Raw genomic sequence first — 288358 nt, 5'->3', positions numbered from 1 at the left:
ATTTCTAATTAAGTGATAAAAGATTTGAAATTTTCCCACTGAGTTAACATGTATTAATTGCATTAGTATATTGGGAAGCGGACTTGGCCCAATGGATAGGGCATCTGACTACCACATGGGAGGTTCACGGTTCAAACCCTGGGCCTCCTGACCAGTGTAGAGCTGGCCCGTGCACAGTGCTGATGCGCACAAGGAGTGCCCTGCCATGCAGGGGAGTCCCCCATGTAGGGAAGCCCCAAGCACAAGGAATGCGCCCCGTAAGGAGAGCCGCCCAGCGTGAAAGTGCAGCCTGCCCAAGAATGGCCCCCCACACACAGAGAGCAGACACAACAGGATGATGCAACAAAAAGAAACACAGATTCCTGGTGCCGTTGATAAGGATAGAAGCAGTCACAGAAGAACATACTGTGAATGGACACAGAGGGCAGACAACTGGGGTGGGGGGAGAAATAAAACAAATAAATAAATAAATAAATAAATGAACAAATAATTTCATTATTATATATTAATTTTGTTATTCATAAAATATTTTCAAAACCAAAAAAAATTATTCTTAAGACCATATGTTAATAGAAACCTGACCAAGCAAACTTTAAATAAAACATATTATAGTGTTACTAAACAAAATGTTAAATCAGAATCACCAGACATGGAGAGAAATACGCATGCAGTAACTTTAACTCTTTTACCTCCCCCTTTTTAACGTACAGATTTCATACACAAGAAGTTTAACTATTTGAATAGTTACACTGTACAATCATTCTAATCTATACAAATCAAAACAATTATGTAACTTTCTACCTATTACAATTTATATCTCAACTAGCCTTGATTAAAAATAATTTGTTGTTTATTAAAGACTCACCAGAGAAAGATACCTAATATCATCTCGTGATAAGCAAATGAAAGATTAAGTAGCCAGTCTTTGCTCAGTAAATTTTTCAATACCTCATCTATAAAAGTATTCATAAAGGCCTTACATTTTCATACAGCTCTTACAAATTACAAAAATGTCTTAAATTCAACAAACTTGGAATGATTATTATGTACCAGTAACATAAAGATAGACATCCTGACTGACATCCTTGAGTGGAGCACAAAAGATTTTAATTATTAGTATAAGTAATCTGTTTCATTGTCTTTTGTATCACAAAAATTCATCCATTGATTTATGCATTCATTCATATTTATCCATAATTCCTTGCCACAGCACTGACAATGTATTAGGCTTTGTACTGGGTGTTGGGAAGGCAGAAGTTAACAACACAGAAATTCTCCCTCCAAGAAATCTGATGGAAGAGGCAGCCAATAAAATAAGGATTTTAATAGAGCATAATTATGAACAGTGATATAAAGTTTGTACCTCATGCATTTAAATTAAATTTCAGGGTCAGGACTTCTTAGAGGAAGTGATATTTTGCTGAGAAATGAATAAGCCTGGTGAAGAAGCAGCCAAAGGGTATTAAGGTACACGACAGCGTGTGCTGAGGCATGGAAGTTTAAAATCTCATCAGACGTCAGAAGAAGAATTGAGTGCTGTACACATTGGCTGAAAGGAAGTGTTCATGCCAGGGAGTAGCAGAAGTTGGAGCTAGAGAGAGGCAGGAGTCAGGTCAGAAGGTTGTGGATAATAAATTAAGGAGGTTGTGGATAATAAATTAAGGAGACTGGATATTATCTTGAAAGTGACGGAAAGGCATTGAATAACATGATTCAAACTGCTTTTAAGAAATACTATTCTGGCAGCCCCATGAAGAAATATGACCAGACAGGAGACTATTGCAGCAATCCAAAACAGATGAGATTATGTCATTATAAAGGCAGTGCAAGGAAGGAAACAAAAGAGGAGAGATGAAGAGGTAGAATCTACAGGACATGGGAACAGAAGGAATGAAGGTATATACCAGGCCCTAAACCAGACTGACTAGTAGATTTCTGGATTACGTAACTGGGTGAATAATACTGTGACTTAAAAAGGTATAAAATACAACAGAAGGAAAAGAGAGAGTATATATTACTAGTATTTTACAGATGAGAAAAATAAGAAAAATAAGGCTCAGAATGATTAAATAATATATGATTTGTACAAAATCTGACTCCAAGATTCATCTTCCCACTACAGGACTCTTGACTTTTAACTCAGTTTCTCTTATTTTGGGATTCCATGAAGGAGAAATGGTCCTGATACTTTTATAAGACTTCCCAATCAGATTGATTAAAAAAATGTCTTGAACTGCCTTTTAATAGTAAAGAAACCACAATGAGATATCATTTCATACCCACTAGAATGGCCACTGTTAAAAAACAGAAAATTACAGGTATTGAAATGAATGTAGAGAAAAAGAAACATTCATTGCTGGTAGGAGGGTAAAATGGCATAGCCACTGTGGAAAGACAATTTGGCAGTTCCTCAACAAGCTAAGTATTGAATTACCACATGACCCTCGCAATTGAAAGCAAGGACTCAAACAGATATTTGCACAGAGATGTTCATAGTGGCATTAGTCGCAATTTCCAAAAATGAAAGGAACCCAAGAGTCCATCAGCCCATGAATGGATAAACAAAATCCAGTATATACCAAAAAAAAAAAAAAAGGGGGGGGGGCAGTATATATACATACTATGGAATATTATTCAGCTGTAAAAAGGAATGAAGTCCTGATGTATGTAACAATATGGATGAAAACTGAGGACATTATACTGAGTGAAATAAGAAGACCCAAAAGGACAAAGATTGTATGATCTCATTGATATGAATTGTCATAAGGAATCAAGCAAGCTCATATCCCTCAAACTGATATGAATTAATTATTATAAGCAAACAAGCAAAGTCTAGTTAGAATCTAGAATATAGATTACCAAGGGGTAGACTGGGGATAGAGTATGGGGAGCTGATACTTAATTTGTACAGAATTTCTATTTAGGTTGATTGTAAAGGGTTGAAAATGGATGATGGTGATGGTAGCAATTACTGTAATTAACAGCATTGAATTATGTACGTCAATGTGTTTGAAAGGGGAAATGTTGGTTTGTGTGTGTTACTAGAAAGAAAGTTAGAAAATAAAACATGGGACTGTATAACACAATTAACCCTATTGTGGATGATGGACTGGGGTTAATAGTACAAGAACATTCTTTCAAGAATTATAACAAATGTATGGCATGGTACAAGGAGATAATAACAAGGGGTTTAATGGGGAAAAATACACCTAATGTAAAGTCTGGACTATAAAAAAAATTCAAGTTTATGTTCCTCAAATGGAATTTTGAAGATCTAAAGCCAAGAATAATTCCTTATGTTTTCCTATGTTCCTGAAGTTTAGCTGCCCAAAAAAGAAAAAAGTCTCAAGGTATTGGAACATCCTGCAGAAAATCACATCGATCAAAATATATAAAAATTTTAAAAAAGCAAATGTAGTCTTATATTCATCCATGCAGTACATGTATACTTTTTATTGCTGAATAATATTTCAATTTATAGATGGACATTTGGATTATTTACAGTTTGGGGATAATAAAACAAAGCTGCTATGAACATTTATGTACAAATCTTTTTTTGGACATATGCTTTTATTTCACTTGAGTAAATATTTAAAAGTAGAATGGCCAAATTAGTTGTTAGTGTATGTTTAACTTTTTAGAAATTGTTAAACTGTTCTCCAAAGCAATTTGTACCATTTTACATACCCAACAGGAGTGTATGAGAATTCTATCTCCTCTACGTCCTCAAATTGATATGGTCAGTTTTTTTAAATGTAGCTATTTTCAACATGGATGAACGTAAAAATAATTATGCTGGGTAAAAAATACCAGACCCCCCTCCCAAAAATGTTTCCATGCTCATTAAATTCTAGAAAAAGCAAACTAATCTTTAGTGACAGAAAATAGATGTGTATTGCTTGAGGATAGGTAGGGAGATTCATGTGGCAGGGATTACAAAGGGCACAAGGAGGCAGTGGACTTGGTCCAGTGGTTAGGGCATCCGTCTACCACATGGGAGGTCGGCGGTTTAAACCCCGGGCCTCCTTGACCCGTGTGGAGCTGGTTCATGCGCAGTGCTGATGCGCACAAGGAGTTCCCTGCCATGCAGGGGTGTCCCCCGCGTAGGGGAGCCCCATGCGCAAGAAGTGCACCCCATAAGGAGAGCCACCCAGCGCGAAAGAAAGTGCAGCCTGCCCAGGAATGGCACCGCACACACACAGCAAGATGACGCAACAAAAAAGAAACACAGATTCCCTTGCCACTGACAACAGAAGCAGACAAAGAAGACTCAGCAAATAGACACAGAGAACAGACAACCTACAACCGGAGTGAGGATGGGGAGAGAAATAAATAAATAAATAAATCTTTTAAAAAACGCAAAAAACAAAAGGCACAAGGAAACTTTTTTTTTAAGATTTTTTATTTCTTTCTTTCCCCTTCTCCTCCTTCCCCCCCCCAGTTGTTAGCTCTCTGTGTCCATTCGCTGTGTGTTCTTCTGTGACTGCTTCTATCCTTATCAGCGGCACCAGGAATCTGTGTTTCTTTTTGTTGCGTCACCTTGTTGTGTCAGCTCTCCGTGTGGCACCATTCCTGGGCAGGCTGCACTTTCTTTCGCACTGGGCAGCTCTCCTTACAGGGCACACTCCTTGCATATGGGGCGCACGCCTTGCACATGGGGCTCCCCTACAAGGGGGACACCCCTGCATGGCAGGGCACTCCTTGAGCACATCAGCACTGGGCATGGGCCAGCTCCACATGGGTCAAAGAGGCCTGGGGTTTGAACCATGGACCTCCCATGTGGTAGGCAGACATCCTATCCACTGGGCCAAGTCTGCTTTCCACAAGGAAACTTTTAGAGGTGATAGATATGTTCATTACCTTGTGATGATGGTTTTCACAGATGTATACATATGAAAGAACTTATTAAATTTTAAACCTTGTATAATTTTAATGTATATCAAATATACCTTGATAAATTTCTAAAATATATAAATGCCTTAGACTATGAGGCAAATATCATTTTGAACCTCAATAAATCTATTTGATCTTCTTTATTATTAAACTTGTTCTGAAGAATTATTTTACTTACCCTAGTATCAAGTTTGTTACCAGCTGCCAGAATGAGAATATTACAACATACTTACCTAAAAGACCCAAAAATAGGGACAAAAATCTTCTGCACATAAAATATTGGGGTCAGACCTTAAATTTCAAGGAATATAGGTAAAAATACAGTGAAATATGAGACACAAATGCCAATAACAGCTTTAAATTACAAAGAGAGTAAAGGCAAATAAATCCCTTGTGGTCATGGGACCACAGTGAAAGTAGATTAGCTGAAGTAACTTTCAAACTGAGTTTTAAGAATGAGAATATTGTATTTAGGAAGAACTTAATGCTTTTGTTGAATTTATGACAACTACGTATTGCAATTTTTCAGGGTTCAATTTTTATTTATATTTGTATTTGCATTTATATCTATATTCATATTTATATTTAAGCTGTATAACTCTATTGGGGGGGGGCAGCGATTTGGCCTATCAGCAACAGTACATATTACAAGCTCCATAACCTGCCATACAATCTGATTTTATCTGGCTTCTACCAATTCCTTTATAATCACTTCTCAGGTATTCCCTGCCTTTCCAGTCATAATTCAATAACATCAAACTGTTAGTAGTTTCCTCTGTTGCATTTGCTCATGCTTAAAATCCCTGCCTTCCTCCAAATTATCTGGTTTACCCCAAATTAGCCTTTAAGACTCAGTCTTGCCAACAATTATTCCAGGAATCCTTATTTGGCCACCCCAAGCAGAGTTAGACATCCTGTCCTTAATAGCTCAGTAACAATGATCCAAACTTCCATGACTGCATTTTCTATATTATTTTGTAAGTATACACCTCTATTTATTCTATTCCTTACAAGATTCTAAATGCCTAGAGGAAGAGAATAGGTTTTATTTCTCTTGTTTCCAATATCAAAAATCCTTGCAAAAATAGCTCCTTTTTAACCTTTGTGAAACAATTTATTGAATAGTGGAAATTCTGACCCTCTTCTGCAATGCTTTAAAAATCTGGGGTGCAATTGGAACCATCACGAAGTGAAAAGACAACCCACAGATTAGGAGAAAATATTTTCAAATCAAATTCTTGGTAAAAAACTTGTATCCAGAATATATAAAGGACACTTACAACTCAATAATAAATAATAACACAATTTAAAAACGGACAAAGGATCTAAATAGACATTTCTCTAAAGAAGATATACAAATGGCCAACAAGCCCTTCATAACTACCTTGCACCACTTGGATGGTTTTGATAATTAAAAAAAAAATAGATAGACAATAACAAGAAATTGGAACCCTTGTACACTTTTGGTGGGAGTTTAAAATGGTGCAGTCACATTGGAAAGTCAGTACCTCAAAAAGTTAAACATAAAGTTACCATATGATTCAGCAATTCCTCTCCTATGTATATAAACAAAAGAACTGAAAATGTGTGTTCACTCAAAAACTTGTACATGAATGTTGTATTAGGGTTCTCTGGGGAAACAGAATCAACAAGAGATATCTGTTAATAGTAAGAGATTTTATCAGAGTCTCTCACCTGACCATGGGGATGCACAAGTCCAGGTTCTGCAGGCAGGCTGCAACCAGGGGCTCTGATGAAAGCCCAATGAAGGTCCTTGATGGGTTCTGGGAGACACTGGCTGTCCAAAGATGAGCTAGGGAATTCTCACTTAATGATGGTATCATTACCCCTTTTAAAGCATTCCACTGATTGGATAAAGCATCACTCATTGCTGATGGCAATCTCCCTGATTGATGTAATTGTAATCAGCTCTCTATGATTTACCACTGCAGTAAAGTCAATGGTGACTAAAAGTCATAAATGCCCTTGTATTACAATTAGCACAATGCTTGCTTGACCAAACAACTGGGCACAATTACCTGGCTTAGTTGACACATTAACCTAACCATCACAAATGCCCATAGCATTTTTCATAACAGTAACAAAGTGAAAACAATACACATGTCCATCAACTGACCAAGGGATAAAAAATGGGAGTTGTTGCTAATGTGTATGGCACTTCTTTTTGGAGTAAGGAAAACATTACAAATTTTATTGTAACGTTGCCTAACTCTATGGCTATACAAAAAGCAACAATATTGAATTGTATACTTTAAATGGTTAAATTGCAAGGTATGTGAACTATAACTCAATAAAGCTGTTAAAAGTAAACAAAAACAAACCAAGCATGGGAACATGACAAAGACTACACTCATTTCCTCAAAAGTTCACACATCAGCTATTTTTTCTGCCCTTTAAGCAAGGACACAGGAAGCTAAATTATAATAAAAAGTCAACTGTTTGGTACCACTTGAGACCAAAGAATTATGGTGATTTAAACTAGCTTTCCATCTCTTCTCTTTGTTTAAAGATGCAGACCTGCCTGCAGGGCTTTGATGTTTGGGCCCTGTCTCAATTGCCGGGCTGCTATGACTCAACACACAACAGGTTCGCCAACAAATGGAAAATTATTGGCTCACTGTTTTGAGACTAGGAGAAGTCCCAAATGGACGTGTCAGCAAGGGATGTTCTCTCCTCAAAGTACGTAGCATTCTGATGCCTGCTGCGGTGATGGAACAGTTGCTGGCTTGCATCCCTGCCTCGCCTCACTTGGCTCTGTAATCCTTTCTCTTCCAGTTCTGTTGACTTCCGGTTTCTCGCTCCTCCCTGTAGCTTTCTCTGGCACTGGCTCTTGGTTTCTTTCTCTTCATAAAGTGTCCCGTAATCTGGATTAAGAACCAACTACGTTCTAATGGGCCACACCTTAACTAAAAATAACATCTTTAAGAGATCCTATTCATAGTGGGTTCACACCCTGAGGAATATGGCTTAAGATTTGGAATATGACTAAATTGGGGTACATAATTCAACCTAGCACAGGTCACTTGGACTGGTCAGACTATTTTAGATGCCCAGGACAAAGCTTAATTTTCTTTCCTCACTTTTGTGACTTCTGTACTGACTACAGATATTTCCATACATTATTTTTATTTGATGGAGTGGAAAAGAGCTTCAGCTATCCCAAAAGAGCCAGGTTTATCCTGAAGCAATTCACTAATTTCTTGATTAGAAACACTTCCAATTATTGGTTGTTCATTTATATCTTTATTTTTTCTGTCTTTACTTACCAAGGCTTACCTTATCCCTTTATTTTTAAGTTCATGTTGTATTTTCCTATCTTGTGTGAGACCTAGTGCAGATGAACTCTTTGCCATTTCTTTTTCTTTCTTTGATGTAAATTAGGGTTCAACACTGACATTTCTAATTCATAGATAGAGAAGCTGTTCCCTAACATGTTATATAAATATGTATACATAATCAACAGCAATAATATTTTTTGTGCTTTATTTTTTTAAATTTATATTTACTAATAAGTTTTTTCTCAGACTGTAGTAAGTAGACAGTCTCACCAGAATTTTCTGGATGCTTGTGAGTCGTGCATATTTCTAGGCCTTTCTCCTAAAGATGCCGATTTCATTTTTGTGGAGCAGGACCTAGGAACCCTCATGTCTAACAAGCACCTCAGGTCATCCTAATACACACTAAATTTGAGAGTCCCTGCTCTTGACCCTATGTGGTTAAATAGGTGCCATGCCTTCTTCAGACATTCTTGCCCCTATACTTGAGACAGAGGTTGATGGTTTGATAGAAATGGAACATAATCTACAGTTGAACATTTTGCTCTAAATCACTAAAATAGTAATATGCATCAGATAGTAGTAATACCCACTGTGGCAGTTTGATACTATTTATGAATTCCAAAAAGAGATATAGATTATGTTTGTAAACTGGTCTGTTCCTCTGGGTGTGATTCCCTTTGATGGTATTAGGTTCAGCTGAGATGTTTTTAATTAAATTATGTTAAGATTGGGGCTTTGATCATTAGGGCAACTCAGTTTGAGTCCCTGCCCCCTTTGAGGGCTATATAAACAGACAATCAAAGAGACATGCAGAAACAGATACACAAGAAAAGAGAGAGAGCTCCACAAACATGAAAGAGGACTTTGATCCTGCGGCCCCAGGGAGAGATGAGCTATTTTGCCTGATGGTTTGTAGCTGAAGAGAAGAGAGCAGTTGAGCCTTATGCCAGCCTACAGCTGAGATCAGAAGGAGCTGGGCCCATGGAGGAAAGAGGAAGGCTGAACCCTCATAAACATCACCCACCATCTTGCTTCAACATGTGGCAACAGACTTTGGGTGAGGAAGTACCTCTTCCGTACCTTGAGTTGGACTCTTTAGGGCCTTGTTACTATAAGCTTTTACCTCAGATAAATACCCTTTATAAAAGTCAACAGATTTCTGGTACTTTGCCTCAGCATCCATTTTGGCTGACTAATACACCCAGTATTTGCAATGTCCTTGTTATGGTATCCTTGGCTGCTCAAGGAAATACTACGCAATGGGTTGGCTTAAAAAATGGGAGTTTATTAGCTCATGGTTTTGAGGCTAGGAAAATGTCCAAATCAGGGCATTATCAAAGAGATGCTTTCTTCTCAAAGACTAGCATGCTGTACTGGATGCCAATGATTCTTGATCCTGGGCTACTCTGTCACATGTCAATGCACATGGTAATGCATACAGCAGCTTCTCCTGTCTTCTCCCTTGTCTTCCAGGTTCTGCTGAATTTCACCTTCTGGCTTTACCCTCTGTGATTTTTTTTCTCTCTGTGGCTGAATTTCATTGTTTATAAAGGACTCCAGTGATAGGATTAATAGCTATCCTGATTGGGTTGGGCAATATCTTAAGTAACCTCATCAAAATTCCAATTTACAATGAGTTCACACCTACAGGAATGGAGTAAGTTTAAGAACATGTTTTTCCGGGGGTACATAGCTTTAAATCCCTATAATATTTTTGCATGTTTTATTTTGTTTGATACTCATGCACACACATATATAAAGCAGTCAGCATTATCCCAAATTTACAGATCAGAGATAAATTAAAGTTCAAAGATATTATATGACTGCTCAAGATCACTCCGCAGATAAATGGATGTTAAAGGGTAAAATAGCTTTTCTCTGTTGACTCAAGGTAATGCCATTTGATACAGAACACTCCCTCTTAAAAAATAATTTTGAGGAACATTTAAATGTATTGATAAGAAATGTTACACGTTTTATGCCTTTGGATCAGGCTTGATCATTTCCTACTTCCCAAAGCACCCTCCAGCCAACTTCTGCCCTCCTCTGCATCCCTACCTGCTCCATCTCATTCAAATGGCACTTTGCCTTTCTCTAGATAATGGGGAAAGTCTGATTTATGCACAGTCTGTACTAGAGACATGAAATGGAGGGATTAGGAGCAACCTGGTCAGCAAAGTCTACAATGAGTTCTAGGACAACCTGTATTTCTCACATTTTAAATAAATTATCCACAATTACAGTCAATAATTCACAAGAGGATACATTCTCCTCTGTGGAAACCACAGGTTTCAGTTTTTCCCCTCAAAGTATTTGCCTGCAGGAGATGATGGAAGCTGTTCTCTCTTATTCTCTATAATAGCTTTATGATTCTGCAGGCCATACTTATAAAAGTAAAATACAATACTTGCCAAAAAGCTAGTTGCTTGCCTCTATCATCTAATTCTTACCCTTTAATTTAAAAATATAAAATAAAGGACAGTTACTACATATGGTTTAATAGAAGTTGTGGTAGGTGGAGTTATGTACCCCAGAAAAACATGTTCTTATCATAATCCCCTACCGGTTGTAAAAACCTATTGTGAGTAGGGCTGTTAGATGTTATTTTCAGATAAGGTGTGGTCAACTGAAACAAGATGGGTCTTAATCCTATTTCTAGAGGTTTATAAAGAGAAAGTCATGGGGAGGAGCCAGAAGCAAGAAGTCAGCTAGAACCCAGAAGAGAAAGGAGAGGACATTGTCATGTGGTGGGAAAACCAAGGAACCCAAGGACTAATGGCCAGTCAGAACATAAGCAAGCCTCCTAGCCTCTGAAACCATGAACCAATAAATTCCTATTATAAAGTCAGCCCACTGTGTGGAATTTGTATAGCAGCTTGGAAACTGAGACTGAAGAGTTCCTTTCAAGAGTTTCAGAATAAGGTGGTTACTGGTTGGGCTAAAACTCAGGGGAGACCAGAGGAGATTCTTCACAACTGTAACATTTAGGGAAGAAAGTAAGGGTTTCAAACACCAGAATAAGACCAGAGATTGAGTCTTGAATTTTTAAAAAATGTACCTGTAGAGAAATTCAAGATAAATGGAAAGAACAAGCTACCTACAAGAAGGGTGACTGGGTAACATGTACCATTAGCCCTGGTAATGTAAGCCCAAGATCGGGGATACAAAATAGAAGAGAAAACCAATAATAATAGTAAGGTTCTTATAGGTGGGAAAACCCTATGGACTTAGAGCACCTGGTATGCAGGCAATGGGGTTTCAAACAAAGTCTTAAACACCAGTGCAAGGAAGTCAGAGATTCAGGGACAGAAACTAAGTCCCGGTTACCCAAACTTGAAATTCATCTTCAACTCTTCTCTTTCTATTTCCCACCACACCTAGTGAATTGCAGAACTCTATTAATTAGACCTTCTTAAAAAAACTCTTCTTTATGATTACTGCCCTCATTGTTCCTCTCAATTAACATGAAAGCCTTCCTACAGTTTTCCTTATCTCCTGCTTTACTCTTTCTAGTTTTCTAGCCCTTCCTCAAAACTGATGCAAAGTGATCTTCCTAAAGTAGGAATTCTTTGCCTAAAATTCACCTATGGCTTCCTATTGCCTTTAGGATAAAATTTTCACTTCTTTGCATGACCTTCAGGAGCTAGCTAATCCTTGTCTCTGATAAATCCCTCACAGCAACCTATCCCCAGCCACACTGAAATGTTCTGGTGCGCTCCAGGGGAGCCACAGTCCCTCAGGTCTATTTGGCTTTGCACATTTTACTGCCCTTCCTAGCTGGAGTGTCTTTCCTGGTCAATTCCTATCAACCCCTCTAAATTAAACTCAGGATTTATCTCATCTAGGAAGAGTCTTCATTAGTTTCATTTTCCTTCCTAAATCCTACTCTTCTCTTGTGTTGCCATTTTTATGCTCAAAACTGTAACATATAAAGCACTGTCTTGTGTCTGGTGGTTTATTGGTCTGTCTTTCTCACTATTCTGTTGGTGAGTCAGGTATTTTTCATTCATCACCCATTCCTAGCACAGGGTTCTTAAGTAGATTTCAACATGCAATCCAAATCTTAAATAGTAGCTATGTAGGACAGTGTGCTGAAGATTCTGATGATATGAGTAAAAGTGGTGCAATTAATTAATGATATCTTCAATCCTAGTTGTGGAAGTAGCAGCATGCATGTCCTATATTTTCTCCTAGTCTAATATGCATTCTCACAGTTTTTGTTGACCTGTTTAATTTAAAATGCTGGCATTAAGAAACAAGAGTAGTAAAATTATATGGAACCAAAAGCAAAACTAGTGAACATTGGCCCAGGAGCACTAAGCTTCTTCATGCCTGTGGAACAGTTTGGTATTGGAATTTGGAAAGGGCTGAATCAATACATTTTAGTTATGTAGCTATAAGCTTAAGGCTAAAGCTCAAGGAATCTGTTCCTAATAACCAACTCTAGATAAAAGGTAAGAATTTTCATTCCTAGTGGTATACACTAAAACTGAGGACTTTGGGGATGATATGATCAAGTTATAACCATTTAGAATCTATCGAGTCAGCTTTTTAGAATAATTACCATAACCACTTTCAGTGTCTCTATACAGGGAGTGGTTGAGTAAAGGCTGGGAATGATTATTAAGCCCTTAATAGTCTCAGTGCAATATTAAATCAGATTCACCAATCTAATATATATTAACTTTATGAGCTAGTAATATCAAAGATCATGGTTTAAATTTAGAATTCAAAGAGACTTTGTTTATGTCCTTGTCCCTACAAACAATGTCACCCCAAAATTGGGAGTGCTTTATAATAAGGTAATTAAGGTTCTTCAGTAACTAGATAGTTCTTGGATGAGATGCAAACTTGCTTAATATTTACTCCCCAACACCAGATATGGTATTTTTTTTAAGATGTTTGTTTCTTCCCAAGGATATTTAATACTAACCTTTAAGCATAAAATTGCAGTTTTCAGCTGGAAAGTTTTTAGCTTGTAGTATAGTCGTGATTATAGAATATTGAAAAGGGAGATACACACACGTGCATAAATACATACATATATTTGTTTGGCAATATGCTAGATTGGCAGCCCCCCTCCCTTTTAATATTTCTGTTTCCATGAAATCAGTATTCAGCTAGATAGTACAAAAATTTAAACTGTTATGGAAACAATAATTATTCTCTATATGCATGCAAGTTCAAGAACTTGATAATAAATGTGACATGTTTAACTGATTTTGTGCTCTCAATATAGACTTTACTATACCTTTTCAGTTAATGCTGTTAGATGGTAAGAAAACTAAAAATTGAGAAAAGAATCCAAACTATCCATAATGGTTAGATTATGGTTAGCACTAGTCCACTTAATTCAACAAGCACCTATTGTTGATAATAAGTGTACACACAATAATAAGGGTACACACAAAGATAAACAAACCTCTACCTTCTTGCCTATCTGGCTATAGGATTTAGGAAAATTCACTTTAAATTTCTGGGCCTTTTTCTGTTTATTGGAAAAATCATGGTATTGGAAACAAAATGACCAACTTAATAACTCTTGTTCTTAAATTCTTAAGATTTCATGAGTCATCTGGCTGACTAATGTATGACATAATTGCCTTATGAATATTACTCATCAGTATTTTTGGACTAGTTGATATTGAGTCACAGAGTGTCCCAAAATCCTCAAGTTACATAAAAATAAACAAAGTATAACGTACATGAGGTCAATTAAAAATAAAAAATGCATGCTATGGAATGATTTTGTACACTCATTAACTCAAACTTGTCAAAAAAATTTTTAAACACAATATTACTCAATATGGTGCCAAATATGTTACAAAAAGTTCTGGTGAGCAGAAACTTACAGGAGTTGGGCTGCCTGATCATTTTCATTTATTCAGGGGAGTAGATATTTGTCTTTTTTTTTGTTGGGGAGGACTACTTCCCAGAATTTAACACTTTTTCTCTGATGGAGGCAGACAGAGCTCACCTCAAATAACAGAATCTGAAATTGTCTGAAACTTGCTTCACCAGTCTCACCTAAATTTGGCTAGAAGTTCATGGAAGATCAATTTGGGGGCCAAAAGTGCAATGTCAGAAACAATGCAGACTTTCCTGGGCACAGTGTGCAGTGCCAGAGGTGGCTGAGGCCCAGCCAGGCTGGTCAGGGCTCAGTGCTTGTAGCACCAAGGTCCTCACTAGACTGGTTTCAAGGCATTTGACTCTGAATGCTGCTCTGCCTACCTCATTTTTGATGATTTTCCATTTCTTTAGCCTTCCCAGTGAAACAATATTATTCTTTCCATAAATTTCTTTTGATGTTTTTATTGGTAGGATATTTGTTACTAACATTTTGGACTGACCTAAGCATATATGGTTTTATACTCCTTTTTTTAAAGATTTCTTTCTTTCTTTCTCCACCCCTCACCACTCCCCACCCCACCACTGTTGTCTGCTCTCTGTGCCCACTCACTGTTCACTCTTCTGTGTCTGCTTGTCTTCTCCTTAGGTAGCACCAGGAACCAATCCTGGGAACTTCCAGAGTGGGAGAGAGGTGCTCAATCTCTTGCACCACCTCAGCTCCCTGGTGTGCTACATCTCTTCTTGTCTCTCCTTTGTGTCTCTTTGTTGCACGATCTTGCTGTGCCAGCTCTCCGCTTGGGTCAACTTGCTGCAGGGGCCAGCATTCCTCGTGGGCCAGCCCTCTGCTTAGGCCAGCTCACCACATAGCCTTCACTTCACCAGGAGGCCCTGGGAATTAAACCCTGGACCTCCTGTATGGTAGATGGGAGCCCAATTGCTTGAGCCACATCTGCTTCCCAGTGGTCATAGACTCCTGTGTAACAATTTTCAACTTTGATTTTGTAATTCTTTAGAGTGTTTACAAGTCTTAACTAAAACTTGACAAAATATACTGATCATAGCAGATATCTGTTTTAGATTTTTGTCTGTATAATAATGTGTTCAGAATCTTGAATTGCACACTATTTCCTTTGATATATGACCCTGGGCAAGTTCATTAACTTTTCTAAAAATCAGTTCTTTCATATGTAAAATAGGGACAAAAATCCTACTCACCCCAAAAGATTTTTTCAAGACATAAATTTAAAATAATACACAAAATATTAAGCAAAATGCTTGGCTCAGGTAAGCCTTTAATAAATATGATCTGTTGTTATTAATGAATATATTCTAACATATAATAGCAAGAGTATTTTTTTGGAATTAATCTGAAATTTAAATATTTCTTTTGCTACATTTAATGATTAAAACATTGCTGTTTTTATTTGTCTCAGTTTCAATTATCTCAATATTCAAATGAAAACAAAAATAAATTTACCTCATTGGATTTGCAGGCTTGTGTGTGTGACATAATCCAGGCAAATGATATAAAGAAATAATATTAGAAGCTAGTTATTTTGGGCAATATTTTGGAAATGTAGTCCCTGGTCTTTACAGAACTCCATTATATGGGGAGGAGGCAGCATCTCAGACAGTTTTAGTGATTGCCTGGATTCGTACAGTTAGTGAAAAGAAGAACTTCCAGTCAAACCCAAATCTTTTTAACACCAATGCCTTTGCTAACTTAGCACTTCCTAACTCATATGTGAGGTACATGGTAAGCACTAAACACATTTTAATTCCTATCATTTTTTCCCCTCAATTTAAACTTTTTTTTTAATTTGGAAGAAAAAAAGTTGAGTGGTAAGTTATAACAAATGAGAAGTGATAGGGATCATTGATCTCTTGGCCTTTCTGTCAAGGATTAGAACATTCAGTGTTATTAGTGGCAGTGTTGAAAAGGCCTTTATACTCACTGCCAAAGGACTTTGTTGTTTTAGTTTTTTGTTTTTTGTTTTTTTTCACAAATAATATATTTTGTTTTATATTAGATATATGTGTAAATATATATATATAAATATAAGGATACTTAGATTACATAACTGCTACATAAAAAAACATAGGGGATTCCTATATGCCCCACTCCCCACACCTCCCACATTTTCCTGCATTAATGACATCCTTCATTAGTGTGGTGCATTCATTGCAATTGATGAACACATTTTGGAGCATTGCCATTAAACATGGATTATAGTTTATATTGTAGTATACACTCCTTCCCACACAATTTTGTAGGTTATGGCAGAATATATAATGACCTGTATCTCTCATTGCAATGTCATTCAGGATGTTTCCCAAGTCCCAAAACTGCACCCTGTATTATACCTGTTTTTCCCTTTCCCTGCCCTCAGAACCTCCAGTGACCACAGCCTCTACATCAATGATATAATTTATTCCATTGGTAGAATCACAGTAAGTCTATAGTAGAATACCAGTAAGTCTACTTTAGTCCATAGCTCATTCCCCAATCCTGAAGATTCTGGGATGGTGATGCCCACTCTATCTCTAATTGAGAGGGGTCTTCAATCCCATACAGATGATGGATCAGACTCCTTGCTTGAAGTTGTAGACTCTCTTGGTGCTTGGTTTGGTGATTGTCCATCATCTCCTCCTTGTTAATTGTCCCGGGTGAGTCCAATGAACTGGAACTCAGTTGAGCTTCAGAGTACAGCTGGCACATGGACAGCCCAAAGATTTAAGTCTCTTGTATGTACACATACCAACTCCAGTACTAATTACAGGTTCAAATAATCTGCTGTCAATGCAGCAGAAATAGAAGGAACAGTAGAGTAATGTGTAGGGAAACTACAACCAAGTCCAACTCTGTGACACTGAGGAGCATAAATTCCAAAGTGGCGCTCCTGGCAAGGCACCAATCTCCTGAACAATTTGCCCTGACTATACTGTCTGGATGTCTTTAGAGTCCTCAGGAGCCTCTTTTTGGTAGTATCTATTTTGGCTGTCAATGAGATCCTGCTGAGACATGCATAAGTGTAACCTCTGAAATGACCTCCCAACTCACTTTGAAGTCTCTTAGCCATATAAACTCATTTATCTTTACCTTTTCCCCCTTTTGGTCAAGGTTTTTTTCCAGTTGCATTGCAAGTTGGTGCTTGTAGTAATCCCTCAGTGCTCAACCCCAGGAGTCATGTGCCACGCTGGGGGGAAGTTATTGCATTTATATGCTGAGTTCAGCTTAGAGAGAGCACATATTAGAGCAGCAATGAGGCCCTCAGGAGGTAACTCTTGTTACCCTATAATACTAGGCTAAGTTTCAATTTCAAGAGTAAGGGTTCATAAGCATGGTCATCAATATCAAGGGCTGGGAAGCGGATGTGGCTCAAGCGATTGGGCTCCCATCTACCATATAGAAGGTCCTGGGTTTTCAGGCCCTCATGGTGAAGGCAAGCTGGTCTGTGTGGAAAGCTGACCCAAGCAGAGGGCTGGCCCATGCAATGTACAGACTGTGTGGTGTGCTGGCCCACAGACATGCTGGGTCATTCAGGAGTGCAGACCCACATGGAGTGCTGGCCCACATGAAGAGCTGGCACAACAAAATCACACAACAAAAAGAGACACAGAGGAGAGACAATAAGAGACACAGCAGACCAGGGACCTGAGGTGGTGCAAGCAATTGAGCACCTCTCTCCCACTCTGGAAGGTCCCAGGATGGGTTCCCAGTGCCACCTAAAGAGAAAACAAGCAGACACAGAAGAATACACAGTGAGTGATAACAGAGAGCAGATAGTGAGAGCTAAACAATGGGGGTTAGGGTGGGAATAAATAAATAAATCTTTTAAAAAAATATACCAAGGGCCCATCAAAGGACTATCCTCTTTCACTAGTCACTGCCCCTGTCCTTCAGGGATTCTTGCTGCTCCATTAGAGAATGTGGCAGAGCTCCCCAGGATGTGATTTCAATATTCTTTCAGTTATTGCATGAATCTCCACCCACTGTGACAATGCCCTATGAACATTTGAACATATTTATATGCTTTATATGGATGCACAGGTGAACTTCCTCCCATGTATCCCCCATCACTGATACCCTGCAACAATGATCCTCCCCTGCCACAATTGTAATCCTTCTGTGATCCAAAGCTTCTTCAAAAATGAAGCCAATACAAGATGGCATCTGAGTGAGTGCACCCCATAATCTCTCCTGCAAAGAAATGGCTGAGTAGTGTCGGATTCCTGCTGGACTGGGCTGTTTTGGGTGCTTGCAGGGCAGGAGGTGTCTAGACATCGATTTGGTGAGACAGTGACAGAAGAGATTCTTGTAAGAGGTAGAATTTTGGGTCTCTTACACAGAGGTCAGAAATTGTGGGTGGGAACCTTCCCCCTAGGGCTGGCAGCCCGGCTGTGGTGATTCCTGAAAACTTGGTTGTGCTGAGGTGTTCCCAAACCCTGAGTAGGTTGTTTTGGGGGCTTGTAGGGTGAGAGGTGTCTGGGTGTTGATTTGGTGAGACAGTGACAGAAGAGATTCTTGCAAGAGGTGAAATTTTGGGTTTCTGACATGAAGGTCAGAAGTTGTAGGCAGGACCCCTCCCCCTAGGACTGGCAGTCTGGCTGCAGTGATCCCTGAAATCTTTGTTGTGCTGTGGTGTTCCCAAACCCTCTGTTAATTGGATGTGTGGTTCCCAGGTCTGGATCCCCTAAACCCTGGTAGCCTACGCTCCAGAGACTCACACATTTTGAGTCTGCAATATCACAGACTTCCCATTCCCAAATCCACCAAGCCCTGAAGACTGTCTGAGGTCCTTGATTACCCTAGGCTTCCATGTTTTTTGTTGTTTTTTATTTTTCTCCTTGAGCTTGGAGGAGTATACCAGCTGACTTGGGAAGAGAGGAGAGGCTAATCTGCTGAGGAAGTACGATTTACCTAAACGTCCTGGTCTGGGAGAAAGTGGAGTCAGAAAATCAATTAAACCTCCCCTAGCACAACTGAGGGGGAGAGACTGTAGGACATGCTATCCAAGCTTCCAATAGCATATCTGGGGTTTCTGGTGAGGTGTAGGTGCTCTCACACTGGAAATAAAGAGTCATAGTCTTCTGTGTTGAGTTGGTTCAACAAGGACCCACTTGAATCTCCTACCAGACCTCTTAGGCAGCCGTCCTGCTGCCCTGGGAAAGAAAGAAGTGAGGAAAGGAGAAAGGGGGAAGGTCAGATCCCTAAGCATTTTATTTAACTGCAAAGAGGATTCCTAGATTAAAATGTTGGTTCTTTCTTTTTTTTTTTTTTTTTTTGGTCGTGGTTGCTAATGTTGCATTGTCTCCTGGTCTTTTCTCCCCAAAGGTCCTTTTTCATGTATTTAGTTTTTTTCTCTTTTTCTTTTTCTTGGTTGTTTCCCCCCAATTTTCTCCCCCCCCTTCTCTCTTCTCTTTCTTTTTCTTTTCTCTCTTTTTCTTCTTTTTTATTTTATTTTCTTTATATAATAGGTGCTGCAGGGAGCATTTCACATTTGCTGTGTTTCCTCATCCTCCATTTCCTCTTTTTTGTGTGCATTGATTTCAGCCACCTACACTATCTCCTTTCCCCTTCATGTTTCTATCCTCCATTATCTACTGTTTCTCTTACATTCCACCTCCCTTTCTTTCATCCCTAAATTGTCTGACTTTTTATTTCTAATACCTTTGTTCTGTTTTCTGTCTTTTATCCACTCTTGATATTATTCTTTCTTTTCCCTTTCCCTCTCTCATGAAAATACTGGCCTTTTAATTCATACCATATTCCTCTCCATATTCAGTTGACTGTCTCATTATAGGTACTCTGCTTACTGCTATAACTCTACACAACTTACATGAGTCTAATATTCATTCTCCTAGATCTCACATTGTTGCTCTGTTAACATTTATTACCAATTCAATTTTATACATTTTCTTTTCTTACTCATTTTGCTTTCCCTGGTGCTAATATTTTCCTTCAAAGTGAATTTAGACACAAACAAGAAAATAGAGTAAGAAAAACAAAATGACAAAGAAAAGACAAAACACTTACACACAAACAACAACTAATTAATCCCCAAGACTAGACAAAGAAGCCAAGGAAATGATTAAACCCATCAAGATAAAATTATGACCAGACAGCAACAAAAAACTACAAACCAAACCAATAATCAAGACAACATGGCTGAATTCAATGAACAAACTAAAAACCAGAAAGAGGAGCAGAACATCAGACAAGTAATTAAAGATCTCAAAACATATATTAGAGACCAACTTAATGAAATAAAGGAAGAGATTAACAATATGAAAGAAAACACTTGGAAAGAAAATTGCAGACATACGCAAAAATATAACAGACATGATGGGAATGAACACCACAATTCAAGAAATCAAAAATACACTCTTAGCAAATAGCAGCAGATTAGAAGAGGCAGAGGAGAGAATTAGTGATGTGGAAGACAATACATCTGAAATCAAACAGATAGTAGAATTGATTGATAAAAAGATAGAAAAAATCCAGCTAGGGTGTAGGGACCTGAATGACAATGCAAAATGCACAAACATACATATTATAGGCATCCCAGAAGAGAAGAGAAAGGGGACAGAAGGGGTGTTGCAGGAAATAATGGCTGAAAACTTCCCAAATCTACTGAGAGAGATGGATGTACATGTCCGTGAAGCACAACACACCCCAAACATCAGAAATCCCAACAGGCCCACCCCAAGACATATACTTGTCAAATTATCCAATGCTCAAGACAAGGAGAAAATTCTAAAAGCAACAAGAGAAAAGAAAACCATCACATACAAGAGGCTCCATAAGATTAAGTGATGCTTTCTCATCTGAAACCATGGTGGCAAGAAGGCAGTGGTATGATATAGTCAAGGTACTGAAAGAAGAAAATTTCCAACCAAGAATACTCTACCCAGCTAAACTAGCATTCAAAAATGATGGAGAGTTCAAAATATTCACAGATAAACAGAAATTGAAAGAGTATGCCAACAAGAACCCTCCCCCTCAAGAAATACTAAAGGGAGTTCTGCAGGAAGAAAGGAAAAAACAGGAGAGGCAGAGTTGGAGGAGAGTGTAAGAGCAACTAAAAAGATAAAAAGAGAAGGAAAAAAACAAACAAAATATGACAAACACAAGTCCAAACAAAATATGGCTAACAGAAATAATTCCTTGAAATTAATAACACTGAATGTCAATGGATTAAACTCACCTGTCAAAAGATTCAGACTGGAAGATTGGATAAGGAAATATGACCAATCTATACGCTGTCTACAAGAAACACATCTTAGACCCAGGGATTCAAGGAGATTGAAAGTGAATGGCTGAAAAACAATCTTACAAGCAAACAATAACCAAAAAAAGACAGGAGTAGGTATATTAATATAGGACAAAAAAGACTTTAAATGCAAAACAATTGTGAGAGACAAAGATGGATACTACATATTAATGAAAGGGATAATCTTTCAAGAAGAACGAACAATCATAAATATTTTTTTGTTTTTGTTTTTTTCAGGTGGGTTGTGAGTAACTGCAGGAGTGCAACAGCTACCACACATACCCAGCTTGAATATCCAGTTTATTTTATACCCTTAGTACAAACACTGTGTTCCACTGTTCTCACAGGAAGCTCTTGTTACTAGGCGATTACAACCGCACAAGTTATTCTTTGATCTTATTAGCCCTATGATAACACAGTTTTCTTAGACTTCATTAACCATAATCAACATATCTTTGATCAACATATAACCTTGCCCAGGGGCACCTCCTTCTTTATCTCTACTCTCTCCAGGTGCACTGGGGCGCCTCAAAATACATGAGACAAACACTGGAAAAATTAAGTGAAAGAATAGATGCCTCTACAATTATAGTGGGGGACTTTAATACACCACTATCAACTTTGGACAGAACATCTCAAAAGAGAATCAATAAAGAAACAAAACCTTGAACAGTATATTAGAGCTGGACCTAATAGACACATACAGATCATTGCACCCTAATACAGCAGGATATACATTTTTCTCAAGTGCACATGGATCACTCTCCAAGATAGACAATATACTAGGCCACAAAGAATGACTCAATGAATTCAGAAAGATTGAAATCATACAAAATAATATCTCTGACCACAGTGGAGTCAAGCTGGAAATCTGCAAGGGCCAGAGACCCAGATTTCACACCAAGATATGGAAATTAAACAGCACATTCTTAGAAAAACAGTGGGTCAAAGAGGAAATCTCAAAAGAAATTAATAACTACCTTGAAACTAATGATAATGATAACACAACATACCAAAATGTATGGAATGCAGCAAAAGCAGTACTGAGAGGGAAATTTATAGCCATAAATTCATACATCAAAAAAGAAGAAAGAGCAAAAATTGAAGAACTAACTGCACATTGGGAGGAATTAGTAAAAAAACAACAAAGTAATCCCACAGGAAGAAGAAAGAAAAAATAACAAAGATAAGAGCAAACTAAATGAAATAGAAAATAAGAAAGCACTTGAAAAGATAAACAATACCAAGTGCTGGTTCTTTGAGAAGATCAATAAAATTGACAAATCATTAGCTAGACTAACAAAGAAAAAAAGAGAGAAGATGCAAATACACAAAATAAGAAATGAGAAAGGAGATAGCACCACTAACCCCACAGAAATAAAGACTATCATACGAGGATACTTTGAAAAACTATATTCCAACAAAAATCATAATTCAGAGGAAATGGACAAATTCCTAGAAACACATAAGCAGTCTATATTGATGAAAGAAGAAATTGATGATCTCAACAAACCAATCACAAGTAAAGAGATAGAATCAGTCATTAAAAACCTCCCAACTAAGAAGAGCCCCAGGCCAGATGGCTTCACAGGTGAATTCTACAGAACATTCCAGAAAGAACTACTGCCAATCTTGCTGAAACACTTCCAAAAAATCAAAACAGAATGAACATTACCCAACTCATTCTATGATGCCAAAATTACCCTAGTACCAAAGCCAAACAAAGACACCACAAGAAAGGAAAATTACAGACCAATTTCTCTAATGAACCTAGATGCAAAAATCCTCAACAAAATACTTGCTAACCGTATTCAACAACACATTAAACAAATTATACACCATGACCAAGTAGGATTCATTCTAGGTATGCAAGAATGGTTCAACATAAGAAAATCAACCAATGTAATACATCTTATAAATAGTTTGAAGGAAAAAAATCACATGATTATATCTATAGATGCAGAAAAAGCATTTGACAAAATACAGCACCCTTGATTAAAAACACTGCAAAAGATTGGAATACAAGGAAATTTTCTGAAAATGATAAAGGTATATATGAAAAACCCACAGCCAACATCGTTTACGATGGTGAAATCTTAAAATCTTTCCCTCAAAGATCAGGGACAAGACAAGGATGCCCACTATCACCTCTTCTATTTAATATTGTCTTAGAAGTACTTGCTCAAGCGCTGAGGAAAGAACCAGATATAAAACGCATTCAGTTTGGAAAGGAAGAAGTCAAAATTTCATTATTTGCAGATGACATGATCCTATACAGAGAAAACCCTGACAAGTCTACAACAAAGCTTCTAGAACTCATAAATGTGTTTAGTAAAGTCGCACTTTATAAGATCAATGCACAAAAATCAGTAGCATTTCTGTACACCAAAAATGAGCAAGCTCAGGAGGAAATCAAGAAACAAATACCATTTACAATAGTAAATAAAAAATTGAATACCTAGGAATAAATTTAACTAAAGATGTAAAAAAACTTATACATAGAGAACTACACAACAATGTTCAAGGAAATCAAAGAAGATCTAAATAAAAGGAAGAATATTCCCTGTTCATGGATCAGAGAACTAAATATTATTAAGATGTCTATCCTACCAAAACTGATCTACACAATCAATGCAATCCCAATAAAAATCAACACAGCATTCTTTAATAAACTAGAAAAACTAGCTATGAAATTTATTTGGAAAGGAAAGAGGCCTCGAATAGCCAAAGACATATTGAAAAAGAAAAACGGAATTGGAGGAATCATACTACCTGACTTCAAAACATTCTACAAAGCTACAGTGGTGAAAACAGCATGGTATCAGCACAAGGAGAGACACACAGACCAATGGAACCAAATTGAGAGTTCTGATATAGCTCCTCATATATATAGTCATATAATATTCAATACAGCCACTAAACCCTCTCAACTGGAAGAGAATGGCCTATTCAACAAACAGTGCCTGGAGAACTGGATATTCCTATGTAAAAGAATGAAAGAGGATTATCAACTCACACCTTATACAAAAATCAACTCAAGATGGATCAAAGACCTAAATATAAGAGCCAAGACCATAAAGACTTTGGAAAGCAGTGTAGGAAGCATCTACAGGACCTTGTTATAGGAAATGGCTTCATGAACTTCACACCAAAAGCACAAGCAGCAAAAGAACAAATAGATAAATGGGACTTCCTCAAAATTAAAGCCTTTTGCACCTCAAAGGAGTTTGTCAAGAAAGTGAAAAGAGAGCCTACACAATGCAAGAAAATATTTGGTAACCATATATCTGATAGGAGACTTATAACCTGCATATATAAAGAACTCCTATATCTCAAAAAATAAAAAGACAATCAAACCATTTAAAAAATGGGAAAAAGATTTAAACAGACACTTCTCCAAGGAAGAAATACAAATGGCCAAAAAGCACATGAAAAAAAATGCTCCAAATCTCTAGCTATTAGGGAAACGCAAATCAAAACTATGTCTTACTCCCATAAGATTGGCAGCTATGAAAAAGATGGAAGACTACAAGTGCTGAAGAGGATGTTGAGGAATGGGAACACTGCTGGTGGGAATGCAGAAGGATCCAGCCATTCTGGAGGACAGTTTGGCAGTTTCTCAAAAAACTAGCTATAGATTTGCCATATGACCCAGCAATTCCACTGCTGGGTATATACCCAGTAGAACTGAAAACAAGGACACAAACCGATATATGGACACCAATGTTCATAGCAGCATTGTTCACTATTGCCAAAAGTTGGAATCAACCCAAATGCCCATCAACAGATGAATGGATAAATAAAATGTGGTATATACATACAATGGAATACTACTCAGCTTTAAGAATGAATACAGTGCAAACACATGTGATAACATGGATGAATCTTGAGAACTTTATGTTGAGTGAAGCAACCCAGGCATTGAAGGACAAATACTACATGACCTCAATGATATGACATAAGTACACCAAGCTGCCTCAGAGAGCTAGAGACTGGATGATAGGCTTAAAGGAAATTAGAGGGTAGAGAAAAGATGTAAGCTGACACCTACATGGGTGAAATCTATGATAAGCTGGAGGTAAGTACTTGTACAAGAAAGGGATAAAATGGTGGCATAGGGTTACCTTTGGATGGGGCTTTGTGGGCTTGAGGGGGACTAGGGATGGGAGGATTGGTAATATTGCCCAAGAAATTGGGGGAGGGTGGGGAAACATATGAACATAGGAGATTGTCAGGTATGTGGTTGAGACTATAATGCTGAGAAAACTGTTTCAAAAATATAATAAAGAAGATTACCTGTTTAAGATGCTTAAAGGGGATAATCTGATGCAGGACAGCCTTCTAGGGAGTATGTGAGTGCTCATTTTGCCATAGTGTGTTATATCATTGGATACAGACCCATAGAATGAGCATGAAAGTATATCCACATCCTGGGGAGGACTGATGTTCTCAAATAGAGGGAATTGTATCTCTCGAGAGAAATGGTGGCTCCCAATGCATTAGGGCAGCTGAGCATGTCAAGCTCTCAACACTGTTGCAAGTATCTCGAACATGTCCCTTCAAGCAATGAAGATTGACTGTCACTGTGGGCCCTGAGGGGAGGGGGAAAGAGGTATTGAATGGATGGAACCAATGTAACTGTGTGGGCAATAGAAGTGTACAACAAGTTTACACAAGGATGGATATAAGACATGTTAAATTACACCAAAAATGTATAGGGGCTGATAGGCTAAAATGTAAATCATAATGTAAAACATAAGATAACTAAAACTTTAGAAAAATTGTATAGTCTAAAATATAAGCCACAATGTAAACCCAAATGTTACCTTGTTTGAAAGGTATTGTCTCAATATCTGTACATCAGTTTCAGTAAATATAGTATGAACATGTAAAAAGATTATTGCTGTGGAAGGGAAAAGGGTTTTATGTTGGATATGTAGGAGTACTGTATATTGTATATATGAATTGCTGTGATCTAAAACTTTTGTGAAGATAAGATTAATAATTAGGAAAAAAAAGAAAAAGAAAGAATGTGGACACTGAGGAAAAGATGGAAGAAGTTGCCTTGCCAATTTGCATACAGGGCAACACTTATTGCAGTGATGGAAGGCAAAACATCAAAAACAAAGCTTTTGCATTTTTAAATTTTTTTATTTATTTTTTTACGGTAATTTATTTTTACAGTAATTTTTCTAAATTAATATGCATTCTATATCTAACCTTTAAACTCACCACTATATTTCATTTTACTATTAATGGAACCTGGCAATATATTGGGCTTCATTTTTCAGGAAATTTTAGATCACAGAGAGGTTCAACAATGGCAGCAGAGGAATACTGGTGTGGGATGTTATTGACAGGGGACATATGGTTGGCAGGGAGTTCTCCAGGGCATATATCCAGGGTACATAAAAATGTTTGGATATTTTCATAGTGGTTACAATTAAAAACAACAACTGAGGGAGTGCTGAGTTCCTAGCCAGGGGAGCTCTATCACAGTCCCTAAAGGAACAGCAACAATCCCCCAAGTGCAATGGCAAAGACCAAAAAAGAAGGAAGGTCCAACAATGAGCCCTTGATACTAATGGCTATGTTTGTAAGCCTGTGCACCTGAAATAAGAACAAGGTCTAGAGCTGCAGGGTTCCTAAGAGTTAACTCCTGAGAGCCTACGTGTTGCTCAAATGTGGCCAGCCTCGAAGCCAAACTCAGCATGTAAATGTGTTGCCTTCCCCCCAGCGTGGGACATGACTCCCAGGGATGAGCCTCCCTGGTGCTGAGGAATTACTCCCAAGTACCAGCTGATGATGTAACTAGAAAATGACCTTGAATAAAAGGGTCAACTTGGACCAGCAGAATATCTCAGTCTACATATAATACCAGGAGTTAAAAATGCTTTTTGACCTGAAAAGAAGGGGGAAATGGAAAGGACAAATGAGTTTATATGGCTATGAGTCTCCAAAAAGAGCGAGGAGGTTATCAGAGGGGTTGTCCTTACGCACACCTCAGCCTAGTCCCGGAGATAGATAAAGTAGATACAACCCCAGGTATTGGTTCTTCTGAGGGCTACAGAGACTCACAGTTTCTATGGATTGGAAGATGGAGTTCAGTGTCATGTCAGTTGGCCCTACTTTGGAGTTTGTGTTTCTGTGTGATGGAGCTGGACTCAGATGTGATCTTTGTCTGCAAGCCTCTCCTGTTACTTTTACTGGATCTGTAGTTGGTGCTGGGGTTTAGTGTAGACCCAGGGGACCTGAATCTCTGGACTGACCATGTGATAGCCAGGCCCTCAATAGACTTGCAACTCCTACAGTCTGGTTTATTGGACTTACCCCACTCAGCAACATGGAGGTGAAGAAGGTCAACCACCACACCAGGGAGCCAAGAGTGCCTAAAACTGAAAGCAGGAGAATTGCATCCAGCATCCATGTGGAATCTAAGCCCCCTCTTAATATAGCAGTGGAGTGGGCACAACCATTCCAGGGTCCACAGGATGGAGGAATAGAGTATGGATCAGAGTGGACTTACTGATATTCTATTCATGAACTATTGTGATTAGTAATCAAAGAAAATGTGGCATTGGTGTGGAGAAAATGGTCATGGTGGCTGCTAGCAAGTGGGAGAAAGAGATGTGATGTGGGGGCATTTTGGGGGATTGGAGTTGTCCTGGGTGGTGCTGCAGGGATAGTTACCAGACATTGTATGTCCTCCCATGGCCCACTGGGTGGAACATGGGAGAGTGTGGGCTATGATGTGGACCATTGACCATGAGGTGCAGTGGTGCTCAGAGATGTATTCACCAAGTGCAATGAATGTCTCATGATGATGGAGGAGATTGTTGTTATGGGGGAGGAGTGTGGGGAGGGGGGTGGGGAGTATTTGGGGACCTCATATTTTTTTAATGTAACATTGAAAAAAATAAAGACAAAAAAAATGAAGCCAAGAAATTCACCAAATACAATTAATAGGAAAATGAAATAATAATGATAGTTTTAAAAGTAAGAAATAAAATCCAAAAAATTTAAAAATAAATAAAAATTTTAAAAATTGGGGGATAATAAAAAATAATGGAAAAATATTCAAATCCTCTTTCCTCCCCTGCTTCCCCTTTTTGTCCTTTGACATTTCTGACCTCAATTTACTTATCAGTATAATTGTCCCACTACTGAACTTTTTATGAGGAATGAATGAAATAAATATCTTGAACCTAGATTAAAAATAAAAGACTAATTTTCCTTTCATCTGGGGTTAATAAGGTATAATTGGAACCCTCAGCCTAACTAAAATAGCATCAAATTAGCTGGTCTTGGCGCATCAGCAAGAACTGTGAAGACCAATAATAGTAAACAAACCCTGAGATGAGATCTCTGTACCTATTATGATACTGGATTAAAATTTTGTGTTGTTTAGCCTTCTACGGTTTGCCAATGCAGCAGAAATATAAAGCCAAGACTAGATATGCTGACTTCATTGTCAACATGGCATTAAGACAATGGGTGGGTTGGCAGGAATAACCCACCTAATTCATATTTTAGTTTCAATTACTCAAGAAAACATACACAATTATTTGTACAACATGATTACTTCTGTGTGATTTCAGTTTGTGCATAAAGTGAGTATTCAGTTCGTCTGTTCTTATTTATTTTAGAGCCAAACAAAAAGGGGGGGGGGCATTTTACAGTTGTCTGCCTTTTATAGCATATGTGTTATTCTCTTTTTGTTTTGATTTACCAGGTAGTGTATAGAAATATACTCCGTATAAGTAAATTCAAAGGAATTAATTTTAAAATTTTGACCTGCTTTATATTATCCATTTAACCACTTAAATGATTAACTTGGGATTCATACTTGATTTATCATCCCCCACCCCCAAAGCCAAACATGTGTTGAGTCTTGCTGATTTTATACCCTAAATACTTCCCAAGTTCCCTCCTTCCAGCTTTACTACACAGCCCAATTCCAAGCACCTACCATTTCTTGCAACTACAACCCCTTATAGGCCCCTCTGCATCCAATTTTGGGTTTCTCAAATCCAGTCCCCATATAATTTATGGTGTGATCTATCTAAATGCAAATTTGACCATGTCATTGCCAGGTTTAAAATCCATAGCTAGGCTAAATCTCCACATGGCAGGGAAAAAATCCATCATAATTTAACCCTTGCCTACCTATCTAACCTCATCTCATACCAGTCCATTCTATATTTTATAATCTTGCAAAACAGAATAGCTTGCAGTTCTACAGGCATGTTTCCCTAGTTCTCATTCCCAAGTCTTGGCTCATGTTGCTTCCAAACATGATGCTTGTCATCATATAAGATTTTCTCTTCCAGGAAGTCTTCCTGACCTATCTCTCACCATCAGGCTGGTTGGTTGTTTCATAGTATTGTGTGCGTATTTCTGTTACTTCCATTTCCTCAGCAAAAAGAACAATAATCAGTTTGCAGGCCCACCTCTCACCACCAACACTCTAAGGTTCCTTTGGAGCAGAGGCTGAATGTCCATCATCTCTGATCTCAGCATGTAGTGCAATGTCTACCATGATGCCTGGTGAGAGTTCCATAAGTGTTTGATTGAATGAACGTACTCATGTCATAAACTACCAGAAAATTTGTTTTCTTGTCGATTATAAATGCGTGACTGGAATTTTTTATATGGACCTGGTGACTGATAATTTGCTTCAAGTCTAATTTTAATCCACTGTTGTCACAAAAGACTTAATAGTAAAACTCTCTTTCTTGGTGGTATACATAAACGCAAATGGATCCCTGAGAAGTTCCTTGCAATGGAAATTTCCTGGAGATCTGGATGGAATTTTTATAGTCAGTTCTTTTCAACTTTGGGAAATTTGTACAATTAACTAATTTAAATCAAGTTTAAACATTTCCCCACCAAATTGTCTGGCAAGGGCAATGTGATCTTGCCAACAGCAAAAAAACAAAACAAAACAAAAAACCTCAAAAACAGCACCAACAAAACAAGTATCTGATACTGTGTTGTCTCAGGATAGTGCATAAGAGCCTGATAATGGTTTGTTTAAAGGAAGGAAAAGTAATAAAATTCAAGAAACTATTCAGAAAGCAGACTTCATACCAAAGACATAATGGTCTGTTCTCATATATTATTAAAATAGAAAAAAAAGGATAACCTTTTTCCCTTCTGAGCTCATCTCTCCAGCAATGGCTGGACCCTTATTCATTAGTTGACTAATGATGAAAGCTCAGTTTTCAATAATTGTATATAGAGGCCAAAAGCACACCTTCACAAATGTGTGAAGACTGTGCTCAACATTATGTGCTAAAGGAAATAAAAATCAAAGCAAGTTAGTCAAGCAGAAAGAGCTTTCAAAGAATGACATTTTCTTTACCAGCCCTGAGAGTAGTTCCATTTTTTGTTTCCGTCTATTCAACAGATAATTCCTAAGGGAATATTAACTGAAAAGCTCTTGGGGGGGGGGGGGCTGGCAGGAAGGATGAAAAATAATAGAGCATGATTCAAAGTGCTGCACATGAATTAACTCGTCAATCCTCCTCCACCCTAAGAGGCAGGCACTATCAACATCCCCATTTTACTTATGTAGAAACTGAGACAAAGGAGCTTAAATAACTTGCCCAAGTTCTCACAGCTTGTAGCCTGACTACAGGGTCTGGACTGTGACTAAAATTCTAGGAGAGAAATAAGACACCATCTCATGAGTACCATTCATGAGAAACAAATATTACAAGAGTGACATAGTGACATTCACATGTTTGTCTTAGTCACCCCATTATCCCTAGTATAGAGAAAAGTGCTTGATATATAGGAGGCACTCAGTAAATATTTGCTGAGCAAATTAATTGAATGAATGTATCATTTTAAAAGCTTCAGTAACATAAAAGAAAATGGGAAGAAAACTAAGGCTTACTGAATGGCTTCTATGGGCTAGACACATTTACTATTCCAACCGTTAGTTTAGTATGGTGATTACAAGGAAGAATTCTGGTATCAGAGTAGCCGGCTTCAAATCCTAGCTCTGTCATCCATTATCTAGTTGTGTGGACTTGGAAATACTTACTCCCTCTGCCTCGCGATCGTCATCTGTAAAATGGGGATAATAATAGTTACTACCTCAAAGTAGGAGGACTAAATGAGTCAATAAGGTAAACAGCTTATGAGAATAGTACATTTGTGGTTGGTGTTAGCTATCATTGTTATTAGTCTCATTCAATTACTGCTACATTCAGTATCCCAATTCAGTAACTGACAGAGGATCCAAATTAGCTCTGCCTTGGACATTTTATACCCTGTAATAAATGTTAAAGGAATGCAGAAATGGGAAAACAAAACAAAACAAAAATCAAACCAGTTGCGGGAAATCACTAGGGAGAACGGTGAAAGCAGGGTGAATGCAAAAGAAACAGGCAGAAGAAAGGACATGGGAAGAAAAAAAAATCGTGGATGCAGAAGGGCAGAGATTATTTTGGGAAACAATGGCTTAGCAAGATTCACTTGAGAGGAATTCAGCCCAGATGTTAATAATTTTAATCACATTCCAATCTATTGATTTCCTCAGGGAAAACAAAATCAAAGAAACCTGCCAGTAATTTTGAAAGCACGGTACCTCTATTTGTATAACTCTAGCTTCTCATAAGTTAAAGGGCCATTGCACTTTCTTGATCATCAAAATATCTTTTTTGTCAAGACTATAATAACATTTTCTTGAGAACTGACACCGGTGTCGACCTCCAGGTTCCACCATGTTTGGTTTAAATCTGTCTGAGAGCAATAGCAGCCTAAAGCCATATTCGTGGCCATCTATTTCATGGCTTTCTGAGAGAACCAGGCAGGCGTTAAGGCAGAACCCGGTGCCTTGGAGTGGGCCTTTTAGTCGATGCAACTGTAGTCCTCAACAGAGCAGCAAAGCAATCAATGGTCACTGAACACGGATGGCCCTTTATTTCTCAGCAATGCCCCCTAGGATTAAGACTCAAGCATGATGGCAAGATAGTGCGGGGCAGCCTACTTTACTGACCTGAGTGCTACCTGCCCATTCTAAAGACAATCAGGCGAAAAGACGATCCATTTGACATCTCTCCCAACCCTTAATTTTTTATTTTAAAATACCTGTTATTACAGGAAGTATTATTTTGTGCTCTATTGTTTTTGTTCAGAAGGAGGGATAAGATAGGATGCTTTGCACATCTACAATTCATTCTGAGAGCAAAAGTGTTCGGGCCCTAAGCTCTTAGCAAACAGATTTGTTCCATACAGAAAAGCAAAAATATTCTTGCACCCTCTCTTCAAGGTATGTTTATTTCAACCCTGAATCAGAAAAAAAGAGTCACATTAAATGATAATCATGTGCTCAATTTCAGGTTGTTAGAATCTCACGGTTGACCTTTATATGGTAGCCTATTTATGAAAACAAATCATGGGAAATGAAGTCAGCAAATTAGATAGGCTGCTTTGAAAGAAGGAAAAAGCCACCGACTTAAGCAAGAGGCTATGTTAAAAGCAGCTTGCTGCATAAATATATTTAGTCGGTAAGACAGTGAACTGGAAAACGAAATTAGGATCTTTAATATAAAATTCTAGAGCTTAGTGAGAAATGCTTAAAAAGAAAATTCACTGAGCTAGTAGAGCGATTTGTTATAGAAGGCAATCCAATTGAACATGGTGGCGATTTTTACCCTAGTTTGAAAGAATATAGAAGAGAGTTATGAGGCAGAATAAAGCTTCCACAACTCTTGTCTAAGAATACTTAGGAAATAAACAGTCTGTAAAAATAAATTTAAAATTGGAAGAAAGCCAATTCTCTAGTTTTATCTAAGGATTGTGGAGGGACATGTCCAATGTGTGCATTTCAAATGCAAGATATTGAAATGCTATACTTATTATCTACAAACCCAAGAATGAAATAGTGTATATATTTTTCAGATATTTGCCTGACAAGTTCTAAAAATTTTTTTGTTTTTGCCAAAGTGAAAGCAGAGAGATTCTTAAATTGAACAATGGAAATGGTAAAGGAGTCTAGAACGTGGGGGTTAAAAGAGAGTAACTTGTACTCATTGTTAATCACAAACCAAGCCTAAGCAAACCTCATCAGAAGGATAATTTCAGCACTGCAGTGTATTATGTGAGGCATTTTAGAGACAAATGAAAAGTGCTTTTTCTGATCTTAGGTTTTCTGGTGAGGCATTGGATTTGGCAAGCTGAGGAAGTCTGCCTTTTTGTGTGGGCTTAGCCATAGGGATCAAGGAAGGATGGTAAACTGAATGGACACTGTGTATAAAGAGCAAGACAGACAGTATGTGGTCGCTATAAGTCAGAGACAGAGATGTTCACAAATATTAAGAAGATTCAAGTGCAGGCAATGAAAAGAAAAGAAGGGCATGAGACCACAATATTCGAAGACAGTGACAAATTCCAAGAATAAGAAACAGTGGCCAAAAGTGGAGGGATAAGAGCTGGAGGAACAGCTGAAGGAAGTCGGAAGTGGAGTGGGTTGTAAGAAGAGCCTCAAAGGAGCCCATCATTGAGTGACTCTGATGCCTTTTCTCCATGGGTGGAATTCTCAGTCCCATGCTTTTCCTCCAATAGGCTTTGCTGGTGGTGCAGAGGAGCCCCAGTGTAAGTAAACACCATCATGAATGAGGGCCAGGAAAGCACTTCCCCAGTGGCAGGATGCAACAGTAATTGTTAAGTCAAATAGGCAAAACATTTGCTCACCCTCCCATTCATTCAACGAAGATAATGCATGCAAAAGAATTAGCACAGTGTATGACATATATTAGTTCTTAATAAAAGATAGTGGACATAATTCTTTTTTTCTTATTAGTATAACATTACCATTAGAATAATTGGTACTACTATTAATACTTTTTGCCAAATTCATACTTAGGATAGCAGAAAGACATTTCATGGGAGAAAGTAGGAGTATTTGGAAAAGTACCTTCAAAGTTAAAATAAGTACAACCTTATTTTTATTCCAGAATGATGACACAGATTATAAAATTTACATTTCAGTGTAAGCTCCCCATTTATATGAGGTCTTTCCACTTGAGATATGCAACATTATTATGCTATAGGACAAAACGTAAAGGACCATATAAGTTGGTATATTCAATACATCCCCAACACAGAACTGTTTTCTCTCTATACGACTGAATTTCAATGAGAAATCTGCATGAGTCAGAATTATTGGTTTGTCTAATAGTTTCCTCTGCACAATTCTTTTATAATGGAGAATGCTTTTCTCAGGAAGTCCAGAAATGTGCTTATTAAGGAACTAGACTGGGGAAAGCCAAAGAATATAGCTAGATTAGATAGAGCAAGAGAAAGAGCAATATATAAAGATATCAATAGACAGATTGATATATAGTTTATATATATCACCTCTATGCTATTTTTTGAAATGAAAAAAAAGTGTATGTTCAAGTGGAAATTTTATAAAACATTTGTAGAACCAGGAATTCTGAATTGGCCTAAGAGGTCAATTTATGTCATAAATCTTTCCGTTTCCATTTTTGTATGTAACTTAACGTTGAGAAAAGAGAATAAGGCAAATTGGGTAGGAGAATGAAAAAATATTTAATGCCTTTCATGTCAGTACCAATAAAAGTTATGAAACTGTATTTCTTTGAAGTAGGTTTGTGTTAGGAATTTATGTCAGAAAATACATAATAGATAACATACCCAAAAGTAAACCTATTTAAAAGATTCTGCCTCCCTAAAGGAGCACTGTTACAAATTAGAGGAAGAAGAGAGAAAATGCATTTGTTATAAGCCACAATTAAAGATTACACAAACAGTTATTTATGATCATTTAAATGCCAATTCATTAAAAGTTAGCTGAAAGATGTCCTTACTCTGTTACAGTGTTCTGGTGGCGAGAAGCTAGGGGCATCACTAGCCCAGGAGTTTCCTTTGTGAAATCATGAAAAAGTGCTCCTCTGGTTGGGTACATCTTTGGCAGGGAACAGGGTTTGGTTAGTGAAATGCAGGATGGATTTCAGCTTGCATGCCTCCTCAGCTGAGCATCCACAGTAGCAGGGCCTGCACAAAACAGGACCAAAAATTGTGTGGGGAGAGAAAGCTCCTCCAGCTTTGCCAATAGTGGTAGTGAGTGAAAGCCCTAAGAGCTGCCTCACTAGTGCCAGACATGAACCCTGGTCATGAAGGTTAGGACATAACTCTCTAGGAGCTACACATACAAACAAACAAAGACTCATTATCCATCAAGAAGGCTAATTAGGGGTAGGGTATAAGGAAAAAACAGAGGAAAGAGGATGCTGGCTGCCATTTAATTGTTTTAATTACATATCATTTGGACTGTCATCAAAAGCTCTTGGGTGTCAACACTGATACCAACTGTTACTAATTGGTGTAGCCTTCTAGGGTTATTAACTGAGTGTTATACTTGGTACATATGGTTTATAATCAAGGAGAATTTTTTAAAAACCCGATTATTGAAGCTGCGTAGGTGGGAGGAATGTGTTTACTACTTGTCCACGGTCAACACAGGATGAGGATAATGTTAGTTATTACAGTTCTTTAAGAAAGTCTGGAAGCTGGGGGAGACCAATTGCTGGACTACTCTTTCTAGAATAACTTGATTAGAGATATGTGTTACTCTGCTCCTAAATAGTACTATTTTATTTTTCCATTTTCTTAGAAACAGAGACTGGTCTCAATTGGAAGGAAGAATTTAAGAAGACAAATGTATTAGTCAGCCAAAAGGGAGCTGATGCAAACTATTGGAAATCGGTTGATTTTTTAAAAGAGTATTTACTTGGGGTAGGAGCTTACAGATATCAGGCCATAAAGCATAAATTACTTTCCTCAAAAAGTCTATTTTCACGTGTTGGAGCAAGATGGCTACCAACATCTGTCAGGGTTCAGGCTTCCTGGGTTCCTCTCTTCCTGGGTCTTGCTTCTTTGTAGGCTGAGGGTTCTTCTCTTCCTGGGGCTTGCTTCTCTTTCCTTTATGTGCTTACTTCCCAGTGCTCCAACTTAAGACTTCAGTCAGCATCAAACTCCAACATCAAAACTGCAACACCAAAGCCTCCAGCATCCAAAAGCTCCAACTCTGTCCTTTGCCATGCCTTTTATCTGTGAGTCCCCACCCACGAAGGGCAGGGACCCAACACACTACTGACATGGCCCAATCAAAGCCGTCATCATAGTTTAATCATGCCCAGGTACAGATCAGTTTACAAACATAATCCAATATCTATTTTTGGAGTTTGTAACCATATCAAACTGCTACAACACAGTATTATATTTAGAGTATAATTTATTGTTGGGACCAGAAAGGTAGAAAAAGAAAAGTGAATTGAAAAAGATAACAGGAAAAAATTCACTATGTGTCAGGCATAACATTATGTAATGAGAATACAGTGATTAATGAACCCTATTCATTTATCTGATTAGGAGCAGTAGATAAAAGTGAAGTCCATAGATTGCACATGCTCTATTTATGAGACAATGTGATAGTTGTTTAGATGCATATGTGATTTAACCCTGAAACTACCCAACTAGAAAATTATTTAATCACCCCTTTTAAATAGAAGAAATTGAGGATGAGAGGACTATATACATTTTGTCCAAAATGTAAGAGTTGGAGATTCAAACCCAGATTCTCTGACAACAAAGTTTTTTTCTTTATTACTATCCAATAAGGTTGAACCTTCTCCTTTTATTGAACTTCTTATAGGGTTTATATTATGACAATTATTGGTGACAATTTTCTTATAAGACTATGATTTGAATGGAGGTTCCATCCATCAATTAGACAAATAAATGTAACATTACATATTATATTTATTATTGCTTGATGTCTCTACAGTCACTGTTAATGAACTTGTCAGAATAGCATCTTAGTTCAACTATTAAAATCTTAATTTTGAAAGTTAAATACAGTTTTAGAGATAGAGAAGACGTATGAGGTAACATTCCAGTTTATTTTTATGTCAATTAATGTAAATAAGTCAATATTTTTAAAGGGCAAATCTGAGTGAGTTAGTATTCAAAAAGTAAGTTTATAACATAAAGTTTAACTCTGAAGTTCCTGCTTTTTTGGTTTACATCTAGGACAGACTGGAATGTGATCAGTAATTATTTGCTTTTACCATAACATAGCCTTAAAAAAGCTCTATGAGAGGCATATGAGCTTATTTTTTAATTACCTTTCATACATAACATTCTTTATGATGGTGTTATTTAACATCTGAGTGCCAACAATTTACCTTCTGTTGTGTGAAGAGAGGAAGGCACAGTTTTTTTGGCTTCCAATCAGCAATAAATTGTGGGGGAGTATGACAGATGCTGAATATTTAGTCGTGCAGTTTGAAGTATTGCAGGAGGACTGAGCCGCGACACGAGTGCCCTAGATAAACAGCCTGAGTACTCATGTGTGAGGCACACTTGAAATGGTATTTTTCCCTCATCCTTCCCAGGTTGTGAAAATGCAGAAACTGAAACCTAAGTCAGAACAGAGTGGGAAGAAATGATGTCAAGTATTTTATCACCAGAGCTATTCCACCTAATTTTCTGTAATACTTTACCTGTAACCCTTTCCCTCTTGCTGCTTCAAAGCATTCGTTTCTTCAGGCTGCATACTGTGGTACAGAAAGGCATGCCTTCTTGTTTGCAAGGAGCAAAGCTGATGGAGTGGAATTCTCCAACGTAGCATTAGAAAAGGTATTTTAGAAAATCTGAGTTTATGACAGAAGCGTTTTCTCCCTTTAAAACATTTAAGCATCCTCTTGAGGAAGAGGAGAAAAATGATAGGATCCCAGAGCTTGAAGTTCCCCTTTATCATCTAACCTTCTAGTATTATGGGTAAAAAAAGCTAAAGTCTAGATTGTAGAAAAAACAAGAGTAGAATCTACTTTCCCCGGCTTCCAGTGTAGCTTTCCAGGACAGCTCCAATAGGTCTTGTTCATTCCAATCCCAGCTCATTGAAACAGTGGAAATAAAGAAATGTTTGCTAACATAATAGATTTCCCCCAGCCCTACTGTGATCTCTCCTTACACAATGTATGGAATAGCTAGAGTTTTCTTTACGAGTTTCCTGATAAATTCCTCAAATCCATCAACATAGTAAAACCTACGTAATACCAATATATTTTATTTTAGCCAAAGTGCATACAGTCAATAGGGAGTTTGTGAAAGTAGAGACCTGAGATCATGCTGGAAAGGTTGCATATAATAAATTGAAGAAAAATGGCTTCTTCAATTTATTATATACAGACCCAATCTGTTGATGGGTCAACAGATTCCACCAATAAATATTGCTCTGTAGCATTTGTATAATTTGTAAAGATATTGAAATTCAAGAAAACTTTTTTTTTTTTTTTTGGTGCAAAAAACTGCCTGAAACAAGCACATTTCAAGATATGTTTAAAGTTTTGGGGAAGTGGATGTGGCTCAAGTGATTGAAATCCCGCCTACCACATGGAAGGTCACTGGTTTGGTTCTCAGTACCTCCTAAAGAAGACAATGAGCTGGTGCGATGGGTACAGAAAGCTGACACAACAAGATGATAAAACGAGACACAAGAAGGAAAATATAATGTGAGACACAACAAAGCAGGGAACAGAGGTAGTTCAAGAGATTAGGAACCTCCCTCCCACATCGAAGGTCCCAGGTTCTGTTTCTCGTGCTTCCTAAAGAAGCAGGGAAGATGAACAGACATAGCAAGTGCAAAACAATGAGAGGGTAGGGAGAAATAAACAAAATAAATGTTTAAAGTTTTATAAATGAAAGATTTGTCTTGGAGGAAATCTTTCCCCATCTGTATTTGATGGTGCTCCATCAATGGCTGACCTTAAGAAAGGATGCACCACTCTTGTAACAAAATGCCAAAACATCTTAACCCTAACTTCATGGAGAATTATGTCAAAAATTCTTGGAGAAAAATTTTTTTTAAAATTCTAGGTTATGGTGCAAAAATGGTTTGTGTCATCAAACAAACAATGGCAGTTTACTTGAGAATGCCTTAAAAACACTGTGAAAACCTAGAAAGGAGCTCATACAGAAATCTGGTGGTTTAGCAGAGGAAAATTTTTCAATAAGGTGTAGAAGTTGACAAGTGAATTGTAGAATTCATTCAAGAAAATAGTAGGCCAGATGTTGCTGAGTGGTTTGTAGATGAAGAATGGGTGCAGAAACCAGTCTGCTTAGCACACATTTTTTATCACACAAAACAGTTGAACAAGTATCTGAAAGACCCTGGAGAAAGTGTTTTGAATTCAAATGGGCCATACTTTGCTGTTTCTATGTGTGTTTTATAAGGTTTTTTAAAATAAAACTAGGCATTCTGAGTATTATACTGTAACTCTGGAAATCTAAGCCTTCCTCTCCTTTGGAATTGGTGCTGTTTTCCTTGTTGAAGCCTGGAGCAGTTGGTGACTTTTCCATGCTATTTTTGCTCCCAAACTGGGAAAGGAAAGAGGAAAAAAAAAAAAAAGAAGAAGAAAATCAAGAAAGGACGAGAGGAAGGAGGAAAAGTGGCAGTCTTTTTTAAGATTTCTGCATCTTCCCCCTGAAGGGAGTTGAAAATATTTGCCCCCACTGCTGGTTTCCCACGAATCAAAAGCTGTGGATCACAAGCGGAGGTTAGCGAGCAGACCACACGCTCCTGGCTTTGGAGGACTAGGCCCTTATTGTCCACCCTGGCACAGCAAGCAGAACGTGGGCTGCAGTCCCCAAGGCTGTCTGCTTTGAAGCTAAATTCATCCACACTTAACACAACTTACCAGCCTCTTCATCCAGGTTTTCCCTGGATGCTGCAAGCGTTCCACCAGACTCCAAAGTTCCAAAATAATTGATTCAGACAGTTCCTGCCAGTTAAATGGTTGTTTTGGTAGAGGGAACAATTCAGGCAGCTTCCTACTTTGCCATCTTCCTACAATCTTCTAATTTCATAATAGCTTACTCATTTCAGTCTCATATCTTGTTCTGCACTATTCTAAGTATATTTTTTAACTATTATTAAAAAATTATCCATGTAGATGAACTGCATCTGTATTAGAAAATTCCAGTTTATACATTTTAGCTAGCAATGCCTACAATAAAGTCCATTATTTAATTTTATAGTAATGTCTCTTGATAAGTAACTCGTACTGTATTATTATGAGTATTTTAATATTCATTAGCATTACCTAGAAAATATATTCAGGCTTCTAAGTAATAAATATTCATTCGCCACCTACATCTTGCACGGTTCTCTGCTAAGTGCTGTAAGGAATGTAAACAATGTATAAGCCTTGTTTTCTGCATCCCCATAATTTATGATCTGCAGTGATAATATATACATTGAACTAACTGGGATTAAGAAAAATGTATGTGAATTGTTGCCCATGAGTGGTGCAGACAACAAGTTCCATAAGAGTTTAGAAGAGTAATAGATAATTTATAGAAGAGAAAAAGCCAGGAGGATTAATTAGAGAGGTAGTCCTTGAGCTGGGCTTTGAATGATAAGTATAATATCAATAGATAGATGAAGACTAGAAATATAAGCAAAAAAGGTTGAACTGATCAAAAAGGACAAAATCGAACTGTGAGTGGACTCAACTTGGCAGGCTTTCAGAGTTTGTGTGCAAGAATGTTAGAAAGATAAGACAGGGATGGAATAAATATCAACTTGAATGAAAGGCCAAGTAAGTTAGACCTTAAATAGCCATCAGTTGGATGATAGAAACATTTTGGGTAATTTCATTCTGATGACCATATGCTGAGTAGTTTGGAGAAGTGAGGGATTAAAAGCAGAAAAGCAATGAAGAGCCTTTGGCAATGAACTGGTTGTGAATTAATAAAAGCCTCAACTAGGGGTATTAGTAGTGGGAAAGGAAGAGAACATATTTTTTCTCTTAGTTCTATAAATTTTTCTGGCTGGATTTTGACAAACTATTCCTGGAACTTGCAAGCCATGTTTTCCCTCCCTGAATCCAATTTTGCTAGTCTGAATAAGTGAAATAATTTCATAAACTTGATATGGACTCATATCAGTGAAGGTGTGAAGGGCTGCAGTCTTACTTTCCCCAGCCAAGTGGGTTGTCTATAATAAAACACCTATCACTTCAGGGATTTTAAATTAGCAAGCCATCTGGCAGAAAATATATTAAAGAGGACAGCATTACTCATGAGGGAGGGCTTGGATTTGACTCATAGGGCGAAGCAGCATTGAGAATGATCTGGCTATTCTGTTTTTAAAGCTGAAAGGTTCAGTTCTTATCTATTGAAGATTTATTAAAATATCATGCCCTTAAGAGTCACATTTTTTATTAGATTTCTGTGTTGTAAAGCTAAAAATGTACATGCAAAAATAGGCAAGTTTTTGTTAATTAGATGTTGATCCCATTGTTTAGTTCAGGTTAAGGCAATACCAAGTGAAGATTTTCGCCAGTTGTTCACATTCATTCCTTACTAGAAGGCTCCTGTCAAGTTCCAATAGCATCCTATTAAAATAATTTGTCTGCAATATCTTCTTGATGTGATTTGCCTGATATTCCCAGTTTATCACTATTTAAGAAAAAAATACAAATTGTTAGTGAGGGTAGGAAAGTTCATTCCCTGCTAGCTGATAGTTAGGTGATTGGTTCAGCCTTTCAGAAAAGCAATCTGTCAATATTATTAGAATTAAAAAGTGTTTCTAACTTTTTACCTGTTAGTTTTATTGTATATTTGTCTATTTAATGTTTATACTATTTATTAATTAATAAAACAAAACAAATCATGATTGTCCAAAAATAGTTCAATAAATCATGACTATTTGTAGGCTGAAATATTATAGTAGGCTTATGACAGTGAGGAAATTTGGGAAGTATTCAATGGGCATTGGCTAAAGAGGAAGGGAACCAGATGATTTGAGTTTCACATTCACAGAGAGTGACTTAGACTTTTCACTTTACATCCACATGGCATAAATAGAGTCATAGATTATGACAGAATTAAAAAATATAGATCATACAACTTTAAATATGTATTACACTCCCAGATAACAATTCTTGGATAGTAGATATATTACTCAGGGTTCTCTAGGAAAACAGAACCAACAGGAGTTATCTGTAAATAGTATGAAACTTTATAAAATTGTCTCATGCAACTTTGGGGATGCACAAGGCCAACTTCTGTAGGGCAGGCTGCAAGCCAGGGCTCTGATGAAGGTTCTTGAATTTCCCATGAGACACTGTCTATCTGAAGTAGAGATGGGAATTCTCTCCCTGAATGCTGAGATCACTTCCCCTTTTAAAGTCTTCAACTGATTGGATGAAACACCTCCTCAATTGATTGCAGATGTAATCAGTCATAGATGCAATCAACTACTGATGATTAAAGTCCACGAAAAGCCTTTGTATTACAATTAACCCACTGCTGGCTTGACCAAACAACTGGGCACCATTACTTGGCTGAGTTGTCACATTAGCCTGACCATCACAGTAGACTTACAGGCTATATTTCTTTACACTTTTGTAAAAATCAAATTTTTCTATAATGAAGCTATATTACTTTATAAATAAGGAAAAAAGCAGTAAGTGTTATATTAAAAGAAAACTCTGAGGAGATAAGCAATTGTACAGTTGTTTTGCTAGCTCCATTTTAATTTGGTATAAGGAGTATTGCAATGTAGGGCATCTAATAATAAGCATCTCAACATAAATAACAGATGGACTTTTCCCCCAACACTAAAATTATTCCTGGCTATCCAAGTTATGTAACTTAAAACTCTTGTATTGCTGCTAAATAATTGTGCCTTTTTACTCTTTGTCCTATTTGATTTCCTAGACACCTGAGTTAGGTGTTAAATGCAGGTGTTATATGCAGTCCATTATATACAGATATCCTTATTTTCCGAAGTTATACCATGATTGTCCTAGTTTGAATTCTCTGATGAACAGAACCTGAGGTGCAAATTTAGGTACAGATATTTTATTTGGATAAATAAAATAGAGTTGGAGTGAGTGAACAGGAAAAACATGACAGGAAGCACGAAAATTCAATAAAAGATGCATTCCTAAGGTCATGGTGAAGGCAACATGGTTTCATCTCAGCCAGGTCCTTTGATGTATGTACCCAATGCCTAGAAAAAGTGACCATATAAAAGATGGCTGGGAAATTTGTGCATCAGATCCCAATCTCTCCAGCATTAACTCCCCTGCACTGCCCCCATGCCTGCATTTGAACTGAGTGGACTGCTGTAGCTTCAGAGAAAGTTCTAAGACAAAAAATCAGTGAAATATATGACTCATGCATAATGAGGGGGGAGGCTGTCAACACACCACCATTGCAATTGATACAGGGGTGGGATAAGAGGAAGTGATGCAGGCCAGCAAAAGCATCTGCTCGAATCCACTTTTGCATCCCTCATATCCACTGGCAACCCACATTATGTATACTATGTATGTATACTATGTCAAGAGATGAGTCAATAAACCTTCAACTTCCAGACACACTCCTCCTCATTTGGATTATGTAGTAGTGGGTCTAGCTTCTCATGATCATCAGGGTTGATTATCCCCATCAGCATAGTAACTATTTTCTTTGCCTGCTGGTCTGTTGACATATGATAACCAAAATGACCAGGGAGCTTCATAGCTTTAAAAATGTTACCGTGTCTGATGGTAGAAGTGTTTCTTTCCTGAAAAATTGAGACTTGTAGTTCAGCAGAGCCTAAAGTTGCAGGGATGAGAAACACACATTCTGTAGATGGTTTGTTGGGAGTGATAGCAAGAGAGAGTAATCCTATGCCCACCTTTTGGTTCCCAAACACAAATGTCATGACTTTTGGGGGCATAGCAGAATTGCTTCCATGCTTTACCACATCCTAGACAACAGCACCATAACCCTCTGGGCTTTCATTCCCAGAGAATCCCATGGAAATACGCCCATTTATGCACATCCTTCGCCACCAAATGGACGATCTACTGACAGCACTCTCAGGAGCTGGGCAGCAAGTCCTTCCTTCAAGGAAGATTGAGGCAGCACATCCACAGACCAAACAGTAAGTCACTCAACCTCTCTGGACACTGCATGAATAACTTTCATGATCTCTTCCAACTTATCTTCTCAAACTGAACTTGGACAACTATGGCTCATCCAGTGATTTTTCTAGCCAAACAATAATATATTATAAGTATACATCCCATTCTTTAAAGATTCTGGAGTCCTTTGCTAATATTACTTCTTCTATCTGGAGTGCCTTTGTCTTCAGCTCCATACAAATTACATCTTTCAAGTACTGGTGAAGTGCTTTCTCACCTACCAACCCTTTTCTAGTCCCTCTTTTCTAGACCATTATTCTTTATTCTTCCATACACCTCACCAAATCCCTAAGTTTCACTATTTCTACATCTCTAAAAATCCATGACCCCTGAGCTATATCTCTGCACTACCACTTCCTATTACTGTTACTTACGTACCCCGATTAAAACGTTGGCCCTCTAGGCTCAGTCTTTGAGATTGTTGCATTTAGAGAAACATTCCTTTTATGCTTCCCTTTTCCTCCTGATTACCCAAAGGAAATCAGATCCTTTCTCTGAGTGTGGAGAAGGTAACCTGACAAAACTGTTTGAAGAGGGACAAAAGCCAAATGTTTAAATGTTGTCCCATTCCATGACCTATTCCTTATGTCCCCTACTAGAACATTAACCCCTTGAGGGATATGTGGAAGTTAACTATGTGAGCAGAATTGTTGGGTTTTGAGGTTGGGAAGAACATCCTCCTTGCTCTTACCTGCCTTCTGGGAAAAAAAAGGTAAACAATGATTACTGGAGGTAAGAGCAAAAAAAACCATGAAATTCAAGACCACAGCAACAAAGAAACCATATGTGTGCTGAGACAATCATGAGGCACTGCTTATACAAAGAACACAAGCACATGTCTCTCTATCATCCATAAAGATGTGTATAAATATAGAGCTACATCTCTTTTACTCTTTCCTATACCATCTGCTTTATTCTGCTTGCTTTTGTCATCCAAACATGAAAGAGAATGGGGTCTGAATAAATCATCTCCAGATTTCAACACACCACAGTCAACTTCTGGATCTTTTAAGCTATTAAAGGACTCAGAGTTTTCCATGTACCCGGGCTCCTCCTACATTTTTTTCCAAGTAAAGTTGCATTGTTTGTTCATTCATTATCTCCTTCCCCTCAAAGTCATGGGTCAACACTTTACATCTTCAGTGTTGTTGGGTTGATTGTAAAGGAGCAGCATATAATGCTAATAATCACCTGCTGCTTCTTCATAAATGGAATCCACTCAAAGACTTCTAGGTAGCCTTTTATAGCACTGAGTGGAGCTTCTTTCCAAGTGCAACTTGGGCAACATTGACTTCAGCCAGATACATTTTTTAGTACATCTTAAATTTGGTGTTCCATATCACTTATTAGCCTTGTTTTGTGTCCCATGCTATTCTAGAAAGTATAATCAGTTTATTTGTATTTAGACATTAGTGCTAGTTAGACAGAATTTCTTATATTTATTAAAGTATCAGCTATTTCTATAATACTTTATAATGCATAATTCTTGATAAACAAGATAGACATGGTCTTTTCCAATACAGAGCTTACATAGGGGAGAGAAAACAAAGCAAACATGAAATAATTAGAACTATGACTGATGATATTAAAAAAATAATTGGTTGTAATAGAAAATAACAGGGAAGAGGTAACATTGAGGAGGAATCCTACTTTAGATAAATTATTTTAGAAGAGCTTCTCTAAGAAAGTGACATTTAAGTGGAGCCCAAAAGTAAAGAAAGTGACATTTAAGTGGAGCCCAAAAGGAAGGAAGAGTTCAGGGAAAATATTTTGGTCTATTCTGAGTGGATGAAAGGAAAGTATTGGAGGAATCTGGAGAGGAAAGCAGGAAAGAGAGCAGGAAAGCCCACTCACCATGGTGAAGTTATAATTTTATTATGAGTACGAAGGAAAGTGATTATAGTAAGTATGAACATGATTAGATTCATATTTAAAGAAGGTGGCCTTGTTACTGTGTAGAAAGTATATTGGAAATGGGGACAAGAAAGGAAGAAGGAAAACCAGCTGGTCAATGGTTACCATGATCCAGGAAATAAATTAAGACATTTGGACAAGGGTGGTGGCAGTGCAAACAGAAGTAGGAGAATTAGAGAAACTATTTGTAGGGAGAATTGTTAGAGTTTCCTAACTATATACAAACTAGAAGAAAACAAATTTTGACTAGTAATGAGGAATGGTGTGTTCATGTGATTGTATTATTGTTCAAATTATGCCCTCAATGTCCCTTAACAGGATTTTACATCCCACATTTCATTGACATCAATTTTGATCATGTAACTTGTTTTGCCCATTAAATTGTGAAGGAAATTGATATGCACTGCTTCTGCGGAGAAGCCTGAAGAGCCATCTCCTGGCTCTACTATTGATCTTTCCCTCTGCCAGGGACAGTATGTCCCAAACAGGGCTCTCCTCTTGTCTGGATCCTGAAATGAAGAAGACTTGTAGAGTAGAGCCACAGCTGATCCCAAACCAACATGTAATGTAAGAAATAAGTCACTGAGATTGAGATTTGTTTGTTACTGCAAGATTTAAACTGATATATTTGCAACTATTTAAAACTCACATTTTAACTATTTGGTCACTTTTGATTCTATCCATGACTTGATGTTTTCCTGTTCCTTTTATTTATTGCCTATCTGCAAGAAAAGTTTGAAGATCAAGTGATATGTCCTCTTCCAAATTTTTCTATCTAATTTATCAGTATCTGGGTTTCTAATTCATCATAATTCCTATGGATCTTTCTTTTCTTAGCAATATGGCACCAAAGTGAAAATAATTCAATTTTTCTGATTTAGGGAAGCATGAGAATAAATTGAATTCTGGCAACATAAACCACTTAGAAAAATTCACTGATGCCATGTTACTTCCAATGTCATATAATTTAACTCCCATGTCTATTACCTTTCCAGATTCATTCCTCTCTGAAGATCTGGGGAATTGGGGTCAGATGTAATAATAGAAATGAAGTCTTAATGGGTGGTGTCACATCACACATAAGTCTCATTTACTCACAAGATAGAGATTTGTCTATTATTTTCTCTGTGCTCTTCATTTATGGCTGATTTACTATACATTTTCTGAAGGATAAAACAAATTCTTAATCACGAGTTTTAAACTAGAAAGAAACTTTGGCTGTCAAAATAGAAAATCATTTTAATGATGTCATGTTATCTAATGAAATAGATGATAATTCTGAAGATTATTACCTGGAAAACACTAAAGGAAATTAATATTTGGTATTAACTTATTATTAATGTTTGGATCCTCAGCAAAAGGTTTAAAGCTAAAACTAATATACATTTTCTTATGGTCTAGATATACAAATGGCTCTTGTTGGAGCTATGCATCTTGATTTTAAAAAAAGGCAATTGAGGTACACATTTTCCTTAATGTATTTCTTCTCATATTTCCCAACATTCTCTGTTTGATCATCCTAGTTTCTTTCTACTAGTCTCTTTGATCAACAAAATCATAAAGATTTCCCTTTAGAGAGCAAAGCAAATAGTGAATTTCTATCAACAATGGATTATTAATTAGTCTCAACTGTCATATTCTTTCTATGTTCTCTTTTTCTAATATGCAATAAAATGGAGAAATTGAGGCAATCCCATGTACTGAAAGGAAGCTGGTATTTAAATTCTTTCTCCTTCAGATTTGTAAATTTGGGTATGCCATGTAACTTCTGTTTCATTTATTTCATCTAAATTGAAATATTTTTATTCATCACATCTAAAAATAAGATGAAGGAGGAATGTGAGACTATATCTTATTAGCATCTATCAAAGGCATGGGGCCAAAAGCCATGATTCTGTTAAATACACAGATGGCTATTTCCAACTGATCAAAACAGTTCACTGATATAGATTTGCTACATGTTTTGTTCATGATCAATTCAGTAAGGTATTCAATAATTGTTCTCTCTCAAATCCAATTATAATGAAAGGTAAATAAGTATTTAAAATATCTGTATTAAATAGAAACATCACATTAGAGGGCCACCTCCATGATTAGTGTGCTCTACAATTTAATTTTAAATCAGGAGATCTTCTTCTCCAAATTGGAATGGAGTCCAAATATCTACTCCTTCATTTTCCAGTTTCAATACACAGTTTTTCAGATAAGAATTTAAAAACAGGATATTAAGGAGATGTTTAATAAAATTTATCATTAACTTTGTGGATTTTACATCTCTCATTTTAAATATAGAGAATATCTTACTATCTCTGTCCCAAGGTTATATCTCTCCAACATCCTATCTTATCTTCCCAGTGTGCATTAAAAAAAAAAAAAAATCCCTAGCCAAGATGAAAAGCTGGCACCTAGAAAGTTCATACAACACCATCAACCCCCACCCCTCTTTATTCCCTTGATTCATCTCTGGCTATTGCTCCTTGACAGCATGTGAAAATGTAATTCTCAATCTAGTTTCCTGATTTTTTTTCCACTTGTGTTTCTTGGGTCTTGGGTTGGGACAGCCCTTGGGCCCATGACAGTTTCATACCTAATTTTATCTTTATTTCCAACATCGTCTGCAGGAGATTTTAGTGATTTGAGTTGGGATAGGATATTTTCAGTCAGACTTTCATAAACTCTCACAACAAGCTGGTGTGATAATTTTCATAAGGCATACTTCAGTGCCCAACCATATTATTGCAAAGCGCAAGGTAAATTTCAGAAAACTTTCTTTAGGTCTCTAACTGATTTCCAGGATAGACAGAAATTGATCTCTCGGTTTGTTTCCGTTGCTTTCCAGCACTGACTAAGACAGCTTAATTAATTTCTCGCATAACATTAAAATGTGTCAGCATCTAATCAGACCCAATTGTCTGTGTTGCTTCAGGGGTTTTAGTAGGGTTTGAAAGGACATAGTCACAGGTATTGTCCTCAGCTACAATCCTCTTTCTTTCTCTCTCTTCAGCCACCCCACACATAACCAGCTGATTTAATAAAGATTTTCTCCAACAGCTTGCTTCCTTCTTTTATCACTTCTTCTTATTTATTTTTGTCCTCAGCAGGAAGAAATGAATTCTTGTTTTATGGCTAATTCTATGAAGTGATCAGATTCAAGCAATTCTCTCCTGAAGGAAAATAAAAAAGGGGCTATTAAAATAACTAAATTGTATTGATTCCATAATTAGTAGGAAGATGAAAAATAATCATCCTTTGTTCCTTTCCCAAGTAGCATTTCTACTTGACTTGGATTAATCTACAAATTCGGACATTTTGCTTTAAAAAAGGAAGGAATACTTACATCATGGAGTAGCAATCAGCATCCCAAAGTTCTTCAAAGGCTAGAATTCAATTGAATTGAACCTAGTATTTCTAATATGTCATAGAAATACATGTAAAATACTCAAATTGTATCCAAAAAACCTACTGCATATGTACTGATGAAGATGAACTTTAATAGAATCCCGTGTGAAAATGAGTTGGGTTTCCTTGACTGTAATTAACGATGTGATCTGTGTGACTAAGTGGCTAATGTGACCTCATGATACATTTAACAGAAGCAGCTTGCCCGGAAGAAAGGACTTGATAGTCCAGCTGCTCTCTACACTTCTGAGGCATTTTCTCTCACTCTGGAGAAACATTTTATCTAAGTGATCAAAATGATGAGGTGACTTTAAATAAATGAATCAAAAATTTTTAAGACTGTTAGAAAAAAAGAATACTTAAGGGGGTGGAAATGGGGTAGAAAGAATATTTTAGTTTACTTGAAGGAGAGTTCAGTGAGAGGTGAATTTGTTTTATTCTGCTATTACACACTTCTCATATCAACATTTTAATTTAATTCAATTCACTTTTATTGAGTGCTTATCATATTCCTGGTAAGATAAAGAGGTTTAGAACGAGAAATGGATTCCAGTTTCTGCTCTTTCATTCACCGTTATATGGTCCTGGACAAGTATTTCACCTTTTTTAGCAACAGTATTCTCAACTGTAAAGTGGGGATGATAATACCTTCTCCCCCCACAGGATAATGCCAAATGTTAAATTAGGCAATGTGCTCAGAGTGGAGTCCAGCTCAGAGCAAGCACTTCTTGCATCTTTAGCGTTAGTGTTAGCAGTGTATCTAACAGGTCCCCAGTGATGAATGAATTATGACCAAAGTGTTAAAATTTTTGATATTATATTTCTATTCAAATAAGCAATAACTTTTTGTTTCCCACACTCCTTACTGGGCTCTGCCTAAACTTTTTTTTTCTTTTTTCTTTTTGTCCACAGACTCCGTGGAAATTCTGATAAAATCTATCTCCATATATGTGCATGCAAAATCAAGTGCAACACCTGCACCAAATTTTGTTAAATATTTCAGGGAATTTATTGGCCCGTTAAAATTCTTCCTTTAGTTTATGTTTTTTATAAATAAAAATCAAATAAATTGGTAAAATGAGAGATCTCACAGAGAAAGGCAAGGAACACCCTTCTTTTGAATAAAGTACTTGAGAATCACATCTATCAGGAATGTTGCTAATATTGTAGTTTTATCTACCTTAGTAATGATGTGATAAGAACAAAAGAAAAGAGATTGGGGATGTAATCTCAAGCCAATTGAGAAATTATAGTTCGTCAAGCAATATCCAAAAGATCTGCTAAATATTCACTTGATGTGGAATGAAAAATGAGTCCAAGATTAAGCCTTGTTTATTTGAGGACATTTAGTAAATTTGTTTCCAGCATTACTTGGGTATCAACTTCAGAGTTTATATCTATTCTATAGAACATATTGTTACACCACTTTTCTAAACCTTGACAAACTCTTTGTTCCTTTTTATAAATATAAAAATATTAGGCTTTCATATAATGTAATTTGAAATTGCAAAATGACTAAATATTTGAATAAACATTAAAGTACTGGCAATTTTGAATACACTTTTTGAAATTAAACTGGCTTCCAAATATTCTAATATGCCTCTCCACATGCTCACACCCCTCTTGCCTTGTCCTCATTAACCCCAAAGCTTGTATATACATAAAAACATTTTTATGCTTCTGGCACATGGAGAAGCAAAAATAAAAGGAGAATGGAAGCAGTTATTAAAATTATTTTAATATGATGCCAACTGGCTTTGCCTAACACTCCTCCCTCCATATTTCATCAGATCCTGGTCCCTGATACCAGGGACAGCAATGTGACCCAAATATGGAGATAGATTAGATTCATAATTCTTTAAGAGATTGGCCCAGCAATGTGCATGATAATCAAAGACAAGATAACTGGACTCACACCCCTTGACTTTTAACAGGAACTAAGGTTAAAAACTGTGTTGGAGTTGGCAGGAGGAAAGCAATGTATATATTGTGGACAGTGGGGGATACATCTTTTTTTAATAGTCATTGTGTTATAAAGATATAATCCAAGAATGTATTTCTCCATCACGTAGAGAATGAAACTGCATTCAGAGAAAAGCAGAGATGAAAGACAACAGAGAATATCCTGAGAATGTCAAGTTTCAGTGTGCTAGAGGTGCCCTGATGCCTACAGTTCTCTTCAATTCTAATTATCACAGTGTCCTTTCAATAAATTTTCTTTTTGCTTAAGATGGATTAAATTGGCTTCTGACCACTTGCAATTGAACTGGTTAATACAATTACTAAGAATTTTAGGGTTTTTTTTCCACCTAAGAATCAGGATAACTGCTATCTTTCTATTATACTTTTCTGTTAGTAATATCTCTCAATCTTTTCTCCTTATACTAATTTTTAAAAGGTATTCTTTCACCTTAATTATTCTGTAGGAGAATAATTAGCCCTGTAAAGAAATGGGTGATTCCACTAATTTCCCAATGTAAATATAAAGTTTTGTATATATTTTTTTCTGGAAAATGTTCAAATGATTTAGTATCATCTCATTATGTACTAAACTTAATTTTCATCTCCTAGAACTTCAGATTTTGATATTATATAAAACTAACAACTCCAAGCTTTAAATTAACTTAATTTTAAAGGTTGTGTAAACAGTACTTATAATGAAAATTCTGTGAAGAGAAAAAGGTGGAAATTTCTCTAAATACATTTTCTTATAGATAATTAAACATGAAGAGTAAAGTACAATATGAAAGTTTGACTTTATGATAGTGAATAGAATTGTTCTGTATATTCCATTATTCCTTAACAGAAAGTAGTAAAATTGGTAATAAGCAAACTTCATTTCAGTAGAGTGCTTTTCACATAGAAATTAAGAAGCTTGAGATGAGGATGATTATGATGATGATGTTTTAATTTGAACCTCATGAGGCATTAGTTCCCAGTTAAAGCAATTTAGCATTAAGAAATATAATCAACAGAAATATGGTAACTTGATGCCATCATTTTTTTAAAAAAACATAGTGTAGCAGTTTGATATGGTTATGAATTCCAAAAATAGATATTGGATTATGTTTGTAATCTGATCTGTCCCTGGGCATGATTGAGTTATGATTAGGGTGGGTGGGGACTCACAGATAAAAGTCATGACAAAGAATAGAGTTGAGGGTTTTTGATGTTGGAGTTTCGATACTGGAGTTTGATGCTGAAGCTTTAAGCTGGAACGCCAGGAAAAGAGGAACCCTGAACCTAGAGAGACGCAAGACCCTGGAAGAGAGGAACCCAGGAAGGCTGAACCCTCACAGACATCAGCAGCCATCTTGCTCTAACACATGATAAATAGACTTTGGTGAGGGAAGTAACTTATGTTTTATAGCCTGGTATCTGTAAGCTTCTACCCCAAATAAATACCCTTTACAAAAACACACTAATTTCCGGTATTTTGCATCAGCACCCCTTTGGGTGACTAATATAAATACTAACCATTTTTGTTTTTGCCTACTCAGCATCCCCTACTCTCTGGTAACAGCACTCCAAATTTCTTTCAGGAAAATACAACTCACCCACTCAGGTAACGTGGTTCAGGAGGGGATCTATCTTGCACTGTTCTAGAGATTTACCCTCCCACACAAAGCCCTGAATTGCCTAAGCTACAGAGACTGGTTGAACGGTAATCCAAATTCATTTAGAGGGAACCCAAGGCTTGAGATGAGCGACTATCAGAGACTGATGCTTAGACTAATGTGTCAACTCGGCCAGGGAATTGTGCCCAATTGTTTGGTCAAGCAAGCACTGGGCTAATCGTAATTCAAGGACATTTATGAGCTTTGATCATCAGTGATTTTACTGCATAGATGACTGTTTACATCTACATCAACCAGGGAAATTACCATCAGCAATGAGCGATGTTTTGTCCAAACAGCTGAATGCCATAAAAGGGGAAGTGGTTTCAGGATTCAGAGAGAATTTCCCAACTCATCTCTGGACAGCCAGCATCTCCCGGAAACTCATCAGGGACCTTCATTGGACTTTCAGGAGCCCCTGGTTTGCAGCCTGCCTGCAGAACCTGGACTTGTGCATCCCATGGTCATGCGAGAGAATCTTATAAAATCTCATACTGTTTACAGATATCTCCTGTTGATTCTGTTCCCTAGAGAACCCTAACACAGAGACCATGCTTTCTTTTGTGCTAGACTTGAACCTGGGGATATTTAAGATTGGAATGGCAAATGTTTTGTAATAACAAGAAGCCTTGAATGAAACCAATAGAGAGGAAACATACTGAGAAATGAAAAGTGACTTAATGAACCCTTGTGTCAAGTTGTATTTCAAGTCAGTTCTGAGGCAATAAGCTCCTTTTATTTATCCAGTGGGTATGTCCCCTGTCAGATAACAATTAAAAAGTCTGTTTACAAATAATCTGTATGAATGCAAGGGAATCCTTTACTGAGAAATATAAAAGGATTAAAGCATGATGCTTGCCACTAAGGAAGTTACAGTCCATCTTAGAATCTTTTCAAATAGATAGCAAGCAAGAGCAAGTAAAGTGCTTCGTCCTGTGTCTTATGATTCTTCCCTACTGGGTTGGTGTTCTTGCCACTTCATAAAAGTAACATATTTCATCCACTAGGGGGCTCTGAATAGCAACTGCCTGGTCAGAGAGCAGCACAGTTATGAATTCAGAACCTGGAAAATGTGACTAGAAAATGGCTAATACCCAGAGAAACTATTAGCCAGGAGAGAAAGCTTCAATATATGGAAAAGCCTGAGCTTGATATCTCTTTCAGGGATAAATAAGATAGGGGTTTGTAGACATTTAAGGGGACACTTGATGAGGAGCAAATGGCAGAAATATTTCTATGGCATTTTGCACATGGACATTCTATATTTTCCCTATAAGAAATTTCTTTAAATTTTTGGCATGTTAACATATTTTCCCTATTTCAAATGCAAGTGTACATTTCTTTCTTAGTCTATGGATAATTTTATTCTGAACTTAGAATGAGTGGAATCAGGTACACGTATTCAAGTCTCCATCTTAACTGAAGTTAAATTAGTAATTAAATTTTATTACAGTAGTAGTGAAAAACATTGGCCGGATTGTAATTAGTAGTAATTCACCAGACCAAAGAATGGGAAAAGCATTATTGGCTTATAGAATATCATAAGACCAAAAACAAAAGGCAGACTTATGAAAATAGAATAACCCATGACTATATAATAGAAATTATGAAAAAAATTAAGAAAATAAGTCTGGAAAGGTAAGTAGTGATAGCAAAAGGGGAATTTTAATACCATTCTCAATTTGATCTTTTATCTTCATTAAAATAGGTAGCCATTTAATATTGGGGAGGGTGGTGGGTTTCATAAAAATCTGGCTAGAGTATGAAGGTTAAATAGACATAGGGAAAATTGATTGGGGAATTAGATATAAAATAGTATGTTAAGACAGTGAAGAACTACGTGAATTAGAACAGGAGCTACAGGTGGAGTGTGGCCATGTATGTGGAGATAGAAGAACATGGTTGATTTGGTTGTAGATTTCTCCTATGACAGCACCGTCTAATTTTCTTCTTGTTTTTGTTTTCTATCTTGATAATAAAATTTTTCAAAATAAATGCACTTGTATCCTGAGGGTACAAGCCTAAGACTGACTGGCCAGGCCCTAAAATTGGTCCAGATCCCCTCTACAATCTCATCTATTGCTCCTCCCCCTTACTCTCTCTTCCAGCCAAGCTAAACTGTCCTTCCTTGAACAAGATACACTTTTGACTCAGAATTTTGGAACTTACTGTTTCCTTTGCTTGGGATGTCCTTTCCTCAGAAATCTATAAGGCTTCTTTACCTCCTTCTGGTTTTTAGGCAAATGTTGTCTTAGTTTGCCACAGGGCTGCCAATGCAAACTACAAGAAATGGGTTGGCTTTCATAATGGGAAATTTACTAGGGTAAAAGCTTACAGTTCTGAAGCTACGAAAATGTCCAGATCGAAGCAGCCTCAGAGATGGTTTCTCATCACAGTCAGCTACTGGCGATCCTGGCTTCCCCTCCAGGCCCACGGTCTCCACCAGCCCAGCTGTGGGCAGTCAGGCATATGGCTCCTCTCTTCACACTTGCGTGCTCTGCTCTGTGGGCCTGGCCCCTGGGGACCCTCTTTCTGTGCCTCTGTGCTCTGTTTTCATATCCTGGGAACTCTTTCAGTTCTCAGGGCTTCTCTGTCTTCCTGCAGTCCTCTCACATGGCAGGATCAAAATGGCAGCTTCCTTTCTCTGTGTGTCTCTCCTGTGTCCTCAATTTACATAAAATCCAGCAGGATGGAAGAGCCTGTGTCGCACTTCACTGATACAGTTCAATCAAAATCAGCCTAATCAAGTGATGTATAAAGGTGAATCTAATACAATCAAAGGATATCACACCAACTAGGGAATAGATTAGTTTAAGAACAAAATCTTTTGGGATTCAAAGAACTTCAAACTGTCAGGCACCTTATTTCTATTCACTGTCATCTCTAAAATCACAACTTTCTTCTCCCCTTACCCTGCTCTATTATTTTCCATAGCGCTTACTACTATGTAACATATTAAATGGTTTTATTTCTTTATTGTTGTTTTGCCTTCTAAATGTAAATTTCATGAGGTCTGTTTTTACTTTTTAGTGGTGTAAACTCAGCATTTAGAATAATTGTAGTGCTCAAATATATTTGTCCCCTCTCCCTCCCTCCCAACCCCATCTCCCACAGAAACAATACCCATCCATTCTGGGAGAGAATATAGAGGAGGAAAAGAGGTTTTTGATTCTGACTTAAGAGCAGTGTAGATGGAGTCTATATTACATAGTGTTTTGTTTTTTCCCCTAATTGTTCTCCTAAGTAGAAAGTATATATAGCATATTATGCTAAGGTTGACACTGTTACAGACACCCAATATTCATTTGACCTTCCCTTTTTCTCTTGACCTGTTTCTAAAGATGAAGAGCCCTTGACTTTAGGGAAGAGAGATGAAGCCCAAGGGGAGGAAGCATCACTAAAGTAGCCATGAAAATCCCATTGGCTAGTGAATGGGTTAGGGGTGTCCATGTGAGCTAGTTCTGGCTAGTGAAAAGGAAGTGTGAGTCTGTTGAAATGGGCATCAGAGAGAAAGTTCCTGCTTTAATAATGGAATGAAGGGTCACATTTCACCAGCATGGCCCTTTGTACATCATCCTTTTCCCTTCATTTGTCCAGTTGGGAGGTGAATGTAATGGCCGCAAGTGCAACAGTCACCACGAAATAAGCATGATGAAACCCAATGTGTTAAGATTAACAAAATCAGAAAGATTCTTCATTTCTGATGGCATCACTCAATACTTGCATGAGCTCTGAGTAGCCCATTTCTGGATTATTTTTAAATGAGGGAAGAAAATACCAGTCTGCATAAGCCACTGTAATTGGGGTTTCTGAATTCTAATTGATTCAGTAGTGAATAAGTGACTGAAATATTGATGTAGTTAGCTAGTGTTAATACAGTAGTGTGAGGGTACACACTTTGCTTATTTGCAATAATAAGTTCTTTGTGAAATACTTTGATAGCAATGAGTTAAAGCAATAATGGGAAATTAGGGAATTTTATATATAATTTTAATTTATTTAACAGGTAAAACCAATTATATCAAAAGGGAGGATCTTGGGAAGTGGACTTGGTCCAGTGGTTGGGGCGTCCGTCTACCACATGGGAGGTCCGAGGTTCAAACCCCGGGCCTCCTTGACCCGTGTGGAGCTGGCCCACGCGCAGTGCTGATGTGCACAAGGAGTGCCCTGCCACGCAGGGGTGTCCCCCTTGTAGGGGAGCCCCAAGCGCAAGGAGTGCACCCCGTAAGGAGAGCCGCCCAGCATGAAAGAAAGTGCAGCCTGTCCAGGAATGGCACCGCACACACAGAGAGCTGACACAGCAAGATGACCCAACAAAAAGAAATTCCTGTGTCGATTACAACAGAAGCGGGAAAAGAAAAACACGCAGCAAATAGACACAGAGAACAGACAACTGGGGCGGGCGAAGGGGAGAGAAATAAATAAATAAATCTTTTTTTAAAAAAACTTAAAAAAAAAAGGGAGGATCTTAAATTGTTCAATACCTACTATATATTGCTTATTATAAGGCAATATATAGACAGAATATATAAGCAGAATTCTAAGTGCTTTACATTGAATATTCCATACAATTCTCATGACAATTCTATTAATTCATATGAAATAAAAAAATCTATGGTACTTAACATATCTTCAACTCTGCTGCTGCATATTGTTTTTCTCAAAAGATCCTCCAAATTCCCTGTTGGAAAAATGGTAACTCAAGAGATAGTGGTAATACATAATAAATTTCACTGAAGATATGACTATCTCAAGATTGATTAACTGGTGAGATCGGCACAAATTTAATACAATGCTCCATTAATATGTACTTCAAATATAAGCATTTAAGTCTGCCCATTATCATGATTAACATTTTTCAGGATGATAATCTCAGAGCCATTTCTGTTATGATTACAAAAATGTAGCTTTAATAACTACTTTGAAATGAACATTGTGATAGAAGTTCATAACAAAATTAAAGTGTTCAGTAATGTTCTTGTATTAAAAATGACTAAAGATGAGATCAATTTTAAAGGCAAAAAAAAAAGAACCAACCAAAAATATCCCATAAAACCATACATACACAAAAACCAGAAGACAGTGTCAGCCTTTAGGAATGCATTGTAATTCTGGATGTAATTTTGTGTCTGACTTCCAGTAATATTAATCAATTATTTAAAATCAGATGGAAGAAGGAAGTGCTTTTAGATGTGGGCTGATGTCATAACTTATGTTTTCATTAGCACAGAATAGCAAAGCATTTAATAGTTCTTTAAGAAATGTAGATCTCATTTCAAAAATTTAACATGAACTTTTATTTTTCATTTAATAAGCAATAGATTTTTTAAAATATATTATATAAATATATATGCATGTAATTTCCAAGAAACAGCACAGGCCTGCATTAAAAATTAGTGAGCAATAAGAAATAAAATTAGAATATATTCATAATAGAGTACAAAGAATATACACAATGCCAACTTGCATAATTCAGACAAAAATGTTCTAATTTTATTGCTCCCTGCCCACCCCCCCCAAAAAAAAAATTTCAGCAGATAGAAGCACTTTAACCAAGGATATAGAGGAGAGAGTAGCACCTTTGGTCACTAAAATGATTGTCAAAATTTATTTCTCAGAAGCCTAAATAAAGTATTTAAGATTTTGTAAAGAAAATAAAACTAATTTAATATATTCCATGAAATTTTGCTACTGCATATTTCAGCATTTGCATAGAATATTTGACTGACAAATAAAAATGAAACTTTGAAAACAAAGATCAATTTTAAGATAAGGAAAATGCTACAGGTGTTTTCTATATCCTACTTTGAAAATTAGCCAGAGAATTCCTCTAAGATACATTCAGCCTGCATCATAGAATACTGTAGTATTAATAATCTCAAGCCTTCAATGTATTTCAATAAAGCTAGATAATTTTTCTGTGCCTGGCACAGAGTAATTTTCTAGGCATTAAAGTTGTTATTATAACTAAGATAACATCCTTGTCCACAAGGAGCTCACAGTCTAGTAATAGAGAGATGAATTTGAAATATTCAAAACTGCAGGTAAAATCCACAGAGGAATTCGACATTTGGTTTAAATTTTGTTATGTGGTGAAACTAAGAAACTACAATAGAGATTTTTCTAAAACACTAAGTCCATATAACACTGTAATATAAATGAGTCAACTGGTAAATGATTCAATACTGAAACAGTTTTGCTTAAACGTGGAGGAGAAACACAATCAAATGAATATACTTTTAAAACAATCAACAGCATAATACATTCCTGATTTAAATCAATCTGCCTTATGTTTAATTAAACAACAAAATATGTATTTGTATGAAAATGCCAGTTCTTTCATTTTTGGTTAATTTTTCCCACATATTTTATTTGCCAAGTGCAGAACTACAATATATATAAACATTTCAGAAATAAAAGTTATTCCTTAAGAGCAAATCACAATCACTTTAAGTATAATCATCTGTAAGAAGGCAAGATGAGGATTTTATTTTATATATTTTAACTTTGATAGGCATTTAAATGAGTCATTTTAAACTTAATTTTTTTTTGAAAAATGATATATGTACAGCCATGACTTAGGTCATGTAAAACACCTGACTAGATCACCTTATGTGTCAAAGAAAATTATCTTTTTATTTCAACTATCACAGTAACCCTAGTTGAGGACCATGTGACAATATAATTTTTTTCCCGTGATGGTCGCTAAGATAGCTGTAGAACAAACTATATTTTGATTTTTTTCACTTACAAATAATAGAAATACAGCCTTATATACAATTTGTATTTAAAAAATAATTCTACAGACTAACCCCAAATCTAAAGTTAGCCAGATAAAGCTATTATCATGCAAAGTTTTACATTTATTTTATTAACAAGTTTTACTTACCACTTTTATTCCAACAATCTTATGTTTAATATTTGTCCCTAATTTAATAATGGGACATGATTAGAAAAAAAATATGGCGAAGGAATAAAACAAGTGAAAGGATATTTTTTTTAAAATCCTGAAAAATGGGGAATGATACATTCTAGGAAATATTTAATCTTTACACTGATTTAAAATGGAGGGAAATTCTTTCAAATAAAAAGCTTAAATCAAATGTCAACGATTTTAACAAATATTTGGAGAGACCTTATCTTTCATGTTCAAAAGAGAAATTTCTGTATCTGATATATCTAATCAATGTGCTATCTCAATTTTATAGTCATAAGAAAAAAGAGGGCTTGTATTTAATCGATGCATTCACTGCAGTTATGTAGACCTACTTCCTGGTCAGGATGGCACAACTGTTATCAAGTGTTTATCAAACCTTTAGTAAGAAATATTTTTAGGGTAAATATCCTCAATGAACTAAGCAAATAAATACTAAGTCCAGGTTACTGGTTTTCTATTTTCACAGGGTGAATTCTTAATAGCACCCAAACTTCCCCACCACTAAGTGACTTTTTTTTTTCCTGGAAGAGAAAAAAAGGGAAAAATCTAGAATGATTATCTATTTACAAGTCTGGAACATAGGTAGATAGTATCTCTACGATAAAAGAAGCTCTAGTTTTATCATTGCCAGACACACCTGTGTTGTTTAAGTGGCATATCGTTTTAAAAGTAAGAATTTTTGAGAAGTCTGATCTTTAAAAAGTTAACTTATCCTCAGAGTCTAGATCAAGAAATACTGTAGGGGTGAACTCCAAGTTTATTCAATGGCAATAATTTTTTGAATACAATTTAATAATTTAAACTTGCATTATATTATCTGTGTTCTGGCATTATACTAGTAGGAAACAAGTAAATTGGTTGTTGCTTCTCAAATAAAATGTGAACATGAATACCAAAGGAATTTATGGGTTAAGACATGGATTCAACGAGCAAAATATTGGAAAATATCTTTTTAATGGCTTTGATAATGCCATATCAGCATATACTGTGCAAAATCATTTATCCACTTGTTATCTTCAAGTTACCCAAAATTATATGCTGTGGCAAGCAGGTTATCTATAGACCCATTTTGTATTTCCAATATTCTTACTTTAAGCCTAACACATAGTGTTTATATGTACTGAGAATTCAGAAATGAATGCATTAAAAAAGTCATTCCCAGCTACTAAAGAATATCTTTTAAAAAGTACACATATTTTTTTTGCATAAAATTCATTGTTTCAATTTTTGGAGCAGGAAGGTAAATTTCCATTGCATTCTTGAGACATTACTCTATCCAGAATTTAAAGAATCAGATTACATTCCTCATAAATATTAAGTTTATTAAATGTGGTTTATAAGTGTATTTCATGTGTTTTTCCAAAACGATACTTTGTACAACTTGCCTACTCAATATATATCACATGTACTTAATATATAGTATGAGGTTCTATTAATGCCAATATTTTTTCCTGTGGAAACCAAAAAGGCTGGTTACTTTCCTTATTCCATTTAATTAGCAAGGACATATAAGATGAGACATATATCCAAGTTTATATTTCTGAAAATATCTCTGAGAGGGTTATAAGACACAGGCAGGCAAATATTCTCCAAATTAAGGTTTACTGAAATAATTTTGCAAAGTATAATTCAATTTAGAGAAATGTATTCATTTTGGATATAAAGGATTTATCAATAGGGTTGGAATATGTATTTCCGGGAAAAAATTTTATCCCCTCCATAAAGTTTAACACTATGAATAGGATGGTTTATGTAGGACAATGGAGGAAAAAAAGTGGATTAGAAGTTAAAAGACAAAGGTTGCATTTCCAATCCTGCATTCACTCAGAAGATAAGTATATGTTTAGGCAAAGTTCTTAATCACTTTTGCCTTATGTAAAAATATGGAAGTCTAACAAACTTAACTTAGAGGGTTGGGAAGAAGAAATTAATTAATTAAATAAATATTATTCACATATAAAAATACCAGAAACAAAATACTATATGACTCAAAATACAATTACATCTAATTCTTAGGAAATAAACATTTCACTTTACATGTCCTTTCTCATTAAATCCAGAAGTATTCATACTTTATTTAGAAATAGAAAGTAGGTGGTAGAAAATAAAGTTCATTGACTAGCATATTAAAAACTCTGTTCTCCTGAACAGAAGAATTTTCCAAGTTTCTCATATTAATAGAATTGTGGAATATCAGTGATTCCATACAGAGCTTCTCTTGCTTACTTTTCCATATTTGAATTAAAAAGAAATATGCATGAAGAAAAAATTTGCTGAAATGATAGAATACATGATCACTGAAAATTAGTCTACTGAAGTCTCCTGAATATTATTCACCTCATTAATAAGTATTTATGAATGAAAAATATGGATCTCACCTAATTAGAGGAAGCATAATTAAACCCTCCAAAGAAACAAAAGTTCTATAATAAAATTGTATATAATTAGATGAAAAATGCTAAAGAATCTGACCTAAACATTATGAAAATCAAAGAAAGGAAAATAATTTTAAACAATTCTGGAAGAGAAAAATAAAGTAGAAAGCAAAGCACCTTCCTCTTACAAAAATTTTTAAAATAATTATTAATACTACAGCAATTCTTTCATGAGCAGCACATCAATGAAGTAAAGTGAAGAAAGAGCATTAGGGGAGAGAAAACTAAAATAAACCAGATCATAAAGCCTTGTAAAGAGCTAAAATCTAACAAACATTTGAAAACAGAGAGGAGAAAATCAGAACTATAAAAATGATGTGAGATAAGCAAACGATTCATTTTTAAATTGTATCAACACAGCTAGTTTATACAAGAATCATAACCAACAATGGAAAATTGGGCCACTCGGCTTTTGAGTTCATTTTTTAAATGAGAGATTATTTACATTCACATGGATATGTAGAAATCACACCTAAAAAGTAAGTGAGGTGAGTAAAGTCAACAAGATCATAATTCTAGTTATCTCAGTAATTTTGATGCCATTTTGTATTGTGAACTGTTCTGGTATGGAATTTGCCTCATGGGATATATTGGAGATGTTACTACACTGAAAGAACCTGAAGGAGGATATATAATGGGGCTATGCTATGATGGTATGCTTTGTTTCTCAAAGATGCCAGGCACTTTGATCATAATTACCAAGGACTGGAAGGTCAGTTTTTTCTAGACTCTTTAAAAGCGTATACAATTAAATATTATGCATAAGGAAGACTTGTATTACCGTATAATCCTAAATTCTATAGGATTATATGAATATCTCCCCTACCCAGGAATCCTCAAGCCTACAGTCACACGAGTTCCCATGTGATGATGAGTGGCCATGGCTAAAAGTGTATCCTGTTGGCTCCAGGAATATGGTCAATTCTGTACATAACAAATAAATATGACCAGATGCAGCATGGATGCCTATGTGAAGTATACAGTACATCAGAAGTGCATCATCTGAAGTAGAGACAAGGAGAAAAATATTTCTAAAGACTTTGAACATCCAGGAGAGGATGAGAGAAATGGCACTTGACTCTATAGGATGAGTGAACGGAAAGGAGAATGATAATTAAGATGTTGAGGGAAACTTGAAAATGAATTAGCGTTAAGGGGTCAGTTGTATTAAATGATGAAAATGAATATCTACTGTGTAAACGAACCAAATCATTTGTATCTCATAATCATTTTTGGTAGCTAGTGATGATATTAATAGAAATAATTACTAACATTCTAAACATAATGTTTCATAGTAAGTACTTTTTATTTTCTGAGTCCAGATAAATAGCAACAAATATGGGAATGACTTATAAAAAATAACATTTTATTTCTAAATCTAACCTCAGGAAATATACTATACTTGAGTGACGTAAACATGTCTATTTTTATCAGAAAAAGTCTGATTAAAAGAATTCTGGCTATTATAGAACCATTACCATTATTTGGGATAATTTGCATTGGATAGAAAAGTAGGCAATTTAATATTATATATTCAGGTTACAGCAAATACAGTCTCTAATAAGCACTAAGCAAATCATAATACAAACTGCAGCTAAACCTATGGGTTTACCATTAAGGTTTAAATTTTTTGCAACTGATTTTTATCTACTTTTGCTTCTATCTATTGCTTCTAAGGGGAGGCAGAATGGTCATGAACACCCTATAAGCTCTTCCTGCTTCTTGAGAAAACTGAGTTTTAGTTCTGGTTCTGTCATATACTAGCATTAACTTTTGCTAATTGACAATTTGCTGAACTTATTTTAAGTCTGTTTTTTGTTTTATTTTACTCATCTGTAATATCAGGCTAACAACCTCTACCCATGGCTTTGGTTTGAATATTAAAAGGCATACATAGGCAAAATGCATAATACATAAATATTGATTAAACTGAATGGTTTTCTATTAAATTGAATGGTTTTAAATTTCTATTATTAAAAGTTCACTACAGTACATATATGAAAAGGATTTTAAAAGATATTTTTGGATGGAAAGTAGATTTCAACTATCTGATCAAGGATATCTACATATTTATATCATACATCTGGGGTACTTTTTCTCAATTGTCGTTTTGTGCAGAAAAGGATGAGTACAAGTACCTATATTTTTAAAGTGTACATTCCCACAAATCAAATCTAATTATTTCACTTGTTTGCTGGTGTCCAGGTGAGGCCCACAGGCCCATGAGCTAAGGTGGTTGGAACCTGGAACTAAAGAATTATGTGAATTCACATACAGAAAACACTGTATCACCCACTGTGAAGTACATTGCAGCCTGAGCCACTGACTCGTAAACATGTGCTTGCTGGACTCAAAAAGGATCAGGAAGGAGAATAAGGGTAGGTCAGGACAAGTCCATATCTAGCGTCCTATTCATAAAATATTAAGCATATTTAAGGTTAAATGCTGAAAAACATGGGTCCTCAGTTACTAAGCATTCAAAAGCATGATAAATTTAAACTTTTTCAGATTACAAATGGGAAAAATATTAAATAGCCAGGAATCATAAATTATTTTGATACTCTGGTTAATAACTCCTGTTCTGTACAATTTTGTAAAGGGGGAATGGGGTTTAGTGGAGATTTTAATGGTGTATACTGACATGGCTTCATGCTATATTGAATATCTAAAACCTCTAATTTCCCAGGGAAGAAATATGCTCAGCACTAATTGTTGCAGACATAGAAGTCAATTATATTCCCTCCTCTATTTATGTGACTATATTGTAATAAATATTCTAGTCTGATATTCTTTTCTCAATCTTTGAAAGATTCTGTTAAAGCAACAAATATTTTAGCTAGGTCAAGGGGAGGAGGGAAGGAGGCAGGAAGAAAGACAGAAAAAGAGGCTAAACAAGTGGAATAATTAATTTTACCCTGGAACAATCCCAGATCCTGTATGTGAGTTTATGTCACTATTTCAAGTGTGTTTTAAACATTTATATTTGGGACTTAATACATGTGCATGTTTGCAACTTTGGACAGTGCTGCTGCCAGGTAGGTGTCACTGTACATATCTTATATACTTCAACGAGCAATTTCACTTCCCTTTCTTTTTATAACAATTCAATATAATCAGTGTTAGAAATTAAGGGTTAATGAAAACACAAGAACAACAACAAAATAAACTGAATTCGTTCGGACTTAACAAGAAACTCATTAGTAAGAAAATACACCTCCCATCAAGGAGAGGAAACAGGAAGAATGTCCAGGCCTCTGCAATGTCCCCATCAGCAGGTCTCCACCAGTTGGTGATAAAAAGGACTACAGTTCAGAACAAAAACTTTATTTCCCTCTGGAGTTCTGATATCTGTATTAATTACACGTGCATCTTCCGGGAATTCAAGGTATTTTTTGAAAAAGTTTAAAGTTAGGTAAGTCCTACATGATTTATGATGTTGCACATCTTATAACAAGCCAGCGTTGGATATAAAAGCACTAACAATACGAAAATAATTAATTTAAGAATCAAGATCAGAAGAAACAAAATTTAAAAGCCATATATCTGCCATGTTTTCCCTGATTTATTAACCTATGATATTGGCACATCTTGTTTTACTTAATATTTGAAAAATACAAATGCTTCTTATATGCAAAAAGTGAATGCTAAAAACAAAATAAGGAATTTTACATAGCTTTCTAAATATTAACCACTTGCTTCAACAGTGCATAAATGTTTTATGAATCAAATCCTCAATGCTAACTATTAAAAAACCTTGGTATCCAGGTACCTCCTTATAGGAAATAAGGACAGTACCTGCCTCTACTCCAATAAAAAATCAAAAGCAAATTCCCTTGACATCTTAAGTTATATCATTTTAAGCCAAGCCCTACTCCCCCTCACATTCTTGCACCCGCCAACCCAATCGTATCACTGCACCATCATCCCCATCCACTGCCCAACAACCCCTTCCATCGTATCATAGATTTTCCCCATAAATAATTAACCCTAAATGCTTTTTATTAATCATAATCCTAATTTAAACTTTAGATTTTTGATATAAATATTTATCATTTTTGCCAAAAAGCACAAGTTCTTCATGTTTACAAGTACTTTCTTAAAGTAGTATTTATAGCTTAAAAGCACAGCACTATCGTAAGTGTCTGTATTCGAGTGACTCAGATTCCCAGACATTTTTGCAGTTATGAAAATGAGAAACTGCTAGTTTAAGCTGGACAGCAATATTGCAAGAAGCTTCTTGCTACCATCTTATAAGCTATACACACATTTCCAAATCACACAGTCTGAAAGTGCTTTAACAGTCCCCAGGTCCAGTTATGTTCACAGGCAGCAGAAAGCCTAATCAGTAGAGGGCAGGATTTTCAAGTGCTGCGATTCCCATAATAAGAGGCATTTTCAGTGACTGAGTAAAAGACCCGCTTGTGGTTTTTGTTTTTGACTTTTGCATTTTGCGGAGGGGAGGGAGCTGAGAGAGTTTATAGGGATCGTTAATGTTAATACCACATCCCACTCCTAGCTTTACTTTGATTACTCATAACAGTAACCCTCTGATTACATCTATGTTTTAGGAAAAATTAGAATTAGGCCTATTTGTATGCCTGCCAACAGAATTTCAGTTTACCCTACTATGTTTAAGTATGACAATGAGTCTGGACTGAGGCCCAGTTAAAAGAAATCCCCAGTTAACTAATTTCAGGATTACAAACCAAAAATTGTTTTAAAATCGATGGCTATAACTCATTGCTAGGAGTCATTTAGACTTTTAATTTGATTTACTTATTATATAAAAATTCTGAAAATTGAGGGTTCTGTTCTCTAGCTCCAGGTACTAACAGGCCCTTTAAAGAAAATCATGTGCATAGATTAATCATGTTTAATAGCACTCAGAAAGAATGGCTTAAAATGGAGTTTTTCCCCTTTTCTTTATAAAACTTGTTTTATATACACAAACACTTTTTATTTATATAGTTAGTTGCATTTTTGAATTAAGGGCACCCTTATTTTCAATCTATGTTCTTTTCTTTAAAAATCCACATTATAAAGTCATATGCAAGTAAAATATACTTCTTTTGTTCCCAAGGATTTTTTTTTACGTAAAAAATTACTGTAATAATATTCTTTTTGAACATGTTTGACTTCTGTTCTTCAGATAGCGCATGTGTATATGTAGGATGTGAGTGTGTATGTGTGTGGGGAGGATTCATTTTTATAATTTAATATTGATTATAAATGAAATATGGAGATCATTTTATGGGATTAAACATACTTCTTTTAAACACTTAAACTGGGGGTTTGAGATTCAGGTCTCTACATATGATGATCAAGATTACCAGCCACTGGAAGACTTTTAAAAAAATTAATTAGTATTTTAGCTACCATACCCCAAAACATATATACGGAAGTAAACTCAGTGCAAGGATGCTTTATCTGTATAATATCGAAATTTAACTGCCTAAATAAATACATTTTAAATAATTAACTAATTTAAAATTTATCATAGAGGAAAATCTCATCTCTACCCTTAATTGTGACTCCTCCTGTCAAATAAAAACCTTTCTAATATTTTGAAAAAAAGTACTTCTAAGAAAAGTCATAAACACTGAAATGAAAGATGAGATTCTTGTTAAATATTAGTTTCCCTTTCTGAGGGAGTACCCTCTGCTCCTGGAATTTTGACTTTAACATTTAAAGTTTTAGATTTGTGCAAGGGCTGAGATTCTTTGGAGTGAGGGTTATGTATTTTCTTCTTTGCTTGCAGCTTCTTTTCCTTTTCAAGCAATCTGTAGTTTATAGCATTGCCAATGAGCAACCATATGCTTGATATGACCACAATGATTCCACAGGCTATGTACATGTATTTATATTGTCCAGTTGCATCCACCAATTTACCTAAGAGACAAAGAACATCTTTGAGAGGCATAATAAAACAGCATAAAATTATAAAATTTTCAAATAAATTCTTTCCCAGATACAATGTATAACTACTTCATATTTAAATTAACTGTGAATGAGACTTTAACAAAGGAAAAATATTCTACATTATGATCTCTACATACGCATTGTAAAGGCCTGGATAGGAACTTAAACCATTATATTACCAGTAGATTTAATTTTTTAGAAGTTATTTCCCCCAATAAAAATGTGTAAACAAGATAAATTAGGTATGTAAATATTTGTATATGTATCCATAAATATATACATGTCTGAAGTATACATTTATATCTATATATAGACATATGCAGATAAATATATATATTTGCAGCATATGCACAGATTGTTTCAACCTTTTCATTCTTCCTTCTCTCTTCGTTAAAGAGGGGAAAACTACATTCTTTAGGAAAGTCCCAAAGGCTCTTAAAAGGTTCCTGATGGTGGCTAGTATATATAAAATGCTTTCTCTGTGCCCCACACTAGGCTAAGCAATTTTGTGTAATATCTCATTTAATTCTTGCAAGAGTATTATGAAGTAATTTTACCATGGTTACATAGCCAGTGAGTGATATAATCTGGATTCCAAGCCAGGTTTATCTGAATCACATATTCTTTTTTTTTTTTTTTAATTTATTTCTCTTTCCTACTCCTCCCCCCCCCCCCCAAGCTGTCTGCTTTCTACGCCCATTCACTGTGTGTTCTTCTGTGTCCACTTGTATTCTTGTCAGTGTCAGGAATCTGTGTCTCATTTTGTTGGGTCATCTTGCTACATCAGTAGTCCGTATATACGGCGCCATTCCTGGGCAGGCTGGACTTTTTTCGCTCTGGGCGGCTCTCCTTACAGGGTGCACTCCTTGTGCATGGGGCTCCTCTTCGTGGGGGACACCCCTACGTGGCAGGGCACTCCTTGTGTGCATCAGCGCTGAGCATGGGCCAGCTCATCACACGGGTCTGGAGGCCCTGGGTTTGAACCTTGGACCTCCCATGTGGTAGGCAGACGCCCAATCCATTGGGCCAAATCTGCTTCCCTTCTTAACTACTCTGCAAAATGGCTTTGTCCAGCTTCTTGGTTAAGTGCCATGCCACTTTTTGGGCCAATCACAATTTTTTACTTTATTTGAGTTAAGGCCAAACTAATCAGGAAGAAACTATTTGTTCCATATGATTATTGAGACCATTTAAACCTAGCCTGGTGCCATAGAGTCTGACTTTTTTTCTTTTTTTAAACTTTCCAGTTTATATTTATTTAAGCCTCTTGCCACAGACATCTAATTCTGGACAATAATTCTTATCAAAAACATTTTAGTGCACACAAATCAAATCTATATTTTTATCATATGCATTCCAGATGATTTTGATTTGGACTTTTCGAGCAAGACTGTTTATTCAGAATCCCTAGCAAAGTAGCTCAGTATTAAATTCAGCTCCTTGCCAAACTATTTGAACTGTTTTACTTAGGTAAATGGCAGAATTAGCTTATTTGAGCAAGCATTCCACACATACATAAATGTAATAGAAATTGAATAATTTAATTTTCCATCCTAACTTTAGTCAAACATTTTTAGTGATATAATGGCTGTTAAACTTCAAAATACAAAACACATTTGGTTCATGGCCCCATCAATTTGTGAGGGCCTTTTTTGGTGGAGTTTTATATATACACAGTCTCCTTATGGGATAATTTAGCCAAATACTTTTATAGGCATCTTTTGAAAATATTTCAGATATTAAAATCTAAATATAATCTTTACAACTTACATATATATAATATAAATGTCTGATTTTAAAAATCTTGAATGGGTTTTTCTTTATCCCTGCACATTCCATAAGTGTGAACATATATATTCGCACATTCCTATCAATAATATTATAGAAGTATTATTTAGGCATGTGATAAGTTCTACAATAATATAATGAAATCAATGTAATCTAATAAAGATGTTGATCCTTTGAAAAGCATTATTTTAATTTTTGACTAAGTTTAATATAAACAGGTGAGAAATCTTTTCACCAATAACAAAGGAAAACTGATATTTATTCTGATGAGTCATTTCTTAACAGCATGAAACAGGTGAAAATCCTGAAAAATATTCTACTCATTATCAGTCTAAATTAAATTGTTAGGTTTATAGTTCCAGGCTCTGAAAAAAATTTAGGTCTAAAATTGACTAATTATGAAATTTAATATATGTAATAAAACCAAAATTAACACCCTTGCAGTCTTTCAAATTATTAGTATTTATTATAATAAACCATATTATCTATTGCAAAGAAAGTCTCAGCTAATGAATATGAGTTTTATGCTTTTTGCTTTCCATGATCAGAAGTATTCTTACCAGCAAGGGGAGGGCCAAGAAGAACTGGGGCACATTCCATAATTGTGGCGAGTCCCACAGCACTGGAAAACCTCTGAGCACCAACAAGGTCCATGAGGGTTTCAAAGAGGATACTGCTAACACTCCCAAATCCAAGGCCAAAGAATACAGCATAAAATACCAGGCTTGTATAGTTTTCTGCCAATGGGCACAGGAGATGACAGACTCCATTGAACATAATTGCAGAACTGAAGAAGTACTGGATTCGGGGACGGACAAGTTTGGAGTTTGCAATAAATCCCACAGAGGGCCTAGCAAACATATCAACAAAAGCCATAACAGACAGCAAGAGAGCTGCAGAATACTCATCAATTCCCTTATGCTTAGCATATGGAGCCAAGAATATAATAGGGGCAAAAAAACCTAGAAACAAAATCATATTTCCAGATAGATATATTAGAAATCCCCTATGCTTAAAAAGGGTGAAGTCCAAATACTTATTAATTTTGTTCCATGTTGATATTGTCTTATGGCTTTTCTTCCTAGCTAACTCTTCTGATCTTACACCAATCTTATTTTTAGACTTGGAAGGAGTTTGAGGTCCAACGGGTCTCATGAGGGACCCAGCCACACAGGAATTCAACAATAAACCACCCAAAATCAAGAAGCTTCCTTTCCAGCCATATGTATTAAAAAGGAACTGATTGAAAGGAGCTAATGTACTTAAGAACACAGGACTTCCCGCCATGGCCAATCCACTAGCCATGGGTCGTTTCTTATAGAAATATTTTCCAAGTATTGTTAAGGCCGGTTGCAGGTTGAAGGCTAAACCTAAACCTAAAAAGAACAAGACAAAAGCAAACAAAACAAAACACAATACATTATTCCTCTCACAAAAGAAATTACTCTTCAAAAAGTACATTCAGGTGGATAAGGCTGAGCTGAAAAATGCAACAGCAGGGACTAATTTGTGATAGTTATAAATATAAATGGAATTGTACCCCCCAAAAAGATTGTTATAACTGGACATCTGCTATGACAAGTTTAATATTACTTTCATTTAAAGCAGGGAAATAAAACCAATAAGTTCTAATGTTTGAATAACCCTGAAACTAGGACAAAATTATTAGTTTTTAATTAAAATCATTTAACTCCACAGATAAATTTCTCTCTCTTACATATTTACACACATACGTATAGAATAGAGAGTTAATTACTCTAGCATAATACTTTATTTTACTTTGAAACTTGAAGGAATGGGCCAGATTAAAAAGGTCATCATTTATAACAATTTTACATCTCACCAGTCAATTCTGGTGTTGAATGAATCAACACCATGCACTTAGCAAATAATAAAGTTCATACCATTAAATTTCATGCTTGATATTCTCACATTACATATTTCATGTATATAGATGCACATGTATGTTAACTAAGGAGACTTTTTCTGCTTGAAGCATATACTTATTTCAGAGAATAAAGCTGATTGTTCATACAAGTCAAAAGTTCCTACTGTCTGGGAAACTTCATAGCAGTACTGAATATTGCCTGTGAGAAATGAATTACCTCTTGCAGTTCACCAAGGTACTATTTAGCAACGGTGATAAATAAGTTCCTTTAAAAAGTACATAAAATTATTTTCATAAGCACCTCTCTTTTCTCCTTAGTTTAAGAAGCATTATTCTATATTATTTTAGGGGCCACTCAAGAATTACTTCGTATTTACTAATTTATGTAAATTGAGACAAAATTGAAAAGTGGTGAAGCATTCAGGTTCTGGGACATGCAGGTCTAGGTCAACCTTTTTATACAAATATTTTCTATGAGTAGAAGGGTCCCTGAAAGTTGACATGAAGGACCTAAGAACATGCTTTGGAGAGTAATAGCATGTTCTGATTCTACCTAGGGCATATCTATGAGATATGCAGAATAAATGCAATTAGAGCCAATTTATAAATAATAAAAATGACCAGTCTATGGTTCAGAGCCTCTTAGATGGAAGAACCAAAACCAAAACCCAGGTATTGTGTTTCCAAGTTCAATTTTCTTTGCCTTACACCATCCTCTGCCCAGGACCTGCTTTCTGGCACCTGGAACATTTGCCTTTAGATGCTAATCCAAGTTCTCTTGAAGAGATGTCTACTATTTTCTACTCTGGTATGGTAAAATGAACAAGGGATTTGAGATCAAAAGATCTGACTTTGCTTCAATTGTATAGGACTTGGCAAAACAGACTTCTTGAGCACCAGTTACCCCAAGAGAAAAAGATTTTTGCCAAAATCAAGTAAGTTCTAGAACTGTGAGATGTTATATAAATAACATTGTGATTACTATCTGCTAATATTTATTTATAAGTAACAGTATGCTGGGCACCCCATCAACTACTATATATTCATTTTTTACATGAATCATTTCAACAATTCCCTAAGGAATAAGCTATGGGCTTCCCCAATTTTAAAGACAAAGTTACTGAGGCATAAGGAGGTAAACTTAGCCATGACAACACAACTAGTATTTACTGAGTCAGGTGTCTTGACTTCAGAAACCAAAGTCAAGAGTACTGGCTGATTTTGACTTAAGGTAATATACTCATAGGTATATTAGCCTTTAATAGTTGACTGTAGACATTTCACAGCCCTCAAGACACAAAGGAATAAAATTATATTAGAATAACAAATAGTGTTATTATATTGGTGGCATAAGAATACCCAAATTTGCTGCATCCTAATGAATCTACTTGAAGGCCCAACCTCACTATTACGGTCAAATGCAGTATTTAAAAAGGGGGAGAGTTGACGATAGGTTGTAAAGAGAAATATTTTAACATCACTACTATTATAGGTTTTAATATATGTAACTTAATTTTTTTCATTAACTGATACACGAGGGCAAGGTAAGACTAATCTAAAATCCCTATAAAAAAGATAAATTTAGTTTCCTTTTATCTGTGAGCATCAGGGAAAGTCCTTTTACACACTGAACTCTAATAGTTCTTAAAACTTTGAATACAGATTTTTTAATGGAATTATTTGTTGAGACTAATAAAATAGTGCCTTCCAAACTTATATATTCAGGTTGGAGTCAATAGACATTGTAAGTGAGAAACAAACTATAATTTAGTGATAGTATGTAATTTAAAGTATTTGTATCATTGGCAAATGTGCCTCTCAGGACATTGAAACAAGTAGATCATTTGAGTAAAGAAGGGACACACAGAGCTCTACCACAAATCAGAATAATTTTTTTGTTAAAGTTAAATCAGTGCATCCAGAAAATATCGTCATCATTTGGCACCAGTTTTTAACATTTTATGCGTGCAAAGTCAGATTTCTACATGGGAATAAGTAATGAAAAACATATATATACATTTTTTAAAAGAACCTATTTAGGTACCTTTCCAGAAAATCTGGGTGCACAATACCATCACAGCTGGCTGAAGAGCAAAGAGTGAAACAGTGAAAAAAAGAACCAAAGTTGTCTTCTTTATGACATTTACATGACATGACAGCATATAACTTGTCTGATAACTTTTTTCATTACTTGAAATGAGTTTGGCCATACTATAGCTAGTATTTCAATGCATTAGATGAAAATAGTCTAAAGACAGCACCTGATACAAAAAGTAAATTTAAAGAAAATAATTAAGAACTTCCTCTTGTTCATGCTTCTTAAAAGAGCTTTGAGAACAACAGATGCATTAAGATGAAACAAAACTTGACTTACCTCCAATAAATCCCACAGTGAGGTAAAGTTGAAGTACAGTGGTGCTAAAAGAGGCCGAGACCATTCCCAGACAACATAAAACACCTCCGAGCATCACTACTGGCCGGCTGCCATATTTATTCACCAAAATGCTACTTATGGGACCTGAAGTAGAGAGAATATTAGGAAATATTCAGTTGCCAGTTGCTGGGTTATTTGTTTATTATTTTTAATGTGTTAATTTTGACCCCATTATTTCACATGGAATAAAATGAGGACTTTTAAATACTTCATATAGAAGCAGTTTGACTCATTATCTTTAACCATATATATGAAAGCATATGAAATAATAAATTAAAAGTGTTTAACATAGTTTGTTATGCCCATAATCATTCAAATTTGGATGGAAAAGTTTTCAACAAGAACGAGTTTAAAATGTCTAAAACAGGGATTCTTAACCCTTTTGTTCCACGGACCCCTTTGAAGTCAGGTGAAAACCATGGACCCCTTACTAAGTCCACACTATACTGTATTAATTAATAAATATATCACACCCACACTAACATGTACCATAAGAATACTGTTTTTTTGAATTTCAGTTCAAGCTTATGGACCCCTGGTTAAAAACTCCTCATCTAAAATATCTTAACAAATGCAGGTTTGTAACAAAAATCAAGGGGATTATATAAATGGTTCATCAGTTTTAGAATTCTATTTTCTAGAAAAATGTGTGTGTATATGTATGTGTATGCCATTAATGAGAACTCAATTTCTTTTTATTATACTGTAATGACCTGATTTTTCTTTGATACCACATATCATTGAGTCTAAGATATCAGTCCTTTACACATATTATTTTTATCAGAAATAAGGATGTCTTATATACTCAATGGCTTCTAATGGTCCTTGTTCATCAAACAGCAGCCACAAAGTAGTAATGTAGCTATCATGGTCTATGCATGCTTGAATTTGGCTATTATTTCTTGTGACTTGATTGGACAATGATGATCCAATATATTTCAATCAACAAAACATTTTAGGATCATTTGAAAAAGGAATATGAATATGAATTCTGATTAATATCTGAAAAGTTGTCTGTTGACACATTCTGGTAACATCAAGAAAGTACAAGCATCAAAACTTACAGACTGAGTGGTTGGGTTTAGATGAAATTACCAGAGAAAATGGAGGAACTATTTATTAAGATATGCTGCCTCACTAGGAAAGAGAACAATCATATATGGGAAACCTGGCACAAAAATCAAATGTTGAAGATTTAGATACTAAAGGTGACGAACTTTTAGGAATGCATTATTTATTTAACATATTTCCCAATGTATGTATGTGTGCATGTATAAAATATTCAGGAGGGATATACAATTAAAGTAGTATGTTTAACTATATTTAAGAGCTCTTTTGGTAAATATAAAAGTTCTAAATATTAAAGCATTGTGTCATATTTTAATGGACTTTTTTCTTGGCAGATCATAATATAATGGTACAGCTTTACAACTGAAGATATCTTTGTTTTGATGAAAGTCTATATTATTTTAAGGACCTGTCAATGTATAAATGGCTTGCTTTGAAATTTCCTTCTTGGCCTAGAAAAAATTAAAATGACTTTACGCTAGTACTGTAACTTATAAATTTACTAAGTGCTGTTGCACTCTGAGACTTAAATATACTGAAATTAATTTACCAATAGTCATATACTTTCACACAAATATTATTTTATTCTTTAAATATAATTTTGATATTAAACCTCAGGGCCTAATAGTAGTTACTATTACACCAAATATCTTTTGAAAGGATAATGGTAATAAATATTTTTAGAATGAGTTAACTCAAAAACAATACAAGGAGTAGTGTCAGCAAGACTGTGGAACAGATGTCTCCAAAGCCCCATCTCTCTCACAGAAACACTGAAAAACAAGCAGAAACTATCAGAACCAACTCTCTCAGAAACCTTGGAAAAAACCAAAAACTTATAGCAACCAAGCAAATAATTAAGAATTAGTACACTTTAAAATGGTAGGAAAGGTCTGTTTTTATTAGCCATTCCAGTTCTACCCCATCGCAACTCCCAAGCTGGGCAGCCATTTGGATGACTGGGAAGCTCATTCCCAGTGTGGAACCCTGGGGCCCTGGCTCTGGAGGGAACAGAGCAGACCTCATTCACAAATTAGTGCATATGTCTGTCCTAACCCATATAGCAGCTACCTGAAGGACAGAAACAAGGTGCTCATCACTGTTGAGCCAATCTTGGAACTCACTGGGTGTGAAGAAGCTGCAGGCATTGCTCAAAAACATAGTAAGGGGGAAAGCAGTTATTGCTCAATCAGTTGGTCTCCCATCTACCATATGGGAGGCCCCGGGTTCATGTCTCGGCCCTCCTTGTGGAGGGAGGCTCACCCACATGCTGTGGAGTGCTGCCTGACTCGCAAGCGCTGTGGAACACTGTCTGGCCTGCAAGTGCAGTGAAGAGCCTACTCAGCAAGATGATGCAACCAAAAAAGGGAGAGACAAGCAAAAACACAGAAGAGCATGCAGCAAATGGACACAGAGAGCAGACAGCATGCAAAAAAGCCACAAGGGGGGGTGGGGAATAAAAAAAAAACACAGTAAGGGAATGATAAGTGTGCAGTCATCTGGATTGAAAGACTGTGGTTGAGAACTAATGGATACTTTACTTGGAGGCCTGGGAAGAAAATCTGGAGAGAGTCTCCTTGGGAAATTATGGTATCTGGGAGCACCTGGGTATACAAGGACTTCAGAAAGTCACACTGCATATCCAGGGCAAGACCCATGCTCAGAAAATATCAGAGAAGACCCGAAACTTCCATCTTGGGCTAAAATCTAAGTTTAGTGGAAAATGCCTAAGTGTTGAGGAAAGTCCCATCACTGAGCCAGTGTGAAAAGATATAAAGAGAAGTGGTTTTGTTTGTTTTTTATTTCCTTATTTTCCTCCTGGCTGAATGCAAGTGAAAGGGAACAGAAGCTTCAGTGAACACACATGGCAAGGAATATAGTATCTGTAAAAACAGTTTGGGAAAAACACTAAAACAGATTATTATAGACTTTAGCAACAACCCAAAAAACAACAGCAACCTGGGGAAGGGTGTGAATCTGATTTCCAGAGTTATGAATCACAACTATTTGTGATAATGATATGGCAATAATTATACCTATAGGTTGGGTTACCCACATCAAGGCTTTTTTCTTCTCTCATTACTGTGATTAACTAAGGGTAGTCATGAAAGAAAACATGTAGAGGCACTGGCATTTTTTTTTAGGAGACTTTGATAACTTCTACAATGGCATCAGTCAAGATACAGTAAGATCTAATTTTAACAAATAATTTTGTTTTAAATAATAAATGATTTCCTCTAAGGGTGTATTTACATAATTCCTTTATCAAATTTTTCTAGCAAAAAGAGGTATCATCTATAAATAATATAGGAATAATCAAAGTACTTTACCCCTTAATATTAAATGCATACAGAATATTTCATAAAATATTTCTACTTTGTAATAGTTGTGGGATCAAATTAAAAATGATGATAGAGGATAAAATACATTTATTTTGTATGGCAATCCTAATGCTCAGTATTAATTAGAGGGGCCATATAATGTTAAATGTAAAGCATACCACCATCCGATACCTCTTTCCATCCTACAACAGCTTGTTGTATTGTATTAAGGACAACAACGAAGCTGAAAAAAAAAAAATTCCCATCATAATAAGTATGTTAAACATGAGCTAGCTTCACAGATGCCCATTGCTGAGGAACTTCAAGTATAATACAAGTGTATTCCTAAACTCATTCATTCACTCATTTCATTCATTCTGGAAATGTTTATGAAATATGGGTTTTTTCAAGTAATCATGATATTTAATAATTAGTTTATGTCAAAGATAAGGGGAAATTCTTTTCCTACAGAGTTATATCAAGCAGTTAGAAAAAAAGGGTGTGCAGAGTAATGTCTTATTTTCAAAAACATTTACAGAAATATGACTGTACCTAAGTCAGACTGAAATATCCCCACTAATTTCTTATGATGCAACTTTCCAATCTATCTCAGAATTTTTAGTGTCAAGAATAACAGACACCTTTGTGCTAGCTATGAAATTGTAAAGGAGGGCTTTATCAGAGAGTAGTGTGAGGATTGTCATCCATGTACCAGCTATTTCTTTGTCTTTGAAAGAGAACTAATCATTTTCAATGGTTGCAGTTCCTTAACACTTAGCCAGGAACCTGTTATGATTCATACACACTACAGGGAGTATTTACGCATTCTCAGAATTCACGCTGCCCTTACAGTTGGTACCAAACCAAAAAAAAAAAAAAACCCAACTTACTGTTTCATTTGTTTAAGTTTTGTTTGCATGTTCTACCCTAAGGTTTTGAAGGTTGTTGTAATATACTATTATTATTTGTAAACATTTATTGAGTAATTACTGTTTGCAAACTGTTTCCTAAGCATGGACATTCACTATTGCATATGATTTTCATGATAATCTTATGTTATTACCTAATTAAAGCCTTTTGACAGTAGATAAAACTGAGGCCCAATGTGTTCAAATATCTTGTTCAAGGTCACATCGATATCAGGTAGGAGAACACGGGTGTGAATCCAGACTCATGAATACAAAGCTTGTGATTTAATTACTGCACAGAAGAGTTACTATGGCAGGGCTATGACTACTATCCTTCAAAGGCCAGCTTTCAAACATGGTCCTTGGCTGGCATCGGGAATTGAGTATCAGGAGTATTCTCACTATTCCCTCACCACTGAGAGTGGCTCATTTGCCTAAACTGTTTGTTCAATGTTTTAGTTTCTAGAGTCCTTAAAGCAAATACCATGAAATGGGTCAGGTTTAAACAACTGGAGTTCATTTGATTATAGTCTTGAGGCTGAAAATGTCCAAATCAAGGTATCATCAAGGTGCTGCTTTCTTTCCTGAAGACCAGTTGCCAGCAATCCTCAACTCATTTGCCACATGACAAGGCACATGGCACTATCTACTTTTCTCTTCTGGGTTTGTTGTTTTCAACTTCTTGCTTCCCTCTCTCTCTCTTTGTATCCATTCCATTTATAAAGGACTCCAGTAATAGGATTAAGTCCAATCCTGAATGAAGTGGGTCACACCTTAACTGAAGTAGCCTCATCAAAAGGTCCTACTTAAAATGGATCCATACCCACATAAACAGATAAGATTTAAGAGCATGCTTTTTATGTGGTATATACAGCTTCAAAGACCACATATAATGTGATTTATGCTGAACACCTGAACTTCTAGGAGTCTGAAATTTGATATTAATAACTGTCAGGCAGAGTGCCAATAGACCTGCCAATAAAAACCTTGGGCACTGAGTCTCTAATGAATTTTCCAGTAGACAATTCTTTTACATGTGTTGTCACACTTGCTGACACAGGAATTTGTTTGCATCTAGTTTTTTCTTGACTTTGCCACATGTGCGTCTTTCCCTTTGCTGATTTTGCTTTGCCTTCTTTCATCAGAGTAAATCATAGCTGTAAAAAAGACTATATTCTGAGTCCTGTGAGTCTTTCTAATGAATCATTAACCCTGGGAGTAGTCCTAGGAACTCCCAACATTGTAATACTGTATTTCTCCTACTGCTAATTTTGGAGTTTTGTATGTAGTTATATACAGATGATTATTGTTCTATGTTTTTAAAATATTTGACCTACATATATATATGAACTGGTCTAATTTCCTTCTTGTTACTGTGTTCTGTAGACATGTATTCATAGTGCTTGGTTTTGTTTTGCTTTTTAATTCTGTAAATTACATGAGCACATGATTAATGACATGAGAAAACGGGGAGGTCATGTTATGCAATGAACACTTCATAAAATATATCTGATCAATCTAAAACCATACATTGGAATTGACTATCAATTTGAGCTATATAAAATTTTTATGCATAGCATAAACACTAACAGAAGAAAGATAAACTGCTATAATTTTTCATTTGCTTTATTTCAAATATGTGCTTGTGGTATTCTGTCAAATCAAATGATAAAAAACACTAGAGCAGGACTGGGAAAAAGCTGTTTGCAATTACAGAAATTTATCTGTGTTGATTCCCAGAGTATTTTCTTACTAAGGGTGGCTTTTCAAATATAAAAGATTTTTCAAAGAGATATTTTGAATTAGAACATTATTTTTATTTTAATTTGGACAAAAGGTGAGATCCTTTTCATTAAGTACTTGCTTGCCTGAGGTTTACCTGCACTGAAGTCGTGCTTAAAAATCCACCTGGTTTCTCTCTCCTGGGTCAGTGACAGGCATGGAGGGAGGGGTTCTTGATAATTAGGAAGGAGCTCTTACATTTGCTTTAAAAAAGGATGGAGGTGAAAATATTACATAGGTGAATCATCTTCAGTTAGCAGGATGCTCAATGATAATTGCCCATTTTGATTTATAAGGGTTCATCCAGCTCCTCAAAAAATGAGTCTTTATGTCAGCTGAAGACATCCATAGGATATTCATTCAACATTCAATTAATATTTTAAGTGTCTAGAGTGGCTTATAAAGATTTTGAATGAGTGGTTTGGGTTGTTGTAGAAATCAAGGAAAGGGGTTGAATAATGTGCTGGGCAAGCCTTGTGCACACAGGGACAGAACGTACGGGATAGTGATATGGCCCGCAAACTCATCTTTGTACTTGCTGCTTCCTCTGCTTGGAGTGTTTCTATCCTAGATAAAAAAAAATGGCTTATTTTTCTCAAGCTCAGGTCTCTCTACATAAACTGATTCCTCAGAGAAATCATTTCTCACCATTCCAACAGATGCTACCAATCTTTATAGTGAGGTATTAAGTGCTACTTTAAAATAAAGTTATACATCTATAACATATTTTCCACACATACACACTAAATATTTTTCTTTCTTCACATATCTCAATGCCTGTCCTGTGACTGGCTGTGAGAAAAGTTCATGAATTTTACTTAAATAAGAAGATAGGTATTTTATGCTTCCTCATCTTTTCCAGGTTCTACACGAACCCCTTTTCATTTCTATAATTATTTATGTACCAAGTGCCCCCAACCTAGGCTCAACACAATTGTTTAAAATGGATGATTCTATGATTGGTATTTTACCCTACCCACTTGGGAATCAAAAAAAGGCAGGATGGGGGAACAGGACAGGAAAGTAGGCAAACAGACATCTTACCAAAACCTGTTAATCCAAATCAGAAGGACTGGAAGTAATAATTCTAATTCTCTATGTCCAAGAACAGAAATGCCATGCACTTCCTTGGTATCCATAGACTACATTATGCTTAATTGGGAATGACATTCTCACTTGTTTAAAGATGGCAAAGGGCAGTGGACTTGGTCCAGTGGTTAGGGCGTCCGTCTACCACATGGGAGGTCTGCGGTTCAAACCCCGGGCCTCCTTGACCTGTGTGGAGCTGGCCCATGTGCAGCACTGATGCATGCAAGGAGTGCCCTGCCACGCAGGGGTGTCCCCCGCATAGGGGAGCCCCATGCGCAAGGAGTGCGCCCCGTAAGGAAAGCCGCCCAGCGTGAAAGAAAGTGCAGCCTGCCCAGGAATGGTGCCACCCACACGGAGAGCTGACACACAAAATGGCGCAACAAAAAGAAACACAGATTCCCGTGCCGCTGACAACAACAGAAGCCGACAAAGACGATGCAGCAAATAGACACAGAGAACAGACAACTGGGGTGGGGGGGAAGGGAAGAGAAATAAATATATAAATAAATCTTAAAAAAAAAAAAAAAGATGGCACAATGGCCAAATAATAATAAAAACAACAATTCTTGAGGACTTGGCACCATTTTAAGTTCTTCACATATAATATCAAATTTAATCCTCACAACCATTCTAAGAGTTGATACTATTACTTAATTCCAACTTAATACATAAGGAAACTGAGGTGCAAAGTAACAAGTTTTAAGGATTGCTCAAGCCCTTTCCTATACTATCTATGCTAATTATGTAAGCTCCTGTGAGGTGTCATTTTTCCCAGGACTAATTAAATCTCTTTCAAATGAATGATACTTGTTTTATAAAACAAAAAATTTACATTGAACATTACATTACATAACATTTATACTTTTCCTGTTCTTTGGAATAATTTTTAAGACAATGGAAAAATAAGAATGTATTGCAGTTAACTGTTGGTTGCCGACCGAGGGGCCATTCCATCTTCCTTTTCCCACCTGAATCCTGATATTGTTTTATACCTACCCTCTTCTGTGAGGCCCCAGATATATCCCTGGGGATAAATCATAAGTGTAAGACAATAATGGTGGTACAATTACCACAGGTTTGAACATATGCATTTTGGGATGATTTATAGAGGGCAATGTCTTCTGGGGGATACTGGGAAGGGATTTCCTCAATCTTAAAAAGAGATAGTGCCTCTAAGTGGTTTCATGAGAATGTCTTACCTCTAAGTGACACAGCCACCTTCAGACCATGGAGTTAACTTGAAGATGAGGTTCAATACCTAAGCCCTTGATCACATGGAAATGTTTTGGAAATGGATGGTGGTGATGGTAGCACAACATTGTGAACCTAATTAACAGCACAGAAATGTTTATCTGAATGTGATTAAAAAGGGAAATGACAGACTGTATATTTAGTAACAGAAACATAGTTTTTAAAAGTCTAAGGAACTATTTCATCAATTGCAACAAATGTACCACACTAATGAAGGATGTTGTTAATGTGGGAAAATGCAGGAGGGCCAGGGAACAGGGTATGTGGGAATCTCTTATATTTTTTATGTAACATTTATTTAATCTAAGTTTCTTAAAAAATAGTATATTAAAAAAAAAGTCTATGGAACTACACTACACAAACTGAACTTTAAGTTAAACCATGGGCTATAGTTAATAGTACAATTATAAAAATGTGCTATCATCGATTGTAACACTCCACACTAATGCAAGGTGTTAATAACAGCATGGTGTATGGGAATCTTGTACTTTATGCATGATTGTTCTGTTCCCACAACTTCTCTAACAAAAAAAAAGTTAATGGATTAAATAAACCAAGAGCTACCTTACCTTCAGATATACTCTGATATGATGTAGTAAAATTTTCTTATGGTGTACCGATTGACACTGAATTTTCCCATTACTTGTACCCTAAGGCATCTAACTAATACTATAATAGAAAGAAGTTCAAATTCTATTTATTAATAACTTCATAAAATCTGTTAATGCTCTCTCACACTAATAAGTAATTAACATATATTAAATATCTCCTTTTCCCCCAAAGATTGAAAGTTTAGTTTCAAAGAATTATCTCAGTGTTAAATGACTGAAGAACAATGAAAGTGATTGGAAGTATTTACATATTCCTAATTTATTACATGTATTTAAATATATTGGAATAGTTTAATATCTGCAGAATGTTTAAAATGCAGATATGTAATTCAGAATATATTGCTAAAGTATATACTTCCATTGATGTCAGGAAAATGCAATTTGTAAAATGAAGATTCACATCTGCCTTAGACAACTAACAAGCAATTTATTTCTAAAGGATGCTAAATATGTTTCTGTTCCTGGGGAATTTTTCCCTCAAAACTCTTATTGTATATGGAATACTGCATGAAATATTATGAAATTCCATATTCTCTCCCTCCATCTATTCTTGAAAATTAGTTTTAAATAATGCTATACTAATATTTTATATTATGGCATATTTATTTGCATAACTGAATTAATCACTAGAATTTCAGTTTCTGAAGGGCAGGTCCTGAATGTTACTCATATTTATAATTTACTAATTTATATATGGCATAGGAAAATGAAATAATTTCAAATGGTAGGTGACTGCATGTTTCTTAAGACTAAATTATTTACTAAGTAGACTTAGAATTGTTATATACCATTATTACTTCATTAACATGATATCAGTTTTTATTATAACACATACAGTTTTAAAGATAAGATCCAACCAACAGAATTCCTTTCTTTCCTTATCCAAATCATATTTAAAACAAGGCAAAATACAGTACTGATGCGAGGATAAAGGTCATTTTAGAGCTCTGTATATGATCTTCCATTTAACTAGTTTTGAATAAACGAAGTTCATCACTGAAGGTAGGAGACACACTCATCCCTATATCCCTGCTACCTTCTAGTACAATATTTGTGTATATAACACAGAAATAGATGTGTATGTGTGTATGTGTTTTGAATCTGAAGAACAAAGTATCAAGAGAGTGCACTAGTGTTTTCTGTGCTTCTTTTATGTAAGTACCAGTATACTCAGAAGTACTACAGAATAATATCAACTAATATTCCCTACTTATTCCAAGGAATAATTAATATCAGATAAATAATAACTAATGTTTAAATTAGGCCTACCTTGGTTAGGAGTCTATGTTATCTAATGGCTATCTATTTTCTCCTGATTCCTTTTTTGGGAGAACATGGATTCCTGAAACATGCGTTTCACTGTGCAGTCATATGCTCAGAGAATTAAACTCTGTATCAGGTGTTCTTAAACTTTTTTGTTCCATGGACCCCTTGGCCAGTCAGGTGAAAACAATGCACCTCTTACTAAGTCAGCCCACACTATATTGTATATTGTTTAATAAATATATCACACCCATATCAAAACATCCCCACAAGAATAATGTTACTTTTTTAAAATTTCAGTTCAAGCTCAAGGACCCCTGTTAAGAACCCCTGCTCTATATAGTGTTTGGAGTAAATACTAATTAGAGTAATCTCATGTTAATATAATATCATTTCACTCTCCAGTGAATGATTTAAGCTGGGCTCATGATCCAGTTCTGACCAGTGAGACATAAGTAGAAGTCTGCTACAGACTTCTGGGAAAAGGTCTCCCTTCCTTAAAATAGATACAAGGAGAAGATGGCCTCAGAGTAAGGAGCTCCTGGAGCCAGCTCCTGAAACAGGGCAGCTGGTGGTCACCCAGAGCTACCTAAAGCAACTTTTGGAGGACCCAGGAGACCAGAGGGGTATCCTACAACATCCTTGATGGTATGGAAGGAGGAGACTCCCCATCTGCACAGAGGAATTGTGAGTAGAGCCCTCCATGCTGCAGAGGTCGGTGCCCATGGCGTGCAAGCCACCTCAGGAGCTATTCCGTGGTTTCAGTTGAGGTTCTATCTCCCCCAATAAAAACGGGAGGAAAACACGGTGTGGTACCGACTTCAGCTACTGATTAGTGGATTCAGTGGGCTGAAGTAGAATCCTAGGAACAAACTTTGAGCCTGTCCAGGTCAGAGGGAAGTCGGTGGCCGCCATTTTGACTCTGCCCCAGCACAAGGGGAAGCAGTACTGACTGAAAATCATAGTGCTTGTAAAGACCGGCTTCTTTCCATCCAGGTTGGATTGCAGGTTTAGCCTAAACTCCAGTCCCACTTCCTGCAGGGAGGAAGCTGGGGGGATCTGCACCACCTCTCTGGGAAGCTGCAAGCCACACTGCAGAGGCTGGTGCCCATCCTACTCTAGGGGTGCAAGTCATCTCAGGAGCTATTCCGTGACTGGAGCTGGAAGCTTCATTTCTCATAAGCAGTGGAGGAAGAGACAGATGTCCACTGACCTCAGCTACTGATTACTGGACTCAGCTGGCTAAAGTATAATCCTAGAGCCAGCAAGGGTCTGAGCATGTCCAAGTGAGGAAGAGTCTGGTAGCCACTATTTTGACCCCACCCCACGGCATGAGGGGGAGCCTGGCTGACTGAAATCCAGTGAAGTTAGGGATGGGCTTCTTTCCACCAAGATCAGAATGCAGCCCTAGCGGAGGCTCCAGCCCCACCTCCACCAGAGAAGTAGCTAGAGGGATCTGCTCCAGTCTCTCCAGGCAAATGCAAGTGCTCACTGCTGGCAGAGGCTGAATACTCGGATACCTGCGGCTGCTTCCCCCATCCCAAGAGAAAAGGAGAGGAGCTGGGTATCCTCAGCCTTTCTGGGCAATGGCAGGAGTTTTCAGCCCACACAGATTTGTTGAGTGTCTTTGAGTCCATCTCCGCCTCTATCCCCCCACAGAAGAGGAGCGGGCTGGTGTTGCCTCAGCCTCCCAGGGCAGCTTCTTTGGGTAACTGCAGGTGCATTTGGCCCACACAGCCTGGTCTAATGGGTACTTGTGGATGCACCCTCACCCCCCAATAGGAAGGAAGAGAACTGATCTTTCCACAGCCTTTTTGGGCAACAGCAGACCTTCAGCCTGCATGGACTGGACTATGGGATGCCTATGAATCCACCCCCACCCCAAAAGGATAGGAGGGTTTTGGTGTCTCCACAGCCTCTCTGGACAATTGTGGGTACCTTCAGTCAACAGGGACTGGTGGATAGAAGGGGGCTGGTGTTTCCTCAACCTCTCCAGGCAATGGCAGGTATTCTCGGCCAAAAAGGGACTGGACTGTTGAGCACCCATAGAACCACCCCTACTACCCAAAAGGATAGAAGGGAGCTGGTGCTTCCTCAGCCTCTCTGGGCAATGGTGGGTACTGTCAGTCTACAGGACGGAACTACTCAGCATTTGTGGTTCTGTTCCCACCCCCTAAAGGGAAGAAGGGACAGTACTTCCTAAGTCTCTCAGAGCAACTGCAGGCATATCTGGCCCACAGAAATTAGATTGCTGGGCACTCCAGAGGGTCCACTCCCACTCCCAGTAGGGAGAGAGTCTGGTGATACATAAGTTTACGTTAGCATCTGTGGTCATTTTGGACCCACACAGAATAGATTGCTGACCAAAACTGTAGTACCATCCCTGCCTAAGGTAGGGGAGGAAGGGGTTTGAAGCTTCATCAGTGTCTCCAGGTGACTGCACACAGTCTTGTGCCCAACTGGGATTATTATACACAGTTACAGCTCTGTACCTACCCCTGACAGAGGAGAAAGGTGGGAGAAACTTCATCAGTTCCCGGGGGAAAGTGGGCAGCTTCAGCTTCCATAGCTTACAGCACCAGCTACATCCTCGGCTCCTACTACACAACCAGCAAGGGAGAAAAGATAAGAAATCCCTAAACTAAAGGGAGCAACTGCACTGGGAATAAATACATCTAGCAAGCCAGATGTGGAAACACCAACAAAAAATTACAATCCATACCAAGAAACAGGAAGAGATAGCCCAAATAAAGGAACAAGATAGGCTTGCAGATGACATAAAGGACTTGAGAGAACTAATCTAGATATTCAAACAAATCTCCTTAATAAATTCAATGAGATGGCTAAGGAGATTAAGGATATTAAGAAGACATTGGATGAACACAAAGAAGAATTTGAAAGCACACATAGAAAAATAGCAGAACTTCGGGCAACAAATGTGCAATAAATGAAATTAAAAATACACTGGAGGCATATAACAGCAGATTTGAGGATGCAGAAGAAAGGATCAGCGAGCCCAAAGACATGGCCTCTGAAAGTGAACAAACAAAAGAACAGATGAGGAAAAGAATGGAAAAAATTGAACAGGGTCTCAGAGAACTAAATGATAGCAAGAGACGTGCAAACATACGTGACATGGGTGTCCCAGAAGAAGAAAAGAAGGGAAAAGGGGCAGAAAGAACATTTGAAGAAATAATGGTGGAAAATTTCCCAACCCTAATGAAGGACATGGATATCCATGTCCAACAAGCATAACAAACTCCTATTCAAATAAATCCAAATAGACCAACTCCGAGACACATACTAATCAGAATATCAAATGTCAGAGACAAAGACAGAATTCTGAGAGCAGCAAGAGAAAAGCAACGTATAACATATAAGGGATACCCAATAAGATTAAGTGCTGATTTCTCATCAGAAACCATGGAGGCAAGAAGGCAGTGGTATGATATATTTAAGACACTGCAGGAGAAAAAATGCCAGCTAAGGATTTTGTACCCAGCAAGATTATCTTTTTAAAAAGAGGGTGAGATTAGAATATTTACAGATAAACAGAAATTGAGAGAGTTTATAACAAAAAGACCAGCTTTGCAAGAAATACTAAAGGGAGTGTTACAACCTGAAAAGAAAAGACAGGAGATAGAGACCTGGAAGACAGTCCAGAAATGACAACTGTATCAGTAATAGTAACTTAAAGTGTCAAATATAAAATGACAGACAAAACGCAAAGATCACAATGGATGAAATAAGAACTGCCTTTACAGTAATAACATTGAATGTTAAATGGAATAAATTCCTCAATCAAAAGACACAGACTGGCAGAATATATAAGAAAATATGAGCCAGCTATATGCTGTCTGCAAGAGACTCACCTTAGACTCGAGGATACCAATAAATTGAAAGTGAAAGGTTGGAAAAAGATATTCCATGCATGTAGTAACCAAAAAAAACTGGGGTAGCTACACTTACATCAGATGACACAGACTTTAAAAGCAAAACTGTTATTAGAGACAAGGACATTACATGTTAATAAAAAGGGATGATTTTCCAGGAAGAAATATCAATCATAAATATATATGCACCTAACCAGGATGCCCCAAGATACATGAGGCAAACACTGGCAAAACTGAAGGGAGAAATAGACATCTCTACAACAACAGTAGGAGACCTCAATACACCACTTTCAGTATTGGATAGAACATCTGGGCAGAAGATCAATAAAGAAACAGAGAGTTTGAATAATATGATAAATGGACTAAACCTAATAGACATATACAGAACAATGCACCCCAAAACAGCAGGTTATATATTCTTTTCAAGTGCTCATGGATCTTTCTCCAGGATAGGCCATATCAATTTTACTCAAGCTCTTCCAAAAACTTCAACAAGAAGGAATGATACCAAACACATTCTATGAAGGCAATATCACCCTAATACAAAAGCCAGATAATGATATTACAAAAAAAAGAAAATTAAAGACACATTTCTCTAATGAATACAGATGCAAAAATCCTCAATAAAATACTTGCTGATCAAATTCAAGAACACATTAAAATAATTATCCATCATGATCAAGTGGGTTTTATACCAGGCATGCAAGGCTGGTTCAACACAAGAAAATCAATCAGCATAATACACCACGTTAATAAATCAAAGAAGAAAAATCACATGATCTTATCAATTGACACAGAAAAGGCATTTGACAAAATACAGCATCCTTTCTTGATAAAAATACTACAAAAAATAGGAACTGAAGGAAATTTTCTCAACATGAAAAACCTACAGCTAACATTGCACTCAATGGTGAAAAACTAAAAGCTTTCCCGTTGAGTTCAAGGACAAGACAAGGATGCCCACTGTCACCACTGTTGTTCAATATAGATCTAGAGGTCCTAGCTAGAGCAATCAGGCAAGAAAAAAAATACAAGGCATACAAACTGGAAAGGAAGAATTAAAATTTTCACTATTCACAGACAATATGATTGTATATCGAGAAAATACTGAAAAATCTACAAAAAAGCTGCTAGAACTAATAAGTGATTTCAGTAGAGTGTCAGGATACAAGATCCATATGCAAAAATCAGTGGTGTTTCTATACACTAATAATGCACAATCTGAGGAGGAAGTCAGGGAAAAATTCCATTTACAACAGCGACTAAAAGAATCAAATATTTAGGGATAAACTTAACCAAGGATGTGAAGCACTTGTATTCAGAAAATTATAATGCATTGCTAAAAGAAATTTTAAAAGACCTAAATAATTGGAAGAAAATTCCATGCTCATGGATTGGTAGACTAAATATCATGAAGATGCCAATTCTATCCAAACTGATATACAGATTCAATGCAATCCCAATAAAAATTCCACCAGCATTTTTTAAGCAAATGGAAAACACAATTATCAAATTTGTCTGGAAGGGTAAGAGGCCCTGAAAAGTCAGAAACACTTAAAAAGGAAAAGTGAAGTTGGAGGACTTTCACCTCCAGACTTTAAAGCATATTACCTAGCTATAGTGGTAAAAACGGCATGGTATTGGCATAAAGATAGACACATAGACCAATGGAACCAAATTGACGGTTCAGAAACAGACCCTCACATCTACTACAGCCAAGGGATTTTTGACAAGCCTGTCAAGCCCTGCCAGTCAGGGCAGAACAGTTTATTCAACAAATGGTGTTGGGAGAATTGGATATTCATAGCCAAAAGAAAGAAGGAAGACCCTGACTTCACACCTTATATAAAAATTAACTCAAAATGGATCAAAGATCTAAATATAAAAGGAAGTACAATAAAGCTCCTAGAAGAAAATGTAGGGAAACATCTTCAAGACCTAGTGGTAGGTGATGGATTCTTAAACCTTACACCAAAAGCATGAGCAATAAAAGAAAACATGGATAAATGGAACCTCCTCAAACTTAAACATATCTGTGATTCAAAGGACTTCATCAAGAAGGTGAAAAGGCAGCCCAGTTGATGGGAGAAAATATTGGAAACCACTTATTTGATAAGGGTTTGATTTCGATTCTATATAAAGAGATCATACAACCCAACAATAAAAGAGCAAGCAATCCAATTTAAAAATGGGCAAAAGATTTGAATAGAAATTTCTCCAAAGAAGAAATACAAATGGCCAAAAAGCACATGAAAAAATGTCCCATATCACTAGCTATTAGGGCAATGGAAATTAAAACAACAATGAGATATCATCTAACACCACATAGAATGGCCATTATTAAAAAAACAGACGACAGTTAAGTGCTGGAGAGGATGTGGAGAAATAGGAACACTCCTTCACTGTTGGTGGGAATGTAAAATGGTACAGCCTCTGTGGAAGACAGTTGGCAGTTCCTCAGGAAGCTAAATATAGAACTGCCATATCATCCACAAATTCCTCTACTAGGAATATACCCAGGAGAACTAAAAACTATGACACAAACAGACATCTGCACACCAAAGTTCACAGTGGCATTGTTCACAATTGCCAAAAGATGGAAACAACCCAAATGTCCATCCACCAATGAATGGATTAACAAAATGTGGTATATACGTACAATGGAATACTATGTTGCAATAAGAAGAAATGAAATTGGGACACAGGTGATAACAAGGATGAGTCTTGAAGACATTATACTAAGCGACGTAAGCCAGACACAAAAGGACAAATATTGCATGGTCTCATTAATATGAACTAAATATAAATAATAAACATATGGAATTAGAACCTAGAGTATAAGTTATAAGAAGATAAGAGGAGGATTGAGAAGAACTATGGATACTTAATGTACATAGAAGTTTTAATTAACTTGACTGTAAAAGTGTGGAGATGGATAGAGTTGATAGTAACACATTATAGTGAGTAACAACAGGTTTATAAATGGGATTATGACTGAAAAAGGTAGTCTGGGGAAGTAAATGTCAATAGAAAGAAAGCTAAAGAATAATCTAAGGACTGAATAACATAGTAAACCCAGAGGCGGTTGAGAATTGTGGGTAAGGGTACAAATGCAAGAGAGTCCTTCTGTTAGTAGAGCAGATGTACATCACTACTGCAGGGTAATGGGAATATGGAGAAACATGGGAATACTACAATTGGTGTCACCTATAGACTGTGGTTAACAGCAATACTATAATATTCTTGCATTAATGCCAAGGTATACTGTGTTGATAGTGGAGGTGTATGGAAAAAGTATGCCAAGTGTATGCTATGGACCGTGATTGGTGGTAATAGTCTGATGATATTATCTCATAATCTGTAACAAATGTTCCATCAGGGTGTGGAGTTGTATGGGAAATCTACATATCTGTATGACTGTTTTGCAAGTTCACAATATCTGTAACAAAAATACATTTAGAAAAAAATAGTATGGGTTTGGGGAAAAATACACCAAAATATAAGATAAGGAATATAGTTGGTAGAAATATTTTGACGATGCTTTTGCATAGTTTGTAACAAATGTTTTACACCAATGCAAAGAATTGGTGGAGGGGTGATGTATGAGACACCTGTGTGATGTTATGTATGTTTATTTTGTAAATTTGCTATCTTTACTATACACTTATTGTTTGTGTGTGTTCATGTATGAATGATATACTCAATTAAAAAAAAATAGTTACAAGGAATCCATTAGATGTTGCTTGCCTGCATGGTTGCTTTGGACCACGGCAGTAAACTTATGAACACGGAGAGAACTGGCCTGAAGAAAAAGCCAGGGCACAGAAGTTAGCAGATCCAAGATATCAGAGAGAAGTGGAGGTGAAGACCTAATCATGCCATGCCTATGGCCACTCTATCTTTAAACTTGTTATATGAAGTAACATATTTACTTAGTGTTTAAGCCGGATAAGTGTTTAAACTGAGAGTGTTATAGCACATAAACGTGCAATGACAGATTATTTTTCCTTAAATGTGTTTCCGAAAATATTGGGATATAATGAATGATAGATTTGTAAGGATCAAGAGTAATTATTTAAAATCTGTCCTGTCCAATCAGATGTCTAACTAAGGAGCTGTTACTCAATTAAACTTCAAAGAGCTAAATATAACTGAATTGTTTAGCTTATTTTACATGGTTTCTGAAAGAAATGGCAATCATAAATTTACTGCACTATATATTTTCATGAAATTAAATGAGAACTCAGGGGAGTAGGCAAAGCTCAGTGGTTGAGTGCATGCTTCCCATGCATGAGGTCCCAGGTTTAATCCTTGGTACTTCCTTAAAAAATAAAGTTAAATGAGAACACTAAATTGACAACAATTTACTGGTCTTCTGAATTTTGTTAAGGTTTAGGTAAAATACTACATTGTCTATTTTGTCATGTTTGGCTTTTTTTTTTTAAGCTCTTCATAACAAACTTCTCACTATATATGTATGTACTGTAAATATATATGAATATATGCACACACACAAACACATGCACAAATATATACACATGCAGATGTATGTATATATATTAAACTAATAATACAATTGTTAATAAAGGTCACAGCAATCTCATTTTTATTAAATGCAGAATACAGAAGTCACATTTTATTAATTGTAGGATATATATGTCCTAATCTATATAACATTGCTTTTAATCCAGGAGACAATATAATCCCCACCAAATCACAGTAAGACATTTTATATCCTTTGATATCATCTAGAGAGATCCTCTATGAGTGGATCCAGTTGTATCAGTGTTCACAGAGCAAATCTAAAATAATGAATGAATAAGTAAAAATAAATAAATAAAACCCACCATTTCACAAAGGAATGGTAAAACTATTTCCATCTTTCTGAATGAGGAATCAATAAGTGCTAAACAGTACCACACACTGTATGTGCAAATAGCAAATACAAGAAAGGTCCCTGAAAAGAGTAAGCAGACACACGAGCAGTGAACACTCGTTTTCAGATATAAGCTTGAAACCATGTTTAAGAAGAGGAAGGTATTTGAAATATATTTGGATTTTTAAAAAATCCTAGACAGAACATAGAGAATAATACAAAAAGTGAAGAGTAACTGTAAAGTCTCAAAATGCAAGTTCAACACCAAAATTAAAGAAATGAGCAGTCTATTAATTACTGTATACAAACAAGAAATAAATTACACAAATATAAAGTAAGCATAAGATCATTAAAATAGCAGGTGAACCTCAGTATTCTGGAACATACGCAGTTTTTTTAAGTGAACCTCAGTATTCTGGAACATACTCAGTTCATTCTTATTTCAATTAGTAAGAAAGATACACTATTAACTAATTCACTAATTTCCCATCAAAAAAATTAAATGTTATCCATTTTGCTGGGGAGGTGGAGTGGCAGAAATAAATGCTCTCCCCCAAATTATGTAGTAGATGACTAATCTTGCATTTCAAAGTGGAGAAATGAAGAATAAATGGCAAGTGGCTTACTAAGATGGGAAAAAAGGGTATTGGTTCTACAACCTTGGGCATAGCCCTCAACATCTCCAGCTATTAGCTATCTGTGCTGTAGTAGTCATGGTGACAGTATTACTTTAAATTTAAAAAATTTATTTTTAAAGTTTAAAAGAAGGGCAGATTCTCACACATATAATGCTTTTAAAAGAAAGTGGGTGTTTTTATTTTTGTCGAAGAAGAGTTCAATACATTTAATAGTATGACTGTTGAAAAACACTAGACTAAATGATTTTTAGGCTCTCTATAGTTTGGCAATTCTGTCATGACAACTTGTTCTGGAATTCATTTATTCTTTCAATAAGTATACAGAGAGTACTGTTTATATGCCTGGCATTTTCTTAAGTGCTGCTTTGTTAGTTGCTGGGGATAAACAGACCCTATTTTACCCTAAAAGGGGGACAGGGAAGCCCTTACCCTAAAGGAACTCAGAATTTAGTAAAGGAGGATGAAACAGACACATAAGAAAATAATTAAAAGTTAACTACAACGTGACATTGTTATCACGGAAATCTCAAGATAGGAGAAAAAAAGCACTTAACGACTCCTCTGGAAGTCAGGGAAAGCTTTAAAGTAGAAGATTCCGAAGAGATAAAAGAGGAGGCATTCTATGCAGAGGCACCAATGGTTTGACTCAGTAATTTGTAGAATCTCTAGATAAAAGTGGTGTTTAAACTGAGGTAAATTTATCCTTGAGGATACATGAAAAATTTTCCAAAGGATACATAGGTAGTGGTGTTTTAGAGATTTCAAATGCTTTGATTGTCAACTTGCATTTGTACTAACTACATCCAAGCATCATGTAGGTTCTTCTTTTCTACCTCAACTTTCACAAAAGAATCCACTGCTCAGAGAGGTAAAAACCACCAAGATATCAAAGAGACAATTGTTAAAAGTTTTCCTGGATGCTTTATAATCGTTACTAAGGGCAAAAAAACAAAAACAAAAACAAAATTGACAACAAAAATCACCATAATGCCTCTTAACTCTCCTTGTCTTATGCATATTACTACTGAGGGTAGAGTACGGCTTTAGGCATGGGGTATTTGGGAGTCTTTTTCTGAGTTCAGAAATCATATACATTGTGCTGTGGGTAGCAAAAGTGATGGCAATTTTTGTCTAATGACTTAGATTCTTCCCTCCTAACTATAGTCAAAGAATTCATTGCCCTTAAGGTAGAGTCTGATGAGAAAAAAGCAAAGAAAGCATTGGCAAAAAGTAATGTTTGTTAAAGACAGTTATTTCAAAATTTAAATGTAAGCAAATTCTTTTCAGCTAGTCTCTACTCATTTCTAGGACATGTCATTAATTGGAAAGAAAAATACCTTTGAACAGCAAAAGCAGTCCAAATCAGTAAAGTTTATTCTTTTAATTGTAACCGAAATGGTTTATAGGACATCAAAATTTAAAGTTAAACTCATGACTAAAATTCTGCATGACTTCATTCAGAATTGATGTGTATTATTCTTTAAGGTAATTAAAATCTATTTTATAAAATTATATTGTAGAATATGTAGTCATTTGATGTCATCTTATGTTTTTATACTTATTTCCAGATAAAATTATATGAAATAAATAACTAAGGCAACTGTTTGGTCAATTAGGTTTTAGCAGGATATACTTTTTTTCATTAAATTAATAGAAAAATTTATGATAATTTACATCAAAATAAACACAGGTATTTCTATACATTTACACCTGATTCTTAAAGCACTGTCACATATTTACTAAAATAATATTACACTTTGTCATATCTTAACTTCATAAATAATAATCTTAGCTAAATATTTATTACACAGGATTATTTCAAAATAAATTTGAGAAACAGCATAAATTCTTGTTTTTAAGCATTCTGCAAAAATAGATAAATATTTTGGAGCAATAGCAATTTAATGTTAACAGCCCCATAATTTACTTTTCAGTGCTTTTACAATGATCCTCAAATGCATTCTAAAATATTTATGTGATCTTAAAAATCAATTTAAACATTTTCTGAGTAAAATTAAATCTGATTTACTTGATTAGTTTGGAAGTGGGGAGCAGCTTTTCTAAATTAAGTTAGAGGGTACCATTTTCCCACACACTGAAAGAGCTAAGTCTGCAACTCTGACTTTTCACAAATATGTATTTGAAACATGATGTTATACAAAATTTTAATCACAAATACTGTACTGACAAAGGTGTATTTCAATTTCTCTACCATTTATGAATATTTGGATTATAAAATTTGCCTCTAAAAAATAAAAGAGCAGTACTGTTATTTATCTTTTTATGAGTTTTGATAAAATTTTTGGTAAACTTCTCAGAAGCTGAGAAAGTTATTGACTTTGTAAATCAGATGGATTCCAAGTCTCCTTTTCTCACAAAATTGAAGGTGGACCTGTTGAATTGCTAGCTGATAGATCATTATAAATAAGTTTTGATGATAGATAATTACATGATTTTTTTTGACAAATTCAAACAATAGATTGATACTGCTAAAACCAAACATTTTCTATTGTTTATTTTGTTCCATGAAGTTACTCAGTGCTTACATAAATAAAAACAAAACAACAAAAAAGGAATGTAATTGAGAATAAACTCTGTATCTGCATAGCTAGCAATAAGGAATATTCATCCATTGATATATGGGAGGCCCATTTGTTTCATTAAATCACACCTTTCTAGTAAATGCTTACTTCTTGTTTAATAATTATCTTGTTTTGATCAAATCTGTAGCAATAATATTCCAATGGAACAATTCAGAAAAATTTTGTTAACATTTAGTGTCTTATGGTATCCTCAAATTTTGAAAAATTTACATGTATATGCAATTATTTTGCAAGGAAAGACAAAAGGAATTAAAAGTACAGGAATGAAAATAATTTTCCAGCAAAGTACAATGGAAATATCAGGTTGAAATAAATGGTTGAATGAACTATTTATTATTATTTAAAAAGAGCTCATTAATTTATAGGTATTTTTTACCTTGAAATACTTTCAAACTTACAAGAGAATTACAGAAATAATACAGACCCCTTACATAGAATTCCAACAAACTCCTAACTCCCCAGATACCCTGATTTAATTGTAACATTTTGCCACATTTGTAGTATTATTTTATCTATCAATCTATGTCTGCCTGTCTTACCTATCAATCCATTCTATGAATACTTGAATGTAGGTTGTATTATTATGCTCCTTGAACACAATATTTCCTAACAGCAAGGATATTTACTTATGTAACCCCCTTAAGTACAGGTACCAAGTTCAAGAAAGTTAACATTGATAAAAAGCTTGCAGTCCATTCCAGTTTGTTCATATATCCCAATAACGTCAATTAGAGGCTTTTCTCCTCCCTTTCCTATATCCCATCCATCATCATGTATAGCATTTAACTGTCATTGTCTCTTTAGTTGCTCTCCAATAATCCAATAGGATTAATCACATGTACAGTATTGCTCCACCCGCACTACCTTCTATCACTAAAATTTTTCTATCTCCCCACACAGAAGCCCTACACCCATTATGAATTAATTCCCCATTCCCCCGATATTTTCTTTGTAGTTACCATAGCCTTAAGTGTAGCAGCCTAAATCTACAACAATCTCGTTTGCTTTGAAACAACTTCACTTCAGTCATAATATACAAACTATGTTCCTATACTTCTCCACTCCTCCATCTTTATACTGTAGTTCTTAAGTCTAAAACCACTGATTAATCATTATATTTTATGCAGTTACCCTTTAGATTCTGTGGGAAATAAAAAGTGGAGTTACAAACCCAAAATACAATAGCATGGGCATTTCTATTTACCCATATCATAACCCTTACCAGAGGATCTTTATTTCTTCATGCAGCTTCAATTTCTTGTCTATTGTCTTTCTTTTCAACCTACAGAACTCTCTTTAGCATTTCTTGTAGAGCTGGTTTAGTTGTGACAAATACCCTCAGCTTTTGTTTATCTAGGAATGTCTACATCTCTCCCTGAAAGACAGTTTTGCCAGTTGTAAAATTCTTACCCGGAAATTTTTTGCTTTCAGCACTTTAAATACGTCATCCCTCTGCCTTCTTGCCTCCATGGTTTCTGTTGAGAAACTGGTACTTTATCTTACTGAAGCTCCCTTGTATGTGACAGTTAGAGGTCTGCAATAATTAACAAGCTGTAGCTCAGTTTCTCCTGATATGCACTGGGGAAAGGCTAACCCCATCTCCCATAAGCCTCCGGTGCTTCCCCACAGGTTAAAGAAACCACATAGAGATGGGAGTAAAGGAAAATGGAAACCTTCCCTATCTACATATCAGAGGGAGATAAAATTCCTACAGAACAAAGAAACATCTGCTCCTGCAGCATTCCAAGAAACCATAACTCCCTAACACACTATCTTCTAGTCACTATCAGGAAAAGTTCCACCACTAAGGGCCCCTGCACTTCACTCAGACCCTCGACCCCCTCCCACCAACTATCATTTCCCCACCTAGGAAAGTTCTGTATAAATTCAAGTCCCCCCTTCCAGGAGTGGGCTGAAGTCTCTCTTCAGACCGCTACCATGCTGGTGTGGGGGGGTGAAGTCTGTTCTTCAGACCCCCTCTGTTGCGAGAGCTTCTCAATAAATCTTTGTCTACAGTCAGTCAGTCTCCGTGTCCCAGTAAGTGCCGTATTTTCTCCAACATATGGTGCCAAAAGCCCGGGACTGGGGTCATGTTGAGACTGATTGACTAGTAAGGAATCGCTCCTCTGCCACGGCCGAACACCCATCCAACACTGGACATTACATCTTGGCTGGGTGAGTTAAGGATCTCTCTGCTGGAGGATCCTGCTGTCTCGCTCTCTTTCCGTTTCTGTTGTCCAGGACAACCCACTGGGAAAACCTAGCGCTAGGTCAGGATCCTCACCGTTCCCTGAGGGCCACGGCGGGCGGTATACCTGTGTCCTCGTGGGAAGAAACCCCTTGGCTCCAGAGATGTCTGGTTCCAAGTGCGCTTTCCCGTTTCCTTGGAGATACCTGACTGATCCGGGGATGTGTGTCTCACTAGAATCTCCCCTGCTTTAGAGGTCCTTAGTTTCACCCCAGCCACCTAAAATGGGGAATTCCATTTTAGCCCCCCTAAAATCCAAACTTCCTGGCTGTCTCCTTCATAACCTTAAAACTCTGTACCTGGAAGGAGACATCAGACCTAAAAAACTCATTTTCTATTCAACCTCTGTGTGGCCGCAATACAAATTGGAAATGAAAGTCAATGGCTGGAAAAAGGCACTTTTGATTTCCAAGTTCTCCAAAACTTAGAGAACTTTATCCAGCGCCATGGCAGATGGCCAGAGATCCCTTACAGTCAGGCATTTTTCTATCCTCGAAATCGCCCCTCCCTCTGCCAATCCTGCTCTTCCTATCAAATTCTTCTTTTACACCAGAAACCTCCTCAGAAATCTCCCTCCTCATCAACTCCACCCCCTAAAACTTCTGAAAACTCCGACTTTGATCCTGCAGATCACACTCCTCCCATGCCTCCTCCCTATAATCCTCCGGTGCTATCCCCAAACTCACCCTCCATCCCTTCTTCTGCCTCTTCATCACGGCTGCCCTCTATACCTCCTTTCTCTCCTCCTCATACTGGTTGGTGAGAACTACCTCCCTCTCCTTCTACACCCCAGCCCTCCACCTCTGCCAGCACGTAGGCTCCTAACTCCACACAGACACCAGCTCCTCTATTACCCCTCTGGGAAGTAGCAGGAGCTGAAGGAATAGTGAGAGTACATGTTTCTTTCTCACACTCAGATTTAAGCCAAACAGAAGACCGGTTAGGGTGTTTGAAAACACTGCTACATACATCAAAGAATTTCAACACCTCACTCACTCATATGACCTCACATATCAGGACACATACATTATTGTTACCTCCTCTACAACTCCAGAAGAAAAAAAAATGCATTTGGGCTGCAGCTACTGCTTTCACAGATTCCATGCATACCCAGGATCCCAAAAGGCATTCGGCTGGTCCCACTGCAGTTCCCACCAATAACCTTTCCTGGGATTACCAACTGGATTCCACTAACCTTGCTTGTATGGCCCATTTCTTAACCTGCATAATAGAAGGCATGAAAAAAGTTGCTCTTAAGGCAGTTAATTATGATAAAATTAAAGAAATCTCACAGAAACCTGATGAAAATCCAGGTACCTTCATGAACAGATTAACTGAGTCTCTCCTTAAATATATCAATTTAAATGCTGACTCAGACTCTGGTCAACTATATTTACACACCCACTTCATTACCCAATCTTATCCCAATATTAGAAAAAAACTACAAAAGTTAAAAAATGGTCCTCAAACCCCTCAGAAAAACCTAATTAAAGCTGCCTTCAAGGTCTTTAACAATAGAGAGGAGGAAGCCAAATTGGAAAAGCATAAGTGAGATCAGGTTAAAGCCTCCCTCCTTGCTGTTGCCCTCAGGATCAGTTCCTAAAAACCCCCCCTTTCTTCCTCCCCTCGGCCACCACCCGGACCGTGTTTCAAATGTGGAAAGAAAGGGCACTGAGCACGTTCCTGCCCTAATCCAAGGCCCCCATCTACGCCTTGCCCAGTGTGTCAGCACAAAGGGCATTGGAAGTCTGACTGTCCTGGAGCCAAGATCTTCCTTTCCAGACCTTCTCGGACTGACAAAAAACGATTGACAGGTTCCGGGTTCGGAACAACCCCACATCTCCATCAGTAAGTCCGAACCGAGGGTTTCCATCAAGGTTGGAGGAAAGCCCATCTCCTTTTTAATTAACACGGGGGCCACATGTTAATTCCCCCAGAACAGTCAGGACCTTTATCTACTTCCTCTATCTCTATTGTGGGAGTTGAAGGCATCCCTTCTTCTCCTTTAATTACCAAACCACTCATATGCTCAATAGAAAATCATACATTTTCCCACCAATTCCTCATAATCCATACCTGGCCCTATACTACAAACAGAAGTTCCTCCCCACGTCTGGAATACCAGCTCCCCTTCAGTCGCATCACACCATCCCCCTGTCAAAATAGTCTTTAAAAAACCCTCTTCTTTCACAAATATTCCTCAGTATCCCCTATCCATCACTGCCCAACAAAGCTTGAAACCTACCATTAACAAATGCTGTAACGCTGGCCTTCTACGTCCAACTAACTCACCCTTCAATGCTCCAATTCTAGCAGTAAAAAAAACCCAATGGAAGTTATTGTCTTTTGCAAGGCCTTAAAACTATTAATAAAGCCACAGAGCCTATTGTTCCCCTGGTTCCTAACCCATACAGTCTTCTATCCCACATACCCCCTCAAACTACACACTACACTGTAATCAACCACAAAGATGCTTTTCCACTATTCCCCTAAACAAAACTTCCCCAAACATTTTTGCCTTTACATGGACAGATCCTGAAAACCCTCTAAATCCCCATTAATTAACATGAATAGTTCTTCCCCAGGGCTTTCGAGATAGTCCCCATATCTTTGGACAGGCCCTAAACCGAAATCTCTCTAATCTTCAACTCCCCTCCAGTACCCTTCTACAATATGTCAAAAACCTCCTCCTTTGTAACCCCTCTTTACAAACCTCTATAACCCATACTATCACCCTGCTTAACCTTCTCAGTTATAAAAAATATCAGGTTTCTCCAAGCAAAGGACAATTTTTCAAATCTGAAGTAACCTATCTAAAGCTCCATCTTTCCCCCTCACATAAACATCTAACTGCAGACCAAATCCAGCTCATCAAAAGCTATCCTCTTCCACAGACTAAAGCAGATCTCCTTTCTTTCCTAGGGCTTGTCAAATTTTTCCATTCCAAACTTTGAACCTATATCTAAACCCCTTTACCAAGCTGCTTCTGGCAACTTACACGAGCCACTTGATTGCCCTCTATCATTCAAACTTGCCTTCAATCAGCTTAAAAAAGCATTGATCCCAACCCATCCCCAGAGATACTGAATACAGATTACACTCATAATTGTGGAGATGTGCTTAATCTCCCACTAAACCTCTTCCCAATATTTCAGATACTCCTCTTCCTAATCCTACTCATACATGGTTTATTAATGGCAGCTCCACTAAACTTAACAATACCACTCAGGCCAGATATGCTATTATTACCTTAACTAACACCATTAAATCAGGTCCCCTCCCACTCGGCACAACCTCACAACAAGCTGAGCTTATAGTCCTCACCAGAGTACTAGTCAAAAGCAAAGGGAAACTTAGCATGTAAATGCATTGCCTTCCCCCCAGTGTGGGACATGACTCCTGGGGATATGCCTCCCTGGTGCCAAGGGGTTACTACCAAGTACCAGCTGATGATGTAACTAGAAAATGACTTTGAATAAAAGGGTCAACACAGACCAGCAGAATATCTCAGTCAACATATAATTCCAGGAGTTAAAAATGCTTTTTGACCCTGAATAAAAGGGGAAAATGGAAAAGACAAATGAGTTTATATGGCTATGAGTCTCCAAAAAGAGCTGCGAGGTTATCTGAGTGATCGCCCTTACACACACCTCAGCAGAGTCCCAGAGACAGATAAAGTAGTTACAACCCCAGGTATTGGTTCTTCTGAGGGCTACAGAGACCCACAGGTTCTATGGTCATGGCAGATGGAGTTCAGTGCCATGTCAGTTGGCCCTACTTTGGAGTTTGTGTTTCTGCATGATGGAGCTGGACTCAGATGTGATCTTTGTTCACAAGTCTCTCCTGTTACTTTTACCGGATCTGTAGTTGGCACTGGGGTTTAGTGTAGACCCAGGGGACCTGAATCTCTGGACTGTCCATGTGATAGCCAGGCCCTGAACCTCAACAGACTTGCAACTCCTACCCTCTGGTTTATTGGTCTTACCCCACTCAGCTAATATGGAGGTGAAGAAGGTCAACCACCACACCAGGGAGCCAAGAGGTCCTACAACTGAAAGCAGGAGAATTGCATCCAGCATCCATGTGGAATCTAAGCCCCCTTTTGATATAGATGTGGAGTGGACACAACCATTCCAGGGTCCACAGGATGGAGGAACAGAGTATGGATTAGAGTGGACTTACTGATATTCTATTCATGAACTATTGTGATTAGTAATCGAAGAAAATGTGGCATTGGTGTGGAGAAAGTGGCCATGGTGGCTGCTGGGGGTAGGGAGTGGGAGGAAGAGATGTGATGTGGGGGCATTTTTGGGACTTGGAGCTATCCTGGGTGGTGCTGCAGGGACAGTTACCAGACATTGTATGTCCTCCCATGGCCCACTGGTAGACTGTGGGGGAGTGTGGGCTATGGTGTGGACCTATTGACCATGAGGTGCAGTGGTGCTCAGAGATGTATTCACCAAGTGCAATGAATGTCTCATGATGATAGAGGAGGTTGTTGTTATGGGGGGAGGAGTGGGGTGAGGGAGGTGGGGGGTATATGGGGACCTCATATTCTTTGAATGTAACATTAAAAAGATAAATAAAGACAAAAAAAAAAAAAAAAAGCAAAGGGCAAGCCCTAAACATCTATACTAAATCCAAATATTCATACCACATCTTGCACTCACACACCCCCATCTGGCAGGAGAAAGGGTTCCTAACTTCTTACGGATCCTCCATTGTAAATAAAAATCTCATACTACAATTACTCAACGCGGCATCACTTCCAATCCAAGCTGCTATAATTGACTGCAAAGGGCACCAAAAATCAAATTCTCCCATATCTGTTAGCAATAATCGAACTGATGCTAAAGCCAAAGCACAGGCTACCAAACCTTACATAAGTGCACATACCACTATTTCACCCATTCTCCTAGCACTCCCATATCCTGCTCCTCCTTATACACCTGAAAAAAACCTCAAAGGTTCCCCTTATTGGAGCAAAACAAATCGAAGGATAGTTCATAAAAGACAGAAAAATCCTTTTACCTTAATTGCAAAAACATAACACTCACTTCTTTACACAATCAATACCACGTAAAACACAAACCACTCTCATTACTCCTATCTAATTCTCTACATTGTCCTGAGCTCTCAAAACTCTTAAAAATAATTACAAAAAACTGTTCTCTTTGCCAACGAACTAATATCCACAAAAATTCTACTTCTCTCTCTTTTAAAACACACCAGTATAGAAGCTCCAAACCAGAACAAGATTAGCAATTAAACTTCACTCACATACCACCAAAAAAAAAAAAATTTAAATATCTCTTAGTCTTCATAAACACCTTTTCTGGGTGGGTTAAAGCATTCCCAGGAAGCAGACTTGGCCGAATGGATATGGCATCTGCCTACCACATGGGAGGTCCGAGGTTCAAACCCCAGGCCTCCTTGACCCATGTGGAGATGCCTCACGCGCAGTGCTGAGGCGCACCAAGGAGCGCCCTGTCACGCAGGGGTGTCCCCCGTGTAGGGGAGCCCCACACGCAAGGAGTGCACCCCGTAAGGAGAGTCACCCAGTGCGAAAGAAAGCACAGCCTGCCCAAGAATGGTGCCACACGCACTTAGAGCTGACGCAGCAAGATGACACAACAAAAAGAAACACAGATTTCTGGTGCCACTGATAAGGATAGAAGCGGTCACAGACGAACACACAGTGAATGGACACAGAGAGCAGACAACGGGGGGGGGGGGGGGGGCGGAGAAATAAATTAAAAATAAAGAAAGCATTCCCAGTAATCTCAGAATGGGCAAATGTTGTTAAAATCCTATTAACAGAAATCATTCCTAGATTTGGCCTTCCCTCTTCCCTGCAGTCAGACAACAGAAGAGCTTTTACTTCACAAATCACACAAAATATCTGCAGTGCCCTAGAAATAACTATGGAAATCAGTCATGGCTATCCTCATTCCTTTCTTATTTTTCTTCATCCTTAAACTCAATCCTTTTACCCATTATAACACCATTATTAATAGTATTGCTGCTGCTTCTTTTTGGTCCTTGTCTCTTACAGCTTCTTGTCTGATTCATACACCAAATTGTACAGTCAATAACCCAGGAATACGTAAACCGCATCTTTCTGCTGAGTGAACAATAATATCAACCCCTGCGGGACCTGAAACCACATCCCACTGTACAAGATGGAAAGCAACTTCTCTTCTCTGCCCCTTAACAGCAGGAAGTAGCCAGACCGAACCGACGCCCAAAATCCCCTCACCCTGCCATTCTGCCCAGTACCTTATACCCCAATACCCAGGTCCCCCTATATATATATATATAAACAAAAAGTTAGGAATGTTAGAGGTTTGCAATAATTAACAAGCTGTAGCTCGGTTTCCCCTGATATGCACTGGGGAAAGGCTAACCCCATCTCCCATAAGCCTACGGTGCTTCCTCACAGGTTAAATAAAAGAAACCACAAAGTAAAGGAAAATGGAAACCTTCCCTACCTACATATCAGAGGGAGACAAAATTCCTACAGAACAAAGAAACATCTGCTCCTGCAGCATTCCAAGAAAACATAACTCCCTAACCCACTACCTTCTAGTCACTATCAGAAAAAGTTCCCCCTCTAAGGGCTTCCCATTGGCCCCTGCACTTCACTCGGACCCTCAACCCCCTCCCACCAACTATCATTCCCCACCTAGGAAAGTTCTGTATAAATTCAAGTCCCCCCTTCCAGCAGTGGGCTGAAGTCTCACCAACATGGTGGGGGGGCTGCAGTCTGTTCTTCAGACCCCCTCTGTTGCAAGAGCTTCTCAATAAATCTTTGTCTATAATCAATCAGTCTCCGTGTCCCAGTAAGTGCCATATTTTCTCCAACAGTGACACATTTGCTTCTCTCAAGTTTCAGAATTCTCTTATCCTTGGCATTCGTAGTTTTATGATAATATGCCATGGCTTGGGTCTATTTGGACTCATCCTGTTTGAAGTTTGTTAAGCCTCTGTGATATATATATTTCACATCTTTTGTTAAATTTGGGAAATTTTCAGACTTCATTTCTTTGAATATCTCTCTGCCCCTTCTTTCTCCTTATTTTATGATTCCCACAATGCATATATTCATACTCTTGATGGTATCCCACAGATTCCTCAAGCTCTTTTCACTTTTCTTCATTCTTCTTTTTTTTGCTCTTCATACTATGATTTCAATTGTCTTATCTTCAAATTCATTGATTCTTTCATCTGCCAGCTCCAATCTGCTATTGAATCCTTTCAGGGAATTTTTAATTTCTGTTACTTTGCTCTTCAGCTCTGTTTCTTTTTTCCTAATTTCCATGTCTTTACTGATATTCTTTGTGTTTATCTAAATTTTTTTCCTAGTTTCCTTTAGTTCTTTCTTCATGCATTCCTTCAGCTCTTTGAGCAAGTTTATGATTATTTTTTAAAAGTCTTTGTTATGTCCCAGGTCTGTTCCTCCTTGTTGATTTTTAATGCTTTAATCTTTACCTTTGCCTGAGCAATTGTTTCCTATTTATTTCAAAACGTTTTGTTGAAAATTGGACATTTTGCTATTTTAATGTTTTATCACTAGAATTTAGACTTGAGAAATCTGTTCCATAAGCTGTATCCAGCTAGCGTTATGACTGAGTTTTCCCTGAATGCCAAGAGCTAACAAAAAAAGGAGGACAAGAAGAAAACCCCTTTCCCAGTCTTTGCAGACTGACCTGGGCCTGTGCTCTCCTTCAGGTCTTATTCATACTATGGGTCTAGAAAATAGCTCCATTCTGAAGCAAAGGGGCCTCCGTGATCTCTGTGCATGCATCTTGTCTGGGGCATGTGCATGTGGCTCTGGGAACTCCCCTGTTTATATGGTCCCGAATCTAGGAAATGATTTCTGGTTCCATGCACTGCACTCAATGTCCTACAGCCAGCATTCCCTTGCCCCAGGGAGCATGACCTGATGGCTCACCCTTAGCATTCTATAGGAGAGCTCTATGAACTTCCTTCCACACATGTGGCTAGTTCTGGGGCAAGTTCTGTGGAGGCAGTTCCCTCAAGCCACCCTCAGACAGATTGGGCCAGACATACAGACTCCCACTATATGCACAGGGGTTACTCTGCTTGCTCCAGAACTGAGACCCATGATCTGCCCTAAGAATGTGTGCCAGACTCCACACCAAGCTGGTGAAGGGTAAGGGAGGGATACAGCAAGGGCACCACAAAATCCTGCCACATTTAAGAAGCCATTTTCTTGATTCTCTGCTCACCTTGTCACTGGTTACTGCAGTCCTTTAACTGCTTCTGGAGATTTGAGAAAGATGTTTCTGCCAGTACTTGCTTGTTGCTCAAAGTTTCTTCATGGGGACGGATCCCTGAAATGACCCTTTCTACTACCTTGATTAGGCCAGGTTTATTCATTTATTTTTAAATTAATGACAGTGAGCATCAGATCATTTTGGCATTTAGATTCAACTGAGTGGGTCAAAAGATTAATATATCAGTTTTATTTTTAAATGTTAATATTCAGAATACTTTGAAAATTATTGCCTTTGTCAGTATTTGCACTTGTGATAGATAATTTTAGATGTAAATCCAAAAATATATTTGAAAGCATATATGTTTTAAAATTATCTGGGGATCATGTGAGCAAAACATTTTGAAGATAACTGCTATAAATGAAAGATGATCTTAGTATAAATGGCTTTCCTGGCCACTTCGTAGTCTCCCCCATCTGAGTCACTTTAGTAACTTAGCACAACTCTTCTGAAGTGGGTGAATATTTGATTGCTATTCGTTGTCTCTTTTTCTATGCCATTTAAAGGCTATGTTGCCATATACTTATTAATTTCATTTTTAGTAATAGTCTAACAGTGGGACTATTTTAGAATTCTCCAATTATTAAAAGATTGTGTCTATTGTTATCATCATCATTACTAACACTGCTCAAGTGAATAATGTCCTTTTGCTGTTTCCTCATAGCTCAAATTTTAAAAAAATGTACCATCATAAAATTATTGCCTTTTTAATATCCTTCCAATCCTCTATGTTTATCTGTGTCTTCATATTAGATATCCTTGGCTATATTACAATTCTTATTTACCTGAAATTTCTTTCCATTCTAATTTGATTTCAACCAAGTCTTTCTGTCTTAGAAAGCTTTAACTTAGGAGTCCCAGCAAATTACTAGCAATTAATTTCCACAGTACTACATTTAAAGGTTATTTAAAGGGTGCTTCCAATTTATCTAAACAATAACTACTTCATAAGTATTGAATGAAAGGAGCTATTGAAAAAGAAGTGAAAAATAAAATGAAGTGAAATAAAAAGATTAATTTATCACTCTGCAACTAGCACTGAGTTCCATACTAAGTACATATTAGTTCTCAATAATTATTGAATGAATAAATTAACTTAAATGACAGTTTATATAAAATACACAAAAACAGAAATGGCATGAATTTTAACCTAGGCAAAAAAAGTTTGTTGAGCTCAATTTTCTAATATTTTTAAAAACATCATTAGATAGAAATGTTATAAGAATACACCTACCTGGGTGATATCTATGATAAGCTGGAGGTAAGTATTTGTACAGGGAAGGGATAAAATGAGGGCAAAGGGATACCTTTGAGTGGGGCTTTGTGGGCTTGAGGGGGGCTAGGGATAGGAGGATTGGTAATATGGCCCAAGAAATTGGGGGGAAGATGGGGGAACATATGAACATAGGAGATTGTCAAGTATGTGGTTGAGAGTATATTGTTAAGAAAAATTTTTCTAAAATATACTAAGGAAGGTACCTGTTTAAGATGCTTAAAGGGGAGAATCTGACACATGACAGGCTTCGAGGGAGTGTGCAAGTGCTCATTTTGTCATAGTGGGTTATATCATTGGATGGAGACCCATACAATGAGAGTGAAAGTATACCCACATCCTGGGGAGGACTGATGTTCTCAGATAGAGGGAATTGTATCTCTCGAGAGAAATCATGGCTCCCAATGCATTAGGGTAGTTGGGCATGTCAAGCCCTCGACATTTTTGCAAGTATCTCTGAATATGGCCCTTCAAGCACTGAAGAGTGATTGTCATTGTGGGCCCTGAGAGGAGGGGGAAAGAGGCATTGAATAGGTGGAATCAGTGTTAACTGTGGGGCAATGGAAGTGTTCCACAGGATTATGCAAGGATGGATACAGGACATGTTAAATTACACCAAAAATGCACAGGGGCCTATAGGCTAAAATGTAAATCATAATGTAAAACATAAGATAACTAAAAATTTAGAAAATTGTATAGTCTAAAAGATAGACCACAATGTAAACCCAAGTGAAACCTTGTTTGAAAGCTATTGTCTCAATATCTGTACATCAGTTTCAGTAAATATAGTATGAACATGAAAAAAGATTATTGCTGGGGAAGGGACAAAATGCCTGATGTTGAATATGTGGAAGTACTGTATATTGTATATATGAATTACTGTGGTCTAAAACTTTTGTGAAGACAAGCTTAATAATTAGAAGAAAAGAAAAAGAAAAAGAAAAAGAAAAAGAAAAAGAAAAAGAAAAAGAAAAAGAAAAAGAAAGGATGTAGACCCTGAGGAAGAGACGGAAGAAGTTGCCTTGCTAATGTGCCTACAGGGCAACACTTAGTGCAGTGATGGAAGGCAAAACATCAAAAACAAAGCTTTTTAATTTTTTAATTTTTTGATACCCCAATTTATTTTTACTCTAATTTTTCTAAATTAGTATGTATTCTATATGTAACCTCTAAACCCATCACTATATTCCATTTTGCTATCAACGGAACCTGGCAATATATTGGGCTTCATTTTCAGGGAGGTTTTGGACCCCAGAGGGGTTTGATGGTGGTGGGGGAGGAATACTGGTGTGGGGTGTTATTGGTGGGAGGCGCATGGTTGGGAGGGAGTTCTCCAGGGCTATGTGTGGGGTGCATAAAAATGTTTGGATATTTTCATAGTGGTTACAGTTGGGAACGATGGCTGAGGGAGTGCTGAGTTCCTGGACAGGGGAGCTCTGTTGCATTCCCTAATGGAACAGCAACAATCCTCCGAGTGCAATGGCTAAGACCAATAAGGAAAGATGGTCTAACAATGAGCCCTTGATACTAATGACTACGCTTGTGGGCCTGTGGGCCTGAAATAAGAACTAGGCCTAGAGCTGCAGGGTGCCTAAGAGTTATCTCCTGAGAACCTCCATATTGCTCAAATGTGGCCAGTCTTGAAGCCAAACTCAGTATGTAAATGCATTGCCTTCCCTCCAGCGTGGGACATGACTCCCGGGAATGAGCCTCCCTGGCACCGAGGAATTACTACCAAGTAACAGCTGATGATGTGGCTGGAGAATGACCTTGAATGAAAGGGTCAACTCAGACCAGCAGAATATTTCAGCCTACATGTAATATCAGGAGTTAAAAATGTTTTTTGACCCTGAATAAAAGGGGGAAATGGAAAGGACAAATGAGTTTATATGGCTATGAGTCTCCAAAAAAGAGCTGGGAGGTCATCAGAGAGGTCACCCTTACGCACACCTCAGCAGAGTCCCACAGACAGCTAAAGTAGATACAGCCCCAGGTATTGGTTCTTCTGAGGGATACAGAGACCCACAGGTTCTATGGTCATGGCAGATGGAGTTCAGTGCCATGTCAGTTGGCCCTATTTTGGAGTTTGTGTTCCTGAGTGTGATGGAGTTGGACTCAGGTGAGATCTTTGTTCACAAGCCCCTCCTGTCACTTTTACCAGACCTGTGGCTGGTGCTTGGGTTTAGTGTGTATTCAGGGGACCTGAATCTCTGGACTGTCCATGTGAAAGCCAGGCTCTGAACCTCAACAGACTTGCCACTCCTACCCGCTGGTTTATTGGACTTGCCCCAGCCAGCTAACATGGAGGTGAAGAAGGTCAACCACCACACCACAGAGCCAAGAGTGCCTACAACTGCAAACAGGAGAATTACATCCATCATCCAAGTGGAATCGAAGCAACCTCTTGATACAGAGTAGACTGGACATAACCATCCCAGGGTCCACAGAATGGAGGAATCGAGTATAGATTAGAGTGGACTTACTGATACTCTATTCTGGAACTAATGTGATTAGTAATGGAAGTAAATGTAGCACTGAGATGGAGAAAGTGACCATGGTAGCTGCCGAGGGTGGGAATGGGAAGAAGAGATGTGATGTGGGGGCATTTTCAGGACTTGGAGGTATCCTGGGTGGTACTGCAGGGACAGTTACTGGACATTGTAGGTCCTCCCATGGCCCACTGCGTGGACTGGGAGAGAGTGTAAACTGTAATGTGGACCACTGACCATGTGGTGTGGCAGTGTTCAGAGATGTATTCACCAGGTGCGGTGGGTGTCCTGTGATGATGGAGAAGGTTGTGGTTGTGGGGTGGTGGTAGGGGGGTATATGGGGACTCATTTTTTTTAATGTAACATTAAAAATAAATAATTAAAAAAATAAAAATTAAATTAAAAAAAGAATATACCCTATATATGTATACAATTATAGATTACATATCATTCAAATTCTACTCTAAAATATACCTCTTCAGAAGTATAATAAAAGCTCTGGTTAGCTCAACAGAGATTTTAGAATTTTACTTTATTTCAAAATCAGGCAATTCCCCTCCTACCAAATTTAAGCAGAACTACTGTAACCCAACAGCATTTTAAAAAGTTTTAATAAGGATAAGACTTCAAAACTACCTTCTATTTTATATGCAAGGTAAGTACACCTACTTACCTAGACAAAATCTGTAGTAAAATATTTTAAGTAAAACCTTATGATATGTTTGAGTTCTGGAAATGCTGGCTTGCTAGTATAATGTTTCACTGATAGATATTCTGCAAGGTCACTGGTTAATTTTAGACATAACCAAAATAATATATAAGCAAAGACATAGCTTTTCACAGCTTTTTAAAACCTTAAATTCAATTTGTAGTCAATGTCAAAATAAAGACACAGTTTTAATAAAGGGAAAACAATTATGAATTTATCATGATATACTCCATTTGGATAGTTGAGGTAGAATAAATCAACAGTAAGAAAGCTTTCCATGGAGAGTCCCAAGGAAGCATATAAAGAAAAGACTCCTTAAATCATCCATGGCATTCTAACTATGATACACAAGGTAAGGTATTGCCTAAATAACAGGTGAAGGTCAGAGCAATGATGGCTCCAGAGACAGTCAGTTCGTATAAACACAGTACACTGGCAGATTCTCTCCCATTTGTTTAGCTTCAGTCAGGTTATATAAGAGAACAATTTAGACAGAGATTATGTATTCCACCCACCCTGTATGATGGTAGCTTGGTGAGGATACAAAGAAAGGAAAGAAAAAGCTCCTTAATAGAATACAGTGAGCATAACTGGTAAGATCAAACATAGCATTGCCTCATTCCCAGCTCCTATTTATTTTTCTCACGAAATGATCCTTAGGACTTCCCTTTGAGTAAATTTTGGACTATGCCCAGACATGTAAATACTCTGAATGTGTGTTTAGAGGTTTCATCCCAAGGGAACAAATACGAGAAACAGATGAAAATATGTCGCTCTACCAAGAGTTTCCTTGGGCATTTTGGCATTGTAATTTCCAAGGAATTTTGCCTAGGCATCAGGCATTTTCTTTCCTATTTCTTGCCAAGAATGTGTGCTGCCTACATGAACAGCTACTGTTTAATATAAAATGTCAAATATTCACAATATACACATGCTACTCATGATATATTTTATAGATAGCAATGTATACTACAAATAAAACTTATAACTAAGAGTTCCTATCATTATTAGTTAAAAATAAAAATAAAATAATCTATATTAACCAAACAAGGGTGAAGGAAGTAAGAGTTGAATAGATAGTTGAGATGTAACAAAAAGGTTAAAATAGAGTTTCTACACTCTTCATGACATAGGTTACTACAAAGAGAATCACAAATGCATTGAGATTTTATAAGTTCTATTAAAAATGATAAAATATTTGTATATCCCCCATGCTGACCTTTTTTTTTGTCTTTATTTTTTTAATGTTACATTTAAAAAATATGAGGTCCCCTTATACCCCCACCTCCCTTACCCCACTCCTCACATAACAACAACCTCCTTCATCATCATGGGACATTCATTGTACTTGCTGAATACATCTCTGAGCACTGCTGCACCACATGGTCAATAGTCCACATTATAGTTTGCACTCTCCCCCAATGCACCCAGTGAGCCATGGGAGGACATACAATGTCCAGAAACTGTCCCTGCAGTACCACCCAGGACAACTCCAAGTCCTGAAAATGACCCCAAGTCACATCTCTTCTTCCCACTCCCTACCCTCAGCAGCTACCAGGGCCACTTTCTCCACGTCAATGCTACATTTTCTTCGATTACTAATCACAATAGTTCATGAATAGAATATCAGTATGTCCATGCTAATCGATATTCTATTCCTCCATCCTGTGGACCCTGGAATGGTTATGTCCACTCCACCTCTATATCGAGGGGGCTTAGATTCCACATAGATGCTGGATGCAATTCTCCTGCTTTCAGTTGTAGGCACTCTTGGGTCCCTGGTGTGGTGATTGACCTTCTTCACCTCCATGTTAGCTGACTGGAATAAGTCCAATAAACCAGAGGGTAGGAGTGGCAAGTCTGTTGAGGCTCAGGGCCTGGCTATCACATGGTCAGTCCAGAGATTCAGGTCCCCTGAATATACACTAAACCCCACGACTGGTAAAAGTAACAGGAGAGGCTTGTGAACAAAGATCACATCTGAGTCCAACTCCATCACACTCAGGAAAACAAACTCCAAAGTAGGGCCCACTGACATTGCACTGAACTCCATCTGCCATGACCATAGAACCTGTGGGTCTCTGTATCCCTCAGAAGAACCAATACCTGGGGCTGTATCTACTTTAGCTGTCTGTGGGACTCTGCTGAGGTGTGCGTAATGGTAACCCCTCTGATGACCGCGGCTCTTTTTTGGAGACTCATAGCCATATAAACTCATTTGTCCTTTCCATTTCCCCCTTTTATTCAGGGTCAAAAAGCATTTTTAACTCCTGATATTACATGTAGGCTAAGACATTCTGCTGGTCTGAGTTGACCCTTTCATTCAAGGCCGTTCTCCAGCCACATCATCAGCTGGTACTTGGTAGTAATGCCTCAGTGCCAGGGAGGCTCTTCCCTGGGAGTCATGTCCCATGCTGGGGGGAAGGCAATGCATTTACATGGTGTGTTTGGCTTCAAGACTGGCCACATTTGAGTAACATGGAGGTTCTCAGGAGGTAACTCTTAAGTACCCTGCAGCTCTAGGCCTAGTTCATATTTCAGGAGCACAGGCTCACAAGTATAGTCATTAGTATCAAGGGCTCATTGTTGGATCATCCTTCTTTTTTGGTCTTTGCTGTTGTACTTGGGGGATTGTTGCTGCTCTCCCATGTTGAACTTAAGTAGTTAATCTATGAACTAAAATATTTGGAAGACACTGAGATGACAAAAATATTTTTGATACAGTAAAAGCAAAAAACTGGATCTTATCTATGGAGTATTGGACACTGAATAGCTCCATGTCCCAGAGTTCTACTCTGATTATGTGAGGCATGCAATGAATGCTGTAGAGATCACAAAAGTTTCAAATAGTCTACCTGCAAACACAAGTACATTTTGTAGTAATCCCTGTAATTAAAGATCATATTGTGAAGATAGATGTGGAATTTTAAAAATGGAATTAAATATTGGAAGTACTGGAGAAATAGTTTAAAAGTACACTTAATATTTAACAGGAGAATACATGTACAATGTTACCAAATATTGAACTAATGACAATGAAGCCATTAACCGATTCACCTCTTGCTTTATGTCTTTTCACTAGATCCCAGGATAGGTTTACTGTGAAACTAAAGCAGCTTAACCTTCAGTGCTATGCCCTTGGGTGGGCCCATTCCAAGGCCATGGGAGGGCAAAGAGATGTGTTCACATGGTCTTATGTTTAATAAAAGCAGAAAAGTCAGGTACTTCTACATTGTTTTCTAAGAGTTTCTCCCAAATGGTATAATCTTTGAGGGATAACACAATCTAGTCCTGCAAATAACAGTACTTTGGGGTTGCAATCTACATTAAAATCTCATGTTTAGACTTAGTTTAGTTTCACAGCACTTAAGACTGGAGTGTTTTATTCTTGGAATAGCTAAATTATATTGTCTGTCTGTGTACTTTTTAAAAAAGATTTATTTATTCCTCCCTCCCTTGTTCTGCACTCACTGTCTTCTCTCTGCGTCCATTCACTGTGTACTCATCTTCTCTTCAGGAGGCACCAGGAACTGAACCTGGAACCTACTATGTGGGAGAGAGGTACACAGTCACTTGAGTCACCTCAGATCCCTGGTATGTTGCGTCTCTCATTGTCTTTCCTCTTTGTGTCTCCCTGTTTGTGTCATCTTGTGTCAGCTCACACCACCTGCTTGTCACACCTGCCCATCACACCACTTCACTGTCTTGCTCATCTTCTCCAGGGGGCACCAGGAACCAAACCAGGAACCTCCCATGCGATAGGCAGGAGCTGAATCACTTCATCCACCTCTGCTTCTGTCCATATAATTCCTAGCCACTAAGAGCTATGACTTTTAAACTTATGCTATCCACAGAATTGGAAAAATCCCAGAACATAATATTTATTTTCTCTATGGCTACAGAGAATACAGGCAATCTATTTCTGATCCACAAATAAATATCATACAAAAACATAATGGCTTGGTTTAAAATGTCATGCTAATATTGGTAACTAGTACAATTTAAAAAACGAAAATGGTCGAGTACATGAGTAATGACCAAAAATAATTCTGCTGATTCTGCTGAAGGACACAGTGTTTCATATTTGCACAATTTACCTCTAAATACACTGCTGCAATGTTTTATCCAACACTCAGAGGCTAAGCACCAAAGCATCCTAAATTAAAATGTTTTCCTCTGAATTTACCTCAAATCTATTCCCCAAAACATTTCCTGTTGTATCTTAAAACCAGAAATTGCTAGATGTCTATTTCTATTAATTATTAAATTTGGGACCTTTTCTTGGAGCCTGAAATTTTTTTCTTAGTCTATTATTCTGTAGAAAAATATGGGAGCATAAATGAAAAACTGTTCTCAAAGTCAAAAAAAGAATGATAAAATGTAAAAAATAATTGACAAATAACCTTCTACAGAATAAGAAGTTCAAGGATATGTCTTCTAGGTTTCCTTGCATCCTTAACTACTGTCAACATGTATAAATGTGAAGTGAAGTTTATTCAGTAAATAAGAAGATACAGTACTATTTTAATACTCTTGAGTGCTTCCAACAGCATAATTTCATATGAAGAATAGATCTTGATAGATAGGTAGGTACCTAGGTAGGTAGAACAGTGTGCTTTTAATTTAGGTCCTACACTAGATACTTCTTTACAATTTTATAAATACTATAATATGATGTTTGCCTAGTTTTATGATTCTAAAGAAAGATAAAAGTTACAAGTTATATACCTGTCATTAAGAAACTCATAGCTAGTAATTATCAATGAATTAGTCATATGCTGGGTCTTTGAAAGTAAAGAACATATTCTTAAAGTAGAAAAAACTGCACCCTGAAGAGTCATGATAAAGACTGATGATTGACCCAAGAATTCTTCCATATCAAATTATATAATAAAACCTTTAAAACGGCAACAAGTTTCTAAACTGAAAAAAAGATATTCATTGAAATAAGATGTTATCCTAAAACTAAAAAATAAAGTTGTGTTTATTTTGCAGAAGTAGATATCCAAGAATCATATAACTGTGAATTACAGACTTATTTTAAAATAGAGGGTCAGAGAAATGTGCATATGGTACTGCAACAATGATGGATAATTATCACAGGAAATGTGTTGAAGTTGTAAGATCCAAAAATGCTGTTAAAAACTCAAATTAGTGTACTGTAGTTTACACATTCTTTTCAAATATGCATTATGAACATACAAAGTGGGTTATCATTAATGACAATTCATATTCAACTGGATATGTCTATTGTTAACTCACTAAGTAGAAAAGGCTCAAAGAAGAATGATAAAGAAGAAAGGGGTCTAATATTAATTCTTGCCAATTCACCCTCTGATCAGAAAAACACCATTTAACAATTGTACCAAATAATGGTGTTAAAATGTTTATCTGCAGGTTATGTGTCAAATACAGGCTCAGTACAAAAGATGGATGTGGTATGTGATGGAAAGTGAAGTCTATATATGATAAATCACGTGGCACAATCACTCTGACATAATGCTTTAAAAGTATATATATTAGGAAATTTTTATGGTAAAACCTCAAATTAACTTTGTAATTTTATTACTTAGGGCAAATCATATCACCTCTGTGATTCAGAGTGTTCACTGTTACTCGTTTATAGATTACTTCATATGGATCAAAGGAGGAGAAACACACCTGAAAGAGTTCTGAAAGTGCTAAAGAAAGAAACTCCATTCCCTCTTTCCAAAAGATCAACTCTGTTTATACCCTTCCAGGCTACACAACTTGGCCTTCCTGCCCATTATCCACTCCAGGTCTTAAGAGAATGAATTACTAATCCAACTGATGAGATCTTAAGAATGCACTGAGCCCATCTGATGGTGTCATCTGCTTTAAAAGAAGTGAAACTGTGCAGCTTGTGCCCTCTTACATTTGTATCTATGCCCTTGTCTTCTGGAGAAGTGGTAAGATCCCAAGAGCTAGATGTGTTGTGGTGATCAGGGAACAAGAAGATAAAAACTAGTGTTAGGTAATTAGAAATAATAATTGGAAAACAATTGATTACAAAAATATTTTTACATTTTTATAATTAGTAAGTCAATTAATTAGACATACATTGTATATTTCTTCTGTACAAATATATTTTGAATCCTTGCATTAAATGATAATTTCATTTTATTTCTAAAGTGTTAATCATTTATTCAATATTAACTTTATTATAATTAGTCTCATAGCTATAGTAATTTCTGCTCATACAGCAAGTTAATTTCTTTCATATTGCCTTTCTTTCATATTGCTATGTCACTATATATATATATACATTTGTGTATATGTATGTGCACTTTTGCTATTCAGCTGTCATTCATATTAAACTTAAAAAACATTAAATATTCCCAGCATGAATTTGGTTAGAAAAAATCAGACTGCAAAGGACATCCACATCCATAAAATTTCTTATTATTCTGTTTTCCAATTTGTCAATATTCTTTGAAGGAAAAGTAAAATAATTTTCTACCAGGTTCAGATGCATGAGGGTAGACCCTATATAAAGAAGACCAATATGGTTAGGACTAATTTAGGGTATCCTTAAACTAAAGATGAAGATAAAGTATAATACTCATTTGCTCAGCTCAAATGTGTGGGACCATCTTTTCATTCCAATTTCTAAGTTTTCTTTATATTTCAACTACCAGGTGGCTTCCAAACCCAAAATTCCAGCATGTGTCCTGTCCTATACTCAGAAGAGAGTTTGAGTCACTGGTATCTCAAAATCAATTGTCACACTGTTTCACTGAAACCTCTGAAATAAAATTTGCCTCTTTTTCCTCCCATACTCCTGATTTCATTTAATGAAAACACTGTCCATTCAGTCAAGCCAGGAAACAGACTTCATCCTAGAGTACTTCCTGTGCTTCAAATATGACATGCGAGTAATTACAAAATACTGCCAATTCTAGTTTATAAATATACAGTGAAGGTATTTCACTCTTGTTGTTATTCTTTACTTGAAGTTCACACCATCTTTTACTGGCCACAAATAGATGACCAGAGTGATCTCTCCAAAAGCACATTATTGATCATGCTTTTCTTTCTTAGGATCTTTAATTGACTGCCTATCAGCTTCAGAATAAAGATAAAATACTTAAAAATTAGACACAGGCCAATAATCATGTTACCTCTGTTTTGAATTTCACAATTTCCACTTTGTTTTTTATACTCTTTCATCTATTATCTTTGCGCATGTTGCTCCTTTAAAACATATTGTATATACTGAGTGTTTCCTATGCTTCAGACATAATTCAAAGGCATTGGGGATACAGAATGAAAAGATAATTTAACTATCATCCTGGTGCTTTAATTCTATTTTTTTCTGCCTGTAATTCTTCCTTGCCAAGATATAAAATACCTCTATCTACGAATATCTTAAATTCCAAAATTTATCTTAAATTCCAAAATTTGTCTTAAATGTAACCTCTACACAATTTCTAGATTTCTCAGGAAGAAATATTTGCTTCTTTATTTGTGCATGAATCAAAACTGGTAAAATTCTGTATTATCATACATTTTCTTTGATTCTGACCTGTCTCCCCCACTACAATGTGAATTATTTTCCATCATTCATTGTATGTTTGATACTTCATCTATAGAATTTCTATTTTGGTTTGTGTATGCATGGGAGTTGCTTCCATTATTCTATTTGTTGATTTAAATCTTAACTTGAAATTTAACTATTTTTGCCCCAATACATTAGGTAACACTCCACCACTGCTATCATCATTACCATCATGGTACTGGATAATGCAATTGACTCTGCAACACCTACTGCAAACCCAAATGAATAGTCTGGGACTCTAAATCAGTGACAGTAATTCCATCCTTCTTGCTGGTATTGTATAGGGATGATTAGACAGTAATAAAACTAATTTGAGCCAATGAACTGAGAAGAAAGACTTGCTTAGTGCTTCTGGGATAAAAAAAAACAGATTTTGTCTCCTTGTTCAGATATGAAAAAGAAAGCATGTTGCCTGGTTGCTCCTGGCAGTCATTTATAAGCATGAAGGAAAGAGTCTAACAGAAACGAGATGAAGCTGATGATAGTGATGAGGGAAGAGACATAATCTGGTTTCTGACAACACAGAACTCCTGAGTCAACAAAGAATCTACCCTACCACCCTCAATTCACAGGATTCTCTCATCATCTTATGAGATAATAAATGTCTATTCTTTAAGAAGAAATACATTTCTTTCTTACACAAAAAATACCCTAATACTAACTTTCAACTTTATTCTTACTGAATGACAAATACTCTATTAAGTGATTTATATTTATTATTCCTTTTTATTCTCATAAAGACCCTATGAGATAATTAGTTATATTCTCATTCTACGGATTTGGAAATTAGAGCTTGGAGAACTTAAGTAGCCTACCTATGATCGCATAAATTGTAGAGCCAGGATTTGGCACTAAGACCTCCTGATTGCAAATCCTGTGTGCTTAAAACTATGGCAGGTCTAGTATAAAAATTCCCTACATTGAATGGAAATTTAAAATTAATATATAATTGAAAAATCTGTGTATCAACCTTACACATTTAAATGCAATACCTGGATACAATAGCTTCTAAATACATTTAATGTGCTCCTAAGTTTTTTTTTTCTAGTTGAAACAGGACTTTAATAATAAAATATTTACATCTAACATTTATTTACAATACATAAATATTACCTCTCTCCTATGTATGTATAATTTTTTGCTATTTATTCATAAATCCAATTATTTTCCAGTCTAACCCAAATCCTCTGTCCGACTAACCACATTTCACACCGTCTCATAAAGCCCATGGAGGCAGTGCTTTGTGGTGCTTGCAATGGCATGAGATTTGAGAAAACGGGGACCCAGCTGGACCCCTCCTCACTCACGGGGTGGAAGAGTGGGCTTGGTGAAGAGGGTCTCTCCATCTACTTCTGAGGAGTGGGGGGATGGGTGGTAGTGAGCAAAGACTCTCTCACTCCTAAAAAAGGATAGCATGGGAAAGGGTTGCGCTGGGACCCCTGGAATGTCACAGATGGCATCCAAAGGCTCGAGGTGAGACCTCAGTGGTCCCATAAGTGAATGACTGGTCACAGGAGCTCAGGACAGCCTGTCAAAGGGCAGAGTCATGCCAGGCAGCAGGACAGTTCAGGGGGTTAAGAGGAGTCTGGGGATGGCCCAAACTGGCTGGTGGGGATGGAAGTGCCTGCCTGGCTTGGTCCACTGTGGTTGGGGCCAGTAAAACTACTTGGCCAGGCAGATTTGGGAAGAGGGACCCTGAGCAGGTGGGCACCAGGGGCCAGTCAGAATGTCCCCTTTCAGAATTTGAGTCCATTCTGCTCCTTCCCCAGAAGGGCTGAGATAGCTCTGTTCTTAATCTTTGCATCCCTGGATGTGGTGCACTTCCTAAGAAGAAAATAGTAATTGGCCATAGCATAATACACACTCTCATTGTCAGTGATGTGCAGCACGGGGAAGTGGAGCAGAGGGGTGGCCAGCTGTACTCCAAGGGACCATAGGACACCCCAACCCTCTGTGCCCCCATGAAAGCAGGCCTCAGCCAGGGCCCTGAATCCCTCAATTCAACTCCAGGACCAAAAAGGAGCCCTCTGAATGATTACTGCCTGAAGAAAATTTCTGCAGAGGCAAAACTAAAAATGAAGGACACTTATTCTAAAAGTGACTCTGACTCATAACTGCCAACCTCAGAATGGAGCTGCCAAGAGGTCATCTACTCACCCACCTCAGCCGTGCCAGCTTCACTGCTCAAGATTTCAGAGTTGAAACTGAATTTCTAGAACCCAGCGCACAGACCTTAAGTCTAGCACTATCCAGGATAAGACCACTGGGGCCCAGCAAAGGCAAGCCCTGGCCCAGGCCACCTGAGCGGGGTTCCTGAAGGCCTCCACAACCATGCAGTACCTGACACCAAAAAAGTATTTATACTTGGATCCTATTTTCCTCCTGTTTTCCTGGCCTAGAGCCAGCTAGAAAGAAACAAAAGGCTGGAATTCCTGCTCTGGCCTCAGTAGTGTGGGTACTCATCTCCTTTCTTTTCTATTTATTTTTATTTTAAAGAAACTTTAGATTGCATAACTGTTACATAAAAAATACAGGAGAGTCCCATATGCCCTCCTCCCTGCCCCTACCATAATTTCCCACATTAACAACATTCTTCATTAGTGTGGTACATTTGTTACAATTGATGAACACATATTGAATCATTGCCATTAACTGTGGATTAGAGTTTACATTATAGTTTACACTCTGTCCCACACAATTTTGTAAGTTATGACAAAATATATAATAGCCTGTATCTGTCACTGCAACATTATGGAGGACAATTCCAATGTCCCGAAAATATCCCCATATTACACCTGTTTTTCATTCTCCCTCCCCTCAGAGCCTCTGGTGGCCACTGCCTTTATATCAATGATATCAATGATACAAGTTCTTCCATTGCTGGAATAACAGTAAATCTATTCTGTAATAGTAAATCTACTTTATTCCATTGTTCATTCCCCAATCCTGAGGATTTGGGGATGGTGATGACCACTCTGCCTCTAATTTAGAGGGGGCTTAGGGGCTTAGATTCCATGGGCAGATGGATGGAAATATCTTCTCATTGTCCATCATCATCACCTTGTTAGTTGTCTTGGGTGAGTCAATAAACAGAAGAGTAGATGTGTCTGCTGAGATTCAGGGCACAGCTGGCAGATGGACAGCCCAAAGATTTAAATCTCTTGGACTTAAACCTCTCAAGTACAGTACTAACTATGAGTTCAAATAGGGACAGAAAAGCCATGCATAGGGAAACCACAAATAAGTCAACTCTGTAACACTGGGGAGTATGAGTTCCAGGGTAAGGCCTACTGGCAGGGTGCCAAACTCCTGAGCTGTCTGTCCTGCCTATAATGTCTGCATATCTCTAGAGTCCGTAGGACCTCCACTATTTGAGGTGCTATTTATTGTGGCATTTAATGAGATCATGCTGCTATGTGCAAAGTGAGCTCCCGACTCACTTTGAAATCTCTTAGTCATAAAAACTCATTTGTATTTACCATATCCCCTTGTGTTCAAGGTTTTGTTCCAGATGCATTGCTAGTTGGCACTTCATAATAATCCCTCAGTGCCAGGAAAGCTCATCCCCCAGAGTCATGTCCCATGCCAGTGGGGGGCAGGTAATGAGTTTATATACTGAGTTTGGCTTACAGAGAGGCCACATTTGAGCAACAAGGGGCCGTCAGGAGGTAACACTTAGGCAATATATAATACTGGGCTACGTTTCAATTTCAAAGGACATGGTTCATAAGTACAATCATTACTATCAAGAGCCCAGTGAAATGGACCATCATCCTTTACGAGGCACCACCCCTGTACTTGGGGGGAGTCTTGCTGCCCCATTAGAGAATGTAGCAGAACTCCCTAGCATATTCTTTATCCTGATATTCTTTTGGGTATTGTGTGGATCTCCAGCCACCCAAACAATGTCCCATGAACACTATAAGACTTTATATGCCTTAAAGGTACGCCCCAGATGAACCCCATCCCGTGCATCTCCCTTTGCCGACATCCCATACCAACGATCATCCCCTGCCACAGTTGTGACACTTCTGTGATCCAAAACTTCTCCAAAGATGAAGTCAAGAAAATAACCAAGTAAAATTAATAAGAAAATGAAATGATAATTTTTAAAATAACATAAAAAATGAAAAATGTGAAAATAAAATTTTAAAAATGTTTTAGACATTATGTCTTTTATCACTGTAAGATCTGTTGTCTTGAATGTACAGTGACATTTTCTTCTGTATATTCATTCCCTCAGTATCTTTTTTTTTTTTTTTTTTATCTTCAAAGAAGCTTTAAGTTACAGAAAAGTCACATAGAGAATACAGGAGATTCCCATAGACCCAGTGCACTCCCACTTTCCCCCTCTCTCTTATTAATAACATTTTACATGTGGCTGGTACATTTGTTACAAGTTATGTACAAATACTGAAGCATTGCTACATTGGTTTACATTATGATTTATATTTTGGACCATATACTTTTATAAATTTTGATGAAATTTAAAATGGCCTGTACCCATTACTGCAAGATCATGCAGAACAATTTCAATGCCCCCAAAATGTCCTATATTCCATCTATTCTATTCTTCCCTCCTCCTCCCCTTGGGACTCATGGTGATTACTAAGCCTTAATATAACTTTTTATAGTCTAAATGTATTTAGAAGAAAATATATTTAAGCAAAGTTTATAAGTAGAGAAAAATGAGCTCTCAGAATAATTTCTGTGCATTGAATTATCCAATTGTTTAACAATTTGCAGAAGTGTGATTTCTCATAGGTGGAAAAAAACTTTCTTGAGCATCCAGTAAATGCAGCTCTGGTGACAATACAAAATTAAAAAGGGAAATTATGAAGGAAATTGTGCATGGATTTATATATTAATGGGAAAAAACTATATGCTGAAGAAAAGGGAATCTCCAGAATATATTTTTATCTATCGATGGATTTGTAACCCTAAGATATCATTAATTCTCCTCCTTTACTTTTAGCATGCCCTGAAAGATCTCTAGAGAAGTTTATACAGGTAAATAATACTGTTATTTTTCTATAAATTGTGTTTCTCCCTTTGAATTTATCATTCATATCATGGTATTCTCTGTAGATGCTCAATTATTTTAAACCTCTCCATCCAGTTTCATCAACATTCTTTAGGATTTTTCTTGCCTTTAATTTCTCTTTCCTTTGTAGAACACTGTTTTTAAAATTGTAGTAAAATACATATAACACAAAATCTGCCATTTTAACTATTTTTAAGTGTATAATTCAGTGACATTAGTTGCATTCACCACAACCAAATTTCATCATCACTATTTCCAAAATTCTTCATCATCCCAAACAAAACTCTGGTGCCATTAGGATTAATTTCCCATCCCTCTCTCCCCTTAGGGCCTGGTAACCTTTAATCTGCTTTCTGTCTCTATGAATTTGCCTATTCTGATATTTCATATAAGTGGAATCATATAATATTTTTTCTTTTGTGTCTGACTTATTTTAATTATGTTTTCAAGGTCCATCCATGTTTGAAATTTAGAATATTCTTCCTTTTTATGGCTGAAAATATTCCACTATATGTATGTACCAAATCTGATTTATCATTTCATGACTGATGGGAACTTGAGTTGTTCTTATCTATTGGCTATTGTTACTAATGCTTTCATGGACATCGGCTTACAAACATGCTTGTGCCCTTGTTTTCAATTCTTTTTTGTCTATACAAAGAGTGGAAGTGGAATAGATGGGACACATGGTTATTCTATGATTAATTTTTTAAGGAACCACCAAACTGCTTTTCCCAGTAGCTATACCATCTGATATTACCACCAGCAATGAATAAGGATTCCATTTTCTCCACATCCTTGCCAACACTTGTGGGTTTTTTTCCTTTTTCTAAATAGTTATCCTAGTAGGTATGGAGTGGTATCTCATTGCGGTCTTGATTTGCAATTCCCTAAAGACTGATAATATTGAGAATCTTTGTGCTTGCTGACTATTTCTAGTCTTCTTTGGAGAAACAGCTATCCAAGTCTTTCACCCATTTTTAATTGGGTTGTTTATCTTTGTGCTGTTGACTTGCAGTAGTTTTTATACATTTTGGATATTAAACCTTTATTGGGTATATGATTTGCAACTATTTTCTCCCATTCTGTAGGTTACCTTTTAAATTTCTTGAAAATATCTTTTGATGCAAAAAGTTTTTAATTTTGATGAAGTATAGTCTATTTTTCCTTTAGTTGTTCATGCTTTTGGTGTCACATTTAAAAATCCATTGTCTAACACAAGGTCATGACGGCCCACTATAATTTCTTGAAGGAGTTATATGGTTTTACTATTAAATTTAGGTCACTGATCCATTTTTAATTAATGTTCATATAGGGTATGAGGTAGGTATCAAATTTCATCCTTCATCATGCAGAAATCAGTTTTTTCAGCACCATTTGTTGATGAGACCATTCCTTCCTCATAGCGTGGCCTTAACAAATTTATCAAAACACAATTGGACATGATGTGTGGGTTTATCTCTGGACTCTCAATTCTATTTCATTAGTCTATATGTCTATCCTTGCACCAGTATCAGGTTGTTTTGATTGGTATAGATTTGTAGTAAGTTTTGAAATGAGTCCTTTAACTTCATTCTCCTTTTCTCAAGACAGTTTTGGCTCTTGCAAACTGGGCCCTTGCAATTCCATAAGAATTTGAGGTTCAGCTTTTCTATTTCTGAAAATATGGCTGCTGGAAATTCTATAGGGATTGCAGGGAATGTGTTAGGTTGTTTTGGGTAGTACTGACATCTTAATATCAAGTCTTTCAAGCCAGGAAAATGGGATGTTGGCGGCGGACTTGGCCCAGTGGTTAGGGCATCCATCTACCACATGGGAGGTCTGCGGTTCAAACCCCGGGCCTCCTTGACCATGTGCAGCTGGCCCATGCGCAGTGCTGATGCACACAAGGAGTGCCCTGCCATGCAGGGGTGTCCCCCACGTAGGGGAGCCCCACGCGCAAGGAGGGCGCCCCGTAAGGAGAGTCGCCCAGTGTGAAAGAAAGCGCAGCCTGCCCAGGAATGGCGCTGCACACACGGAGAGCTGACACAACAAGATGACGCAACCAAAAGAAACACAAATTCCCGTGCTGCTGACAACAAAAGAAGCGGACAAAAGACAACGCAGCAAATAGACACAGAGAAAAGACAACTGGGGTAGGGGGGAAGGGGAGAGAAATAAATAAATAAATCTTAAAAAAAAAAAAAAAAAGAAAATGGGATGTCTTTCCATTTACTTATTACTTATTTAATTCAATTCCTTCAGAAAATATTTTTAATAGTTTTAGGTGTACAAGTCTTTCACCTCCTTGATTAAATTTATTCCTAGGCATATCTGTCTTTTAGATGCAACTGGTAATGGAACTGTTTTCTTAATTATCTTTTCAGATTGTTAACTGATGGTGAATAGAAACACAACTGATTTTTGTGTGTTGATCTCATAACCTGAAATTTTAATGAATTCATTTATTAGTTCTAGTAGCTTCCTTTTGGATTCTTTGGGGATTTCTACATATAGGATGGTATTATTTGTGAATAGTGAGTTTAATTTCCTCCTTCCCAATTTGGATGCCTTTGATTTCTTTTTCTTATCTAATATCTCTGGCTAGAACTTCCAGTACAATGTTGAATAGCAATAGCAAAGACATGGACAACCTTGTTCTTGATCTTATCAGAAAAACTTTCAGTCATTCACCATTTAGTATGTGTTAGCTGTACATTTTTCATAAATACTTTTTATCATTTGAGGAAGTTCTTTTCTATTCCTAATTTTCTAAGTGTTTATACCATGAAAAGGAGTTGGATTTTGCCAAATTTTGTGTCATTTGAGATGGTCATGCAGTTGCCCACCCCCCTTTAATTAGATGTATTATATTGACTATTATCCTTTTTGAATCACCCTTGCATACTGGGGATAAATCCCTTTTATTCTTGGCACATAGACCTTTTAATATGCTGTTGGATTTGGTTTGCTAATATTTTATTAAGGACTTTTGCACTTATATTAGTAAGAGTTGTTGGTCTATAATACTCTTTTCTGGTGATATCTATCTGGCTTTGATATTATGATAATACCGGCTTCACAGAATGAGTTAGAATTCCCTCCTCTTCTATTTTTTTTGAAAGATTTTGAGAAGCACTGGCAATATTCCTTTTGTGAGTGTTTGGTAGAATTCACTAGTGAAGCCTTCTGGTCCTGGACTTTTCTTTGCTGGGAGGTTTTTGATGACTGAATCAATCTCTTGTTTTTGTTCTATTGAGATTTTCTGTTTCTTCTGACTCAGTTTGGGTACTTTGTGTATTTCTAGGAATTCATCCATTTAATCTAGGTTACCTAATTTGTTCTCATACTATTGTTTATAGTATTCTTGTAGAATCTTTTATTAATAAGGTAAAGGTTAGGAGTATTGTTCCATCTTTCATTTCCGATTTTAGTTCTTTGCATTGTCCTTCTTCTTTGTTAGTCTAGCTAAAGATTTAGCAATTTTCTTTTTTATTTTAATCTTTTTTTTATTTTGAAAGACGCTTTATGTTACACAAATATAAAAAATATAGGGGGATTCCTATATACTCCACCCCTCCCCTCTCTTACTTTTCCCCATTAACAACATCTTTCATTAGGGTGGTACATTTGTTTCAGTTGATGGACACATATCGAAGCATTGCTATTAACCATGGTCTATTGTCTATATTATAGTTTACATTTTGTCCCACACAAATTTATAGGTTTTGACAAAATGTATAATGGTCTGTATTCATGCAGGACAATTCCAATGACCCCAAATGCCCCATGTTATACCTATTCTTCTCTCTCCCTTCCCTCAGATCCTCTGGTGACCACTGCTAGAATAAGTCTATTTTAGTCCATCATTGTATTCTCTCATGTTTGTTCATTCCTCAGTCTTGAGAATTTGGGGATGGTGATGCCCACTCTGCTTCCCACTGAGAGGGGGCTTAGATCCCATGGGGCAGATGCATGGAACTGTCTTACTTGCAGTTGTAGATACTCTCTGTTTTGGGGATGGGCATTATCTATCATCATCATTTCATTAGTTGTCCTGGGTAATTCCAGTGAACTGGAGGGTAGGTGTTGCAACTCTGCTGAGGTTCAGGGCTTAACCAACATATAAACAGGCTGAAGATTTAAATCTCTGGGACATACATTTAATGAGTATAATGTTAAATATAGGTTCAATTAAAAGGGGTAGAAGAGTCATGTGTAGGGAAATTATAAATGAGTCTAACTCTATTACATTGGGGAGCATATATTCCAAAGCAAGGCCACTGACAGGGTGCTGTACTTGATAATTTTCCTGATGTTTGCAAAGAACCAACTTTTGGTTTTACTGATTCTCTTATTTCTATTCTCAACTTATCTCCATTTTAATCTTTATTATTTCCTTCCTTCTGATAATTTTGGGTTTAGTTTGTTTTTCTTTTTCTAATTCCTCTAGCTGTGAGGTTAGGCTGTTGATTTGAGATTTTCGTATTTTTTAATGTAAGCATTTAAAGTTATACATTTTCCTCTGAATTCTGCCTTTACCGTGTCTCCTAAGTTTTGGTATTTTGTGTTTTCATTTTTCATTCATCTCTAATTATTTTCTAATAGCATAATCTTAATTTACCCACATCCATAGTGAGTTTTCACTTGTCTCCCCTGCCCAAGGTGTCATATGGGGAATTTGTGCAGAGCTGGCCAGAAGTAAAGTGAACACTGAACAGGTGTCAGTTCCCTCCAAGGACTAAAATTAGCTTTAAACCAACTAATCAATTGCATAAAGTTACTGTTTCTAGCCCCTGACTGTCTTCAGAGGTTCCTGAGGATTTTCTTGAGGTTCAAGCCAATGTTTTCTTGTTTCTTTAAAGCAGAGATTCTATCTGGGTAAAAAGGATGGTGTTAGCTGAGGGGAAAGGGCAGTTGCTGTGCAAGTCATATCTCCAGGACAACTTACCTTTAGGATCCTTCTGAAGGATATAACTTTCCAACCTAGAGCAGATCCCACATTTCACTGACTTTCTGGATTTTTTGTCCTGTTTTTAATAAGCATCTTCATGAAATTCTAATGAGCCCATTGGCCCTAGAACCAAAAGTCAACACAAGGAAGGTATTACCAGTTGTCCAGCACTATTGTCAAGTTTCTTTCTCCAGATTATATATGGTTTCTTAAAGTGCTCCACAGCACAGTACAACTTGCCCTACATACCATAATACTGTATTAGAATATTTGGGGGTAGAATAAAGAAATCTATTTTTATAAAAACATCAAGATCCTGAAGTTAGTCTTTTGCATAAAAGTAAGTTAACAGTCCTAGGCTTTGAGCTCATAGCCTTTTGCCTGTGAACACTGATAGCGTGTTCTTCCTCAAGGCAAGGATGAAGCATGAGTTAGTACTATTTCCAGCAAGACACTCAGCAGGAAAATTATGTGGCAAGTAAAAGGTGCAAATGCCAAAAAAAGAAAAGGAGGAAGCCTAAAACATAGTCTATACTTTGGAAATAGAGGCAGAGACTTTGCCTATTTAGAATTTGAAGCTGGTAAAATAAGAAAAAAAAAGCAATAGGAAAATTTTGAGAAATGTGTAGATAATTCTAACTCTAAAGTCTGCAGTGGCAAACAAGAAAATGAGCAATGTGAGGACACAGCCCACAGTATTACTTCCAGGTATTTGTTAAAGCAATTGCATTATTGTTATACTAATTATTCATTTTGACTGGTACTACCTTTCTGCTTTTAAAAATAACAGTTAAATAAGTCCCCTCACATATACCTGTCAAAATGGTAATAATAGAAATAATTCCCCAATTTTGATGAAATTGGAAAAGTCAGAAAAGACTTTCCAAGCTGAAAAGTCTTCCTATTCTCAATTCGCCTTGCTTTATAAATATGGTAATAATCCAGCTTGAACGTATTCATTGCCAACACCAAACTGTCCTACTCAGCTTTCTAATAATGTCACCAATTACTCATTAAGAACTGCTGTAGTTATCTGAAGTTGGCTAATATTTACTCCCTTAAGGTGTAGTAAGAAAATGTGACTAAATAATTGTTATTCACCTCTCTTGTTGAGGGTGCCAACCTCCAAAATGTGCAGCCATACGACTGCAGTTCTTTAAGTCAAATCCATCAAACCCCATTTAATGATTATTTAACTTTTTCTCCATTTTCTTCAAATTTCTAAGCTTCCCTTTTCCCTACTTGACCATAGCGCAGCAGATGACCTTCCCAAACTACTTACCTAGAGAAAAAAGGTACCAGTTAAGAACTGCTTTGACCTCCTGCAACTAAACCCACAAACATTCCTGAAATAATGAGATTAAAATCAAGTGATTTGCAATATTTAACACCCTAATTTTATTTTTTAGTTTACCTACTGTCCTAAGTGTAGACAATTGCATTCATAATCATTCACACATATACTTTGTTAGTAAAAGGTACATTATCTTGGAAAATCTAACACTGTACTTTCATAATTTATGGATATATTTATTTATGCCTTGGCAGAAAGACTTCATTTTCATGATGGTGTGACCTAGACTGATAAAGTAGTTCTCCAAATCAAAACTGAAACCATCCAAATCAAATGTGGTACATGTGCTGAGCAGACCAGGCCAGAATAGACCAGAGACTTGCCCTGGAATTGGCAGATGTGAACCCATTTCCTTTTAGTGCACTACCTCTGAGATAAGGCATCAGGAGAATGCACAGTCTGGAATTCTTGGAGGGTATAATGTGGTATAAATTTTACAAGCAAAAAAATGATGAACTGAAATATGAGAATGATGATCTTCATCTCATATTGTAGAGGAAAAGCTTTACTGACTTTTGTAATCCATGAATTCTTTGTGTATACTCTATTTTATAACAATGGCCTGTGGGACACAAGCTGGGGTATTAAACTATTACAGAAGCAAGAAACTCCTCACTTAGTTGGCTTGGTATAAGAGTTGGCAGAAAGAAATAGAACTTAAAGTCAGTATAGTTCAATTCAGCTATTCTACCAGACCAAGAACACTAGTTCAAAGTTATGGGCAAGCCTGTGACAAGGACAATTTTATAATCAAGATAAGTAAGTCAAGTCATTTCAAAGAAGTTCAGTCTCTTCAAATTAGAAACACTAGAAAAACTATGAAAAGTCCCATTTAATTTACCTAGGTCCTCAAGGTGTTAGCTCACTGTTATCTTAGCCACAGAAATTAAGTAACACTGTTAGTGATCAATTGCCTAAAAGAATACACTTTAAAGTAAGATTATTTAATGATGTTATAACAGGAAAGAGGTTTTAGAAATTGCATTGATTATTTTTAAAGGCCAATCACTAAGCAATAATCTGAGAGCTCCAATGAATTGCCCTGAAGTTCTTCTTTTGCAATAATATAGTCAACTAAAACATTTGCATTTTCATTTATTATAAAATTTCAATTTTAATTTGCCAATGATTTCATAAGCAACAAGGAGCCTCTTTATTATACTCTAAGCTTTTAAGTAGGTATCAAAATTCTCTCAAACAAACTAGCTTACTGGGTACCATTAGATGGAGCAGGCAAATGAGTTGTACTTCCCATTTGATGCTGACCTGAAATGTCTTTTACGTCTCATCTCCCCCTCCCATCTCACATACAATTGTGCCTGGGTGCACAAATACAAATAGTTGAATCTTGGAGTGGTGGAGGAGGGTGTCAGTGATTCACTGTTGAAATGTTGTGTGACAATATGCTGCTTTCACTTAAGCAGGAGTTGAGTCAGAGAAGGAGGCAGAATGCTTGTTCAGTGAAGAGACTGAGGATGGACGGAAGAAAAGACCCAACATGTAATGTAAGAGCAGTTCCAGAGTGCTCAGTGGGAAGAATTAGGAGAGAGGTCAATGTGGGAATAGAAATCCCTGGAGAAGAAACATTGGTCAGCATGGGGGGAAAGTTAAGCATAGAGAGAGCAGGCGATCAAGAGGATCTGTGTTTATTACTAAAGGAGTGACCAAGATGACAAAGTAAATGGACTTAATTTCCAGACAGAACTAGGCAGCAAGGCCTAATGAATCTGGTCATCTTGGTTAAAAGTTGTTTTGATTAGGGTCCTAAAGTAATGTCTGTCCAAGCTGCTGTGTAGAGGGACGATTTAACTGCAATGATGTTTCTTTCTTGGTGGATATGTCTCTACAGTCTTTGTGTAGTGCAGTAAGAGATCAACTGGAGCCTCCTGAACCAAGTAGGCCCTGAAATCATGTCTGACCTGAAGGCTAGGGAGAAAATTAATTCACTTGAAGGTCTCATCCTTCAATAGACCTTAGCGGCTGCAGGAGTGGAAGTTTAGGTATGGCAACTGAAATTACTTTCAAAACACTTTCGTTTTTGTCTTTGGTTTATTTATGTGTGTGCGCGCGCATTCAAAGCATTCATTCAATGCTTCCCTATCTTATATTATTCCATAGTCATGAAATCTGTTTCCAGGTAACCATTCAACACCCACCTCCTAGGAATTCTTTTTCTTCAGTCCCCAACATGTTTTATGCACATATTGTATGTTGTACTTTCTTTAAAATCAAGTCAAACTCAAACTCTGCTATAAGAACTTTTATGATGTTTGTCATTGGAGACATTCTCTTGTGTTTCCATCTACTCACACTACGTATCGTTCAGACATTGGAACTGATCGCTCACTAAATCACCAACTAAAGTAACGCAATAAAAAATATTTTTCCAGGAAGTGGACTTGGCCCAGTGGATAGGGTGTCCCTCTACCACAAGGGAGGTCCACGGTTCAAACCCCGGGCCTCCTTGACCCGTGTGGAGCTGGCCCATGCACAGTGCTGATGTGTGCAAGGAGTACTGTGCCACGCAGGGGTGTCCCCCGTGTAGGGGAGTCCCATGCGCAAGGAGTGCGCCCCGTAAGGAGAGCTGCCCAGTGCAAAAGAAAGTTCAGCCTGCCCAGGAATGGCACTGCACACATGGAGAGTTGACGCAGCAAGATGACGCAACAAAAATAAATAGATGCCCATGCCGCTGACAACAACAGAAGCGGACAAAAAAAGAAGAACACACAACGAATGGACACAGAGAACAGACAACTAGGGGTGGGAGTGGGGGAGGGGAGGAAAGGGGAGAGAAATTAAAAAAATAAATCTTTAAAAAAAATATATTTTTTCCATCTTGTTACCTCAAATAGATTATCATTTCTATGACGGGTGAATGAATGCATTCTGCCCCTCTTTTTTCCTATAATACCTGTCACCTAGTACTTATACCTAATAAACATTCACACATTTAAGAGTTTAATTTTACTCTAACGCCAGTATATACAATTTATAATATTCTAATTACTTTGAAATATTTCATGATAGACATTAAGAAATTGTTAAAAAACTGGGAAAAGAGCAGCTAAATTTATATTTGATATAATGAAATACCAGCAGGACTAATTTTTTGATAAGGCACATGTATGACCTATGATAACTGTTACAGAGAATTGGTAGACTTTTGACCTAATCCCAGTTTCTTGCAGATTTTTTCTTTTAAAATGGGTATATATTCCTATCTGACATCAAGAAATAAAGCAACCTACCACAAACAGAACGCTTATTCCCCATGAAATGAGGCAAAGCAGATTATTTCTAATAGCTTAATGCATCATAAATTCAAAATAAATTAGTGGCCATTAAGCCACAGGCTCCCCATAATTTGTATTACAAATGATGCTTAGACATCAGACATTACTGGAACCACCTTTCATCTGAAGAGTAATATTGATATTCTTCAGTCAGAGCACATTAAAATGATCCAATGAAATACATTCATTTCAGGAAGGACATAGCATGTTTTGCTTGTGATGAAATATTATTTAGGTTTCCTAGCAGCAAAAAGAATTTTCTTCCAATATGAAAACTATGTTTTTGAGGTACAAGTAAAATATGCCTCAAATCATGATAACTTTTCAGGAAACTTATAGTGGTATACCATTTATACCTGACCTGTTTACCACCAAAATCACAACACATATAGGGAAAGTTCAAAATATATTCATGAGCTGTAAAAGACACTTTTGCTTTTGATTCTGTATCATGTTTAAACACTTTTCAAGATGATTTAGTTATTATAAAGGGAAATGCATTGGGCTTTATTGTTGGTGTAATAAATGAAACATCAAGCTGAATTTTAAGAAACTAGAAAGTAATGCATGAAAATATGTATTTAATGTAATATATGAGGGTTTTTTTAAAAATCTGATGAGAAACCTAATGAAACAACTTTTCTTTAATATGTATGTTTTCATAATTTTTCTTTGATCACATCTGAGGAATGTCTAATTACATAAATAGAGAACTATAATTACCTAAATCATAAAAGTTCCCAAATTCATCTGTAATCTTATGTGAATTTTAGGAAAATTTATCATTTTAATCACAATCTCCTGGATAATTCTATTAACCACCTCTATAGCCAGAAGGTTAGGTTTGAATTGGGACAAATTGTACAGTTGCACAGTTGCACATTGAGGGTATAAAATTCCCATTCAAATAGGTTTGTTCATTTTTCTGAGCCCTTTTTGATTTTTCCTCACTTTGACAATTTTGGGTATTTTTTCCCCCATATACCAGTGAGAATGAATTGCACTTTTCTAACAAAGACATTTTTAAAGGGATCTGTTATGTCAACTCTTAAAAAATCAGCCCTTCAACTAACACTCTCTCATTTACAAAATTGGTGTTGGCAGAGGGGAGAGGAGGCCTACACTGGAATAGGCTAGAAATTGAACTAGATCTAGCTCAAGCATGCAGTCAATTTAATAGAGTAGGTAGGGTGATGAATTATACATGGAGGGAGGAATCAGTATGGAAGGTCAGTACAATTTTATGAAGTCCCTTGTAAAGTAGGAGAAACAGAAGGATCTTGGATATTTGAGAAAGTTAAGAATATAGGGAGAAATGAGTTGAAACTCCTTAAAAAAGGCAAAAATATAAAGCCAGGAAGAAGTCATAAACTAGGCTGTAACATAAGATCTTCCTTGTATAGTACCCATTCTTGTAACTGCTTTAGTGATTTCCTTTAAAACCATAAATGTTCAGAAACCCTGACATTTTCTGATATAAGGACTAAAAAACAAACAAAACTACACACTAAAAAGATTTTTCTTCATATATATGGATATTTGTATAACATTTTTCAGTGTTGAGACTTCTCACACTTTTGTTCATCTCATATGCTTTCTCACAATAATCTGTAAAGCGTACATATCCCTACTTCAGTGATACAAATATCACTCAAAAGTAATTATTCTACAGTTGACTAAATAGATCCTCAGATTGGTTCAAGGAATTGTCCATGATCTCACAGCTTCTGGTGGTAGTGCTCAGGTTTGACCCTATGTCTTTTACCTAAGGGTGATATCCTCATTACAAACTACCAGAGTAGGATTAAATAATATTTGGTTTGGGTCACAAAAGCACTTAGCCATTTTCAGAGTACTTTTCTTTTTTATCAAGGATCACATGACCTCTGTGTCAAAGAGCCAGGACCTTTATTGTTTCATGTTACAGGTGAAGTAAGGCTCAGAGAGTTTAGGTGACTGGCAGGAGTGAGTCATATGGCTAAAAAATGGTGGAGGAAAGATAGAATCTAGTCTTTTTATTCTAAGTCCACAGCCCTTGGAAAGCTGATGAACTCAATGTTTTGAAAAAGTGGAGAAAAAGGTGAATGGGAATTATGTCTAAGACTCATATCCTACTATCAAATACTTCAAAGCACAGGGCTTGGGATATAAAATTCACATTCCTATACATGAATCTTGTGATCTTTTGTCTGCCATTTAACATTTTTGAACAGTATTCTTATTTGGAAAATGATGATTGTACTCCATCTCTAGACTTATATGTTGTTTAACATTCAAATAAGGAAATATACGTTAAAGGATATTATAAACTTTAAAATGCTATACAAATGTAAAAGGTTATTTTTTTCTGCCATAATTTAAGATTTTCTAAAAAAGCCTTAAGTGTAGTTTCATATCTAAGTCAAAAGTTTTGAACATATCTAAGACTAAATGTAAAAATCTATATGTATTTGAGCCTGAACATTTTGTTTAATTTAATCTGCAGTATGCGTGGTAGCTACTTATTACATAAAAGGAAATAGGTCAGGTGAAAAATACACTTGGCATAAAGATATTTAGGACCTATCATGACAGAAATTTCATAAACATATTTGCTTTAGATTACATGTTTATGATTATTTTGTGGTGCAATAACCCTTTCTCCCTTTTGTTTCTAATCTAACTGTACAAAACTTTCTAAGGGTCTTGGGATATGTGCAGGAAGGCTGGATGGAAAAACAATATTATAGGTAAGACTAGGAGGGGAAGAGAATTGAGAGCTGGAAATTTCCTTTAATCTATTAACGAAGTCACATATTAGTTGTGATGGTTTGGAACTATATATACTCCAGAAACACAAGCTTTTAAACTTACTTCATTTCTTTGAATGTAAGTAGCACCACTCTAAGTAGGACCTTTTGATGAGGTTACTTCAGTTAAGGTGTGGCCCAATTCAATGAGGATGCATCTTAGTCCTATTACTGGAGTCCTTTGTAAGCGGAATGAAATTCATATGGAGGTAGAAAAAGCCACAGGAAGCAAGAAGATGAAATTCAATAGAACTTGAAAGAGAATGGAGAGGCTGCCATGTACACTGCCATTGACAAATGAGCCAAGGACCAAGGATTGCTGGCAGCCAGCCCCAGACACCAGTCTTTGGGAAAAAGCATTGCCTTGATGATGCTTGATATGGATTTTTCTCTTAGTCTCAAAACTGTAAGCTAATAAATCCCAATTGTTTAAGCAACTGTTGCATGAAATTTGGCTTTGAGCAGCCAAGGAAACTGAAATGCTGTTTTTCCTGGTTATTTTTAACTTTAAAAAGCCCAATCTTTTGGTTTAGACGTAAGACAATTCACATAAATAGGAACAGAAGATTAAGAGATCTGTTTGATGGGCAAGGTGCCTAAGTTAGTGTCAGAGGATATTTCTCCTTATGAATTATGGATTCCAAAAACTCTGGCAACTGTGAGGAAACAGGGTAGCAATAATTGGTGTGAACATCTCCAAGGTAAGCTCCAACAATTTCTTGTAGTCCTGAAATATTATTAGGAAACCTCTGCTCTGGAAATTCAAGTCTAGATTCCCACAAGTAGCTTGGTCTTAATTAAACTCCACATGGGCAAATCTTTGCAGAGTGTAAGATTGCAGATCACTGGTAGAACCTGATGCAGATGCTCAGTAATTATCTGTGGTTTGAATGAATGAATTCCTTCATAGATCTGCTTTTAACATGGACATTCCTATAGTCTTTCCACAGAAGAAAACATGATAGCATTACTCCAGATATCAAAGTCAGATAAATTAGCAGCAAGCCTCATTGTGCTATCTGGAAGCTGTTTTTAGCTTTTCCTGAACTGTCATTTAGTATTAAGCTGCCTACACACCAACTTTAAGTGATAAAGATCAACTTGGTCTAAGCACAAATTAATCAAACTAATCTGTTTACAAGGTGAAGATCCATCTCTCTTGTTATATAATCATTTTAACAACCAAAAAAAAAAAAAACACATGTGATTAGTAAAATTGTGTACCTAGGTAACTCTTCAAATACACAATTTTAAAAAAAGGTTGAATATCTTGTAGAGAAAGCTGAGTCATAAAGCTTTAGTTTTCACATACAACTAATGAATTAAAGTCTATAAAACTATAATCAAATGAGAGGAATGAAAATATTGAAGGAATAATGACATAGAAATTAAAAGATATTAAATAAATTGAGAAACAAACGAGAGAGAGAGAGAGAGAACACCATTTTTCCAGACAAATTATTTTTCTCTTCTTGTCACCGAAGACTTATGTGAAGTAGCAAATCATAACATAATAGGAAAGGGAAAGGGAATACCCACATGGCCAGCCTGATAATCAATGTGGTGATATAATACCAATGGAGAGCCTCACCTTCTATGGATTCTATGAAATTGAAATAAGAAGAAATTATTTTAAGGGGAAATGTGGATAATGATGAACTTAATTATCCAAACCCCATCAAGGCATGATTAATGATAGAAAGTGTTAAGTATATAGTACAATAATACACTTATCAGGCATGGCTTTCACCTAACTCAATAGTACCACTATTATCTGAAAAGAAAAAAGTATTTTAGAAGTTTTAGTTAACAAAAAATGAATTTTAAGATGAAAGTTTGGGCAAATTGAAAAATCAATCTCAGACAAAAGTCTTGGTAGGACACCTACAGAATTTTCCCTATTTCAGAGGTTAGCAAACTTACAGAATTTCTAGGTTTCTATTTTCTTGTCAATAGGAAAAATTGCTGCAAGATGTAGAAGTGTGTGTCATTTCAAGGGAAAATATGGCCAGGTATCACCCCAGAGGTCTCACAATTTAGCATTCATTATCTAGAGTATTTACCATTGCCTGGTAATAGGCTCTTAGTCTTGAAAGCTCAAATACTAACTTTATAAGGACTCTGAGAGCATATCCATCTCTCAGGGACAAATTCATTCTGACCATTTGCCATTCTTGCCCAAGCATTATCATCTATTGACAAACTGTTACATGTTGCCTGAGATAACTACCCACAGCCAACAGGGCATTAGCTAAGAGGAGAATATGCAGTGGAACTCAACTAGGAACTGTTTTATCCTCACCCAAGTATTTCAGGACCAGGAGGGGGCAGGAATGTTCTCCCTATTTATCAACTTCCAAACTCCCTCTCTACCCTTGCCATTTTTTTGTAAATCCTCCTGTTTCTTTGAAGCTGATTCCATCCAGTTACAACACCTTCTCCAAACTCCCTGTTGCTATTATCTCTGGGCACCTGGGTCTCTTATCCACTCATACTTTCAGAGCTGGCTCATGACTAAGTGTGCCTTTCTACTTCACTTCCAGTCCTCTTGCTTAGAGACATCAATATAATTGTGGCTTCTCAGGTTCTTGACCTTTTCACTTCCCTGATCCTTTGCTTTCCTTTTTTTTTTTGGACCCATTCTCCCTCAAACATGTGTCATCAACAAATATGGCACCAACTCCCATTCACTGCTCTTTCCAACTTAAACAAAGACATCCCTCTCACCAACTTGGACCACTGTCCTTTCATTTCACTTGATCAAATACTCTCACTGTTAACAATATTTTAGTATCATCAAGATTTCCAATCCACAGATGTTATTAATTCCCCTGAAAATACATTTTATCAAGTTCTCCTACATTTCTTTCCCTTGTAGAACTTAAATTGGATAGCTAATTTTTATAATGACTCCTTTTATAATGACTCATTAATTCCCCTCTTCATAATGCTGATCTGGAAAAACCCCAACTCAGGTTGAACTCAAGTATATTCCCTTTTCCACATGTATACTGAAGAGCTGAAAACTGCTGGAGAAAAATCACACAACTATACTGACTGGTGCCTCTAAATTTCATGAGCTCAAATTTCAAATCAATTGCATCAGTCCCCCAATACAGCTATGTATTTTTCTAATAATCTAGCTTTCCCACTCTGAGATTTCATATACCTCTTTCCTCTGTCCTCTAAGCACCAACCCTTTTTCCACCAGTATTCACCTCTCCATAGTCAGCTTATGATAAGAGAAGTCATCACCAAGGCCTAGCTCATCTTTCCATGGATGATCACTCTTTCTGGATTTGTACTCTTATTCCTTCTTAGTACAATGTTTATATACACTTCATGTTTTCAGTGACCTTTCTAACAGACCTTTAACACTCTAAATCAGTTGGTTAAAGCTCCCTCACCACTGGTCAGTGTTTGAATAGATACTGAGAAGTTCGGCTTCAGGACCATTCCTTTGGAATGTCAGTCTTATTTAGATAAGCAAATGAATTAGTGTTGTTACTACCCTCAGCACGCTTTCCTATTTTTTATGGTGACTTTGCATATCTCTATTCTGATCCATTAGCATTGACCATAAAGTGAAAATCTCTGAACAAACTTATTTTCAGGTATTGCATCACATAAAATTCTTAATGTTTTCCAGAGATATAAATAATGATAATTGGGTGGTGAGTTTTGGAGGGTCTTTGTTGAGGGTACTAAGTGTTGAGAATCAGCCTATTAGTTAGCAGTCCTGAGAGCCAAAATGTGGAGGATGCAATACCAGAAGGCAGATTTATTGATTCTGTTTAATTTAATTTTCATTATTATTTACTAACTTGCTTACAATTAACAGAGTCACCAAAATCTAGTAAATCAGAAATTGGTCAATTAGGTTTTAAAGTAGAACATCTATTTAAAAGTCAAAAACTTTAAGGTCTATCTACCTATAATAGAAAATTTTATTGTCTGTATTTTTAAAAGTTTAAAGATATTGACTGATTAAAAGCACACACTTTGACCAACAGACAAGCATTATTCTTTATATTCCAAAGACCTCCTCCAAAAGGGTCTCGAGTTGCTTTTATTTTCTACAAGAATGCCATTGGAATTGAGGGTAGCATTCTGATAATTCAGAGGTCCAGAGCAATACAAATTAGCCACATGTGTTCATTCTTCACTTTGACCAAGTAAACTTTAAACATGTTCAGGGGAGAAATGAGATTGAAGATAAAAAATGCTTCTAAGCCCTGTCCACTGAGTATTGTTTTGATCCCTTCCTCATATCCCAATCTTCACTGGGATGGTTTAGACCAGCAATATTTGTTCATTCTGTGGTCTGCTGAGACCACGAGAAACACAATGCAGCAATTTTACTCATCTCTCTAAAGAGAACGATGTTATAGTTTTGAACAGTGCCAAGTAAACTGTCAACACTCAAAAAATAAATTACAATAATAAAACATGTAGGAGGCAGTTCAGGGAGAAACAAGTGAAATGTCTAAAAAGCTAAAGGGACTGATTTATAAGGGATGATTAAGAGAACAAAAAATGAGTAGCTTGGTCAACAATAATAAGGAAGGTGATGGAATAACTGGTCATAATTTCTGAAAGACATAAACCTGTTAGAAAGTAAAAGCATTTGTTTTTCACCCAAGTAGGATAATAATAATAACTGTAATCACTATTTAAACTTGTATTTCTTTATATAATTTTCAAAATACATTCGCATAGCTTATACTGTAATTAAGCATTACAGAAGTAATTTTAAACCAATAAAATCCTGTTTTTATGGTGAAAATAATTTGAGGAAAGTTATTTCTAATAAAAGACTGTTATATACTATTTTAATATGAAAACTGGAGATGGATATAAGAAGGAGAAATAATCCTGAAGGGATGCAAGATCTAACAAAATCTTAGAAGGCAGATAGCAGATGTCCTCAGGCCACTGCCGTCACTCTCTATGTGGCTTCTAGAAAACTACAACTTTCTTAAAATGGTTCTTTGATTACTAAGTACAGCAACTAGAGAACATTTTCCTTTACTTTGTACACGGACTATTGAATTCACGTAATTATGATTCAAACTGTGAAATGTTTCTTTCAATAATATTAAACTATATTGCATTGAAAGTGGGTCTAGGTTTTCAATTTTAAATTATACTTATAGCATTTTTAATGTCATTGCTATTTAGTTATCAATGATGAGCAAGGAATTATTTTCTGAATCTCTGTGATTAATTATGGATGTGATTTGAGGGAAAGAATTCATCTGACAATCTTTCTGGAAATTCCTTGGCACTGGAATATCAATAGTTAACATTTTTTTGAGCAATTTATTACATGGTGGAACTATATTATATTATTCTTTGCAAAATTTTTAAAATTTTCTTGTATTTTCATATAACTAAAATTTTTTAACATCTTAATTTCATAGGCAAAAGGCCTACAAATTCATCACAATTTTCAAGACCTTATTCTTAAAAGAGCAAAAAAATACCATCTCTTTAAAATATATTTTTAATAATAAATATTCCGAGAGACCTCATTATCTAGTTAACAATGCTCTATGTAATTAAATACAGAGTCACATTCAAGTTTTAAATTCTAATCCTATTCTCTTGTGCAGATTAAATACATGTGTTTAGTTGGGTTAGCTAATTGTGATGTAAGTCAGAATAAATTCAACTGTAATTCTTTTAGAATTTTCTTCAGATTAACCTGAAGAAAATTTTGTGATGTTTCTTTTCAGAGATACTATTACTATTAATATTACTTAATACATTAATTTTTTCTTTCCTTATAGACATATACAATTGAAAACTGATATTGAACTATGACACTAAGTTCAGTTTTCAAAGGAGATACCCAATATGTTCCTTGGCTGGTATAAAAGGTGAAACTTTACCTAGCTTTACCACATTACCAGCACTCTTTATTCCACTGTCACCTAATCCTAGACTACAATGAGAGATGCACAAAAAGCTGTATTCCACTGAGGACCTAAGAGTAGCTGTTCTGTACTTCCAGGGACTTTCAGGCTTTTCTGCTCTTAAATTTCCTTGAAAAGTATATCTGATGGCTTAATGGAGTTGATGAAGTATCTATAATTTGTAAGGGATGTATATATATTCATTTTGAGTTTTCATAACCCACATACCTGTACCTATTTAGGAATGAAGAAAAGAAAGGATTTGTAAAATATTCATTAATATAAGCAGGAAAACATTTCTAAAAAGAAAAGGAATAGAGAAATATAAACAAGGAAAAATGGTTGAAATCTGTTATTGTTTTAGAACTTTGTAATAGAAAGTGGCTGAATGATTTTCAGAATTTGAGTATTTTCTGCTTATTTACACTGTGATGTTGTAGCACACAAAGTCAGATTATGCAATGTCCTGCACCTAAATACCCCACATTTCATGTATGGGAAGGAACTTATTTCAAATATGATCTGCATTATCCTTATACTAAAATAATGCCTCTTTCTAAACATTTTAAATCCTTTCTATCTTTCAGGGAATCTTGCCATTCCTCTTTTCACCAACCATTCCTGTAACTAACCATTAAGACTGTTTTTTATTTCTTCTCTTTTCTCCCATATCAGTTCACACCTCTGCCTTTAAGATTATTATGCAGACTAAATAATTTTTACTTCTTTTTCTTCCCAACTGGATGAAACTCTTTATCAAGAGTTTATCTTCTTCATCTTCATATATCTGTATCTAGCATAACTCCTGGCACAAAGAAAGGAGGATAGAATTGTGTGGATTTTAGATAGGGCAGCTCTAGAAAACCTCTCTGAGGAGGTGAATTTGGGGTAGACCTGAAAGGGGTGGGGGAGCAGGAGGGAAATAGCCATTTATAAATCCAAGGGAAAAATCAATCCAGGTGAAGAGAAGAAGAGATATATAACCCTGAAGTGAAAGCATGAGGACTGTGAAGTCAGAGCAGAGCAAGGAAGGGGGAGAATAATAGGAGGTGAGATCAGACAGGCAATGGGAGAGGGCTGATATTCAAATTGAAATGGGAACCTTGCAGGAAGGGGATGGTGGCACAAAGGAAGGACCTGAATGGTTTTATGTGACAATAGAATCACACTGACAACTATGTTCAGAGACAGGGACACCAAATTGTAGGTTTCAGTACTAATCTGGACTAGAAATGATGGAGCCTTGTACTAGTGCAGCAAGAATGCGGAGAAGCAGTCAAATGCTGGATTTATTTGGAAAGTAGAACTAATACATTACTAATTGAGACTGGGAAAAAAAAGAGAAGTTAAGGATGGCTTCAACATTTTGGTCTGATCAATAGGTTTGGGGGAGAATTTCAGGAGATCAATTTTAAATATATTAAATTAGAAATGCCCATTAGGCATTTGAATGCAAATGGTGAAAAGCAGTTTCATAAACAGGTTACCTATGGAGTAAGTACATAGAAAAGAGATCCCAAGAACTGACCTTTTCAATATTTAGAATTTAAGGAGATAAGGAAAAACCAGACAGAAAGACTGAGAAGGGGCGGCAAGTAGTATCAATAGAGAAACATACAATCATGGTCTTTCACAAGTAAAACCAAGAAAGTAATTTCTGGAATAGAGAATAGTCAGCTACAATATCAAATATTGCTTGTAGTTCAAGTACAATGAAGCCTGAGAAATGACCAGCGAACTAATAACATGGAATGTTGGAAACTGAGGCACAGTGGTCTCACAAGGAGAGACATGCTGTTTCCATGGCTATGCTTTCACCCTAAGGAATGCAGTAATTAAGAGTTCCCGGCAAACAGGATGAAGCTGTTAAAGGCTGAAAGAAAAGATGAGCACATACCTTTTGTAGTAAATAGAAAACTAGACTTTGTACCATGAGATAAGATTTTTTGAGTTCCTTAGTAATGCTAATAGTTAACTGCACGTTTCTGCATGTTGTCACATAGACTGGGGTATACAGAGAGCCCCTTGTAAACAATAAAGTTGTCTAATGAGTCTCTACTGGCAGACTCCCTGATCCCAGGTCTCTTGTTCGTTCTTTCTTTCTCTTTCTTTCACTTTCTTTCACTCTCCTTTTTCTCTTTCTTTCACTCCCAATACCCTTTGGGCCCAAATCTCCAACAGTGGAAGTCAGAAGAGATCTTGGAAAGAGCAATATCAAATGAGTGGTGGGAGAAAAATCTGATTGGAGTGGGGTTAAAGTGAATGCTAAGAGAGAAATAAGAGATAACAACAATAGAAATACTTCCCAGAAGTTTTGCTTAAAAGGAAGGCCACAAATGGGATTGCGGTTGACAGGAAATGTAGGTCTAAAGAACATTGTTTGGTTAAGCCTCCTCACCCCCCAATTGGGAGATAGAATAGCATGTTCAGATGCTATGGGTGTGATCCAGTTGTAAGGTGAAGCACTGCTGAGGAAGGAAAGGGTTGAAAGAAAGGGATGAAAGAATTTCTGGAGCAAGGTCCTTCAATAAGTGAAAGGGTAAAGGTGCACAATTGAAGGGGCTGGTCTTAGCTAGGATACAGACAGTACAGAAGAGAAGGTAAAGTATAGAGGCCCAGATGCAGAGGTGGGGAAATGTGGTAGTAGAAGCATATGAAGTTCATTTCATATAGACTGACTACTTCCACTTTCTGAATGAAATTAGAAAGTTATCATCTGAGATGAAGAATGGAGGAGGAGATGATAGTGGATTTGAGAAATGAGGATAAAATAACAAATAATCATCCTAAAGAACAGGAGACTGGACTAGAATAGACTATAAGGTAGGATTGCCAGGTAGCATCAAGGGCTCACTTGGGATAACTAATCATGATTTAAAATGAAACCTGTAAATCCTGCAGTATGTTTTTCTCCAGTTACGTTCAGTTGCACAGATTTAAGAAAGCGAACAGGTGGAAAGCCAGCTTAAACCAAAGTTGTAGTTTCATCAAGGAATTTAGGAAAATGAGGGGTGGGTACATGAGTTGAACATGTAAATAAGGAATTTAGCTATGTAAAGAAGATAAAGATAGCTCTGGAAAGCAGTGATAAATGTGGAACAATCAATGACTGACAGTACCTCTGGGTTTGAGGATCTTTATAGCTGGGGTAATGTAGGAAAAGGGCTGAACAATAGGAGCTGGTAGATGGAGAGTAAGGTATTAGACATTGAGATTATGAATTGTTTCGAAGTAATTGGTAATAACAAGTATAAGGATGTGAACATAGGAGTTAGTATCTCACTGAAGGCAAGGAGGTCAAGAACTGAGAAGCCAGGAGACTGGGAGTATGATAATTATGACTGGTGATGATGAAAATGGTGATGATAGCTACCATTAAGCACCTTCTTGATGCTTTACCTTTTTTATTAGAATAAAATTTCTGGATTACAATCTATAATTTCTCCCCATATTTTCAAGAAAGCATTGCAGCTTAGAGGGGATAGATAACATGCTTAAGGAAATATTGAAAACAAGACTCATTTCACGATCTGAATTCAAAGCTTGTATTTTGTTCTTTATTTCAGTGATTTAAGAAGTTCACAATGCTATGCCTGTTCCTTTTCAAAAACAGAACTAATTATGCCTTCTCAAAACAAAAATCTATCCCAAGATAATATAAACCAAGTTCATGAACATGTGCTACCAAAAAAGAAAGTAAGCTAAATAAGAATTTTAGTCAACTATAAATAAATAATTAACAATAAAGTAAGAAAATTCCAAATTGGGACAACCCACTGTTCTTCCGACTCTCTGTTCTTCCTTTTGACAGTGATTGCATAATAAATTCTATAGAAAATATGGCTGTTGCATATGACTCCAGCATGGAGAGATTAGGAAAGAAAAGGCAGTGAGAACTTCTTATATCTTTAAAAGAGGAAAGTGAATAAAAGCATGAGCTTTGAAGTCAGACAGACCTAGGTAAGAGTCCCGACTCCAATATTTCCTTGAAAGATTAGTATGCTATTTTATTCTTATTAAATTCATTATACAACTTTTCCCAATAAGGGTAGGTTGATAATTTTAAATATCTTTGTTTCCCTTTGTATTTAGATCTTTCACTCATATATTTATCTAATCTTGATTTGATTCTGTCAAAAATTTGGCCTAATTCATTTATCGGGATCAAAAAATATAAGGATCACCACTTCCTTATATTATATTACATTATAAAATTTATCATTTTTAGGCTTCTATAAGCCCTACTTTTCCTTCTCTTCTCTCACTGCAATTTCAGTATTGTAGAACTTAGTTAATACATCTATTAACATTAGCCATATCCTTCAGGACTTCATATTGTTTTATTAAATCTCTTTTTAGACTTGGTATTTCCACTCCATAAAGATGAAATCTGATTTGTCTGTCTTCATGGAACAGATACCTTCTATTTCAAAAACAAACAGAAACTCACAAATACATATTTCTGATATTTTGGCTTCTGTTTTGAATTCTCTGGCTATCTTGTGGAATAGTTTGCTCATTTTGTACACATACTACGTTAAAATCTGTTCAAACACAATAAGTAACCGGTCACAGCAAAAGGTGGTAACGTACAGTGGCTTCTCTAACTATGATGAGTTTTTGTGACTTATGCCTTCTCACATTAGACAACTTTTCTCAGTCTTGCTTTGAAAAGATAAGAAATGGGAAAAAGGAAACTTAGAAGATAGACCATAAAACTTAAACTAAAAGTTGGAATATCTAGGTTAAACAGTATCTAGAAGAAATATAGGCAAAATGTCATCAAAGTAACAGAAAGATGAGTAATTTTTTCCCTTTTTCTGGAATTGTTAGGTTAAAATACAAGGGAAAAGTTGGCATTACCATGTGGTACTTTCCCTCCTAATCCAATTTTCCTACCAGTTTTCACACGAAGATTTCCAGGTCTTTGGATAATTCAGATTTTTCAAAATACCTTAACTAAGCTCAATGCTAGAACATTATCTTAACATAAACAGGTTAAGACAGCAAGATATCTTTGCCAAGATAACCACATTTTTTTCTTTCTTATCTTTAATTAGGAGAGATGAAACTAATCAATAGTGCTCAGGAATACTTACTCTTGAAAAAAAAGCATGGACATCTAAGTCATAAGGAACTGAAACAAGGAACTTGAATGACTTGATAACAATTACTCAGCTAGTTAAGTAACAGCGCTGGAATCAACACAAAAAGTCCAAATCTCTGCTCTAAACCCCTATCCCTATTCCACTATATTTTACTACCTCTCAAAAAAACAAAAACAAAAACAAAAAAGACAGGTAAAAAAGACTTGTTTAGTAAAGAAAAAATAGAAAAAAATAAGTTATTCATCTTTGAATGCTTTGGAGCAAGCATACAGAGCCTTCACTTAAAATCAATGATTAAGCACTACAAAGGAATATGCAAAACAGATTGCCTAGGGGAAAAAAAAAAAATCTCTTCAATCCTAAAAACACTCTAACAAATAAAGTTACAATTGGAAGGTCATGAATAATACATAAGTATCACTGAAGGCAAAACTAATACTCAAATATCGATCTAATTTAATCTGGGCCTTATTAAATACATTCTATGGTAGATATAGATTTATGACTTAGCTAAAGCAACAAAAAATATTAAGTCTGAAATCAAACAGAAATTCTTTATGTATTTTTCTATTGACCAAGGGAGAATGAATCTCTGTATAAAATGCAGAAAAATAAATACTTCTATTTTCAATTTTGTTTCTTCAGAAGCAGATATAAAAATATCTGTATCTAATAGTTCTTTAACATTAACTGCTATTTCATTCATTAAAACTAAAAGAATAGAATCTGACAAAATCAGAGGCCACAATAGAATCTTAACATATAAAGTGAATAAAAAACTTTTATACTTTTCCCCCCACATGCATATTTCAGGATGTTTATAGTACACCAGGTCCAGGATGTTTTGTTAGAGAAAGCAGTTTCACAAGCACTCATGGATTGCCTCAAGCTTCTAGTTCAGTTGGGTTTGAACTAAAATGGAAGTTAACTCTAAGTGGCAAAGGTTATATTGCCTTGGGAAAGTTTTTTTCCAGCTTCTATGACACATTGTTTTGCATTAAGTAGCACCTGTAAGTAATATTTTGCCACAACATAAAAGCGCTTAATTTTGTTTCTTGTGTGGAGCAGTGTTCAGAAGAAAGGCTTATAGTTCACTTTATCTGAGTCATCTCATTAAAGTTGTTTTTCTTTATCTGAAAATGCCAAATTAATTCTACTTAGATATTTTACATATATTAAATATTTTAAACTAATCGTGAAATACTCCTTGTGCCCACGAGGCATTTGGGAAGTTGATGACAACCTCTGAGTGTTCAAGGACACTCTAAATGAGGGTATTAAATTCAACCCTTTTGCCTGTTTCTGAAGGAGGAAAAAAAATTTTTTTAATTTTTAAGTTTTTTCTTAGACAACAAGGGCGAAAAAAACTAGAGGGAGGTTTTGAAAAGTTTCTCAATCTCTAGAGATCCATGTCCGCTCTGGAAGCTGACAGAACTCTGCCACATTGAGAAAGATCTCTCTTTCAACAAGTTTCTATAGCCCAGTTCTTACCCAAAAGTCAAATAAGCAACCATCTGTTATTTGCGCTACATGGATTTCACAACTGTCATTTCCACAGCACATATTATCTCATCTTCCCAGCAATATCACAGCAGCTTATACCAGCTGAGATAAAATTAATATATTTTGAACTTACTGTATTTTTTTCTCCTAATTAACAGGACTAAAAGGATATTTTAAATGTTTTTGGTCCATTGGTGATTCTTATTCTTCTACATGGATATAAGTTTTGGACATGGACATTGGGTTACCTTGTAGAAAGTTTGGAAAAATCTACTCCATATCCCCATCACACACAAATGTTTCTGCTGTTGCCCCCTTTGTTCTCTATCTAGATTTCACTCACACACTTTTTTACAGTTTCTTCTAATAATGTTGCCTTTTCCTCATCAACTGAAGAGAACAGCTAAGCTAGAAGTAGATCAGAACTCTCTTTACTGGTTTTATTCCTTTTCAGCTTTCCAGGAATGCAGCACACTTATTAATAGGGTGCTGAGAAAACATACAGGTTGTTTCCATTTGGCTCCTTGCATGAATTTCTAATTCAATCATTGATTGCATGAGAGGTGAGGCTAAAGGAGAGCAACATCAACCACTGGACTGCCACCATCATCAAACTCTCAGAGTAAGCAGAGCATATCCTAACCAGAGTAATTCAAGGCTGTGGAGCATTAGTCCAGGATCAGTATTCAGGAATTGAGTAAAACTTCAATAGGGGAACTGATCTTTAAACTTAACGTCCTCCCCGTGACTAGAAATAGTCTGTTTTTTAAATTACTGTTGTCATTTTATTTAGTTAGTTTTTAAATTTAGTTTTAAAAAGAACTTCAGTAAAATCCAGGGTGATAACTAATGCTTATCTATAAATGCTAATGTCAATTAGCTTTGTGGTTTTGTAGGCTTAACCCATTCTCAAAAATAACAGTAAAACAATTGTAATAAAAAACAGGCAATCCTAAATCTTTTTATACCACACAGGAAATACAGCAATTCTATCAGAGAAAGTCTACAGGTATTTTTAACACATTCTAGATTATGAATCTGCTCCTAGGATAGACCAAAGAGGAAAAGAATACTCAGACTTATGATCTGGGTGCCCTAGGTTGCCTACTTCTCATAGGTCTGTGTGGACATTCAATATGTTACCCATTATCATTTCCAGTAAGTTTTAGGCCATCAACCTTCCCTCCCTCTACCTTGTCCTTTGGACTACTAGAATTCTCAATAACTCTTCCTATTTTTTAAGGCTTCCACATATGCTGTTTCCTTTGCCTCAAAGACTTCCCTTGATTAACACTGTGTTCTCATCCTTTACCTTTAGTTCAAAGAAACACTTTTGATCACTCAGTTATGAGAGCTGTTTCCTCTTTTCTATAGTTTTATGGCACTACCGTGTTTCTTTCCTAATATACATCATAACTGTAATTAAATAAGGAAAGGCATAATTAGTTATTTCACGCACAGAAAGCACACTGCATCTGATGGCTTGGTGTGGCTTTCCCAGGAGCCAGACATTACATTGTGGATGCTGAATGTACATCCGCAGAAAAGTAAAATAATGAATTGAAAGTATGTGAGGCTTCCTCCCCAGTTATAATAGATGGGCACCCCACACTTATTTAATCTCTGTAGACAAATACTTGGGCAATGATTGGGAAGTACCAGAGTTTCTGCCACAGGCCTTAACAGACTCACGAACTCTGCTTCTGTAGCCTATAATTCTCTTTATTTTTCTTTAAAGAAGCTTTAGGTTACATAAATGTTACATTGAAAATAGAGAGGATTCCCATATACCTCACATCCTCCTCCTCCTAGACTCTTACCCCATTAACAACATCTTTCATTAGTGTGGTACATTTGTTACAATTGATGAACACATATTGAAGCATCACTACTAACCATGGTCTACAGTCTACATTATGGGTTACACTCTGCACCCTGCAATTTCATAGGTTTTGACAAAATGTATAATGGCCTCTATCCATCCCAGCAACGTCATGAAGAACAATTCCACTGTCCCCAAAATGCCCCATATTACAACTATTCTTCCATCTCCCTCCCCTCAGTACCTCTGGTGACCACTGCTTTTATATCAATGTCATAAGTTCTTCAATTATTAGAATAATAATAAGTCTACTTTAGTCCATGGTTGTATTCCCCTCTTATGTTTGTTCACTCTTCATCTTGAGGATTTGGCGATGGTGATGCCCATTCTGCTTCTGATTGAGAAAGGGCTTAGATTCCATGGGGCAGATGGATGGAACTACCTTGCTTTCAGTTGTAGATACTCTGGGTTTTGGGGGATGGGAATTGTCCATCATCATCCTTTTGTTAGTTGTCCGAGGTGGGTCCAATGAATTGGAGGGTAGGTGTTGACTGCAACCCTGCTGAGATTCAGGGCTCAATCAGCATATGAACAGCTGGAAAATTTAAGTCTCTGGGACACATATTTAACAGGTACAGTACTAATTACAGGTTCATATAAAAGGGACATAACAACTATGTGTAGGAAAATGATAAATGAGTCTAAATCTGATACTTTGGGGAGATAGGTTATCATATATTCCAAGGTAAGGCCCACTGACAGGGTGCCAAATTCCTGAGATTGTCAGCCGTGCCTATAGTGTCCAGAAGTCTCAAGAGCTCACAGGAGCCCCTTGCTTGAGGCACTGTTTACTGCAGCAGTCAGTGAGATCCTCCTAAGACGTGCATAAGTGTAACCTGTGGAATATCCTCTTGACTCACTTTGAAATCTCTTAGCCTTAAAAACTCATTTGTATTTAATATTTTCCCCTTTTGGTCAAGGTATTTTTCTAAATGCATTGCTAGTTGTCACTTGGTAATAGTCCTTCGCTGCCAGGGAGGCTCATCCTGGGAGGCATATCCCAAACCAGGGGAAAGGTAGTGAGTTTATATGCTGAGTTTGGCTTAAAGAGAGGCCACGTTAGAGCAACAAGGAAGCTTTCGGGAGATAACTCTTAGGCAATATATAATACTACTATATCCTGTAATTCTAAGCAACTGAGTAAACCATTGCTCAAGGACAGCCATCTACATTAATAATTAAAAAACCTCTCCAAAACAGTGTAACTACTCTGACAAAGTTACTACTGTTATAATAAAGAAATTAGTATTCCAAGTATATTTCCATTTCTCTGCTATATTCCATCAAACTTAAGTCAGGGACAGCACATAGAGATATGAAACATTTTTTATTTTTACAAGGTCCTTTGAAAATAGTTACAGTAATTGAAAAGAAGTGTTGCACATTATTCAAACAGCATAAATGTTGTTTGGGAGAGTGGGGAGGCACCTACTTTTGAATGAAACACTTACAGAAATGGTTTTTAATAAATAAGTACAGTTCAGGAAAGTATTACATGCTAGGCCTCACTAGGACCTTATTGGAACTTACCACCACACCTATCTATCAAGGTTCTTAGTTAAAAATAAGAAAAAAAAATCTAGTTAAAGAAGGAAGCATTCAATAAGGACAAAAGTACCTCAACAACTATGAGGGAGAATCAAATAACCAAGCTTGGATACTACAAAAGCAGAACAATGCCCAAATCACACTGTAAAACTAAATACTCCAGTAGGGACTCAGCTGCTGTCACCTGTGACCAGAGGCTCTACAGCCTACTCTGTTAAGTCCCTTGACTCCATACACTGACACTACTTCTGTGCTGTTTTGGATCATGGATTATCTATAACCACCTCATCTGAATGAGTTCCTTGAGGCATCTTCTTCTTAGTATTTTCTGAATCAAAACTGGCCTTGCTACATTGGGCCGATGTGGTCTAGATCACACACCTGTGCCCTAGACAAAGAAGGCCAAGAAAGTGAATTTCTGGTTTTTCCATTGGAGAGGCAGGACATCATGAAGTTGGGAAATCCATAAACATAGGATAGACTTTCAAAGGCACAAGATGGCCCAAAAGAATGACCAATGTCCACACTACTTATTACCCAGAGAGTAGGGGATATAGTGAAAATGCTACAGTAAACATGAATACAAGCTATGGAATTTCTTTTAGAACTTAGTATTGACCTATTTATCTCTTGCTTTATTGTCTATCCAAACCTATTGGCACAGGTATTTCTAGTCAGCTTGACTATCTTCCTTGTTCCTAATCTGTGGTTTCATTCCATTATGGTTAATATCAAGAACAACAACGGTAACAAAACAAAACAAAAAATGCAAAAAACTAAAAAAACAAACCATGAATTGAACACTATAATTTCCTAGGCAGCAAACTCCATATTTCTATATATTATAATTGTTTATTCCTGATAATGACCATGAGCAGTAAGCAGTGTGTGCAAGTGTATAGATAGATCTACACATACACACACATATTCTGATTTTAAGTATGAGGAAACAGGCCCAGAGATTCAATGGATAGCCCAAAGAACCAATTAGCAAAGTTCACATTTCATGTCCATTATTCTGGAGCTCATAATTTTAATTATAGTGTTCTTCTGTCTCTCACTTGCCTATTAAAGCATAACTCTCCTGAGACCCCAAGGCTTTCCATATCTAAGTTTCCCTCCAAGGTCCAGTTCATATAGGGTATACCCAGTCCTCTGGGTGGCTACTGAGGGTCAGATTTTGCTAGGCAACCAAGTTTCTAAATACAGTATATGCATTTTGACATATCTAGCCAGCTAGCAATAAAGTATCTAAATGCAAATTTTCCCCATGAGTGATGAGTAGAAACCAACACTTCTTTCCTCTTGGAAAATACAGTCAATCCTCATTATTTGAGGATTCCATATTCACAAATTCACCTACTCACTAAAATTTATTTGTAACCCCAAAATCAATACCTGCAATACTTAGGCAGTTATTCACAGACATGAACACAGCAGCAGAAATTTCTGAATGACCAAGATACATGCACTGCCTTCTTATTGCACCTATCAAACTAAACAAGTGTCCTTTTTGAGGCATATTTAGTGCCACATGTTTTGCATTTCTCTGCTTTTTGTTGATGAGTCTGCTGTTGAAAATGGCCCACAAGTGTAGTGCTGCAGTGCTGTCTACTGCTCCTAATTTCAAGAAGGCTGTGATGTAACTTATAGAGAAATTACATGTATTAAGCTTTATTTAGGCTATAGTGCTGTTAGCCACGAGCTTAATTTTAACAGAAAAACAATATATATTAAATAAGTCATCTTTAAACATACAAATATATAAAACACGTTTATGTATTAATTGGTTAATGCTCACAGAATCTGAATCCTGTATTTCCCCTAGGAGTAATGGTCCAGTATTCAAGTTGACTTGATAGAACATAACTATGTTGAATAACTAGTAAATAATGAGAATTTACTGTAATATAGTATATATTCTAATTTTTGAACATAGAGAAGTGAGCACTTACTATTTTGTCTTTTCAGAAACCTTCCTTCTTCTGAGAAGAGTCCCCTTCTTCTTTTAAGAAACTGATACTTTCCTATCCCAAATATATATTTCTACACATGCTGCCAATATCAGTCCTTCATCCCTTCACTACCTGCAGGGGCATATGAAAGTAAGCCACCATGGTGGCTGTTGGGTGCGGGGAATGGGAGGAAGAGATGAGATGTGGAGGCATTTTCGGGGCTTGGACTTGTCCTGAGTGGTGCTGCACGGACAATTGCTGGACATTGTATGTCCTCCCATGGCCCACTGTGTGGGCTATGGTGTGGACCCACAGGCCATGGGGTGCAGCGATGACCAGAGATATACTCACCAGATGCAATGGATGTGTCATGATGATGGGAGAGAGTGTTACTGTGGGGGGAGTGGTCAGGTGGGGCAGTGGGGGTGAATGGGGACCTCATATTATTTTAATGTAATATTTTTTTTAAAAATGAATAAATAAAATAAAATTTAAAAAAAAGAAAGAAAGAAAGCCAGGCCCTGGCAATCTTCCTTAGAATTTGTCAAATTATAACTTAGGGAAGAGGGGCAGTCTCTTTCGTGTTAAATTCAAGACTGAAATATGAGACCAAGATGCTAATAACAGTCTTCCCTATGTCAGCAGAGGGTACCAAACTAAATGAACCAAGCTGTTTTGCAGAGGAGAGAAGACGAAGTGCAACATGACAGAAAAATAGAATCAATGGTGCTAGCTGACCTGGAAGACACTGATAACTGCGCTGCAACTCTGAGCACTTCTCTCAGATCTTAAGGAGCTTGAATGCTGTTTCTGTCTACCTGCATAAAATACATAATGAAATAATAACATATTTTCAAGGAATTTTAAGCTAAAACTCAGGAAAGGTATTTCTTGTCAGGACATAAATTAATAAATAGGTTGTTTTTTTAATAAATCAGTAAGTGAAAGTTTCACTGTCTAAGGCACACATATCAGAAAATACTCCAATAAGGTTCCTTAAATGTTCTGCTGAAAATAACATTTACTAATAATCTGATATTAGTTGTATTAACTTATCAGCTCTCTGTAGGGGAAGTGTTTGAGATCTGCCCTGGACCCCTACCTCCTTGCACCCATGTTGGGAGAAATGAAGAAGTTTAATCATTGAAAGTTCTATTGGGCATAATTTGGTCCTGATTTCTGTGCCCTGAAGTGTCTGACTCTCACTTCTATTCTCATGAAACCTGGCAATGATGATATGTCCTTTCAACTCCTTTTCTATATGAGATACAGATGGCTTCCTCTTCTCTAACAAAGATCTGACCAAGTATCACATGTGCAAATATTCTCATGACACAAAATATGCTAAATTAACTAAGGGCCTACCATAACCTGTTCCAATCCCAGTTACAATTTACTATAATTTATACTATGATTGCACAACAATCTAATTAAGTTTCATGCTTGCATTAATCAGTATGGGCTGGGGTTATCTGCAAAACAAATTGCAAAAATTGAATAAACACTTATTCCTTACTCATTCAAAGTCCAAGGTGGGCTAAAGACCTTCATCTTATAGCCATGTCTTATGCAACAAGTTGTGGCAACAATGAAAAGAAAAACGAAAGATGTGCTCCTGCTCTAACTACCTTGGCTAGAGATGATACATGTTCTTCTCATTTCTTTGATGAGAACTAGTCATGTAGTTTCAACCTAACTGCAAGGAAGCTGGGAAATGTAGAGGAACACATGAATATATAGTGAGCATAACAGCCTCTGCCACACTACGTCATATTTTCCTAGGAAAACTAGCAATATTTATGTCATGGATGAAAAAAATTCTAACATAGCAAAAACCATAACGTATAAGAAGTCTGCAGCTGTCTTGCACAGCAGAACTGTCTAAATACACCTGTTGCTTTAAGATTTTTTAAAGCTAAGATGAATGTTCTGGGTCTAAGAACACAGGAATAGTATGAGCTTCATTTTTTAAATTTCTGTTAAGATACGAATTATTTTTATAGTCTCTCTCATTCTGCAGAACATGTAAAGCACAAAGCAGAATAATACAGTTAGATTATTTAAACTTAAAAAAGAATAGGAAAAAAATGCACATTGTACACCATAGCCACAAACCTCCTATGCCTAAAACGTTTTGCTTCTTGGCCTCCAGTAAAATAAGCTCCATGGTCTAATACATGGTCTGCTGCGCAAAGTAGTCCATCATAAAACCATCACCCTTAATTTAGCATAATTGGCAGTCATTGCTCACATAAAACAGAAGAGTAAGTTACCATGGAGATAAAACCAACACTCCTCTTCAGAGTGGCTGATTCTTCCAAGTCAGAGCAGATATTACCAGAAATTACAGGAGATACTCACAATGAGACTGAGAGTACAAGATGTGTATTCAGTGATTGTGTAGCTAAACATTTTCAGATTATCATTCAATAGAGTAACAAAGACAAGCACCTCAATAAAAGAAAATCCTACGTAATTGCTATTTACAAAATAAATCCCTATGTCCATCTAAACAATGTAGGAAGTTTAAAATGGAATATATTTTCTACCTCTACTTAGTGTCTTATTAATTGGGTGACCATGCTGCTTGACCTATTTGCTGAAATTCGCCACAACTCCAAGAGACCATATGGACTGCCAGCTGGGCTGCAATAATTTAATGCCATTATTCTAGAGATAAAGTAGGAGATAAACATAATTTCAATTCTTTCCATTCTTGCTGCATACCTTTTATTAGTTTCATTTCTAATTCAGACATCAGAAGGGAAGATAATACCTTGCTACCAAGACCTAGATGCCAACTAATTACTACAAGAGACTCCAGCCCTGACATCACAGGTCAGACCTCTGAACATATTCTATCTTACCCAGTGACCCCACACTAGTGATTAATAGGTTGAGTATTAAGTCTTAATGAGCGTGTCAGATCGTAGATGTTCTCTAGGCTAATGTAATTAGCACTATGTTGAACAGAGTATTTCAGTTACTTGGGGTAGAGAGACTCATTATACTTCATTTTACTTCACTGTAAACTATACACCTTTTCACCTTGGGTCTTTGCACTTACTTTTATAATTAGCAATCTAAAAAAGCCTTTATGAATCTATACCTTTCAAATATTAGAGGAAAATTAAATATTTTATATCAAATATAGATTTTCTTCTAGAACAGTAAATCCCTATGTTGTATATAAAATGAAGTGGTTTTCAGAGATGCTTGTTACAATGCAAGCTTCTCGACTGCACCAACAAAATTTCTGATAAGGACAGATTTGGGATAAGACCCAGGACAATGAATTTTTAAATAAAAGACCTATGATGCAGAAGCAAATAATCTGTGGGCTACATTTAAAAAACAAAACAAAACACTGCAACATGAGTAACAGACCAATATCTATGTCTTCAATTAACTGAATCTATCAGACTTTTGTTCTAAATAGTTATTACGCTTCTGGAAAAATTATCTACATCCATAAAAGGAAAAACTGTTTTCATATTGGTATTCCAGTGTTACATGTGCAAATTACTTCTTGTTAAAAGATTAAAACTAATTATCAGGAAAAGACATATATGTTGTTCCCAATCAACCACATGAAAGCATGAGATCTCCATTTAACAGTGGATGAGACAGGTAGTAACATTTTTATCCAGTAAGCAATGGGCCTGGAATTGTTTTTACAGTTTTAAGGGATAGACCAAAGAGTAGAAGAATTTCTGCAATTCCTGACTTTTCTCCATGCCCAGAGATGACATATGAAATGTCTCAGCCCTGATGACCAAGGACTTTAGGCAAGATTCCAACTACTTACTTGGAGCTCCGCTAGACATTACCATCCTCCATTACTACACTTAAGCATTTTCAAGTGTCTAGATTGCTTTCTTGAGATATATGAAACAAGTTAACCTTTAATTTAGGCAAATTTCATTCATCTATTACCCTAAATATTTTAAGGCAGTATTTTTCCAAATGGATAACTATTTTATCATACTTCCATTCTTTTGATGAACTTCAAAGGAGTGTTTCCTATTTTTAATATGCACCATATATATTTAAAGAGGGGAAAAAAGAGTATTACTAAAATGAGACTATTTAGTGGGAAATATATATTATAGGTATTTATTATAATTTGATACAGAGATTTAATTGATTCAGAAAATTACATCATCATTCATTCTAATCTTTCTTTTAGACTCTTCTAGGGATTGAAAGGTATCATATGACCATAGCAAGTCTATAAAAACATGCTGCTTTTGTTAGATGAAGAATGATTGTTAGGGTATCAGGCTCTGTCTGGGACTAGATGAATGATATTCAGTTCCATTTGTTCTTCTAGAAAGCTGCATTTCTCAGCATCTGTGAACTCTCCATCTAGTTAGGGCAGAATAAAATACAGGACCAGCGCATTGTATGTAGAAATGATGTATACCCCCCTGTATTAGTCAGTCAAAGGGGTGCTGATGCAAAGTACCAGAAGTCTGTTGACTTTCATAAAGGGTGATATTTGGGGTAGGAGCTTACTGATACCAGGCCGTAAAGCATAAATTACTTCCCTCACCAAAGTCTATTTCCATGTGTTGGAGCAAGATGACTGCTGATGTCTGCCAGGGTTCAGGCTTCCTGGGTTCCTCTCTTCCCAAGGCTTATTTCTTTCCAGGCTCATGGTTCCTCTCTTTCCAGGGCTTGCTTCTCTTTCCTCTGTGTGCTTACTCCCAGGGCTCCAGCTCAAGACTCTGATATCAAACTCCAACATCAAAATCCTCCAACTCTGTCCTCTGCCATGTCTTTTATCTGTGAGTCCCCACACCCTAATGATATGGCCCAATCAAAGCCCTAATCATAATTCCATCATGCCCAGGTACAGACCAGTTTATAAACATAGTCCAATAACTATTTTTGCAATTCATAACTATATCAAACTACTCCACCTCCCTTCCAGTCTTGGCTCCTAACATATTTAATCCCATATGATTTCACAATCTCTGCCTTCACTCTTTATTCATTCAGATGGAGCACAATCAGGGAATACTCAAAGCTAGGGAAACATTGCTTGAGCATCGAATAAACTTGTATTGCTTAAAGCCTTTGGAAATTTGAGTTGTTTGCTTAAAAGTAACAGAGTCAATCAACATTTGATTTAACTAAAAAGTTATAGGGAGTTTTACCTTGCTTTTGAGTAGTCAACTGTCTGGAAAACAGAGAATTGTGAATATATATGACCTAAAGTGCAATGTCAATGAACCTATAATAATTCATTAGAGAAGTCTGTTTCAGCTATATTTAAAAGGAGAAAGAAAAGAACAAACTACATATCCCTATCTTAACATTAGCACATTTTGGAACACAGGTCATGACGACCTATGTTGCTCTAGTACAGCATTATTAAAGAACATCTACCTGAGAAATAACACATTAAGATCTGGCACAATATCTATTGTTTCTATCGTCTTCAGAAATAGCACATTTACAACCCTTAAAGTAACTATCTACAAGACAATCTCAGAAAATGTTTTAAACATAGAATTTTTGATTAACATGACCAAATAGCACATTAAAGATATCTTTTGGTAATGGAAGATAAAATGCATCCATTTAGCCTAACCAAAAAGCTAAGGGAGATAGCTGAATTAATCTAAAGTAACTGACGTGATAAGTAAAAACCATATGCCTATGTATACACACACACATACACAGAGCAAATTAGATTATTGTTATGATCAAATGTTTACCTTGGTAGTATAATAACAAGACAATAGCCTAAAGAATAATTATGATGTCACTAAACAAATGACCATGGTAGGGGTAGCAGACAAGTCACTACACTGCAATGGAAACAATACTGAATCAGGTTTTCCCCTGGCCTGGCCTAGAGCTAACTCTGTTACTTTCTAGATGTAAAGAATAGGTATGAGGGGAAAAAATGAAAGAAAAAAGAATACAGTGCTTAAAATGCTTGGGGTCCCATTTTCTATCTGCTACTAATGACCTGTTTGATTTGAAAAAAATTTTTTATACATTTCCTCAGTTATAAAATAGAGAGAAGATGCTACTTATTTCACAGGTTATTGAGGATTAAATCATATCACACATATGAAGCATTTAGAGAAGTCCTGGCCAAGAGTAAATACTAATAAATATTGGATATTATCACTAATACTATGTCTCCATCATTATTAGCCATATTATCCTCACCTGTAAAATAAGAAATTACACTAGATTATTTGCATGATTTTTTAAATACTTGTATTATGAGTCTTCATCTGTTTCCTAAAGTTAAGTATCCAGGGAAAAATGAAAACTCTAAAAGCCTATATATTTTAAGTAATGTTTTAACCTAATCTACAAGAGTGTCTGGTCCACTGTTAAGATTGATTTAAATAAGACAGGAGATATAATTATGCACTAAAAATTATAAATTTTTAATACTAAAAAGCTAGATGGTGCTTTGATTTAATCATTATCCTTCATGACTCATATCTTCATTTGAACATAGAATGGAAAAGAGATAATTGTCAGGCAACCATTTAAATAAAAAGATACTATTTTTAATGAGTACTTCAGAGAGAAGGAATGATTTAAATCACACAAACTTGAACAAACGAAGAATTTACATAATATTCCATTTTTGCAGCTTAGGGTGATGGGTTTATAAATTGTCAGCAACTTCTCATTCAGAACAAAGCATTTCTACCAGCTACAGTAATAGCAGGAAATTATGCTAACACTATAGGATATACCTCATTCCACAATAAATGGAAAGATCCTTCCCTTGGAAATTCCATAGTTTAATAAATCTTGGTTTGTGCAGAAAACTCCTCATTCAAATGAATACTCGGTAAGAGAATCAATAGTTCAAGATGTTGAATCATGAAAAATCATTAAAAATTCAGTTCCAATTATATTTTCAATTGGCTTTAAGTGACTATAATATGAAAACAGGGCTTTCATATACCAGGACACTACATATAAAACACTGTGGCATGGAGGAACTATTTTATTAATACAGAATTCTCTTTATTCCAAAGAATCTTACCTCCTGCGTACATGACAGCCAGCATAATGGATGATATCCATGCTATTTCACTGTGGGTAGTGTTGAATATCTCCTGAATTTCTTTGAAGAATACTGTAATAGCTTTGGGGAATGCATATGAAAATCCAATGGAGATAAAAGCTGCTCCAACCACAACCCAGCCCCATCCTCCATCAGGAGGTAAAACTTCAGGTTGGGGACCGGCTGATGGTGGCATTGCTGCTCTTCTATTTAAAATTCAAGTAACCTGCAAAAAAAGTGAAATGACAGTTAAACAACATTTCCATTTTCTGTATAAACTTTTGATAGTCACCAAAAAATATTTCACAGTTATAACTACAATATGATTTTTCATGAATATTTTTGTAATACTCTATGCAAAATCTTATTCAAAACATTACCAACAAAATGATGTGAGGTATATATCTGGTTTTAATGGGCTAAAAATTGAAAGCATTTAATTTGTTTATGCAAAGAAAAACTACACGAATGGAAATTAAGAATTTAGATAGGAACTAAATTACTAACCAAAAAAATAATAGCTATCTCAATCTTATTGCTAAGCATAAGAAAAATGGAGCTGCCATCACTTAAAACATAATACCTTCTGAATACAAATGTTATCTTTTTAATTTTCTGTAAAAAGTTAAAAGAACCATATATTCAATGTAATGAACTATGAAGTATTAAATAGTAGGCATATTTCAGATCAGCCTGTATCTCTTTTCTAAACCTATAGGATAGAGAATTGCATAGGTCCATGGAATTAAGTTAATTTTAATCCACTTCCAATATTGGTATTATATTTAACCAAATTAGGAATGAGACATTTTATGCATTTTATGTAGCGACGATATTCTTCTAATCAAATGGATGGTATGCTTGTTTGTTGAAGGTGGTGAGCAAACTTATGTTCTGAATATGCCAAGGGACATTTAACTGCTGGCTTTATAGGTATAGAGAAACTACAATTATATAGAAGAAAATCACCATATACAGTTAATAGATTGGAAATTTAATGAATTAAATAAAAAATACCTTAGTTCCCTAACATCAATGTTTCTTTGTAATAAAGGTGCTTGCTGAGCTTCTATCCTGGCAGATGCCAGTATTTCTCAATATCTACTTTTTACCTTCTAGTTTCATTTGTGGAACAAAGAAAGGAAAAAGAGAACCACTTTTCTGTTAGTAAGATAATTTTGAAATACTTTAACAAAACTAATTTTTGACATATATCTTTAGAAAAGTTACTGAAAAACTAAAGATATACCTATGAAAACCGACACAAAGATTTAATTTTTATTTAAAGTCAAATTGTTTCTATGATATTTTCAGCCATCTTCTATGTGTACTTTTTAGATACTGAGTAACAATATTCTTTACATTAAGGTTTTCTAATTTATATACAATTATATCTGAGACTCTTGCTTTCAGAAACTCATAGAAAAAAATACTAAAATGAACCTTAAAAAGGACAGAGCAGCACAGAAGCTTTGAATAACCAGCAAGAACTGGCAGAAACAACTTTCTTAGAACTCCAGAAAACAGTTAAAGGACTGCAGTACAGGGTGAGAACTGAATCAAGAAAATGTCTTCTTAAAAGTGATACTGGGAATGAACAATGGACTAAAGTAGACTTATTAGTCTACTATAGACTTATTATTATTCTAGCAATGGAAAAACTCTTATCATTGACATAAAGGCAGTGGCCACCAGAGGTTCTGAGGGAATGGAGAGGGAAGAATAGGTGTAATATGGGGGCATTTTGGGGACATTAGCCTTGTCCTGCATAACACTGCAGTGACAGATACAGGCCATTGCATATTTTGTCATAACCTACAAAACTGTGCAAGACAGGATGTAAACTATAATGTACACTGTAATCCATAGTTAGCAGCAATGCTTCAATATGTGTTCATTAATTATTACAAATGTACCATACTAATGAGGGATGTTGCTGATGTGGGAAAGGGTGGGGCTGGGGCAAATGGGAATCCCTTATATATTTTATGTAACATTTATGTAGTCTAAAATTTCTTTAATAATTGAAAAAAAAAAGGCAGTAGGATCTCCTAGTGCCCCAGCTGGTCCCTCCCCTAATCTCTCCCTTTGGTACAAGGCCTGTTGTGCACCTTCTAGGAGCAAAGATGTCTGGCCCAATTTGGTGGGGGTTTAAAGGATTCACTGCCCAAGAACTTGCCCAGCCTGTGGAAGGCAGTTCAGAGAGCTCCCCTACAGAACCCTAAATGCTTTAGCCTGGAGCTATTCTCACACAACTCATTGTACTAAGAAGCCCTGAGAATACTTGCAAAGGTCAATCAGCAAAGACTGGGAAAGGTATTTTCTATTCCCCACCCCCTTCATTTGTTAGCATTCAAGGAACACTTAGTTATAACACTAGCTGGATGCAAGCTTAAGGAACTGACACCACAGAGTCTAAATTTCAGTGATAACACATTAAAATATCAGAATGTCCAGGTTCCAACAAAAGGTTACAAAACATACAGTGAAACAGGAAGTGATGGACCAGACAAAGGAGAATATTAAAGCATTAGAAACCATGAATAAGGAATGAACAGACCTGGAGCATACCAAAGACTAAAAATAATTTTCCCAAACATGTTCAAAGAGCTAAAACAAAACATGGACAAAGGATTAAATGAAATCAGGAAAATGAAATATCCTGGGAATATCAATAGAAAGAAATTATGAAAAGGAAACAGAGTTGAAGACCACAGTAACAGAAATTAACAACTCCCTACTGTTCAACAGCAGATTGGGGCTGACAGAAGAAAGAACCAGTGAACCTTAAGGTAAGACAATTGGCATCATTCAGTCCAAGAAGCAAAAAGAAGAATGAAGAAAAGTGAACAGAGTCGGAGGAAAACCTGTTTGACTCCATCAAACGTACCAATATGTACTACTGTGGGAGTCCCAAAAGGAGAAGAGAGAAAGAGGCAGAGAGAATATTCCAAGAAATAATGGCTGATAATTTCCCAAATACTTTAGACCCACATTGTAGCATATTATAATTAGACTGTCAAATGCAAAGATAAATGAGAGAGCTCTGAATGCTATAAGACAGAAACAATGTGTCACATACAAGGGAACCTTGATAAGTACCAATTTATCATTGGCAACCATGGAAGCAAGAAGGCAGTAGGATGACATATTTAAAGTACTGAAAGCAAAAAAAAAAAACAAAAAAACTGTCGCCTAAGAATTCTATATTCAGCAAACAAATGGATCTGGCTGTATTCCAATAAAATTTCATTTACAAAGTAGCTTGAAGGCTGTAGTTTGCTGGCTCCAGTAATAGAATATAAGAAAATCAAAAAAAGAAAATCACCCTCTCCAAACACAACCATTATTAATAAAGTTGGATATTTCATTATTTTTCCATATTTATATATTTCTAGCTGAAATAATACTGTTATCATATAGGTCATACAGATAAATTGTCAATATTGCTTTTCTGACATTATGTCTTTTATTCATTACCTTTGTTGGAATTTTTTCTTTTGGTTACAGAAATGACATATTCTCAATTGTAGAAAATATGGAAAATGGAACATAAGAAGTATTCATAATTCCACCACCACACTTAATTCCACCACCATACCCTGTCAATATTTTTATGAATTTCTAGAAATATATACATGTTAAAATTATGTTGCATAGAAATGATTTTGTATTCTACATTTTCACTAAATTTTATTTGGAGAATATTTTCCATTTTTCATTTGGAAAAACTTTTTAAAGAGAAATAAATTTCTTCTTTTAATATATCATTCTTTAATTACTGCATATCCTTTAATTTTATTTAAATTTATTTTTAATTTATATAAAATTCATTTGAACTTTATTGTATTTTTTATTTTAAATTTAAATTTTTTTTAAAAATTGTTTTATGGTATACTGGTGTATCTTCTAAATCGTGTTGCCTTGAGGGTCCCTATCCTCTGAAGCAATAGGTTTCAGTTTTTCAGGGAAAGGGAGGTGACCCATTATCAAAAGCCAAGTCCTTGGACAGTTTATTCTCAAATTAGAATGCTTTTTGTCTAAACAAGAATATAGTTCTGAAATCCAGACTTTACAAGGGAGAAAATTATAAGTTTGGTAAGCCCCATTAACATACCCAGAGTCAAGCTAATGGACCTCACGTTCTTGAATCCAAGGCACAACAAATTGAGTAAGTGATATTGTAAAGGGGTTTTGGACAGACTGCAAGAGAAACGATAAAAAGGTGAGCCACCAAAGGTGGAACTCTTCTCCCATTTCTGGGTGGAACCTGAAGGGGAAAGAGACACAGTCGAACAATCCCAAGCAGAGAATTATTTAGTCAAATATGAAGAAATGTAGTGGCTTACTTCACTGGCCATAGCCTTGGAGAGGCTGCACTCCCCTGAAAAGTCTGACTTTTGGTTTAGTATTGCATCCTAAGTGTCCCCAGGGGAAAAGCACAGCTTGGAGGACGGCCATGACTAGGTGAGCCATGACTAGGTGGGTGGGCCCAAGTCCCTGCCTACGTGGGCATGAAGGGCTGCAGAAATCTCTACCTGCTTCCAGGAGGCTTTTTAGAGGAATAATAAAAGGAAGGGGAAAGTAGTTGTTGATACTGCCTTAAGTCTATCATGCCTATCATAATAGCCCCAAGAAAGAGAGCAAGATTAATAACATTTCAGGGTATAAAAGATGTACAAGAAAGTTGTGTCAGGCAAGAAGAGAAGTGGGAATCCAGCTTGTTTGTTTTAAGAGGGAAGGAAAAGAGACATGGGTATGAGAGAAGTTAGCAGTTAAGATGGTGCATGGTGGCGTTCCCTTTCTGAGAAAATAATCTGAATGGTGGTAGGTTATTAGACCGCTATTAAGAAAAACAAAGGCAGAGGTCCATTTCCCCTATTCCCTGCTTAGAGCTCCTGGCTCCTCTCAGCCAGTCCAAAGCAGAGATGTGATCTAATGACCCCAAGTTTAAAAAAGGCATTAACTTACAGCTCACTAGAGGCAGTTCTGCAGCTGAGAGCTGTGGTATAAGTTGCCTGGGCTAGACATCAAATGGGAGGCCAAAAAAGATATAAGAGAGGATTTGTAGTACCAAAGAGTGGCAAGTTAGAGTTAAGTCAGCCAGGGATGATCACCAGCCCCTTAACAAGCAAGGAAAAAGACAATATTCTCACCAATATTATAGCAGACGGGTGCCCAGTAACAGGGTGATAAATCTTGTTAGATAGAGCCACTGCACACCCCAAGGCCCAGAGTAGAATACTAGCCAAAGAGAATGTGCACCCTCTATCAAATTATAACTACTGCTGTAGAGTCAGATAATCATCTGAAGTGGGAGGAAGAAGAAGGTCAAAGCTAACAGTTGAATTGACTAAATTTTATGGGCTCCATACCGTTTGAAATCAAAGGAGCCCACCTAAAATGGCTGTGACCAAGACACTGTTTATTGATAATTTTGAATTTACCTATTTTATTTCCCTCTCCCTATGCACATAAGAGACCTGAAGATTGATTCAGGTAAAGGAGTTATACAAAACAAAATGTTACATCTCAAATAAATTTATGTAAAATTTTAGCTCTGCTCTCTAAATCTTGTTAGCATGCTTAAACATTAATACATGCATATAAACACACATATTTTTTCATATCTGATTCTTTTCTTTAGATTAAATCAAAACATCAAAGTATATAAACATCTCTAAGGTTCTTGAAGCATACTTCCATGATTATCATAAACGACGCAAGAGGTCATACTGTTTTCCAGTCTTAACAAAAACCATTCATTCTCAGTTCTGTGAGAATGAAGTATTTAAAATGTGCCCATACACAATTTTGCCAAAGTCTACCAGGGGTTCTTAACCCTTTTTGTTCCACGGACCGCCCCCCCCTCCCGTTTACCAGTCAGGTGAAAACCACAGACTCCTTACTAAGTCCACACTATACTGTATATTATTTAATAAATATATACACCTGCACCAACATGTCCTCACAAGAATAACATATGTTTGAATTTCAGTCCAAGCTCATGGACCCCCTGGTTAAGAAACCCTGGTTCACAGTATGGAAAAATGTTACCTCCTTTCAATTAAGAGGGAAAAAAAGCACAACTGCTTGAAGTGATCAAGTGAACAAGAAAGCTGTACATGGGTATCTCACAGTCATAGCATGGCAGGAATTAAGTTAAATAGTTATCAGTACGAGGCCTAGCAACATCAGTATCAACCCAGACAAAATCATTTGTCAAATGCCTGCCCAATCCATCTTGAATCCTGGTGTCTGATAAATCTTTCTCAGTTAAGGTCCCCTACGACGCATTTTTAATCTACCTTTCCACATCTGCCATCAGGAAACTCATTAACTCCAGCCAACCCTATTCAAGTTTCCCCATCTATATACCCACTCCTGCAAAACAAAATTTGAACAACCAATACTGTGGGAGATGGCTCTAAAATCTTGAAGGCTCAGCTTAAATATGACTTCTTTCAGGTAGCCTTTCATCACCATCTCAGCTGGAAAAAAGCCTCCTTCTCCTCCTCTGTACTCTCATCAAATTTATTTTCATCATTTTTCTGTTATCTGGAAGATCCTATAGCACAGGAAGCCTATCTCTGCAGTTTTACCTTCCCTCCTTAAATGCCTATTCCTTTAAGGTCAAGACTCCTTTGTGATTAATCTGTGAGTCCTCTGTAATATTTAGAACAGCATCTCACAGGAGATATGAAAACCAAAGTCACTTAAGAAATTATTAATAGATTTATATCTAGACTGTATTTATCTGTTGAAATTTTAGATAAAAATACTAATATAATCAACAGATACAGAAAGATTTGAGAATTTTAAGTATCAACAAATTCCAAATGAAAAATGCATAATATATAAATTACTAATGAAATATAGGATAATTTACTTTTTAAAGCTGCAGAGAAGGAAACAAAAATAAGTTTCCTTCCTGCAGTTTATATAATCAGTCACGTATAAAACAAAATTTTTTTTTAAACACAAATTCATTTTTTCAAGAAGAATTTACTGAGTACCTGTTTCTCCTATGCTCCAGTTGCATTAAAAAAAGACTCCTTACCTCACGGAGTTTGTATTCTGGAATCATATTCATGATTTTATTGTTATTAAATTATTCAATTAAATTATAAATTAAATTACTCAAGGCATTTATTTTTGGCTTCAAATAACTAGAAAGGCCCTTTTTCAGATATTAGTTCGGTTTTACCTAGGCTCCCTGGAAATTAAATAACCAAATAAAATATTCCAGTACCTTCATATATTTCTCTTATCCCATAGATCTTAGTTTTTTCTGCCTTTTAATTTCTATTTGACATATCCTATTTGTTTATTCATATAGTGACAAATGCTTTTCCAAAAGCCACCTCAAATGATTTTTCAGAAATAGCTGGAGTATAACATTTAGAAATAGAGCTGGATTTGTTTTTCAATCATTTCAAAAGTCATAAATAACATTTCCAAATAATGTTAAATTTACATATTCAAATCATGATATGAATGTGAATATTTAAATTTATTAATGAACTAGGTCAATGCTGTTAGGATATCCATTTTACAGAAAGGAAACTCTGCCCCCAGAAAAATGGAGGGGCTTATGTGAGCTCATATAATGAATATGTGTCAACACTAAATATAAAGTCTATAAATTTGAATCCTCTCAGTATTAAATATTCCCCACCTTATTTATCATTTTTATGTCAAAATAATTTAAACTCCCAGATACTTTAAAACACTGCATTTGATTTGCTATACAAAAGAATGAGAATTAAAGGAGGAAATCTATATATGTGCAAAACTACACATGCATATATAAAATTGAAGTCACAAAAGCATTGCTTCCAGTGCATCCTATCCATTCTCTAAATTTCTAGTCTAATGTGGAATTATATATTTAAGCCCCATTTTTCTTCATATGACTTCCTCTTATGGCATGATGATTAATGCAAAGAGGCTTTATAGGCTTAGAATACTGATTCTGTCACTTACTCTGTGACATTAAGTAAGGCATTAAAGCTTTCTTAGTCTGTTCTCTCATCTGTAAAAGCAGGATAATAACTGTATTTACTTTTTAGGGTAATTGACAGGATTGACAAAAAGAACACATGTAAAGTAATTATTATATCAGGTAAATTTTACCTATCATCCTTTCGCCTTCCTTCAAATGATAAATTAAAACGTATCTCATTAAAATGAGTAAAGATGTTACTGAAAAAAATCTCATATTTTTAAGGAAAAAGGATATATATGGCTTTCATTTCTGTCAAAACAAATTCCATGTTTACCTTATATTATATTTAAGTATGAACAGTAACATTTAAAAGTCAATCCTAAAATTAAATTTGCATGAAGAGTATCTACTTTCACAGGAATAATATAAGGATTAAATGAAATAACATGTTTAATTTATCATAATGATTTGCAAATGGTGAGTTTCTAATAAATGATAGTTGATACTGAATGTGAAATCCCCCAGAGATTTAAAATGCTAAGTAATTCTAGGATCTCCAGGAAATAATAGGTAATTTTAATCTGGCAGAAACTCCCATTCAGGTTTCTTCTTAATTGGATTACAATTTAAACAAAGTCTTTTTCCAAAAAGAAAATCCAAGAAATATAACCCTTTATCCAGGGCCTACTTGGTAATAAAGTAATTATGTAAATAAACTTCCATATATGGAGTTTCACAAAGAATCACCTAATGAAAAATTCTGCTTATGATAGTGTTCAGGCAAGTTTATTTATAATTCTAGAAAAAAAGCCACGTACGTTTTTTTTCTGAAATACCCTAGCTTGGGCACAAATGTTCTGTCATGCCCTATACTTTCCTCTCCCCATCACCCTGCACCAGTCACTTTGGCCTCAATGCTACTTTTTCAAACTTCCATTCCTGTTTCAGGACTCTGCTCTTGCTGTTTTCTGTGTCTAGACCCTTTGCCCACAAATATGCACACAGCTCCTTCCCTGATCTCCTTCAGACTTTTGTTCAGCTTTCACCTGCTCATAAGACCTACCCTGACAACTAAGTTTGAAATGTATCCCACCACTGGAATGTCCTACTTATCGCCTACTAATATGCTACTTATTTCACTTGTTTATTCTGGTCATTATATTTTTCTCCACTATAATATAGACTCGCTAAGGCCACAGTTTGTTTAATGTTGAATACCCAGAACATGGAAGGATCTTACAGTAGATGCTCAATAAAATATTTGTTGAATTAATGAGTAAATGAATGAATGGATGGGATAAGCGATGAAACTACTTTCTACATGATAAAAGTCATTTAATAAAATTGGTTTATTGAAACATTATAGGGATTATGAAGAATAGAGAAATAGGCTATATTTTCAGCAGTGTCTGGGTGAATATACCTAAAATATCTGCAATTTGGGACTTTTCTAAAGGTAACTGGACATTAGATTGCTATACTATTACTACAAATGTACAGTAAATTATAGTATAATATATATAGTATAATCCAATAATATTGCTAATCATATGTTAATATATTATAGCAAAATAAAAATCATCAGCTCCTTCCCTTAGTAATAAAATGTAAATGATTTTCATTGAAACTACATGCACCTTTTTCTCCCATACTTATCTTTTGAAATATTTATCTCTTCCATGGTAAACTGATCTTTGTGAACACAGAATTATATGATATATTCCATACTTGTATTCTTATGGCCTACTGGTACTGTGATGTAACACAGACTAAATGATGGTTTCCTAAAGTAATGGTTGAACTACTCATCAAGATGAATATTTTTATAAATCTGTAGACTGCAAATAAATGGGCATATATATCTAACCCATTTAAATTGTAACTACTTAAAATCTGAGACCTAAAAATTTAAAAAAATCTTTATGATGCAAATACTTGTTCTAATCCATATAGTTCATTAATGTCAGATTTTCATGCATTGATTTTTTGGAAGTTTATTTTATTTTGAAGCATAGTGTTCTGAAATTATTTGGGCAAAGTTATTCAAGTCAAAAATTATTCTGAAATTATTTGGGCAAAGTTATTCAAGTCAAAAATTAGAATCAGAATTTTAGAACTGGAAAGTACTTCAGAGATCTTCAACTCATTTTAACGATTTGGAAACAAAGATTCAAAGAGTTTAAAGAACTTGATCAAAGTCAAAGATTAAGAAACTAAAATACCAGGTTCTGAAGACTAAATCCATATTTTAAGTAATTACAATGCATTGTTTGTCGATGAAAATAGTGTAAATGATGTATGTATTAAGACACTTACCCATGATCAAATTTCCTGATAAAACTATTTTGTGACACTGCACAAATAGAGACTCAAATTCACAGTAACACATCTCTGTAATCAAAAAATTGTCTATGTATACATATTTGTGTATAATATATACTTATAACTTTATAAAAAATTTATATACAGCCTTAAAAAATGTTCAAAAACCTCTTAATCCAAATAAAGATACCGAATGAGAATGTTTGTACAACCCCTTTACAAAGGTAAAAAAATTAATATCATTGCCATTTTTCAGAGCTTGTTTCTATAACCATGTCTACTCTACCAGATTGTACCAACTGATAAATAAGAAAAAAAAGTGATAGTGCAAGGTATATATTTATTTTGTACACATTCCTTAAACTAATAAAATCAGCCACAATGTCTTTGTTTATTCTTTTCAATGAAATTGAATAATCATGTAGAGAAAACTAAACTGGCCTGCAGGATTCAATTCAACAGGGCATTTACTACAGTTTTTGGAGTTCTAAATTTTTGTGTTTACAATGGGATATGCAATAAAATTATTTTTTCCTGAAATCATAATTCAATTCAATTCAATATAATTTCAATACAATTCAATATAAATTCAATACAATTCAATAATTCAATACAATTTTTATCATTTGTCAGCTTTATTGTGAAGTAAGATTTACATGCAAACCATATTTCATATTTATATGTAAATGCTAAAGAATAATATAAAAATGACTGTCTATAAAAGACTTAGTTTAAGAATAGAGTATAAACCAATACCATAGATATCCTCTCTCTACCCACAGGTGACCACTATTCTGATTTGATAATAAGTAATCTGTAGCTTACTTTTATTTATAATTTTACCATAGATGCATGTTCGTATATGTACATAAATGCATATGTATTCCTAAAGCTATATAAAATACATAAATTTATTATCTATAAAATATGCCTATATATAAAATATATAACATATAGAAATAAACAGGCCAAAGGAGGTGAAATTTAATATATATAAATATAATATGTAAAACATAATATTTATATTTACATATTTATATAAGATTCATCCATATGTATTCTTGGAAACTTCATTTTTTCATTTGATATTAAAATTTGACCTTTAAACACTGATGCATACAGATTTAATTTATTAATCTGTTGTCACAAATTATTTCATTTCTGAATATATTTGTGCGTATGTGTATGTGAAAAATATGCATAGATATTTGAATTATTTCTGGTTAGTTGTCATTGCAAAATGCTTCTATGAACATTTCCACACTTAACTCTTGGGGCACTTATGCAAACATTTCTCTAGAACTATTTCAGTGGAACTATTTAGAGATAATTGTACAGATTTACTCTGATAGCAGCAGTGTACAAGAGTCCTCCTTGTTCCACATCTTTATTAATGTGTGGATTTATTTTGTTTCTAATCTGTTATATGTGAAATATTTCACTATGATTTTAATTTTCACATCTATGATAACTACTAATTTTGAGCATCTTTTCATATATTTAGAGCCTTTCATATTTCCTCTTCTGTGAAATGTCAGCTCCTATAACAAACTAGTCATGTTTGTTTGCCTGTAATAATTGAAATATTTCTATATGTATTCTGAAAATAATTCTTTCTCACTATATATTTTGCAAATATTTATTTGTGTCTGTTCTTTTCAAATCTATCATTACTTTCAATGAAATATTTTAATTTTAATTAATTTAAATCTATTAGTCCATTCTTTTATGATCTGCTCTTATTATGCTTTCTTTTGTATTTTAAGAAAATTTTTCCTAGTTTATCCTATAAAAATATTCCCATAGATAATAATCTGCTGGTTGATTATATGTGTTGCAAATATCTTTTTCTTTGTTATTCTATTTATAGACTGATTTTGTTATTCTATTTATAATTACTATTTTGAACAGAGTTTCAAAATTTTAAAGCAGTGAAATTTACTTGTTCTTTCTTTTATGATATTCTCTTTGTGTGCCTTATAAAAGAAATTCTTCCTTGGATCAAGGTAATGAAGATATTCCTTTAGATAGTTTCTTTTTTTTTAAATTTAAACTGTTTATTTCAAAATTCTTTCCAACTTACAGTACAGTTACAAAAATAATACAAACCTCATAAGGAGAAACACCAACATATTCCTACCCAGATACCAGGTGTACCAATTTAAACACTTTTGCCACATTTGCTATATCATTCTATTTATTCTCTCAGTTTATTTATATAGCTACCCATCCATCCATCTATGTATTATTTATCAATTCATTTTCTGAAGACTTGAGTATAGGTTGTATAGTCATGCTCCATGAATACTTAAAACTGTCATGTACAGTGACTAAGACTAAGGATGTTCATTTATGTAACCACATTATGTACAGTTATCCAGTTCAAGAAACTTAACATTGATATAAAGATTATATTCTATATTTCTTTTTTTTCTCAAGTCCCAATAATGTTCTTGAGCTCTTTCACCTCTCTCATTAGAGCCAGACTAAGATCATGTATTGTTATTGTTTCTTTATTTGCTCCTCCTTTTTCTCTTTTTAATTGTATGATCATATAAGCAATACAATTTTTTCTCATCTTAAATACTCCTAAGGATACCATTCAAAGGATTAAACACATTTACAGTGTTACAGTTCACTTACTAACTCAGTGGTTTTCTAAAATATTTTGTTCTCTTTCTTCCATTTAGTTCATGATATATTTAGAATTAATTTTTTAATTTGTGTAAAAATATAAATACTTCCATTTGTCTCCAGGACCACTTATTAAAAAGTTCCTCCTTTCCCTGCTGACATATAATATCAGGGATCTGCCATATATGCTTGAATCTGCTTATGTAATCTGTGTCCCATTCCATTGTTATATTTGCCTATGCCAGAATTATTATCACACTGCATTAACTAATACAGTTTACAGGGAGGTTGATAATCAGCAGACCAAAGTTCCCCTCCTTTGCAGTGTTTCTTTGGAAAAGTCTTGCCTATTATTGCCATGATAAACTTTTGCATTCATCTTAGAATCAATCAGTTCCAAAAAGATCAATGTTGAAATATTTTGTTCAAACTGCATTTATTATATACATAAAATTGGGGAGAAATGATATCACTGTTGAGGTTTTCAATGGGTAAATGTGTTAACACCATATATTTTTCTTTAATAATTCCTATATAAAAGCTTTATTCATATTTATCTTTAAGGTCTTAATGTTTGTTATAATTTAGACTGCATATTCTGGCATTTTGGGGAATGTATAGAAATAAAATTGACTTTTGTATATTGATATTTGTGGTGGTTTGAAGCTGTTTGTACCCCAGAAAAACAAGTTCTTAAATTTAATCATTTTCTACAGGTGTGTACCCATGGTAAGTAGGATCTTTTTATAAGGTTACTTCATTTAAGAAGGTATGGCCCAGCTCAAACAAGATAGGTCTTAATCCTATTACAGAAGTCCTTTATAAGCAGAATGAAATTCAGACAGAGTTCAAGAAGGGACAGAAAGCAAGAAATTGAACCTGGAAGAGAAGGGAGAAACCAGGAAACAGTGCCATGTGCCTTGCCATGTGAAAAGCTAAGGAATCCAGGATCACTGGCAGCCAGCCCCAGAACACCATAGTCTTTGGGGAGAAAGTATCGCCTTGATGATGTTTTGATTTGGTCTTTCTTTTAGTCTCAAAACCATAAGCAAATAAATTCTCATTGTTAAAGCAGAACCATTGGATTGGTACTTGCTTAAGCAGCCTATGAAACTAAAACAATATATGGAATATTTGTTCAACTCTTATTAATTTTAAAAATGTTATATGAAGGTGCTGAAGGATTTTTAATGAAGATAGGTATGTTATATGTGACAATTTTTTAGCCTCATGTCCAATCCTTAAAACTATCACTTATGTTTCTGTGCTAAAACACACAGTAAACTTTTATTCAATATTCTAAAGAGAATGAATTCATAGTGTTTACTGTTGGATTTTAATATTAAAAATAAGTCTTTGTCAGGTAAAATAAATTCCCATCTATTTCCAGGTCAATAAGATTTTATTTTTAACAATTTAGTGTTTGTAAAATTTTGTTAAGTTTTTCTATTCTGCATTTTCTGAGGCTATAATAATATATTTTCTTTCAACTGTTTATGCGATATATTGTTATTCATAGATTTTTTTTGAAAATTTAACAGTCTTGCATTCTAAAAAAACTCAACTATGTTTTAGTTAGCTAAAGACTGCCAAGGCAATACACCAGAAATGGGTTGGCTTTTACAGTGGAGACTTATTAACTTATAAGCTTACATTTCCGAGACTGAGAAAACTGTCCAGTTCAAGGCATATCAGGTGAAGCTCTCTTTTCGAAGACATGGTTGCCAGAGATCCAGGACCCCTGTCACTTGGCAAGTGGCAATGCTGCCATCCGACAGCCTCTCACTTCTCCTCCAGCTTCTGATTGCTCCCTCTGTGGCTTTCTCTCTCCCAGGTTCCAATGATTCAGGTTCTTGTTCTCACAGCTTTCTCTTTCAACTTCTGTGGGTTCCTCTTTGAGCTCCTGTATCTTTTCTCTCTGTCTATCCCTGCATATTCTTCCATTCATAAAGATTTCTAGCAAGAGGATAAAGATCCACCTCAGGTCATGCCCTACTGAAGTAACCTAATGAAAGACCTATACTGCTCTAATCAAAAGGTCCCACCTACAATGGGTTCGGACCCACAGGAATGGATTAGCTCTAAGGAAACCATCTTTTCTGGGGTACATACAGTCTCAAACTACCACATACATTATCATTACTATATATACCCAAAATTGGTTTTAATATTTTCTTTAGCATTTATGCATCTAAGTTGATGAAGGAAATGAGATCGGACTTTTTCTTTCTTTATTGTGCTAATTTGGTTTTGTTCTTTTGGTTGTATGAATCTCATAAAAGGATTCTAGAATATATCTTTTTCAGTTTCTGAAATCCTTCAATGCTTGGTAAAACTTGCCTGACAAACTCTCTGGGGGTGGAAATAATTGTGTTTACTTATTCATTTTCAATTCATTTTAATTTTAATTTTTCTAAGAATTGTCCATATTTTCTTAGTTTTCAAATTAAGAGAAAGAATTGCTACTGTAATTAAGTTTCCCTTTTCATTGTTAATAGTATTCTATGTTTCTTTGTTTCTTTTTCTTTTTAATCTTCACCATTCTTACCAGAACTGGTCAATTTTCAGTCTTTTCAGAGACTCAACTTTTGGTTTTGTACTGTCTTTTTATTGTGTATTTTTTGTAATTTTGAGTTATCTTTCTTTCCACTTCCTTTTTTTCTCCTACTTTTCATTTTGTTCTAACTTATGTAGGATGCTTAGCACATTAGTATCTAGAATTTTTCCTAATATGAACATTTAAAGCTGTAAATTTGCCTTCTAAGATCTTCTTTTTTACATTTCATAAGTTTTGACATTAGTATTTTCATTATTTTCTAATGAGATATTAGCTCAAAAATATTTTCTAGATTTATAATAAGTTTGATCCCTGTATTGTTAAAAATTGTTTATAAAAAAAGAAACTAACAAAAATAGTGTTTTAAATAACAAAATGTACAGGGTTGTATTTTTAAATTTTGTTTGAAAAGGATATTTAGATTACATAAATGTTACATAAAAATATAGGAGATCCCCATATGTCTCATTCCCTGGTTTTATATTTATTTAATTTTTGAAATGGGTTTCTTAGTTATATGGCCCATGGTGAATAGGATACCAATTTTTTAAAAATTTACTCATTCTTGATTGATAGCCCAGCATATAGCTAATTTTTGTAAATGTTCTGTGTAATTAAAAAATAAATGTGCACTTTCTAAAGGTTAGATGCACATTTTTAAATGTCAAAAAAATCATTTGTATTAGATTATCCAAATCTTTCTATTCCCCTAGGTTTTTGTTTTCTTTTGTTTTGTTTTTTTGGTCAACTTGGTATACAATAACTGAAAAGGTGTCAAAAATCTCACTTCATGATAGTCAATTTGTCAATTTCTCCTATTTCTGTCAAATTTTGCTTCATGAATTTTGAAACTGTATTATAAGAATTATTATATATTTCTGGTGAACTGAATCTTTTTTATCCCTAGTGACTGATCTTCTTATCACCAGTAATTTTTTTTTTTACTTAGGGGCTATTTTTATCTGACAACAGAGCTATACCAACTCTTTTTGATTACTAGTTCCTTAATAAATATTTTTTATTCCTTTTAATCTCAAATTTCTTTTTTAAGTTTTTTTCATATAACATATAACAATTCTTTTTTTCATTCAGTCTTAAAATTTTTAAAATAAATGATTTGGTTTATTTACATTATGACTTGATATTTTTGGTTTCAATGCAAGCATTTGTTATTAGTTCTTCTTTTACTATATTTTATTTCTTCTTTATTTAATTTTTTATTGCACGGATTTATTTTTCCCCTTCATGCCATTTTATTTCTACACTTCATTGGTTAACCTAAAATTTTAGTATGCATTTTTACTTAAAGTTTAAACTCAACAACCATTTCTTTATTATTTTCAAACTATACAAGCATTCACTGGGAATTTAAAAACATAAAAATACAGGTAATAAATATACATAAATTGCACATAATCCTAATACTAGAATAAACTATTGCAAACATATTGTTAAATATTAGGCTAGAGTTTCAATTATACATGTCTGTATGTATCTTGTTTCATCAAACTGAAGACAACATTTTTAGGTTATACAAAAATTTTATGCACCAAGATGTATCAAGCAAAGAGAAGCTTCCAACTTGTAAAAGTATACCTAATCTTTTCATTATCAGATTATGATGCCTCTGAATCACATTTGATTCAGAATTTGCAATCTGTGTTTTCTTACACAATCTCATCTTCTGGGCTATTAAGAACATTGTTGATTTAGCTTTTCTACAAAGTTCTCACAAATGGCCTCTAGGAATTTCTTCAAAACTGCTAATAACATTGAAACTTCTTCCTCGATCTTAACAAAATACATCAACAGAAGATATTCAGACAATACAGGACTCATATTTTTCCACTGATGGTTCAAAAATAGTTTGTTGCCTGAAATATCAAGGAATTAAATTTTCCAGGCATACCAGAAACAATAGCCAAATTTGCACGTGCATAGGCATGACTCTGACATGACTTCCTCTTTGGCAACAATGACTGTAAGATGCCATCTAACTGTAAGATATATCCTGATTTCAAAGATGATGAAATAGGAAATAATGTGCTTCTTAGAAATGAAGAAATAATGAATGGAGTATATAAATATACTATAAGTATATATAGTGTATGTTTGGTTTTATGTATATACATGTAATGAAAATAAATGTGCTGTCTAGAGGTACAGGTCTATGGTTTAAATTTCTCATTTATTTGTTAGGTAATTTTTTAAAAATTCATGAATATATGCCTATATCATTAATTTTCAGAGTATTTCACTGGATTAATAGCCCTTAATTATCTCACTCTACCCTGGAAGAGTTTCTATTTCTTACCTTATTTTGATATTATATGCTATACTGTAACAAGTACTTCAATTTGAAACAGAGGTACACAACTTTTTTTCCAAATTCCTAATTGTTCTAAAGAATAATTTTGAAATGCATGTAACGACTTTGACTTCTAATAACATTTCGAATAATTTACTTAATATCTGTCCTTCTCATCAGAGTATAAGATAAACAATGGCAACAATCAATCATTGCATCCTCAGTTCCTACTATAGTTTTTGGCATAAAGTAGGTAACCAATGTTGTTATTAAATAAATGATAAATTGCTGAATAAGTAGCTCTGAATATTTGTACCTAGAAAATGTTCATTTTATCCATTGTGCTACTTGCTTTTGTTTTTTTCTCTATAATTATAAAATTTCAACTTTAATAATGAGTTTATTCACTTTCAACTTAATATGGGATATAACATTGTTGGCAAAAATATGTGGAATAAGAAAACAGAAATAAAATTTAGGCCACATATATATTCACTTGAGCCAGACATTCTGACCATTATTCTAAACAGGGATAAGAATACCATAACTAATATTAGTAGCAATTAAGGCATAAGTGCCTGGGAAGAGGCTGACCTTAGATAAATAAAAGTAAATGATGAACCCATGGTTCACAATTCAAAACTCAAAAGGACCTAGAAAGTATCAATGAACTTAAAGTAGTAAAAATGTAAAATAATACCATCACAATTCCCTATTTCCTTCAATCCCTCCCATTTTTCTATTTCCAAAACATACACAGACGTGCACACACTTACACAGAAATACATGCATCTCTCCTAGAACTTCCATGGACATCATTTTGCTAATGAAAGTTCTTTCTCTAACAATTCAGGATGACAATTTGTGATTTGCACATCAACCTTTTATAGATTATCAGCTGTTTTTCACTTCTCTAGACTGGCCTTAAAGAAGATCATTTAGGAATTCCTGATTCTAACTCCTAAACCATTAAACTCATATTTTTCTAATGAACAATGCCTGAAACTACATGTTCATCCCTTCAGTGATTAACAATTTGAATGATCCTTGTTTTGTATGGAAGACAAGCTATTTTCTCAGATGCTATACATCATTCTTTCAAAAGTTACCTTGCTTTTTTTTTTCACAAAGAACTGTTCTATTGAGCCAATTTTTCTCCTAAATCTTCTTTCTCTGTTTTTGTATTATTTTATTTTTATAGTTCATTGGTTTAAATTATTAATTCAGTAAATGTGATTTTTAGTTGTTTCTAGTATATTTACTTGATTTTAATTATAATTCCATAGTCTAGATTGTGAGTCACTCCTATATATCTCTTTCACTTTATCTCCCATCTTGTTTCTTCCATTTAAAGTGACATTATTTCTTAATTAAGCAAATGGAAAATAGACACAGAACCAATCAGTTTTTGAAAAATTCCATTTTCCAGATTGCTACCTGTTCCTTCCACCTATTCCAACTCAACTATTGAGTTGATGAATAGTCAAGATCAATTAATATCAATTAATATATTTTCATTGGCCTCATTAATCAACTAATATACATTCATTAATATATATTCATTGGCCTCATGCTGTTTTTCTGTGCACAGTTCTGTAACACATAATACAACTTAGAGCTGCTGTGCCTTGTTCCTTTTATTTATGAGTAGATCCAAGAAAAACAGAGTTAAAAATGTAGTTTTACCTGTTGATGGGAGCCCACTAGAAGAGATTTCTGTGGGTTATGTGTGGAATCTTTAGCCTTGTCACTATTCCTTGAAGTGTGATATCTGAAGGCAATACAAAGGAAGAGAGGTAGAACAAACTCTGGATTATCTAAAGAAATAGGAAAACAAGGATTACATGTATAATTGACTTCCACCTTTTCAGAGTCACAAACTAACATCCCAATAAATTGCTACCATCTTTTAATAATTAGAAAAATTAAATATATATTTTTCTTTGTAGGCACAACTACTAAACAAATGATCAAATGTGTATGATAAAAAATAGATAAGTATAGTCTAAATAACACTTTTTCAAATACTACATACCTACCTTTACAAGTAAAAAACTACATTGGCATTCATTAGCTGCCACTCAAATATTTCCCCCTCTCATTTAATAATCTGCTCCAAAATTTAATTAAATAAATTAAATATTCATTGGTAAAAGAAAAAAATAGTTTAAAAGAGAATTACTAGAAATACTACAAATAATATGCAGGTCTTATAATGAGACCAATCAGATCCTGAAAAACAAATAAAAAGCATTTTAGGGGTCTGATTATTTAGAATCCAAACTTCTTAATCAGATCTAGGTAATAGATGTATATGCTACATCTCCCTAATACATCAAATACCTTCACTTTAAAGTCCGGTGCTGAGTATACAGAACGTAGTACTTAAAGAGTTTTTATCTGAGCCAATCCTTCCTTTGCCTAGAATAAAGCTGAGAAAAAGTCAACTATTTTAAATAAATAACCAGTTACCTGTCTTGCATCTGGTGTCACCTATCAAGTGTCAAACAAAGGCAACATAGCCACAAGACTAAATGAGATTTGTCTGAGAGAATGAGGAAAGTCTGTGATCTAGCTGCCAAGAAGTGAGGAACTTAGGGTAGGGAGAAGAACAAAGATTAGAAAAGGAATCTGGACTTAAGGGATAAAATCTGCAAAATGGATAATGCTGAAATTAAAAGGTTTAACACGGTAGGAATGAAGAGGTGACACTAATTGGGTCTCCTAGGTCTGGGATAACACAGCAAGGAGAGGCTCACATCAGCTTCTAGGAATACATAAAGATTACAGAGGAATATATAAAAGATCAAAGTACAAAGTCACTTTCCCAAAGTGTATTGTCCAGAAGATGATCAAATTAGTACCATGACTAGTATCTTTCTATCGGGCCTACTGTTGCTGAAAGCTGTACTTCTGCTCACAGTTGTACTTTCAGTTCTATTTCTATGGTGAACTTCCAGATTTAGTGATTGCACCTGCCCTCACCTATTTTCTTCTTTGGAATCCAAATACATGTTCTTTGGAATTCAAAAGCCACAACAAGTATCCTTCAAAACATTTTAAAATTCAATATTCAAGTTTATTTACAACTGTCCTTTCTATAATGTTTTCAAGTACATAGATTTTAATATATCATTATTTTCGCAAAAATGTGGCTTGAAGAATACTAAAAGCATTTGGCTGTCTCAAGTGGTTTTTCAACAGCTTATATGGTGGGATACTACTAAAGTCCAAGAACTCTGCATTGTCTTCTAGAAATACATATGGGTTGACTAATCTGTGAAAAGGTTGTAGGATATAGAGGTAATGGAAACTATTAGAAATGGTCAGTAGCCAGACTCTGGTGTGATATTCAAGCTCCTGTCTCATTCAGTTGCATAGAATATTAGAATGATCCTTTATATACTTGTTGATAATCATTTATTCAACTTCACAAAGGTAAAACAGTATGTATGAATTTTATGAAGCCTTATAAACAGTTTAGCCTACTCAAAAGTTTGAGTTTCAAAATACAGTCCAGAAATAGTGTACATAGCAAACTAAGTCAGAAACTAAATCGGTAGGAGTTAGGTAACCATTGGCTTCACTATAAATTCCTCTAGATGATCCTACCCATAAAGTGACCTGAGATTTCACCAAAAAGAATTAATATGTTCCTAAAAGAACAATCTATTGTTCTTTTTTTCTCTATTGCCCTATTGCCAAAAGGATATAGCAATGTCAAATTAATGTGCAATGTTTAAGTTCAGGGGACAACTTGCCTAATTTTACAACAGGATTTAAGTTGAACCAAATCTTTTCTTTCCCAACATGTAATTGAATTAAGATTGAAATCTAATTATAGAAGGCCAGATTATTCTCCAAAGTGAATCATCTTTTAAATATTATTAATTTTAATATTATATTATAAATATTATGTTAATATTATATATAATATATTATATTAAATATTAATATAATATAATAATATTAATATTATTAACTGATTTACTTTGATGCCTAGACAAGTAAGATGGGCAACAGAGCAAGGCCCACAAAATACCAGTAATCTATATTTAGGTGTAAATGGTTGTTGTAGGTAAGAAAAAAAACTCTAAGAATGTTAACTAGCAATTAATATTGTCACACTAACTGAAAATGTCTTCATTACGGGAACATTAAGAAAAACAACATAAGCCAGTATATAATTCTCTATGAACAATTGGACATATACTTCCCATACTAAACAATTCCTCGATCTCCAATACTATACTTTTAAAAATGAGTAAAGCAGTGGTGCTGACACTAGTTATAAAAGCCTTGAACCAAGAAATTCCACTGTTAGAATTTTTTGCTTATATGCATACTTGTACAAGCATGTAAAGGTACATGTACAAAGATGTACAAGGCAACATCATTTATAACTGTGGCCAACTTTAACAGTCATTTAGGGAAATGGACAATGAAATTGTTACACATCCATAAGAAAGTACTACACAATTGTAAAAAGAAGGAAGTTGATCTATATACAATAATATGGAATGTTTGTCAAGGTATAAAAAAATGAAAAAAAATTGTAGTACAGGAGAATACGAGTCTATCTATTTTTAAGTGAATATACATAAAGGCTTATACTCATATATTTGTGTATATATATACATTATCTAAAAGAACACTTAGCTATCTATAGTGTATATATACCTTTGGAAAGTGGGATTGAAAATATAAGGTGCATATAATTTATGAATTTTGCAATGTTTAAAAGTTAAACAATAAGCATCTTACTTTTCTATTAAAAACTCAAAAATACAAAATAGAAAGTGCTAAAATATGAAACTTTAATACACAAATATAAATACATTTCCTCTATGTTAACTTGGTTGTAAGTTGTAGCAGGTACTTCTGTTTGTATTAAAAATAGAATTCTCACACTTTTTTCCTAGTAATTTCTCTTGATAGCTAAATTTTCATACTTAGGAAATTTAAATTGGTCCCTGCTTATAATGTACAATGAGAATTAAGCTGAGCCAAATATTTTCTTTTCCAACATGTAATTGAATTAAAATTGGAATCTAATTACAGGAGGCCACTTTTTCTCCAAAATGAACCACAAGAATTATTTAGGAAATTATCAGAAATATAATTTATTGGGCAACATTCCATATCTACTGAATTAGAAACTCTAGCAGTGGGACTCTGAGTATTTGAACAACCTCTCCAAGTGATTGTAATGAGTACAAAAGTTATAAAATCAGAATTCTAGTCTTTTCCTCTAACACACCTACAAGTGTTAGCTATAATATTGTAATAACCTGTTTGCAGTTCTTGAACCATGATGGAGTTTTATCACTCATATCCCATCCACTATTTCCTCTCATTGAAGGGTCCTTCTCCACTGTCTTCCTCCACCTAACTCCTATTCATATGTTAAAATAAAGGTAAGCATAACAAGCCCTATCCCTGAGGTTTGACTTTGACCATAATTCTAATCCCCCCTGCATACTTCTACCACAGCATATATATATAATATGTATATCACATTTACTTGGCACTCTCCCTTGTCCTTGAAGACAGGATCTATATCTTATTTGACTTTATCCCAGAACATAGTAGGTGTTCAATAAATATTCTTGAATGAATGAAACAGAAGGAGAAATTAATGTCTTGGTAATAAGTATTTTTATCACCTTTGAATCAACACACAGCCATGCAGGACAGCAAAACAAACACGCTGGTCACTGAAGGCAAAACTGTTAAATTCAATTCTGGATTTTACCACTTTCTAGATGTGTCAACTAACTTCTTAGTATCCTCCATTGTAACAAGGAGACTTTATTAGTGAAGAGCTCACAAACTTAGGGCTTAATTAAACATCCAGCAAGGGTCTATAATAATTAGAATCTTCATCCAATAGCATTAATACTATGCAATCCAGTTTTTATCTGGATAAGTCAGCTTAAACCTTTAAAAACAATTTCTTGTTCTTTAGAGATATACTTATCTGGGTGTTTCATCTATAATAACTGTAGTCTTTTTCCTTGCCCAGTATCATAGCTTACACTTATCAGCATCCCAATTCCTCCCCTGAAAAATGATTAGGGTTCCTCTTGTTAAGCTTAAAATTCCTTGGAGCATAGCTGGAAAACCATTCATAACATTTTTCTCACCTCTCATGTTTAGTGACATTCTCTGGTCAATTAGAAGAAAATGGAATTACATTTAAGATTTCTGGGTTCTTCTCTTTAGTTTTTAGTCTTCAGATTTTCTGATATCTTGTTTCTTTCAATTTGTAAAGAAGATAGTTAACTATGTGTTAACTGGCACTAGGGAAGGATGCTTTAAAAAATTTCTGAACGTTTCCAGGAAGATGACAGGGCTAGAGAATACCTTTCCCAATTTTCTTCCAAAATGCCCATTTTTTAAAAATCCAAACAGAAAAAAATATCCATAAGACTCCCTGATTCCAATGAAAAGAATGAGAAATATGCTAGAATCCCCTAGAAGTGCCTATAAAATACAATATCATTGGGGCAGGACTAAGAAATAGTACCACAGCAAGGTGAGTCAGCGGGGCCAGAGTCATCAAGAAACATCCTCCATTTCACCAAGATAAGCTTCCCTGGTCTACTGAAACCTCTGCCCACCTGATGGCAGACGCTTCCTGTGAACCATTGCTCATTTTAGAATCCTGAACATATTTTTAGTTCTATCTATGACATATCTCTTTGTCTTCCAACACTTTGTCACCTGTAGTCTCATGATTCTATGATCCTTGTTCCACCTCCCTTAGGTAATTATGCTTATAGTAAGGGAAAACTGAAAAAATGTACATGCCTAACTTCGAGAAATGGTTGAATATATTACTCTAATCCACTTGATAGAATATTATGTACCTAAATGATGGCTATGAAATTATGTAATAACATGGAAATATTGATGACAATGTTAAGTGAAAAAAGGATGATATACAACTATGCAAGGAAGCGGATGTGGCCCAAGCGACTGAGCTCCCACCTACCACATGGGAGGTTCTGGGTTCGATTTCTGGTGTCTCCTAAAGAAAACAAGACTGTGAGCAGATGTGATGGGCTGGTGCAGTGAGCTGACGCAAGAGGAAACACAAGGAGGAAAACATAATGAGAGATACAATAAAGTAGGGAGTAGAGGTGGCTCAAGCAATTAGGCATCTCCCTCTCACATGGGAGGCCCAGGTTTGGTTCCTGCCCCCTAAAAGGAAGACAAACACACAACGAACAGATCCAGCAAATGCAAACAATGAGGGGGTGGAAAGAAACAAATAAATCTTTAAAGAAAACTGTATGCATAGCAAAATTCCAAATTCATGTCAAAAGATATATATAAGAAGAAAATACATAGGCTAGTGTTAGCCTAAGGATTTCATCAAAATTAAAAACTTCTGCACATCAAAGGACATTACCAAGAAAGTGAAAAGACAACCTACAGAAGTGGGGAAAATATATGGAAATCATATATCTGATAAGAGTTTAAAATATAGAATAAATTCGCACAATTCAACAAAAGGCAAACCACCCAATTAAAAATGGACAAAACATTAAATAGATATTTCTCCACAAAATATATACAAATGGCCAGCAAACACATGAAAAGAAGTTCAACATCATTAGCCATTAGGGAACTGCAAAACAAAACATGAGATACCACTTTATACTCACTAGGATAACTATTATTTTTTTAAAAACACAGAAAATAGCAAGGGTTGGCAAAGATGTGGAGAAATCAGAACTCTTGTGTACTGCTGATGGGATTGTAAAATGGTACAGCCATTTCGGAAAAGCATTCCTTGGTTCCTCAAAAAGTTAAACATCAAGTTATTGTATGACCTGGCAGTCCGACTTCTAGATCTATAGTTCAAAGAACTGAAAGGAGGGACTCAAACAGATACCTATACACCAATCACCAATTTTCATAGCAGTATTATTCACAATAGACAAATGGTGGAAACAACCATATATATATATATATATACACACACACATACATACATATATAAATACATACACACACAAAAATAAAAAATAAAGCAAAAAAAATTAGTGAAGAACAGATGCATATTGTTTGAATAATCTTTCTATAAACTGTGTGGTAAATGAGAAAAGTTCCTTTGGAAAAAAATAACATCTCTAATATGCTCCTAAAAGGCCAAGTCTTAATTCCCAGAGGGCAAATCTTAGTTACTGAAGAGTGCTAAGATCTCTATTCAATTACAAATCAATAAAGTTATCCAATAAACTCCTTACAGAATTTAGTACATGTTTGAATATATTTTCATTGTTATTAAGATTAAAATATTGAAGGATATTTTCATGTTATTTAACAGAATTTGTTCCCATAAAGCTAGACAATTTGTCTCAATGTTGCCAATAAATCACATGAAGGTATTTTTCAAATAGAATGAAAACAGTTCTTTGGATATGTATATTCAAACTGTTTTAAAGCACTATGTAATATTTTAAAACATAAAATACATTTTTATTTAGTTCCTGATCTCTTTATAACAGGTACATCCCTAAATTTTAAAAACATTCCAAAATTTTAAAACATTCCAAAAGATATTCTACATGTTAAGCTTATACAGAGATTTTGTGACACTAACATTGGGGGGAAGAGGACTGTTAACTACAATCTGTTCTTATAAAGAAACAATAAAACCTAGCTATAGGAGGTGGCAGAGCTGAAAGTTACCCTCTTTCCTTACATCCTCAAGATTCACTATGAAGATCATCTCTAAAGAAGCTTCACAGAATTCACAATTTTAATCTTTCATGGTAAGAATTTGCTATTAGTGGGAAGCGTACTTGCCCAGTGGTTAGGACGACCGTCTACCACATGGGAGGTTCGCGGTTCAAGCCCCCCGCCTCCTTGACCCGTGTGGAGCTGGCCCATGCACAGTGCTGATGCGCGCAAGGAGTGCCCTGCCATGCAGGGGCGTCCCCGCGTAGGGGAGCCCCACATGCAAGGAGCATGCCCCTTAAGGAGAGCAGCCCAGCGTGAAAGAAAGTGAAGAAAGTGCAGTCTGCCTAGGAATGGTGCCGCACACATGGAGAGCTGACACAACAAGATGACGCAACAAAAAGAAACACAGATTCCTGTGCCGCTGACAACAACAGAAGCGGACAAAGAAGACAACACAGCAAATAGACATAGAGAACAGACAACCGGGGTGGGGTGGGGCATAAGGGGAGAGAAATAAATAAATAAATAAATCTTTAAAAAAAAAGAAAAGAATTTGCTATTACTGTTAACGGAATATTCACTGAACACCGATAATGAACCTGGTGCTGAGTAAAACAAAAATGGACCCAAAGTTAAATATAATCTAGATGTGAGCTACAGGAGCAGTTGAAAATAAATCAATTGGTTCGATCCTATGTGTCACTTCTGGAAGGTCACCAGAAAGAATTCTCCCAAAAGCAGAGAGAAGAAAAAATTCTCTATTTCCTCCTTCTTCTTCTCCTTCCCTTTCTGGACTCCTCAAGATTGGGTCAGTCCAACAGAAACAAAACAAAACAATAAACAAGCAAAAAACACAGTCCTTTAGGAACTGAAGGCATCCTTGCACCATTTCAAAATTTAGGAACCTTCTGCATTTGCACAAAGCCTTCATTTTCCCTCTCCCTTCACTTTCCCCAAATGGCCTTTAGGCTGGCCTCTTAGAGTATTAACTCCAAACTGGGCATGGCTGATACCAATGACTTCAAGCATCAGATTGATCCTGATTGAGTTTCTCTACTTTTTAATTATTTTATTAATTTAATTTTGTTTCTAATCCTGTTCTTTCTTCATACATACTGGTATCCCCCATCTTCCCAGACCAGAGATCCCACTACCTGCCTGAGTACCAATCACCAATGCAGGGAATTTGTGCATGTTTCTTCTGACTATGCTGCACCTTGGAAGAACAGCTGTGTGTTCCTTGCCCTAATTCTCCCTCTCCTAACCTTCATGCTCCACAAGAGAGCTCTATCCATCCTCTAACCTTCTGCTTGCCAACCACCTTCATCTCCACCTGAGAGCATGTCAGCAGCTGCCATGCTTCCTGCCCTTGTTCCCCAGGAGAATAACATTCTAAACCTGGGGAAGAGCCGAAAAGGGATTTCTATATTCTAGCCACATCTCACATTTCCTTCCTGTTCTATTCTAAAGAAAAAGGTATCACTCTTTTTCCTCATGCTAGTTCATCATTTTTAATGAAGTCTTTCTTGCCTTCTAAGGGTCTTGGCCTCAATAATTTTAATACTTGATTTTTAATTTTTTTAAACTTATCTGTCTTTTTTGGTTCTTTCCCTTAGCCTACAAAATGCATCAATCTCCTCCAGACTAAAAATAGGCAGAATTCCTTTTATCCTGCCTTTTATTTGAGCACCACTATATTTTTCTTATCTTCTTCACTTGAAAACTTCATGGAAGGGCCCACCTTTATTTGTAGGCTCTACTTTTTCACTAGCTACTCATCATTAATTCCTTGTTTCTGGACTTTTGATTGCAAAACTTGGCTAAATAGCACTCCTCTTGAGGATGAACTACAACTTAAGTATATTTAAATATACTGGGCCTTATTTCATTACTTTTCTACCATATTTGACAATATTTAATTGTACCCTGTACTTGAAACTTTGCAGTCTTTAGCTTTTGTCTCACTATATCATTCTTCTCTTGCTGCCCCTTTTAGAAAGTTACCACCCTTCTTCCATAGCTACTTTCCCTCTTTAGGCTTACCATGGGTTTTCATGAAGGTTACACTATTGACTCTCTTTTCTCTTCTACATATACAGCTTCAGCTAACACTTTTATTCTTGATGTGTCTCAATTCTCTTTCCTTTGCCGCAATACTTTTCCTATATTATAATTCTTCATTTCTTGCCACTTCCTAGACACTTTTAAATGGATGTCCCTCAAAAAATGTTAACTTCCTGGGAATCTATTCACTGTAATACACTCAATTTGCAGGCTGGAAAACTATCATTTCTCCCTCCCCTTTTCTCCTCTTATATGTCATTCTTCTTTCAGAGCTCTTAAATGCCTCTTTCTTCCCATCGTTACTTTAGCCATTGGTTCTTCATATAAGGACAACTATAATAGTTCCCTATAAGACTGTCTCACCTTTATTTCCCAATCTTGCACACCCGACCCCCAACACCACACACACATACCCCTCCACACACGAGCCTCTCTCCCATACACCCGAACAGGTATGATCTCCCAATAGTATTCCTTTGGACTGGGTTACTACCACTCAAACATCCTCAGTGGCACCTGTTGGGGATTCAATCATTTCCTCCACAAAAGGCACATATAGATGCCAATCTCTAGTCTTGTGAATGTGAACCCATTTGTAAACAAGACTTTTGAAGATCTTCTTAGCTAAGGTGTGCCCAGTCTGAATGAAGGTGGGCCTTATTCCAGTATGGCTGAAGATCTTATAAGCAAAGGAAATTGGATGCAGAAAGAGAAAGCCACAGGGAGCAGCGAGAAGCTGTAATTCAAGGGAAGCCAGACAAGAAAGGAGACACTGCCAGGTGTATTGGCATATGGTAAAAAAGCCATAGACCAAGGCTCACTGGCAGCCAGGCACCTGAATATCATGGTCTTTGGGGAGAAAGCATCTCCTTGTTACACTTCAGTTTAGGACTTTTCCTAGCCATAAAACTCTGAGCCAATAAATTCCCTTGTTTAAGCCTATCCATTTCATCATATTTGTTCTTTGCAGCAGGGAAACTAACAGCACCAAATAGTCTTGAATCCAAGGCACTCTAAAATCTGATTCTATTAAAAATTTCTTGTTTATTTTTCACAAATCTCTGCATTTCATTCAAACTGTAAAACACCATATCAGGAAACACCTGTACCACAGAATGTTAACAAACATTACATAGAAATAATCAAATACATTTGAGAAATTCCATGCTAAATAGAGTATTTATTTCATAATTTCTCAGGCTTTACTATATTAAATATGCATTGAAATTTTCTTTATTTATAAATGCAAACCTTCCAGAATCATTTAACCATAGAAACTTTTTTTAAGAGACTTGCCTTCCTTCCATTCATCCAACCCTACTGCATTTTCACATAATGAAAACATGCCCACACTTCTACACAAATAAACAACGCCATTTTATAAAATCATGAAATTATTTCTAGTCATTTTTGGAAAAGAAAAATCTCCCTTCTCCAAACTGTCAAACAAAGCTATTTGATTATACCATACTGTATTTGTTTTTAAAATAACTTAGTCTCTCCCCCATTCTGGATTGTATTTTGAGACCATGAATCATATTTATATTCCCTATACTACCTAGAACAGTAACCTAAGCCCAAGTAAATAACATCATGCCAGAATATGCAAAACTTTACATATTTCTTTTATAATATTTCATTTTTTCTAGCCATCAGCATGGAGAAATGTACATAGAATTATATAAATCATCACTTAAATATAAAATGATAACCTTAACATGTAGTTTGTTACTCATGCAACACTAAACTAGACACTGGTGCTAGAATCATGGTCTGCAGAGAATAATAAAGTTTAGATATATTTAATAGATTTAGTTTCTAAGGTAGAGTTTATTTCAGTAAATGGGGTATAGAATTCACAAAGTACTAAATAAAACTAGGTAAAGAAATTTTCATACCACAAAATTTATTTTAAAGACCAGTCAAATTATAACCAAACTCCTTGGAATTTCCAGGGATCAAACATGCAAAATTCATCATTACTGTCAACGATCTAAGACAGGGAAAAAAACACAATAAACAAGATGGATGGCATGGTATCTACCTTGTCCAAACTGCAGGATGAGTAGGAGGTACCAAAGGCCAAAGAGATTAGGGAGAGAAGCTAAAGAAGCTATTTTCATCAGAGACCTTGGGACTCCAAACAATGAGGTCTTAAGGTTCAAATGACAAAGTGTTTTATAGATTTGGGTAGGGGGTGGCATTTTGCCTTTCTGTCTCCAAACCAGCCTTGGTTTCCTGGGAGTAAGTCACTTTGAGAATATCAAGAGACAGGCTATACACACACACACACTACACGCACACACACATACACACACATATACAGTGAGGGCATTAGCAATGGTGAGAAAGCAAAAGTGGAAAAACTCAAATGACCTCTCTCTGGCTCATGTGACTTCTAAAAATATTTGGGGGAGAAATTTTCAGAGAATTCAAAGTCTATGTGAAGGCAGATGAAGGCTGAAAAATCAGGAGAACTAACATCAACCTGACACTATTTTTAGTCACTCCATTCATGTCTTCAATTGTTCAACAAATAACAATTGAAAGCCTACTATGTACCAAGAAAAGTGGTTACAGTACTTAATAAAACTAATTCCCACCCATGGAATGTAAATTTCATTAAATGAGATAGACAATAAAACAAGTTACAAATATAACCATAAGATAATAATAAATTGATACATTATATAGAAGAAATAGTATGATAGAGATCACTTGTTCAGGGATGGGTAGAAAGAAGGGTTTGCAAATATAAAGAGACTGTCAAGGAAAGTAAGATGGAGGAATTCTTGTTATAATTCTAAAGAGTAGAAGCTGAAATACCTCCTTCTCTCCAACTTGCCTTCTTTTCAATCCAAAACACATTAGTAGTCAAGATAATTCTTTCTCAACCTAAGGGAAATGAGTCTAGATAGACTAATTTCTTCTAAATCCCAAGGTTCTTTTTGAAATCTGGTTAACTATTATCTGGATAACACTATATAGGAAAGTGATCCCATGAGTCTGTGATGCTGAGACCCAGGGCCCTTGGAAGCTCTCAGAATCAAGCCACTTACTCACTCTGTGTTAGTCAGCTAAAGGGGTGCTGATGCAAAATACCAGAAACGTGTTGGCTTTTATAAAGGGTATTTATTTGGGGTAGAAGCTTACAGTTACCAGGTCATAAAGTGTAAGTTACTTCCCTCACCAAAGTCTACTGCCACATATTGGGGCAAGATGGCTGCCGATGTCTGCCAAGAGTTCAGGTTTCCTGGATTCCTCTCTTTGTAGGGTGACATTTCTCTCCTGGCTCAGCTGTTGTGATTTCTCCACAAGGCCAGCTGTAGACTATCAGGTGAAAGGTCTGTCTGTCTCCCTGGGGCTTCTGCCGTGTTCAGCAAGCCATCTCTGTTCCTCTGTGTTCTTCTCCTGTATGTTCACATCCTGTGCTCCAGCTCAAAACTCCCAGCTCTGTCCTTTGCCATGTCTTTTCTACTGAAGAGGCCCAATCAATGTCCTAATCCTAATCATAATTTAATTAATTAAAATGATCCCTCTGACAGACCAGTTTACAAACATAATCCAACAAATATTTTTGGAATTCATAAACAATGCCAAACTTCAACACCAGCTTCATTCTTTCTTGATGATGAGTTCCAGGGACTCAGCCTGCTTTCTAATCTTGTTGTCCATCGTTACTCTGTTTTTTGTAGTTCTACTTTTACAGTCTGGGCTATAAAGTGGGGTAGTCTCTCTAACTCTGCTCTTCCATGATGCCCTTAAAATTAGTCAGCAAACCTCTTTCTTTTTAAGCTTATTGCCGTTCTTCACTATGTAGAAACAGATGGGTATAGTAAAAATGATAAATACAAAGATTTTCCACAGCTTACAGAGTAACAGCATATTTACTGTGCTCAACCCTCATTTATAGATCATCCCTTTCTCTGAGATGATAAAATGTCAATGAGCTTCTACCCTGAGTTTTTACTCCTAGAGGTAGGGCTTACCAAGCTTTTCCCTTCATTCTAATTCTTCCCTTATGATGGAATCATGGTAGAACAATGAAATTTCATGTCTTCCTTTTTCAAGATTCCATTCATTCCCCAAACATTTATTGCCAAGGACTGGGCCAGATATCAGAAATACAAAAATGATTAAGACATAGGTATAGTCCCTGATCAAGAAGAATACAATCTAGGAGGAAAATTATGAAGTAGATGATTACAACATGGTATAATAAATGTCAAGAGAATGGTATGTTCAGGTTTCTTTGGGACTAAGAGGAGGGAAATTTAACCCAGATGGTGATGGTCTTAAGGGTCTCAAGACTAGGTGAAATCATGCAGCAATGAGTAAAGTGGAGCAGGGTGGGATGGCATGGGGTGGAAAGTGATAATAGGAGACAAATTGTAGTTGGTATATTCTGGAAGCAAGAGACAGCATCACATCATAATGAGGCAGAGGTAAAAGAGTTTAGAAAGGCAAGAATTATCTTAAGGCTTTGGAATTTATATTCTCATTTTTGAACAATGGAATGTTTTGGTTAGTGTGCATTCAGACAATGATCATAAAGATAAGATGAAGAGGATGGCTGAAGGTAGAGAAGACATATTAACATATTAGTAGAATCGACTACAGTAATCCAGAAGAGCCATGACAAACCAGTAGCCAGTAGCCTTAAAGACAAAGAAAAGGAGAGAAAATTTGAGTGCTATTTAGGAACTGAAGTCTTGGAGGTACTTGGAAAGGGGACATAAAGGGTAGTATGAGAGAAGAGAGGAATTAAGGATAAGACAGGTATGTGACCTGAAGGTCGCACTGAAACCATTTATTAAGAGGAGTTGGAGGGTAGATGACAGATTTCATTTAGAACGAGCTCCAGTATGAGGTAATAAATACAACTGGTTTCGCTATACAAGAGTTTGGAGTTCATTAAAGAAATTTGTTTAGTGTGTATCAGTTTTTGCCAGTTCCGATGTTGTCTCTTCCTATTAGTCAGTCTCTCACCTACCCAGTAATAATGTGTGGGAGCCATCTCCTCATGTAGAAATTCCAATGTTATTCTTTTATTAGAAATCAATATGTAGTTTTTAAAAGGACTAAAGTTCCAAGATCTCATCCTAGATTCCTTTTCAAATTCAAAGTTTCAAAAATGACAATTCTTTAATCTTTCTGTTATGGGGGAAATATTAAAAACAGAATTAAAAATACAAGCAATGGAATGATACAAAGTTTAGATTAGAATAATGGTTACTTCTTACATGGAAATGAAACAGGAGAGGAATAAAGAATCATGTCAGGAGCTTTTCCAGTAAATTCTTCAGCTGAATGGCAGATTTCTGGATTTCATTATATTAATATGCTTTCTCATTTACATAAATACTAATAAAAATAACTTGTATTTATCAAATATATTTAAATGGTTATATGAAAAATATATAATCAATAATGTTCCTTTACCTACTTAGTAGAAGAAAACACTGTAGGAAAGAATTTTATCTATCTTCATCCACTCACATTTGTTCTTACTTTTGTTTCCTTTTTTAATGTGACATACTTTAATTATTAGGAAAAAATAAATTCAAAATATTATAATAACAAAGTATTCCTGAAGAGTAAGGAAAAAACCATTTCTTCATTTTCTGTTTTCCAAGAATTAGAAGTTCAGTTAGTGGGTGTTGTGCCTAATTTTCTATTATTGTTTTCCAAGCTTGAAAGATAAATGGCCATAAAAATTCAATAATTACTAAATAGATTTTATATGAGTATTAGGTTTACTGTCAAGTACAATTTTAAAAAATTAGGAGTTACTAGAAATTTGACATTGAAAAAGGAAAGAACAGGACCATGCCAGCATACTGAAAAACAATAAAATTATACTTTAGAAAAAATAAAAATGTAATTTAAAATCATCAGTTGATACAAAATGCATACATCCTCAATATAAAAGGAACCCAATTTTTTTCATCCAATTAGTGGAAGAACATTTGAAAACTACTAAAAAATGAGGTAAATTGTTTTTACCTAGAAGCATAATAAATCAGAAGCAAACTCTGTCAAATGTTAGTCATTGAGAACATCAATCTGTACAACGACTCTGCTGTCAACTTCAGATTTGAGGCTTAATCATTTCAGAAGCAAAATGCAATGAGTCATGTTTTACCCAAGAGACACCTGAATACACATATTCATGCTGCTACATGCATAAATTTCTTGACAAATTGCTTGAAGGTCAATTGGTAATGAAATAATTACAAATTTTAAGTTTAGAACAGATTATGTGAAGGTGGATTTAGTGAATATGTAGTCTACATTGCCAATTGGTTTCATGGATATATCCATTGAGAAATATGAGATAATTTGCAAAACTATTGAATCACATACTGTCCTGAAGTACATTTAATAGGTAAGTGCATGATGTGTATAAAGGTGGAAACTCTGAGTAGCATCAGAATGTCTGACTGCAGGTCAATTTTTTAAGGATTAGCTTTTTTTTATTGTTATATATCAAAAGAAAAATAGTTTGTTAATTTTATAATCCCTACACAAATGTTATTACATCACCATGCATTTTATTCAAAGATTCTGAAGCAAATGTGGTAGACTGTAAAATAGGTCACAAATTATTCCTCTCTCCATATTTACCTCTTGAAATACTCCCCTTTCACAGTGAGCCAAAGCTTAGCTATGTGACTTGCTGTGACCAATAGGACAATAGCAAATATGATACAAGTAGATACTTGAGAAGTACTTGTACAGTTAAGTCTGTCTTCCTTACTATTCTTGGTGCCCTTGCCATGACCACATTGTAAAGACCTTATCTAGCCTGCTGGATAATGCAAGATATGAGGCCTAGTCCCACCACTGCCCTTACAGTTATGAGTAAGATGACCTGAGAGTTGAGGTTCAGCCCTGACACTCTGAGACAATTACAACTGGGTCTGGTAGGATTTTAGAAGTCCCAGACCCTCTGGAGGGTATGGCTTTGATCCATCTTCAGCTCCACCTCTTTCAGTATGATCTGGGATATCTGAATCTCATCTGAGCCCAGCTTTCCCAAATGTTTCTTAATCTGTATAACATGGCTTCTGTCTTAACTTCTGGTTTCCACTCTAGTTCCGGATAGATTTGGCCCTCATCTAAATTCTGGCCATATTCTTTGGAGCAGAGATCCCTTGCCTTCTTTTTGCCAGGATCCTTATCCATTCCACCCAAAAACTCTTACCTTAGTGAGCTAAAATCACTGCTTTAACTTAAACACACCTACTAGCAAAAATATGCGACCTCTGCTCTGACAGTATTACCAATGCTCAGAAAGTCCCACCATTCTCCCTACCAGAACAGACCTTTCAGATAGCAACACTAATTCATATGTGCTTTAAACTCATAAATCCCACCTTGAACATTATGAGGTAGATTATTGGCTACTTTAAACATGTCTGCTATCAAATTTCTGCCAGTTCAAGCTTCCTTCATTTAATCCAAAAATATTTATCAAAAACTATGTAGAAGAAGTCCAGTGCACTAACTCTAGGGGTACAGTGGTGGAACAAAATGTTCTCCATGCTTATATAGAGTATACAATCCTTTGGGAGAAAATTAATAAATAAAAATTCATAATACTCCGTGGTAGCATTTCTCAACTGGAGTTACTCATCTAAATCACTAAACATAGAAAATGATTTAAGTGACTATTTTCTCAGTTTTCCCAATGATGCCACATAAACTACCATTTCAGTGGAGAGGAGAAAAGTTAATTCAATACATACAAAGGATGCTGTAGGTCCTAAGTGTTGGGGCATTAAGTTTTTCTCATGAATCTCAAGTTGAGAAAAGCTGGTCTATAGTGATAACTATTGTAGATGGAATGTAACTAAACTAGCCTGATAAGATCATAAATATACTCAGGTTGAGTCTTTAATGTTGAACATGATTTAGTCAAATGACAAGAAAGGAGAGGAATGATCCAACATGAATATGTGCAAAGGTCCCTGGCAAGAGAGATCACGGAATGCTTAGAGAACTAATGGAGTAACCTGACTACTCCTTTCTGTCAAACAATGATGTCCCAGGAAATACTACATCAGATTCCAATAGAGATTAAAATCACTTGGAAGGGGAAACGGACTTGGCCCAGTGGTTAGGGCGTCCATCTACCACATGGGAGGTCCGCGGTTCAAACCCCGGGCCTCCTTGACCTGTGTGCAGCTGGCCCATGCGCAGTGCTGATGTGCCCAAGGAGGGCCCTGCCACGCAGGGGTGTCCCCCACATAGGGGAGCCCCACGCGCAAGGAGTGCGCCCCATAAGGAGAGCTGCCCAGAGCGAAAGAAAGTGCAGCCTGCCCAGGAATGGGGCCGCCCACACTTCCCGTGCCGCTGACAACAGAAGTGGACAAAAGAAACAAGACGCAGCAAAAAGACACAGAGAACAGACAACCAGGGGAGGGGGGGCAATTAAAATAAATAAATAAATCTTTAAAAAAAAAAATCACTTGGAAGAAATGATACAGAGAATGAAACAATAGTTTCATGTTTATAAAACCCTTTCAATATTAAGTTCAGCATTATGATTAAGAAACAGTTATTTTCTTCAGTTTTGTCAATGTTCTTCTGGGTTATCTGAGACAGTAATTCACTATTTCTATGATTTCCATTAACCTACACTAAAGAGAAGAAAATGTATTAAATGTACATGTAAAGCATTTATTCACTAAAAAAATTGAAATATATTCTGGATTGCCAGTGGATTAAAAAGAAACATATTCACTGGTAACTGGTTTAATCTAATAAATAACATTATGCATCACATTACTGATTTAGGGCTTAATTTTGTTCAATTTCATGGAACTCCAGCCTTCAAAATTTATTCTGTTTATGATGATGGTATGTTTTTATTTCAGAAATGGCCTCAAGAAATAACTAAATCTATTTTGCCAATCGCTGTCATAAAGAACAGCTCAATAGCAATTATGCCAAAACCAACTCTCTTTTTGGCCAGTGTTCTTCAATATTCACATATAAAAATTCCATCCAGGTCAACTTTGCTATATGTGGAAGTGTTATGGAGGAAAATTATTTCAACATGCTTATAACACTGTTCAAAATTCTCTCTTTTAAAAGTGCCTTATAATTATTTTATGATAGAGGTGAAAGAAATGGGAACTTAGTGCCTATAAAATGTCTGAAGATAAAAGACAATCCTTTTATATTTTATAGAGCAAAATTCCAGAGTTTCATTAAAGCTTTGGTTTAAATAGTCAAATGGATTCAAAACTTCATCTGAATTAAAGTTCTCAAAGTTTCATAAAGTACTCTTAAAGAACCACCATGGTACAGATATGTCCCATTCTTTCCATCTGAATAAGAAAACAAGTCAGGTTCTTTCAATTTTACATAAAAATTTCAATTTTGAATCACACAATTAGAATTCAAAGCAGATCTATCTTATTACAATTGTCATTATATAACCTGCCAACTACTTGGGTCTTGATTATTTCACTATTAAGTTTTAAAGTCAGCTAATGATCCAAATATATCTGTAAATCTACACTTGGATATAACGCCTCTGCTGCAAGCACATGGTGATATATAAGATAAAATTTAAAAAGAAAACCAAAGTTACTACTATTAACAACAACAGCAACAATAACAACAACACATGTATCTGTTGACCAGAAAGAACAGGAAAGTAGTGTGGTAAGACAGTTATCAATGAAAGCACTGGATGTGGGCAGCAGAAGTTCATCTTCTGCATGGTACTGGACTCCCAAGAGCTCCAAGAAAGATAGGCGAGGTAAAGCCTGGCTCACTGATGCATGACAGGTGCTGGTCTGGGCCTGCCTTCCATATTCTCAACCTCTCCTGAAAGGAGGAAGGAAAATAAAACTTGTTGTCCACCACCACCTGGGATAATTTTATTTTATTTTCTTAACCCAAGCGCCAAGAAATTAAGGAGAATTTTGAGACAATAAACTAAGTGGAGATACTTAATGACTTAATGCCTAGATTTCCAGTTTCCAAACAAGTTTAGAATATGGGACAACAGGAGGCTTAGAAAACTACTCGCTCAAGCCTAAAGTCAGCAATTTTTCTTCTAGGTACACAAGAAGACATGCATAAGAATGTTTATAGCAACATGGAGTAAAACAATTAGAAATAATATAAATGTACATCATAGGACAATGTATAATTAAAGTATGTATATTCATAGAATGGAGTTAAAAATGAACTACCTGAAGCTGTATGTTTGAGTATATGTTATCTCAAACATAATAATGAATGAATAAAACATGAGACAAAGGGGCTAACTCACTGTGATGCCAATATATGAGGTCTGATAATTCATAAAACTTTATAATGTATTATATATGAAAGCATATATATATGGTGATAGTATAAAAAACAAATAGAATAGAACAGGGAAGGAGAAAAAGGATGCAATAGAAGAAGTAGAAAGCACAGGTCTTCATTTCCATTTGTGAATCATTAATACTTAGTGTTACTAAGATAATATTTATTTAAAAATAAATATATTGTGCCCTTACAGTATGCTAGGCACTATTCCAGGTGCTTGAAATAAGCAGTAAACAAAACAAGCAAACATATCTGCTCCTGTAGATCTTATATTCTAATATAGAAAGAGGCAAAGACAAAGAAGAAACAAGTAGAATGTATAGTATCTAATATGGTAACTATTATGAAGGAAAATGAAGCACAAAATGGAAATATGGAGAGCTAGATATAGATGATACAATTACAAACCTGAAATTCAGAGAAAGTTGCACTGAGAAGTTGACTTTTTTAAATTTTATTTTTAAAGGAGCTTAAGATACATAAATGTTACATTGAAAATATAGGGGATTCCCATACACATCACTTTTGAACAAATTCTTGGAAAGGTGAGAGTGTAATATAGATAGATGTCTGCAGGAAGAAGTTTCTGGTAGAGAGAACAAACGTAAAGGCTGAGGCTGCTTGACCCTGGTATGTTCAAAGAAAAGCAAGAAGAACTGTGTCTGAAGCATCATAGGAGATGTTGGAGCAGAATGAGTAATGTGGAGAACAGCAGTAAATGAGGTCAGAGAGGAGAAACTGATGTTGACAAAATGTTAAAATTTGCCAAAGCTATGGGGAAATACACGGGTGTTCTCTATAACTTTCACCATGTTTATATATCATCAAAATTTAAAATATATTTTTCCAAAAAACAGAGGGAAGAACAAATAAAATAAGAACAAATCAGGTGATATAACACAAAAGGAGATGACTAATTTCAAAAAAGGACAAAGGATTAAAAGTTATCAGGAAAGGAGACAAAAGGTGCAGTTAAACTTGAAAATATACTCTGCATCACACGAAGGACACCTGTAAATTAAGTCTCCACATACCTGAATAATAAAGATTTTAAAAATTGGAAATACACTATGTGGGCAGGGATTATAGGAAAAACTATTCGTGTGAGTAGGTATTCTCTTGGAGACTAATTTCTATTGAACCAGCTATCAAAATTAAAACCACAATGTCACATCTAGGAATGTGTTTTAGAAACAGACTCATATCCAGTTACATGAGATATGTACAAAGATATATGCTGCAGCATCATTTGTAAGAGCTATAGATTGGAAATAGCTTTAAAGGTTCATTAATAGGCAACTGGTTCAATATATTATGACACAATCACGTGATAGAATTAAAAAGAATGGAAAGCTCTATATTTATATGTAACAATTTCTAAAACATTATTAAATGAAAAGGTGCAGAACTAAAGTACCATGATAATTTTGAATAAATAACAAAAAATATGTGTATATGCATATAGTATCTACAAAAACACAGTAACTGGTAAAAAATGGTTAAGGGACAGGAGTGGGAAGATTTAATTTTCACTATATACTACTATACATTTTTATTTATTTTTTTTACAATGTGCATGAGTTATCTAATAAAATGTTTTTAAAAATTCATCTAAGAATTTAAACTTTAAAAGACACTGTTTAAAGGAAATGCTAGTACTATACATTAGCTAAGTATCATCTCTATAAAAGCAGATCAACTAAGATTCAAATCAGAATACATTATTTAGCCCTCACACAATGAGAATCTATCTATGGTCAACTGAGCATCCTTTTCTTACAGCTGCAACAACATATCATCTACACAAAAGCTAGCTCCCACTTGAATTTTATGGGGAATCATTTTGTTCTGACTTTTTATTCTATAATTGTAACTGATGTTTTTCTCAATGCTTCTTAATATTTCTATACTTTAGTCAAATTATGAATAGTGGTTTCTTCATACTTTATTTTATATAATCAAATAGAATCAATAAAAACTTCCACATTTGCTTTCTGTTACACACAGAGAAAGATAAGTTTTAAAAAAAGTGATTTTTTTTTCCAATTCCAACTGCTGTAGAGAAATAGAGAAAGCATTGCTCTGGGTCATGGTAGGAGTCTCATGTCCTTCAGTTGAGAAATACCAGTAACCCTCTTTATTATAATTGTTTCACGGTCACCTTCATCATAATTTACTAGGAAGTTTATAGCTCTTGACACTATCAACCATGATCAAGAAGGGGAAGCACTCACCCTTATCTTTCGGAATTCTGATTAGTTCTAAGTGCACAAATAAAGTCACCAGAATTCTTTCCCAGACACTGCATATCACATATGTTTGCTTCCAATTGAGCAGAGACAAAGGAAGTCACTTCTAACACCCATTCCATTTATCCTGAAAAGTACTGAGTAATGGAAACTACTAGATTAACCTAGGATCACCCTATATAAAAGCATATGGAGGGAAGCGGACTTGGCCCAGTGGTTAGGGCATCCGTCTACCACATGGGAGGTCCGCGGTTCAAACCCCAGGCCTCCTTGACCCGTGTGCAGCTGGCCCATGCACAGTGCTGATGTGCACAAGGAGTGCCGTGCCACGCAGGGGTGTCCCCGCGTAAGGGAGCCCCATGCACAAGGAGTGCATGTATAAGGAGAGCCCATGCGTAAGGAGAGCCACCCAGCGGGAAAGAAAGTGCAGCCTGCCCAGGAATGGTGCCGCACACATGGAGAGCTGACACAAGAAGACACAACAAAAAAAAACACAGAAACACAGACAAAGAAGACGACGCAGCAAATAGACACAGAGAACAGACAACCGGGGCAGGGCGGGGGGAAGGGGAGAGAAATAAATAAATAAATAAATCTTGGGGAAAAAAAAAAGGCATATGGAATGTGAGAGACACAAAATGGATAAAATGTTGCCACAAAGCAGAGACCTCAAATAGGCAACTAGGGAAAACTGGTAAGAAACAATGGAACCGTGCCATTACCATCAAAATGAAATAGATATAAAGACACATTGTAAACTGTAAAAAGTCAAACAAATATCAGTTATAATGTGAGTTATTTTAACAGAATTATTTGGCTGGGTGAGAGATACAAATGATGCATTATTTTTGGACTTGAGTCTCCAATAAATGGATTCACGTCTCCAAGAGCTTCTGAACAATCTATAACAGACCAAGAATAAATTATAAAAGAAGGAAGGAAGGCTGAGGAGTCAAAAGACAAAAATGCCAGTAACAGTTTCCTTAGAAAGTTTCCAAATTCCCAGCCAACTCTCTTTTATCTAAAACCTTCTGCAGAAATTCTCAAGAGCTTCTTCATGTCCTTTTCCCTATACGTCCCATCTAATACCATTAAAAACTAAAACTATAGTGGTCAAGAAGGTTTTAGAATTTAAAAGTAAAATTTTATGTAAATTTATGATTGTCACACTAAACAAGTGCTGGAAGCATTATTATCATTGTTATAAACCTCATCCATAGACTACTCAATGGGAAAAAATATTTGGCAGACACATATCCAGTAAGGGTTTGATATCTATGTTATATAAAGTGATCATACAACATCGATTAAAAAACAAGCAACCCAATTTAAAAATGGATGAAAGACTCCGGGAAAAATGGCATGGAAGCAGTAGGCAGAGTCTGACTCTCTCACAAAAAAGAGTGGAGAAAAGACAAAGACCTATCCGAAGGTGGGCTTACTTTGGATATATGTAGAACTGGAAGGTGCTCTGATTCATCTGGAAAGGTACTGCAAAGATAGAGAAGTCAAAGGAAAACCCTGAGTTCTTTGCCCCTGTGGCTGGAAATCGCACATATACCCCGCCCTCAGGGCACGTAGCCTCTGTGGAGCACCTGAGTCACTGCAGCTAAAGGAACCGGAGGGAGCATTCCCTGGAAGGAAGAGGGGTCTGACTGAGGGTGGAGAGTAGTTTCTTTGAGAAGAGTTTGGTCAGACAAGCCCCTTTAAATCTTGGAGGGACCCTGACCTAACCGGGAGAGGGGAGGTAGGATCTGTTCAGGCAGGGCTGTCACACTCAGCCCTCCTGCCAGGAAGAGGAACTAGATTAGAGAGGGGGCGGAGACAGGCACCTGATCAAGAGTGCCCTGGCAAAGTGTAGAAGTCTAACATACCTAGGGGAAAGGGGGACGATAGGGCCAGATAAGCTTTCTGAAGCCTAATTAACCTACAGAGCCATTTCAGCACAGTGGAGGAATTCCTGCCTTGATATATGAGGTCCCTTGTAAAATTCCTGGGTCTCCTTAGAGAAGAAATCCAGAGAATGATCCACTGAGTTATCAGGCACCCTGCTGATTTTTTAAATGGCAGGGAACACGTAACATACAGACATTTTATTTTTGTTTAGGTTTTCTTGGATTTGCTATATTTTATTTTTTTAGAGGTTCCTTTTTATTTTCCTAATTTTACTCACTAAAACCTGCAGAGGGTGGGATGCAGGGTGATGACTGAAGAACACCAGCAGCCTGAGATGCTCCTTAGGGGTCTAAGAGGGAAGGCTGTTTTTCCTTGGAGGTTTTTTTTTTTTCAGTTGTTAAAGCTTTATTTTTTGTTTGTTGTGTTTCCCCTTTCTTTGTTTTCTTTTATTCTTTCACCTATTTTTTCTACCTATCCTATTTCTTTTCTTTCCTTAATTCTTCTGTTTTCTGTTTTTGGCTGCTTTTCTTTCACTCTACCTCTTTTTGATTAATTGTCAATTTTTTATGTTTTCATTTCTTTTTTTTTCTTTCTTTTTTTCTTTCTTGTTTTTTCACTTTTTCTTTCCTCTCTTCTCATCATACTGGCCTTTTAATTCATTCTATATATTTTTCTCTATTTTGTTTCTCATTTCATTTTTCTATTCCAATTTTTTATTCTTATTCCTTTTACTTCTTATGATTTTTTAATTTATATTAAGTATTTTCCCAGGTCTTGTACAGTATATCTTCTAAATTTTTTTAAATTACTATTATTACTTTTTCTCTTCTTATCACTTTCCTTTTAACTGGTCCTAATATTTGTTTTTTCAAGGGAAAACATACAACAGCAAGGAAATAGAATAAGATGAACAAAGTGTCAATGTGAAACCTGAACACACACACAAAATCAACAACAAAATAAAACCCTAGAGTCCAAAGAAAAGCTAACCAACCAAATAAACCAATCAAGATAAACAGATGCCTAGACATCAAAAAAAAAAAAAAAAAAAAATTACAAGCAGTACTAAGAAACAGGAAGAAATGGCCTAATCTAAAGAAAAAACTAAAAATCAGGAGGAGATACAGAACAACTAATCAGAGATGTCCAAACAAATATCATGAATCAACTTAATTAAGTGAAAAAGAGATTAAGGATATTAAGAAGACACTGGGAGAACACAGTGAAGAAATCATAAACGTACATAAAAAGATAACAGATATGATGGTGATGAATGGCATAATGCAAGAAATCAAAATTACACTGGAAGCACATAAGAGCATATTTGAACACACAGAAGAAAAATCTGGCGATGTGGAAGACACTGCATCTGAAATCAGACAGATATTAGAAAATATAGATAAAAAAGACAGAAAAAAATCCAGCAGGGATTTAGGGATTTGAATTACAACATGAAACACAAAAACATACAGATTACAGGCATCCTAGAGGGATGTATCAAGAGACACAGACAGGCAGAATGGAAAAGGAAATAAGACCCACCTATATGCTATCTACAAGAAACTCACTTTAGGCCTAGGGATGTAAGGAGGCTGAAAATGAATGGATGGAACAATTTAACATGCAAACAATAACCAAAAAAGGATGGGAGTAGCTATACTAATTTTGGACAAAATAGACTTTAAATACAAAACTGTTGTAGAAGAGACAAAGAAGGCAACTATATATTAAGAAAAGGGATAAGGCATCAAGAAGAAAGAACAATCATAAACATTTATGTACCTAACCAGGGTGCCTCAAAATACATGGGTCAAACATTGGAAAAACTAAGTGGAGAAATAGATGCCTCTACAATTATAGTGGAGGAATTTTGACAGAGTATCAATAAAGAAACAGAGACCTTGAATAACACATTAGAGGATCTGGACCTAATAGACATATACATAACATTACCTCCAAATACAGCAGGAGATATACATTCTTCTTGAGTACACATGGATCATTTCATTCCTCAGGATAGACCACATGCTAGGCTCAGAACAACTCTTAATGAATTCTGAAAGACTGAAATTATCCAAAGTAATTTCTCTGACCACAATGGAATGAAGCTGGAAAACAGTAAGGAACAGAGAACCAGATTAGGCACAAAGATATGTAAGTTAAACAACACACTCTTAGATAATCAGCAAGTCAAGGAGGAAATTGCAAAAGAAATCAGTAATAACCCTGAAACTTCAAATGAATGAAAATGACAACACAATGTATCCAAGTCTATGGATGCAGCAAAAGCGCTGCTGAGAGGGAAATTGATAGTCATAAATGCTTACATTTAAAAAGAAGAAAGAATTAAAATGAAAGACCTAACTACACACTTGGAGGAATTAGAAAAAGAACAACAAACTAACTCCAAAACAAGTAGAAAAAAGGACATAACAAATATCAGAGCAGAGCTAAATAAATTTAAGAAAACAGCAGAAAAAATTTAACAACACCAAAAGCTGGTTCTTTCAGAAGATTAGTAAAATTTATAAACCGTTAGCTAGATTAACAAAGAAAAAAAGAGAGAAGACGCAAATACATTAAAATAAGACATGAGTCAGGGGATGTCACCACCAATCCCACAGAAATAAAGAGTAGTATAAGAGGATACTTTGAAAAATTGTATGCACACAAGATAGATAATTTGGAGGAAATGGACAAATTCTTAGAAACACACAAGCAGCCTACATTCACAAAAGAAGAAACTGATGAACTCAACAGATCAATCACAAGTAAGGAGATTGAATTATTCACTAAAACCTTCGAAGAAGAGCCCTGGACCAGATGGCTTCACAGGTCAAATCTACCAAATATTCTGGGAAAAAAAACTAACAGCAATCCTGCTTAAACTGTTCCAAAAAATAGAAATGGAGGGAACATGGCCTAACTCATTCTATGATGCCAACATTACCCTAATACCAAAGCCAAAGATGCTACAAGAAAGGAAAGCTATAGGCTAATCTTTCTAATGAAACTAGATGCTAAAATCCTCAACAAAGTACTTGCTAATTGTATTCAACAACACATCAAATGAATTATATACCATGACCAAGTGGATTTCACCTATGGTATGAAAGGATGATTGAAAAATAAATCGATGTAATACATCACATTAACAGCTTGAAATAAAAAAATAAAAAAAAAAAACATATGATCATCTCCATTGATGGACAAAGCATTCAACAAAATACAGCACCCTTTCCTGATAAAAACACTGCAAAAGATAGGAATAGAAGGCAACTTCCTCAACATGATAATGGGTATATATGAAAAAACCACAGCTAACATTATATTCAATGGTGAAATTCTAAAAGCTTTCCCTCTAACATCTGGAACATACAGATGCTCACTGTCACCACTCTTATATAATACTGTGTTAGAAGTACTTGCTCAAACACTTAGTTAAGAAAAAGATATAAAAGACATCCAAATTGGAAAGGAAGAAGAAAAAATCTCACTGTTTGCGGATGACCTGATCCTAAACAAAGAAAACCCTGAGAAATCTGCAACAAAGTTTCTGGAACTTATAAATGAATTCAGTAAAGTGGCAGGTTATAAGATTGACGTCCAAAATTCAGGAGCACTTCTGTACACAAATAATGAGTAATCTGAGGAGGAAATCAAGAAAAAAATTCAATTTTTAATAGCAACTAAAAGAATCAAATACCTAGGAATAAATTTAACTAAAGATGTAAATAATTTGTATACAGAAAAATGCACAAAACTGTTAAAGGAAATCAAAGATACCTAAGTAAATAGAAGAACATTCCCTGTTCATGGATAGACATTAATATGTCTAGCCTACTCAAACTGATACATAGATTTAACACAATCTCAATAAAAATTAACACAGCATGGGGACAGCCAGCAAGATGAAGACAGAATAAGAAATTTCTAGAGTTAGCTCAAGCTACAGGGCAGTTAGTAATCACGCAGAGCTATCCAAAGCACCTGTATGGGGGCTCCAGGAGACCAGAAGAGCATCCTACAACATCCTTGAAAGAATGGAAGGAAGAGACTGCCAATCTGCAGAGCAGATTTCTAAGTAGAGCACACCATTCCCCCAGAGGTCAGTGCCCATCCTCCATTTGTGGCACAAGCTGCCTTGGGAGCTATTCCACAGCTGGAATTGGAAGCTCCACTTCCCAAAATCAGGGTTGTAAGAGACAGCTGGGCACCAACTTCAGCTACTGATTAGTAATTTCTACGGCTGAAGTATAATTCTAAGAACAGCTATAGTATGAACCTAAGTCAGAAAGACACTGGTAGTCACCATTTTAACTCCAGCCCTAACACAAGGGAAAGTGGGTCGGACTAAAAATCATACTGATGGCAGGGACCAGCTTCTTTCCTTCAAGATCAGATTGCAGCTCTAACATAAACCCCAGCCCCACTTCCAGCAGGGAGGAAGCTGGGGGGGACTGGACCTGCACCAGCCACTCTGGGAAAATACCGGCCATGCTGCAGAGGTCAATGATCATCCTACTTTGGCAGTACAAGCCATCTCAGGAGCTATACTGGGGCTGGAACTGAAAGTTCCATTTCCAAAAAACAGTGGAGGAAGGATGGTTGGCCACCGATTTCAGCTGATTACTAAATTCAGCTAACTAAAGTATAACCCTGGGAAGCAGACTTGGCCCAATGGATAGGGTGTCCACCTACCACATGGGAGGTCGGCAGTTCAAACCCTGGGCCTCCTTGACCCGTGTGGAGCTGGCCCATGTACAGTGCTGATGCACGCAAGGAGTGCTGTGCCAGCACAGGTGCTCCCCGCGTATGGGAACCCCACGCGCAAAAAGTGTGCCCCATAAGGAGAGCCACCCAGCATGAAAGAAAGTTCAACCTGCCCAAGAATGGCGCCACGCACACAAACAGCTGATACAACAAAATGATGCAACAAAAAGAAACACAGATTCCCAGTGCCACTGATAAGGACAGAAGCAGTCACAGAAGAACACACAGCAAATGGACACAGAGAGAAGACAACTTGAGGGGGGGGCGGGAAGGGAAGGGGAGAGAAATCTTTGAAAAATAAATAAATAAATAATGTATAACCCTAAGAACAGCTAACGTTAGAACCTGTCCAAGTTGGAAAGAGGTCAGTAGCTGCATTTTGACTCTACCCCTAGCATTAGGGGAAGCCAGGCTGACTAAAAATCACAGTGATGGCAGAGACTGGTTTCTTTCACCCATATCAGCCTGCAGCCCTAGCCTAAGCTTCAACCCAACCTCTAGCAGGGAGGAAGATCTTGGGCCCTGCACCAGCTTCTCCAGGTAACTGCAGGTACATTTGGCTGGCACAGATTGAATAGCCAAAAATCTACCAGGGCAAGTGCAGTCATTTGTACCTGCACAGCACAGATTGCTGCCTACACCTGCAGCTTCATCCCCGCCCCAGGCAGGGGAGAAAGGGGCGTGGAGTATCATCAGTATCTCTGGGCAACTATAGTCTAGGCCTGCACAACTTGGATTATTACACACAGCTGTGGTTCTATCCATACCCCAGGTAAAGGAGAAAGTTGGAAGAAGCTCCATTAGTCCCTGGGGCAATGAGGGCAGCTTGAGCCTTCACAGCTTATAGCACCAATTACATCCTTGGCTCCTACTACACAACCATCAAGGGAAAAAGGAAAAGAAATCACAAAAATAAAGAGAAATGGCACCCAAACTACTCTGGTAAGCCAGATGCCAAGACACCAACAAAGAATTACAATCCATACCAAGAAACAGGAAGATATGGCCCACTTAAAGGAAGATAAGCCTCCAGATGACCTAAAGGAGTTGAAACAAATAATCACAGATGTTCAAACAAATCTCCTTAATAAGTTCAATGAGATGGTAAAGAGAGTAAGGATATTATGAAGACATTGGATGAGCCCAGAGAAAAATTTAAAACCATACATAGAAAAATAGCAGATCTTATGGGAATGAAAGGCACAATAAATGAAATTAAAAATACACTGGAATCAAATAATAGCAGATTTGAGGATGCAGAAGAAAGGATTGGTGAGTTTGAAAACAGAAAATTCTGAGAGCAGCAAGAGAAAAGCAATGCATAACATATAAGGGCTACTGAATAAGATTAAGTGCTGATTTCTCACCAGAAACCATGAAGGCAAGAAGACAGGGGTATAATATACTTAAGATACTGCAAGAGAGAAACTCCAGCCACAAATCTTATATCCAGCAAAAATATCTTTCAAAAATGAGGGTTAGTTTAGAATATTCACAAATAAACAGAAACTGAGTTTGTAACAAAGAGACCAACTCTGCAAGAAATACTAAAGGGTGTGCTACAGCCTGAAAACAAAAGAAAGGAAAGACAGACCTGGAAGAGAGTCTAGAAATGAAGATTATATCAATAAACCTAAAAGTGTCAAAAGAATGGTGGAAATAAAATATGACAGATAAAACCCAAATATTCAGGAATAAAGTTAACCAACGATGTAAAGCACTTGTATTCAGAAAACTACAACTCATTGTTAAAAAAAATCAAAAAAGACCATGGATTGGAAGACAAAATATCATTAAAATATCAAATCTACTCAAATTGATATACAGACTCAATGCAATACTGATAATTCCACCAGCATTTTAAAAATAAATGGAAAAAAATTATCAAATTTATTTGGAAGGGTAAGGGGTCCTGATTAGCCAGAAACATCTTAAAAAGGAAAAGCAAAGTTGGAGGACTCTCATTTCCAGACTTTAAATCATATTACCTAGCTATAGTAGTAAAAACAGCATGGTACTGGCATAAAGATATACACATAGACTAATGGAAGTGAATTGATGGTTCAGAAACAGACCCTCATATACATGATCAAGTGACTTTTGACTAGCCTTGTCAAACCCACCCAGCTCAAGCAGAATAGTCCATTCAGCAAATGTTACTGAGGGAACTAGATATCCATATCCAAAAGAAAGAAAGAAGACTCCTATCTCATACTTTATACAAAAACTAACTCAAAATGGATCAAAAACCTAAATATAAGAGCAAGAATGATAAATCTTCTAGAAGAAAATGTAGGAAAGTATCTTCAAGAACTCATGACAGGTGGTAGATTCTTAAAAGAGATAAGAGGAGGACTGAGATGGACTACTGAAGTTTAATGTATGTAGAAGTTTTAACTAACTTTACTGTAAAAGTGTGGAAATGTATAGTTGATGTGAGTAACAGCTGGTTTATAAATGGGAATGTGGATGAAAATAGTAGTCTAGGGATGTAAACATCAAAGACAGAAAGCTAGAGAATAATCTAGGAACTAAATAGCATCATAAACCCAAAGGTGGATGAGAATTGTGTTTGATGGTACAGATGTCCTCCGTGAGCTAGAGCAGATGCACATCACTATTTTAGGATGGTGAGAATCTAGAAAATCATGGGAAAAATACAACTGGAGAGACCTATGGACTCGGGTTAACAGTAACAATGTTATATTCTTGCATCTATGCCAAAGATATACTGTGTTGATAATGGGGGAGTATGGACAAAGTATGCCAAATGTATGCTATGGACCTGGCAATAAGTTGATATTATCTCATAATTTGTAACAAATTTTCCACCATGGTACAGTGTGTTGATAGAGGGGTGTGGTTTGGGCATTCTGCACACATGCATGGCTGTTTTGTGACAGGGGAGGATCATTGGTACATGTCAGTGATGGTTGATGCATGGGAGGAGGTTCACCTGGGGCATACTGCTAAGGCATACAAATGTTTCAAGTGTTCATGGGGCAATGTCATCTTAGGTGGAGATCCACACAGTAACTGAAAGAATGCCAAATTCCCATCCTGGGCAGCTCTGCCACATTCTCTAATGGGACAGCAAGAATCACCAGGGTACAGGGGCAGTGCCTAGTAAAGGAGGATGGACCATTGCTATGGGCATTTGATATGGACTGTATTGTAAACCTTCTCTTTTGAAATTGAAATTAGACTAGTTGTATAGGCTGCCTAAGAGTTATTTCCTGAAGACCTCCTTGTTGCTCAAATACGGCCTCTTTCTAAGACAAACTCAGCATATAAATGCATTACCTTCCCTCCAGCATGGGCGTGACTCCCAGGGATGAGCCTTCCTGGCACCAAGGGATTATTACCAAGTGCCAACTAGCAATGCACCTAGAAAAGACTTGAGCAAAAGGTGAAATTGTAAATACAAATAAGTTTTTATGGATAAAAGATTTCAAAGTGAGTCAGGTCATTCTATAGGTTACACTTATGCACATCTCAGCAGGATATTATTTACTACTAAAGTAAATACTGCCTCAAATAGTGGGGCTCCTGATGGTTCTAGAGAAATCCAAACAGGGCAGATAGCTCAGGAATTTGGCACCCTACCAGTGGGTCCTACTTTGGAATTTACGCTCTCCAGTTTGACAGAGTTGGGTTTACTTGTGGTTTCCTTACACATGGCTCTTCTGCCCCTTCTATTTGAACCTATAGTTAGTACTAAAAGTGTATGTCCAAGAGACTTACATCTTTGGGCTGTCCATGTGCCAGTTGGGCCATGAATCTCAACAGAGTTGCAATACCTACTCTCCAGTCATTGGACTCATCCAAGACAATCAACAAGGAGATGATAATGGACAATGCCCATCCCAAAGAACAGAGAGTCCCATCCATCAGCCCCATGGAATCTAAGCCCCCTCTTAATTAGAGGCAAAATGGGCATCGCTATCCCAGAATCCTCACAACTGGGGAAAGAACAATGGACTAGAGTGGACTTACAGTTATCCTACTATAGACCCATTGTTAATCTAGCAATGGAAGAACTTTTATCACTGATGTGGAGGCAGTGGCCACCAGAGGTTCTGAGGGGAGGAAGAGGGAAAAATAGGTGTAATATTGGGGACATTTTGGGACATTGGAATTGTCCGGAATGACACTACAATGATGGATACAGGCCATTATATATTTTGCCATAACTTACAAAAATGTGTGTGACAGAATGTAAACTATAAAGTAAACTATAATCCATGCTTAGTGGCAGTGCTCCAATATCTGTTCATCAATTGTAACAACTGTACCATACTAATGAAGGATGTTGTTAATGTGGGAACATGTGAAAGGGCTAGGGAGTGGGACATACTGGAATCCCCTATATTTTTTATGTAACATGTATGTAATGTAAAGTAGTTTTTTAATTTAAAAGTATTAAAAAAAACATAGTGAAGGACAGAGTGTAAATTATAATATAAACTACAGTCCATGAGTAGTAGTAATGCTTCAATATGTGTTCCTCAATAGTAACAAATGTACTACACTTATGAAGGATTTTGTTAATGGGGGAAAGTGTGGTAGGGGGAGGGAAGGAGACAAATGTGAATCCCTTATTATTTTTTATGTAACATTTATGTAATCTAAAGTTTTAAAAAATAAAAAAAATTAATTAAAAAAAAGAAAAAAAATTGGCAAAAGACTTGAATAGACTTTTTCTATTCAAAAGGAAATACAAATGGCCAAAAGCACATTTTTTAAAAAGTTCAACATCAATAGTTATTAGGAAAATGCAAATCAAAACTAAATAAGCTACCATGTCACATCTTACAGAATGGCCATTATTTTAAAAAATTAAAAAATAAAAAAAAAAAACACAGAAAACTACAAGTGCTAGAGAAGCCAAGGACAAACAGGAACACTCCTTCACTGTTGATGGGAATATAGAATGGTACAGCCTCTGTGTAAGACAGTATGGCAGTACCTCAAGAAGCTGAATATAGAACTGCTGTATGATCCAGCAGTCCTTTTACTAGGAATATATTCAGAAGAACTGAAAGCAAGGATATGAACTGACATTTGCATACTGATATTCAGAGTAGCATTAATTCACAACTGCTAAAATATGGAAACAGACCAAGTCTCCAACAACCGATGAATGGATAAACAGTATGTAGTACATACATACAATGGAATACTATTCAGCTATAAGAAGAAATGAAATCAGGATGCATATGACGTCATGGATGATGTTATGTTGAGTGAAATAAGCCAGGTACAAAAGGACAAATATTGTATGGGCTCACTAATATGAACTAAACACAATGAGTAAACTCACAGAAGTAAACTCTAGAGTTTAAGTTACTAGGAAATAGAATGGGGGTTAAGAATGAGAGCTAATGCTTAATGTATATAGAATTTTTAAGAAGGTTTATTGTGAAAGTATGGAAATGAATAGAGTTGACAGTAACACATTATAGCGAGTATAACTAACTCTGCTAATTTGTAAATGTGATTGTAGTTGAAAGGGGTGGCCTGTAGATGTAAATGTCAATTGGAAGGAAGTTAGAGAATTATCTATGGAATGTATAACAAAGTGATTTCAGTGGTTGATGAAGATTGCAATTAATAGTATAAATATAAGAATGCTCTTCTTTTACCAAGTGTTAAGAATACGGTGACATAGGGAAAAATTACAACTAATGTAACTTACAGATGATAGTTAACAGTAATACTGTAATATTTTTGCAGCAATGAAAAAGAATATACTATATCAATTCTAAGGGACAACAATAAGAGAGTATAAGGGAGCTTGGGATTTTTCCTTTTGGAGTAATGAAAACCTAAAATTGAGTGAGGTGATGATAAAAGCACAACTCTGAAAATGAGAGCCACCGAGGGCACACTTTGAATGAATTATAAAAAGCATGAACTTTAAAACACAGGGACTCCTGTGGTTGAAGATGGATTGTAATTCAAAGAACAAATATGAGAACGTTCTCTCTTGAGCTAGAACAAATGCTAATACAGGGGGGATGGCGGAAAATGCACCAAATATAAGATACGGCTATAGTTAGTATTAATATTCTAATGATGATCTTTCATCATTTCTAACACGTTTCACAAAATGCCAGGTGTTGGTGGTACAGTGATGTATTGGAGCCCTGTTTGATGATATTCAATACTTGTTTTATAAGTTTACAACTTTTACTATATGCTTACTGTTTATGTACGTTCATGTAAAAATGATATACATCAATAAAACTTTATTTAAAAACCAAATATTTACACTCTAAAGTAAATTCTAATATGGGTTTAAGTTGTATAATTTTTTTTAAAGATTTATTTATTTATTTCTCTCCCCTTCCCCCCCACCCCGGTTGTCTGTTCTCTGTGTGTATTTGCTGCGTCTTTTTTGCCCGCTTCTGTTGTTGTCTGCTTCTGTTGTTGTCAGTGGCACAGGAATCTGTGTTTCTATCTGTTGCGTCACTTTTACGTGTTGCGCTGGGTGGCTCTCCTTACGGGGCACACTCCTTGCGTGCATCAGCACTGTGCATGGGACAGCTGCACACGGGTCAAGGAGGCCCGGGGGTTTGAACCGCCGACCTCTCATGTGGTAGACTGAGGCTCTAACTACTGGGCCAAGTCTGCCCGCACCCCAAGTTGTATAATTTTAAAGTTACTCAGATAAAGAGCTCTTTCTCAAGGCTCAGAGCTGAAAACAAAGGAATTAACTTTTAGCCAGAGGCAAACTTCCACACATATCTCAAGTGACTCAGCTTTGCCCATCTCTCTCCCCTCTCTCAAATAGGGGAAAGGTAGCCCTTTCTCTTCTTGAAGAACTTGCTTTAATATGTACAATTACTTCATACTTTTCACAGTACAAAAGTAAGATTGGCTTCAATTATAGCCTGAATCAAAGAAGGTGATCAAGTCTAGCAATATAAACTGCTAAATTTAATCTTCGGATTTTTCTTATCTAGTATTGATGTGTAGCCACGTTTTTATTCCTATTTTCTATCACATGATTTAATACCATCTATAGAACATATTTCAAAAGTTCTATGATATATAAATTAATGTGTCAGTGAATCTTCAAAACTGACTCTAAGGTTAGATAACTCGGTTATGAACAATAATAACAAAACCAAGGTTATTTAAGTTGAGAATCAGTTTGTGTTACCTGAACACACATTATACTTTTGTCAACCATTCTGCAAAAGTATGCCCTCTGTTACAAAGGGTTCCCAACTAACAGTATGATGGCAAATGGTATCATCCTCGTGTTTGAAGAAAGCACAAAATTTGGAAAAATGAAAATGTAATATTTCTTTAGGATTTCTCATATGTTCATAGACATTTTACCAAACAATTTACAAAACCATTAACATATTCTGTAAACCATGTAAGACAGGAATTATGATCCATATTTTAAGTATTGGAAATCTGACCTCAGAGTTTAGATTACTTGTATAAGCCACATAACTGGTAAAAATTGGGTCCTGGGTTCCAACCCTAGTTTATCTGGATCCCAAGTTCCATGTTTCTTACCACTGAATAGCAGGACACCCTCTCCATCATCACCAGATGAGGGGCATTTGATTTCCATGTGAAAAATACAGGTATTTAGATATGAGCAATAGTTAGTTGTAAAATATGCTTCCCAGAGATTTTAACAGACTGTCTTTCTAAATGTATGGTTTTAATGATTACAAAAACCAGGTTAATAACATAAATAACTTCTAGAAATTATCTCTAATTTATTTAACCAAATAAACCATATGCTTTTACAAAGTAAGATACATGGTAATTTTCTGACTTTTATTAAAACCTTATATTCAAAAACTAAACTAAAATCATAAGGAAATTTTACTTAATACAAAATTGGACATATATTGAAGTTTTAAAATACTGAACAAATTGTACTACAGTTTTCACAGTTATACAAAAGTAATAATATCTTTACTGAAAACTCTTTAAATTTACCTTTGATCAAATACTTAGAAAAGTTTAGTACCTAGTAAGTATTCAATACACTTATTTTGGGTAAAATTGCCTGATATAATTTAAGTGATAATTAATGATAACTTCATTTCATACTCTATAGATACACCTTAAAGTAATTCCTCTTTTTAAAAAGATGAAATAAAGCTTTAATAATACTGTTTCCTTTATCAACTACATTTTATATAATGCAAGCATGGCAAAACACAATTTTACATAAATAAATATTAACTTTACTATGTAGAACATGTTATGATTACTATAAAGCATTCTAAATTCAACAGAGAAATGCAAAGATATACCCACTTGTGATATGCAAAAATTGTTATCAAGGTCCTAACATGATAACATCAGATTTATATTAGAATTGGCAGGAATCTGTATAATACATTTTGTACTTCTTTTGCATGACTTTGGTTATTGTCATTGTAATATTAATCCTTAAAAATACTATACAACTGGAAGAAATCGTAGTCTATTAAGTTTGCAGACTGTTGAAAGGTTTAGAATTCAAATTATAACTCAGATATTTGCTTTCTAAATGTAGAATTTATTTTCCCTCATATCCCTACAACTAAATTATTTTAACATCTCAAATATGCATTTTTAACAAACTTACCAAAAATTCAAATTTGCCTAAAGCAGAGAATTATATATTAGTGTTTGCTGAAGTAGAAAAATATAGCAAATATAACTTTCACATGCACCTTCTAGCATCTGTGTAATCATAGCCAAATCTTCAACAATTTTAATCATAATTTGATATGCAAAAAAAACTTAGTTAAAACACAGAGAAATCATGTCATTTAGTTGAGCAATGATATAAAAATCTTCCAACTGAGTTCTGTGGGATGTGAGGTAAGCACAGAGAGTTGTGTTTGCTATTCCTTTGAGAAAAGAAAAGACAAATGCAAAACAGAACTGTTCACCAGAGTTCCACAAGCCCTGGAGAGAAAGTGCGTGAAGGTGACTAACCTTTGCCAAGGTTACAAATTCTCAAGAGTACTTTGAAAAACATGATAACAAGTAATGTTTTAAGTTCTAGTTTCTAAAATTCCTCAATAATATGGGGAAGAGAGAGGAAACAGTCTCAGGGGAAAACCTTGATGAATAGCATGTGCGCTCTTGGTACCGGTTATTAATTCAGCATTTGAAACATGACAATAAGTTCTTGGCAATGAATTTGTTTATAGTGTTAGTCCCAAGTTCCATGCAGAATTTGCACATTTCCCTTGCGAGATTTTGATGTTTTTCACATTATGACTAAGTTAAAAACTGAATTAGTTGTGAAAAACCCAAGCTTTTCATATGAATAAAAAGTGAAAAGAATTCAAAAGAACACAAAGTTCAGGTATATATTTTAGATGGAAAGCAACAGTGAACTAGTCAGATACCAAAATCAAATACCTCTTAAATATGATGGGAATCGCCAAATGTACTGCTTTTTACATCTGTATAAAATATTTTTTCCTATTCTCTTCCCGTAAAAAGTACCATAATCTGAACATTCACTAAGAGCTGTGATCCTATTATTGTTTGAATTCCAGAATTATAATAGTCAACATCCAGGGAATGAAAGCAAATCCATTTTATTCTGAGTTAATTATTCCTGAGCAACATTAATATAAAAAAAGAATCTGCTTTTTAAATTAACCTTGAAAAGCATTAAGAGGAAAAGAGTTTTCAGTCAAACTTGCTTTCATAGAATAATTATTTTAAGGTTTGAGTATACCACAGGAAAATATAAGGGGGAGGGGTCCTAAATGTAAAATGTGCAAATATTACACCATTTCAACATCCCCCTTCTTGCTGACAAGAGCACATCACTAATGGGAGAGAATTATTGGAAATGTGATTTGAATGCATGGAACTCTTAAGACCCTTCCGTCTTTGGTTATTATCCCATCATTAGAAAATCTTACTCTATTAAGCCAATACAGGAAACAAGTTCAGAGAGAGTGAGAACTTTTAAAATATGCTTCTAGCTCAGAATCTTTGATTCACTTAGCTCCCTGTCATCACTCCCAGCATGGGCTGTATGTAGCCTCTCACTTTTCTATTAAATATACCAACATTCTGCTGGTGATCTGACTCAAAGTCTCAGTGTCAGCAATAATGTCTCCCCCTCTCTACCAAATCAAAGTTGGCAACCTTTGTAGATTCTACTTCCACAAGGACTCGAAATCTATTTCCTTTTCTTCATTCCCACAGCCATCATTTAACTTAAATTTAGTAGCCTCCCAATTGTGACTCCAACATCCAATCCCTCTCCTCAAGTAAATCCTACTGAATAAAGCCAATTTAAATTTAGCTTTGCCTAAATTGTACAGCTAATACAAGTTCAGACCAGGGAACTCCTAGTTAAAACAGGTCCAAAGCTCCCACCTCTCCTTTCCAATAGCCACACACCACAAGCATCCACAAGTGCACACACACAGGAATCCTGTCCCAGGGAATGTGTTATAAAATAATATGTTCAAGTCTGTAGTTTCCATCTATGGCTAGAGACAGTAACACTTACACAAGTGTTTTAATGTATTTTTGCTTTTCACTGTGCTTTATAAAATAACCAATACTTCTCCCAGTTTTAAAAGCATTAAAAAGGCATTAGATATTAACGAGATGTGAGTAAAGAGTTTAAGGCAACATTAAATCTCCTTAGTCACATTTATTTTAATTTAAAAATTTATTTAAAAAAAAAAAATTTATTTTAAAAATAAAAGCCAAAGTCACATCTCAAATGGTGTGAGAGTCGTCACACACTAAAAACAAGTTTGTATCCTAAGCAGAGCTTAATAAACAATATTATCTTACATGATAGTATAAAATATCCTCAAACTAACACAAGGGAATGAAAGTAATGAGAAAAGTAGTGTAAAGTCATATGGCAAAGACAGTTCACAGATGCCATGACCATGGCCTGGGACTTGATAAAGCAGTATGGCTTCAATTCTCTTATTCTCTCTCTGTTTTGCTATGTGGACGAATCTTTCTGGGTGTCGTCCTCCACAGCAGATGGAGAACATGGATGCCCTTTACCCTTGTGTGGCCCACAACAGGCCCTAGCTTCCTCAACTAGGATTTCCATCCTGGGAACCAGCTCTTTCCTACCATGGTGCAGCTTAACTCCTTGCTATCCTTCTTCATGCTTCAAAAATCTTTTTTAAAGAATGGCACTGGCTGTAGGGTTAGAAACCTTAACCTATCCTCTATTTTTTACCTTGAACAAATTATCTAACCTCTCTGAGCCTGAGGCTTCTTTCTCATCCTACCTACTAGCTTCATATATCCTTATGCAGACACATATGCTAAAATAACACTTGAGTCTATTCCATATCGGTTCAATGAATTTGGAAGAAAAAACAAAAAACAAAAAACTTCGCACAGACATTTCTGGGCTCTCTTTTCCTGATGTGCCTTCCTTGAGCTTAATTAAGTCAACCAAACTTTAGTGAGAACCTAGCATATAAAAGTGATTATGTTATCAATAGCTGGGATGCCAGGGTAAGTAAGACTTTTCTCAAATAGTCAATCCTCCAGAGTTAACAAGTCAGACTTTAAGTAAAGCTAAAACAGAGCTTGTATACTATAGATCCTTGTTTAAGTTAACTCATCAGCACACGCAGTTAAATGTACTAAAAATAAAAGCCAAAATTATAGAACTTCCTATTCTAGGCATCTGCCATACATCATAAGGCATTCAGAATTTTGTTATATCCAAATGTGGGGCAATATCACAGAAACACTCCCATGTATCTGAAACCAATATATTCATTATTAATCAGATTTTTCTTGGGCAAATGAGAAATATGACTGAGGTGCTCATAACAGAAACTTGACAAAATTACTTCTGAACTATATCATGAATGGAGAACAATAAAAAGTAATTTAAAAATTTCCTGCACTTAAGACAAAGTAAATATATGTATTTTGCCAATTCAGTCTGATAGAAAAAGCCTAATTATTTAGCCATTAGCATTGACATCAACCCACAGAATTCATAGTCTTTGTAAAAGAAATGAAGACAGATTGAGTGGATTAGTGGCATTTTGGGGGCATACCTTCCCACTGATTTTGTGATGTGGTTTTAAGGTACAGAGGAATAGGGAGGTAAAGATATGGCAACCTCTTTTTTTTCCCCCCCCTGCAATCTTTCCATTAGCTTCTCAAAGCAGAGGCAGAATTATATCCTTTGTTAGTTCAGTGTTCAAAGGGTTCTATGGGCCCACCCCAAGACTTACATATTTTCACATAGTTTAGTGCCTTGGAAAAGCTCCTCCTAATTTTTTGTTATTTTTAACAGAAAATGAATTGCCAATAAGTGACGTATGATAGGCACAGGGTTGTGAAATGGAGGTTGAAGAAAATGATGAATGATATCAGCTAAGATGCCAGCTGTAACAGAAGAAAACCAGAAATCTCACTTAACTAAAAGCAGGCAATGTAATTGTTGTCTGTATCTTAACCACATAGCCAATAGGCCTGTCATTATAGTTTCAAATTATCCAGTTCAAAGGGAGTGGAAACCTTTGTATCCAAAATAAAGAACTTATTTTGTGTCTTTTTATTATGAGTGAGAACTTAGGGAGTCAAAAGATATGTGAAGATAAGCTATTCTAAGAGAAATGCATGCTTAAAAACTGTCTAATGAATTATGGCATGCTGCTAATGGCCTCTGTGTATAGACATCTAGATGGAGGAAACAGCTTTTAATTCCTTGCCTATCTAGGCTACTGACATCAATACTACTTAAGGTCAGGGATCACTGGATCTGCCCCCACTGTAATGGGAAAGCCTTGAACAGACATGTTCAAGCCTTGAACAGTCTCTGTTGACATGGAGAGGTATGTAACATATATTGGCTGAATTAATTGATATATTGTGCCTTAAAATATAGCTACTGTGGCCAAAGTCTAAAAGGCTGATCAAATAAATATATTCTCCTACCAGTGCTAAAGAAAACCCACCACCACTATTAGACACAGAACGTGGCACTGACAGAATAGCAATTTCTATCCATCCATTTAAGAGGCTCCTCTCTTAACAAACTCAACTTTAAGATTAGGCTTTTTGTTGTTATTTGTTTTTAAGGATCTCTTTTTACAAAGTGCTACATACTTTTCCTGACACCAATAAATGTGCATGATGAAATAGTGACAGGAAAAAGCCTATCTACTTACAATATGAGCTAGCTAACATAGAAAGACAAGTGAGTTGAATGAAGGGAATTAGTACAGAATATGTAAATTTTTCTCCACTTACACATTTGTGATAATGTGAATAGACAAGGAAGAGAGTTATCTAAAAGTGCAAAAGATTTTTAAAATAAGTTAAATTACAAATTATAAAATTTACATTTTATGTGCATTAAAAATGCCTCCTCTACCATGATCCTATAAACAGAAAATCCTGAAAACCCCATAACAAAACTACTGGAACCAACAGATGAATTGAGCAAAGTACTGAGGTACAAGATCAACATGCAAAAATCAGTAGTGTTTCTATTACACTTGAAATGAACAATCTGAAGAAAAAAATTCCACTTACAATAGCAATCTAAAAGAATAAAATATCTAGGAACAGATCTAACCAAGTATGTAAAGGATATATGTGCAAGAAACAATAAGACATTGCTAAAAGAAATTTAAAAAGACCTAAATAAATGAAAGGGCATACCATGGTCATGGATTGGAAGACTAAAATATTGTTAAGATGTCAATTATACCCAAAGTCAATTACAAGTTCAATAAAAGTTCCATTAGCCTTCTTTGCAGAAATGGAAAATCCAGTCATCGAATTTATATAGAAGCGTAAGGAGCCTCAAAAATCATCCTGAAAAGGAAGAATGAGTTTGGAGGATTCACATGTTCCACACTCAAAACTTATTATACAGCAGTACTCAATATAGGTTGGTACCAAAAAATAAAATAAAATACAGAGAATGAACTTTTTAAAAAAATACACTTGGTACAGGCACAGGACAAGCATATAGACCAATGGAATTGAACTGGAGTTCAAAAACCAACTCTCACCTTTATGGGCAACTTATTTTTGACAAGGGTGCCATGGCCACTGTTTTAGTTTCCTAGGCTGTTCAAAGCACATACTATGAAATGGGGGTTGGCTTTCAGCAATGGGAATTTATTAGCTTACAGTTTGAGGCCATGAGAATGTCCCAATCAAGTCATTATCAAAGAGATGCTTTCTTCCCAAATACTGGCCGCCAGAGATCCTTAGGTCCTGTGCCACATGGTAAGGTACATGGTGGCATGTGCTATTCTCTTCCTTCTCTTCCAGTTTTCATTGCTTTCAGCTTCTTGCCTCCATGGCCTTTTTTCTCTTTGTCTGAATTTCATTCTCTTATAGAGGAATCCAGTAAGAGGATTAAGACCCACCATGGGCCAAATTTTAACAGAAGTAACCTCATCAAAAAGTCCTATTTAAAATAGGCTTACAACCACCAGAATGGATCAGCTTTAAGAACATGATTTTCTGAGGTACATACAGGTCCACCATATCCTATCAATGGGGAAAGAACAGTCCCTTCAAATGGTGCTGGGAAAACTGCATGTCCATGTGCAAAACAATGAAGGGGGACCCTTATCTCACAACATATACAAAAATCAACTCAAAATCGATCATAATCCTAAATGTAAAAAGCCAAACTATAATTTCTAGAAGAAAACATAGGGAAGCTTCTTCAGGATCTTGTGTTAAGACATTTTGTTGCACAAGCAACAAAGGAAAGCACAGATAAATGGTCCCTCATCAGTATTTAAAACTTTTGCATCTCAAAGAACTTTATCAGGAAAGTAAAAAGACAACCTACTCAATAAGAGAAAGTATTTGAAACTACATATCTGATAAGGGTTTAATATTCAAAATATATAAAGAAAACCTACAACTCAGCAATAAGAAAACAAACAACCCACTTTTAAAATGGGCAAAAGACTTGAATAGACATTTCTCTAAAGAAGACATAAAAATGTCCAAAAACTACATGAAAAGATGCTCAACATTATTAGCTTTAGGGAAATGCAAATCTAAACCACCATGAGATGCCATTTCAAACCCACTAGAATGACTACTATTTAAAAAAAAACAAACAGAAAATTACAAGTAATGGAAAGGATGTAGAGAAACAGAATAAGTCATTGAATGTTAGTGGGAATGTAAAATGGTTTAACTGTTGTGGAAGAAAGTTTGATGGTTCCTCAGAAAGTTAAATATAGAATTACCATAGGACCATACAATCCCACTTATAAATGTATACCCCAAAGATTTGAAAGTAGGGATTTAAATGGATATTTGCACACTGTTGTTCATAAAGGCATTATTCACAATTGCCAAAAGATGGAAACAACCCAATTTCTGTCATTTGATGAATGTATTAATAAAATGTGGTATACACATATAATGGATATTATTCATCCATAAAAAAGAATGAAATTATGACTCATGCAACAGCACTGATGAACCCTGAAGACAACATGTTGAGTGAAATAAGCCAGACACAAAGGAAAAACAGAGTAAGAATCTAGATCACAGGTGTCAGGGGATGGAGTGGGCATAGGTAATAGAATGCTAATGCTCAAATTGCAGTGTTTCTGTTTTGCTTTTTCATAAAGTTTTGGTAATGAATGGTGGTGATGGTAGCATAACATTGTGAATATAATTAACAACACAGAATTATATATGTAAATATGGCAAAAAGGGGTATATATATATATATAAATTTATATATATATATTAACATATATATGTTACTAGCATAAAAAATTTTAAAACCACAGGGCTGTACAACACAGTGAACCCTATTATAAATGATGGAATATGGTTGATATAATTATTAAAATGTTCTTTCATGAATTATAACAAATGTACAAGCCTAATGCAAAGTGTTAATAAAAGGGTGGTATATGGAACTCTGCATTTTATTCATGATTTTTCTGTATGCCTACAACTTTACTAATAAAAATAAAGATTCAGCTGGAAAAAAAAAAGATTGACTCCTAGAAGAATCCAAGAATAAAGTAAGCATCTAAATATTACCACCCTTTTATTAACACTTTGCATTAGGCTTGTACATTTTATTCATGATTTTTCTGTATGCCTACAACTTTACTAATAAAAATAAAGATTCAGCTGGAAAAAAAAAAAAAAGATTGACTCCTAGAAGAATCCAAGAATAAAGTAAGCATCTAAATATTAGATGCCTATTTTAAAAAGAGGAAAGGTCTACAATTCCCATATCTAGAAGACTTAATAGCATGTGGCTTTATTTTACACTGGCTACAATTGGTTAAATCAGTGGCTCAAATCACCACTAAATCTATATCCTAGCAATGGTATCTCCTTTTATTTGTGAATACTATTCTATCATAAGTTCAAATTTCCCAAGCACAGAGGAGTTTCACAAAAAACATTAATGAAATTCATTTTGATTAAAGTCTTTGGGATTACAAAACAGTAACTTGTTTTTAACTTTTGCGTGATTTTCCCACTACTTTTGATAGGGTAATATATATGTGTGAGTACTTACAAAGTAATAACAAAATTTTTAGACAACTTCATTAAAACTATTTACATGAAATGCATTATTTTAAAAACTTAGTAAGCATTTCAGTACTATGTCTAAGAACTAAAAATAAATCAGAAACACTCCAAGAAGATAATCAAAATTTGACTAATGGTTTTTGGATGTCCTTTCATTACACAGACCTTGAAACAAGTTATTCACTTCTCCGTCCAATCCCCTCATCTGAAAAAAACAAAACAAAAACAAACAAAAACCAGGAAATAGTAGTATTTACTCAAAAAACTGTGTCTATTAAATTAAGCCAGGTAACATTTGTAAAATGCCTAGCAAGTATTTGGAAATGATATAAAAATAATAAAACAAAAACAGTAAGATTATTATTAAGATGCTACTTACAATAGTAAAAAATATTAGTTAATATAGGCATTGAATAATTATTAGGTCCCTGTCTATTCCCTACTTGAAAAATAGGTTTATTTGAGTATACACAAGTTAATGAAAAACAATATAATCACCTTTCAGAACATGATCTAGAAATATTAGATTGTTGTACTATAGTACAAAGATTACTTAAATATTACTTAAATATGTTTCACATAGGCAAGGACTCCTCAAAGGACAGGACAGAGGTAATACAAGGGTAATTAAATAACACTTATAATGATACTGATTTGGCCAGAGAACTGTGATATTACAGTCTGAAATGGAAGGAATTTTAGATTGACAAAATTTACCATGTAAATTCTAAGAATATATAAGTGAACTATGTACATATATTTCTCTCAATTTAGTAAATATTACATAAAACCTAATCAATTCTACTTGCAAACACCCTCTTATAATTATAATTAAATCAATTTTAATTTAGAATCAGTATTAAAATATATTTTACAACAATGCCAGTATTATTTACCATGTAGAATGTCAAATTTATATAGTAAACATTTTTAAGAACACAATACTACAACACACCACAATTAACATTCTTACTTGCTTCAGTGACTATCCCTGAAATATATAATTCTGAATCTATGTCATTAGTAAATATGATGATATCTTGGTATCATTTGTTACAATTCCCTTTTGCCTACATAATTACATTCCTTACCCATGTCTAAAAAGCAAGGCCCCCATAACTTGATTCTCATGTAAATAAAATAATATTGTCAATATTTGGGAAGGATGGACTAAAAAGGTTTTCCATTTCTTTTCTCTCGTATTCAGTTATAAACTTATTTTAACCACGTGAATTTAGAAATTCGTTTTCTTCTATTACATTAGTTAATTATTAGTATTTTTACGCAAAAATGGGGCAGCAAAATCTTCTCATTTGCTTTAATATGTACTTTTAATTATATTTTTTAAAATTCCATAAACAGAACTTAAAAGGTATATGTTTGAAGATTGATAATGTAAAAAAATAATGACCAATTTGACAGTTATCTGATAATGTCTGTAAAATACACATATTAAGTAAGTGATCAGATAAGTAGTTAAAATGAAAGCAAATCTTTTCTGTTTGTTTTGGCATGACTTTTTTTCCACCTTGTATAAAAATTATTCATGTGTAAATTTCACCTTGTATAAAAAGTATTCATGACCCTCTGAAACACACACTTGTAAATCACAGGTAAGTTTTATAGACTTTCATTTACTGAAGAAAACAAATTATTCTATAGTTCTCATAATATAAAATCAATAGCAAAAGCATAGGCTGCACTGCATTCTTCAAGAAAAGTCCATAACCTAAGAAAAATTCCTTGATACATTATGCTGAAAATCAACACAAATAAGAAGGGAAAGCAAAGAAACAGGAATCTCTAAGCCTTCTGCAAGTCTAAATTAATGTCTAATCCCTTATCCAATTATCAGGCAAGAAAATAACGATATTTTTAATTCTGTAAGTACAAGGTCACTTGTTGGTGATTCAATAGGCGATTTCAACAGTGATACTTTTAGAAAGGATCAGTGGCTATTTCCATACTACTATTTCAATACTCAGCGGTTTCATAATGTTCTATGTCTGCTGTATCTTCATCTCATGATTAACTGAAATAGGAATTTTTGTTACAACCGAAAATGCATTACCAGGGTTCATGATTTTTTCTAACTTATCAATAAATTTTAATACAGATAAAATATATTTTACAAAGGTGTTTATCATGATTCATGTTTACCCATGGCTGGTTGTTACCTAAAGAATGATAAAAATGAAAAATTACATCAGCTGAAATAGGTAATTTCATTGATATATTTTACAAAATTTGCCCTAACATGGGACTGATGTAGAAACCAAATTAAAGCTAGATTGAATATTTAACACAATGTAAATCTATACTCAAATTTTCAGGTGAAACAGCAGATGAACCTATTCTCTTAGGGAAGAGTTTTTCCCTTAACGTAACAGCATCATTCTATGATGTTTGTAAATTTTCAGTAAAGTTCTTTGAATGAAATAGTCATTAATACCTTAATCATAATTCTAAACTTTATGATAGTAGTTAGTCAAAAATAACTGAAAACCCATTTATTATCTTCATTTAAATTTCCTCCTTTGCTTTCAATGCAAAATCAGAAAATATAAAGCTCTGTTTATTTTGGAAGCAAATACTACAAAAAGCTGAACTAAAAATGAGTGACTAATGATCAAGGCAAGAATGTAAAATCACATCAGCTGATGAATGGCTAAACTACCCCAAGGTTGAAGAATGTGAGGACATTATGGCAAAACAGAAAAATAACACTCCTTGCGCTGGTAAATGACAGTCATGAGGCACGCATACTCTTATGAGATCCAATAACAATTCCACTGTTTTCAGTTTATACAACTACAACAGGTGATCACTGAAAGTCACAGGAGACAGACTCTTAAAGCCTTGTTCCATACAACCACAGAGCCAGTATTTACACTTGTAGTATATACATTTTCATGGCCAAATTCAAGAAATCCTCTACAGCACTCTGATAAATAGTATAACCAAAATTACATGAGTGGGGAGCATTGTAGCTCAAGCAGTTGAGCGCCTTTCCCACATGGGAGGTCCCAGGTTCCGTCTGGTGCCTCTAAAAACAACAAGCAAACAAATGAAAAAAAAAAAAAACAACTCACAGGAGCCAATGTGGCTCAATAATTGAGCACCGGCTTCCCACACATAAGGTTCTGGGTTCAATCTCTACCCTGGTACCTCAAAAAAAAAAAAAAAAAAAAAAAAAAAATTTACATGAGTAGAAACTAAGGAAATAACATGACCTTAGAATAAAAATAAAGTGAGAAAACACTAGGACAAAAAAATTTTATCTCAAAACTTTAGTAAAAATACAGAATGCACTAATCCTGTTCACACATCTTAGTTATAGAAATGTAAATGGCTTGTCCTTTTAAGTAGAAAGTCAAAGATGGAGGAAAATTAGTAAGTATTAAAAACAAATGCAATTTATTTAGATGCTGGGGAAGTAACAGACTCACCTAACTGCCATCTCCCTGCCCTCACCTACCTCCCCCCTCCTTTCCTTTTGTATTCAGATGTTTCAATATATTTTCATTAAGCAGCCCGGGCAATTTTAGGTCTAAGGGAATGGCCAGACAATACTTTAAACCCAAAACCAGGAACAGCTAGCCCCAGATGCTTATGGGGGGAGAGGGTGGGGACTCTCACTGGCAGGGCCCAGTACCTCTGGTGTGTACTGATGTCTCTACTCTCCAAAGTAAAGTGGGGTATAAGGAGCCACCATCCACCTACCCTGACCCAAAGCAGTTGGCCTCCCAGGGGAAGGGGCCACCAGGGGATCACCTCTCCTGCTCTTTTGGACCAAAATTTGCTCTGTTATTAATAAAGTGGTTAACTGCTTAAAGTTTCTGTCATGCTGGAGCTTGTGTTCTCAGGACACATCATATAGCAATTCAATCCACCTTAGAATAGCTCTGAAAATTTACCATGAGGAGGGAAGTAGCCAAAACACAGGGCAAAAGTATATCTTAATGAGTTTGTTTTGTTAATCTGTTGACAAGTTGTTTTCCAAATTCCTATGATGGATGGAGGAGAGATGGCTGTGAAAGGATCGGAAGGGGGGTATGTGGAGAAAGCAAAACAGACAGGAATTTCTATTTGTTGTCATCTCTCCTACAGCCAAATTAGCATTAATCCTTTATTCTATGAAGCAAACTGAATGCACATCAGAGCCTGTTAATTTTTCATATGCTTAAGGTAGACACATATAGTGTGGTGTACTCAAGAATGTGTCTCAAAGACCTCCAGCTAGAGGTAGTGTAATTGACCAAGGTCCCAAGCTGCTGCACTCTGAAATCCATCGCTAGGTTTGCAATGAGCCCACAGTACCCACAAGCTGCTCCCTGTCCACATTTGAGTAGAGCAGGGATACTAAGGAGACCCTTTCCTGAGAGATGTGAGACTCCTCTGATGACAGAGGACTCCTGGGGGACTCCTGGTTGACCTTAACTAACATATGTTGGATAGTCAATAGTTTCCTTTGGGGAAAAAAATACATCATCATTATTATTAAGAGTTGCCAAAGACTCAACTCTTGCATCAACATCAAAAACTGAACTTAGAGTGAAACTTAGTTTTAAGATGATTCTCAACTTCCTAATATAGCTCCAGGAGGTCGAAGAAAGAAAATGGGTTAGAACTACAGAGAGATAGATTCTTGTTTAGTATAAATCTAATCTCCAAATAGAGTCATCTAAAAGAAAAATGGATTGCTCCAACCCTCACAATCATTCTTTGATAATACTAAATCCTCATTTTACAGAAGAGGAAACATTAGGCTTGGAGAAACTAAGTAAGTTCTCAAGGTTATATAGCTTTAAGATAGGAGCCAATATTCCAACCTTGAACTTGCTCACCTTTTCCACTTATTCCATACAGTTAGAAAAAACATTTTTTATGAAAGGACACTGCAGTTACCAAGCACAGATGGGTGGCCAGATTATGTGGTGCAAAAAATATGCCCAGTGTAAACTTTCAAGAGTTTATGAAAATTCACATGAAAGTATTGTATCTCCTTTATTTTACATAAGCCATACCTTCTTTTGCGTATATTGTAGAATAAGTAATCTGAGACCGAATTTAAATTTCCATTTGTTTTACATTTAACAAAGTGCTCAGGTATGACTCCTTTTGTTGTTTTTAAAATTAAGAATGAAAATATCATTTAGCTGGAATCTGTCCTAATAAGTTCTAATCACTAAATATTAAATACAGTGAAATGCTTGAATAAGTGAAATAGTAGAAAAACATGTGTATTAAATGTGTGCTTATATCAAGTTTAGAATATTTTTAAGTAAAATACTATTAAGCAAAGCCACAAAACCAGAGGAATGAATCCAGTTAATTTCATCTAAATCTTACACTGAACTGACCAATAAGCCATTTGTATCAGCCCCAACACTCAGACTTTAGTTAGCACCACCCTCACTTAGCTGAGGCAATAATGTGGTTGAAGTCAGGTCAGGGCAATATTTGGAATCCAAGTAACAAAACAACTTTAAACCAAAGCTCCATTTAAAATTTGGAGCCAATAAATTCCACTGATGTCTCTCAACTCTTTCACTCTCAAGCCACAAATAGTTTCTTACATTCACTAATTCCCCTTTCTCATTCTTATACTCACAAGCCATACAATTTTTCCCATCTGGTTCCTACTCTCCACTCTACTACCTCCCCTTTGACGTCCTTCCCAACTTTTTCTACTCTATGCTTTAAAGCACTATTCATTTTAAAAACAAACCCCCTTACTCCTAACCACAACACTGTATAGTCTGCGCGTTTTCCTCCTTGAAGACCTGACTTACATGAAGTTCCTTTGAACATGTGCTAATTTACTACCTCCACATGATAAATCCAGGGCAGAGACCCAGCATAGTCCTATTTCCACTCTGTGGCTTTCATATCATTACTTTTCCATCTTCTAGTAATTTAGGTTCATTTTATCAAACTATATCACCCTGAATACTTGGACTCATCAACTTTCAGGTCATTTCTTCAAAATCCATTTCTCTTCATTACAAAGTTCCACTATAATCAATATTAGTAATCATTATTCATGTACTGCTATCCAATAACCTAGCCATAGAATTTGTGTCCTCCACTCCCACTCTCATTTCAGTAACCTATTTCCAACTCTTCAGCCTCATAAGTTCATGAGAAACCTCTTAACCACTCAATCTGAATGCTTCTACCATTGGAATCTGCTTCCAAGTTATAATTTCCCATCATTTATGTATTCTGAATTTCATTTCCGTCAACCCTGTTCTAGAATATCCTTTCAATTTTCCAGTCCTTGGACTTTTAGCATCTTCTTCCCAACTATTAGCCCCTTCCTAAGTTCCATTTCTTCTAAGGTGCAAGGTTTGTCTTCATTCTGCTACTTACTTGTACAATATATCTGGGCAATTAATTAACTACATCCTCAATTCTTTCTTACAAATTAGGAATAATGTTTATACCTCATAGGAAAGAAGGGAAGAAATGCTGTAAAACACATAAAGTTCCAAGCACAAGTCCTAGAACATTTTAAAAGTTACCAATCAACATTAATTCGCTATGATCACTAAAATTCTTAAGTCCTTCATACCTTTGTCTTCCTGCAAGGAACCTGAAGATCCCGAGCTCAGAATGGAACAGGCAATCACAGTAAAGAGAAGAGCTGGGAGAAAAAGAATTAACTATGCAGATGATGCCACTAAACATCTGTAGATTTCAATTTTATTTTATTTTTATTTTTTAAAGATTTATTTATTTATTTAATTCCCCCCCTCCCCCCACGTTGTCTGTTCTCTGTGTCTATTTGCTGCGTCTTGTTTCTTTGGCCTCTTCAGCGGCATGGGAAGTGTGGGCGGCTCCATTCCTGGGCAGGCTGCACTTTCTTTCACACTGGGCGGCTCTCCTTACGGGGCGCACTCCTTGCGCGTGGGGCTCCCCTACGCGGGGGACACCCCTGTGTGTGGGGGCACTCCTTGCACGCATCAGCACTGCGCATGGGCCAGCCCCACACGGGTCAAGGAGGCCCGGGGTTTGAACCGCGGACCTCCCATGTGGTAGACAGACGCCCTAACCACTGGGCCAAGTCCGTTTCCCAGATTTCAATTTTAAACACCATTCTCAATGCCTTCCGAGTAAGCTCTTCACATACCTCTTGCTATCTTCCTCTCCCCTCCACTATAGTTCTGACATCTTTTCCTCTCCTCAAGTTCCTTAACCACTCCCAGTCATCCCTCTGGTTTAACCTGGCTTCTTAGTCACAAAGAAAATGAAAACCTTCAGATCTGGGATGAACTCCCAGAGTTTCTTGGTTATTTATGCATATCTCTGCATCTCTATTAGCCCTTCATTCTTTCTCCCTGGCCCAGTGGTGGAGGGAAGCCCCTTCCTGGTCACCCAGCTTGCCCTCACCTGGCCACTTGATAATAAGTTGATAGATGATAATGTGTTTCAATTAAGATACTGGATTTCTTGCTTAACTTCTTTCACATACATTTTTACACTTACTTCATGAACAGCATTTTAACTGATACCTGACAGTCAAGAAATTGAGTCTTAAGCATTTCTGATTTTCAGATATTTTTCCCCAACTGTTAAGAAATTACCAATTTATTCGCCTGTCTCTGAAGAGATTTTTAAAGGGGTGGAAGGAAACAGAGGTCAAGTTACAACATACATTTGTTGGCAATAAATCAAATAAACAGATACCTTTCACTTTAATTTTTCTGAATTTTCCTTAAACACCAGTTATAATGCAGGCCTAAGTTAACTTCTAAATCTGAAATTTAGGATTTTATAAACCATGGGCAGGTGACTTCCATTTAGCTGCATTAAAGCCATGACCTAGATTGTTACTAATACATGGCAGAGTTGCACAGTTTTCCTTTCTTTGCATTTTTTTGGGCTTTATTTTATTTGATCACCCAGATTCATTAAGTTCTACATGAAATAAATTATCCTATTTTACTTTTATTTAGATCTATGGCAAATGCTATCAACATCTAAAGTCAAATAAATTTATCAAATGCTCTTTCTGCATTTCTAGTTCAGAATCTCACACAATCTTAGAGTTTCAGCAGTACAGGTACTGCTTCTAAAAGGCACTGTAATAATCATCTCCATGGATATTTATGCTTTTTTCTGAACTGATGTAAGTCATCATTAAGGAAGTTCCAAAGTCATTTTCCAAATCTGAAATACAGATATGACATTTGCTTAATTGTGAAAACCCTGTCAGGAGTAACACCACAATTTTCTTCAAAAATTCCAAAAAAATTCACCAAATTCCCTGAGTTGTAGAAAGGCTGCTGAATGACTTATGTTTTCAAACTGTTCAGCTTGATTACACAGGAGTGGTACCACTTATCTAAAGCTATTTTAAGCATCTACTTAGGTTACGGTAAACTATATTGTAAATCTAATTACATTTGCCCACAGGGAAGTAAGTACACACAAACCCTGTTCTGTAATCTACTTAACAAAAGGCAGTGAAGTTTCCTTCCTATCGTTTATCAAAAATGTTATTATATATTTATTTTTATTTCTTATGCTTGTCTCATTCACTATAAATTCCACAAGGGCATGGGGATGTACTGTATATTCAGTACCTGGTGAAGTATCTAGACCGGCAATAAAGTTTGAGGAATGAATAAATGACTATGAAAGAGAACTAAATTCATATACCTTTACACTTATCACTTAAACTAATGCTGAAAACAGACACATTTTAGAGAGTCTCTGGGACATAGCATGTGTGATATAATAAAGCATCGACTTTGAATTTAAATTGAATGGACTTACAGGTCTGATATTTACTAGTTCTATGATCGAAGATAAGTGTTCTGTAAAATGTGTATAATAGTTCTGCAGAATTGAAGTATTAGAGATAATGCAAATAAAAATACACAGCATAGTGCATGGCATGGAGTAAGATCTTAATATTGTAAGCAATATAATTTATTATTTTATGTAACGTATAAGTTAATTATATTAATCTAAATTATCCAAGGGCTTTAAAAAATTGACAACAAAAGTCCATTTTGATCCTATGTAAGCAGGGATAAACCATTGATATTAATAATTTACAGCATTAAATTATGAACTTTCCAGCACTCCTTAGGCCTATTTTCCCAATTATTATAAGCCCTTTCCACAAATTGTTTTCAATTAAATTTCAGCATTCTTTACTCAGCACTTTCTGAATTATTCACAACTATTCTGGAATCTATCTCAACTGATCACCATAATCACAATTTTAATCCATGGTTAGTTCAATTCACTGGTCTAAACTGCTATCTCTACTTCAATGATTTTCATTTCATTATTGTCACTCTATTCAATAACTTTAACTGATATCACTGTGTTAAAAGCCATCATCTCTGAATTGTCTTCCACTTTCTGGAAGCCCTGTCCTTAAGCAGATCCAATCTTAATCTGTCACATTTATTCATCCATTCATACATGCACCATTTTACCGAGCAGCATCTATAAACCAGGTGCTATGTTGGGTTGTGGAGTTACTGTAAAGGATGACCACAATAGGATTTCTAGTATCAAAGGATTCAGTCTAATTAGAATTGCAAACCTAGAAATAGGTAATTACAGAAAATGAGGTAAGAAGTACAATAAAAATGTATAAGGCTTTATGAAAACACTTAAGATGTCCAACCCAGTCTGGGGGTATGAAGGACAAGGGACAGAATCACAGAAAAAGTGATATTTGGGGCAAGCCTTCAAGATGAGGAATAGTCAATGAGCTAAAAGAACAAGAGGAAGGGCACTCTAGGCCTGAGGGTCAGTGTGACGCACAGGAACAAAGGACAGCATATTCCTATAGTAAATGCGAAGACAGCAGATTTATTTTGAAAAATCCCAATTCAGTTCACAAAATATCCATGCTTAGGAAAGGGTTTAACTTATTAGACTGTGTTTAAAGTAAAATGAACATAAATTTTTAAATCTGTAAATTCAAATTTTTTTCTCTTAAACAGCAGTACATAAAGAAACATAAGGAACCTTCTGCTTTGTGGGCTTTATTCAGGGTTTCAGATCACATGGATAGTGTCTTGAAATTCTAAAATGGTCAGTTATTAACATTATTATAATATCTTCCCACCAAAGACAGCTCTAAACTCCTTTAATAGTGACATCTAGGAATAAAGAACATAAAGACTGCAAAAAGGAATGGAAATACAGTTGGAAGGCACTATCCATAATGTTCATAAAGGCTTCAGGTTGTAAGACAGCATCAGAATTTGCTTTCTTTTCACAAAAGGAGAAAGAACAAGTGATAGATAATAAAACAAAAGCTATTCTGTTGTGGGGTTTTTTTGCAAAATGTTGTCTTTAATCTTACTAAAATGATTGACTTAAAAGTAAAAGGAGAAAAATTTTTTAAAAACCACAAAAGAATAGCTTTTGTTTCTATTCTGGATATATAGACAACAATAGCCCAACAAACAATTGTAAATTATAGAGCAAATTTGTGTTCATTTAAAACATTCATTTACTAATACAACAACTATCTCATCAAGGCAGGGTCCTGGTGTTTCATTCATCACTGTGTCCCCATCACCAACAAAGCAGGTTCTAAGAAATGTTTTTGAATGAATGAATGAATGTCAACCAGGAACAAGACTAGACTTTTGAGGACTTGATAAAAAAATGGACACACAAAAAATGCCCCACCCTGTACAAACAGACAAACTGAAAAGGATGGTTTGTATAAATTAAATTTTAAAACATCATGGGAATAAGGGGTGAAAGAATAGCTTTTTTGGGCTAATGTAATCAGGGAAAGTCTCTCTAATAGGAGGGGTAGAGACAGGAAAGATTTACCCAGGTTGAAATGCTCTGTATGTACTATTTCAGGCAGTTCTCACTATAACATATCCTGGCAGCTATTACATTCACATTTTACAGACAGAAATTAAAGTTTAAAGAGTTTATAAAAGATTGTTTCAAGTTATATATGTGTTTATATAAAAGTATGTATTTTTTAAGATTTCTATATAGATGCGTTAAATGTTTTGTTCAATTAGAAACCTTTTTTAACTTCTCAATTTGTACAACCTAGTCATTTTTCATACATGTAGTTCCTCTCCCAAAGGCCGGCACATTAGTTTAAATGTTCCTGAGGGAACTTTGCTAAAGCACCAGAATATTCTTTTTGTTGGTTTGCTTTTTCTGGAAAAAAACATTACAAATATCAGGCTCTATCTCAGGTTGTCAAGATGAAAGGTGGGTATTCTCAGTTGTTAATACATGGTAGCACTTGTTTTTGATAGGGACTGCCAACAACTTTCATTTTATCTGTCCATCAATGGGTAAAAAAATAATTTAAGGCAATCCTACACAACTGCAAACACTTGGCATGATAAATGGTTTTAGTAGCCAAAGGCGGCAGTGAATCTACTGTTGTTTGGGTAGTTAGCATGCAAGACTATTTTAGGAACAGTACCACATTATTTTTTTCAGAATCTCAGTCATTTATTTTCTAGTAGCAAACAAAAAAGTAACCACAAAGTTTAGAAAATTAAAATTCCAAAACATCCTTTCTTTCAGTGCCCAAAGCATTCAAGTTGTAAGATTTCATTTCAAATAACAAAATGGGGATACTCACCAAAATTTTTATAGGACATGAAAGCTGTAATCATGAAATGCCCCCCAAAAGGCATATGTTAAGAACACAGAGGAAATTATAAATTCCCTTTTGTTGAGTTAGTGATTGAATCATGCCCTCCACAAAAGGCATGCTCCAGTCCAAACCCCTGTTACGGTGGGAGTGAACCCATTTGTAAGTAAGATCTTTGAAGATGTTATTAGTTAAGGTGTACCCAAACTGATTAAGGGTGGGCCTTACACCAATATCGCTAAGTCTTTATAAGCAAAGGGAATTGGGCAGAGAGAGAATACACAGCAAGCAGACAAAAGATGGAAGTCAATGGAACCTAGAAGAGAAAGAAGAAACCTGCATGTGCACTGCCATGAAACAGAAAAGCCAAGAAGATACTGACCCCAGGAGGAAGAAGCCTTCTAGCCTCTGAAACAGTGAACCAATAAATTCCCCTTCTTTAAGTCAAGATATGGTATTTGTTTTAGAAGCTGAGAAACTAAAACAAAATATAGTATAGAATTATATTTGATGGACTGAAGAAAATATTTAGGAAATATTTCTCAGTGATATAAAAATTATTTATAGATATTTTAGATGATTAGAGTGAGACAAATCTGTCTTTGAGTCCTAGGTCAACCTCTATAGCTGGGTCAACTTGGAAAATTTAGTTAACTTCTCAAAAGCAAAGTTTTACTATCTCTAAAATAAGAATGCTTTATATATTGTTGAAAGAATGCATTGATATAGTATCTGCAGACAGATTAGCATTTGTCTGATATATGGCATTATTAATTATAATTTTTTCAGAGAAAATGGTGATTAAGCAATTGGACTACAACAGACATGACAATATTGTTAAAGACTACATTTTTAACATTCTTTGTCTAGAATTACATTTCCTACAAAACAAAGACAAAATTAGGAACTAATGGCAACTTAATAAAACCCAATAACCATGACAATAGGATAACTTTCTATTTCTGAGGGAATGGTAAGTCATAAAGAAAAGAGGAAACAGAGAAAGAGAATGATATAAGAATAGGGAATCCATAAGGAGACAAAGAGATGGAAATGATTGGTCACTATAAAATATTTTGACAGCTTTTCTAAAGTTTTTGTCTGGTATGTTCCAAGCTTTTTCTTCCTAATTGATAGTTTCTGTTGCTTTATTCTATTACTTTGAGTGGGCCATCTTTCAGTGATTGTTTGTATGCCTTGTGAGTTTTTGGTGAAATCTGGACATTTTAATACTTTGTGTCCTAACTAACTTTGGAAATATTCCCCCCATGTACTCCTATATGCACATAAATATTTTACTCTGTTCCTTCTGGAACCAAGGCCAGGGACCTTCCCTGGGAGTGTGTGCTGACACTGCACCAAGCAGGCGAGGAAGCAGGGGAAGGGCCAGCAAAGGTGCCACAAGATTTTCCTACTATCTTTAAGTGGCCTTTTTCTTGATTTGGCACTCACCCAGTTACTGCAACTCTTTAATTCCAGAGCCCTGATAAAGATGGTTCCACCCATTTCTACTGTTTTTCTGCTGTGTAGGAATGGGACCTGAGAGTTTCTCATTCTGCCATCTTGCTGACATCATTCCTTACACAAAAGAAATCTCACCAAAGTAGAATCAGTCTGAAGCGTAGGTAGGTTTTAGGAAATTGTAACACAACTCTTTATAAAACCTTCATGGAATTTGCTAGTGTATACACCTTCCATGTGGATTTTCAAACAGTAAAAATTATTCATGAATTTAGTCTCATTAGGTAAACAAATGGTATGAGAGTACTTAATTTGTATAGCAAAGAACATTTTAACATTCTCTAACAGCAAAAATATTACACTGCGATCTCATTTATTGCATTGCATGATTTGTAAAATGGTCTACCATAAGTTCACTTTGTATATAAAACTGAGGAATTTGTTCCATCCAGATTTCCAATGGAAACAGAATTGAGGATATAAGTCACAAAGGCAATGTTAATAAGGGGCAGAAATTCAAGCTCTGATAGTACATTTTGTACCTGGATATAGCAGAGAACTTTCCAATTAGGACCAACAAGAAGAAAGCTGATAACTCTATACTGAGATTTATAGGGAGAGGTCAGCAGCATGTAATGAGAATTTGGAGCACATACATCCAGCTGTAACACCTTTAGTATAGTATAGTTTCTAATGGCAAAAGCTAATGGTTCCATGACAATAATAAATAATGGTGAGAAAATATTCTAGCCTCAGGCCTCAGAAAAATAACTCTGGTGGCATTATACAATTTCACTAAGACTAGCTGAAGGAGTAGTTCTAAGGCGTTAGTTTCATTCTCCTAAATTTCATTAACCAGCAACAATGTGGAAACCATAACAGGCAATGAGCAGGCTTCAGTTTAATTCCAATCTTTCCTCAATGTAATCTACATTTAGGCATGTCTCTGCAGAAAAAAGAAATCACTGTCCACTTTCCACTGCCCACTGCATACCATTAAAAAGAATACAATTTTAAAGATGAATAACACTTAAAAGCATTAGCATTCGTTTGGCCCGTATTCTATACCTACCAGTAAAGTCTCAAAGCCCTCCCAATGCACACCATATGCAGAGTGCCATAGGAATTGTGCTTTACACAGTCTACAAAGTCATTTACAGGCAGCCCTAAAGTCATATTTAAGAATATGGACTCAGAGTTGGAAGACCTTGTTAAGCAACCCTAACCATGCAACTGTGGGCAAGTCAAAGAACTTGGCTAAGCTTCAGTTTCCATAGCCATAAAAAGGGAGTAATAACATTAACCATCACAAAGGGTTATTGAGCATTAAATGTCAAAATAATATACACTGCTTGGTAGAAGTAAATGAGCTATTAAGCTTAGTTGTTTAATTTGTTGCCATTACCATGTGCCAAGTTTTATAGTAAATGCCACAAAATGTCTTGAACACCATTTATTAACATGAGACACCTGTATTTTGGGGATTAAATCCTATCGCTAAACATTAAGTAAAAGTATCACCCTTATTTAACTCTACCACGAAAAAGGACCACATATAATATGATGTGGCTTTTTGATCCCATGCTAACCAATATGCTAGTAGCCCATTGGAGTCTGATGTAGTTTTAATTTTGGCCGCCACACTACACAAGCTGTAGTTTCCCAAATGCACAGCTTCCCTCAGAGCCTAAGGCCTGCCCCTCAGTTCCCACTAGACCCTTGAAAACCTGTTAGAAAAAAGAATAGATTAGGGTAGAATTTAAATTTAGCTAATATAAATAGCACAATAAATCGTTAACCAAAAAGAGAAGCCAGGCATAGTATTAATGGCAGGATAGATTCCTCACTGTTAGATAACTTTCATGTAAGTCTTTCTCTTTCCCTGAAGCCAATGCCCATCAGCCCATTAACTCACAAGTTTCTTTCCACAGCTCTCTCTCTTCAAACCCTTACTCCTCAAGTGGATTTCAGTCAGTCATGCACTGTTCAAAGTATATTTGTATCTAGCTGCTACCCTAAGTACAAAAAAAAAGGCAAATGAAAAAAATGCACACTGATTTCTACTCTGATTTGAACTAAGAAAACTCCTCTTAGAATTTTACAGATAAAAAAGAAATATGTTGAGTTATTCTGGTTGGGCTGCAAAGGTTCTTAACCAGAAGCAATTGTGTCCTCCAGAAGACCTGTGGCAATGTTTCAAGATATATTTGGTTGCAAAAAAGCAAGAGGGTACTACTGGTTTTCAGTGGATGGAGGCGAGTGCCTAGATTATAGTGAAGCAAGAGTGCCTAGGTCTCAAAATTTAAGGACTCACTCTCAGGATCATGCAAGGGCAATATCAACATTTTATATGATGCCGAGAATAAGCATCTCCCTAAATATTGTACCCTAGGTGCCTCCCATGCCTCACAGTAGTCCCAGCACAAAGCAAAGGCACGAGATGCTGCTAAATATTCTAAAATGTATAGGAGAACTGCTTCCCCCACCACAACAAAGAATTAATCAGTCCAAGATAGCAATAGCATTGAGGTTGAGAAATCTAGGCTAGTTTAAAGAACCTCAAGAAAATCTGGGGTAGACATCTTTTCTACTTTTCTAGAAGACACAAATCTTAAATCACTTTTTAAAATGTGCCAAAAAGTAAAATACCAAATCCTAGCCATATGAGTCAGCCAAAAGGGTGCTGATGCAAAATACCAGAAATTGGTTAGTTTTTATAAAGGGTATTTATTTGGGGTAGGAGCTTAGAGTTACCAGGCCATAAAGCATAAGTTACTTCCCTCACCAAAGTCTATTTCCACCTGTTGGAGAAAGGTGGCTGCTGACATCTGTGAGGGTTCAGGTTTCCTGGGTTCCTCTGGGCTCAGCTCCTCTGTTTTCTCCACAAGGTCAGCTGTAGACTATAAGCCTCTCTAGGCTTTGCCTCACTCCACAAATTCAGCTGTAGACTATCAGGTGAATGGCTCTGTCTCTCTCCCTGGGGTTTCTGCCATGTCTAAGCAGCCGTCTCTATTCCTCTGTGTTCTTCTCCTGGCTCAGGTCTGCTCTTCCCGGGGCTTGCTTCTCTTTCCTCTGTGTGGTGATTTTCTGGGGCTCCAGATTAAGACTTCAGCATCAAACTCCAACATCAAAACTCTAACATCAGAAAACCCTCAACTCTGTCCTTTGCGATGCCTTTTATCTGTGAGTCCCCACCACCCTAATGACATGGCCCAATCAAAGCCCTAATCATAACTTAATCACACCACAGTACAGACCAGATTACAAACATAATCTAATATCTGTTTTTGGAATTCATAACCATATCAAACTGCTATACCAGCATTTAGATTTAATCTGCTTTATTCCCATTTACATAGTCTACAATGATGTTAAATTAATTCAATCTCTTCTTCCTGGTCTTTGTGCTCAGGTTCCAGTCTTCCCTCTGCTAGTATGTCTTTCACTCATCCTACCTACAGAAACTGATATGTTCCCATGAAAATGTGACCTCTTCATTTCCCGATTTCTTTCTCTTTTCTTTTTCTCTCTCTTTCTCTCTTTTATGATCTTTATAGTTCATTTTGTATTACAGCTATTTATTTACTTATTTAGTCCCCCACACACATACACATATACAAACATACACACAAATACACACACACTAATTTAAGCTCCTTATGAGCATGGACCAGATTTTCTTTATATTTACTCTCCCCACCACATTCTTCTAGAGCATTCTTGAAACATGTAAACATCCAATGCATGTTTTAAATGGGTCAGTGAGGCAGGTGTATAATGACAGATAACAGAGCATGAACCATAGTATTTCCCAATGGCTCTCTGAATCTAAATACAATATTGCATCATATTGTTGAGTCCAGTATCAATTCACTTTTCTTAAAAGATGTTTAAATCTATGTCAAAATTTGATGTCTCAGAATGCTTGAAATTTGTCTTCAGTAGGTAACTGATTTGATATTTTGCTGCAAACAAAAGCACAGAGTAGAATCTGTTTTCTTCCCAGAGGCCCATTCTAGTAACAGAAGAGCTCCTATCTTTGAATGAGCTATAACTCCAAATTCAGAAAGAAAATAAATCCAATTATTAGTAACAGTTGATAAAATAATCTTTTCCCCCCAACGTGAGACATGAGTCCCAAAAAATGAGCCTCCCTGGCACTGAGGGATTTCTGCCATGCACCAACCAGCAATGCATGTGGAAACAGACATTGACCAAAAGGGGGAAGCATTAAATAAAAAAGAGATTTTTCGGCTAAGAGATTTCAAAGTGGAATGGAACATCATTCCAGAGGTTACACTTTTGCAGGTCTCAGGCAGATATCACTAACTGACATAGTAAGCAAGACCTAAAATATCCACAGGGGGATATGATCACTATAGGCAAAACACACAGGCGCATGAAACTAACACACCTTCAGCAGACCCTATTTAGAAATATATGATAATCTTTTCCCCAATATAACAGAAATACACATTTATAAATTTCCTACTCATAATTCTTCTATCCCTTTCTCTGAAACTATAATTATCATTATACCCATTAAATATCAGTCTCACAGACTTAAATCTTTGGACTGTTCATATGCCGGTTGTGCCCTGAATCCCAGGAGAGTTGTGGCCAAAACCCACTCTCCAGTTCTTTGGCCATGTCCAGGACAACTAACAAAATGATGATGATGGGCAAGCTGCATCTCCCAAATCAGGAAGAATTGACAGCTGCCAGCAAAATAGCTCCTTCCATCTGTTCCATCATATTTAAGCACCCTCTCAATCCACAGCAGTCAGAGCAGACACCATCCCAAATAACTCAAGACTGGGGAATAAGCAAATAAAAGGCGGAGGAGGTGGGGGGAAACCATGGACCAATATGAATTTATTATTGTGGATTATCATGTGGTAATGGAAGAACTTGTAAATTTATATAACGACAGTGGCTACAAGAGGTTCAGAGGGGAGGAGGAGGCATGGATAGGTAGAACACAGGGCATTTTAGGGCATTAGAATTGTTCTGTATGGAACTGTCATTTGCAATGACAGATACATGACGTTATACATTTGGCAACGCCTATAACTCAGCAGAGTTGAAACACCTACTCTCCAGTTCATTGGACTCATCCAAGACAACTAACAAGGTGATGACAACAGACAACACCCATCCCGAGGAACAGAAAGGGTCTGCAACTGCAAGCAAGATAGTTCCATCCATCTGCCCCACAGGATCTAAGTCCCTCTCAATTAGAAACAGAATGGGCATCACCATCCCCAAATCCTTAAGACTGAGGAATGAAGAGTGAACTAACATACATTTACTATTATTCTACTATAGACGTATTGTTATTCCAGCAATGGAAGAACTCTTATCATGGATGTGGAGGCAGTGGCTACTGGAGGTTCTAAGGGGAAAGGGAAAAATAGGTGTAAAATGGGGGCATTTTCAGGACACTGAAGTTGTCCTACCTGACATTGTAATGACAGATACAGGCTATTATATATTTTGTCAAAACTTACAAAATTGTGTGAAACAGGATATAAACTATAATGTACGCTATAATTCACAGTGGCAATGCTGCAATAAGTGTTCGTCAATTGTAACAAATGTACCACACTAATAAAGGATGTTGTTAATGTAGGAAAGTATGGGAGAGGGAGGTGGTGGGGCATATGGGACACCCTTATATTTTTATGTAACATTTTTGTAATCTAAAGTTTCCTTAGAAACAATAAAGAAAAAAAGAAAAAAAAAAGCCTATAAAACTGTACAGCACAAAGTATAAACCATAAATTATAGATCTTGATTAGTAGCAATGCTTTTATTTAGTTCATCAATTGTAACAAATATACTTCACTAATGTAAGATGTGAAAAATAGTGGAAAATGTATACGTGAGTAGATGGAGGTAATTATTTTTTCTTTTTTAAAGTACCAAGGCTGGGGATTGAACCTGGGACCTCATATAAGGAAAGCCCGTGCTCAACCACTGAGCCACTCACGTCAGCTACCCTGAGTTGTTATTGTTTGTTTGTTTGTTTGCTTTCTTGCTTGTCTGGTTTTTTGCTATGTTTTTAGGAGGCACTGAGAACTGAACCCAGGATCTCCCATGTGGGAAGCAGGCATTCAACCACTTGAGCCACATCCACTCCCTACCCTACACTTTTGATGTAACTTTTCTGTAATCTGAAACTTCTCTAAAAATAGAGTATATGATTATTTAAAAAAAATAAATAATCTAGTGGCATGTCAGCATGTCAAACTACTCAGGAAACAAATCTACTACACTTGAAATCATATTTCTATCCATCTCCACCTTACTATTGAGGCTAAAACTCTTCTGAACCATTTCCAAATTTGTATTTTTAGCCAAAAATAAGCTAAGAGTGCCTATGCGGTTAATATGTAGGCACACACATCTCCTTATTGAAAAATAAAATATGATATAAAGACAAATATTCTGGCTATTTGACTTTGAAACACATGTAATATATTTTATGATTTTAAATATGTAATTTGATAGACACAATGAAAAACACTGATTTTAACCATTTGATCTTCTTATCAGAAAACTACATCAACATTTAACTGGTACCTGGAAAGATTCTGACTTTAGAAGTAAATTCTGGGAAAAGTTATTATGAAAAAAGTCTCTATTGAAAATTAAAAGCATATATAGTCCAGCAACACAATAATTTTCAAAAATTAAAGTCATGGAGCTATTACGTTAAATTTTGTGTTCCATTATGCTATTTGGTTTTGGGCTAAGAAAATTTTATCTGTTGCATAATTGGGAGAAAGAATCTGTCTTGTCCTGAATATTTAGTATGAGCCAAGTAATTTCCATGTACATTTCATTCCATACTTGCAGCAACCCTAATGAGAGAGATTTTATCACCCACCTTTTGTAGATGAGGAAAGAGCTTCAAAGGTTTAGCAAGTTGCCAGATCTCACACTACCAGTAAACAGCTGCTGTCCAACTACCACAATCTGAAAAAAATTTTGGTCTAAAGTTTAAACTATGAAATACACAGAAAAACTGTTCATATTTTAAGAATGTACTACCAGTAAACCAAAACACACAACTTAGTGATAAGTGGTAGTAAGTCTCAGGGTCGATGAAGACAAGCTTCCCAGACAGGAAATGCACCACATCAAAGACAAATTACCACAGCAGAGTGCCATTATGCTGCCGGGGTATGCAACGAGAAGGAAGAGTGCATCATAATTCCCTCAATGCTATCTAGCTCTTACTCAGTTGCTTCTTGTATCAACAATTATTGCTTTGGGCCTACTATGTATAAGGCATTTTAACACATAATCTTTAGGATCAAAAGATGCAAACATGCTGCCTTCCCTCAAAAAGTTTACAAGCATATAAAAAATTTAAAAGTAGGAAAATGCACAATGAGTTCCAAAAGCATTACTTAATTAGTAAGCATATTTCTTCCAGCATGGACCACTAGTGTGGACATCATTATAAAGGTGGAATTTAAGCCTCCCTTCAAGAACAAGCTAAATTTCAATAGGTAGAGATTGCAAAAGTTCGGATGCAGAAAGTATGAAGCATACTTTTGAGAATAAAATTCCAAATTTAAGAAATTCTAGATAGGCAAGCATTCTTAAATGCTTTGTAGTTGAAGGTATTGGCCATAACTGCCCTTACTTCCCCTTAGCTTAACTAATCTTTAAGACAGGCATCCTCTGGACTCCAGGCCCTTGGCCTCCTGCTCACCCAGGCTTTTACACCATTCAGGTACCTGAGAGACTCCTAACTAGGTATATCCTTATCTCCCTTTTCCTCCCTCCTGGTCCTGACAAACTCCAGGTGGTCTAATTACCTCAAAGGAAAACATTCAGGACCAAGCGATCCTAATTTCAACCTCAGTAAATTACTCGCCAGGCCTTCCAGTGATCAAATGCCCATCACCCTCAGGTGCTTTTTCACCAACCTACTGCAGCCATCTAAAAAAACTTGCTATCCTTTGTGTCCATGGAGTTGCATTCTATTCTCTTCCATCTACCATGAGAGTTATGAATAAAGTCATTCTTGCCTGTTTAACATTGTCTAGTGAAGCTTTTTTCTTACACAATATTTATAGAAATAATGTATAAAACCTTTAAAAACTTGCTGATAAAAACTATTTTCTTCCATTTTATTACTATGAGTAGATAATTTTCATAGTTTAATGATTATTATGTATACTGGTCATTATATAATATTTGAATAAGTACGAGAAGGGCATGTCATTCTCATAGTCAAGTAGATTACTTCTGGATACAAAATCTGGTTCTGGTTATAAATTATTTGAAAAATAATTTAATAATTATTGGAATACTTTAATAATTGTTTCAATACCTTAATAATATTTAATAATTATTGGGTACTCCCAGCATTGTTCAATCATTGTATATGGCAACAATGGAAGGAGATATAGTTAGATGAAAAATACATAAATAGGTAGACTGAAACAAGCACACAAACAGACCTCCAAGTCATACAAATGAAGATAAGAAAAGTCCTTTAAGAATCTAATGTAGTCTTAAGAGATTATTTTTTTCTCTATCCTAAGGAATCAGAAAATTTAATTTGAGTGCTGAGTGGGACACATTAATTGACTCACTCATTTAGTCAGTAATTGGGGACCTATCATATTCTAAGCTAGATGCTAAGCTAAGTGGTGGTGAATAAAAGGAAGAAAATGTGATTTTCCTTTACTACACAGTATGGGAGACAGGTATGGAAGCATATAATTATAGCGAAATGTGATAAGTGCTACAAAGGGGTAGATTAAGGTCTTAATAAAACAATCAATGCTTCCTATGAGACTGGTGTAATTTTTAGAGGAAGTTACAATTGAAGTGAGTCTTAAAAGACAAGTAGTGAGAAGTTCAACAGGCATTTCAGATATAAAGAACAGAATTTCCAAAGATATATCTTCTTGATGGAGGCTAGCAAAGTGAAAGGCCCTAAATGATTGGATGCAAGATCTGATGGGGGAGGACTTAAAACTGAAAATATATAGGCTAAGCTAAGTACTATAAAAACAAGGGAAGGAGTAGTTAATATAGGCTTGTCACATGGAAGAGATATGATTAAATTTGTTAAGTAAAACTCCCTTATGACAATGTGAATAATTTAAAAAGAAAAGAGAGGAGTTTTGGGACAGTTCAGGTGGAAAATATTCAAGATTTCAAAAGAAATAACAAGAATGGGAAAAAATGTTGGATTCAAAAGATATATCTAAAGTCTTAATAATTTGGTGAAAATTTGTATCAGATGGTAAGAAATATCAAGAATGCCACAGTTGTTTGCACATGGAAGATATGGGTCTTTATGTAAGGCTATGTGCAGACAGTGGCTATGCAGGACTGCAGCTGAAGACAGCAGATTGGGCAGGAGCTGTAGACCTGGAAAACATCATCTTAGAAGTGAAGAGCTGAAATTCTGAAGTCAGGTGTGTCACTGAAAATATGACCAGGGAAAGAAAAAATATTTGAGAAATACATAGTATTAGGTGACAGGCAATAAAGGGGCAATCTGAGAAGGAGACAAAGGTAGGGAAGAAGATTGGTAACTCTATAAAAGACGACGGGAGCTGGGTAAAGATGATGAGATTTATCCAGAGAAAGTCCTCATAGTTAATCGTCCTCTAAAGCTTTGAAGCAAAAAATATGTCATTATTTAAAGGTAAAGAATCTCTCCTCAGGAGGCTAATGTTTCTTTCTAGCAAAATTAATGAGAAACATTACACATAAAAAGATAAAGAAAAATCAAAGACTGATACATATACACATATAGAAAGGTAACTTCATGGTAACACAGTTTACATGAGAAATATAGTTGCACTCTGTACAGCACAAGTAATCTAAACAATGGTCTATCAAACTTTACTTCTGAAAGAATTCAATTAAATGTTTATCTAATTAAATGCAAAAGAAATTAATGAACTTTTTTCATCATTGAAGTGGTGACATTATGCCACAGAAAATTATTTCTGGTTTAATTCACCAATTGTGCATAAACTCTCCTGGGTTCCAGGTCAATGCATGAAGCATAGCATGCTGTAAGCGATATAAGACCTATGGGAACTGTAGGATTGGCTTCATTTTTAAAAAGGAAAAAGTTTTATTTACAAGACAACTCAGCTGTGAAAGTGAAGTAATAACATGAATTAATTTATACACTGCATGTAAGGGTCAAGTACTTCAAACAACTCTCTCTGTGTTCTTGAGAGAAGGAAAAACAAACCAGATGAAATAATATTTATAAATGTTATAAGAGCAAAGTTTCTTCTTGGTACATGCCAAACCTATATTTAATATATATCCAGATGAAAAGTTTAAATCTCTTTCACTCAGCGGCAAAGGAATTAAAACTGTTTTGGTCACAATCTGGATCCCTTTTATTTTTACCAGACTTACTTTCTTTCACCCTCAATCTATATGTCATCGGCTGTGGGCCTGAAAGTCCAAAGGCAAAATAATCAAAAGGAAAAGTGAATAGGAACCTGGATTTCAGAATCACTCTTAGCTCAGGAATACTCTAATACACTGGTAGCTGGTCTCTTCCGTGACAGTATGGGCTGCTGTTGAATAAGTGAGAAGAATCTCAAGCTTGGATTCAGGATTCCTGTGTTTAAGTTTGGGCTATACTCTGTATTTGTTATGTGACTGAGCCTCTGCTATCCTCTGAGCCTCAGTTTTATTCATCTGTAAAATGGAGAAAATTTTCTCATTGGTCCACCTCACTGAATTAATGAGATAAATCAATTAAAGCACTGTGTTTGTTTGTATTCCTTTTTAAGCTACAGGTGACCTGTAAATGACCCTGAACATAATTGGACATGCTCATTTGTAGGGAATTAGACTAAAACCATAACTTCAGTTTTAAGTCATAAGTTCTCTTCTTTAAAAATACTCAGGTACAGGAACAGATGTAGCTCAAGCAGTTGCATGCCTGCCTCCCACACAGGAGATCCCGGGTTCCATTCCCGGTGCCTCCTTAAAAAACAAAAACAAATAACAAGCAAAACAAACTAAAAAAACCAATTCAGGGAAGCCAATGTGGCACACTGGTTGAGCACCAGCTGCTTTCCACACATGAGGTCCCGTGTTCAATCTCGGGCCCGCAGCACCAAAAAAAAAAACCTAAGGTGCTTAAAAGGAGATCAAAGAACTAGAAAAATTATGCCTTGAAATGTTTAAGATTTTCCTAGAATTATTTAGTAAAAACTGCAGACTTTCTTTTGCAAAATTTTCATGATTATACTTTTATAATCTTGAATTATACCTATTAATATATTCTTCTTTTGCTTCCTTTATGGTCTTCTCACATAGTGTTTCACACACAATAGAGTCTCAATAAATATATGATAAATTGAAATAGGAAATTTCAGATATGAAGTGTTAAGACATAATATAGCTCTGTCAGTGTAATTTTTAAAGAAAAAATATATCTCCTTAGGTATTATTCTATCAGACATGTGACATTTATATACATGAAATTACATAATAGCATCTTTCCCCAACTGGACAAATTATTTTGTTTCTGTTTCACCTGTCTATATAAGGCACATCTGTCATTGCCTGCATTTCTTTTGATTTGCTTCTCAACAGTGATGAAGGCACATACCTAGGCAAACATGCTTGTACCACATAATCCTAATCTCAGGCCACAGCTAATTAAATAAGGGATGGTCATATCATGTGAGGGGAAAAATAATTAATTGGAAAAGCTACAATATCGAAGGCATTACTCTTACTTTCCAGATAAATTAACGTATTCTTCACTACCCCTATGAGGTAGGTGTTGTTATCATCATCCCCATTTTAGAGATGAAGAAATTGGGACACAGCAGAGTTAAAAGATTTCCAAGATTACAAAAATAGCAAGATTGGGAGCTGATCAAACCCAGTCACTCTAGCTGCAGGACCTGAACACTAGCCATTATAGATACTGTTATTCAATGATATATCTTACTCCCAATTATATTTTATTTGTATATTACTTTGTATTTTATGTAGATAGTCATATCAATTATCTGTGTAAAAGGCATTAGAAACAAAATGCATTTTATACATAGATTATTGATACAGCTACACAGCCTGCAAAATAATCTACAAGTAAAATATTAGAATTAGAGTTTAGTTGGTTTGTTAGATTAAAAACCATTATACAAGAATTGTATCATATATATCCACAAAACACAAAATGTTTTTAAAAGACAACATACAACATATCCTCAACATACAGTATTTCCTTAAAAATTTAACAAAATTTACCAAGCCTTTAGAGATAAAACAATTTAAAAACTTCAAGATATAAAAGAAGTTATGACTGGACAGAAAGATAAAGCATGCTCATGAACTGAAAGCCTCAATAACATAAAAATACCAATTCTTTCTGAATTCCAAGAATTCCAAATTGATGTATTGATTCAAATGAAAAAAAAAAAAAAACCCAATTGTTCTTACTTGAAAATCTGACTCTAAAATTTCTATGAAAGATCAAATGGCCAAGAAGAGCAAAGACATTTCTAGAACAGAACAAAGTGGGGAGAAAGGGGATGTGCATTACTAAATATCAAGGCATATTATAAAGCTATGGTCATTAAGACAGTGAGGTACTAGAGTCAGGATAAATGAATTCACCAAGGAACAAAATAGAGAGCCCAGAAAGAAAGAAAGAACCACACACATACATAATTATTTTAATTTCAAAGATGGCATTATCAATCAGTAGGGAAAGGATGTTGTTCTAGGTCAACTGGTCATTCAAATGGAAAAAACATTACACTGGATTTTCCCATCACACCATTTAGAACAGTGAACACTGAATCGATTAAGGCTAATGATGAAATAAAACTGTACCATGAGCTGCAACACAATACAACAGTCAGTACCCAAATGTGTCTATTTAAATGTAAAACTCAATGTAAATTTTATTAAAATTACATAAAATTAAAAATTCAGTTCCTGGATCACATGATCCATATTTTGAATGCGCAACAGTTACATGTGGCTAGTGGCTACCAAATTAAACAGTGCCAAACACAGAATATTCCATCAACACAGAAATGTCTGACAAGGCTGCGAGGCATTTAGGAAAATATCTTTATGACCCTGGAGTCAGGAAGGATGCATTAATATAAAGAAACAACAAAAATACAAAAAAAAAGCCATGATGGAAATAACTGGCTACAGCTATTAAAATCAGAATTATTTATCAAATGCTGCTATACATAAAAAGAAAAAGAAAGCTTAATCTGAAAGAAGGGATAATGTATACACACACACACACAGAATGAATTAAGAACCTATATAAAAGAAGATAAATAACCATATAGAAAAAACAGACAAAAGAATTATCAGGTAATTTATTCTATTTGATTGCTGAAAAAAAATTATAATCCCTAGTTATTATATCAATATACGTACTGACTAAATTTTCGACAAATTTCTGTGTTCTATTTTGAATCACCAAGAGTGAGGGGGGTCAACAATCTATCTGTCAACTGGAAAAGAAAATTTTACTGGCTTAGAAAGTAGCATAGCAACTTATAAGTAGGTCAACAATAATATTTGAACATGTAATTAAATAGATATTTCTAATGTTAGCTTATCCCTCATTAAAGATAGCCTTCTAGTTCACTTAATTTATCTTCATCTTTTCCGAGAACACAGTAGAGTACTTAGGAGGTACAGTACAGTTATATCACCTTTTTATTCTGAGTGCACAATTGATGATGACTAAGGGATTAAATACATATTTATTTCAAACAAAAGAAACAGAGGACTCAAAGAGGTATGTGGTTGAAGGGTGGAATGGAAAAAGCAGATAAAGTTTTAAACTTGAGGAAATATTGTAAAATGTACCAAAAAATGCATGATTTCCTCAAAACAAAGACAAATTTCCATCATTGAATTAACATGAAGAGATACTACTCTGTGTACCATCCCTTCCCCCACCCTCAAAAAAATTATGATTAGGGTAAAAAATCACAATTTTATAGCTTCTAAATAGGAAAAAAATCTTCCTATTTTATTAAATGTGAAATTTTTAAAACTGATGTTAGTATACTCTAAAACATGAAACAAAACTATACTCATATTCATGCCATACACCCAAGTGGTCTCGTTTGCACAATATAAGTTTTAACCAAATGTTAAGAGAATTATTTGGAGGATTATTTATTTTTTTAATCCTGGCATATTCTGGCATATTCTCAAGAATTATCTCTATTGGTCAACTGTCCTATCAATTAGTATCATAATCTAAGCACCAGGAAGCAACACATAATAATTTGATCAGACAGGTCAGTATGAGTACTGGCTTATGATTCTAAAAGTTGGCTCAATATTTCAAAGAATAAACAACAGGGGAACACTCTGTAGATTCCAAGGGACCTGGTTTCACCTCTCAAGGATGTTGTAATCTAACAATGAAAGGAAAACTATTAGTCAGGAACATGTGCTACTTTTATTACACTCAAGGCAGTGAGTATGGGCCTATGGTTCTAGAAAATGACTCAATATTTCAGAAAGAATAAACAACAGGGGAACACTCTATGTAGATATCAAGAAACAGTTTCACCTCTCAAGGGCGTTGCCATCTAACAGTGAAAGGAAAACTATGAGTAGTTTGACAACTCTGGCACAAGGTGAAGAACATTAGACGGCTGCACAGAGAATGGGGCATTCAAATCAGATTAAATATTAGAGGTCACACGACAATCACTAATAATACTTCACAAGAGCACATAGCAGGGATCAAGATCTTGGTCCAATGGATACAGAAAGCATGGTGGGTGACAGCTCAAAATCCAGGCAAGCTAGAAGCCACCACAGAAATGATACACTATACAGTAGCAGGACTTCATCTCCTGGAGGGGGGATGTTTAAGGACAGTGTTCTAGTCCTCAGGGAAAGATATTATAAAGCCCAGGGCCAAGCCCTAATATTCATAAGGAATTAGGAAGCCGTAAGATTGCTCTTCTGATACTCTATGCTCAGTAGAGCCAGGCAAAAAGCCCAACTCTTAATAGAGGAACAAGGGGTTGGGGAACCCAAGCTCTTGAATGTAGGCATATAACTCCCATTATAAGAAAAATAGATTTGTAGCCATTAGACGTTTAGACTCCCATGGGTCAACAATGGTGCGCCAGGTCTTGAGTACAACATGTCAGGAAACACTGCTAAAAACTAATCACTCCAGTTGTCAGTAAAACAGTACCCCATTCCATATTAAACACTCCCCACTTCCTAGAATCCTAGGCAGAAGCTGTTTAGTTACATACCTGCCTCAATTCTGATTGGCCTGCCAAACCACATCACGTTTGGGCTTTAAAGTATAATCAGCATGCCAACTTTGCATAGCTAAAAAAGCAGAAGCTCAAACAATGGTGTGAAAGGTATCTTTTTAAAAATAACATTCTTCCAGTTTGGAGGGGGTGAAATTTTTGCATGGTTATTTGTTCCTAATTACTTATCCCATATGCTTCCCTTTTGGACTTGTTCTTATTGTATATTAGATTTCTCTTCCTCACAAATGCTTGCCCCCTCCTCTTCCCCTGATCCACAGGCTCTTAATCATTTTCACTTGCCAATTTCCTATTTTCTGGTCCTTAAAGTAGAGACACATACTCCTTATTCTATCCTGTTGTCATAGGGGTAAAAAGAAGTATGGACAAAAACTAAGGATAGAAAGTAATTAGAAGGGACCTTACTCATCAACTTTCCAAGTGGATAAAAATACTAAGAAAAACGATTTAACTTCTGAGAAGCACTAGGGCAAACTGTGTGTACCAAACCCGTAAGCAAGGTCACTTAGCTGATGCCTGCCTCCTCAATACTAATTCCAGAGCAGACCATAGTGTGCTGTTCTCATATACATTCTTTCATAAACATATATCATTTTAAATTCAATAAATCCTTAGACTTTTTCAGAGGAAAATATTTTTATATAAAGCAGTGGATAATTTGTATGTTGATCTGCTTTGTTTTTTAAAACATGCATAAAGACATAAAAAACTTATGTAATAAACCTTAGAATAAGAACAATCAAATATTTTCCAGGTAGGAACCTATGGGTGCAAGAAATTGAAATCCACTAAACTCAGCTTAAAGAAAAGGGGAGGGGGAAAAAAAAAAAAAAACATAGAATCGACATTGAACTCAAATGCAGAACTACTAATATTTTGCCAGGTGACTGTCTTCTCTGTCTGCCTAGGGTCCTGAATAGTTCAGATACTAAGTGGTCTAATGTTAAAATGTAGAATCTAGAGTTAGATTTTGTAACCTATGGTGAGTTATTTACTATCTGGGTGCCATGGTTCATTTTCTGTAAGAATAGAAGTAATAAAGTATTTGTTTTCTTTCATGTGCATGGATTAAACAAGATAACACATGTAAAGTATTTAGGACAGTGCCTAGCACATAATAGGCACTCAATAAATGTAAGGCATTATGACAATATGATAATTGCTTGTTTTGTACATATGCTCCACTGTCCTCTCTGCCTTTTGCAAATGTGCTGACAGAACCACCAACTCAGAGTTAACAATACCTTACAGCTCCAGTGCCCACTACTTCTGATTGGAAGGCTATGATTTACTCAGCACATACCATGTGATATACACATAGCTACCTTTGCTGGGGCTGCAGATAGGGACAGATTGCCTCAGAATCTGTCACTAGGGAATCAAGGACTACCCTTTTGGTGTGAATGCTTCTAATTCATAAATTAATTAAAATGAAAATAATGCAATGAATGCAAATCAGGGATACTTTTCCTCTCAGTATAATATTAAAAGAAACAGGAACAAAGGGAGCTGATTAAGAAAAACTCATCTGTCTTGTAAGATGGTGATTTCTGATTGCCAGCAAATGTTTAAATTGAAGCTGGACACTTTTCAAGGATTCAGTGAGGTTAATTCATTGGGTGAAATATTGGGCTAAATACTGTTGATTGTATGATCCAATTTACACGGAGAAATTGTGTAATATAATCCCTGATACTAGATTGAAATGAAGTCCTCAATGCAAATCTCGAATTTAAATTCTCCTTTGTTTGAATTCTACAAATCTGAAAAGGAAAAGGGCCTGCCTTATAAATCAGATTAAGTAAAAGCTAAATGATCACTTTGAATAGCAAATATTTGGTAAAATCTTCACGTTAAAGTAAGAAGTCAGTCTAAAAGATTAAATGCTCACTTTCAATACATCCAACCTGTAGAATTTTTAGGGTAGTTGAAGAACAAAATGAATCCATGGAGATTTTCTTCATAATCAGGTATTGTAAATGGGAATATATAGGAATAAAAAAAGCATAAAATTATATGAGCATAAAACTCTGCATGGAAAATGAAGCCAATTTCCAAGGAAAACATCACCTCTATCAAAGATATTTATTATACCAAAATTTCACTGGAGAGGTGATTCCCTCAAAATCAAGAAAAAAGTAAGCTGTGGACATGGAAGAGATGATGGCATCAATGAGCAAAAGTCATAACTAGGTCTTTTCAGAAGTTCTTGATCTTACTACCTATATGTATCTTATTACCAAACAATTATCAAAAAGAGACTTGTTACATCAGTGTGGCTATCGAACAATTAAAACTGCTAAATGTCACGCATTTTGGAATTAGAAGAAAATATTCTACTTTAAAAGAATTTGCTTTGCATAATGTTTATTTTCATTACCTTAATGGGTACAGGAAGTGTATAAAGAAAATTCCAGTAGGCTATTTAATACATGAGCAAACAATCAAAATTTAGGATACTTGCTCAGGTGAAAACTGTTCATCTCTTTAATCCCCATTATTGAGTACAATTATATTTTAAACTTAACAGGACTCGGTAATGCTAGAAAGAGTGGAATGAGATTATATGGAAACAAAACTGGCAATAAAAATTACTAAGCATTAATATTTAAAAATCTATAATAACATAGCAATTTATGTTGGTTAGCCATCGTGGTTTAATCAAATGTTTAAGTACGTGGTATGTGGAATAAAGCTTTAGAATGTGGTACGGAAAAATGGCATAGGGATGCTGACAGGGTTGTGCATTCTGTGAAATCTTTTTAGCAGATAAGCACATAATGTAGTATTGATAATTAAGCAATGTGATACTATGACTAGAGCTACAATATTATGGTTACAAAAGGAAAGATAAGAATTCAAGTTATGGATGTCAGGGAATTGTTTGAATGTTTTTCTTAATATTCTTGCAATACACACTAAATGTCTTTGCCTATGAGGCAAACCTCAGGACTCGACAAAATCGAATCAGTTAGTTAACCACAGTAAAATAAAGCCACATTTCAGTAATTAAGAGCTTTTACCAACAAAAGAGTTACACATTTTAGCACGTCTCAACATGCATAGGTATAGGAAGAACCAAGATGTCAGCAAAATAAATGTTTCTCATAACAATTAAAACCCCAAGGTTTGGGAAGACAGAGTGATACTGTGAACAATAAATGAATAACCATATCTGTGGTAAGTGCTCATTTAATTGTTAATGATGAAGTAAGATTTAAATTATTTTACTGAGTGTATTAAGCCATTCTCTGACCCCAAGTCTTAACGATGAATTCCTATCTTAATAATTCCATTTATTATATTCCATATATTATTTTGATATCATTATATCAATGCATAACAATTTAATAGCACACATGATCTTGATGTTTGTCATTTTATTATGAAACAAGGACAATGGCTACCTACTTTGACATGCATTGTAAAATACCTGAAACAAAGCCACATGTTTAAACAACTGTGAAAATGAAATCCAAATTTAAGTACTCTTCAGATTCTTGCTAGGCTTTATAAATAAGCAAAATTCTATTTTGTCTATAAAGACAAAATGTCTTTCCCCAAGGCAATGTTTCCTAGGTGGTACTCTGCAAAATTCCAAGACCATAAAATTCCTGACAAAAATGGCATCCATAATAAAATAAGTTTGGAAAATTTTAACATGTATGTGGCGTTGTCTGAATATAGGCTGTGCATCTGAGCCTAGTGCCTAGGTAAGACCAAGTAGCATTTTATAAGCATACTAATGATGGATGAAAAGTATGCATATACTTAACAAGAAGAAGCCATTATGCTTTTATAAATATAATGAATGTATGCTAATTTAGGTAATAAATTCACGTTACTGAAGACTTGCAGAATAGAATAATATATGCAGATGAATTTTTTTATTTCATATTTTATAAAGAAATGGGCCTAACAATAATGGTTAAAAAATAGAAGTGATTTTTTTCTCATATCATGTATTACTCAAAATACACACTGGGAAAATGTAGCTTAATTATTTATTAAACTTAGCCAGCCACCTATCCAAAGAATGCATTTATGCCACAGCGTAACAATTTAAACCTATGAAACCCCACTTATCTTAAGTAAATTCTCAGGCAAAGCATGGTTTTTCAACTAGGTAATAATTCCAGAAAACATGCCATTAATTGTAATAGAGGATACAAGTTCTAGCTACATTTTAAATAATGTTGGAGAAACCTTGGAAAGAAATATAATGTATCTTAGCTTTCTTCATATAATGGGCTTGTTCTAGAAATGGTGAAATTTCTACAATCTCCATGGACTAGACTTCTCTCCTCAAGAAAAAAAGTGACCCAATTCTCCTCCCTAATTCTATTGAACATTCCTTACTTTTTACCTTCATGAACAGTTGGACTGAGAAAATTAAATAACTAAGGAATAGCAAGGAACAAAATTCAAGAGTCAAGCACAGTCTTAAGAAGGTAATGGGGTTATTTTTGTACCACAAAAAGCAAATGAGGTAACTTAAAAATCAATTCAGAATATTTATTTTTTTCTACTTGTAAAAATAACCTAAAACTATTTTTCCCCTTAAAACTAAAATACCTATCAAAATTTAAAATAAATTCTGGAAAAAACACAGGCTTACTTAGAGGATGAGTGCCAAATGAAACACTTTTATTATTCTACCAGAGTATCTGAATTATATGGCAAATGTTTCTGTTATTATTGTTCTCCAGTTTTGTTTAGTTTTTCTCAAAGTCATGATAACATGCCTTTGTCAGAAGCAAAAAAAGAATTCCCACAAAATGGTATTTAAGTATAATCAGGGTGCTTCCCACTGTCAGTAAATATTTTACTAAGTGCCTTCAATTCTTCTACTATATGTCAAGTAAAATACTGTACAATGAAATCTGTATTCTATATATTTACACCTAAAGGTTACAGGCCCAGGGTGGTAAAGGAACAAACCAGTTGCTTTAGGTATCATGCTGTTGCTTGTCCTTTATGCTTTTCTGTGTCCCTCTGGCACCTAACAATTCCCATGACTATATTTGTAGTTTACCCTTACAGTAAAACTGAAGGGCATTTCAGAGAACAGTCAACAGGCCCTGGCCAGTGTTCGTGCCAAGATCCAACAAAATCAAATCCAAGAGCAGGAACCAGGCACCGACCATGAGACAACACACAGGCTCCAACAGGCTCATCTCTCTTGATTCTCTGGCTCTCTAGAGTTTGCACGGATATATACACAACTCTTATGAAAAAGGTAAAGTCCAGAAAATATTGCCAACTACACAAGTGACTTTATGTTGACTAGATGCTGTTTCAGCAACAGCCATGGGCAGATTTCTGGGGCAATGGAGACACCATCCATGATCTTCAGGAAAGGGAAGAGTCATGAAGATAGTGCCTGGTCACTTCACTAGTACTATTATTACTTGTGCAACTGCGTGACTACACATTGTGTTGGTTCTGCAGCAGCAGCAAACACAGCATCTGAATATCTGAAAATGTGGCATATATGTCCCTTCACACATCTGTTTTCAACCCTATTAGGAAATTCCCCTTATGTGAGAAGATTAAGAAAAGTCAATGTCAAAGGATAGAAGGGAAAGTTTTAGTGACTACTGTAGTATTTAAAATAAAAATACACTGAGAAATTGAGGGACTATGTGGTTGTGTGTGTTTTTAAGATTTCTAGGAATGTCAGAGACTTCCCAGGAATGTAGAGAGGAGATGGCTATATAGGCAAAAGAATAAAAATATTTTAAAAAATAAAGTTTGACTCAATTATTTAATGAAGTGATGTTAAAGAATCATGGCTTCAATTATATTATTCTAATACCTTTTAATATTATAAAGAATAATATTTATATTATATTTAATATTTAATATTATATTATATATAAATTAATATATTATAAATTTATAATATATTTAATATTATAAAGAATATCAGAACCACTTTCTTTGAAACAATTAATGACATAATAACAACAACAAAAAAAGATGGTCCTTTCCACGAGCCAAACTTACCTATGTAAACTCATCCCAATGGTCGACTATCTGGGGACACAGGCTGCATCAGAAGTAAAGGGAGTTTGTCCGTTTATATTTGTTTAATTCAGTGAGGATCTTAACAGGATTGCTGGTCACAATCCTAGCATGTTTGAATTTGAATATTTACTTTGGTTCTTTTGTGAAAGATACCTTATGCATAGAGGAATACCTGATTTGCATACTTCCTATTTGAATTCTGATCTTCAGCTTTTGGCTTTAGTAAACTACAGCTTGAATACTACAGACTGTCTAGAAAAACAGGTTGTCTATGTGCAGTCTGTCCCTAAAAGGTACTCAAGAATAGAGCATATCCTGTTTCCCCCATCAACTGTCTCTTAAAAAATACTATTTAGTGGGTAGTTTCTGCTTATCTCATATTCTTCCAAAACTTCCTTGATTGGATATCCTTTTGGAATAGAGAAGCAGATATTTTAATTGCAATACACAATCAGACTCTATCTTAACTCCAAACTATAAAGTCCCACTCACTTTTCTAAAAGTGTTAAATACCATAAAACCCTGATAAACAAGACACTCAGGGAACAGAATTTCATCTTGTTCACCACAACTGCTTCACATTTTGATATATGTAATATCTCAACCATGTATTTTGGAGTTATGTTTTACATTTTAAGAAACACATTTAAACATGTATGTTGGAATTTCATTATAGTACCCTCTTCAAGGTTTCTATCATAGGACAATAGTTCAGAGTTAAATTGCATATAATGAGGGACTGCCTACATCCATTTTAAATAGGTTAAAGATGGGTTCTAAAACTGAACTTCAAATTATAATGAAGTTCTGGTTTGTTTTTTTTTTAAGATTTATTTTATTTATTTATTTCTCTCCCCTTCCCCCCACCACCCCAGTTGTCTGTTCTCTGTGTCTGTTTGCCGCATCTTCTTTGTCCGCTTCTGTTGTTGTCAGTGGCACGGGTATCTGTGTTTCTCTTTGTTGCGTCATCTTGTTGTGTCAGCTCTCTGTGTGTGTGGCACCATTCCTGGGCAGGCTGCACTTTCTTTCACGCTGGGCAGCTCACCTTACAAGGTGCACTCCTTGTGTGGGGGGCTCCCCTATGCGGGGGACACCCCTGCGTGGCACAGCACTTCTTGCGCGCATCAGCACTGCCTGTGGGCCAGCTCCACATGGGTCAAGGAGGCAAGGGGTTTGAACCGCGGACCTCCCATGTGGTAGACGGACGCCCTAACCACTGGGCAAAGTCCGCCACCAAAGTTCTGGTATTTTAATGAACAAATTATTACTAAGATTTTTTTTTAGATGTGAATAGACTTTCTTATTAAGGTATAATTAGAGCTGAATGTACCTTTTAAATTAATTAATCAAGTACTCAGAAAAGTCACACAGTGTTCAGATTCCAATTACTTAAATACTCTTCTAAATCAATAATGATTTTTTGTTACTAACATCAGTCACAACAGTTCACAGAGACAACCTTTTTGAAAGAGGATTATATATGGGGAACAGTGCAAAATAACATATAACCAACATCTTTCTTGGTCTTTTAATTTTTCCTTTAAGAAAGATTGTGTGGTATGTTGGTTGGAAAATTCATGCAACTGAAAATTATAAACCAAATATGCATAATAATTTTGCATATTATCCCAACTGAACAGTCATAATTAGGTTCCTAAGCATTTAAAATGAAATATTTTTTAAACTGGTTACATTATGTAAGTGTCTCTGTCCATTTTTTAGAACATTTGAAAACAAAATGTAGATAACAATCTCAGGTATCTCACTGGGATAGAGTAACATCTATATTATTGATGAAAAATAAAGTAAAAGCAATAAAATTTCCATTGTCTCCGCATTAAAGCATTTTTCTCTTAAATTAGCAGTGTATATTACTTAGAAAATCCATAATAGGGAAATAATTTTTACATGAGTTTTAGAGCTGATGTCTCCTGTACCAGGCCATTACTGTCTATAATTAATATTCTGCCCATGGCCCAAGTGGCCAGATTATTCTCCACAGAGATGCTAATGTGGTCCATGGGGGATGGACATATACTTTCTTAGACTCCCTGCAGCATCCTGGGAATCACTCCCTTTTTTCCTATCTACTTCCTATTTTGTCATGTCCATTAGTGAAATGCAAACAGTTCAGCAGTATCTGACCCCTTTTAAGTTCAGAAAAAGAAGGTTTTAAGTTCCATTGGTCCTTTCTTTTCCTCTGAAAGAGGTCCTCACTTTTGAAAAAAATATACTCAAGGACTTTTTTGCTACATCAAAGACACCATGTAACAAGAACTGAGACTAGTAGGAATAGTTGGAAGGGATACTACAGAAAAAGGAGAAGAAAAGGATATTGCAAGTGAGCAAACATTATGAAGCAAGGGAAAGAGAAAAAATTGTGGATAAAAAGTGACAGACAAAAAATGAAAGAAAGAATGCATAAAGTACCGGTTCAAAAAAAATCAGTATTTTCAAAAAAAATTTGCAGAAGCATTTGTAATGAAAGCTGACTCAACTTTTAAAAATATTGTATAGTGCTTTTAATAGAAAATAATTAAATCATGATGGAAGAGAGTACACATTTTTCAAAATTTCTTAAAGTGCATTCTTATCTATGTCCCTAGCTCCAGATGTTTCTTATTTTAAAAGAGTCAATTTGCTGGTCATTTTGAATAAAGAAAATCTTTTAATATTAATCCAATTATTTAATCCATCATTCCTTAGAGTTTTCCTCTATAAAGCAGAAATAATAACACCTATCTCACTGGACTATTGTATTTTTTTAACGAGATAATGTGTGAAAAGCTCTTAGCAGAGTGCTGGAACTTAGTTCCGTATTCAATACCTAGTACTTATTATGTAACTAGTGATTAGCAAAAATTACTTGCATATGTCCAATTTGTAGGTACTTCATGAAGTTAGAAATGACATGGGAAGAACTGTCCCTGCCCTCAAAAGAAAATAAACAATTTGAACAAATCAACAAATTAGAATCAGTGTTTTCCTACATGGACTACAAAGATTATTTCATATCAGATCATTGAGTGAAATCAAAATCTTATTTTTAAATAGTTTACCAATTGATCCCAATGATTCACAAAGTTTAAAAATCTGTTTTAGATGACTAGTTTTAAAATGTACCTAGAAAAACTGTATATGTATACTATACAGTAATATAATCTTCATTTATACTTCAACAGAATTTCATTTCATTTATCCATGTGTAACATGCTTTTGATTTTGAGTTTTAAAGCACTTAAAATGACCATTTTCTCTCTTCACTTAACCAGACTACCCATTTTCAGATCCAAAACAAATTCCACTTTTTCCATTAAAGCTTTCTTTGATTACCTCATCACTTAGTAAAGTCTATTTCTGAAATTCTAGAGCAGGAGTCAGCAATGTTTTACTTTGAAGTGCCAGGTATTAATTTTTTTTGTCTTTGCAGGCTAAATTATAAAAACTAAACTCAACAGCTGCAGTGTGAAAGTGGTCATAGAAAATATGAGAACAAACAGGCATAGCTATCTTCCAATAAAACTTTATTTACAAAAACAGCAGGCAGGATTTGGCCCACAGGCTATAGTTCGTCAACCTTGTTCTAGATAAAGACTGCTCTTTACCATTTATTTTGACATTTAATCCTACCCTGGCTTTGTACCTTTAGTAAATTTATCATCTCTCTGAAATTATAATAAATAGAAGAAATGTTTCCCAAGGTCAAGAAACATGTCATATATTTTGTCAGGTCTCGATGCAGACTACCTCAAATAGCAATGCTTAATTATTTACTGAATTAAATTGATTTGCAATATGGGAGCAAGATCTAGTTGCCATTTAGCATTTTACCTGCATTGAAATAACTTCTAAGCCATTGACTCTCAGGGTGATCTTAGACAAACTCATATCACTGAGTCTTTGTTCTCCCTATCTGGAAATGAAAATTACCTATCTTATATGGTAATAATGAGGACTAGAGATAAGAGATGTAGAAGAGCAGGCACATAGGAGGCACTTAATAAATCGTATCAATGATTATGTTGGCATATTGTTTTGTATCTTAATATGAACAAACATCAATAAGATAATAGAATAATTATTGTCTTTCTCTTTGTGGTAGGTTTTAAATGTGCTTACATGCCTTATTATATCTCAGTGGAAAATAAGGAATTCCCATTTTAAAATTCTGTTGAGAGGTATTCCCAATTAATTTTACTTAACTTTGTAGCTAAATGGAAAATTAAGCATTTCATAGCAGCAATGTCAATATACTTGAGCATTTTCTTAAATGTGCCAGCAAAGAGAAGTTTGTCTATATTGGAAGGACCTGCCATAATTATGTCGACTTCTTTTTCCTGAACATTCTACTAGACCCAAGCTGTGAAGAGCACTATTATAATTCCTAAATACTCATGCACAGAAGGAAATTCCTCAAGGAGTAAAGAGGACCTGCCTTAAAACATGTCATAGGACAGACAGGAATAAAATAGAAGAGATTATAATAACTATTTATTGGTTACCTGCACTGTTTATTTTCTCTCCATAACAACCCCATAAGAAAGGTTTTATTATTTCCATTTTTTAAATTGAAGAAACAGGTTCTAGTTCAAAGGCAGTCCAAGGTCATTATTTTCTCTGAGCTTTCTAGCCTCGCCTGGTTCCTGACACTTCCTTCAAACAGTAGAGAAGGCTGATCATTACTGCTTACTCTACGTGTTAACAGACCCAAACCCATTATTCTCAGCTAATCTTTTCTTTTTTAACATTATCAAACTTCCTTCCTGAAGAAGCTCAAAAAGAGCACTGCAACACTGAATATTTGAAAATACCAATATTGAAGAAGTACACAGTAGTGAACGAATTCAAACCCAGACCCCTCCAATGATAAGATGTATCATTTTAGGAAAGACACTTACCCTTTCCATGCCCCTCACCCATAAATGGGGGTAATAATAATGTGTCTTCATAAGGTTTTGAGCATTAAATTAGTTAAAAGAGGTAAATAATGCCTGGCATATATAAGTGTTCAATAACTAAGCTATTTTTACTCAAAGGCATCTCTATAACTAATTAATAGCCACTTTTTGGTACAGTATCTCTAAACTCATTTATTATACAGACACAGCATGTTTGCTGTTATACCAATTATGACATCCACCTTTGTGTCAACAATTTTTCACCTTTGTGTAAACATAGGGAAATTGTTTAAAGAGAACTTTCCTTTTTTCCTTCCTTTCTGCCAGTGCTTTATTCATTTTTTTCATTCATTACATTGAGGGCTACAGAGAGAGAAAATGTTCAGCCCTGAGATGAAAGTGAGATATTCTCAGAGGTGGATACCTATTGACACCATTATCTCCTGCCTTCTCACTTCACCTAGAAAGAGATGGTGTTGATGACCAGTTTGTGTGATGAACAACAGTTCAAACATTTATATTCATAAACAACCATTTTGAAGAATTATTGTCCTTGAAATAGTTGGTGCATTTCTCGACTTTTCTAATCGTGACTGCCTCCAAGAAAGTGGCCATAAAAAGAACTTAACCAAATTCACATAAATAACAGACAGGAAAACTGAATATGTTAAATTCATAGAGAAAAAAATGTTACCATGTATTTTCTGACTGTTAATCAATGGGGGAAGGGATTTACTTTGTGTAGCCCCAGAAAGCTGACTAAGGACCTTGGGTAGAAGCTAGTGGAATTTAGTCACAATGGAATTGTCTTAAAAAATGAAATGGCTTTGTATGTACACATAAACAACAGAGGGTGATTTAGTCAAGATGATGAAGATAATATAGAAATAATATGTAAAACTGGAAACAGATACCCTCTAACTTACTTCCAGTTCCATAATCAACCAAAGTGCTATAAGAGATACAAATATGAATGCTAGTATTTCTTATATCCAGAAATTTCCAGTATATTGAGGAACTAAAGACTTACACAAAACAACTGTAACATTAAAAACAAATAAGATAGATTTATAAAGGTAAAATTACTGAAATTTTAGAAAAGTTTCTGCTAGCTATGCAGAGACTTCAGGGAATATTTGAATGTAGTGTTAGGCTCAGTTTTGAAGGTGAGTTTCTAACTAGAAATGGGAGTAGCATGGAAATTAGAGCAATTCAGGGTGAAAGAGGAGCAGGACCAAAGGAACAGTGGCAGGAAATAGTAGGAACATGAATGAGGCACAGGGAACAGTTCGATTTGGCTTGGCTATGGAGCGCGGCAGTGGGAGATGAGCCTGGAAAAGCTGCTGGAATTAGATCATGCAGGGACTGACATGTCAGTCCTTGGACCTAGGTAATGGGAGTCAGTTAAGTGTTGTTTCCACGTAGTAAGGGAAGGGTGCTTCAATAAGAGAATCTAATGACATGTACAGAACTACCAGGTAGGGTGAGAGACTACAGGTGAGAAGACCAGCTAAGAGACTATGACACAAGTCTAAATTGTATGTCAAAAGTGCCTGAACTCTGGCAACATCAGAAAAGAAGAAAATGGTGAAAGAAGTATTTGGATGTACCATCTTCAGGTCTTAGCAACTAAGTGTGAAAGCCAAGGGTAAGGGGTCTCAAAAACTTCTAGACCAAAATAATGCTAATGCCAATAAAATAAATGAGGACAAGAGAAGGAAGAAAGACACAGAGGAAGAAAGACGTGGAAGGTTCGGAAGAAACCACAGGGTGTTGGAGGTGTCAATAACAGTAAAAGGGAGCTGTCCAGCAGTATTTGGAAATAATGACCTGGTATTTGAGGGAAAGTCAGTGCTGGAAATAAAGACTGGGGAGGAAAAGGAAGCCAAGACTGCCTGAGTTTTGCAAATTGAGAGGATACAGATAAAAAAAAAAAAAAAACCTCCAAAGAGAAACTGGGGAACACACAGGTTAATGATTAGGAGATGAAAGGAGAGCTGTAAATGAACAAAGAAGTAGGAGAACAAAGAGCTGCGTGGGAGGGAAAAAAACTGTTCAAGAAGCAGCAGGGGCCAACACCAGCTGAGGACTGTTTAATGCAAATGAAGATTTGGAGTCTAGGAGACTCATGATAACCTCATTATGAAAGTGCTAATACTTATAACTTAAGAATACAGAACTCATTCATTTAAGTTAATGCATTTTAATATCAAATTATTTTTATTCTGAGAAAAAAGTCTTATTTGAAGAAACTCTGATCTCAAAGATAACTTCCTGAAAAACTCTCAATTTGATCCTACTGACCAATAGGTTTTAAGAACATGTAGTACCATTCTTCTAAGGGGTAATATTAAAGTGTGGAGGGGCATTTTTGGACTGAGGGAAAACTACTGACATATGGAGGACAGTAACAACGGACATTAAATGTTCTGCAAAGAAAAAGGCATTCTCCCACAATGAAGAATTTTCCCACCCAAATGCCAATAGTGCTGCCAGCTGACAAATATTGTCACATTATTGTGTGTATCACTTAATGTACCCTTTGCTTTTACTCCTGAAGGCATATTTGAGAAGGTTCTAAAATATTAGAAAATCAACTTTAAAATAATGTAAATATTATTAACATAGTTCATCCTCAGAAGCTTGTCATACAAATACCCTGCTTTTTAGTGTTTATGCATATCTAATCTAGCTCCAGAAGAAAATATGTATTCAAGAAAATTGTTTAGTAGGCCAACATATTCTTATACATTATCATTCTTCCACATATTAGCTTTAATTAGATTCTGACTAAAGGGTATAGGCTGATAAGAATGCAGACCATTGTATTATTAAGAGGAGAAACACAGCAAATATTTGAAATAAAGTACTCTCTATAAAATAACAGAGATTTATCTACCTAAATAAGTATTTCATTAGTGTTCATCACCTATACTAAATATTTTCAATTGAGTTTTTGTTTTTGTTTTATTTATTTCTCTCCCCTTCCCCCCAACCCCCAGTTGTCTGTTCTCTGTGTCCATTCGCTGTGTGTTCTTATTTGTCCACTTCTGTTGTTGTCAGCGGCATGGGAATCTGCATTTCTTTTTTGTTGCATCATCTTGCTGTGTCACCCAGGCTGCACTTTCTTTCGCGCTGGGCGGCTCTCCTTATGGGGCGCACTCCTTGCGTGTGGGGCTCCCCTACGCAGGGAACACCCTGCGTGGCAGGGCACTCTTTGTGCGCATCAGCACTGCACATGGGCCAGCTCCACAAGGGTCAAGAAGGCCTGGGGTTTGAACCGTAGACCTCCCATGTGGTAGACGGACACCCTAACCACTGGGCCAAGTCCACTTCCCAACAGTTAGTTTTAATGACAAATATTACCAAAAATTAATCACTGGTTTAAATAATTGAACATACATTTTTTGTGGGATAATTCCAATTGCACAGAACTTCAGCAAAAAGATCTTTACGCTAGCATCTTGTAGCTGTCCCTCAAAGGCCCTGTAAGATTTTCATGAACTCCTTTAGGATTTCAATGAATATTAACAGAAATACTTGTGAGAGAGTTTGGGTTAGGTCAGGAAAATTATTTTCACTTATTAACACTGACTTATGAATATGTTGAAAACATTTCTGGAGCTCCTACAGACTAATTAGTGCAACTCTATCTTTACTGTTATTATAGTCATGTTCGATTTGTTTAATTTGTGGTTAATTTTTATTTCCAGTGTTCCTGATAATTATAGGGATGTCTTAAAAATACATAGCCTCTTGTTTACTAATTGCCAAATATGTGTGGCAATGTTATTAATTCCTCTGGACAATGGTCCATATTATAGGCTCTTTTTATTAGGCTTATAAATTCCCAGGTCTCCCAAGTAGGAAGACTATGTCCCATATTCCCCATTGAAGGAAGCAACTGGGAAAATGAAGCTTTCTCTACAGTTAAAAAACAAATTCTATTGCTCACTTGGACTTACTGTGCAGTTATTTCTCAACACATTTCCTAATCACTTTGATCCCAATAGTTTTGAGAAAGCCTGTAAAAACCAGGATGACCTCACAGAAAAAGGGAGTCAATTTAATGGTTTATTACACAATTCAACAGTGCTATACCATCTAAGAGGAAACCTGGCATTTCAAAAAATTCCCAAAACTCTGTTAAGAAAAATAAGCCAGTAATTCTTATAATGGCCTAAAAGCCATAAGACCAAATATTTAATACCAAACAATAGCTCCCAGGTATTGACTGAGTACATTCTACGCTTGGTGAAGTTCTCATTCGGTCTTTACAAACAACATAAAAAATTATCCTCTTCTTACACATGAAGAAACCAAAATTCAAAAAGATTTACAACTCGCCCTATCTAGTCATTGGCAGGGCCAAGGACAAATCCCAAACACACTGAACTCCAAAGTCCTTGCTCTTAACCTTCTTCCCAGTCCTGCCCCCAAAGACCTGGATCCCACAGGGGATCCCAGAAGAATATGATATGGTCTCTGCTCTCAACGACCACATAGCCTAGAAAAAGAGATAGGATACCTACACAAATAAGTATAATTCAACGTAAAATAGAATAATTGCCTAAGAGAAGTTAAGATTATATGGCAATGCAGATGATTACAGATTACTTCAAGACAAGGGAACAAGGAGTTCTTTTTGGGGGGTGGTTTAGGGGAGTTGGTGAAGGAAAGGAATGTAATCAGCATTTGTAGCATGTCATTCTATTTGTCAAGTATAGTATAAGATACCTTACATTTGTTATCTTATTAGGCATTCAGAACAACAATGCTAGCATTATCTCCAAATTACATAAATTATAATAGTGTCTTATCAGAAACGTAAAGGCTGAACCCCTTAATAATGATCTTTTTCTCCCATGCACCTTAAAGTTTCTTTTTGTTATCCATGGAGTCTAGGCACTTTTTGCTAAATTGTTGGTCCACAGAGAGAATACTCCTCTAATTTGCAAAATAGAGCCTTATGAACTAGGTGCAAGAGGAAGCAAAGGAATTCTCTAAAGAACCTCACCTATCCTGTCTCCACAATAGAGTTCCTGAAGGAATTCCAGAGATTTAAGAGCTGTAGGCAGGAGAGAATCTGGCTCTTTCCTTACTTCCTTCACCTACCTCCTTCCTTCCTCTCACCCTCCTTCCTTCTTTCCTTAGTTCTTTCAATAATCAATTGTTCAAAACTACCATGTGTCATGCAATGTGCTGGGCAATGGAGAATATGACAGAAAATATCCATGCCTTCATTCAGCCTCCCGTGAGCCTGTGTGACAGCCATTAAAGTCAACCCAACAGCCTAGGTGCGTGCCTGAGCTCCACCACTTAATAGCTGTGCCACCTGAGCAAGTTATTTAACTCTTTGTGCCTAAATCCCTCTTCTGTAAATGTAGGTAATGTCAGTCATACCACTTCAGGTTGAAATGAGAGAATTAAAGGATTTAATATAGGAAAGTGGTAGCACAGTGTCTAGAGCCTGGTGAGCTTTATAGGCGTTTTTAATATCTTTTATCCCTCACAATAGCACTTCAAGGAAGGTACAACCCTCCCCATTTTATGGATAACCCAAAGAATCTAATTGTTAAATAATTACTCAACCTTACAAAAGTGCAGCACAGCACGGAGCCTGAAGTCTAGGTCTGACTGACTCTAAATTAATTATCCTTTTTCATGTGAATGTCTCAAAAAATGTTTGGTGAATGAATGCAAAATTTAAAGTACTTCAGGAGACTTCCTTCTATTTCGAACCCATAATGAAAGAATATCACTCCAGATAGGGGCCATTTCCTTGGGTCACTTTGCCTTCCTTCCCTTCCGGAGGGGCTGTAAACCAAAGATATAAGCCAGTATAACAGAGGAGTAAATGCAAGTATAAAAACAAAAGGAACATTCATAGGCAGGAGCAATAATTTAGATAATGGGAAACACGTTAAAATTTTGGAGTACTTTCCATTATTAAAATGCTTCCCCTGGGGTTAAAGAAGCTGTGAATATTTACATAGAGGAATTTCTGACTTTCTGAGTTGTTACACAATACACTGGGTTGCTTAAGGTAGTAATATCTTCCCTGAATTCATTCAATTACCCCTTCACTTAGACTGGTTTTAATGTAATGTTGTAATGTGTTCAGAGGCATAAAGTTGAGCTAGGATTGCTTCACCAGGGGTAAACTTGAGTCACCTTATTCAAACCGCATCTGCCCTCTGGAGCCCACAAACACGCTCTGATTTTTCAATCACACTTCCCAAAATGCACACATAGTACTGGCAGTTCCAATGACACATCAAAGCTACTGTTCCGGTACCTCCTCAAAAAGGAGATGAGCACACAACAGAGCAGACCGCAAGCGCAGAGGAAGGGGGGCGGGGGAAGAGAATAATTTTTTTTTTTAAATTACGGCTCTCATTAGGGTTTAGCTCTGAAGCCTGGGAGGGCCAGAGAAGGGAATCTAGTGCCCCCAGTTTCCTCCTGCCCAGTCATTTTCACCTTGGCTTGATCATTTGCCCACGATTCTGCAGTGTCTCCTGTGAGAACCAAGAAGGGAGGAGGATATGCAATATTCACTTTCGTACAGCCATCACACTGCCCTCAGTCAACCCAACCCCGTCCTACTTCTTCAGGAAAGGGAGTCAAAAAGATAATTCTAGAGAAACAGCTCCTTGTTTCCTCTCGTGTGTGCGTATGTATTTAATTTTAATTTCCCTGGAATGGAACCACAAAACTTCCAGCCCAGTATTGCCGAGAAAGTGGCCGTGACCAAGATTGCCCTTGCCAAAGCAACTTGTAATCCCTTTTGCGGAAGTGGGGGCGAAAATCCAGTGGAGACTACAGCTATCGGGCGGCAGGCGCTGAAGGCTGAGGCTGTTGGTAGCACGTGAGAGGCTTCTCCAGCCACCCGCGCCTCCCCGCCCTGCGGGCGCCCTCAGCGGGACACAGCGACCCCAGAAGCACCGCGTCGGTCCCAGGAGCTAAGGCTTCCCTCAGTCCCAACCAAGGCAGCGTTTCTCCGCTGCCGGGGAGTCCTCCTCGCGCGCGCACTCGCCCAACCGATCGCCAACGCCCCTGCCAAACTTCTCAGGGACGGAGAAAGAGGACCCCTTGGTGTCTCGTACCCTCCTCCCAGCCTCTCGGAACCCGAATCTTCTGAGACTCTGCTGACAGAGAAGACGCCTCCCGCCCCCTCCAAACCCTCTCGCCAGTTCCCCTCCCCCACCTCTGCCGCAACGACGCTATCCCAGGGTGCTCGCGGGTGCAGGATGCTAGAGGCGCGCGCTGGGGACACACCGCGCGGGAACCAGCCCCGGCAGTCCCTTGGGCGAAGGAGAGCGGCTAGTACCGCGGCGGCAAATTATCTAGGCAAAAACCAAGAGCGTGGGCACCTTCTGGCCCACAGCAGGGAGACGCGCGGGGCACTCCCTTCCCGGGACCCCCTGAGCCCACCACCCCGCACGCCCAGAGCACGCGCCGGCTGCGGCTCCCACCCCCAGCTTCCGCAGCTTCCACGCGCCTGGCGGCCGCGAGCTCCACTCCACTTCAGCTTTGGGGTTTTTTGTCTATATAAGGGCTCGCTAGCAAACTATGTTGGCGCGTTTGTCACAGGCTGGCCATTATTTTCACACACCCCTGCGGCTTCTCCGATAACTCCGGGAACAGACGCACGCTCGCCTTTCTCTCCGTCGGCACCTCCTGCGCCAACTCCTACACCCTCCCTCCCGGAGTGTGCTTACTTTACCTAATCTCTGGCACAAGGTGGGCGCTGCAGCTCTCAGTTCCCCGCCAACTGCGGCCGGTTCGTCTCGCTGCCACCGGGTGAATGGAATTATTTATTTATTTATGTCCCTTGACGTGTTCTCGCCCGCCGCAGCCAGAGGAGTAGGCGGCGGGGAGGGGAGGCGCGGCTGATGAACGCCCTCGTGGGTGCCCGGGAGCGCGAGCCGGGGGGAGCGGGGCGGGGCAGGGGCGAGCGCCCAGGGCTCTGCTGGGGCCCGGCGGGCCGCGGGCGCGGGGGTGGGGGTTTGGGGGGTGCAGTGCCGCGGCCCGGTGACTCAAAACGAACTGAGCATGCTCCGAGCCGCTGTCAACGCTATTAGGGAAAATTTCCCTGTGGCTCCGCGCGCTCCACTTCGGATTTTAGTTGTGGCCGAAAGAGAAAGCCAAAAGGCAGGTAGAAAGATCTGAAGTTCCAGATCAAATCGGTGGTGACAGGCTTTGGCGCCTAACCTAGGAGCCAGGTGTGTAGTGACTCTGTTCAAATACCTCAGGGAGATGTGCAACCTTTAAGAGAGGAAAGCGTACAAAATAAGAGCAACCTGGCAGAGAGCACGGCGGCTAGCAGAGCCTCATTGTGAACTTGGAGGGAAGTATTGGTGCATTTTATAACTAAGGTCTTTAGGAGGAAAAGTGTTGGGGATGGTCGACCAAGCAAAACACTTCAAGGGGTAAAAAATTTTACACCACGGACGGATGAGTACATGACACAGCAAAATAATTTGAAAATAGGAAATAAATAAAGGACAATCAGTTATAAATAATTCCTTTCATTTTTAGTTTTTCAAAGTATTCTTCAAAATAAGACTTACTTGGCATGAATAGTTCTAAAAATAAGAGTAATTACAGTCACTGGTTTGATTTTCTTCCATCTTTATTTTCTTTTGGGTTCAGAACATGTTTCTTGGGGAAGTTGGAAAGAGGAAGGATGGGAAATGAACGTTTAAGTAACGGCAAAGATTGAGACGCTTTAATGTCTTTAAGGTTAAATTGCTGCTTAGAGATAAACTGTCCAGATGAAGAAACATGGGCTTGGATTCGAGAACACTTATTACAGGTTTTCGACCTTGTTGGCATTTTTCCCTGATTCCTGTTCTTAAAAAAGTGAAAAAGATAAAATATATTAAACCTAGATAATAATATAACTTTCTAGAAGTTTTTCTTTTTTATTCTAGGGCTTAGATCATTTATAAGAAACCTAGGTAATTTAGTGGAAATAACCTGAGCTTTGAAACCCAAGGGACTCAGATTCAAAATGATAATAATAGTAGTAGTCAATATAAATAACATTTATTAAGTGACTATATTGTCAAGCACTATTCTGAGCATATACATAGATTATCTCAGTTAATATCCATAATAACCCTTTTAGGTAACACTATGATGATTCCCTTTTTCCAAAGTTAGAAACAGTGGAGAAGTTAAGTCACTTGACCACATTCATACAGTTAATGTCTTAAGCCTTCCACAGCCAGTCTGTATGCTGGGACAAAACTTGAATTTTGTCTACCTTCTGTAGCTAAGATAGAAATATCAACTTTTTATTGCTGCCATGAGATTTATGTGGGATAATGTGTCCATTGTCTGGCACATAATGAGGTGAATAAATGGTGGCTATTACTCATAATTTCAAAAAGGTTGAAGACAGTTTTAAAAAGTGAGTTAGGAACTGAGGGGCGAAAGTAGAAAATTCTAAAAAAAAACTAGTAGAGTTTGCGCAAAAAGTGGATAAATTGGCATTTGAAAAAGGCATAATTGTCATTTGATAATTATGGAATGTCTAGAAATGATTTTTTGTTTGCATTTCTATTGCAAAGAAAAAGAATATTAAATAATACTTAAATTTTGAAAGAAAACAACATAAAAATACACATTTCAAGGTCGTATTCTCAAGCATTTGCTATTTACTTTTTCCTGCTCATTCACCACATTTATTTCCTTTCAAAGAGGATGAGAAAGAAGAAAGCCTACATATTTCCTGAATTTTGACCCTATTCTCCCTTTTCCTTCTCTTTGATTTTTTTCTTTATTTTCCAATTATTTTTACAGCCCCATGATTTTGGGCCTATTTAACCCAACTCCCAAACAGCACTATTCATATCATAATACCATAACCTTGGCAAGTTTCTTTAATTGTTTTTCAAACAATTAAAATCTAGATCCAAATTACCTACTGCCTTAGTGTTTGCATTTGGGGACTATTTTTAAATCACCTTGTTGCTATGACTAGACACACTATGTAAATGTTTGGTTGGAGTACAAAGGAATCTGAAAGAAGAATTAGGTGGGAATAAATATAGGTTACCTTATGATATTTAGTCTTAATATTGTTTGGGTATTGAGAAAAAAATACAATATGAGGAAAAATTAAACCATATGATCAGAGTTTGAAATGCTCTTGTAAAATTTGTCTTGATTTCTATAGCTAATGAAATAGCAATGGGGAAAACAAAGTATAGTGATATACTCAATATTCTATTAATTCGTGCTTCAGAAATAAATAAGCTAGTAAATACATACATAGTATATAAGCTAATAAAACTCAAACTTCTGCCCTTGTTTTGGTCACAGACTCACCTGTCGCTTCTACAGACAGTTTCATAACACAGGTTCTCTATCTCTTCTTCATTCCACACCATGCTGTATCATCTCATGCTTCTTTTCTCATTCCCACCACTCTCCTCCATATCAATCTATCACTTCCTTTAAGGCCCAGCTATGTCATCACCTCTGTAGCATTTCAAGGTCTCCTGCTACAAGCATTAATCCCATCTTCCTTTCTGCTCCAGCACATAGAACATGGTTTGTATCCCTATTTGGGGCATTTTCTTTCTGCTTCACTTCATAGTTTTATTATCATATGATTTTATGTAACTGTCTCCCCAGTCTCTTAGGCTATTTGAGGTTAGAGAGGACGTTTTATTCATCTCTGTTTCTTCCAGCACCCAGCACAAATTCTTGTAGATAGAAGGTAATCAACAATGTTTGCTAAATGGAGACAAGAATGATGTAACCTTAGGCAATAGCTATGTGGCAGAAATTGTCAGTGCTCACAGTATCCATGATCTGCTCCTCTACAGTTCCCAGCTTCCCTTGCAGTTATACTGGGGCTATGTCACTAATGCTGCCTAATGAAGTATGAATAATGGTGGCATGTGTTATTTCTGGGCAAAGGCAGTTAAGAGCCAGTGTTTCTCCCTCATTCCTCACATTCCCTGCTGTGGTGCCCTTGGTAGCCTTATGGCTCAGATGGACTAGCTACAAAATGGAGTCACTAAATAAAGGAAAAAAAAAAGACTCCTCAACTTGTACTGGGCTTTGTATGAGCAAGAAACCATTATTGTCTTAAGCCACTAAGATTTCATGCTTCATCACCAGAACATAGCCTAGCCTATTCTGACCAATATAAGGTGTTGCTCAATAAGATTAAAAATCATAATGGCATAAAGACCCAATGAAACACTGAGTTTATGAGAATACACTAATGTGTTCTGAAGCCTAAAATATATGTTTTCATGATCAAAAACTGATACAACAGCCTTTTCATGGCAAGACTCTGTGAGAGTAAAGTAGGTGTGTGCGTATGTATGTGTGTAGAATACACACAATAGATTGGTTTTATTTAAGGACAAAAGACCAGAAGTCTCAATATTCCCCTCAGCTTGAGTGGAAACCAACCTGCACCTGCCATCCAGTGGCAGCATACTGCGACCAAGATTGTAGCTGGCTAGCAGCTGTGAATACGATTGTTGTGACCTGGTTTCAAAGAAAGTACAAAGTATAAAAGGAGTCTCTACTGCATCTAGATTTGTATCTTGAGTTCTTCTATGTAGGCTGCTTTGAAATTTTCTTTTGTGGACGCTTTCCATAAAATTATGGGAAACGGAAATCTAGACGGATTTTACAAATCATAAGAGAGACAATTGTATTGGACATGGTTGTATGGTGTGTCTTTCAATAACAGAATAGCATACAAAGACCTTTTATTAAAATAAAATCATTTTGGGGCTCTGCAAATCTCATAATGGAACTGCATTATAAGTACTGTCCAGCAATGTCTTCTAATTTTAAATTTTATTTAACATTCTCCATAAAGTAAGCTTAATAGAATCTAATTATAAATATCGTATTGATGCCTTCACCTGACTACTCTAATTATTCTGAAAACCATATAAAATTAAAACTTCGGATTTAAAGTTCTCATCATAAATTGTAAATTTCTCAGGACAGGGATCTTGTAAACAATGGCTTATAAATATTTAATCCTCAATGAATTTTATTGAATGAATCTATTATGAATTAATATGGTACTATGTGATTTTTTTATTGTACGGAAATCTATGCACATGCTGTTGGATATTTGGATTATTTCCATTTTTGTCTCCTATAAATACTTACATACAAATATTTCTACAGGCATGTGTCATAAAGCTTGATGTACCACCTTAATTGAAAAATCAATATAATGTTGGAAATGAGTATTTTACTAGACATCAGATAGCTGGATATAAGCCTAATTGTATACTTTTACTATTGTGCTACTTTGTCAAAGGTACCAAAATATTGAAAACCCAAATTTCTTTATACGTAATAAAAATTAATTTGGATATTATGAAATGTCTACCAGATAATGTAAATGGAATTGTTTGGTAAATTGTAAAGCAAAGCAGAAATGTATGGTGGTATTATTGTATACAAAATATGTACAAATTTAGGAAATGTCCTTAAGAATAAAATAACAATGAAGTAAAATAAACTGATTTAACTTGAATCAGAAAAGACCTGAAATTGAGAAAGACTTATATTCGATTTAAGCTTATATCCTTAATCATTTTTAAAATGATAAATTGGACAATTGCCAAATCCAGAAATATGTTTATATATAAAAATTGATCATTTCACTGGCATCTCACTTTTAGTAGATACCTTTTTTCAGTAAAGATTAAACACATATCCTAGATTAACTATAAGAAGGACCACTTATATAGGACCTAGAATTCCAGTTGTAAAATAATTCATAAAAAGATATTCTTACTGTTTTTCAACCAAATTATAATTTGAGAATAAATTTCCTCTCCATAACTATTCTAGAGAGAATTTTCTTTCTTTTCCACTCTAGGCGTAGTATTTTTAAAAGACTGTCCCTCTCATATTTCAAAGTTACTTTTCCCCTTCCTTTCTGATCCAGCGACTATCTTTGTATTAAAAAAAAAAATTAGTGGTATAAATCAACAGCAATTTTATAGTGCTCATGAATTCTATGCATCAGGAATTTTCACTGTCTAGAACTTCGTTTGAGAAGACTGAAACACTCAGTGTTTATATCATCTGAAGGCTTATTCAATCACGTATCTCCTGCTTGGGCTGGAGTGACTCAATAACTGTGCTCAGCTAGGACTCCTGATTGAATCACCTAATAGTAGCCTTCCCGCATGGCTTGGGATTCTTGCAGCTTGGCGGCTGTTTTCTGAAAGGCTGTATATTGACAGCAAGCATTCCATGAGCCAGGAAGAGTTGGTCTATACTCTGAGGTCACTCAGTGTCTCTTCCATAGCACTCTAGTGGTTAAGAGCAAGTCATACGGTCAGTATTAGGTTCCTACTGCAGTCATAATGATTTATCACAAACTTGCCTTTAAACAACACTACTTTATTAGCTCATAATTCTCTAACTCTGATGTCTGCCTAAGCTTAAGCAGTTTTCTCTGCTCTGGGTCTCACAAAGTGAAAACCATGTTGACAGTAGCCCGGGTTCTTATTTGTAGATTCTGGGGGAGAATCACCTTCCAGGCAGGCAGAATTCAGTTCCTTGGAGTTGTGGGACTGGTATCTCCATTTTCTTGGTGGCTTTCAGCCAGGATTTTCTTGGCTTTTGAAGGCCACCTGCATTTATTAACACATTGCCCTCTCATTTTCAAAGAAGAAACACTATCACTTTCTTTTCATACTTCAAATCTCTCTGACTTTCCTTTCTAATGTACCACTTCTCTTGCTTCCAGCAGGAGAAAGTTCTCTGCTTTTAAGATCTCATGACAAGGATGGGTCCACCTGGATTATCTTCTTATTTTTAAGATCTAATCTTAATAACTGCTGGAAAATTCCTTTTGCCAAAACAAATTCAAAGGATCAAGGATTAGGATGTGAACATCTTTGGGGAGGCATTCTACCTATCACACAAGAGGAGAGGAATTAGACTCCACCTTTAGAGGGGAAATGGCAATGCTATATTTTAGGAGAGTGCATGATATGAGAGATATTGTTGTAGCCATTTTGGGAAAACACAATCTGCCACACTTTCCTCCTCACCTCTTTTTCACTACCCCTTCCTTTAATTGGAAACCAATAGAAAAATACTGGTAGAAACTGCTAAAGAGTGTTGTTGATATTGGGTAGTAAATTGGCCTGTTTATGGTTTCCTTTAAGAAAATCATATCTGATATACAGGGTAAGAGACAGGTTTTTGTTTTGTTTTGTTTGGCTTTTTGCCATGTAGTAGACACAGATGTGTTTTCTAGATGCCCTTTCAAAGAAGGACATGCTGCCCAGCTGCAGAGTGTAGTTAGCAGACAGCCTCCAATAGTCAGCTCCTTCAAGTTTTGACTAAGCTGCAGTAAGTCACATCATCCCCTGTCACCTCCTTCCTTGGATAGCCTGCAGGTTGTGACTGAGTGGATATAGATAGGCACTATTGTTTTGGTCTGATGCTAAATACTCTGGGGGGAATATTTGTTCCAAAGAGCTCTGTTGGTTTTGCTTATCAAACTATGGATGTATCACAGTTTGATCACCTCTTCTGCTCAAACTTGCTAACTCTCCTTTATCTTTATAGGTGTTGATCCCTAGTAAACATCTCACTCCCCAAACTTGTTCAATGCATTGGCTTCCTGGAGAATACAATCTTTGACAATTGGTGCCAGAGGGGGTGTGAGAATTCAGGTGTAGATATGGGGTTTTTGGAATTGGATTATTCACCACACAGCTGATAATGAGGACCCCATCACAAACAGCCTCTGGCAACAAGGCATTAAATCTATTTGTTAAAACCTTTTGAGTTATGGGGCTGTACCACTAGAGGGCATGCATTAGTAGAAGTGATATTTCAGATCGTTTAGATGTATGGAGAAAACACACTAACGATAAAGATAAAGGACTATGCCCCAAAGCAGCTGTAAGACTTAGCCCGTTTAGATGTATGGAGAAAACACACTAACGATAAAGATAAAGGACTATGCCCCAAAGCAGCTGTAAGACTTAGCCAGTGGAACTGAAGGACTGTATGTATGATTGGATTCTGAGAGTGCTTGGTCAAAGGGATCAGAATATGATTGGGTAGGGTAGAGTTTATTGACTTGACAGTACTTTCTCATAATACAAGATTTAGCACACTGGCAACTACCTAAGGAGATGGTATGAGTGCTCAATTACAATGGTTCCTAGAAAAATGGAAAAGGCAATCACCCATGATAAACAAAGTTGAAATGCATTTCAAGGGCAGATGGTGGAGGAAAGCATTAAAAAGCTCTGGAAACGAAGTATACAGGAATACATATATTATGCACAACCGAAAGTTTACCAGATGATTATATTACATGGGAAGGCCCGTATGGTATAGCATTTAACAAGGCCAGAGCAATATATTGATGAGAGGGGTACTAGCATCAATCAAATGTTCAGTGGTGGCTCCTCACTGTAGTTCGGGAGAGGCTATTATAGAACTTGGTTGAGTGATAGCAATAGGGATGATAAGGCCCCAAAAAGTAGAGTTCAGGTGGTAGTACTTTAACTATCAGAAATTAGGGCACCACAATTATCATAATGACCAATACTTGGACTGAAAGCCAAGGGGGATTCACCAACAGAATGTTTTGATTAATAGAATGTGGCATACCAAGGGGCAAAATAGATGTGGGCAACTGACTAGGCTCTATTCATCTTAAACCAATGGCAGAAATCAAAGTGGATCAAATGGGAAGCAGAGGGTAGTTACCCCCACCACTGCCCCATAAAAACATAAATACTTTACTATTTCCATACCTGGGTCATATTTTTAGGCCCTAAATAAAGCCTCACTTAATTTATTTATTTCTTTATTTATGTTCCACCCCCTTTTTTTAATTAGAAAATTTGTGGGTTTATAGAAAAAAAATCATACATAAAATACAGATTCCTATATACTACTATTGTTAACACCTTGCATTGGTGTGGTACAAGTTACAATTGATGAAAGCACAGTTTTATAATTGTACTATTAACTATGGCCAGTAGTTTAACTTAGGGTTCACTGTTGGTGTTGTGCAGTTCCATGGATTTTTAAAAACTTTTATTCTAATATTATATATATAACCTGAAATTACTCCTTTCAAGCACATTCAAATATATAATTCCATGCCATGAAATACCTTTAAAAGGTTGTGCTACCATGACCACCATTCATTACCAAAACTTTTCTTTCTATCATCCCAAATAGAAATTCTGTATATTATAAGCCTTAACTCCGTATTTCCAAGCCCAACCCAGTCCCTAATAACCTATATTATAGATTCTGATTCTATAAGCCTGCTTATTATAATTATTTCCTCTCTGTGAGATCATACAATATTTGTCCTTTTGTGTCTGGCTTATTTCACTCAACATAATGTCTTCAAGTTTCATCCATGTTGTCACATATATCACAACTTCATTCCTTTTTAAGACTGAATGATAATCTATTGCAAGTATACATTTTGTTTATCCATTCATCAGTTGATGGACACATGGCAATTGTGAATAGTGCCAATATGAACATCAGTGTGTAAATATCTGTTTGAGCCCCTGCTTTCATTCTTTTGAGTAAATACCTAGAAGTGTTGGGATTGCCAAGTCATATGGTATTTCTATACATAACTGTCTTCCAAAGGGTCTGCACTATTTTACATTCTTGTCAGTCATGAATTAGTACTCCTATTTCTCCTTTACTTTCTTAGGTGGTGTAGTTGATCATTCATTTAGTGTAGATAAATTGATGGCTGAAATTTTGAATATATACAGAGTTGCAAGCAGTGGAAAATGGCCTGGCTGCTGATCAGAGGCCTTAAAGGATATAGACAGAAAGATCAGGGACAATAATGTATGGAGTAGAGGTATATGGATGGTTGAAGGGGACTGGTCATAAAATGTGAAGATGTTTATATCATATGTTGCCCACCAGGGAGCATCTACCTCAGAGGAGTCACTAAACAACCAAGTACTCAAAGTTACCAGTGGGTGGATGTCAACCAGCTTCTGTCATCCACCACTCCAGTGCAGGTGTGAAGGACATATAAAATAAGTGGCCATGAGACAGAGATGGAGACTATGCATGGGCCCATAGGCATGGACTCTGACTTACCAAGGCTGGTCTAGGTACTGCTTCTGGCATGCATTCAATGTGCCAGCGATAGGGACCAGTGCTGATATGGCACTATTCCACCATTAACTGGCCACTTAATAGTGAGTTGGCTATATTGGGCCAACTGGAAGAGTCAGCACTTTAATCTCACAGGAATAAGTATGCATTTCAGATATGGGTTTGCCATTTCTGCATGCAGGTTCTCAGTCAGCACTATTACCTGAAGTCTTAAGGAGTGTTTGACCCAGTGGCATAGGATCCTATATAACATCACATCAGACAAGACATATTTTTCAATACTGAACATACCAATTAGGATCTTTGACCATGTTATCTACTAGTCATTACACATACTGCATTCAGAAGTTTCTGGCCTGATGGAACATTAGAATGGATTGCTGAAGGCACATCTGGAGTGCCAGCTGAAAGACAACAGTCTACAAGGATGGGGTGCCATCCTTCACATTGTAATATATGCATTAAATCAATGATATATGTGGCACTGTGTCCCCAAATTAAAGAATATATGAGTCCAAGAATAAACAAGTAGAAGGAGGAATAGCCCACTCACCATCACTTCAAATGACTTTGTGTTTTTTTTCCCACAGCTCTGTGCTCTGCAGAGTGAGAAGTTCTGGTTTCCAAAGAAGGTACCCTTTTTCAAGGGACCACAGCAAGTGCTCCATTGAATGATTAGTTATGACTGCTGCCTGGGCATTTTAAGTTCCTTGGATCTCTGGACCAAGTAGAAAAAAGAGGATGTATGGTTTTGCTGAGGTAACTGTTCCCGATTACCAGGAGGAATTAAGGCTGCTGTCACACATTTTGTGTAGGGAAGAACACGTGGAGTTAGGTGATCCACGTGAGCATCTACTGATACTCCCTTACCCAGCTGTGATAGTAAATACAGGTCCAACAACCCCAGTCTGAGAAGGGTATAGTGATCAAGGACTCAGTTCCCTTGGCCACAAAGCTCTGGTTCACACAACCAGATAAGATATGAGAGCCAGCAGAGGTGGTAGCTGAACGGTGAGGAAAATCCAGATGTACAGTGGAGAAGGAAGAAGATCAGAATTGAATAGCGATTGTGGTTCCAAACATAACTGCAGTGGCAGCCGTCATTTGTTTCACTAACTTCCCAAATCTAAGCCTCCCTTCGAGAAAGGAAGTCTACCAGAATCCTGGAGAAGCTGTTCCTTGAACATATGTGGAGAAGTAGATTCCAGATGCAAATAGGTGAGTCATGATAAATACGAAGACACACCACCTAGATCCTCTTCAAAGAAAGACTTGCTGAGGGGTCTGTCAGCAGACATCCTCCATTGTCTGCTTCTTCAGAGCTGGCCTCTGCTGCAGCAAACTGCTCCTTGTGCAACCAGTGATTGAGCAAGGCAGGGGTGTAAAGGCCTAGTCATTTTGCCCCAACACTGAGCACCTTAATGAGCAATGCTCTCTCCAGACCTCCATGCTATGTTGACCAAGGCTTCACTGGGCTGTATTACAGTTTAATTTCTTCCTCTGCCCAATCTTTCTTACTTCCTCTTCTCTTTACCAGCATTGATCGCTAATAAATATCTTACTCACTAAACTCAATTTTATTGTTTGCTTCTGGAGAATCCAACCTGTGAAATACCAATTTAAAAAGGAGTAAGGAAATGTAAACCAAGCACAGTCTCCGCCAATCTTTCTTCTCCATCTTCATTCAATACACAGAACCAGGTGAAATTGCCAGTTTAAGGAATAAATAGTGTGCTAAAGCCTGCAGTAAAAAAATCAAACATATATGCAGTTTCCTAGCCCCTTCCTCTTTCTAAACTCTGGTCCTCTCTTAACTCACTTGCTGTATTTTAAAATTTGTGGATTAAATCACCCAGGTTTTGTGTTTTTCTTCTTTTTTTTTTAGCATACTCACCTTTCTAAGTAAATCATATTTATTTAATTTTTTTTTCAATCAGTTTTAATGAGGTATAATTTACCTCCAGGAAAATTCACACTTTTTAGGCATATTCTCTGAGTGCTGACTAATATTTATTGTCCCGTAGCCAACCCCACGATCAAGTAGTCAATCTCTTCCCTCAACCCCCAGCCCTTCACAACCACTGATTTGTTTCCTTTTGTTACTTTTTAACTATCTTTTTTTTAAATAAATAAATATTTATTTATTTATTTAATTCCCCCCCCCCTCCCCTGGTTGTCTGTTCTCTGTGTCTATTTATTGCGTCTTGTTTCTTTTGTCTGCTTCTGTTGTCTTCAGCAGCACAGGAAGTGTGGGCGGCGCCATTCCTGGGCAGGCTGCACTTTCTTTCGCGCTGGGCGGCTCTCCTTACGGGTGCACTCCTTGCGCGTGGGGCTCCCCTACGCGGGGGACACCTCTTCGTGGCAGGGCACTCCTTGCCCGCATCAGCACTACGCTTGTTTCTCGTTTCTGACACCTCACCCTCCTTCACAAAAATGCCTGATGGTTTAGGCTGACTGCAATTTAGTGATACCAGGGCAGACCCATGGGAAAGGGCTCCCTGGTGAAGACCAAGAAATATTGGATTCCTGTAGGTTCTTGGCTATGATGCATAAAAGAATTTATGAACTCAACAGTTTAGTTAGGCCAGTAAAGAGAATTCATTTGGGAAATGGGGGAAGGAAAAGAGTATGCTGAGACATGGGAGAGAAAGACAGAAACACCAAGCTTTGGTGCAGGCTTCTCGACGCAGAGTGAACGAGCTGTCTCTTGTGATTATCTTTAAACTGTTAATTATTCCTCCCCCTTCCTAATGATAAGGGGATGGGCCCCAGCTATCATTGGTTACCCAATGGTGAGGACTGTTTGGAATATTCAGGGCCAAGAGGAGGTCCTGGAAAGAGAAACTGGTACCTCAAGGTTACTCTCAAGGTCCCAGCAAGGTCATGCAGCCATATTGTCTGCTGCTGTGCAGTCTGTCAGCCATGCTGTCTGCCGGCCATGTTGTCTGTCGGCCATGCTGTGGCTTGTCCTCTCCTCATTTCCCTGAATAACCTGCCTCACTGGCATCCTCTGGAAAGGGTTTTTAACTTTTTTGTTCCATGGACCCCTATGCCAATCAGGTGAAAACCACGGACCCCTTAGTAAGTCCACAGTATACTGTGTATTATTTAATAAAATTTGCACCAAAACGTCCCCACAAGAATGATGTTTTTTTGAATTTCAGTTCAAGTTCACGGACCCCTTGTTAAGAACCCTTGCTCTGGAATGTCTTATATTGAGTTTACAGGCAATGGCATGACATGATGTGTTAATACAGCTTTCATGCTGCCTAGCTCTGGGGCTTTACTCTCTGCCTTTTCCAATCAGTCAAGCTAGCTCCTTCTTTCTCCACATTCACTGCTTTAAAGTTCTCAAAGATTCCCCACCTGAAATGAATAATCACAGAGAGGCTCGAGGACTCATGAAATCAAATGAATTTATGTTTTAACTCTAGTAACTCTGAGTATATGACCTACTTTCTCTATATAAGTTTTAGATTTAAATGGCTTACTGCTTCATTAAATTCTAGGTTCATTTAGCAGCAACCACCTTTACTACTTGAAGTTGAACTATAAAAGATTATGAAGGATGAAACGTTTATTTTTAAATAACGGAAACATTCTAATTCAAGCCCTCATCAAACTTCACCCTGATGATTAAAAGACTCTTCCAAATGATTTTCCTACCTATAATCTTATTCCACCTTTGGCATTTCGTCCTTTACAAGGGTATCAGGATCATATTTCTTCCTGTTAAAATCCTCCAATGAATGTGAAGGATTAGAAAGTAAAGGTTGAAAAGAAACTGTGAGTTGGCTGCAGTGTGGCATTTAAAGTGGTATGCAGATTCTGCTAAGTAATGCCCCTGCTCTCCCCCCTCCCCCATGTAATACAATGGCTGTTCTTCTGGGAAGCCCTTTCAAGAAAGAAATATCTAATGTTTGCTTTTCCACTATAGCAACCATTTGTAGTTCATATAACATTTTTCTATCCAGCTAGAAATAAATACTGTAATAGGAGAGGATGATTTAAAGATTAGGAGTCATATGATCTTGCACCTTTCCTTAGTTTGAGAGAAGAGACTTGAGTACACAGTACTATTTGCCTTATTGAGTCATAACATCCTTCAAAAAATGTTTCCACATGACAATCCAAGAAGGAAATCTATGAAGGCTGTAATTCAGGGTCACATGAAAATAATTATCTGCTACCCATTCGGAGAAAACATCTGGTTTTCTTGTTACCCTTTGAACAAAAAAAAAATAGTTCATTAACCCATTAGTCCTCAATCCCAATTAATTTAATTAAAATGATTGTGTGTAATATTTGTTTTCATTCCCTAATTTACAAAGATAATTAGCCTTAATCTAGAGTTTTATTATTCATTTTTTCAATGTAAATATTGCAATATTTAGTATACATTTTCAAATAAAATGTCCCTATGTCTTCCTTGTCTGATATAATTTGAGCATTATCTCATGAACATCATTTTATACACTCAAGAATAAACTACTGGATGATAAATGACAACTATTCTATGTAAGTTAAGACTTGAAGAGATGATTAACTAGTTGATATACTTAAAAATATAACTACTTGATTGCAGTTACTTTTGGGGTATTTCTTCTGTAATTTTAAGCATGGCCCATTCTGTGCTTTTACCAACCAAATCCTTATATAATCTCAAAAATGGAATCAATAATTCAAAAAATATTTATTGAGGGTTTATTATGTGCAGCAAAAATAGAAGCAATAGATATTTCATGAGTTCTCACTATATATCAGACACTAGATTAAAACTTTTGCATATATTATTTCATTAAATCTTAATAACAAAGAGAAATTTTTACTCCATTTTGCAGATAAAGAAACTAAGACATGAATATTAAGTACCATGCCCATCTCACCCAGCAAGTCAGTAAATATCCTGTCTTATTTCAGAGTTTGTGCTATTAACCAATATGCTAGAGAGCTTTGCTCTTTAAGAAGGAAGGCACAAAGATGAATAACTTACAAAATTGTGCAGGACAGAGTGTAAAGTATAATGTACACTATAATCCACAGTTAGTGGCAATGCTTAAAAATGTGTTCATCAATTGTAACAAATATGCCACACTAATAAAGAATGTTGTTAATGTGGCAAAGCGTGGGAGGGGGAGGGAGTGGGGCATATGGGAATCCCCTATATTTTTAATGTAACATTCATGAAATCTAAAGATTCTTTAAAATTAATTAATTAATTTTTTTAAAAAGATTAATTAGAAATGGTCCTTGCCTCAGGGAAATTTACCACCTAGTAGATGATCTAGATATAACATTTATATAGATTATTTTAATTCAAGGTTGAAAGGAATAATCAGCATAGGAATCCAGATTAAGAAGTTTAATTATTCAGTCTGGGGTGGATGGAGCAATTTCTTGCAACAGAGGGGATCATAGCTGGCTTCCAGTGGAAAAGAAAGGTAGTAGAGAGTAGTGATTAAAAGCATGGACTCTGGAGCCAGACAAACTCTGAACTACTTGAATTTGAATTCCAGCTCTGCTACTTATAAGCGGTAAGATCCTGGGTCTCTTTTAACTTCATAGGGCCTCAATTTCTTCATCTGTAAAGTATATATAATAATAATGACACTTGATTTATA

General features: G+C 36.0%; 1 protein-coding gene and 1 long non-coding RNA gene across 9 annotated transcripts; one reads left to right on the top strand and one right to left on the bottom strand.

The window, feature by feature from the left end:
* Nucleotides 1-63921: 63921 nt before the first annotated feature.
* Nucleotides 63922-273625, bottom strand: SLC16A7 (solute carrier family 16 member 7). 8 transcript variants are annotated; one of them, XM_004467665.5, is made up of 7 exons: nucleotides 273319-273501; nucleotides 232850-232921; nucleotides 181403-181533; nucleotides 161927-162173; nucleotides 74609-74752; nucleotides 70907-71722; nucleotides 63922-68528 (listed from the first exon to the last, which is right to left on the bottom strand). In XM_004467665.5, the coding sequence occupies exons 4-7, from the start codon at nucleotides 162141-162143 to the stop codon at nucleotides 68263-68265; spliced, it is 1443 nt and encodes a 480-aa protein (XP_004467722.1). In that variant the 5' UTR covers nucleotides 162144-162173; nucleotides 181403-181533; nucleotides 232850-232921; nucleotides 273319-273501; the 3' UTR covers nucleotides 63922-68262. The 8 variants fall into 8 exon arrangements, with proteins under 8 accessions (XP_004467722.1, XP_004467721.1, XP_004467723.1 ...); XM_004467664.5 differs by lacking the exon at nucleotides 232850-232921 and having other exon boundaries at nucleotides 273319-273625; XM_004467666.5 differs by lacking the exon at nucleotides 232850-232921 and having other exon boundaries at nucleotides 181403-181487; nucleotides 273319-273587.
* On the top strand, nucleotides 271913-283785 carry LOC139440157 (uncharacterized). The gene is made up of 2 exons (XR_011650259.1): nucleotides 271913-273335; nucleotides 283328-283785. It is a non-coding gene; the product is annotated as an uncharacterized lncRNA (long non-coding RNA).
* The last annotated feature ends 4573 nt before the right edge of the window (nucleotides 283786-288358 follow it).

The sequence above is a fragment of the Dasypus novemcinctus genome, chromosome 12 (assembly GCF_030445035.2).
Source record: "Dasypus novemcinctus isolate mDasNov1 chromosome 12, mDasNov1.1.hap2, whole genome shotgun sequence".
Taxonomy (NCBI): Eukaryota; Metazoa; Chordata; class Mammalia; order Cingulata; family Dasypodidae; genus Dasypus; species Dasypus novemcinctus.
The sequence above is the reverse complement of the archived record's forward strand: the minus strand, read 5'-3'. Positions and strand labels throughout refer to the sequence as shown.

Coding starts and splice junctions, on each gene's coding strand:
- SLC16A7 (XM_004467664.5), bottom strand. CDS start 162,143: ATGCCACCATCAGCCGGTCCCCAACCTGAAGTTTTACCTCCTGATGGA. Junction 71,723..74,608: donor CACTGTGGGATTTATTGGAG/GTAAGTCAAGTT, acceptor TGTTCTTTTTAG/GTTTAGGTTTAGCCTTCAAC. Junction 68,529..70,906: donor TCTTGGCCCTCCCCTTGCTG/GTAAGAATACTT, acceptor TTTGTCTCTTAG/GTAAATTGGTGGATGCAACT.